General features: G+C 55.0%; 7 protein-coding genes, 1 non-coding gene and 1 pseudogene across 18 annotated transcripts in view; 4 read left to right on the forward strand and 5 right to left on the reverse strand.

Moving 5' to 3' along the window:
* The first annotated feature begins 7,143 nt into the window (after positions 1–7,143).
* On the forward strand, positions 7,144–15,102 carry LOC121152847 (cyclin dependent kinase 2 interacting protein). Its single transcript, XM_040975041.1, has 5 exons — positions 7,144–7,183; positions 9,014–9,182; positions 10,311–10,440; positions 13,588–13,717; positions 14,414–15,102. The coding sequence occupies exons 1-5, from the start codon at positions 7,177–7,179 to the stop codon at positions 14,614–14,616; spliced, it is 639 nt and encodes a 212-aa protein (XP_040830975.1). The 5' UTR covers positions 7,144–7,176; the 3' UTR covers positions 14,617–15,102.
* A 2,227-nt stretch (positions 15,103–17,329) lies between these two features.
* ZNF839 (zinc finger protein 839) lies at positions 17,330–35,509 on the reverse strand. The gene is made up of 8 exons (XM_040975680.1): positions 35,324–35,509; positions 31,147–31,878; positions 28,216–28,428; positions 26,070–26,162; positions 22,468–22,617; positions 19,591–19,731; positions 19,371–19,494; positions 17,330–18,257 (listed from the first exon to the last, which is right to left on the reverse strand). The coding sequence occupies exons 1-8, from the start codon at positions 35,507–35,509 to the stop codon at positions 17,359–17,361; spliced, it is 2,538 nt and encodes an 845-aa protein (XP_040831614.1). The 3' UTR covers positions 17,330–17,358.
* Positions 35,510–35,887: 378 nt separating this feature from the next.
* TRNAI-AAU lies at positions 35,888–35,961 on the reverse strand. The gene has a single exon. It is a non-coding gene; the product is annotated as a tRNA-Ile (tRNA).
* A 1,605-nt stretch (positions 35,962–37,566) lies between these two features.
* On the forward strand, positions 37,567–49,208 carry MOK (MOK protein kinase). Its single transcript, XM_040975042.1, has 10 exons — positions 37,567–37,573; positions 41,209–41,323; positions 43,449–43,538; positions 44,869–44,939; positions 45,779–45,857; positions 45,958–46,006; positions 46,436–46,614; positions 47,100–47,201; positions 47,773–47,946; positions 49,154–49,208. Exons 1-10 carry the CDS (start codon positions 37,567–37,569, stop codon positions 49,164–49,166), a joined length of 879 nt encoding a protein of 292 aa, XP_040830976.1. The 3' UTR covers positions 49,167–49,208.
* Positions 49,209–51,536: 2,328 nt separating this feature from the next.
* WDR20 (WD repeat domain 20) lies at positions 51,537–94,628 on the reverse strand. The gene is given in 6 exon segments (XM_040975043.1): positions 51,537–52,246; positions 57,100–58,359; positions 67,652–67,697; positions 67,699–67,742; positions 70,043–70,225; positions 94,351–94,628. Coding segments are annotated over 6 exon segments (1,836 nt in total). The 5' UTR covers positions 94,600–94,628; the 3' UTR covers positions 51,537–52,192.
* A 12,852-nt stretch (positions 94,629–107,480) lies between these two features.
* On the forward strand, positions 107,481–112,388 carry HSP90AA1 (heat shock protein 90 alpha family class A member 1). The gene is made up of 11 exons (XM_040975044.1): positions 107,481–107,551; positions 107,939–108,100; positions 108,419–108,785; positions 108,910–109,043; positions 109,231–109,548; positions 109,624–109,789; positions 110,219–110,409; positions 110,492–110,639; positions 110,731–110,999; positions 111,142–111,475; positions 111,728–112,388. The coding sequence occupies exons 2-11, from the start codon at positions 107,939–107,941 to the stop codon at positions 111,835–111,837; spliced, it is 2,199 nt and encodes a 732-aa protein (XP_040830978.1). The 5' UTR covers positions 107,481–107,551; the 3' UTR covers positions 111,838–112,388.
* Positions 112,389–120,194: 7,806 nt separating this feature from the next.
* Positions 120,195–177,111, reverse strand: DYNC1H1 (dynein cytoplasmic 1 heavy chain 1). Its single transcript, XM_040975045.1, has 78 exons — positions 176,689–177,111; positions 165,843–165,930; positions 163,955–164,128; positions 163,507–163,762; positions 162,905–163,091; positions 161,121–161,392; positions 160,801–161,028; positions 159,235–160,311; positions 158,653–158,832; positions 157,561–157,710; positions 156,297–156,443; positions 154,417–154,557; positions 153,511–153,687; positions 153,302–153,412; positions 153,099–153,218; positions 152,378–152,617; positions 151,545–151,700; positions 151,347–151,460; positions 150,422–150,532; positions 149,851–150,060; positions 149,546–149,692; positions 149,296–149,462; positions 149,039–149,212; positions 148,449–148,614; positions 148,137–148,325; positions 147,858–148,052; positions 147,170–147,452; positions 146,901–147,001; positions 145,978–146,137; positions 144,572–144,815; positions 144,274–144,457; positions 143,962–144,174; positions 143,385–143,623; positions 143,118–143,274; positions 141,561–141,788; positions 140,984–141,214; positions 140,758–140,898; positions 140,337–140,570; positions 140,056–140,262; positions 139,851–139,972; positions 139,155–139,320; positions 138,549–138,712; positions 137,314–137,443; positions 134,922–135,055; positions 134,520–134,634; positions 134,269–134,430; positions 133,968–134,182; positions 133,698–133,902; positions 132,122–132,295; positions 131,924–132,043; positions 131,697–131,817; positions 129,441–129,636; positions 129,097–129,214; positions 128,802–129,017; positions 128,266–128,478; positions 128,061–128,188; positions 127,512–127,665; positions 126,982–127,128; positions 126,743–126,893; positions 126,336–126,589; positions 126,117–126,251; positions 125,946–126,040; positions 125,666–125,840; positions 125,513–125,588; positions 124,265–124,425; positions 124,045–124,156; positions 123,877–123,937; positions 123,673–123,796; positions 123,433–123,546; positions 122,876–123,046; positions 122,562–122,779; positions 122,296–122,399; positions 121,710–121,921; positions 121,467–121,620; positions 121,122–121,264; positions 120,867–121,035; positions 120,628–120,755; positions 120,195–120,538 (listed from the first exon to the last, which is right to left on the reverse strand). The coding sequence occupies exons 1-78, from the start codon at positions 176,942–176,944 to the stop codon at positions 120,410–120,412; spliced, it is 13,941 nt and encodes a 4,646-aa protein (XP_040830979.1). The 5' UTR covers positions 176,945–177,111; the 3' UTR covers positions 120,195–120,409.
* Positions 177,112–183,301: 6,190 nt separating this feature from the next.
* On the forward strand, positions 183,302–183,465 carry LOC121153256 (annotated as a pseudogene).
* A 5,125-nt stretch (positions 183,466–188,590) lies between these two features.
* PPP2R5C (protein phosphatase 2 regulatory subunit B'gamma) overlaps positions 188,591–282,351 on the reverse strand; it is a 109,036-nt gene continuing 15,275 nt past the window's right edge. Inside the window, exons 1-14 of one of the 11 annotated variants that reach the window (XM_040975051.1) lie at positions 264,366–264,569; positions 233,894–234,093; positions 227,986–228,096; positions 226,993–227,085; positions 226,781–226,911; positions 223,840–223,899; positions 222,420–222,528; positions 220,732–220,785; positions 216,681–216,851; positions 205,033–205,160; positions 201,161–201,262; positions 200,329–200,401; positions 195,825–195,941; positions 188,591–191,054 (exon numbers count right to left, since the gene is read on the reverse strand). In XM_040975051.1, coding sequence (XP_040830985.1) covers positions 190,923–191,054; positions 195,825–195,941; positions 200,329–200,401; positions 201,161–201,262; positions 205,033–205,160; positions 216,681–216,851; positions 220,732–220,785; positions 222,420–222,528; positions 223,840–223,899; positions 226,781–226,911; positions 226,993–227,085; positions 227,986–228,096; positions 233,894–234,093; positions 264,366–264,459 — 1,575 coding nt within the window. In that variant the 5' untranslated portion in view covers positions 264,460–264,569 and the 3' untranslated portion in view covers positions 188,591–190,922. The other 10 variants (XM_040975052.1, XM_040975053.1, XM_040975046.1 and 7 more) reach the window with 10 other exon arrangements.

The raw sequence follows: 282,351 nt of genomic DNA on the forward strand, positions 1-282,351 counted from the left end.
GTAAGCAGGGAAGGCTTCACTGAAAATGTCCTCCCCCAGGAGGGTCTCCGGGCTGCACAAGCGCAGAAGGGAGACAGCAGAAGGGCGCTCCCTCCCTCCGTGTAGAAACGCGCCTGTGAATGAGCCAGCAAAGGGGCGCCCGGGAGGCCATCCAGCCCCGCTCAGGGCCCTGGGAACCACCTCACATAGCACGCCACACTTTCTCAGTCCTTCCTGCCTACGTTGTGGAGGTGGCACTGCCCTTCACTTTCAGAAGCTGCTGAGGGACAGACTTAAGGTCACAAAAACCCCCCAAGACCGCCCAGCCAAGATTTGCTGCCAAGTGTTCCCATTGAGTCCTGGGCCCTCGTCCATGCCACACAGCTCTCAAGAATAGTCAACAGGCATGGGCAGACGGCAAGGGGCCACAGCTGCAGGAACATGTGAGTTCTTCCAGCCCCTAGTGGACACGCCTCGGGGTGCTGCACTAACGCCCTCCCAGCCCCTAGGATGCGTCCTGGGGGGCCGCACAGATGGCCTCTTTGGACTGAAGGGTTTCTATTTCTTGTAAGTGACTGATTTCACATACCCAACCAGGGTTCTACTGCTCCCTCCACCTGCACTAACCTTTCTCTCCGTCCTCAAGACGTGGGTCCCTATCAACATGCTCCTCCTTCAGAGGCCTCACCTGGCCACCTGCCAGTCTCTCCTCGCCCTGCTGAGCTCACCCTCACACACCTGGCTGTCTCCACATGTCCCCTGGACTTCTGCAGGCCACCTCCACAGGCTCACCCAGACCTGCACACTGGCAGCTCACCCTCACTTCATCCCCTACCCAGGCCCTAGCACCCAGAAAAGCCTCAGCAAGTTCTTGCTGAATTCAACACACACACTAAAAGAACAACTTGAACAGAGGAATGAGCATCAGATCCCAGCTGCTCTACTCTCAATCCAACTCCCTGCTAACGTGCCTGGGACAGCTACAGTGGCATCCAAGCCTTGGGTCCCTGCCACCCAGGTGGGGGACACACGCGGCTCCATTCTCCTGCTGCGGCTTGGCCCATGCCTGGTTAGCACAGCCGTTTAGGGAGCCAACCCGGTGGAGGAAGAGCTCCTCGCTCTGTGCCTCTCCCTCTGCCACTCTGCTTTCCCAATAAATAAATACTTGTTTTTTTTAAGGTTTTGTTCATACAGAAAAGTGCAAAGAAGTAAATCAGTTTCTCAGAATCCCACCACACTCCACTCCTCTGAGGCGATCGCTGCACGAGCACGCTCAGGGAGTCTCCACTGTCTCCCACGTCATTAAACACCCCTAGAACAGGACAGAGGGGTCCGCGTGTGGCCTAGCATGGAAAGCCACCACCGGAGACACCAGCAGCTCATCATAGCGCAGGCTGGTGGGCCTGTTGCTCCACTTCTAATACAGCTCCCTGCTAACGTACCTGAGCCACCACACCAACTGGGGCACCTGGAGGAAGCTCCTGGCTCTGGTCTGGCCCAGCCTTGCTTACTCTGGCCACCTGCAGGGTAAATCACAAGACAAAGAACTTCCTCTTTCTCCCTTTCACTCTGTAACTCTGAGTCTCAAATAAATAAATATATCCTAAACAACAAAACAACAGCCAGGGGGCGGGGGTTCAGGGACCTGGTGCTATGATGTAGTGGGGGCATTCCATGTGGGTGCTGGTTCAAGTACCAGCTATCCAACTTCCAATCCAGCTCCGTGCTAATGCACCATGGAAAGCAGCAGAAGACAGCCAAAGTGTTTGGGCTGCCGCACGCATGTAGGGGCTCAGAAAGAGGTTCAAGTTGCTGGCTCCAGACTGGCCCAGCCCTAACTGTGGCAGGCATTAGGGGAGTGAACCAGCGAAAGGAAGATCTCTCTCTCCTTCTTTCTCTGTAATGCTGCTTTTCAAATAAATAAATAAATCTTTAGGGTCCAGCATCGTAGCTTAAGCTTCTGCCTGCACTGCCGGCATCCCATATGGGTTCAAATCCAGCTGCTCCACTTCTGACCCAGCTCTGGCTCCTGGACTGACCCAGCCCCTGGCTCCTGGTTGCTGGATTGACCCAGCCCCTGGCTCCTGGCTGCTGGACTGACCCAGCCCCTGGCTCTGGGCTCCTGGTTGCTGGACTGACCCAGCCCCTGGACCCTGGACTGACCCAGCTCTGGTTCTTGTGACCATTTGGGAGTGAACCTGTCTCTCCTCTTTAACTCTGCCTTTCAAATTAGAAAAAGAAAAAATATAAAAATGCCTTATGATATTGTATATGCCTCCAACATGATTTCTTAAATCAAAATGTTATTTATTATTTACTATTTTTATTTGACAAACTTACAGAAAAGCAAGGAAAGACAGGGAGAGTTCATTCATGCACTGTTTAGTCCCCAAATGACTTCAATAACTGGATCTGAGCTGACCCAAAGCCAGGAGGTTCCTTTGGGCCGCCCACATGCGTTCAGGAGCCCAAAGACCTGAGCCATCACCTGCTGTTTTCAGGGGCCACAGGCAGACAGCTGTACTGAGACTGGAACAGCCAGGGACTAGGATTGATGCCTATAAGCCTGCAGCCTGAAGCTGACACTGCAAGGAAGAGCATTAGCGTGTTGAGCCACTACGTCAGATCTCCAAACGTGATACAGAGTGAACCAGGCTGACACCACACACGGGGGATGCAGAGTGAACCATGTTCCACTGTGTCTTGTTCTCAGCTACATGGCTGCTGGCCATGCTGTCCAAGAAAGGGCCGCTGCCCCAACCTCTCCCAAGGAGCTTCACAGCTACCCCTTGGCTCCCTAATACCCACCACCAGCACAGGCCACTATCCCAACTCACCCGCCTGCCCTTCAGCTCCCTCCCACCTGTCCCTCGCCTGTGCATACTCTTCCTCAGGGTCCCGCCCAGGCACTGGCTAGGAGCCTTGGGGCTCTGGTCCGGACACCCTGCCCATGACATGCAGTACATATGCCTCTCCTGTCCCGGGCAGGCATGTGTCTGTTCTCTGTTGCTCTATCTGAAGCCTGCAGCCCGAAGGAAGAACTGTCCCTCACGGTTCCGGAGACCATGATTCAGCAGCCTTCCTGGTTGTCATGGGGACTCCCTGCAGAGTCCCAAGTGGTGAGACTATCTTTATACCAAGTCAATGATGCAATCCTGGAGTGGTCCCCAAACAACCTCCTCTAACCTTAATACCTCCCAAGGCCTCAACCCCAATAGTACCAACCGGACCTTTGGGGACTAGGTTTCCAATACGCATCTTGGGGACACAACAAACCATGGCAACCCCCTTTTTAGAAAAATCAGATTTTTCATGAAGATGTATTTATCTTTATTTGAAATTCAGATTTACAGACAGGTCCTCACCACTGGTTCACTCTCCAAATGCTGGGCCTATATGGAGCCGGGAGCATCTTTCCAGCCTCCCATAAGGGTGCAGGGACCAGAGGCCTGGAGCCATACACTGCAGCTTTCCAGGCACACTGCCAGGGAACTGGACAGAAGTAAAACAGCCAGGATTCAAACTGGTGCCCATAAGGGATGCCAGCATCGCAGGCGAACACCTGGCCTACTACTCCATGGCCCTGGCCCAGGCAGCACTCTGCTCTGCTCCGGGTGACAGCGTCTCCCAGAAAACAAGTGTCAGCTTGTGCTGCTGCTTCCTTGAAGAGGCTTCAACTTTGCTCTGTCAAACGGTCACACTCAGTTTTCAGAAACCCACTTGCTGGGCAGGCTGCTCATCACAGCAGAAGTTCTGAGACTGCAGTCGGTCACTGGAGGGGCCGGGGTTCCAGCTCCAAGCTGCTGGTGCCCTAAGGTGCACAGCTCGGACTGGGCATGAGTGTCTGCAGGGCTCAGGCTCCAAGTGCCAAGAACCACTGCCTGGGTCCAAGGAGCAGCCCTCTTTAAATGAACCCTAAAACTTTCCAATTAAAAAAAAATCCTAAAACTTTTCAATTAAAAAAAATCTTTACAAAGATTTATTTATTTTTTATTGGAAAGGCAGATTTACAGAGACAAGGAGAGACAAAGATCCTCCATCTGCTGGTTTACTCCCCAAGTGGCTGCAATGGCAGGAGCTGGACTGAGCCAAAGCCAGGAGCTTCTTCCAGGTCTCCAACGTGGGCACAGGGCCCCCAAGGCTTTGGGTCATCTTCCACTGCCCTCCCAGACCACAATCAGGGAACTGGATGGGAAGTGGAGCATCTGGGACACCAGCTGGCACCCACATGATCCCTGCCCAGGCAAGCTGAGGACTTTAGCTCCTAAGTTACTGTGCCGGGCCCAAGCAGTATGTTGTTGGCAGAAAATCCCAGGGAGGCTGGGGAGACAGCGTAGATGTTCCTCAGAACACAGTTCCCACTGGACCAGCAACTCTACTCTTCAGAATATAACCCTGTTCATACAAAACTTACAAACAGCACCACTGCACAGCAGCCAGAAGGGAGACAACCAGCTCCCAACACAACACTGTCCTGCAACGGGAAGGAATGAAATACCAATTCATGCTACGATACAACAACCTTGACTACATTATGCTAAGTGAAAGACCACCTATTTATGACTCCACTTAGGAGTGTCCAGATGCAGCAAGCTAGAGAGGAAACGGCATCAGAGGCTGCTAGGGATGGGAAAGCCGCTAGGCAGGAACTGCAAGGACACGCCTCTTCTTGGGATGAAGAAAGAGCTCTAAAAGTCATTACACTGAAGGTTGTGTAACTACAGATATTCTAGAAACCACTGAGGGAACACATTCAGTAGGCAAATTATACTTATATGGTATGGGAATTGTATCCCAATAAAGCTGTCGGTCTCTCCCTCAAGGGGAAAAAAAAAAAAAAAAAAAAAACCATAGCAGGCTTCAAGGAGAAATTAGACCATAGCACCCAACCTACTCAAAATTCTTCAGCAGTATCTAAGCGCTCCAGAACAAACTCAGATACCTGACCGAGCATGGTCTGCACGCGGCCTCCCAGAGGCTTACCCTTCCCAGCCTCCCACCACTGCCCCTCTCCCGCTCCAGCCCACCACAGCCCCTCTCCCGCTCCAGCCCACCACAGCCCCTCTCCAGCCCACCACAGCCCCTCTCCCGCTCCAGCCCACCACAGCCCCTCTCCAGCCCACCACAGCCCCTCTCCCGCTCCAGCCCACCACAGCCCCTCTCCAGCCCACCACAGCCCCTCTCCCGCTCCAGCCCACCACAGCCCCTCTCCAGCCCACCACTGCCCCTCTCCAGCCCACCACAGCCCCTCTCCCGCTCCAGCCCACCACAGCCCCTCTCCAGCCCACCACTGCCCCTCTCCCGCTCCAGCCCACCACAGCCCCTCTCCCGCTCCAGCTCATCCACCGAGGTGTCCTCCCTTGGTTTTGCCCAACCCTCCCTCCCTCCCCAGGATGACTGGCTCGGCTGCCAGTAGGGCCTGCAGCCATCTGCACAGGAGGTCTTCCACAGCCAGAGCCAGTAGCAGGAAGCATGTATCATTCCTCTCCTGTGGGTCCTCCCAATTCCACAAGCCGGCATTGACTGGCATTGACTGACAGCTCAAACGTCAGCCAGTCTCAATGCAAATTTCCACACCAACAATGCTTCCTTCATTGTATTTTCCACCAGGGTTGCTCACGCACTGAGCCACCGCTTGCCTGCAGCCCATCTCAGAGCACCAGTTAGAGCCCCAGTCTTCACTTCTGATGCAGCTTCCTGCTAACCCACGCTGGAGGCAGCAGACAATGGCCCAAGGGCAAGCCCACATGGCAGATGCAGACAGCATTCCAGCTTCAGAGTGTTGTGATCCTTGGGGAACAAACCAGCAGACAGAAGGTGATCCCTCTCTCGCTGTGACATTCGTTTTGAGGTCCTGACACCTCCGTTTCCCGGCAGGTGGCAGCCGTCAGTGCCACTTGCCGATGCAGCTGCCACCTTGCTGGGCCCAAGCCTATTACGAGGCTAAATCAACCACGTAACAGAAGAGTGACCCTGACGGATTACGGATCCTCTCCAAAATCCCAGGCCCCACAATTAGTATCCTGGCTGTGCAGGCCATTTTCCAAATGTGCCTGCCAATCCTTTAAAACGCCGGATTCTTACAGAACACACTGGAGATGAAGCGGTTGTTTTTGGTCCCGACGAACCCGAGCAGCCTCCCTCCTCCCTCGTGACCGGCTGGCAACAGCGCTCAGTACCCACATGGAACTGGAGGCTGCAGTGCCAGGGTGTGGACCCAACTCCTGGGCACTTCCTGCTCCCAGACCCGGCTCAGCCGCCCCACGACAGCAGGTCCTCCTCCGCTCTCCCAGCCGCGGCCCGTCTCCAGCTCCTGGGGTGGGCTTCTAGCCTCTGCCCACAGCCTGTGGTGCTCAAAGACTAATGGCAACCACACTACAACCCATGCTCAACACGTATTTGTGGCATTAAATCTGGCAAAGTCCTGACTCCCCCTGCACTCAACAGCAGCCGGGTGCTCCCCGCGCAGCCCTCCAAGCGCTCGGCCACTGCCCCTGCTCCCAACAAGCTCTCCGTGACGGCTGGCTTCCTTCGCCATCTTCCCAGCCAACGGCCTGCTCAGCGAGCACCCGTGGGATGCAAGCCAGCTCCCAGCATCCCACCTCCTCCCAGGTGGAAGCCACAGCGGAGCGAGCCGGCAGCTTTTCATTCCCGAAACCGGCCCGCGGGGCCCGGGATCCCACGGCCCTGGCCGGCCAGCGCGCCCCGAGCCGGAGATCCACTTCACGCAGCACTGCGGCCTCGGCCCGAGCCCGGCTCCACACGCCCTCCCTCCCTGCTGCCGAGGAAGCCCTCCCCGACCGACCGTCACCTGCTGGCTGAGCCCCTCGAGACGCCGACAGGGAGCTGAGAGACCGGGCCAGACGCGACGTCAGGCTCGTGACGAGCTCAGGCGCCGGGGCCGGGAGACCCTGAGGCGCCGAGGCGAGGGACGGAGGGCCTGGCGCCCCGGGAACCGCCCGAGCCGGCGCCGCCGCACTCGGTTGCCGCCGCTCCGCTCGCCTGCCCCGCCGGGCCGGAGCACCCGGGGATGGCGTCCTGGCCGCGGGGGCTGCCGGGAGCCCGTTCCCCGGGCAACGGGGTCGACCCCGGAGAGCAGCAGCGCGCTCCGCCGGGAGGGCTAGAGCGGCCGGGCCGCGAAGCGCAACGTGAGCGGAGCGGGCGGAAGTGACGTCATGGCGGAGGCCTGCGGGCGGCATGGCAGGTGCGTGAGCGGGCTGGCTTACCCGGCCGGGAGCCTTGGGGGCCGTTGGTCCAGCCGGCGGGAGGACGAGTGTTGGTGCTTTGTGCGGAGGGTGTGCGGGGACGTGGTGCAGTCCCTGGCCCGGGGGAACCGTCCTGCGGAGCCCGGGACTGGCGGTGACCGGCCCGGGGTGCGGGAGACGCCTGTGGGAGGCCTGAGCCCCGCGCCGTCCCTTCACCGCACTCCTCAGGGAAGGTCAGGTGCTAGCTGCCCCACCCACTGGCTGCGCTACCATCCACTTTGTTCCCGCACTAGACCTCTGCTGGCGGCTTGGTTTGAGACTTCAGACGCCTGGGGGGATGGGCACACTAACACTTGACGCCATGATCTGAACTCACCTTTAACCCCTGTCTGCCTCCCCTTTGGAAAGTAAATTCCAGAAGCAGGACTTCCTTCTTTTATTGTCCTGTTGTAGGCAGTCAGCAAGTAGGCTTTTGAGTACATGACAATATGATGTTGAAAAATGGAGTTCTAGGGCCCGGCGCTGTAGGCTATCGGCGCCGGGATCCCATGTGGGCACCGGTTCTAATCCCAGCTGCTCCACTTCCCATCCAGCTCCCTGCTTGTGGCCTGGGAAAGCACTCGAGGACGGCCCAAAGCTTTGGGACCCTGCACCCGCATGGGAGACCTGGAGGAAGCTCCTGGCTTCAGATCGGTCCAGTTCTGGCCGTTGTGGTCACTTGGGGAGTGAATCATCGGATTAAGATCTTCCTCTCTGTATATCTGACTTTGTAATAAAATATAAATAAATCTTTAAAAATAAAAGGAGAAAGAAAAACGGAGTTCTAAAGGATGTTAGGACTTGGCCAGGCCAATGGGGATGCAGTGACAGTCGGCAGCTTGTCCAGAGCCATCAGGGGGGCATGCAGAGTAGGCAGGATTGGGGCTGCAGGGGCGATGGCCAAGGCCTTTGTGCTAGCCGGTGGCAGAGGCTTGCGGCGGCCACAGCCTCACAGCGACCCTGTGTAGCAGATCGTTTTATTATTATTATTATTATTATTTATTGGAAAGGTGGATATACAGAGAGGAGAGACAGAGAGGAAGATCTTCCGTCCGATGATTCACTCCCCAAGGGAGCGCAACGGCCGATGCTATGCCGATCTGAAGCCATGAGCCTCTTCCAGGTCTCACGCGGGTGCAGGGTCCCAAAGCGTTGGGCCGTCCTCGACTGCTTTCCCGGGCCACAGGCAGGGAGCTGGATGGGAGGCGGGGCCGGCGCCCATATGGGATCCCAGGCATTCAAGGCGAGGACCTTAACCACTGCGCCACTGTGCCGGGCCCAGCAGATCGTTTTTAAATCCTCACTTCACAGGTAAGGACATTGAGGCTCTCAGCAGTTGTCCCATTTGCTTAGGTTTCGGGGTTCAGAGTCGAAAGGTTTATTTCTTCATCTTGTAAGTGAGAGTTACAGAGAAAGACAGGGAGACCTTCCTTGTTAACTCACCGGCCGCAGCAGCCAGGGCTGGGTCAGGTTGGAGCCGTCCTGAGCTCCCACATGGGCGGTGAAGGGCCCAAGTCCCTGGGGAGCCAGGTTGGGTGTGGAGCAGCCAGGATGCAGGTAGCATTGGCTGGGGCTGCAGTGTGTCATTGTCCACTCGGGGCACTTTATCAGGGAGTTATGCTGCCACAGCTACATGGTTCCCTTGCTGCCTCCATTCATCCATATCGCCTGCTTGGTGTCAGGGTTCAGTGGTCTTACTGTTGGGAGTGAGAAAGACATTTGTCCTCAGCCATGATTCCCCAACCACCTCCCCGCCTCCAATAATTGTGTTTGTTTCCACTGTCTGTCAGCAAAGACGCCTGACATCACACCCCCCAGGAAGCCTGTCTTATCGGTCAGCGCAAGGAAACTGAAAGACAACGCAGCCGACTGGCACAACTTGATCCTGAAATGGGAAAGCCTCAGTGACGCTGGCTTTGCCACCGCCAGCAGCATCGCCAACCTGAGACTCGGCTTGCTGTGAGTACGGACGGGGGCCCCGGGCTCCAAAGGGCAGGTTGCCTGGGAGTCCATCAGGGTGGCAGTTGACCGGTGTGAGTCTAAGAGCACACGTTAAGTGAAGACAATGCCTCGTGCCGGAAGCACTGTGTGTTGTACCTATTACATGCCACAACCTCCCGCATCCTGTTCGTGGCTGAGTGTGAAACAGAGGGCGCCCCCCTCCCCCATGGCCCTCGAGTCCGGGGAGAGCTCTGTCGGGTGGCAGGTCCAGGGGCCTGCAGCTGTCACGGTCATGAGAAACCTTTCGAGGCCGTGCCGCTTCTGATGGGAGGGTTTGTTTGATTCGTGTCTCTAAGTTATGACTAAGCAAACACATGCAAGGGTACTTTAGAAAGTTCACGGAAAATGGAAATAGCAGATCAGTTTATTATGGTGTCCACTCATAGCTTTTGCATGTTCCATTTTCCCTGGGTTTTCTGGGGGCCCTCATGCCAAGGTAGCCTCCAGCTTGCCACTGTCCGCAGCAGGGCCTCATGTGCTGGGCGTGCCCCCGCAGGCCACTCTGCCCTGGAGCGCCCTCAGACACAGGCACTTGCAGCCCTCTGCTGCCTCTGGCAGGTGCGACCACTTGCAGCTTCCAAGAGGCGGCTCCACCTGTCAGCAGCTGTTCCCGATGCTCTGTGCCGACACTGAGATGTCTTCTGTGTGCGAGGACTCGGATGTCACAGCCTGAAAGACGCCGTTCCAGATTGTTTTCTCTCTGAACAAATGATCCATGGCCTGTTCGCCTCGGCTACCCACGCTGTACCCTGCACACTTACTCAGTGTGCCAGTGGCTGATTGAGCAGTAGATGGACTCGTGGGCAGGCTGAAGCCATCTGTGGCAGGAAAGAGCAATGCTTCCGCAGGTCTTTGAATTATGTGTACATCGAGTCCCCTAGGATTCATTGTCACAAATGAAGTGAGCATTTGGCACAGTGGTTGAGGTCCCTGCGCACCGCGCCAGAAGGGCTGGGTTCAAGTCCTGGCTCTGCTTACAGTTCCCACTTCCTGCTAACGCTTCTTGTCCTGGTGGCAGCAGACAGTGCCTTTCAGATAGAAGCATGAAAACACACGAATATAGAGTGTCTTGTTTGTTTTGTCCAGGAATAAAGAGAAGATAGAACTGGAGAGCAGCAGCCCAGCATGGAGTGAGGATGAAGACAAGATGCATGTGGAATATAACAAGGAACTTGAGAGCCTCTGTGAGGACCTGCAGGCTGCCCTGGACGGCTTGGTAAGCTCTGCCAGCACTCCTCCCCTCCGCCCCCGTCACTGACCCTGAGCACATCTCTGGTGTGCGAGGGGCATCTGCGCGGCCTCTCCTCGCGCCTGCCCGCCTCACTGATCCACCGGCTCCGTGCTCTTCCCTCCGGCGCCCCCATCGTTGCTATCAGTCTGGACTCAGTGTCTCTCCGACTGGGCTGTCATCCAGCATGGTGTACTGTGCTCATCGAATTACTGCTGCTCGGTTAGCATGGCTCTCTGCTGGATGTGCTGTCACCCCCGGGAATCCAGGGGGATTGCTTTTGGCCAAATTCCATGATGCCCAAGACCCACAGATAAAATGGCATAGGATTGGCACATCCCTCAAGCTTGAACTTATTTCTAAATGGTTTCCAGTGGCTACTGCAATATAAACACTGAGTAACTGTTGTCACATTATCTTGTCAGGAAATATGGGTGGAAAATCTACATGTTCAGTTTTTTTTAACTCTTTTTTTTTTTTTTTTTAGATTTATTTATTTTTATTGCAAAGTCAGATATACAGAGAGAAGGACAGACAGAAGATCTTCTGTCCGATGACTCTCTCCCCAAGTGACTGCAGTGGTAGGAGCTGGACCGATCCGAAGCCAGGAACCTCCTCCAGGACCCCCACATGGGTGCAGGGTCCCAAGGCTTGGGCCGTCCTCTACTGCTTTCCCAGGCCACAAGCAGGGAGCTGGATGGGAACTGGGGTGGCTGGGGCATGGACCGGCACCTGTGTGGGATCCTGGCATGTGCAAAGCAAGGACTTTAGCCACCAGGCCCTTATTTTATTTAACACCTCCATAACTTCTGGCATTGAAAGATGCTCAGGCGTCGTCTCTGTGCTTCTTGCCTTAACCCCAGAATTGGCCGTTTCTCTAAGGAGCTCTGGTTCCTTTCATTGGTGAATATGGTCAGAAACTAAGGTCTAGAGGCTGACTCTGTGGCTCACCATGCTAATCCTCCACCCTGTGGCATCAGCATCACATAGAGGTGCTGGTTCAAATCCCGGCTGCTCCAGTTCGCTTCCAGCTTCCTGCCTGTGGCCTTGGAAAGCAGTGGAGGACGACCCAGGGTGTTGGGACCCTGCACCTGTGTGGAAGACCCCAGAGGAAGCCCCTGGCTCCTGGCTTCAGTTCAGCTCAGCTCTAACTATCACAGCCATTTGCAGAACGAACCAGTGGATGGAAGGTATTTCTCTGTGTCTCTTCTCTCTAAATATGTGTTTCAAATAAAAATAAATTAATCTTTTTTTTAAAAAAAAATTAAAAACGTGAAAAAAAAAAGAAACCAAGATCTGTGTGGTACTATCAGGGTCAGCGTTTTCTGCCCTAGTGGATTGGTTCGGTTTTCAAATGGCCTGTGAATAAGTTCTCATTCCAAACCTAAAGTTGTGTTTGGTGCCGTGGTGAGGACACTCCTGTGTCAGAGTGCTCAGTACTGGTCCCAGCTCTGCTCAGCTACTGGGGCGTCTGCCACCCACACGAGGGACCTGGACTGAGTTTGCAGTTCCCGGCTGAGCCCTGGCTGCCGCAGGCCTTGGGAGTGAGACAGCCAATAGTAGATCTCTTGTCTGTCCACCTTTCAAATAAGGAGAAGTTGCTATGTGGAGATCCTGATACTGGTTCTGTTTGCTGTAGCCTTCAGAGCAGATGACTTTGATTCCTCTGGGGACTGGTGCCCTCTCCGCTTAAGGTGGCCTGATGTCTGCATGGTGCTCTGCGTTGGCTGAGGGAGGGACCACCCGGTCAGCACGGCTGCCAGGCACTCAGTCCACCGCACCACAGGTGCAGCTGGGTCCTCACTGGCCCACAGCCGGTGACCAGGCCTCCGGGGTTTCGTTTATGTGCTGGTCTTTGCAGGCATTTCTTAGAGTGGGAGACCCCAGGGAACTGCTGCAGGAGACAGAGGCAGGGCGCCAGGTATGCAAAGATTCAGGGGCCTGCCCCCTCCCCAGCTTGCCCTTGAGCTATCTGCCCAGCTAGAGAAAGGAAGTGCTGAGTCCGACCTCTTGGGGTTGGACCAAAGAAATATCGAACCTAAAAAGGTTTTGAAAAGGAATGAAGTCCTCTAAAAATCAATGTTGGCTAGACTTAATGCCTGCCGCTTCTGATCTGGTTGGCGTATGGTTGGAAGCTCCAGGTGCCCAGAATGAAGATTCTGATGGTCTATATTTATTCCCAACTTCCTCCCTGACCGGAAATCAGCTGTATCTAGAAGTTTGGAATTCTGACTGCATAGACCTGTGCTGCTCCAATCTGAAATCCCAGTTCCATTCTTTGCTTTGCTTTAAGAAACGCTTACAACCCTCTAGCTGGAAGCTGGGTTTCACAGACACTGCTGTCTGCCCCTCCCCCCAGGAACATAGGCACCTGCTTAGACCTGCCCCGTGTGCCCAGGTGTGCAGTAGGGCCGACTTCAGGGAGCTACGCAGGCAGCATGGTCCAGGGGCCCAGGACTGAGGTCATCGTGCACGGGGGCTGGGCCAGTCACAGGCTCCCATCATTTCCTTCCAGGACTGCCTTTCATTGCTGGGCACAGTCAGGCCAGCCAAAAGATTCCTCTTCATTTCCTACATGGGTGGCAGAGGCCCAATAACTTGAGCCAGCCTCTGCTGCCTTCCCAGGCACGTTAGCAGGCAGCTGGATTGAAGTAGAGCAGCTGGGACATAAATTATGGGATGCTGGTATTGTAGGCAGCATGGCAGGTTACAACCCTGGTCCCCTGGAAATCCTAGTTATTGGCATTCTTGTCTCATTAGACTTACATTTCTTTGCTTTGAAGTCTTACAGTTACTGAATTTGAGATTGGAGATTTGATTTCAGATATTTTGTTTTGAAAGCCAGAGTTGCAAAGAGATAAGAGACAGAGAATCTTTCACCACTGGTTCACTTCCCAAATGCCCCGGGCCAAAGCTAGGAGCCCGGAGCACTTTCCAGGCCTCCCGTGTGGGTGCAGGGACCCAAGCACTTGGCCTGTCCTCTGCTCCTTTTCCGAATGCATCACCATGGAGCTGATCGGAAGTAGAGCAGCCGGGACTCGGACTTGGGTTCTTATGGGATGCTGACATTGCATACTATCTCAAAATACTGGCCCTCAAATCATATTCTTATATTTCAAATTAATATCTTTTCAGACCAAAGTACAGATGAAAATGGAAAAGTTGTCTTCAACTACCAAAGGAATTTGTGAACTAGAAAATTACCATTATGGGGAGCAGAGTCAGCGGCCTCCTCTGTTTCACACGTGGCCTACAGCCCATTTCTGTGAGTTGTTCTTTGTCGGTTTGTAGCAGGGCAGTGTTTAGCTCGGTTGAATTCAGTATGTTAAAAGGCTGACAGGGTTTTGAGGTTCAGAGTCTATTGGGAGGAAGGGAACAGGCATCTTAAAATGGTCATTTCCTCTGGGCTTTGTCACCTCTTCATCAGCCCAGATCATTAAAATAAAGACTGGATGAGCCAGTGGTCATTGGCCTTTCGACCCCACCCCGAGTGGAGAGCATCCTTCCTGCTCTGGGGAAGCAGAGTCATTTAACTTGGTTTCATTTTTGCTTCTGTTGCAGTCACAAAATAAATTGAGGTCATAGTGGTCAACTTCAGGGAAGAGGCACTAAGAAAAATGAAACTTGCTACTTACAGCTCTAAGAGACAGTTCACAAAAACAGCTTCCTTGAATGCAAAGAATGGCCTGGCTGCTTGCCCCCTCTTATTGTTAGCGAAGGCACCTCAATAAGGCTACACAGGGCTCAGTCTCCCCATGCACTGAGTGCCCTGAGTTCCTGTGAGAGGAGTGCCCGCACGGTGCTGTCCATGAGGGGAGTCGTGCTGTGGTGATATGACCACTTTCCACAGGACTCCCAGCTGCCCCTTCCCCATCCCTGTGCCGTTGCTGGCATCACACAGTTGTTGGGGAGGGGCTTCAGGTTCCTTCTGGCTGCTCAGGCCCACCCCCGTTGCTTTCAGACGAAGTCTGCCGCAGGCTGGCTGACATGTACAGGCAGGAGCTGCTCCTGAAGCGCACCGTGGCGGAGGAGCTGGCGCACACCACCGACCGTGACCTCTCCCTGAGCTACTTGTCCATGTGGCTGCACCAGCCGTATGTGGAGAGGGACAGCAAGCTGCATCTGGAAAGCATGCTGCTTGAAACGGGGCACCGAGCACTGTGACCTCCCGGCATGGTGGCGTGGTGTGAGTGAACGCCGCCTCCGGGCCTGGCTAGAGCCTGACCATGCCCGCGCCTGGTGCAGCACCTCCCTGCTTTCCTCCGTGTGCCTTCCTGGGAACCCGTCCCATGTGAGTGCTTCCAAGTTCCTAAACAGAGTGCCTGGCCTGGTTGTGTAAATTAGATGTCCTTTACGTATTACATGTGTATAGCAAATCCCTGGTTTCATATTTGTATCTTACTCCTATCTGCTGTATTCCTTATTGTCTCATGATACTATGAATTTTGCTATTACGACATAACAGAGTTGGGGGCTGGGTTGACCCACAGGTGTCTCACATGAGTGCTGGTTTGAGTCCCAGCTGCTCTGCTTCTGAAGCGTTGCCCTGCTCACATGCGTGGGAAGCAGCACAAGACGGCCCAGGTACTTGGAATGTGGGAGACCCAGGTGGAGTTCCAGGCTTGTGGCTTGAGCCTGGCCCAGGCCTGGCCTTAGCTGCCATTTGGGGAGTGAACCAGCAGTTGGAAGATCCCTCTTTCTCTGCCATTCCTCTGTCAAACAAATAAAAGTTTTACCCATAATGAATAGTTTTACATTGTCCTATTTAACTTTTTCATATTTAGCCTGTGTCACTTAGGGGGCAAGCATTTGGTGCAGTGGTCAAGTTTGCTACTTGGAACGCTCACATCCCTTATTGGGGTGCTTGGCTCAGGTAGCTGTGACCCAGCTTCCTGCTGATGTCCCTGGGCAGGCAGCAAGCAATGGGCCAAATACTTGGGCCCCTGCCACCCCTCGGGAACGACAGGCGAGAGCTGGCTCCTGGTCTTGACTTGGTCAGCCTTGGTTGTGCTGGCATTTGGGCAGTCAACCCACAGGTTAAACACAGCTCTCTCACCCCATCACATTCTTTTTCAAATCTTTAAGAGAATAATGAACATCATTTGAGAGGTGGCTGCCCTGGCCCATTGTGTATCCCATGTGGCCACCAAGTAGGAATGAGCTGCCTGAACAAGAAACATCACCATTGCCCTAAGCTGCCGAGGTGTGAGTGCTTCCTGTAGGAAGTTTCCTGTGTGTGTGTGTAAAATAAGCAGAGTTTTCCAACTGTCTGGATTTGGGAACTCGGCACATGTATGGCTCAGGGCTCCCCAAAGCAGGGCCTGAGTCCCACCCAGCGATGTCAGCTCTGTGCCTGGCACCCAGCAGCACCTGACACGCACATGTCCCCAGAATGGGCCTTCTGTTGTCAGAGCTACTGTTCTCTGAACAGTGGCCAGCTGTGGGTACATCGGCCAAGCTCACCAGCCACCCCCAGTGGCACAGACAATAGTGCGATCCTGGTGTGCAACACGGAAAGTGAATGCTTCTGCCTGAGAGCCATGTCTGGGCACAGAAGTTGGCCCCCTGCTGTCGGGCCTCTTGCATCATGCTCAAGGAAGAAGCTTCGGGTGGGTTAACTGGGCAGCCTCTGCTGGCCACTCCTGTGCTACCTGCAGGCCCACCAGCAAAACACAGGGCTCCCTCCCTAGCACTGCCAGGGAGGGCGAGAACCACCACCCCTCTGCCTGCAACACGGCAGAGGAAGACTACTGCAAGAGCAGAGACCTCGGTGAGTGACTAGATAAGAGGTCCTTACCCCATCTCCCAGGCCCGCTTTCCTCATCTGTAAACTGCATGCAGAAATGACTCGCTGTCCCGCTTCTCAGCACACTGCCTGGGACCACTGGCCATTCTTAACTGAGCCAGGAAGAAGCTTCTAACATGGCCCTTGTCAGGGGAGAAGGGTTTCTCATGCTTTGGAAGCAGAGAGCAAGGCTGAAGGACACGGACAGTACAACAGTCGCCAAGCATCTTCGAAAGTTCGAGGACATGGGCATTGTAAGAAAAACTATGAATGGATTTCAAGATTCTTTGGCAACAAATTCATCTTTTTGTTCCATTTTCCACAGATGCTTAGAAAACACCCTCATGTAAAAAGGATTTGTTAAGGTCAGTATGCTGGCTAAATGGCTAATCCTCCACCTCCTCCAAGTGTGGCATTCCATATGGATGCCAGTTTGTGTCCTGGCCACTCCACTTCCCTTCCAGCTCCCTGCTTGTGGTTTGGGGAAGTAGTGGAGGACAGCCCAAGGCCTTGCAACCCTGCGCCCACACGAGAAGCCCAGAGGAGGCTCCTGGCTCCTAGCTTTGGATCGGCTCAGCTCTGGCTGTTCTGACCACCTGGAGAGTGAGCCAATGGGTGGAAGGGCTTTCTGTCCCTCCTTCTCTCTGTAAATCTACCTTTCCAATACAAATAAATAGTAACTCTTTTTAATTTTTTTTAAAGATTTAAAGTTTTATTATTTTTTTATTGGAAAGGCAGATATACAGAGAGGAAGATCTTCCGTCCGATGATTCACTCCCCAAGTGAGCGCAACGGTCGATACTATGCCGATCCGAAGCCAGGAGACTCTTCGGGTCTCCCACGTGGGTGCAGGGTCCCAAAGCCTTGGGCCGTCCTCGACTGCTTCCCCGGGCCACAGGCGGGGAGCTGGAAGGGAAGCGGGGCTGCCGGGATAGAACCGGTGCCTGTATGGGATCCCGGGCATTCAAGGCGAGGACCTTAACCACTTGCGCCACCGCGCTGGGCCCAATAACTCTTGAAAAAAATTGTCAGCAGGGCATGTATCTGCCATTACTATGAGGGGCTCCAAAGGAAAACATGAACAGCGGGATGTGAATACATAATTCTTTATAAATATAAGGTTATTCATTGTTGGAAAAGGCCTTGTTTGCCTCAAACAGACCAGTCCAGAGTCCCGGTTCTGCTCCTTGTCGCTGGGCAGGCTCCGCCTGCACGATGAGGAGTGTGTCCACAGCTGCCAATGGGACGCCCTCAGCCACCCTCCCCTGCAGCACAGCCACCGGGGTGACAGCTGGCAGGACACTGGGCTGGGACATCTGAATGCAGAGCTGCTCCCGTTCTGGAGACAATAGCTCATTGCCCCCACCGGGGATTTTGGAAGCCATAGCTGAACCCACAGCCACCATGCCCTCCAGGCCACAAGAGGCCTGGTTCAAGTCCCTTATGTGGCCTTTAAGACCCACTTTGGTGGGCAGCTGAGGCCCTGGCTCAGGCACCGTCCTGCAGGCGTAGTCCACTGGCACACAGTCCTGGGACACGGCTTTCTCAGGGGGTGGGGCCGAGGCCCCTGTCCACAGGATGGGGCTGGCCCTGGCCTGCTGGTGGCCTGGGGGGACGTGGTGCATCTTGTGGTGTCCGTCCTCTGCACACTGAGGACTGCCAGGCAGCAGAGACTCTGCCCCTCCATGTGTTAATGGTGTGCCACAAGCAGCTGGACCCCTCATGCTGACCCCAGTGTCCTGGCCTGAAGAAGGTTCCTGAACCTTCTGTCCAGGAAACCTTGGCTCTCTCAGCTGAATCTGAACAGACGGTCCCCTGCAATCCAGGCAAGGGCGAACAGGGCCCGCACACCCGCTCCGGGCCTGCACGTCAGGGCCCGCACACCCACTCTGGATCTGCATCTCAGTAACTTGCTCCAGCTGCTGACCCGTGCACAGTGTGCTGCGGCCCTCCTGGACAGCCACCTCCTGACTGTCCTCGAAGTGGGGAGTGGCCTGGCCATTTGCTGTAGGGGCGGAACCTAAACAGTTGAGAAAGCAGACGTCAGCTTGCACATTGTATGCTACAGGAAGTTCCCTGCACTCACTGTCCCAGGCAGTCTCCTTGCTACTTGGGATTGGTGGCAATTTTTTTAGTCACTGTTACCTGTTCACAGCGAATTTTCATTAAGAACCTATTCCAAGAGTGGTTCCACAGGTGCTCTTCGATTCCCACTGAGTGAGCGGGTGGCTCCGTGACTTCCCACTGATGACGGCCACCAGAGACCTGAGGCGTCTGCACATGCTATGTGCAGTCCAGCCCCTCCCCCTGACTCAGGGAACAGGCACAGCACCCGTGTTCACTTTCCAGGGATGCCAGGACTACAGAACTGCTCCAGAGCTGTGCGGGCAGCAGGACTGGGCCCTCAGCTTCCCATGTGCATGGAGCTGTGGGTGGCAGGAGGTAGGCTAGCCAAGGGGAGCTGCGCTCCAGACATGCAGCCACGGAGGCGACCACCTCTCCAGGTGGCTCAAGGGAGTAACCCTGTTTGACGCCTCACGATCTGGTGACCTTCCAGTTGGGAGAGAAGTCAAAACATCCTGTTTCCAGAGCTGCATCTCAGCTGGCCAGGAGAGCCATGTCTGGATCGTGGGGACCCACTCTACCCAACCTCTCTGGACCTTCCTGGGCAAACACCACAGCTGCAGCAGGGCTACCACTGTGGGGCTTCCGGTTAAGCTCAGCCTGTGGTGCTAACATCCCATATCAAAGCCTTAGCTGCTTCACTCCCAGGCCAACTTCCTGCTCATGCGCCTGGGAAAGCAGCACAGGTGGCCCGTGTGCTTGGACTCGTGGGGAAGACTTGGATGCAGTTCAGGCTCCTGGCCCAGCCCTGGCCACTGCAGCTGTTTGAGGAGTGATCCAACAGACAGAAGACCTTCATCTTTCCCTCCTCTTCTGTTACTCCGTCAGGTAAATAAATCCAGGAAAATACTCCATCCCTGCATTGACTGCACTTGGTTGAGGAACCCTAGGAAACCTCAAAGACCTCAAGGGCCACGGGGAAGGAGCAGACAGAGCATGGGGACTACAGTGACGCCATCCCCAGCACCCGCCCGCCTGCCCGCCCACTGCACTTTACCCTCACGGGCACCTGGAGCGCCCAAGGGTGGGGGCTGCTTGCAGCCTGGGCCGTGGGTAGCAGGAGCTTCAGCAGTGTCCTCAGGGGGAGCTGCAGTGCGAGTCCTTTTCACTGAAGCCTGCAGGTCCTCTGTGGCCTGGGAAGAGAAGGTGCCATAAACACAGATGAGGAAGACCTGGCAAGCCCACACTTCAACTCCATGAGGAACTGGCCCTCCGGACCCCATGCACACCTCACCGCCCCTCTTCTGGCTGCTGGCTCCCTCTGGCTGCTTGCCATCTGTCTCCTGGCTGGTGCGCTGGCGTGCGGGGCGATCCATGCGCACTTCTTGTTTGCTCAGGAATTCGTCGGTGATTCCCAGGGACTCGGCCACCTGAAGGGCAGTGCACCCATTGGAGACATCACTCAAAGCAGGCACAAGTCTTCAGAAGCGTGCCCACAGCCAAGGATCCGATTTTGTGCTGTTTTAAAATGTTTTAATTGATTGAAATGTTTATATATTTGTTTTCCTCTTATCTGAGAGACAGACAAGAGGGGTCCTTCTAAATGGTTCAATCCCCAAATGCCAGCAAAGCCAGGGCCGGGCTAGGGCAGCCGGGACCCACACACCTGCTGCCTCCTGGGATGCACATCATCATGTTAGCAGGAAACTGGAACTGGAACCAGACCTGGGACTCAAACCAGGCACTCTGCTAAGGGACGCCAGTGTCCCACGTGTGACTGAAGCACCCCAGTGACCGCTTCCATTTAGGCAGTTGCTTTGTACACTGAGGAAACAGCCAGCCAGGGAAAAGGGTGAGGGATGGAGCCGGAGGGTCAGTGTTAGCACAAGGTGGGAGGGAAAATGAAACCTAGACGCGCTGGCCTGCCAGCCCAAGCCTGCTACCGTGAGCAGCTGCCCGGGCAGCCTTCTCAGCCAGCATGCCTCCTCGCAGACTTCTCACTGGTCCGATGAGCAAACTCGCCCTGCCCGCTCTATGGCCTCTGTTCCCAGTGCAGGACAGGCTATGAGCTCAGGAGCCGAGAGCCCAGATCCCAGCTTCTCGGGAAGCCTGGGAGGTTTAGCAAGTTGCTGTGACCACAAGTCCTTTGTCCAGCTCTCACCAAGCCCCAAATCCCTGAGTCTCCCTCAGGTCTCCACCCATCTCCCCAAGTACTTTGCCACTGTCCCCTGCTCTCCCTCTCCAAATGACAGAGCTCATGGCTGCTAAAGGGACTTCCCTGAGCCTTAAGTTGCATTTATTTGCAAAGCCAATGTACAATACCAGGTCTAAGGGTCAAAGTGACAGCCATTACCAGTTATGCTGGACATGACTCATAGGAAACTCCTGGGCCTTGGGGCTGGCCCAAAAGGCATGGCAGATCACAAGGGAAGCAGAGGCCAGGCAAGCTTCATGCCTGCCACAGCCCCTGATTCAGCACTGCCCTCGCATGGCCTCCATGCATGCGCAGCTGATTTGCGCCGAGATGGCCTCATGCTTGTTTCACTTACTGTTGAAACAGCATGTGGGGGCAGGCTCTGCAGGTGAGTCCCAGCATCACACATCAGGACCGCGCCTGCCAGGTGCAAGTCCGGGCTCTCTTCCAGTTCCAGTTTCCTGCTAATGCACACCCTAGAGGCAACAGGTGTGGTCCCAGTGCTTGGGTCCCTTCCACTCACGTGGCACCCAGCAGGGAGTTCCAGGCTCCTGGCTCCAACCTGGTCCACTTCCAGCTGTGGAGGGTACTTGGGGGAGTGAATTGGCACATGTGCAATCTCTGTTTCTCCATTTTTCAACCACCACAACAAAAAAATCATATAGGTGACTACTACAAGTTGGGCCCTGTACTTAGCAAATGAAGCTTAGCAAAAAAACTATCCCAAGTATATAATCAATAATTTAAGAAAATACAGATGTGAAGGCTCTTATGGAATAGGTTAACTGAAGAATTTGTGTACAACTACCAATGACAGCCAGTGAAGATCCTCCTCTAAGAAAACCAAGCAAAGTGTACAATGCAATAAATTGCAGACCATGATAACCACCAGGGGTGTCAGGGCGCCCAATGCCCAGGCAAGCCCTTGGCGCAGACCACGATGGCCACAGGGTGTCAGGGCACCCGTTGCCCAGCAAGCCCTTGGCGCAGACCACGATGGCCACAGGGTATCAGGGCACCCATTGCCCAGCAAGCCCTTGGCGCAGACCACGATGGCCACAGGGTGTCAGGGCACCCATTGCCCAGCAAGCCCTTGGTGCAGACCACGATGGCCACAGGGCGTCAGGGCACCCATTGCCCAGCAAGCCCTTGGTGCAGACCATGATGGCCACAGGGCATCAGGGCACCCACTGCCCAACAAGCCCTTGGTGCAGACCATGATGGCCACAGGGCGTCAGGGCACCCACTGCCCAACAAGCCCTTGGTGCAGACCATGATGGCCACAGGGCGTCAGGGCACCCACTGCCCAACAAGCCCTTGGTGCAGATCACGATGGCCACACCCCACGGAGCAAGCCTGCTGGCCACAAACAGTTGCTCATTTCAGGTGGCAGGAAGAGCAGGTAAAGCAGCCAGCTCTTCTGAGACTCCCCACTGCTGACTGGATAGTGGCTGGTTCCTTGAGGGCAGTGTGGGGTCAGGAGGCCCAGGGACTCCATGAGCTACAGTGAGGTAGATGCTCACAGACAAGGGGTCCCCAGAGTCCCCCAGGCCACATGCTTCTGGATGCACCCAGCGCTTGGCTTTATCCAAAGCATGCAAAACCACATCAGTCCTGACTGACCATTACAAAGAATCCAACAGGTAAAGGCGGTGTGGTGTTGACAATGACACTGCAGTGAGAAGTGGCTGAACCACCCACAGAGGCCCACGCTGCACCAAGGACCCATCCTGGAGCGCCCTGGAGGCTGGTGCTGTCGGCGCCAGCAGGACCAGTGTGGCAGCTCCAGTTTTCTTCAGGAGCTCCTCACCTGAACAGTGTTCCCTGTCCTAATGCTCAGAAAGAACACGTGACCCGAGGGGGGCAGACAAGCCGGAGTGGCTGGGTGTGAGGCCGGCGTCCCTGCAGGCACCTCTCTTCCACAGACCCTGCCTCCTGGCTACCTCCCCCGGCTCACTCTCAGTCCAGTTACCTTCCTGTCGTTGATTTCCAGGGGCTCCTGGGCACTCGGACTGCAGCTTCCAAGGTAATCCTGACAGAGCTTCTTCACCATCACATGCAACTCCTCAAACTCCTTGTACACGGCCGGGAACAGGGGCTTTGCGAGACGACCCTCTTCAACCTTCCCAAGAGATGGCCAAAACAATACTCACCTTGAGACGGGCAGACACAGCAACAGGGTGAGGACATACGTGCCATGGCCCCTAGCAGGCCAGCAGCCCCGATGCGGGAACAGCCATGGGATAGGCTGGGCCTGGGGCTGTCATGGGGGTGCAGTGGGGCCCAGGCAGGCAGGGTTGCCTTGGGAGGGTGGGCTGGGCAGGAAAGAGCCCAGGTAGGGCAGGCCCCAGCTGGCCGCCTCCCTTGCACAGGACAACCAATACAGGTGTGGGAAATGGCCAGCCTGGGAGACATCTAGCCAGAGACCACTTACCAATGTACACTAAGCTAGGACTGGGGGCCTACTTGGCAGGACTAGATCACAGTACCCACCAGTGAGCGTAGGAACAGGGGACGGGTAATGTCAGGCTGGGCCATGACACTGACAGCACACAAGAGAATTAGGTCGGGAGTGATTCTGAAGGGGATATGTGGCTCCATCCCTATGGAACTGCGATTTCTGCTGGTTTGCTCAAGAGCTAGGAGCATTGATGGGCTGAGCTAGGCATGACCATGGAACCCTCTGACACTCATGGGTAATGGAGCTGGGGACAGGCCAAGCAGTACCAAGAGGCATGGGATGTGGGGTACACTGGGCTGCAACATCCACCAGCTCATACAAAGGCTGGAATGGAGGAGACAGATTATTCTGGCGGGGGGTGGCTAACACCTGACAGCACATGTGAGATCTGGGTCCAGGGATAAGCCTGGTGGGGAAACTTGGAAAACACCTCCGGTGGGCCAGAGCTCCCACTGATGGGCATGTGATTCAGACCTGGGTGCTGGGCAGGCTGGGCAAAGTAGCTCCACCCATCAGCCAATGTGAGGGTTGGTTCTGGAGCGGGGACAGACCAGGCAAGGATGGGCCAACTTTAGCCCACAGCATGTGCAGGAGCCAAGCTGGAATGCTGGTCATGCCAGGCTAGGCTATTACACTTACCAGTTTGCATGAGTCAGAGATAAGAGCAGACTGGGCAGGGCTAGGCTGCAGCACCTGCTAGAAAGAGTTGGGACTGAGGGCAGGCCAGGACAGGCTAGGCTTCAGCATCTAATGGCAAAGGCCAAGAAGGGCTGGGCTATGCCAAGCAAGGTCAGAGCAACCACTGGCCTGTGCAAGATCTATAGCTAGGAACAGGCCTGGTTGGGGAGCTAAAGGGACACCCTGGCTAGGTGGTGGTTCTCACTGGTGAGCGTGAGTGCCAGAATGGGAGCAGTGATATGGGCTGGACATGACAGCAGTGTCCCTCGGCATGGGTGTGGACAGTCTTGGGTGTGCCAGACTGGGCTTGACTCCAACCTTTACTGGTGCTTGTGAGAGCCAGGGTGGGTATAGGATGGGCTGGGCTAAATCTCAGTGTCCACTGCGCAATGTGAGAGCTGAATCTGGGTGTGGAACAGGTGTGGTTGGGCTGCAACACCCAACAATAAGAACCAGAATGGGTGTGGGCTGGCTGGGCAGGTTCATTGTTCCTGCCAGTCTGGGCCAACGACCCACTGGGGTGTGCGAGATCTACCACCAGGAGGGAACCTGATAGAGGAGAGCTCCTTTGTCAGGAGGCAGTCCCTGCAGGTGAGCACAAGAACCAGGGGAGGGAGCAGCCCAGACCAGGCCAGGTTACAACACCTGCCAGCATACATGTGGCTCAGGTCTGGGTCAGGCCAGGCTGGGCCAGTTCATAACATTTGCTGGAAGATCTGAGAACCAGGTCGGGGTGCAGGTCAGCAAGGTCAGGCCGCAACACCAACCAGTTCACATTAGAGTCTGGACTGGGAGCTGGCTGAGAAGGACTAGTCTGCAACACCCACCAGCATGAGCTGGAACCAGAGGCAGGCCAGGCCAGGCTACAGCACCTGCCTGCAAATGCCGCAATGAGGTGGGTCATGCCAGACTGGCTGCAGCAGCCCCAGCATGTGCACGACCTGTCAAGAGAATCTCCGGGATCTGCAGGGGCTCTCCTGTTGGGCTACTGCTCCACTGGTGAATGTGAGGCTGGGAACTGGGACCAAGCAGGCTAGGTACGGCCACAACACCTGTTGGCCTGCATGTGAACAGGGTTAAGACCCAGGCTGGGCTGACCGACTGCACCCACTGGTGCATGAGCCAGAGTAAGTGTAGGCTGGTTGGGCTTTGCTGCAGCATCAGCTGGCAGGTGCTGGGACTGGGGGCAAGTCCTGTCAAGCTAGACTGCAGAACCAAATAGAAAGTGCATAAAAGTGGGTCCAGGAGGGAAATTGTGGCACTCCTCTGGTGGGCTGCAACTCCCCCTGGTAAGCATCAGAACCAGAACTGGGGTGAAGGCCTGACTAAAAGGAGGTTGCACCCACCGGCACATGTGTGGGCTGGATAGTGGGGCTGGTTGGGTTGAGCTAGGCTTCAGTGCTCATTGACATGTATGAGAGCTGAATGGGATGTGGGACAGACTGGACCCATCTGCCACACATACTGGTAAGTACAGGAACCAGGGCTGGGGGCAGGCCTGGTGAGGGTTCCTGGGGGTCGCTCTGACTAGGCTGCAGTTCCCACTGATACATGTGAGAGCTGAGTGTGTAGTAGGCAGGATTGGGCTGGGCCACAGCACCCACTGATTGAGGCAAGAGATGAGGTCGTAGTCAGAACCAACCCAGCCATTTCAACTACCAGCGTGTGCATAGGCCGGTGTGGCGACAGAATGAGCCAGACTCTGTACTGACAAGCACGCCTGAGTCATGTCTAGGGTCACTTCAAACAAAGTTTCTCTGGGGATCCCTGAAATGAACCACTGGCTTCAGAACTCCAACCCTGGGGGGAACTGCAGTTTCCAAGGTCTGACCGTGGAGCGCACATGTTAGAACTGGATCTCCTCAGCGGCTAAAAAGATCAGTCCATGGATGCCCAGATGCACATGGAAGATACGGCCGTCCATTGGGGCCTGCAGAGGACATCTGGTACCAGTGCAGAGGGAGGAACAAATTGGTCACACCAACCAAGCGTTGACAGCAAATATCTGGGCAAAATAGAGGCTCTAAGGTGGGCCATGTCAGCCAACAGACCTTGGAAGGATTTCCTTATCCTTGAAGCAGTGAGATTGACAACATTTCAGAATTACTGGAGCAGAATCCTCAGAAAACCTTCACGCCGAAGACCCTGAGATGACTGACACTAGTGGCCATTCCCCATCTCCGGGCACCGAGGCGACTGGGAGGCTGGGTGCGGCTCCCCTGTCTCCCTCCTTCTCCCACAGGAAGAAGAAAAAGAAAATTTGTAAACAATGGTCTCACCTACTTTCCCCTAATCCTCGACCCTTCCCATCCTAATCAATTATGTAAACATCATCAAAAATAACACTTATATTAAAAAATAATTTAAAAATTTAAAAATAAAGGAAGAATGGCTCCCTGAGCGGTCACCAGTCTGGGCACATTATAGGGGCTTACCTTCAACAGCAGAAACTCATACAGGGTCACGGCGCGAGCCAGCTGTGGCAGGGCCAGCTGCATCAGGTCCTCCTGGTCAGACTGCTCAAGAAGCTGTGAAAGAAAAGCACTTGGTGAGCCTCCCAGGAGTCCTCCTGTTCCTGAAACTCAGCAACTAACTAACACTACACATGTGTCTGAGAGCCAGTCTCTCCCTTGGCTCCCCAGTGCCAGGCCCAAGGGTGGGCCCTGTGCCCGGGAAGGACACAGCAGTGCCAAGACATACCCTGGCCCTCCGGGCACACCAACCAGCACAGGCAGGTGCCTCCGGCCAGGCAGCACCATACAGAGGCCCGAGGAATCAGCAGTGAACTGCACAACCAGAGGCAGGTGCAGAGCGAACACAGTGAGGCTCACAGGGAGACATCTGAAACCGGCCAGGTGGGGAGAAGAGACCCCGCCCTAGAGCCAGGGCCAAAGCAACCCAGGCCATCCAATATGGCAGGTTACCTACCAGCTGCTGACAGCGTGATCAGACCCTTCCAAATTCACCTTTTTGATCTTTTTTATTATTATTATTATTATTTTTTATTGGAAAGTCAGATATACAGAGAGAAGAGACAGAGAGGAAGATCTTTCATTCGATGATTCACTCCCTAAGTGAACGCAACGGCCGATACTATGCCGATCCGAAGCCAGGAGCCTCTTCTGGGTCTCCCACGCGGGTGCAGGGTCCCAAAGCTTTGGGCCATCCTCAACTGCTTTCCCGGGCCACAGGCAGGGAGCTGGAAGGGAAGCAGGGCTGCTGGGATTAGAACAGGCACCCATATGGGATCCCGGGCGTGCAAGGCAAGGACTTAACCACTTGCGCCACCGCGCTGGGCCCTTGATCTTTTTTAAGATTTGTTTATTTTTATTGGAAAGTCAGATATACAGAGGGCAAAAAGGAGGATCTTCCATCCAATTATTCACTTCCAAATGTCCGCAATGGCCAGAGATGTGCTGATCTGAAGCCAGAGCCTCTTCCGGATCTCCCATGCAGGTGCAGGGTCCCAAGGCTTTGGGCCATCCTCGACTGCTTTCCCAGGCCACGAGTAGGGAGCTGGATGGAAAGCAGGGCCACCTGGATTAGAACCGGCGCCCATATAAGATTCCGGTGCATGCAAGGTGAGTAACTGCTAGGCTACTGAACAGGGCCTTAAATTCGCCTTTTTAAAACCTGGTGGTTGATGGACCCGGCGGCGTGGCCTAGCGGCTAAATCCCTTGCCCCGAAACATGCTGGGATCGCATATGAGCACCGGTTCTAATCCCGGCAGTTCCACTTCCCATCCAGCTCCCTGCTTGTGGCCTGGGAAAGCAGTCGAGGACGGCCCAAAGCCTTGGGACCTGCACCCGTGTGGGAGACCTAGAGGAGATTCCTTGCTCCTGGCTCTGGATCGGTGCAGCACTGGCCATTGTGGTCACCTGGGAAGTGAATCATCCGATGGAAGATCTTCCTCTCTGTCTCTCCTCCTCTCTGTGTATCTGACTTTGCAATGAAAATAAATCTTTAAAAATAAATAAAATAAAGTTTTGTGATTTCCTTTAAAAAATTATTAATTTAACTTAGAGAGGGCAAGAGCTTCCATCCAGGGTTTCTCACCTGCACTGCCCACCACAGCCATAAGAGCCTGAGCAGGCAGCGCAACCAGGGCTTGCATGCAGGGCCATCGCTGGGCGACAGAAGGCTGCAGCAGCAGGGCGGCCAGACTTGACCCAGGCAACATAACTGCTGGGCCAAGCACCCCTCCTCAGTATTTTAATTTTTTCTTTTTAAGGTTTATTTATTTGTATTGGAAAGGCAGATCAACAGAGAGGAGGGACAAAAAGGTCTTCCATCTATTGGTTCACTCCCCAAGTGGCCGCAATTGGCCAGAGCTGGGCTGAGGCAACGTAAAGCAGGAGCTTCGTCCAGGTTTCCCATGCGGGAGCAGGTCCCCAGGCACAAGCAGGGAGCTGGCTGGGCAGTGGAGTAGCTGGGACACAAACTGGCACCCATGTGGGATACTGGCACTGGCAGCTGAAGGATCAGCTTATTGAGCCACTATGCCAGCCCAACAACTTGGTAATGCATTGTGGCGTCATGACAAAGAAACAGCTTTGAAGACAGTGGCAAGAAGGATGTACCTGCAGGAGCTGGGCTCGGCCCCTCCACGCACGTGCCCTGCTGGCCGCAGCAGTGCCCTGCCAGGGCGGGGCGGCAGTGGCCAAGGGCTCTGCAGGAGTCGCAGGGCACCTGCTTCCTTGGGCTCCCGGGAGGCTCCGCGACCCCAGGACGGAATGAGTTTGGTTTTCCGGCTCTGTTGGCACTACCTCTTCAGCGTCTACTGACTGACCAACCTAGACGTGTTGCAAGTCGGAGAATAAAAGAAATGTTTTACACGTTAGCATGAAACCTTATAGCAAAACAATGTAAAAAAAAAAAAGCCAAGCAACATGATCAATTATGTTCTCTTTAATCCAGACACATTAACTATAACTGATGCTTTTCATTTTTTAAACATTTGTTTTTTATTGGAAAGGCAGATTTACAAAATAGAAGAGAAGACAGAGAGGAAGATCTTCCATCCACAGGTTCACTCCCCAAGTGGCTGCCAAGGCTGGAGCTTAGTTAATCCAAAGCCAGGAGCCAGAAGCTTCTCCCTGGTCTCCCATGTGGGTGCAGGGTCCCAAGCTTTGGGCCGTCCTCGACTGCTTTCCCAGGACACAGCAGGGAGCTGGATGAGAAGTAGAGCAGCTGGAACACGAACTAGGCTACAACACCAGGACCCTATGACCGATGTTTCTAGGCTTTCCTTAAGACACCCCTTCAAGCTTTCTTCCCAGTTCAGGCCCTGCACCTGGCTCCTGCAAACGGTGGTGAGAAGGGTTCTCTCGCCATCAGCAAAGTGCTGCCCCAAGAGTACCCCAGGCACTCCCAGTGCACGGGGCAAGTGCCAGAGCCAAAACTGCAGGGATCGAGGCAGCACAAGGATGGACACTGAGACACAATGAGCCTGACAGCCCCAGTGACAGCAGCACATCAGTCCTTGCTGCTCCGCTTCCCATCCAGCCGCCTGCTCCTGCGCCTAGGAACCAGCCGACCCTGGCTCCAACACCCCTTCTCCCGTGAGGGACCTGCAGCTTGGCCAGCCCTGGCTGGTGCAGTCCTCCCGGAGCCAACCAAGGCAGCAGATGAGCGGCCTCTCTCCTCCTTCCCATCCTCTCTCAGCCTTGTCTCCACTCTGCCATCGCAGCCTTTGAAGTAAACCAGCAGTTGGAACATTTCTCTCTGACTCTGTAGCCCTTTCAAGTAAATAAATAAAAAGTAACACTAACTTCACTATTCTCCTTGCAGCAAAGTCAGCAACAGGCAAACCTAGCAACAGGCAGTCCTCCCTGCCCAGTGCTGCTGCTAGTAGGAAACCCTAACCCACTCACTCACACACACTCCTATTAGAATAAGGGATTTCAGGGTCCAGCACAATAGCCTAGTGGCTAAAGCCCTTGCCCTGCATGCGCCAGGATCCCATATGGGCATCAGTTTGTGTCCCAGCCAGCCTGCTTCCCATCCAGCTCCCTGCTTGTGGCCTGGGAAAGCAGTCGAGGATGGCCCAAAGCTTGGGACCCTGCACCCACATGGGAGACCTGGAGGAGGCTCCTGGCTCCTGGCTTCGGATATGTTCACTTCCAGCCACTTGCGGGAGTGATTCAGTAGACACAAGATTTTCCCCTCTGTTTCTCCTTCTATCTATATATCTGACTTTCCAATAAAAATCAGTAAATCTTAAAAAAACAAAATGGGAATTCAGCAAAATATCAGTATTTAAAATGCATAAAAATCAGTTAATATCTAGATATTATCAATGAACAGCCCTGGGCCTGGTGCCGTGGCCTAGCGGCTGAAGTCCTCACCTTGAACGCCCGGGATCCCACATGGGCACCGGTTCTAATCCCAGCAGCTCTACTTCCCATCCAGCTCCCTGTTTGTGGCCTGGGAAAGCAGTCGAGGACGGCCCAAGGCCCTGGGACCCTGCACCCGCGTGGGAGACCTGGAAGGAGCTCCTGGCTCCTGATCGGCACAGCACCAGCTGTTGAGCTCAGTTGGAGAATGAATCATCCAATGGAAGATCTTCCTCTCTGTCTCTCCTCTTCTCTGTATATATCTGACTTTGTAATAAAAATAAATACATATTTTTTTTTAAAGATGAATTTATTTTAATTGGAAAGGCAGATTTACAGAGGAGAGCCGGAAAGATCTGTCCACTAATTCACTACCCAAGTGGCCACAATGGCCAGAGTCGAGCTGAAGCCAGGAGCCTCTTCCGGGTCTCCCACGCAGGGTGCAGGGTCCCAAGGCTTTGGGCTGTCCGCGACTGCTTTCCCAGGCCACAAGCAGGAAGTTGGATGGGAAGTGGAGCAGCTGAGACACAAACTGGCACCCATGTGGGATCCCTGAGGATGCAAGGTGAGGACTCCAGCTGCCAGGCTAGCGCGCCAAGCCCTTGGGTGCTGGTTTGAATCCCAGCGGCCTCACTTCTGATCCAGCTCCCTATTAATGGCCTGGGGAAAAGCAGAGATGTGTCAACTATTTGGGCCGCTGTACCCATGTGGGAGACTCGGGCAAAACTCCTGGCTTGACCTGGCAGAGTCCCAGCCATCGTGACCATCCTGGGAGTGAACTATTGCATGAAAGTTCTGTCTGTCACAATAAAACACGCTGGGGAGTAATGCTGATACGGAGCTGCACGCACCATGTCTCACCCGCTGGGTCTAACCCGGCATTTTGGGAGGGACAAGGACAAGGACAGGCCGCTGTGGCTGCTCCTGGAAGCCCTGCTTGTAGATCGCCACTCCCAGGGGCCACCTTCCCAACAAGGCTCTCGCGCAGACCTTAAGAACTAGCAGCTGTCTCCAGGGCGGGAAGATGCTTGCTGCTGGTGTCTGGCAGCTGGGCAGACAAAGGATCCCCTGCCATGTGACTCTGGTTCCACCCAAGTGGGCCTGGACCCCGTCAGGCTGTTAGGTTGATCTGAGGATGGGGTGGGACCTGCACCTGCCACCCAGGCAGGCAGTTACCTGTAGGCTGTGCCATGCTGGCTCCGCCCCTGCGGCACAGCCGGCCAGGGGCCCTTCTTTGGCGGGCGCAGGTAGTTCTGGGGAGGTGCAGCCCATGGCCCCTGTCCCCACGCACTGCTGCGTTAGGTCTGCATTGGCCTGCTCAGGCACGATCAGCACACCATGGCCAGGGTTGAGTTTAAAGTGCCGGGCCAGGCCACCCTTCCCGATGTACGACTTTTCACAGCTTTGACACTTAAATGTTTTGGGCCTCAGGGAGCAGCTGGCTAGGTCGAAGAGCACCTGCTTTCCCTTCTGGTCCTCGTCTTCTTCCACACTGAGTTCTGAGTAGTCGTCGGAGTCAGACACGTGCCCGTCTGCCAAGTCTTCTGTCTTGATGAACTTGTAATCCCTGGCTTTGTGCTTGGGAGGGCGAGAGACGCGCCCAGAGCGAGTTCTCACTTTGAAGGGCCTCTTCAGCTTCTCAGTGTGGAAGCTGGAGCCCCGGTCGCTGGCAGCCTCAGGTGCTGGGGGCGAGCTGGCAAGAACGGGCCGCACTGACGCCCGAGGAGCATGGAGCTGTCCTCTCGGCAGCTGTGGGCTGGAGCTGTGCCGCCCCACCAGGATGCAGCTCCTCCCAGGTGGCAGGCCCGGACGCACGGTGTGGGGCAGGACGGTGGCCAGGGGGGACATCGGCCTCTCGGGGCCTCTTGTTCCTCCAGATGTCACCTTGACACAGATGGCTTCCAGCTGCTTCAACACAGAGACAGGAAAGAGAAAAAGACATGCGACGCTTATCAGACACTTGTGCAGTGTGCCTTCAGTGCAAACCCAGCACTGACCTCTCGGAACTCTAAAGGGCGCATGCCCGTCTTGCAGCTCCTAGGGATGCGGCAGACGTGCTGACCACAGACGCACCGTGCACACTCCAGTCCACACACAAGCACAGAAATACCTGCTGAGACGCGGCCTCTGCTGGCATCTGCTCCACATGGTCACAGCACAGACACAGGGACAAGGGCCCAGACATGGGCAGGGACACCTGCACCCCTGCTCCCTGCCCACAGAGAGTCTGGATTCTGGGTCCCGCAGGCCCTCACACAGCTGACATGCTGCGAGATGATGGTGCAGAGCAGGGGCTCTGCCGTCCGGGAGACCCGAGTGGACTGACAGGCTCATGGCTTTGTGTAGGCCCACCACTACTGCGGCATTTGGGGAATGCGTCCGCAGATGGGAGAGCATGCTGTCTTTTGAGGAGATGAAAATAATGATTTTTGGGCCCTGCATGATAGCATAGCAGGTAAAGCTCTCACCTTGAATGCTCCGGGATCCCACATGGGCACCAATTCTAATCCCAGCAGTCCTGCTTCCCACCCAGCTCCTGCTTGTGCACTGGGAAAGCAGTGGAGGACGGCCCAAAGCCTTGGGACCCTGCATCCGTGTGGGAGACCCAGAAGAAGCTCCTGGCTTCTGGCTTTTGATCACTCAGCTCCAGCCGTTGTGGCCCCAAAAAGAAAATTTTTTTTAAAAGAAATGAGTAGAGCCCGGCGCGGTGGCGCAAGTGGTTAAGGTCCTCGCCTTGCACGCCCGGGATCCCATATGGATGCCTGTTCTAATCCCAGCAGCCCCACTTCCCTTCCAGCTCCCTGCCTGTGGCCCAGGAAAGCAGTCGAGGACGGCCCAAAGCTTTGGGACCTGCACCCGCGTGGGAGATCCAGAAACGGCTCCTGGCTTTGGATCGGCATAGAATCGGCCGTTGCGCTCACTTGGGGAGTGAATCATCGGACGGAAGATCTTCCTCTCTGTCTCTCCTCTCTGTATATCCGCCTTTCCAATAAAAACATAATAAAAATAAATCTTTTAAAAAAAAAAAGGAATGAGTATATCCTTTGCAGCTGTACTCATGCATTTTTTTTTTTATTGGAAAAGCAGATACACAGAAAGGAGGAGAGACAGAGAAGCAGATCTTACATCCAATGCTTCACTCCCCAAGGGGCCGCAACAGCTGGAGCTGAGCCGATCTGAAACCAGGAGCCAGGAACTTCTTCTGGGTCTCCCACATGGGTGCAGGGTCCCAAGGCTTTAGGCGTTACAGATGTAAACACACACAGCGTTACAGATGTAAGCACACACACACAGCGTTACAGATGTAAACACACACAGCGTTACAGATGTAAACACACACAGCATTACAGATGTAAGCACACACAGCGTTACAGATGTAAGCACACACAGCGTTACAGATGTAAACACACACAGCGTTACAGATGTAAACACACACAGCGTTACAGATGTAAGCACACACAGCGTTACAGATGTAAGCACACACAGCGTTACAGATGTAAGCACACACAGCGTTACAGATGTAAGCACACACAGCGTTACAGATGTAAGCACACACACACAGCGTTACAGATGTAAACACACACAGCGTTACAGATGTAAGCACACACACAGCGTTACAGATGTAAGCACACACACAGCGTTACAGATGTAAGCACACACAGCGTTACAGATGTAAGCACACACACACAGCGTTACAGATGTAAACACACACAGCGTTACAGATGTAAACACACACAGCGTTACAGATGTAAGCACACACAGCGTTACAGATGTAAGCACACACACAGCGTTACAGATGTAAACACACACAGCGTTACAGATGTAAGCACACACACAGCGTTACAGATGTAAGCACACACAGCGTTACAGATGTAAGCACACACAGCGTTACAGATGTAAACACACACAGCGTTACAGATGTAAGCACACACACAGCGTTACAGATGTAAGCACACACAGCATTACAGATGTAAGCACACACACACAGCGTTACAGATGTAAGCACACACACAGCGTTACAGATGTAAACACACACAGCGTTACAGATGTAAGCACACACACAGCGTTACAGATGTAAGCACACACAGCGTTACAGATGTAAACACACACAGCGTTACAGATGTAAACACACACAGCGTTACAGATGTAAACACACACAGCGTTACAGATGTAAACACACACAGCCTTACAGATGTAAACACACACACAGCGTTACAGATGTAAACACACACACACACAGCGTTACAGATGTAAGCACACACAGCATTACAGATGTAAACACACACACAGCGTTACAGATGTAAGCACACACAGCGTTACAGATGTAAACACACACACACACCCATGAACACACAGACGCATGGCAGAGGGATGTGTAGCTGGCGACACCTGTGCAGGGTTGGAAGGTGAGCAGGAGCCTGCAGCTGTCCGCCCCATGGGAGGATGCCCACCTTTTGTGTTGTAATGACACTGTCCCCTGCAGTGGCCCACTGCGCGGGCTGTGGCACAGGATAAGCCTGCTTCCACGTGGGAGTGCTGGGGACTATGCCCCACCAAGCTCCCAGGAGGCACCCGGGTCCGTCAGCACGTGCAGCCAAGGACGGAGTCCCGGGCCCCGCCTCTGGCAGGCACGGGGGGAGGAAGAGCCCCGACCTTCCTCTCTCTGTCCTGCCACTCGGCCATTCAAGTAAGCAGTTATCTGGGTCATGTCTGACCTCCTGATAGTTTCCAGTTCCTCAGGGACCAGGACGCGGCTGGTGGCCTTGCGGGCCTCAGGGCACAGTGGGGACAGGGCGTCCCAGCAGAACGGGGGTACATCCTGCAACATGTCAGCTAGAACACGACGCCCTCGCCACTCGGCTGGCATTAGACAGAAAATGTGCCACGTCCAGTGGGGGAGGACAGGGCCCTGGACGGCAGCCACCCCGCGCGCCCTTGGCGCGTCACTGCCTCGCTCTGAGCACCAAGGACTAGCAGGCCGGGCCCAGCTGGGGCGGGGGCGACCCGTGCACCCCAGCTTCCACCAGCTCGAGCGAGCCACGCTCACACCCGCCGAACTCCCGGGCCCGGACGCAGCCCTCAGCGGCCACCTCCACTCTGCCAAGGCTGGGGGAGCAGCGAGCTCAGGGCGGTGCGCGGTGACCGGGAGGACCGGACCTGGGGCGTCCGACGCCCCCGGCCCGCCCGCGCCCCGGTGCCCGGGCACCGCAGGACGAAGCGAGGCGCGCGCCCCGACGCCCGCCCTGCCCTCGCGGGGCTCCCCGGCCACCCCGCGGCCCGCCGAAGGGACGCGGCCGCACGGCGGGGGCGCCCAGGGCCTCAGTGTCCCCGCTCGCCCGCTCCCGGGCCTCACCTGGGGCGGCAGGCGCGGGGACGCGGGGCCGGGGCCCCGCCGCGGGGCCGCCTGCCGCGCCGCGTCCCGCAGCACCACCGGGGGCGGACGCGCCCTCGTCACCAGCTCCAGCACGCGCCGCAGCTGCTCGGGGCCCAGCGGGGCCAGGCGCCGGACGCCGCCGCCCTCAGCCTCAGGGGCGGCCATGGCGGCGGGAGCGGGGACTCGAACTCCGGTCTCCGTGCGACGGACGGCGGCAAGGGATGTGCGTCACCTGGGAGCCGGGCGGCCTACGAGGGCCCCGCAGGCCAAGACACCTCAGCGGGCGCCGCGCTGCTGAGGCTCCCGGGGCGGGACCCTGCTGGCCCCGCCCCTGGCCGGCCGCCGACCTGGCCCCGCGGGTTCGGTTCCCGCCTGAGAAGTCTCCCAAAGCCGGGGCCGCAGCTCCCGGAGAGCCAGAGAGACCGCTGGCTGGCCGCAGGTGTTCGGAATGCCTAGGCCCGGGGGGAAGCCGGCACGCTTTCGACACGCGGAAGGAGATGCTTTACAGCCGCGGCTAAAAAGCCAGATCTCAAAAAGCTCACTTGGCCCGTACGGGGATCGAACCCGCGACCTTGGCGTTATTAGCACCACGCTCTAACCAACTGAGCTAACCGGCCACTGGGTGTCAGCCCTCCACCGAAATACTCATGAGGAAGTTGGGCAGCGCCGGCGCTGAGAGGACGACGCGGCTTCGTCGGCCGCCGTGAGCAGGCCGCGTCCCCTCAGAAGCCGCGGGTGGACACCGGGGCCGCTTCCGACCGCGCGTGGGCTCTGGGCCGCGCGGGACCGCAAGCCCGAACCCCGGGGCCCGCTTCCTTCCGCCGCGGGGCCTGTGCTCTGCGAGCGGCTGCTCCGTGCCCCGCCGGGACGCGTTCACGCCGCCCCGCGCCCGAGCAGGCCGGGTCCAGGGCGAAAGGAGTCAGAGTGCGGCCCTGTGAGCAACTACTTACTTACTTACCCGGGCGGCCGGGGGGCGGGCTCGGCGCGGGAGCGGGTGCGGGAGCGGGGACGGCGGGCTCGGCGCGGGAGCGGGTGCGAGCGCCGGTGATGGTGCGAGGTGCGGGCGCGGGTGTTGGTGCGGGTGCTGGTGCGAGGTGCAGGTGCGGCGGGCACGGGTATGAGATGCGGGCGCAGGTACGAGAGGCGGGTGCGGGTGCAGCGGGTGCGGGCGGCACCCCGCTCACCTGAGGATGCCAGGAAAGGCCGAGCTCCGCATGTGGCGTGGGTGCAGACACTGCTCTTTCTTCGCTTTCACGTTGGAACAAAAAGTCTGCCCATTTGTACTTCAAATACTCATTTAATATGCCTGGTGTTATGGTTTTATTTGTTCGAAAGGCGGATCTGAGCGACGGAGCCTGGGGTGGGTGTTCTACCATCCCCGGTTACACTCCTGAAGTGGCCACAGTGGCCCAACTGGGCAGGGTAGAGGCCAGGCGCCTGGGACTGCGTCCGGGTTTTCCATGTGGGTGCGGGGTCCCTAACCTTGGGCCACCTCTGCTGCTTTCCCAGGCGCATCAGCAGGGAGCTGGAACCTGGCTTCTCGGCACGCAGGCATCGCAGGCGACAGATCCTCCCGCCGGGCCACCTGGGGCCACTCGCACAACAGCCAGAGTTCTCCTTAGCTGCAATTCCCGTTATCTGCAGGCCTGCGGCGCAGCTGTTCTTGCTGCACACACGGGGTCAAGCTGTTTTCTCTAAGGCGCCTTATTATTTTCTGGGCAGCCTGGGGGGCTTCCTGGAGCGGCCTGCAGCCTCTGTCCAGCTGCGGTGGGAGTGAGCGGGTGGAAGATTGACCGCACTGTTAAACGTTCCCCAGTCACCCTTTAACTTCCTTTTGTAAGCAAAGCACTCGTAACGCACCGTGGAGGCAGGCTCCCTGCACGGCGGCGTTCCTTCACCGCCAAGCGTCCTGGAACCAGGGCGCCCCTGCCGAACCGGGCACCCACAGTGGGCGCCGGCCGGCTTCTGAATCCTCCCCAGGGCTTTTATTTACTCTCTGGTCGAACAGCAAGGAGTTGCTTAGTAACCAAGCCGCCAGCGGGTACTGCTGCGGGGCGTTTTTCTGCGCACGCGCGGGGCTCGCAGGGGTCCAGCGGTTGCTAGGGTGACGGGATGCAACACGCCGGTGGGATCCTAACGCCCTTAGAGACGGACCACCGTCCTAGCCTTGCGGCGGGAAAGTGGAAGGTGGGGCGCTTACCCTCCGGTCCATGGATCACGGGATGAAGAGTGAGTCCAGGGAGGGCTGGGGACCCCAAGACTAGTTGGGCTAGGGCTTGAGCCTTAGAGACTGTCGGAGGGGACGGGTGGCCGTGGGTGGCCGTGGAGAGGCACCTGCCGTGGCCCCCCAGCCCAGCTGGGCCAGGAGCTGGCATTCCCACAGCCTCCCTGGAAGACTGCGAGCCCCTCAAGCGAACTGACTGGGCGCACTTGGGGAGTTGAGTTTTGGGGATTTTTCAGTGCAGATTATTCTGTTTCCCCATATTGGACACTAAGAAGCCAGCACTGGCAGCCTGGTCCCCCAAGTGGCATCGGTTTAGTGTACAGTCAGGTGGAAAGCTGACCTGTGCGTTTTCTGGGGAGGGGGATGAGGCAGCAAGCAGTAGGGCTTTTAAAGAAACGCTCAAGTGGCATTCTGATGACATTTAAAGAGTATTAGAAGTGCGGGCGCGCTGGAGCCATCTCGGGAAATGTAGCGGGTAAGAGGGTGACGTTTTATATCTGCGGCCACCAGGTACTGCTGCCGGCAACCCGAATGATTTAGTTGGAATTTCTTTTGTTAAAACATCAAAGTAACGCCCGGCGCGGTATCCTAACCACTAAAGTCCTCGCCTTGCACGTGCCAGGATCCCATGTGGGCGCTGGTTCCAATCCCAGCAGTCCTGCTTCCCACCCAGCTCCTGCTTGTGCACTGGGAAAGCAGTGGAGAACAGCCAAAGCCTTGGGACCCTGCACCTGCATGGGAGACCTGGACGGGACTCCAGGCTCCTGGCTTCAGATCGGCGCAGCTCCAGCCGTCGCAGCCACATGGGTTGTGAATCATTACCAGATGGAAGCTCTTCCTCTCTGTCTCTCCTCCGCTCTGTATATCTGACTTCGCAATAAAAAAAAAATCTTAAATTATTTTGGGGGGCGGAAATTGGGGAGCAGATAAGGGAAATCCCAAGAGCCTATGGAACTGTTTCATAAAATAATAATAATTTTTTTAAAAGACTTTATTTTATTTGTTTTTAACTGATAAACAAGCAGGGGCCTGGGGCCATCTTGTGCTGGTTTTCTTTTCTTTTTTTTTAAGATTTATTTTTATTATGTTTTTATTGGAAAGGCGGATATACAGAGAGGAGAGACAGAGAGGAAGATCTTCCGTCCGATGATTCACTCCCCAAGTGAGCGCAACAGCCGATGCTATGCCGATCCAAAGCCAGGAGCCTCTTCCGGGTCTCCCACACGGGTGCAGGGTCCCAAAGCTTTGGGCAGTCCTCAACTGCTTTCCCAGGCCACAGGCAGGGAGCTGGAAGGGAAGCGGGGCTGCCAGGATAGAACCGGCGCCCATATGGGATCCCGGGTGTGCAAGGCGAGGACCTTAACCACTGCGCCACCGCGCCGGGCCCATCTTGTGTTGGTTTTCACATTCATCAGCTGGGAGCTGACTCAGAGCAGCACGGCCAGGACCCTGCTGGGGCTCTGCTGAGGGGTACCAGCACCACAGCCGAGGGCTAGCCTCCCGCAACAGCATGAGCCTCACTGAGGAGAGTCTTTCTTTTCTTCTTTTTAAATTTATTTCATTTTATTATTATTTTTAAAATGTATTATTATTGGAAAGGCAGATTTACAGAGGGGAGAGATAGCGAAATCTTCTATCTGCTGGTTCACTCCCCAAATGGCTGCAGCGGCTGGAGCTGAGGCAATCCAAAACCAGGAACCAGGAGCTTCTTCTGGGTATCCCACTTGGATGCAGGATCCCAAGTACTTGGGCATCCTCTGCTGTCCCAGCCGCACGAGCAGGGAGCAGGATGGGATGTGAGCAGGTAGGGCTTGAACCAGTGCTCACGTGGGATGTTGTTACAGACAGCTGTTCATTGTGCTGTTGCACAGTGGTAACCCCTGTGTCATTTCCTTGAAACGTTTCTAGTATTTCCTGTTGCGTGAATGAGCCCCCAGGACCCTGTGGAGGTGCTTCCGGTTAGTCACATCCCCGTTAGGTAACACTGTAGCTTCCTCCTGTTACACAGGCTTGAGCAAGTATTGCTTACACAATAAGTTTCAGAATTGGAATTGTTGGGTCAAAGAGCAAAGAGTTCAAACATCTTTTTCAAGATTCATCTTGTTTTTATTGGAAAGTCAGATTTATAAAGACAAGGAGAGAGGGAGAAAGATTGCCGTTTGCTGGTTCACTCCCCAAGTGGCCGCAACGGCCAGAGCTGGGCCAGTCCAAAACCACGAGCCTCCTCCAGGTCTCCCACGCGGGTGCAGGTCCCAAGGCTGTGGGCCGTCCTCTGCTGCTTTCCCAGGCCACAAGCAGGGAGCTGGATGGGAAGCGGAGCTGCCGGGACATGAACTGGCACCAGTATGGTATCCTAGCACATGCAAGGCGAGGACTAGCTGCTAGGCTACCACAACAATTCTCAACAACAGTGGAATATAAAACTGTTCATACATTTTAAAGATCTAATAGTTATTATCAAACTGCCATTTAACAAGATTATACCAGTTGTCTTTTTTTTTTTGCTGAAGTTGGGATGTTGGTTAGGATGACTACATGGCTCAAGTCTAGATGTTTCTCCTGATTCTAGCTTCTTACTAACGTGTCCCCTGGGAGGCTGCAGTTGATGGTGCAAGGGTTGGGGGCCTGCTACCTACATGGGAGAACCAGTTGACTTCTGCTTTAGCCCAGCTCAGCCCTGGCTCCTTGGAGGTATTTGGAGAATGAGGCAATGGATGGATGCTCTCTTTCTCTGCCTGTCAATCCAAAATAGAGAAGGACAAAATTAGAATGGAGATGGCAGTGAAAGACTGTTCTATTGCCTTGGTTTAGGAGGCTGATGGGGGAAAAACTCAGGAAGAAGACTATAGCTGCTATGTCTTCAGCAGTGGAGGGCTGGAGCGTGGCAGGCGTGGCAGGCGTGGCAGGCGTGGCCAGCTGGAGCGTGGCAAATGAGTTTTGCAGCTGTGACATAGTTTACGTAACTCCTGAATATCCTTTCATTTCACCTGGATATAATTCAATGTTTCTTGCTAATATTTGAGGACATTTGCCATATATGATATAACCATAATCACTTATTAAAACAAAACAGAAATAAAACAAAGAAACCCTAAGTTCTCTTTCATTATTTGGAAGGCAGAGAAGTATCCAGTTTGTTTTTGTTTATTTATTATTTATATGTCTCTGCCTTTCCAATAAAAATAAATAAATCTCTTAAAAACACTAAAAATTACAGGAAATGCTGCACTTGGCCTGGGACCTGATTGCTGGTGTGTGTGTGTGTGTGTGTGTGTGTGTGTGTGTGTGTGTGTGACGCCACGGGCACAGGTGCGACGCCACGGGCACAGGTGTGACGCCACGGGCACAGGTGCAACGCCACGGGCACAGGTGCAGTGCCCAATCTTTGTGACCTCATATCAATGGCCAGGACTTAGTAGCGTGGTTCCCACCCTACAGGAGAAGCTGGACGGGGAGCGGACAGTTTTGTGGGCAACACAACGCAGCCTCTCCTGCAGAGGGGGCACGAGCACTCCATTGGGTGTGGAGAGACGGTCCCCAGCTTATTTCTGTGAAACTCAGAAGAGGTCAGAGTTGGCTGTCCGGAAGTGAATATGGAATCCTTTCTTTCATGACATTCTATGATTACTTTCATTTCTAGACTATCGAACGGTTGGCAAAATAGGCGAAGGGACGTTTTCTGAGGTGGTGAAGATGCAGAGCCTACAGGACGGGAGCTACTACGCATGCAAACGGATGAAGCAGCGCTTCGAGAGGCAGGTGGCCGTGACCCGTCACTCAGCCAAGGGGATCCTGCAGTGCTGTGCGCAGCACAGGCAGGCCTACCTGTGCAGGCCGCAGCATGTCCATCCTGCTGAGGTCCTCTCGTATCAAGGTCGTTGTAAGAGCAATGCTTCATGGTCAACAACAGTCCTAAGTGGTGAAAGGGAGCATGCCCCCACCACAGCTTCCGTGTGCTGCTCAGGGCTGGCGTGCTGGGTTTGATAACTCAGGCCTTGGTCTGTATCGTTCCAAGAAGAAGCTCCTGGCTCCTGGCTTTGGGTCAGCTCAGCTCTCGTTCTTGTGGCCATTTGGGGAGTGAACCAGGGGATGAAAGATGTCTCTTTCTCCTCTGCATAAATCTAAGCTGCCTTTCCAATAAAAATAAATGTTTTTTTTTCTTTTAAAACACAGATCTTTCTGTGTCTCCCCTATCTCTGTAATTCTGCTTTTCAAGTAAATAAAGACATCTTTAATAAATAAAGAGGCCAGAGCTGTGTAACGGCATCATTTATAGTGCCGGCATCCCACACTGGCACCAGTTTGAGTCCTAGCTGTTCCATTTTCAATCCAATTCCCCACTTGTGGTCTAGGAGTGCTTGGGTTCCTGCTGGCCACGGGGGAGACCCGGCAGAAGCTGGCTTCTAGCTTGGGCTTGGGCCAGCCCTGGATAGTGTGGTCATTTGGAAGTCCGCCTCCCTCTGCTGAGTGGCTGGGGTCATTTCCCTGTGCCCTGCTGGCCTGCACCAAGGAGCTTCGTCCCGTGTGTCTTGGCATGGGGCTGCCATGATTAGAACCGGTGCCCATGTGGGATCCCGGCGCATTCCAGACAAGGACTTGAGCTGCTAGGCCACCCACGATGCTGGGCCCTGACACACAATTATTTTTTTCATTAAAGATTTATTTGTTTGAAAGGCAGAATTAGAAACATTGCTAGTTCCCTCTCCAAATGACCCCAACAGTTGGGACTAGGCCAGGCCTAAGCAGTGGCCAGGAGCTGCTTTTGGCTCCCCCATGGCTGCAGGCCCCAGGTGCTTGCACAATCTTGTGCTGTTTCTAGGCACACTAGCAGGGAAATACATCGGAAGTGGAGCAGAGCAGCCGAATTCGGAACTGCTGCCCACGTGGGATGCCGGATTGCAGATGGAGGCTTGACTTGCTGTGCCACAAGGCCACCCATGGTCGTTTCTGACAGGAGAGTAAGAAATGATATTGAATGTCACCTGACCACAACATTCAAAGCAGCTAGATTTATTTATTTTATTGGAAAGGCAGATATGCAGAGAGGAGGAAAGACAGAGAGGAAGATCTTCCGTCTGATGATTCATTCCCCAATGCTGTGCTGATCTGAAGCCAGGAACTTCTTCCAGGTCTCCCACACGGTGCAGTGTCTCAGGGCTTTGGGCCGTCCAATCAGATGGAATCCTGTGCTCGCTGGCCTTCCACGGTCATAGTGTCCTTCTGTCCACACGGGCCCACTACTCAGTCTTAGACACTGCCTTTTCACAAGGTGTCCTTATCAGCCTGAGCAAATCTTTGGAAATCTACTTAGAAATGGCAATATCCCTCTATGTGTTTCTTAGTGTACAAAATAAACGAAATAAAAAATATTTTTATTTAAAAAACAGATTTTACAGAGAGGAGAAATGAGAGAGAGAGAGAGAGGTCTTCCACCCGCTGGTTCACTTCCTAGATGGCCTCAAAGGCTGGAACTGAGCTGATCTGAAGCCAGGAGCCAGGAGCTTCTTCCAGGTCTCCCATGCGGGTGCAGGGTCCCAAGGCTTTGGGCCGTCCTCAGCTGCTTTCCCAGGCCACAGGATGGGAAGCAGAGTGGCTGGGACTAGAACCAGCGCCCATTTGAATGCTGGTGTCGCACAGCAGAGGATTAGCTTCCTGTACTACCACGTCAGCCCCACTACGGAAGACTCAGGATCCTAGATGGGCAGCATTTTTCGTTATGTCCTAGGTTCAACAACCCTGATTTTATAGGAAAATGCAGAAGCAAAGTCTACTTAATTTCAATTTCTAGCAGGAATAGAGCCTGATTAATTGGTAAGATGTGTGTGTCATGGTGATGTTAGCCCACACCGTGTCTTGCCGTCTGTTGTGCCTGCCCAACAGCATGGAGCAAGTGAACAGTCTACGGGAGATCCAAGCCCTGAGACGGCTGAATCCACACCCGAACATCCTCAGGCTGCACGAGGTGGTGTTGTGAGTATTCCAGTATTCCAGTATTCCCAGGGGAGCTGGGAAACCCGCCTACCCCTGAGGGTTAATGATGATGAAGTCTCCTTAACACAGGTAGCTGTGTGGACCTTGCAATGCTGGCTGTACTGCTTGGCCGCTGGCCGTGCTTTCTGTCTGTTGTCCTACTTTGCAGTTTCTTTAGGAAGATCTTGGCTCCTGAGGGACATGGCCTCCCTGAGATAGTGCCAGGAAGGTGCGGGAGTCACACACACGGCCATGGGGTGCATGCATCACGCAGTCAGCTCCACAGCCGCGCGTGAGCCGCAGCCTGCAGGCAGCACGGCTGTGTGGTTCTGGCAATCACCTTCTCTGTTTCCTGGCCAGTTGCCAGGGCTGCCTTCTCTCTAATCCCATGAGGGGATGTTTCCTTTTCTGTTCTAGTTCCAGGAAAGCCTCCATAAGGAGTAGGACAGGGGAGGAGAGCAAAACCAGGCTATCGCCCAGTGCCCGCCTGGTGTGCGGAGCCAGGCTCAGCTTGGAGAGCCTGGCCAGGACCTCCGGGTGTGCCAGCAGACATGCCAGTGGCTCTAACCTGGGACAGGACAGCAGTATGGCCCACTGGGCTGCAGCACCCTTGGAAGCCAGTTTCAGGCTGGATCCAGAGGTGGCTGTGGGCACAAAGCAGTGACAACATTGTGTATGCATGGATTACCTCAATGTTCTCACGACACAGCTATCTCGGATTCCCCTGCCAGTGTCTGGCAGCGTCTGGAGCGGGGTAGTGGGTGGCTGCAGCTGCTCTGTCCAGCCAGGGCCTGCCTTAGCACAGGGGGAGCTGGTGGCCAGCCCGGGTCCCAGTCCCCACCCGGAGTCCAGCAGGCCATCAGCCGAGTAGCGTAGGAGAAACCTCCTCTCGCTGTCCCTGCTGACTGCGTTTTGGGGCTTGCTGTCTCCATTTCATGGACATCACCTCAGGAAACCACAGCCTCGTGTGCGGCTGTGGAGCCCGGCCCTCCGTGGCTCAGTCAGCTCCCCTCCTGCCTGCTGACCACTGGCTCTGCATTTTAGAGCTACACCTCCTTAAAGCAGGATGTCCAGGGCCTGGTGCTTGTCGGTTGTAGGCCAGTTCAGGTGGTTGGAGCAAGGCAGCCTGCTCCCCGAATAATGGCCCCACAGGCCACAGGTCTGGCTGGTTGGAGCAGGGAGCCTGCCTGACCCCAGTGGTGCCCCGGAAGGTCTGCCTGACACCTAACTTCCTGGTACTTCCTGGTGTGATGGCAGGTGAGCTAACTGTCCTGTCATGCTTTCTGATCAGCGAGAAACGAAGCCATTTACACACTTCCTTCTTCCTCAGTGACAGGAAGTCTGGCTGCCTTGCTCTGGTTTGTGAACTCATGGACATGAATATTTATGAGCTCATCCGAGGTAGGTGGGCTCGTTTGAGTGCTGCAGCCCCTCCCCCTCAGGGCCAGCCAGAAGTGCTGCAGGGCCTCCAGTGGTCCTGTGACTTGCATGAGACTGGTGCAGGGGACCATGAGGCCCTCAGCTGGGACCACCACACTCTGGGCGGCCCTTCTGCCCGACTTCTGGGATGCCACACCCCCTGCCCCAGGTCAGCCTCCCGTGGGGGCTTTCCCCTCACTGGCTCCCATTCTAGGGTGTCCCTTTGTAGCTGTGAGCAGGAATGCACTACGGAGGAGGAGTGTGGGCCTGGGCCTGCAGGAGGGGCTCACTGGGGAGACAGGGAGGATGCTGGAGTGGGGATCTGCCTGGGAGATGGCAGGACAGATGGTGGTGGATGTCACTGTTAGGGGGAGCGAGTGGCCAGCGTCACACAGCAGCTGCTTGGGGCTGGGAGTGGGGCTGCTGCCGCAGTATAAGGGCCAGTTCAGAGGGGGAGACAGATCTTCTATCCACTGGTTTGTTCTCCATATGCTAGCAAAGCCAGGAGCTTCTTCAGGGTCTCCCACGAGGGTGAAGGGCCCATGCACCTGGGCCGTCCTCTGCTGCCTTCCCAGGTGCATTGGCAACGAACTGGATCAGAAGTGGAGCAGTCTGGACTTGAACTAGCGACCATATGTGGTGTCACGGGTGGTAGCTTAATGCCCCAAGGGTGGAGACTTTTGCAAGGTTTCTTTTGGGGCATGCTGCGCTTTTCCTAAAGCTGTCTCAGATTATCTCGCATGAGGAAGTCGGACTTTGGCATGTCCGGAAAGCAGCCCCATGCCGTCCCCACACCTGAGCCCGTCTGCTTGGTTGCACAGGGAGGAGGCAGCCATTACCAGAAGAGACGGTCATGCGCTACATGTACCAGCTGTGCCGGTCCCTGGACCACATGCACAGGTATGCGCTTGGACCTGGGCAGCCCCAGGAAAAATGCAGCGCCAAGAGTTAGACCCCTGACGTATGACTCAGCCTGTTCTTCCTTTCTCACTGGATGCAGGAACGGAATATTCCATCGAGACGTAAAACCTGAAAATATCCTCATCAAGGTGAGGCGGCTGGCGGCGGGAAGGGGCTGAGCACCAGCTTGCTCGCACCGTGGGGCTGCACCGTGTGCGGCCCCTGCGCTGCCTGCATCTCCCATCCCAGTGTGGGAGGGAGGCTTGTTGGATAGACCACTGCATAGCTGGCAGAAGGAGTAAGTGACGCCCGTTCCCAACGCCCACGGGTTACCTCATGCTACCTTGATGGCTGCTCTGTACTGGAGCAGGCAGGGCCCACTTGAGGCACCGCAGGGCTGCCCGTCACTGCCCTGTCTGCCTGGCTCTCAGCTGAACTTCTCTGGTAGGAGAGCCAGGCCATGGGACTGTGAGTGGTGTCACATCCACCCAGAAACCACCCCAGTGTGTGTTCCTGCTCCTTGGCCACACGAGCTCGGGAGAGTGTGTGTGTCACAGTGAGGCCTGCTTCCCCTGCAGCAGCAAGTCCTGAAGCTTGGGGACTTCGGCTCCTGCCGGAGCGTCTACTCCAAACAGCCGTACACGGAGTACATCTCCACGCGCTGGTACCGGGCCCCTGAGTGCCTGCTGACAGATGGCTTCTACACCTACAAGATGGACCTGTGGAGCGCTGGCTGTGTGTTCTACGAGATTGCCAGGTAGTGCCTGGAGGCGGCAGGCCTGCTCTGGGTTTCCCACCATGGTGACAGGGACGGCCCTTGGGTCAGGCTGGTCTTAGGAACTGTGGTATGTAACAGGAAGTGGCCATGCTATGTGACTGGCATGTGACCATGGCAGATAACCAGCACGTGGAGAATACTGTGGGGGCTTGCCACCGGCTGCCCCAGCTCCTTGCCGCAGCCCCTGCCTGTTCTCTGCCCTCCGCTCTGGCCCCAGCTCTGGCTCTGCTAGAGCCGGAAGGCCTGCACTGCGGCTGTGAGCAGGAGCCGAGTCTGGTGCCACAGTTCCTGACGGTCGAAGCTCTGACAAGCATCTGGGAGTTTGCTTGCAGCCACGCCTCGCCTGGCCCACCCTGAGTTTGTCACTATCACCCGGGCTGCGGGCAAGGCTGTGTCGAGGGGCTGCCATGGCGTGGTGGTACTTTTCCCACCCCACCCACGGAGCTTCCCCTGTGCCCTTGCAGCCTGCGGCCCCTCTTCCCTGGAGCCAACGAACTGGACCAGATTTCCAAAATCCATGACGTCATCGGCACTCCCGCACAGGAGACTCTCACCAAGTTCAAGCAGTAAGTGTGGGCGGGCTCTGTCAGCTGGACAGGGGCCCATCCCCTGCCCCCCCAGGCCCTACATGAGCCTTTGTCCATGACGGCCGCGCAGCCCCTGCCCACCCAGGCCCTACGTGAGCCTTTGTCCATGACAGCCGCGCAGCCCCTGCTCACTGGAGCTTCCTGAGGCCCAAAGGTCGCAGGTGTTGGTGTGGGGCTGCTCACTTGCTCCTGGGCCTGGGTCGATGCCTCTAGCTGGCACATCATGGTGATGGGTCAGTTCCTGGTTTGTGGTATGGTCAATTGCCATGCCATGCCACTCAGACACCCATAGTTGCCAGGCTCAGAGGAGCCAGGGTGGGGAGATGGGGCACTCGGGGGCCAGCACCGCTGGCAGCCCTGGGCTTGGGTCTCACTCCACCCCTGGGGCTCGGAGCAGAAGGGACAGGAGCAAGTTCCCAGGGCCCCATGTGCACCTGTTGCATGGGTGGCCCCACTCTGACACGTCCTAGCGCAGCTCCCTCGGGTCAGGGTGACGGGCCAGTGCCTCCAACGACGCCATGATCAAGTTATCATTGGGCTTTTAATACAGGTCGAGAGCTATGAATTTTGATTTTGCTTTTACAAAGGGGTCGGGGATACCTCTCCCGGCAGCCAAGCTGAGCCCGCAGTGCCTCTCCCTGCTGCGTGCCATGCTGGCCTATGACCCGGACATGCGCATCGCTGCCCACCAGGCCCTGCAGCACCCCTACTTCCGGGAGCAGAGGTAGGCTGGCTGGGGGCTCCGTGTGAGGGTTGGCACCAGTGGACCCTGAGCAGCTCTCTGCATCTGACTGTGGCTACCACCTCCTGGGGATCCCTGTGCCATTTCCTGGTGGGGACAACACCCCCATGGGGGGAGGGGAGCTTGGTGGACGTGCAGTTGTGGCGCAGGCCCGGCCAGGGTGCCTCTGGGTGTGCAGATGTGGGACGAGTTCAGGCTGGGGGGGCGGTACAGGCCCCGTCGGGGTTGGCCAAGGCTCCTGTTCCACACCCTGGCCGGCTGAGCCGGGAGGGTCGAGGCAAGAGGAACAGGTGCCAGAGCGTCCTGAAGGAGCGGTGTACAGTTCAAGCTGGCGGGGCCTCACGGTGGCTCCCCTCTCTCTCCAGGGCAGCCGAGGGGCAGGTCATGGGCTGCCATCAGGGAGTGCTCCTCCCAGAGCGCCCATCAGTGCCGGGACCCTCCAGTCACAGCTGGCAGGTGGCTAAGCAAGCCACAAAGCAGGTATTGAATGAGACTGGCCAATGGTGGGGACTGCCTGCTCCTGGCTGGCCTGGGTCTGTGTGAGGACACAGCCTGGGGTGGGCAGTGAACATTAGCAGGGTCCACGCCCTGTGCCTGTTACTGCGTCCCTGTGTTACAGTGTTCTGGACCCCAAGCCCTCTTCCCCCCAGCCCAGGAGGCCCCACAGGAGCAGACCCAGAGGAGGTTCTGGCCCGAGTGCCGTATAGGGTCTGATGACACTGCAGACACCAACTTCTGTGGGCGAGCCTCCTGGTGCCACATACAGCCGGACAAGAGGCTCAGAGGAGCTGCGGTCCCAGCCAGCCAGGGATAGTCCCCTAGCTCTGTGCAGCTGTACAGGGATTTCCTATCGGCAGAGGTGGCCCTGCACCTGCCTGCCCACTCTCGGTTCCCTTCGCTGTGTTGTTGTTAGCTCTGTTCTCCATGTCACTTGGGCCCCTTTGCACGGTCCCCCTGCCTCAGTTCAGCCATGTCCCCTGCCAGCATCTAGTTCTTGGTCATCCTTAAGTCTCTCACCCTTCCCACCACGTGGGAACAAAGTATGTGGGCTGATTCACTTCCAAGCCATCCCCTGCTGTCCCCCTGGGATGGCCACCAACAGTCAGAGGCCAGATTTGGGGTGGAGCTAGTTCTCGGCCCCAGACCTGGCTGCCCACTGCCCACTCACCAGCCCTTCCTTCCTTTGCAGAAGGCGGCCCTGAAGCACCAGGACAATGCTCCTAGGAGCCTGGGCTGTGCTGGGCAGTCACCACAGTTGGGGCTCCTATCACAGTCCAGCCCTCTGCTGCCCGCTGTGCTTGGTCCCCGGCCCTGTGGGAAAGTGCCACTGCCAAGACCCGTGAAATGCAGACCAGCCCAGCTGGTTGCGCCAGCTGGCAGAGCCCTGGCGGCCTCCCTGGAGCAGCCACATATCTTGTCTCAGGCGGACGCCCAGAGGGACGTGAGGCCTCAGCCAAGACCCTGGCGCCTGCCTACCATCGACAGGAAGGTGGGCCGCTACTGAGCTGCACAGCTGTCCTCCTGGGCTGGCGACTGTGGAGGGAGCGGCAGGCCCAGGCCTTGGCTTCACACACAGGAGGGCCACCCAGGCTGGTGGCTTGTGTCACCCTGTGCCCACCAGTGCCATCTTCCCCTCTCAAGCCACTGTGCCGTTGGGTCTAAGCTGGGGGGGAGGCATTTTGTAACCTTTTATATGAATTCAGACACGTATAAAGTAGGACTTTCACTAGCGGCCAGCAGCCTCAGTGCCAGGTGATGCCTACTGCACCCTCTATCGGTGGGCTGGCCCCACACCCCACTGCCAATGGGCTTCTCATTAAAGATGGAGCTGAGGTGTGTTACAGCGCCTCCTATGGCCTGCCGGATGCCGGGACCTCACAGCGGTTAGCTAGAGTAGCTTTGGGGAGCGTCTTAGGGAGCACGGATGTTGTGTGGGGAAGACGTGTGCGGCCTTCTTGTGCGCAGAGACCTCACGAAGGAAGAAGGCCAGGCCGGCCCCAGGAGTGGGATCGGGCAGAGGGTGTGGGCCAGGCTGTGCGTTCCTCCTCCTGACTGTGCGGGCTAGGCCTGCCCCTCTCACCAACCCCCCACGTCCCCAAGTCCCCAGCAGCCGTTCCACCCCTTTCCCCATGGGTAGGGGTGAAGCAAGGAGGCCTGAGTGTGGGCACAGCCCAGGAGGAGCAGGTGGAAGCCCAGCGAGGCTCATGAGGGGAGGGAGGGCCTGGAACAAGCTGCTTTTGTAGCCCTCGCAGGACCCCGATGTGGCAGGAGCTCAGCCAGGTCCCGAGGAGCCGAGAGCCGTGGCCAGCGGCAGGAAGGCCGGTGAGGGCAGGCCTCCCGTGGGCCAGGGGCCACCCAGGGCCATGCACCACACCCTGGGAAAGGTGTTGCAGGTTTCTTGTTTCATTTCAATATTGGTATTCAGAAGATTTGAAAGACACAAAGAAGGAAAGACCGAGAAACCAACTGTCCACACACTGTTTCATGTGGAGTAGCCACAACGGCTGGTCAAAGGCAGGAGACCGGAACGCCATCCCAGACAGGCACACACAATCCAAGCATTTGGCTCATTGCCTGCTGCTTTCCTGGGGTCGGGAGTAGAGCAGCTGGCACTTGAACGGGCACCCATACGGGATGCCTTCTCTTGCTGTTAGGATGCCAGAGCCGGCTGGCTGTGTGTGTGCACAAGATTTATTTATTTCAAAGGCAGAAAACTGTGGATTCTCTGGTTCACTTCCCAAACGGCCTTTGATGGTCAAGGCTGGTCCAGGACACAGCCAGGCCTCATGTGGCTGGCAGGGCCCAAGTGCTGCACCACCTTCTGCTCCCTCTCCAGGCACACAAGCAGGAGGCTGCCCCTTGGAGGCAGAGCAGCTGGGGCTCACATCACTGTGCTGCGATCTTGCCGCCACACTGGGGCTTCCTCCATGGGGTCACATGGGGAGGGGTGCCGTGGAGACTCAGGCGGGTCCTTCCGACACTCCCGGCTCCCTCCAGGTTGGACGAGCCCAGAGGCGAAGCGTCGCTGCTGAGACGCACACAGTCTGGCTCCAACCCTGAGGCCTGCCATGGTTATGTGTGTTCTCTGAATTGTTTCCTTGGGGGTTTGGGCTCGGCTCCTGGCTGGGTGGCAGCTGATGGCACCATCCTCAGGGGTCCCTCCTGTCCATGAGGACGGAGACCTGGACCAAGTCCCTGGGGCATGGCTCCTACCTGGGGACTGGACCAGCAGGCAGACTCCTTCTGTCTCTGGAATAAGCTACGCTTCCTGACGGAGGCCTGATATTTCCCACCACTGACAATTCTGGAAGGCTCATCGCAAGGGCACATCCCAGGGACCCAGAGTCTGCAGGGCCGTGGCCCACTGTGCCCGGCTTTCCCTCTGAGGGTTCATCTGAATGACACGCTGCCCTGCTGAGGGTGACCAGCACCGGGTGCCTCACACGTACGCCTCGAGGGCCCCACGCCAGCCTGGATAACCCTTCTGCACGAACTGTGGCCACAGTGGCCACGGGCTCTCGGCGACAGAGGACGGGACTCCGGGCTGTGAGAAGGGGGCCGGGGCTCCGGGCACGTGGGGCCAGAGGATGGGGTCAGTCTGCACTGGCCCAAACTGTGTTCAAAATGGAGCCAATTTCACAGAAGATAAACAGATGATATATTCAAGATAGTTTTAATAATTTTTTTTGGAATTAGAAATATCACTCTTAAATGATGAAAATGACCAGTGGAGAATAATTCTCCCAACCGCAGAATTACATTATTTATACATATCATACAGAGTTGAGTCTGCTACCGTGGCGACCACAGTATTGAAATCCATGCCCACCCACTGCTGTCATTGGCCGTGAGGCCCACGCGCCCACAAGGCAGCACCGTCCTGCACCAGTGTTCAGCTACATTAAGTGCAAACAGTTTTGTGTTTTTTAAATCTACGATTGGATCGCAGCCTCTGTGTTCCTGAGTCCACACACTGAGCGAGGGCGACAGCCCCTCCCCCGCCTCCGGCTGGTGCCCTCAGCCACCCAGAGGGGCCTGGTGTCCCAGCAGCACTTCATGACGCTACGTAGACAGGGCTGTGTTCTATACGTACATGGGGCTCAGTTACAGTAGACCTTTGGAGTTAAAAGTTTCTTATTTTCTAGTGGAGCCGTGCCAGCCTGCCATCAGGTGGGAGACATCTTCTCGGCTGGCATGTGGCTGAGGTGGCGTCGCTCCCGCGGGGTCGCTACACTACAGTCCCACCTGGAGCTCTGGCCTGGCTTGGGGATGGCAATAGGCCCTGTGAACAAAGCAGTTTCCATTAATCCAGCCCAGCAAGTTACAGCTCACCTGGTCCGGGGGACGCCCAAGGCCCGCCCCACCGGGGTGCCAGACCACAGGGACTGCGGGGCTGTGGGGCTGCGGCGCCTGAGCCTGGGGCAGCCAGGCCCTCAGCTCCCCCAGCGGCACAGGTGGCATCCTGTGGCTTTAGCCCCTCCAGCACCCAGGGAGTCCCCGAGGCTGTGGAGCTAACAGGACAAAGATCCTGATGACTGCGCCTGGCAGGCCCTCAGTGTGGTCACTCCTCCCTGGGATCCGAGGTCAACAGTACCCACAGGAGCTGGCGTGAGCTGGCCTGGCCTGGGCCTCAAGCAGGGATGGACTCTAGTTGGCCTCCAGCTCTGCCACTCCTCACTGGCGGCAGTGGGAGATAGCTGCGCTGCCCCTGCCCTAGCGACAATGTCCTACCTTACAATCAGACAGATGCGGGGGCCTAGGCAAACAGCTGGCGCACACAGCCACCAACGTGGCTCACCATATGCAAGAGCCTCCCTCCAGCTGCGCACAGCTGGGGTCAAGGGAGGGGGAGCCCACAGTGAGAAAGGACCCCACGGCAGGGTTAGGGCCACAGGGGGACAATGGCCTCCAGGAGCTACTTTCAATCCAGAGGAAGGGAGAGCCGAGATCAGCCTGGGGTCTGAGGGGAGGCCACCCCTCTCCCAGGGCGGTTTGGCCCACAGGGGGCGCTGGACACACAGGAACAGTTTTCAAGCAGGTAAAATTAAGAATCTATTCTTTACGGTCATACCCACATTTAAGCAACAGTTATCCATGCTTTCTCTTCTCTGCCAAGCATTGCTGTGTAGCTGACCCCTACAGCTCGCTCCCACTGGTAATGGGCCCACCTCCTCACCCGCCAGCCAGCCCTTGGGAGGCCAGAGCCCACCGACCCGTGTCAGAGGGACAGTCACCATGGGGTGAGGCAGCTGTGATGGGCTGCAGTCATCTCGTCACCCTCCATCTAGGTTTCTTCATAGTGCCCCCTCCCAACCCCAAGCCAGCAACATGCAGAACTGGCCCTGAGCAGACAAAGTATCCAGAGGTGGGATCTCAGAGCAGGGAGGGGATTTCCTTTTAGCGAGAAGCCACGGGCATCGCCCCATGTGTAAGCTGGCCAGCGGCCAGGTGAGCTGGCCAAACCTTGGCCAGGCTCTGACCAGTCCACTGGGCACACCTCGGGCAGCCCGCCCTGACAACCCCCTGCAGTTGGGAGCTGGGGGGGGCAGGTGGAAGGCCTTGGCTCCAAGGATGAGCCTGTCCAGCTGCCCCCACCTGGAAGTTGCCCTACAAGGGGCAGGCGGCAGGCCACTTACTCCCATGGGCAGTGGCGCATGGCAGAGGGGGGACACATTTTCTTGAGGGTACAACTACATCGTTTTTTAAAGATGTTGTAGTTTTTATAAGGGGCCAGCAGTTGAGGGTTGACCGTGTGCTAGGCACCGGGAAGGCATTCCTGGCCGCTGCCTGGGCAGCCAGTACCGGAGGCACTGCAGACCCCAGGGAAGCTTCTGGAACCCAGCCCTGCAGAAGCCAGAGCACCAGCAGGGAGGGACAGCAATCCTGGCTACTAGGGCCTGCTCAGCCACTGTCTACAGGGTCCCCAGCAGCCCGTGGGCCAGTGCAGCTGCCGCAGCCATCTCCAAATCCTGGCCTCTGATGACTCCACCCAGAAAAGCACCCTCTACCCTCTCCCAGTCACTGGCTGGCGCCAGAAGCGCTGTGGGTGCCCAGGGTGTGGGGGAGGAGGGCACGGTGACACCGTGCCAGCCTGGGACAACAGCAGAATGGTAGCATTGTCCCCAGGATGGGCTGCTGCCCGGCCAGCTGGAGATCAGCCGTGGGTCAGGCACCAAACAGCGGACATGGCAGCCAGGAGCAGCCATGTGGGACCCAGCTTGCTCACGAGGTGGCAGGTCTCACAGCTTTCTGTTCACACACCATGAGGCCCATAACCTCACAGAACTCCAGGGCACCTCCTCGGGGTTGACAGGCTCTTTTTAAAGCTTAGATGTGAAAATGATTATTGAGAATTATCTCCATGCACAACTCATTTGCATGTTTATTTAAGAGTGAGATAGAGGACCTCCTCCGAGAAGCAGGGCAGAACACCAGGAACGTGCCTCGGAGTGGGGCAGTGCAGCGGAGCAGTGCAGTGCAGTGGAGCAGAGCAGTGCAGTGCAATGGAGCAGTGCAGTACAGTAGAGCAGTGCAATGGGGCAGTGCAGCAGTGCAGTGCAGTGGAGCAGTGCAGCGCAATGGAGCAGTGCAGTGCAGTGGAGCAATGGAGCAGTGCAGCGGAGTGGTGCAGTGCAGCAGAGCAGTACAATAGAGCAGTGCAGTGGAGCAGCAGAGCAGTGCAGTGGAGCAGCAGAGCAGTGGAGTGGTGCAGTGCAGTGCAGTAGTGCAGTGGAGCAGTGCAGTGCAGCGGAGCACAGCCTCATGCAGACAACACTGGCCTCCTGAGGCTTCATTCACCTGTTAGCTTCACCCATACTTCGTGTCAGGAAGTTAAGACAAAAAAATTAAAAAGGAAATACATGTTTTGTGATTTTCATGGCAAGTAAACTTCATCCAAGCTGGTACAGTTTCCTGTCTGTGTGACACTGCAGCTGACACAGCCCTTCAGCTGGCACACCAACTGAGCAGGGTTGCTCCCTTGCTAAAAGGTGAAAGCCTGCATTTCCAAGTGGGCCTGTGGCCATCACGAGGGTCTGTTACCCTAAGCCCTTATGTGACACTGTCAGCCCCACCCAGGTGCAGGGAAAGGCCCTGCTGACTGCTCCCCACTTGGTGACCAGGGCAGCGGTGGCAGGTCAGCTTGCACCCAGGAACCCAAGAGACCCCAAGCAGTGTCTTGAGGGTAAATGCCAGGCCCCTACTTGTCTGCAGAGGGTCTCGCTACCGAGTGAACTTAGAAGCCGCCAGGCCCATGGGCACCCCCACAGCACCACGCGGCCCTCCACATAGCTGCAGAGGCATGGTAACCACTGCAGGATAATTCAACCAGCCAAGAGGCACCAGGGGCAGGCAGCAGCCTGACTGCTGCTGGGTCTGCGTGTGAAGGCCCTTGGCGGGGCGGGCTGAGGCAACCACACTGCCTCCCCTCCTCACCTGCCCCAGGTCTCTAAGACAGAAGCACCTGCTTCTTCCTATGACACGTCTTCCTCGCAAGTGAAGGGCTCAAAAGAGAATCCGGCCAGGAGGCCCACGTGGCACCAGCGTTCTGCCTCCAAGCCAGCCTGGACTCAGGTCAGACCAGACCCACACTCCCTTCTCTGAGCTCCGCAGGGCAAGGGCTGCAGCAGGAACTCGGGCTGGTCACCCTCCCCGAGGAGGGGCTGCACTTGTCACCACGCCAGAGCTCGTCACACATGCTCTCAGTGAAGAGTGCTGACCACTGACGAGCAGCCTCCTCTTGCAACTCCACGAGGATGACGGCTGCTGCGGCTGCATGCTCGCCGGGGGGCTGGGATCGGCCGTGACCTCCGGAGGCCGAAGCTGCAGCTCCACCTGTGAGACCCGCACAGCAGAGCCACCCACATCATCAGGTGTTTTGTACTCACTACTGGAACCACGCAGATTCTCGCCATACTTGACTACAAAAAATGTACACGAGGGAGATACAACCCTAAACGCCCCAGTACGTTAACGGTTACCATCCTGACCTAAAATACAGCCAGTACCAGCTCACCCACTGTGCACACTGGGACGTGAAAGCAAGCCTTCCACAGCTGACAGGGACCCTCCAGGAATGTCATATCCTGCCGCTCAGGAGGGTGCAGCCCAGCCCCCCAGCCACGCAGTCACAGTCCCCGGCCCCACAGGAGGTGCTGGGGGTGCAGCCACCAAGGGTGCCACCCAAGGGTCCGGCCAGCACCTGTGTCCCAGGAGGGATCCCAGAATCACAACTACCTTCCACAAAGAAGAAAGATGAAACCAAACCCCATCCCTGCGTGCCTCCGCCCAGGCAGGTGCCGTGCCAGGGGGCGCTGGTGCCGTGCCAGGGGGCGCTGGTGCCAGGAGGCTCCAGCTGGCAGGTTGCGCTCACGCGCCTTTCCAAGCACAGAGCCCGCAGCTCACGCTCCCTGTCTGGCTCTGCCCACGTGGAGACCTCAGTGCATAGGATCTCAATCAAAGTTCTACAAACTGCTTCTTTGAAAAAAGATGTTTATTAAACAGTTTTAATTGTCATAAAATGACTAAAATGGGTTTTAAAAATTAAGGCTCTTCTCTTTCTGTGGATTGCCAGAACAATGTAAAAATAATATCAATCAACCCTGAACACTTTGTCCCTAATGTTAAATTTCATAGATTCCTAGACATTTTATGATTAAGATAAAAAAGTGGACTATAAATGACAATGGCCCCTTGTACTGAACACACACTCTGATCAGGTGTACAATACTCTAATTGAGTAGTTAAGCAAAACTATTCCAGTTAAAGCATCAATTGTAATTTTAGCAGTTTAAAGTCATTGTTTCCCGAACACTGTCATGATTTGCTTAAAGTAGAATAGTCTGGCGCAGGAACACTAGTCTTGGTTGGGACTGTGCTCCCAGGAGGACGGCTGACTCGGCTGGCAATTCCTTTTGATTATAATTGTAAATGCTCTAAGGTGAATTATCAAATGATTCAGAATTACATGGCATGCAGTATCCAAAATTATGGCTCTGATGCATTTAGATTTACATTAAGAATAAGACGTGTCTGTCATTCACATTCATTGTACACCCCACCCCTCCCGAGAGAAAAAAAACAGTTACTACCTATTCAAGTTCTAGACCCGGGGCAGCATTAAGGATTAAAACTTACCACTTTCCCAGGCCTTCCCCATGTGCAAATAAATCCCTCCTGACAAGCAGTAACTATACAGTCTTCAAGGAAAATTAACACCGTCAGTCTTTCGTGCGCGATCTTTTTACAGATCAGCGGTTCTAACAAAGGAACCTCTTCCATTCGAGGACACAGAGGCGTGCCCAGCGTTTTAGCGGGGTCCGTTTTGGCTTTAGTAACTAGGTTCAGTTTGTCACTACTCTTGCTAGAAATGTGTCCCATGCTGTGGTTCCGCTTGTGGTCTTTCTCGTGGTGCCTCTCCTTCCGATCGTGGAGAGAGAGTGTGGCGAACTTGCTGACCCCAGAGGCGATGGCGCCGTCCGCGACGCTGCCCTTGCTGCCCGCGCTGGAGACGGCGGAGTGGGGCAGGCTGTTGGACCGCGGCAGGGGAGGGGGGACGGGGTTCCCGGGCGTCGTGACACTGTTCCCGCTGCTCCCAGCAGGGGCACTGGTGGCATTCATGACATTGGTGTGTGTCCTTGCCCGCGAGAGGGGCTGGTGAGGGAACAGGATGTCCTCGGTGAGGTCCCACAGGCAGAGCTGCGTGTCCTGGCCCACCGAGCCGAAGCGGTAGGTCACACTGACCGGGCGGCTGTCGGTCGAGTTCCGCTTGGAGAGCCGCGACTGCGTGCTGTTGGCCCGGTCTCTGCTGAAGTGCAGAAGGTCCTGGAAGTCCTCGTCGCTGCCGCTGAGCTCCATCGGGTCGCTCTCCTCCACACTGGTGGTGTAGGGGTCAAAGGCCACCACGCTGACCCAGGACTTGTGCCCGTGGCCTCTAGCTATGACTCGGCAGTCTACAAAAGACCAGACTGTCACCAAGTCGTCTTCTCCACCGGTCACGATGTACTTGCCGTCGGGACTCCAGCACACGCACAGCAAGCCCCCAAAGTAGCTCTTCATCGTACCGTGCAGCTCCACCGAATCAAAGTTGAACACCCGCAGGAACCCGTCCTGGCTCACACACGCTAAGAACTTGCCATCTGGGGAAAAAGCAAACTCGTTGAGGGCCCCCTCGCCCACCGTCCACTTGAGGAGAGGGTTCCTCGTGGATTTGCTCTTGCAAGTGTGCACGGCAAAGCTCTCCCCCTGCTTCAGCAGCTGGTAGTGGGGGGCAGTGGTGCCACAAGTGTGCTCCACATTGTACAAGTACATGTTCCCACTGGAATGGGCTACTAGGAAAAGGCTTTCCGAACCGGGCACCCATCTGACACAGGTGACTCGTGACTTGTCTATTAGTCTCTGTGAAGACAAAGGAGAACGAGTTATCACAATGGAGAAGTTCCAAAGGCTCCGCCTTTTCCAGCAAGAAGACACGCGTACTGCTCAGCAAGTGGGCAGAGCACATCCACGCACTCCCCGCTGACCTTGGGATGAGCCAGGCCAGCAGGGCCGCTGGCCCCTGAGTAACCTCCCGTGGGCTCTTGCTGCAGGACCTGGCCTTGCCACAAGGATGTGCTGAGAGCTTATTCCATGCCAGATGCTGCCCCAAGCACTGGGTGTGTGTGCATGCACACGAGTGTGCGAGTGGGGGCACTTACTTTCTGAGTCCATGACTCACTGCCTCTATCTGATGACCTCACCTCGAGGAAAGCACACCTCGTGGCTTCCCTGCATGCATGCCACTCCAAGGCCTGCGCTGGCCACATGTGCCCTCTGCTGGGGCTGCGTGAAGGTGGCGGTCCAGCCTGCAGCCACGGCCACAGCACACAGGATGTTGGAGTGCTCCTCCTGGGCTGGCCTCAGCCGGGGTGCACTGGGGCCTCCTTGCGGTACGGCCTGGCCTGTGTGTGTCTTTATGAGATTTCCTCAACATCCTCTCTGGACCAAGGTGGTGTCCACAGATACATCCAGACACAAGTGGATGAGTAACTCAAGAGTGTGTTGTTCTCACACTCCGCTCTGCTGGTTTCTGGACCGTTGTCCCACTGGCTTCTCTAACAGGAATGGCAGCAGTCTTGTCTTGGCAACCCAAAGAATGAAAGGCACCAAATACCCAATCTCTCTGTAAAGGCTCAGCAAGTCCTCTTCTGCCTGTGGGGATGCCCAGTGGCCTCCCAGGAAGAGCCCTCTCCAGTTGCCTGTGTTCAAAATTACTTCATCAGAAATCACCCACAAGTTTTCCCCAGCTCGCCCTCAGAACAGCGTCCCTTCCCAGCCAGGCCCCCTGCCCCCTGCCCGCTGGTTAGGACTCCCTGCTGGAGATTGAGGGGGGCGGGAAGCACACCGAGGGGCCCCTGCCCAGACATTGCTGCCTTCTGCCTAGTTGCCTGTGTCTGCTACGTTTTTTTTTTTTTTTAAGAAAATTTAGAAATAGAACCACCTGACTTTGAAAAGCAGGGCTGCAAAAGCAGGAATGACAGAAACATGCATATTCACTGCAGGAAATCTAGACCTCATGGCAAAGGAGCAACTACAGGCATGCGCAGGGGGGCCCGGTGCTGCACGGCGCGGGGCGCAGGCAGCCTGCAGCGGACACCAGTGCTCTTGGCCACAGAAGGCAGGGCTGGCGCTCCAACAATAATAGGTCCTGCCCCTGGGGACACGGCCGACGCTGTTGGCCTCTGCCTTTTCCCCACCCTGCCCAGCAGCCCAGCTACAAAAGCACCTATCCTACATTACTGCCAACTGAGCGCCCCTCTGGCAGGGCCGGAGGGTGCGGGCTGAGGCCCCCTACGCTCCCCAGCATGAGTGACCACACTGTGCGGCTGAAGGCCTAGGACAGCCGCAGCTCACCCAGAGCACGGCCTTCTCTGACAGACCTGTGCCCTCGGGATCGGTGGCTGATGCCTCAGCCTTCGCATGGCATCTCTCCAGGCCGTCCACCAGAGCCAGGTCAAATCCCAACTTTCCCTCCAGGATCACTTCACTGTACTCTCCCAGGAACACAACACGTTAAGGGCAAACCAACTGCCAGCAGAGGGTTAGGAGTCAACTTATGAGAGGACTTTAAAAAAACGTTCAGCCACAGTGAGGCATGAAAACAAGTGTCTACAGCATTAAGATGAACGCTGCTACGATGACAAACCGGGCTGTAAAACTTTAGTACCACACTGACAAGTGCTATGAGACCGCTCCGGGACAGCAGTGGGCACCAGCTGGGCCAGGAGGGCAGCCGAAGCACCTGCACACCCACGAGCTAGGACCTTGTTGGGTGAAGACACGCCCATGTCACACAGAGCACCTGGGCGTGCTGCCTGGCTCCATCCCCCGACTCCTATCCCAGGGTCCCGACAGGCAGCAGGGAGGGCTCACGTCCTCGGGTCCCCGACACACACCCAGGAACCTGCACCGAACCACGAGCTCAGCCTTGCAGACCTGCAGGGTGCAGTGCATCAGTGCAAAATACATGCAAGTTTTCAAATGAAAAAAGGGCTGCGGAACAGCGGGCAGAGCAGCTGCCAGTGACGCCAGCAGGCCGTGCAGATACTGTTTCATGTCTTGCCTTTCATTGTTTCTGTTTTCCATATGGACTTAAAAAAAAAGTTTATTTTTATTTGAAAGGCAGATTTACAGAGGGAAGGGCAGAGAGAACAAGTGTGCAATCTTCCATCTGCTGGTTCACTCCCCAGACGGCCACTAGGGAGCCAGGAGCCAAGGGGCTCTTCTAGATCCCCCCCCGCGGGTGCAGGGTCCTGAGGCTTCCGGCAGTCCTCCACTGCTCTCCCAGGCTGCAGCAGGGAGCTGGATGGGAACCAGGAGCCAGGGGCCTTTTCCAGGTCTCCCCTACGGCTTCGGGCTGTGCTCTGCTCTCCCTGGCCACAGCAGGGAACTGGATGGAAGGGGCCGCTACGGGATGCTGGTGCTGAGGTGGAGCACTACCGTGTTGAACCACTGCTCTCCTTGTAAGTCAGCTTCCTGCTAACCCCTGGGAAGGGCAGTGAGAGATAATCTTACGGTCTGGGCCCCTGTCCCCACATGGAGGCCTGGGCAAAGCTTCTGGCTCCTGACTTCAGCCCAGCCGAATGCTGACTGTTGCAGTCACGGTGGCCAGTGAACCAGGGGACGTCTCTCCCCCTAATTCTTTTAAACAAATAAATGAATATTCTAAAATTAAAGAAAAATTTGAGGATCCAGCTCTAATGAGTGCCAGTTTGTCACTTGTTTACTGTCAATTTCCAAAGCAGCTCATGTGTTTCACTGAGGGCTACCATGTGTCAGCCACCACAGCACAGGGCGTAGGGTACAGGATTGCAAGGTGCAGAGCACAGGGCACAGGATGCAGGATGCAGGGCACAGGGTGCAGGGCACATGGTGCAGGGTTCAGGGCACAGGGAATAGGGCACAGGGAATAGGGCACAGGGTGCAGGGCACAGGGTTCAGGGTCCAAGGTTCAGGGCACAGGGCACAGGAAACAGGGCACAGGGTTCAGGGTGCAGGGCACATGGTTCAGGGCACAGGGCACAGAGTTCAGGGCACAGGGCGCAGTGTGCAGGGCACAGGTTTCAGGGCGCAGGGTGCAGTGTACAGGGGCGCAGTGTGCAGCACACGGGGCGCAGGGCAGGCAGGTCTGTGAGCTGCACTAACAGCCACAAGGCTGGCCCTAAGTCCCACACTGAGCAGCTGCTTGTGAGGTCAGGCCCTGCACTGACCTGCAGCGACAGCTTGCTGCCTTTGGACCAGGTAGCATTTCTAACTCGGGGCATTCTGCACTGCCCGTGCCTGGGCTCCAACTCCCTTCCTTGGGGTTTTTACAGGCTCAAGCCCTTCTATGAAGCACGTCTACTCATCTTCCCTTTCCAGGCTGGGCACGGCTGTCACCCTGCGTCCTCGCTCGATGACACACCCTGCACACCCTCCTGCGCTGGCAGACAGCCCGTCCCATCTGCCGGGCTGAGGACTCAAGGGTCTGAGTCTGGAAGCGGTGAAGCTCCTTATGCCAAGGGCAGTTTCCACACACCTAACCTTGCAGTGCCGCTCTCCAACGGGACAGCGGGGTTGGAAGATGAGTGTTATTTGTACCTTGTGAGATATGGCCACACTGCCTTCCATGCAGAACGTAATAACTTCTATCTTCAGCAAGGCCTCCAGCACCTGCTTCCCCACAGAAAGGAAGGCACTCACTCAGGTCACCCAGCTGCCTGAAGTCCCAGCCACACACTCAGGCCAAGCACCGACACATGCCAATTGAAACAAACATCACTTCCTCCAAGGAAATCACCCAGGAACTAGCTGAGTACCTAGGAGACATTTACAAAATCTGACAACAGTAGGTGCTGTGGGGAACAGAGCCAGCGAAACAAGACTCTGTTTTCAGTCATTTCAATTAGCAGTGTGGTTGGGAAGGCCTCGTGGTGGGCCCAGCTGAGCAAAGCCTGGAAGGTGGCAGAGAGCAAGCAGGCCGACACCCACAGGAGAGAGCACCAGGCCCAGGAGGCAGGGAGCAGAGTGCCGGGGAGGGGCCGATACGGGTGGGAAAAGGATGGGGTGACACCAAACCCGCACAGGCCCCTGGGTCCTAAGGTGGGGGACTCTCCTCTGTCAGCACTCCCAAATCAGCCCGCTCAGACCCAGCTCCCACGGCCACTTCCAAGGCCTTTTGGGAACAGGCTCAGCCTCACTCGGCTCCCAAGGCCGGGGAGGAAAGTACAACTCCCTGGGATCAAAGTTACTGCGTTTCAACTGTACTGGGTCTGGAGGGACAGATCCGAAGCAGCTGCTTCTTTTTAAACTAAGAAACGGAAATACTTGTAACACTTTACTTATTAGAGTTGAAGATTGGAATAAAATGATGCTGCCCGTTTTCTGCAACAAAAGGGCAGGTTTGTTCTAGAACACACTGCGGGTGAGACAGGGAGGATAATTTGAATTCCTGCTCAAGGCTGAGGGACTGAATCTCCAGGGTCTCTGGAGTCCTGCTCTGGAGCGGCACCGAGCAGCACAGCTGTGGGGCAGGCAGCGTGGGGAAGGCAAGGGCTCCGGGAGGCGAGGCACAGGCCAAGGCTCACGGGACCTGGCACCATGTGCCCGACAGCAGCCTCCGAATCCGGCAGGCCAGCAGTGAGGAGTCACGTGCAGTGCTCAGGGCTGGCCCAGGCACGCACAGCACCTGCGAGGCAGCAGACGCTCAGACAACATGACTGCCAACTTCTACACTGCGGGGACATGCTCCAGCAGCATGACGGGTATACTGGATACAACATGATACTCTTAAAAAATTAATTTCACTTTTTGGGCCTGGCACGATGGCTCAATGGCTAAATCCTCACCTTGCACACGCTGGGATCTCATACGAGTGCCGGTTTGTGTCCTAGCTGCTCCCCTTCCCATCCAGCTCTCTGCTTGTGGCCTGGAAAAGCGGCAGAGGACAGCCCAAAGCTTTGGGACCCTGCACCTGCGTGGGGGGGAAGGGGGACACCAGAAGAGGCTCCTGGCTCCTGATCGGCTCAGCTCCAGCCACTGCAGCCATTTGGGGAGTGAATCAGCAGACAGAAGATCTTTCTGTCTCTCCTTTTCTCTGTAAATTGGCCTTTCCAATAAAAATAAACAAAACTTAAAAAAATTTTTTTTTCACTTTTTGAACTTTTCCACTGTGGCTATTAGAAAATTCTACACCTGTGCTGTTAGTGCTACTGTGGTGGCAGGGACCCGAGGCTTCCTGAGGAGGGACCGACGTGATGACGTCTGTCTGACCACGGACAGCGCGGGCAGGGCAGTGGCAGGCAGGGTGGGACTGAATGACCAGAGATGTGTCCTGAGGGGCCCTGGGTTTTGCTCAGGACACAGCGAGAAAAGTCAGTCTGCAGCTACTAAAAACGATCAGTCAAGGACAACAAGAAACTCGACTGAGAATAGCAAGACCCAGATTTGCGACATCCCAAGATCTCCCAGGATGAGGAGTGGCGAGAAGAAGGTGAAGCAACAGAAAAGGCCGGAGTGAGCAGGCCAGCGAGCTGGCGAGCAGAACCTGCACAACACCTGCAGGATGGCCACGAGAGCGGCGGGAGAGGAAGCAGCCGGCTCAGGAGGCGTCCTCTCCGGCCAGAGCGCTCCCTGCACTGGTCCTGCCGGGCGGGGCAGGGCCGCAGATGGGGTGGGTGTTCCTTGAGGGTGAAGCCAGGACCTGCAGGGCAAGCGCCTGGCAGAGGATGGGGAGGTCAGGACGACAGGCACAGGGAGGGTCAGCGGGGGCAAAGGGACAGGCTGTGACAGCAGTGTGGTGGGAGGGACAGGATCCTCTCAGCTGCTGAGAGCCAGGCTGTCCTCAGGAGGACACCTGCTTGACACAGAGGGTCTCTGCCAGAGTGTTGCCAAGTGCCCCCGTCCACCTCAACAGTAAGCTCCACAAAAACAGTTAAATAAACAAAACCTCTTAAAACAAAAAAACACGACCCACATGTTGTTTCTGAGTTTAGCCACACTGCCTGCCATGCCAGGCTCCGGGGCAGGGGCAGGCTCCAGCTGCTGCGCGCCCACAATGGCCTGCCCCACGTTAGCATGAATAGAGACGCTCCTACCAACGACCCAGAGCCACAGCTTCCCAAAGCTGCTCAAAGCACCCAGTGTCCGTTCTTCCCACATTCAACAACAAGCACGAAAAAATTACCTGGGGGGGATGAGTACAGATTCCATAACGCATGCATCAACTTACAACAAAAGTACTAAAACAATTCAAAACCCACAGCAGCGGCTGGAAAGCCACACCGTGATCACAGGCAGAGGACGGTGGCTAAGGGCCAGCAGACCTGAGTTCTGCCAGAAGCAGTGGGACAAGGGGATCCACTGCCAGCTCCAAGGAGCAAGTCAGAACGCCCCAAAGCAGGGTCCAGCTCTCCCAGCCACCTGCAGGGTCCTGGGCACCAAACAATGCCCTGGCAGGATCCCTGTGCACATGCGCACTCTGTACTCTGCAGCCTCCTGGCGCCCTTCACTCACACCTCTCTTTACGGCCGCACACGGGGCCCAACCTGGAGTGTCGCCCACATCCTCTCAGCTGGGAACACAGAGGCCAGGACACAAGGGCTCCCTGCATGTCAGAACTAACAGGAGCTATGACAAGTTCTTCTCAGACCTTATATTGTAATCAACGACTAAAATATTCCTAGAAATTCTACACAGAGAAATTATCCCTCTGCAATTCTTGTCCCCAAATATATGAGGAAACTAAAAAGTTCATATAAGGGCCAGCATGGCAGCCCAGTAACTTAATCTAATCTTTTACTCCACGGTACTGCTATCCCATATGGGTGCCAGATCGTGTCCCAGCTGCTCCACTTCCCACCCAGCTCCCTGCTTGTGGCCTCGGAAACCTGTTAGAAGCTCCGGGCTTTGGATTGGCTCAGCTCAGGTCGTGTGGCCGCTGGGGAGTGAACCAGGAGATGGAAAATCTTTCTGTTCTCTGTAATCTGCTTTCTGCCTTTCCTACAAGAATGAAGTTCATGGGAAATCCATCTAACCTTTAATTCCATTTTTTCTTGAGCTTTTCTGAAAGCCTGCACACAAGCAGCAGGTGTAAGAAGCGCCCCCTTGCCCCTCTGCAGGGCCTCCCTAGACTGAGGCCGGCTGGGGCTTCTCCCTTCTGGCAGCTATGGGGAGGCAGGTAGCGCGGTCTGGGATAACTGGACGAGCTACTTAAGGCTCTCCCTGCCTGTCGCCTGGGGAAGCAGCAGAGGACGGCCCAAAGCCTTGGGACCTGCACCCGTGTGGGAGACCCGGAAGAGGTTCCTGGTTCCTGGCTTCAGATCGGCTCAGCTCCAGCCGTTGTGGTCATTTGGGGAGTGAATCATTGGACAGAAGATCTTCCTCTCTGTCTCTCCTCCTCTCTGCATATCTGACTTTGTAATAAAAATAAAGACATCTTTTTAAAAAATGTCCATATTCTTTTCATTGATGAGGGGTAAATCCCATCTTTAATTAAATTTATTTTCACCTCTTTGATTGGTAACTGAGCAAGTGAGAGAGAATCTTCCATCCATCCACTGGTTTACTCTCCAAATGCCTGCCGTCTAACTGAAGCTAAGCCAGGCCAAAGCCAGCAGCCAGGAACCCAATGCAGGCCCAAGCACCTGGGCTGCTCCTGGCCGTCTCCTGGCACATAGTCAGAGCAGGATCACAAGTGGAGGTGGCAGGACGTGAACCAGCACTCCAAGCAGCAGCTTAACATACTATACTACAACATCGACTATTCACCTTTTAAAACATACGACTATCAGATGGAACATTTTTACTATTTCTCATGAACATTTCCATTTTATAATTCCATCCAAGCACTTATTATATTGTCATGTACTAGGCACCCACCAGAAAGAGACAAAGGTCAGAATAATTAATGCTGGGGTACACATGTGCACACACATGTGACAGGGAGATGACAGGGTGTCCTGGGGAGGAGCACAGGCTGGTGGCAGAGTGGCAAGCCGCCTTAGACGGGCTGGTCCTCTGGCCGGACTGCCCTGACGGCTCCTTCTCTCCCGGAGAAGTGACTGCTGATCCTTCAGAACCGAAGGGCCTCCCACCAAGGACATCTTCTCTTCCCTTCCTCCCACGCCCGGACCCTGCAGGCCCAACACGAAAAATGATCTGAGAGGGCTCACCCGAGTCACACAGGTTCTCAGGTGGGTTCTGATCCTACCCATTTCCCAACAGGGGGTAAGAGCGTGCCAAGCACAAGGAGGGGAGAGCCGTGTGGGCACCAGGGTCTTTGTTCTCAAGTCTGGAAAGTTCGTGGACCTTCACTGACTGCTGGGATAGGAACAATGTGCAGCACTGAGGGTACCACCACACCCCCAAGTGAGAACACGGGTTCTAATCCTGGCTCTGCTCCTGCTACTGGAACAAGCCCAAGTATTGGGTCCCTGCCCCCGCCCAGATGGAATCCCCGATTCTGGGCTTCAGCTTGCCGCAGCACCAGTTCGTGTGGGCATCTGGGGAGTTGTACCAGCAAGGCTTCCATCTCTGACCCTCAAGAAAAGAAGAATGGGAGGGAGTGGGAGGAGGGAAGGCGGCTGCTCATGCTGGACCTCCTTGGCGGCAGCAGCCAGAGAGGATGAGGAGGGCTTGATGCCAGGCACTCGCTCCCAGCCTGATTCTCACCGCAGGAGTGTGAGCACTACTTACACACTGACAGCTCTCACACCACAGCCAGGAACCAGGAGCTCCGGAAGCTCTGAGTGGTACACCCTCCCCGCCCCAACCCCATCTCACTCCTTGCAGGCAGACTACAAACCCAACCTTTACCGATAAGTCTAACCCAGTCTCCAAGAAACTACCATGCTATTTTCAAAACCATAAGCTGACTCTGCCTGGAGGCCCTGCCTCAGGAAGCCCTCAGCTCTGGCCATTGGCTAAGCCATCCTCTGTGGCCTTCTGTAGGAACGCACTGTCTCTGGTCCCTGGCCTGGCTCCCCTCCCCCTCAGGAACAACTCAGCTGGAAGCACAATCCTGCCTGAGTTGTTCCAAATGGGCTTCTGAGTTTCTGTCCCACGCAGTCGTCTGACGTCACCAGGGTGCTGGGAGAGGTGAGGGCACAGGGCAGGGGTCAAGTTGTGGCAAGGGGAAGCCAGCACCCCAGCTCTGCAGGCCCTCGGCTCTCACCTGCACAGTGACAAGAGCCTCCTCACTGGTCCTGCTCCCTTCATTCTCTCTCTTCATTCCAATCCACCTTCCACAAGCGCTGACAAGAGCTCTAAAAGACACAGTCGATCCTGTCATTGCCTTGACGCAAAGGCCCAAGTCCCGCGGCCTGCAGTGCCGGGCAGGTTCCTCAGCTTGCTGAGCCCGCCTGCTGTGCCTTGCCACGCCACAGCCGCGCACTGCGCTCCTGCCACGCCACAGCCGCGCACTGCGCTCCTGCCACGCCACAGCCGCGCACTGCGCTCCCGTCTCTTGCTTTCAAAGGGATTCCCTACCTTTCTCCAACTCCTCTGTGTCCTTCAAGACCCAGACCAACTGTCACTTTCTGAAAGCACTTCCTGACTTCCCCCACTGATATGAACAAAACCATATTTGAAAGCCGCACGCGTGCCTTTGCTGCTCTGCTCAGTCATTGTGTTCACAGTGCCCTACGTCGCCCACAGAGCCCAGGGCCGACGTGGTAACCTGCTGGCAGGACTTGCAGCCCACGCCCAGTCATGATCCATGGAACTAGACTGCTACCAACTCTGCCACTCACTTGCTGCTTGCCTTCAATAGGTCACTTACCTTCTCTATGAAAGGTGGCCAACTGCCCACTCCCTGCACAGCAGCTGTGTTCTGTGAAAAAGCACTTGGGGTCCTCGAGATCCCACACAGGGCTCGGCACGCCTGCCAAGCGCTCTAACCGCCACTCCGGGCACTCGCTGCAGCTTGCTCTCAGGCTTGAACCAACTCTGCTGACGTGTCCACACAGCCGCAGCACTGCTGTGCTGGGCGGGGTAACTGATTTCAGCTAGCCCTGAGCGACACGCAGCCTAGCATCTTCAACAGCCAAATGCACACAGACCTGATTCGCGCATCAGTCACCAAGAGCAGGAGACCCCTGGCACCTGAGCAGGGCTGGGGCTGGTGGTGTGCCACCAGAGTGAGCACATACTCTGCCCTCCTCCGACCCGGGCACAAACACTTTCTGTTCTGCAAGTGGCATCCGTGCCACCCATGGGCACAGCACTGGCCTTGTCCTGCTGACCATGGTTCTCGTCCCTTTTGTCACACTAACTTGCCCGAGCCCCGCCCCCACGGGCCTCAAGCCCACACGCTCTGCTCAGACCAGCTTCGTGCCCCACATCACTTATAAAGAAAACAAGAAAATCACCCAATTACTTAAAACACCTCATTTCTTTGGGTGATATTAAGTAAAAATCTAGGTAAACAAGAGTATTTTCTAAGGATTTCTTAAAAATGAAAAACAAAAATAATTATTTTTTTCTCTATCGCATGTTAACCAAAACGGCAAGTTTTGTTTCCAGTCAAGCTAGACGAAACCAGAAGGCATGAGAAGGTTCCAGAGATTCCACCGACTGCTCCTCGCTAGGAGCGCCTGGGTGAGAGCCGCAGACCCGCCGCCACAATGAACCTGAAACAAACTTCCAACTGAAGTTTGCCAAGTTTAATATTCTTCCCCAAATTTATTTGTTAAAAACCAGATTCTACAATGTGTTTCTGTGCTATCTCAGTGCAGTTAAAACCATGCACCAATTCAAACGACCTGCCTTGTCTGGAAGGTCCCACGGAAGCTGGCCCTGTGCATTGGGCTGGGGTCACAGGAGAGGCCGGGACTCTGGGCTTCTGTCTCACCAGGCCTGCTTTCTCCTTCCCTTCCGCTAGGCAGCTAGCCTGAGAGAGGCGGGAGCATCACACCCATGACACACAGCTGGGAGAAAAGCCACTCCAACCACTTTCCCTAGCATCAACCCATCTGGCGGTCCCGGCTGCCACCTACGCCAGCTGTGACACGCTGTGGAACTGACACGCCAGAAACCCCAGCAGGTGTACCACCACCAGCAAAAGCCAGGCAAGCGATACGGCTTCAGTTGCTAGGATACCTAGCTATGTCAAAGGAAATTTTGCAGCAAAATAGTTTCAAGAGCAGGAGAACTATTTCTTAGTCAAATGCCAAAAGCGAGGGCATACAACAACAAAAAGCTGTAACTACAACTGAAGCAGCCTAAGGAAACGCCGTCAAATTCTTTAGTCTGCGTGCAATTATTCTGGTGAGGTGAACAACATTTGAACATCTATATTTTTATTTAAGTATCAAGTCATATTCATTTCTATGTGTTACAGCAGAATCTGAGACCCCACTACAGCTAGCTGAGCACACTCCCCAAATGCATGGAGCAGCGGCCCTGGCACAACAGGCAGGGTCACCATGAACCCACCACGCTGCCACGGGGCCGGCACCGCACGGGACGGCTGGGCCCAGCACGCAGCACGACAGGGCCTCTATCCTTGGTGAGAACGGAAGGTTCTTGCAGGGGTCTTTAACAGCTGAGACAGGGTGCTACTTACTTCCTCATTAAATAGTTTGCTAGTTTCTTTTTTGATTGGGTCTATAAGCTGGACTTGGCCTGCAGAAAAGCCCACTAGGAGAGAGACACTTTCTGCTGTGGCTGTGAGGTGGTTGAAGTCATGACAAGTAGGCTGTGTTCCTTTGTATATCCTTTTATCTATTGGTTTACTCAAGTCAGCAGCCTGGAGGAGAGAGAGAAAAATACACACGGTAAACAGCACATTGACACAGGCGAACTCTATGTCACACTACTTACACTCGGTTACGAATCTTAGAAACAAACGTCATTTGTCTATCATATTACAAAAGCACTTTAACATACTGTAGCTATCAGACATTGCTATGCTATCCATATCATAACTATCACATTCACAACTTAGTCTCCCGTGACAGAGACTTCTGGTCTTCAGAGGGAAAAACTGTAGTCACTGATTCCATATTTTCAAAATGCATTCTTTTTTAAAAAAAGATTTATTTATTTTTATTGCAAAGTCAGATTATACAGAGAGAAGAGACAGAGAGGAAGATCTTCCGTCTGATGATTCACCCCCTAAGTGACCGCAATGGCTGGAGCTGAGCCAATCCGAAGCCAGGAGTCAGGAGCTGTTTTGTGTCTCCCGTGTGGGCGCAGGGTCCCGAGACTTTGAACTATCCACCGCGCTCCAAATGCATTCTAACGAGGCACTCTAACACACCAAAGCTCAGCGTATCCAGGGTGCCAATGCCCCGGGGAGTTACCTGCAGCCCAGTGGTGCCAGGTCAGCGTGCAGCAGCACCTGGGAACTCAAATGTGCAAATTCTCCTGCCCCACCCCAGACCACAGGAAGCAGAACAATAGGGTTGGACCCAACCAGCTGTGGTCGCAAAGCCTTCCAGGCGATCCTGACGCCCAGCACAGGCAGGAGGCTCCTTTTCCAGGCCACAATCCCTCTTCTGGGTTAGCCTTCAGGGAACTTGCACCAAGTGAGCCCGTATTCAGGAGCTCTGACACACATCTACCACCTTCTCAATAACCTGTCAGCACATGAGTAAGTTTAGGAAACTGACCTTGGTCAAAGTCACCATGAGCTGTCTAGAAAGCAGCATTTGCAACTAGGTCTGTTCGTCCACGCAGGGGATGGGAAGAGACATCCAGACACCCTGAAGTCCAAAGGAAATAACTGCTGACTTGGGTTAGAAAGGATCTGGGGAGATGGGCATTGGGCATGGACACCTGTGTTCCACATGGATGTGCCTGAGTCCTAACCCCAGCTTCCCTGAATGCACACTGTGCGAGGGCGCAGGGGATGGCTCAAGGACTGGGTCCCTGGCGCCCACCTGAGAGACTGAGCTCCAGGCTCCTGGCTTCAGCCGCAGTCAGCTCTGGTTCTTGCGAGCCCTGGAGGAGTGAAGCATCTGCATGTCTTTCAAGCATGAAAAGAAAAGCAAGCAGGTCTGTAACCGCTGGCCGCTCCGCCTCCACTCCAACTCATCCTGACACGCTGGGGAAGATGGCACTGGGATCCCGCCACCCGGGCGAAGCCTAAGGAAGGTCCTGGTTCTGGCCCGCCCTGACTGCTGGCGGTCTTTCTGGGGGTGAACCCACGAACTGAAGCTCTCTCTTCCCTACCCTGACTCTGGTCTACAACTCTCACTAGTTTCTCTGGTTTCAAAAAACAAGTCTTTTAAAATAAATAAAAAACACAGTGCTCTGCAACTTAAATAAAAAATAAAAATGGGGCCCGGCTCAGTAGCCTAGCAGCTGAAGTACTAGCTTTGCATGTGCCAGGATCCCATATGAACACTGTTCTAATCCCAGCAGCCCCACTTCTCATCCAGCTCCCTGTTTGTGGCCTGGGAAAGCAGGATTGGCCCAAAGCCTTGGGACCGTGCACCCGCGTGGGAGACCCGGAAGAGGCTCCTGGCTCCTGGCTTTGGATTGGCACAGCTCTGGCCATTGTGGCTACTTGCGGAGTGAATCATCAGATGGAGGATCTTCCTCTGTGTGTTTAGCTTCCCAATTAAAATAATAAATAAATAAATCTTAACAAACATATAAAAATAAAAATGATTTTCAACACATTCCTTCATGATTCATGATCTGCGTCATCCCAACACACTGGAATGCTACTGGCAAAATACGAGAAACCCACCAGTCCTACTGGTCCTGGAGACCACAGGTGGGGCAATCAGCGGCACTGACCCACCAGACGTCCACTCAGCCCCGCAGGCCACTGAGGCTCAGCCTCCAGGGCCCCACCGCACCCTCCATGAGGCCTGGGACACTGCATCAAGAATTCCAATACCTGATTTTCAAGTAACAAATACACAGACTGAGAAGCAAAAAAGGAGCTCAAGATGAAAAGCAGCTCTGATCTCTCCCGACACGCGAACCCTTGGCCCAGGCCGCAGGCCGCGCGGACACTACCCAAGACTCTCCAGCAAAACCAAGGCGAGAGTCTCTGCTTTCTCAACCTCATGCGATCATCTGGAGGACAGAATAAGAAAATCTATACATGAAAAAGCTTTGAAACAGAAGGGGAGACCTGACTCGGGAGGGGGCAGGGTGAGGGCTGGTGCAGCGAGGAGCCCCCCAACAGGCTGCTTGAGAGCGGGGAGCGGGGACACTGGGCTGGTGGACAAGGTCAGCCCAAGGTCACGTCAAAATAAAGAAGACACCAACACGTGAGAGAATTAAGGATACGAAGCAAGACTCAACTGGCAGCAAGCGCACACACACTGACAATAAAATAAGCCGGGCGGCGTGGCCTAGAGGCTTAAGTCCTCGCCTTGAACACACCAGGATCCCATATGGGCGCCGGTTCTAATCCCTGCAGCTCCACTTCCCATCCAGCTCCCTGCTTGTGGTCCTTTGGAGGAACGCCCAAAGCTTCGGGCCATGGCACTTAAAAGGGAAACCAGGAAGAAGCTCCTGGCTCCTGGCCTCGGATCAACTCAGCTTCAGCTCATTGTGGCCATTTGAGAAGCAAATCAGCAGATGGAAGTTCTTTCTATCAGTCCTCTCTAAATCTGCTTTTCTTTTTTTTTTTTAAGATTTATTTTTATTATTTTTTTATTGGAAAGGCGGATATACAGAGAGGAGAGACAGAGAGGAAGATCTTCCGTCCGATGATTCACTCCCCAAGTGAGCGCAACGGCCAATGCTATGCCGATCCAAAGCCAGGAGCCTCTTCTGGGTCTCCCACGCGGGTGCAGGGTCCCAAAGATTTGGGCCGTCCTCGACTGCTTTCCCGGGCCACAGGCAGGGAGCTGGAAGGGAAGCGGGGCTGCCAGGATTAGAACTGGTACCCATATGGGATCCCAGGCATGCAAGGCGAGGACCTTAACCACTGCGCCACTGCGCCGGGCCCTAAATCTGCTTTTCTAAAAAAAAAAAATCTTAAAAAAAAAAGAAAAAGTTGGGGGAGGGATGCCTGGCTTGTGTCCCCGCTGCTTCAGCTCCCTGCTTGTGGCTTGGGAAATTAACAGAGGACGGCCCAGAGCCTTGGGACCCTCAGAACCTGCACTCGCATGGGAAGCCCAGAGGAGGCTTCTGGCTTCAGCTCAGCTCAGCTCATTGCGGCCACTTGGGGAGCCGTGGAATGTGATTTTTGTGTCTCATTGTCTCCATAAATCTGATTTGACTTTCCACTAAAAATAAATAAATCTCAAAAATTTTTAAGAAATGAGTAAGGGTTGATCAAGGACTTAAAGAAAGTGGTTGTTGGGCCCAGTGGCGTGGCCTAGCAACTGAAGTCCTCGCCTTGAACACACCGGGATCCCATATGGGCACTGGTTCTAATCCCGGCAGCTCTACTTCCCATCCAGCTCCCTGCTTGTGGAAAGCAGTCGAGGACGGCCCAAGGTCTGGGATCCTGCACCCACGTGGGAGACCCAGACTCCCATCTTCGGATCAGGTCAGCGCTGGCCATTGCAGCCACTTGGGAAGTAAACTTCAAATGGAAGATCTTTCTTTCTGTATTTGCTTCTCTCTATAAATCTGCCTTTCCAATAAAAATAATCTTAAAAACTAAAATAAAAATAAAACAAAACCTGTACTTCTGAAAAACCCATGGATGCCACTTGTCAGGCCAGAGTCCAGGACCCCACCAACCTCCACACAAAGGCCGGACTCCTCGGTGCTGCTTCAGCCCCAACAGCACAACCACTCCCGCTTAGCCCAGCACGGCTCTCCTGCCCTAGCCAGGTGACTGTCCACCTCCCCTTCAAGTCTGCCAGGGGAGAAGGCTGTCAACACCAAGTCAGCCCCTGCACTAACTCCGAGCCACTCCCGTCTCCCCAAGCGCCTGGCAGACGGCTCACAGGGTAGACACAGTCTGCGAGGGAAGAAACAGCGCGGACTCCGGAGCCGAGGACAGAACACGCCCCTCCCCGCAGAGCAGTGGGGAGGGCTGTATAGGATGGACACCTCCATCTCAGCTCTCAAGCATCGAATCTATTCCACACGTTTAGTCATTTCTATGTTTTTTCCTTTGTTCCCCTCTTTCTTATTTTAATTTTTATGGTATAATTCTATAGACTCTGGGATTTTCCTTACGCCCTACTTCCATGAATTTATAGTTGCTTTGTATCTGTTATCAGCAATTACAGAAAAATAATTTAGCTTTGCTCTGCAGCTTTCCAGTGGATTTTGCATACTTTGAGATTTTAAAAAATGCTTTGTATTTCAGTTGCCAATTATCTGATCTTCAATAATATTTTATTATTTTCATTATTAGATTTGAAAGGCAAGGGGGGAGGGAAAGAGAGAAAAGGCTTGTGGCTACCACCTGCTGTTATGCCTTCCTCGGCCTCCCCAGCGGCTGGGCTGTGCAGGGCCAGGCAGAAGCCCAGAGCCACAGAGGCGATTCACTCCTGCCTCACAGGTACTGTGGGCACACTCCTCAGGGCTGCAGGCAGCTCACCCACTGAGCCAAACTCCTGCCCTGAAACAGGAATTCAGGGCAAAATCAAAGTAGTCTAAAAAATCTTACCAATTTCAAGGGTCAGAGGCCATGTGGCTTCCGGCACGTTCCGGGCGCCCAGGAAGCACAGCTGTCCTGACATCAACCCACGCCAGATGAACCTTGCCTGGTGTGCTTGGCAATGTCTAGGCAAGGGGTCACTCAGGGCAGGCACTTGTCAGGGGCTCACCATGCTGGTCAGGTTCCCAGTTCAGCAGAAAACTTTGCAGCCTGCTTTAAAAGGTTGTGTAGCACAGGCTGAGCTGGTACGCAAAGCTTCCATCACCATGCCAGCATTTTTAAACGCCATGCTTTATTTTCCTTCGATTTCTGACCTCAAATCCCTAAAGTTCTCAGGCTGACAGCTGCTAGAACAGGCTCCAGCACACTCCAGCCCCTCATCTTGTCAGCATGTCACAGCATCTGTGCACTCTCCCTCCTCAACCCCCGCCTCAGGGGCTCCCAAGGCCGCGGGGCTGCTGCTGCTCCCCACGTGTCAAGCCAACAGCCATGTCACGTCCCATGGGTGCTAAGCTGTCTTTGTTGGAAACCTGCTTCTTGACGCTCCTGAATGCCAGGAAGCATCTGTGGGATGAAGTATCTCAGGCCTCCTTTAATGCCAAATGATGACTTTAGGCAGCGGAGCGATGGACTCGACTTCCCTGCATCTTCAAACCCCAAGGCCCTGTTCCCCATCTGAGCATCACTTTGGCACACCAGAGAAGCGTAAGATGTCCTTTCCCTGGCAAACTTAACAGCTGCCAAAGCTTGCCTCTCAGACCCGCTGCATCCACCACCCCTCACTGAAGAACCGCCCTCCCTGGCTTCCATGTCCTGCACGGGCAGTGCTCCCTAACGGCCCACCTGCCCCAGTGACGGGTCCACTGTCCTTCCAGGTCTGGACTGACCTCCTTCTTGGTCAGAGCCCGGCTAGTTCAGCCTCACAGGTCCTGTGCAGGTTCCTTCCACCCGCTTCCACCCACAATGCTGTGGGTTCAGGTTAAAGCAGAGCAGCTACGCCCTCACATTTCCTCCCGGGGCGGGCCTGGCCACTGCTGCTCCCCATCCATGCCCCTCTGCAGCGGGCCTGGCCACTGCTGCTCCCCATCCATGCCCCTCTGCAGCGGGCCTGGCCACTGCTGCTCCCCATCCATGCCCCTCTGCAGCGGGCCTGGCCGCCCCCCGCTCCAGTCTGCAGCAGCTCTGGCCCTCTCCTTACAGTCCTTTCTTCCCCTGTCCTCAACAGTCACACAAATTGCTGACCACAGCACAAATGTCCCCCCACGTGACCTCCCACGTCTGGGAGTGGTGTGCTTTCCGGCTGCCCCTCACTAAGTGTCTCACTTGCGTGCCACGCTCAGTAGCTGGAGGAGGTTCACTTTCTTCCACACATGGTCCAAGTCCAGCAAAGTCAGGACGCTGCTGAGGCACCCACAGCCTGAGTGGATTTCTCGGGCGGCTGGCACAGGCCGAGTGGCATCCAAGGTTGCCATTACGCCCTTTCAAAAAATCAGCAGAGTACACACAAGGCTGTGCTTGCTTTTCTCACTCCTCCTAGATGCATCTCAGCCAAGCAAAGCAGGGATGACCAAGGGGTTGGTCCTAAGGGCCTCAGAGGATCTCTCACTGGAGAAGAGCAAAAGGGGCCCTATGCTTAACTGGAGCCCCAGGTTGGAAGCTGAGCAGAGCAATTAAGACGGCCCACATCCCACACCCGAACCCGAATTCAAGCTCCTGCCCAGCTCCTTCCTCCAGCTTCCGGCTAACACACACCCTGGAGACAATGGTCAGGGTCGGTGATTTGGTTCCCAGCGCTGGCCAGTGTGAGAAACCAGCTGGAGTTCCTGGGTCCCTGCTTCAGCCTGGTGCACTGCGGCCATTTGGGAAGCTGATCAGTGAACAAGAGACCTTGCTCTGTCTCTATCTTTCAAACAAAACAAAACTTGAGATAGAAACTTTTAGCCCAGCCAGCCTCCAGGCTTCAAGGTGCCATCAGGGCTGAGTTCCCAAGCACGTCCCGGGAAAGCAAGGAAACACCAATGTCTCCCAAGCAAAAGGCATGGAGGACCCAGGACACTGGCCTCTCCAGACTGAGACAGACTCACTTGTTGAACAAAGCTCTGTGTCCGGTTTAACCAAAATCTTCAATATAGAAAGAATTAACTAGGTCCAAGCCCGGCATGATGGCTCAGGGGTGAAAACCTCAATTTGCAAGTGCCAGAATCCCATGTGGGCAACAACTCATGTCCCAGCTGCTCTACCTCCCATCCAGCTCCCTGCTTATGACCTGGGCAAACAGTGAAGGACAGCCCAAGGCCTTGGAACCCTGCACCCGCAGGAGGCTCCAGGCTCCTGGCTTCAGATCAGATCAGTCCTGGCTGTTGTGGCCATTTCAGGAGTGAACCAGTGGATGGAATATCTTTCTCTCTGTCTCTCCTCTCCATAAATCTGATCTGCCTTCCCAACACAAATAAATAAATCGAGAGAGAGAGAGAGAGGAAGAACGAGGTCCAACGAGCACCAAATGTCTTTACTGCCCACACTTGACAGGCAGCGAACAGTCCAACACTCCAGACACAAGTTGCACAGCATTGCGCAGATGTCACAGCTACAACCACCTGCCCTTCGAGAAAATGATGCCAGCACCACCAACACCCACACATTCCCTTCTCCACCAAAATACCCCCAACTGGCATGAACATGGCATCACACAGCTGGCATGAACATGGTATCACACAGCTGGCATGAACATGGTATCACACAGCTGCCATGAACATGGCATCACACAGCTGGCATGAACATTGCATCACACAGCTGGCATGAACATGGTATCACACAGCTGGCATGAACATGGTATCACACAGCTGGCATGAACATGGTATCACACAGCTGGCATGAACATGGCATCACACAGCTGGCATGAACATGGCATCACACAGCTGGCATGAACATGGCATCACACAGCTGGCATGAACATGGCATCACACAGCTGGCATGAACATGGTCTATAAACAGCTTGACCCTCTTTGATAGAAGACTCTTCTTGGGCGAGGGGTCACTTATCCCAACAGTAAAAATAAGTGCACCTGTGTGAGTAGGACATCTGCCCACTCTGGAGCCCAGCTGCCAGGAATCCCCGAGAAGGCCTTACAAAGGAAACCACGCCGGGTATGTGAGGAGCAGGGGACTGCCAGGAACCAAGAGACCTGCAGCCACACACATACAATTAAATCCTTCTTTTGCTGTCCACGGCTAACTGCCTTTCTGACTCGTGAGTCAGACACCACGCCCAGCAGCCCGTGGCACGCCAATCATGGCTCACACCGCGCCCCTGCCCTTCAGCATCCTGTGCTGCGGCCACTGCCAGAGAAGGAGAACCTAAGGAAAAAGCCTGCGTCTAACTCCCAAGCCCAGGGCCCTCTCCACTGCACTGGGAGGCAAAGCGTGAGGTTACACCTGAGGTGACCAAGTCCCAGACCCTACTGCTCCCCCGGACCAGATCCCACATCTGTCTTGTCGACGAGTTCACCTCACAGGGCTGTTCCGCTAAAGCAACGCAGGAGGGACAAGGCATTAGTTCAGTAACGCAGACGCCACTTGGCTGGCGCGGCCTGTCCCTGAAGGCCTAGCTTCAAGGTCCCACTCCGGCTTCAGGCCAGCCTCCTGCCCGTGTGTACCTGGGAAGGAGCAGATGACGCTGAAGCACGGGGGCCCGGCAGCCATGTGGGAAACCCGGCTGGGGTTCTGGGTTCCTGGCACTGGTCTGGTCTGCCCTGGCAGTTGCAGGCTTCAAAGGAATGAGCCAGTGAATGGAAGATCTCTATCTTTCAAATAAAATGAAAATAAGTAAGTGGAGAAGCTGAATCAAACACCCCCAACACATCAGGCAGCCGAGCAGCTCCTGTTCTGAACAGAGACGTCCCCTGCTCTCATCGCCCAATGACACCTTCAAAACACAAGGAAGAAATTCTTTCTGTCTGTAATTTCCTGGAGAAAGACAACAATAAAGTTCAAATTTCAGCATGTGTTCCTTGGAATCCAATTTTTCAAAACAAGGCAATGGTTTCCCTTAGCCTCCACTAGTGCCTGGCCCACACCCGCCTGACATACCTGAACCAGGGCTTTACAACACCCCACGGCCTCCAGTCACACCTGCCGCCGGCCAGAGTGCCTCTGGGGGCCCAGCAGCAGTGAGGCCAGGAAAGGCAGAGCAGAGCTGCACAGCCGCTGCGGCAGGACAACGCACCAGACACCAGCCTGTCAGCCCTGTCACCCACAACACATTACGACAAAGTTTCACAGCAACAATCTCTGGGACAGTCTGCTGTCCCCAGGGCCCCACCAGCTCCTCTGGGGAGAACTGCTCGGGACCAGCGGTCGTGGCTGCAGCGAAGAGGCAGGATGCATGTCCCAGCGCCGCCCCCCCAACCCCGGCCCAGCAGCGACAGTCCGAGCGTGTGCTGGAATAACAAGCTCCTGCCGTTGCCACATGTCATTTTTTTCTAGAGACAGCCCGTCATGAAGAAGCGTTAGTGGTGTAAAATCCACTCTGCTCTGAGAGTGTCGGAAACGGAACTCAGCTGCTGCCGTGCAGCTCCTGCGCCTGCGCGCCCTTCAGGCAGCACTCCACACCGCGAGGCACCTGGCCGCCCTGAGCTGCGCTCCGGCTAACCAGACATCCCCAGGCACGAAAAGCTATGAATAAACATTAGACGGACTCAACATGCACACATCCTAACGCCAGATCACATCACATTAAAATGCTGACAGATTAAAATAACTTATTTTACTAAACTCTTCTGCTAAATGTACACAGAAACAAGTCTGCCTGTTCCAAAGGGAATACCAACATCTCAAAGGGAAGTTTCTGCTTCAAATTCTTAGAAATTATTCCTTTTTAAATTCCTCCTGAAAACAGCAGGGGTAGGGAAAATTCCACATCCTTCTGCAAGTGTTGAGAAAACACTGATGAACTAAAGACACTAGCTAACAAGGCTAGTCCCCTCTGCTGCTTAACCACCACACCGCTGCTCCGCTAACAAGGCAGTCATTACATTTGGCAGAGTACATACATGATTCTAGACTTTTCCTACTCAAGTTGCTTGGTAACACAGGCAGTCATCTGTGAGAGAGTGCCCATTCTAAGTGAAAATCCACAACCAGGCAGAAGCTTCAGTCCCCCAACAGGTCCTCCTCCTGCGGGGAACCAAGGCCAGGCAGACCTGTGCGTGCCCCGGGCTTCACCAGCCTCAGGACCAGTAACTACAGTGTGAACTACTCAGTGTGTCAACATGAATTTTCAAATGACAGCATTTTTAACCCACTATGTTGCTGTGATCTCAAATACAACGAAAGGAGAGAGAGAGGAAAAAAGGAAAGAAGGATGGAAGGAAGAAAGGGAGAAAGGAAGGGCCGGTCAGAGAATACTAAGCACATCCCCCACACGAACGCGAGCAGCTACTACAGCAAGTGACCGACATTTGGCCTCTGATTCAAACTCTCTAAAACCCAGCCTGGTCTCAGCTCACTCCAAAGGCCACAGGGGCGAGCGGAGGGGTCTGATGCCGCTGGAAGGAAGAGCACGGCTCTCTCCTCAGGCCCTAACCGTTAGTTAGTTCACCACGAGACACTTGCCCAATAGACATCTGCCATTTATGTCTAGCTCCTCAACTAGTCTAAATTCTTTTTTTTAAAAAGAAGTTTTATTCACTTTGAATCTGAAAGTCAGATTTACATAGAGAAAGAGACAGAAAGATCTTCCACCCATTGGAACACTCCCCCAAGTAGCCACAATAGCTAGAGCTGAACCAATCTGAAGCCAGCAGCCAGGAGCTTCTTCCAGGTCTCCCAATGCCTTGGCCCATCGTCCACTGCTTTCCAGGCACGTTAGCAAGGAGATGGATTGGAAGTGGAGCAGCCAGGATTCCAATCAGCATCCGTATGGGACGCAGGCACCGCAGACTAGGGCTTAACCTTCTATACTATGGCACTCGCCCCTATTTAGATTCCTTTACGTCCCAATTCCTATAACCCAACTCAGTAAACAGGCACTCCAACAAGTCTGATTTCTTTTCTTGTTTTCTTTCTTCTTCTTCTTTTTTTTTTTTCTTTACTAGAGTAAAATAGTATGTTTAGGCACTTGAAATCTTCCAGGCTCTAGCTCTAGCAACAAAATAGTGGCTGTTTCAAAGTACCGACTGGTTAGACTGACATTTACATCTTGTGACAGGGACGTCTCATCTCAGTGCCACAGGGGTAGCAAGATGGCTTTGTTTTTCTTTTTCTTTTCTTTTTTTTTTAACTTATCTCAGTAAAAAGATACATTTACAGAGAGAAGGAGACAGAAGAGATCTCCCATCCACTGGTTCACTCCCCAAATGGCTGCAATGGCCAGAGCTGAGCCAATCTGAAGCTGGTAGCTTGGAGATTCCTGTGGGCTTCCCACGTGAGTACAGGAGCCCGAGGACCTGTGTCATCCCCCGCTGCATTCCCAGGCCCTAAGCAGGGAGTGGGATCAGAACTGGAACAGTAGGACTAGAACCGACACCCATATGGAATGTCAGTGCTACAAAGGCAGAAGATTAGCTCGCTGAGCCACCATGCCAGCCCCCCAACGGCACGTCTTTAGGAAAGGCAATCTGCAGCATACAGCAATGAATTCTTTTACTACAAACTCAACAGCTAGGAGTTGATTCTTGGACAACACTTTCCAGGTTGTAAACTCTTCATACAGCCAAAAAGTAGCTGCCTTTGTGCAGCCACTGATATAAATAACGGGCCACACAAACACATTACTTAAGGAAAGCATGCATTAGGAATAAACATGGACACATCCAAAAAATAATCTTGAATGAAAGCACCTACGTGCAAAAGAAATACATGCTAAGTAATTCTAGTTCAATGAAGTTCAAAAACAAGGCAAACTAATCTCCAAGGTTCCTAGTGAAGTGTACGGCTGCCCTTGACAGCTGAGAGCACAGCCCAAGAGCAGGCCAGTGCTGCCCTCTGTTCAGGACTGCTGCTCTCGCTCTGTGGCTGGGTCACTTGGGAAAACTAGTCAAGCTTTACACTTAAGTTCCAGTGGTACGCTTTCAAAATTAGTGAGCAAGTGAAAATACAAAATAATCAACAGTTACACCCTGCGTGTTCCCAGAAAGTAACATAGACTGTGGCCATTCCAGACGAAGCTGCGGGAGAGCACGGTGTCGTCAGTCACACAGACACAGCCTCCGGCCAACAGGAAGGACCCACTAGAGGGTCAGATTCAGGACAACTGTGCAGCCGAGCTCAGGGCCACAGACTGCAAATCCGTACCTCCGGGTCACTCTTACCCACCTGCCATCGAGTAACCACGCCAGACATTTCCCCACAACCCAGGTCACTGAGGTGGCAGCAACAGGGCATCTCTGCCCCGGCCTTAATATCGCCTGACGATCAGGAGCTGCACACCAGCCCTCCCAACCCGCAAGAGGAAGGGCAGCAACACTTCTCACCCACCGTCGCACCGCCCGCATCCCGCCTCACATGGGTCTGCAATCCCCCTCTCTTTGTAATGCACATTAACAACTTAAGCAAACAGGGGCTGGCGTGATGACACGGCAAGCTAATCCTCCACCTGCAGTGCTGACATCACATATGGGCGCTAGTTCAAGTTTTGGCTGCTCCACTTCCCATCCAGCTCCCTGAAAATGGCCTGAGAAGGCAGTGGAAGACAGCCCAAGTCCTTGGACCCTGCACCCCAGGGGAGACCTGGAGGCAGATCAGCCCACTCCAGCTGTTGCGGCCATCTGGGGAGTGGACCAGCAAAGGCCAAGGTACCTCTCTGCCTCTTTTTTTAAAGATTTATTTATTTTTATTGGAAAGGTAGATTTACAAAGAGAAAGAAAAACACAGAGAGAGATCTTCCATCTACTGGTTCACTACCCCAGATGGCTGCAACAGCTGGAGCTGAGCAGATCTGAAGCCAGGAGCCAGGAACCAAGAGCCTCCGCCAGGTCTCCCACATGGGTGCAAAGTCCAAAGCTTTGAACAATACGTTACTGCTTTCCCAGGCCACAAGCAGGAAGCTGGAAGGGAAGTGGAGGACCAAGGATACGAACCAGTGCCTATATGGGATCCAGCACTTGCAAGGCGAAGATTTTGCCACTGAGCCGACATGCTGGGCCCTCTCTGTAGCTTTCAAGTTACTAAAAAAAAAAAGCAAAACAAACAAAAAAAAACTAAGGATAAAGATCTACAAAGAAATCTTAAAACTATTCACAATGTGATATTTTTAAAGATTTTGTTTTTATTGGAAAGTCAGATATACAGAGAGGAGGAGAGACAGAGAGAAAGATCTTCTGTCCACTGGTTTCACTCCCCAAGCGGCCGCAATGGCTGGAGCTGAGCCGATCTGAAGCCAGGTGCCCAGAGCCTCCTCCAGGTCTCCCACGCAGGTGCAGGGTCCCAAGGCTTTGGGCCATCCTCGACTGCTTTCCCAGGTCACAAGTAGGGAGCTGGATGGGAAGCAGGACTGCCGGGACATGAACCAGTGCCCATATGGGATTGTGATGTGCTCAAAGTGAAGACTTTAGCCACTAGACTACCATGCTGGGCCCCATAAAGTAATAACATCAATAGTAAGCATATTGTCATTTTGAGCGTATTTTTAAAAAAGGATTTATCACTTTATTTGAAAGGCTGAGTGGCAGAGCATGACTTCCCATCTAATACTTCATTTTCAACATGCTTACTTCTGAGGCTGAGCCAAGCCAAAAGCTTGAGCCCAGAACTCCAACCTGGGTCTTCCACATGGCAGCAGAGGCCCAAGTACATGAGCTGCCCCCACCTGCAGTCTCCCAGACGCATCAGCAGGACGATCCCAGGCAGCCAACTATCAGACGTGAGATCACAGGCCGCAGCTTAGCACTGTCATGCAGCATAAGGCAAAAATGTTACAATCACAAATGTCAACAAGAATCAAGATTTTCTTTATACAATGGACACAAATGTCAAACCACAATCTTAAATTCTGAAAAGGAAGGACTCACACAGATCCTGGTCCTTGTTCCCCAGCTCTGTGCAGACTGCGCCCTGACTGCCACCTGCCCCTCAAGTGATCAAGGCTCCTTCGACAGCAGGAATGCTCAGGACACACACAAGCCGGATCTGGAACATCTTTCTGTGTCTCTAAAGAGGGCAGCCATCAAGACTCCTAAAACTGGGTCAAAAGGACTTGGGACTCAGAGCAACAAGACTACCACTGGGACCACGGTGAAATCACTTAAGCACCAAAACAATGAAACAAAGGCAGGGTCCCAGTACGGCAGGCAAAGCTGCCATGTACACAGAATCCTGTATCAAAGTGCTAATTCAAAACCAGACTGTGGGCCTGGCTTGATGGCTTGGTAGCTAGATCCTCACCTTGCATGCACCAGCACTCCATGTAGGCACTGGTTCTAATCCCAGCAGCTCCACTTCCCATCCAGCTTTCTGCCTGTGGCCGGGGAAAGTAGTCGAGGATGGCCCGAGGCCTTGGGACCCTGCACCTACGTGGGAGACCCAGAGGAAGTTCCTGGCTTTGGAGAGGTTCAGCCCAGCTGCTGCATCCACTTGTGGAATCAATCCGTGGACGAAAGACCACTCTCTCTGTAAATCTGCCTTTCCAATAAAAATAAATAAATCTTAAAAAACAAACAAAAATACAAAGAAAAGACACCAGACCCCTGTCTCCAGCTCTCTGCTGATGTGCCAAGCCAGCAGCATAGGAGCCTGAGTGTCTGGCCCTGCACACGTGTGTGGGAGAGCTGGCCGGCGCTGGTTTCATCCTGGAGCAAACCCAGCTAAGCAGGCTGTCTGGTCATCGAGCCAGTGGACGGAGGAACCCCCCTGCACCCTATGTCTGCTTCTTCCCCGCGCTCTCGGCAAGTGCACTTTCACATAAACTTTTTTTCCCCAAAAAACTACTATGGAATCTTCATAGAATAAAATAATCTAAGTCTAGAAAATGTATCAATGAGCAGGGCAGAGAAAGCTCCTCAGTACAGTCGGCCACCAACCAGGGAGTACAGTGGGAGCGGAACAGGATCGGTCACAGAGTAATACTGCAACAGCTGACTCAGCTGGAATCATCGCTGAGTACTAACAGCAACAGACGATGGCTGACAACAAACAAGCTATTACCCAGTCTCAAAGCTACATAATGCAAGTCACCAACAAGTACAAGTCGGTGACCTGCACCCATGCTCACATGAGCTGACAAGGGCAACGTAGCAGCACCTGACATGTTACCAGAGACGCAGACCATGAGGTTGCTCAAATGCAATTGGAGAAAACACATTTGACAAAACTAGTCCGAACTCTCGGGAATTGTCAAGCCCAGGAAAAGAGGCTGCAAAACAGACCACACTGCGAGAGGCTCAGGAGGGCAGGGCAGAATGTGAGCTGGCAACAGACCCACAGGTGGGACAGTCTCACTGCTGGCACCACGGGCTGGGCACCGAGCCCACTGGGACCCTCCTGGACCATCCACTCCCTCACCTGACTGCTGGGCTTTGCACCCCAACTCTGGTTCTCATTCCAGCTTCCCACCAGCACGCACTGGGGGAGACAGCAAAGGAGGGCTCAGGGCTGGACCCCTGTTGCTCATGTGGACGACGTGCAGGAGTTCCAGGCTCCTGACTTGAAGAGAGAACCAGTTTGATGAAAGATCATTTTTTCTTTTTCAAATAAAATATAAATTAATTTTTAATTATCAAAAAAAGAAAACTACTAAAGCAATTTAAAAATTATTCTTATGGAGTCTTGGCGCAGTGGCCTAGTGGCTAAGGTCCTAGCCTTGAATGCACCGGGATCCCATATGGGCGCTAGTTCTAATCCTGGCAGCTCCACTTCCCACCCAGCTCCCTGCCTGTGGCCTGGGAAAGCAATTGTGGATGGCCCAAAGCCTTGGAACCCTGCACCCGTGTGGGAGACCTGGAGGAAGTTCCTGGCTCCTGGCTTCAGATTTGCGCAACACCAGCAAAGAACTCACATGACACCCGCAAGAACTGGGGCTGGGAGGAACTGAGTGGGGCCAGGCTACAGTACCCCATTGGCACATGCAAAGGCCAGGACTGAGGGCAAACCATGCCAAACAGGGCCACAGCACCCGGCACAAGTAAGACCCAGGGCTGGGGGTGGGCCAGGCCTGACAAAGCTACAGCACTCACCAGCATTTGTATGCCCAGGACTAGGGCAATGACCAGCTAACAATGCCCATCACATGAGGCAAAACGAGCGTAGGACAGAACGGGACAGGCCGCGGCCCCACAAAGGATCATGTGAGAGCCAGGACTGGGGGTGGGCCAGACTGCGTGAGGCTACAGCATCCATCAGAGAGCTGAAATGAGTCTGGGCTAGTCATGCCAGGTCACAGTGCCAGAATTAATAAGATCTGGGGCTGGCATTGGTTCCAGTGGAAGTTGGAGCTGAAAGCAGAGCCAACCCAGCAATTGCAACCACCAGCTGATTGGGGGCAATGGATGCGGCTGGGCCCTGTACTTGCTAATACATACAAGAATCTGGTTTGAGAACACCTCAGACAAAGTTTCTTTGGAGATCTCCCCAACTGAAATGCTGGACTCAGAACCCTAACCAAGAAAAGACAGAAGACAGAACAGATCAATCAACCATCTCAGCTATGTGTTGGCAGCGGAATACTGGACAAATGGAGACTCTATGATGGACTATGTCAATCAGTGGATTCTTCAATGACCTCATAGTGCTTGGAGTGGTGAGACTGGCAGTGATTCATAACTGATGAACTATCAAAACCACTTGAGCAAGAATCTCGGAGCATGCCCCACATCCGGGACCTGGGGTGGGTGGGAAACTGGGTGGGGCTTCTCCCTCAATATCCCCCTTTTGCTTGGATACATGAAGGAAACAATATGGAAATAACAGTCTTACCCACTTTCCTATAGCCCTTGAGCCTTTTTACCCAAATTAACTCTGTAAAGACTGTCAAAAATAAAATAAAACATGAAGGAAAAAAAAAAAAAAAAAGATCTGGGGCTGGGAGCTGGCCTGGCAGGGTAACTTGGGGAACTTGCAGCTCCCACTGGCAAGAGTGAAAGCTGGAACATGGGAACAGGCCAGGCCAGGCTGGGCTGCAGTACCCATTGAAATATGTGTGAGCCAAGTCTCGGGTTGGGCCAGCTAGGCCACCCAAAGCACATACCAGCACGCGTGAGAACCAAAACAGGGCAGAGACCAGGCTGGTTAGACTGCAACACCCACTAGTTCACATGAGGGCTGGGGATGGGCCAGACTGGGCTAGCTGGAACCTGGGGCAGGTCAGGCTGAGCCAGGCTGTGGCACCTGCTAGTGAATGCCAAAACTGGAGGTGGGCTATCTCAGACTGGGTTGTAGCACTCACTGGCACACACAAAACCCTGGGCTGGGAGCAGGCCTGGTAACGGAACTGTGGGCACTCCCCTGCTGGGTTGAACCTCCCATTAGTCAGCATAAGAATCAGGGTTGGGGGCAGACCCAGCTGGATATAGCAGCACCTGTTGATATATTTGTGGGCCAGGTCTGGGAGCAGGTTGGGCTCAATTAACCTGCAGCATCCATGGGTGTACATGAGAGCCAGATGGGATATGAGCTTGGCTGGCATAGGCCACAGCAGAGGCTGGCACACACACAAACCAGGGCTGGGGGCAGGCCTGGTGGGGGTTATGGTGGGTTCACCTCAACTAGGTCATAGAATCTGCTGGTATGCGTGATGATCAGGTCTGTGGCAGGCTGGCTGGGCTGAGCCACAGCACCCATCGGTTTGCATAAAATACAGAGCTAGGGCAGAACCAGGCAGCTGCTTCCACCGGCACGTGCGTTGGCTGGTGCGAGTGACACACTGCACCTGATTGCACTGGCTGGTGCACAAAGAATCAAGTCTGAGGTCACCTCAGGTAAGGTTTCCTGCTGGATTCAGTCCCTGACCACCCAGGAAAAATCACAAGATGTGTGGTCCAACCTCGGAGTGCCTGTATCCTTAGTTGCTGTTGCCTGTGTAGCAGACAGCAAGGAAAGATGCACAGCCAGGAGCCAGGAGCTTCCTCTGGGTCTCCCGTGTGGGTGCAGGGTCCCAAGGCTTTGGGCCAGTCTCCACTGCTTTCCCAAGCCACAGGCAGGGAGCTGGATGGGAAGTGGGGCCACAGGGATACGAACTGGCACCCATATGGGATTCTGGCAGGTGCATTCAAGGCGAGGACTTTAGCCGCTAAACTACTGTGCCAGGCCCAGCACACATTCTTTGAGAAGCACACAAAGGACCAGGTGTGATGGCTCAATCCTCACCTCACAAGCGTCAGGATCCCATGTGGGCAGCGGTTCCTGTCCCAACTGCTCCACTTCCCATCCAGCTCCCTGCCTGTGGCCGGGGAGAGCAGTGGAGGACGGCCCAAAGCCTTAGGACCCTGACCCTGCGTGGGAGACCCGGAAGAAGCTCCTGGCTCCTGGCTTTGGATCGGCTCAGCTACAGCTGTTGCGGCCACTTGGGGGATGAATCAGCAGAGGGAATCTTCCTTTTTGTCTCTCCTCCTCTGTATATCTGCCTTTCCAATAAAAATAAATAAATCTTTAAAAAAAAAAAAAGATACCAATCTATGTATCATTGGGCATAAAAAAACACAAAATATCACAGATCGTATGCTTTCTTAATTCTTTCAAATGATATCTTACTGTAAGAACATATAAAACGAATATCTAATGCTGGAATCAGGTCCATGTCTTTACACTAATTAAAAGACAAAACCAAAAGCATCAATCTTGCATGCTGTAAAACTAAATTATGACAACAGCTGTCCAGATCAGTAAATTGACTAAAAATCACTAAACTCCATACTTGACAGATATAGCAAGAAAGAAAATAACGTGGTTTAAGTTTCAAGAGGCAGTGCAGGAATTCAACTAGGCCGACTCAGTGCTCCCCACGGCGGCATACACAGACCCAGGAAGAGTCTCTCAGAGTACAAAGTTCCGGGCAGCAGCCCTGGGGGTGGCCACACTCCTCAGCCCCCCAAGCTCCACGAGCACGCCTGGGGACTGAGACCTGCACAGCGGGCAGGGCCTGCTTGAGGAAGTAGGTGAAAAATGAGGCAGTGAACCCATGGAGGGAACGGCTATCACAAAGGGTCTCCCCCTACACTTAAAAAAATGATTTCTTTTTTATTTATTTAAAAGGCAGTTATGGAGAGAAAGACACACACACTCTGAGAAAGAGAAATCTTTCATCTGTGGTTCACTCTGCAAATGACCAGAACACCCAGGACTGGCCAGGCTGAAGCCAGGAGTTTCTTCCCAGGTCTCCCATGCGGTGTAGTGGCCCAAGGACTTTGACCATGGTCTGCTATTTCCCAGTTGCATTAGCAGGGAGCCGAACAGGAAGTGGAGCACCCAGAAATTGAACCAGCGCCTCTATGGGACGCTGGCACCACAGGCAGTGACTTTACCCACTATGCCACAATACCGGTGTCTTGTATCGACCCCCCTTAAATGAGGGAAAATTGGGGGGTACAGAAGTAAGGGTAGGGAGAAGAGTCATTAGGCAAAGTGAGAAAGACTTCCTTGGCCAGTGGGGGAGGAACCTCAGGAAGGAACAGCCAGAGGCGAGGCACAGCTCACCAGCACTGAGGCTGCAAGCCAGAGAATCTGTACAGGTTCTCTTCGGATTGTGTTGGTGTTCCCGATGAGGCAAAGGCTGAACCTTGGCCTGCTACGTGTACACTGGCAGTCCTGCCCCTAACTGCATCAGTCTCTCTGCTTCTAAGTAAATCAGCAGGAGATGGCTCGAGTCCCGGCTGTTCCACTTCCGATCCAGCTCCCTGCTAATGTGCCTGGAAAAGCCAAGGCCTTGGGCATCTATCTGTACCTACATGGGAGACCCATTAAGAAGCTCCGGGCTCCTGGCTTCAGACGGGCCCAGCTCCAGACTTTGAGGCCACTTACACAGTAAGTCAGTGGATGGAAGATTCTCTCTCCATATCTCTGTCTTTTGGGGAGGAGGAAGTAAAATCATCAAAAAGAATACGGATTAAGGCTTGAGAACAAACATGTAAAACCGTCTCACAGGAGATGGACCCAACTAGAGACCATCATGCTCAGTGAAATAAGTCAATCACAAAAAGAGAGACACTATGTTTTATCTAACATAAGCAATCCATCATGCAAAGTGTGATGTATAGTGGTGCAGTAATGGAGACGACCACAACCAGAGGTAGACACAATGCAACATGCATCTCTGCTTCCAAAAAAAAAAAATTCCCAAGACAGTGTAGGATGTATCTAGACAATGGGACGACGGACTGTCTGACACGGTCTAAAGCAGCACTGTCGGGGCACACTTAAACAGCAGACTGATGGAACTGAGTGGAATGAAGGGACAGGGCCCCGGCTCCTACTACCCACAGGGTCAGCGGACTGAAGTGCTGACTCCTGAGCATCCAGCAGTCACTGGAAAGGCGGAAATGGGAGCTTCTGCCAGATCAGTCTAAACAGACACACACACGCACACACACGTGCACGCACACACACGTACACACACCAGAGGCTTAAGGAGGTAGAGCGCACCTGAGCAAGCACTGTGGCAGAGTGAGTGAAGCCGCTGCTTGGGATGCCACCATCCTACATCAGAGTGTTGCTCTAATTTCCGGCTATTCCACCCATTTAAGATTTTTAAAAATTTTTATTGTAAAAGTAGATTTACACAGAAAGACAGAAAACTTCCATCCAGTGGTTCACTCCCAAAATGGCCACAATGGCCAGAGCTAAACAGATCAGAAGCCAGGAACCAGGGACTCCTCCTTCATGTCCCCCACGCAGGTGCAGGTTCTCAAGGCTTTGGGCCATCCTCTACTGCTTTCCCAAGAGCAGGGAACTGGATCAGAGGTAAGGCAGCTGGGACACGAACTGGTGCAAACAAGGGATCCTAGCACTGGATCACATCAGTCCCCAGATACTTCACCTCTTTTTCTAAAGATTTATTTATTGTTATTGGCAAATCAGATGTACAGAGAGAAGACAGAGAAAATATCTTCTATCCATTAGTCCACTACCCAAGTGGCCGCAACTGCTAGAACTGAGCTGGCGCTGAGCCTGGGCTTAGCCAACCCGAAGCCAGGAGTCTCTTCCAAGTTTCCCATGCAGGTGCAGGGTCCCAAGGTCTTGGACTATCCTCAACTGTTTTGCAGGCCACAAGGAGGCTCAACCTGGGAAAGCAGCAGATAATGGCCCAAACACTTATTCCCTGGCCACCCATGTGGGAGCCTAGGATGGACTTCCGAGCTCCTGGCTTTAGCTCGGCCCAGCCCCAGCAGCTGTAGATATCTGGGGAGCGAACCAGGCGATGGAAGGTTGTTCTTCCTCTCATTTCTTGTCTTTCACACACAAATCAAATTTTTTTAAGGTGGGGGGATTTGGTTGTGGAAGAAAGCATGTTTTTTTCTCTTCAGTTTTTAACAGTGTAAAGCAAAAGACTAATGCATGACTATTTCTGACCTCATTAACTAGCACTATATGGAAAATGAATAGATTGGGGCCTGGCGCGGTGGTCTAGTGGCTAAGGTCCTTGCCTAGCACATGCTGGGAGCCCACATGGTCACCAGTTCTAATCCCAGCAGCCCTGCTTCCCACCCAGCTCCCTGCTTGTGGCCTGGGAAAGCAGTCCAGGACAGCCCAAATCTTTGGGACCCTGCACCCGCGTGGGAGACCCGGAAGAAGTTCCTGACTCCTGGCTTCAGATCGGCATAGCATCACTTGAGGAGTGAATCATCGGACGGAAGATCTTCCTCTCTGTCTCTCCTCCTCTCTGTATATCTGCCTTTCCAATAAATAAATAAATCTTAAAAAAAAAAAAAAGAAAGAAAAGCAAAAACTTCAAAATCGCCATGGCTTAGAACTGTCTATGACACCAGTAAGTCACTAACAGTGAACAGCGAGAAGTTACCAAAAACCAGGAATAATGCTCAAGCTGTGCAGGTAAGGATGACTGATATGTTTCACATTTGGCTGGGGCATGCTGTTATAAGTTACGAAAAAATAACTTGGGGCCCGGCGCGGTGGCGCAAGTGGTTAAAGTCCTCGCCTTGCACGCCCGGGATCCCATATGGGCGCTGGTTCTAATCCCGGCAGCCGCGCTTCCCTTCCAGCTCCCTGCTTGTGGCCCGGGAAAGCAGTCGAGGACGGCCCAAAGCTTTGGGACCCTGCACCCGCGTGGGAGACCCGGAAGAGGCTCCTGGCTTCAGATCGGCATAGCATCGGCCGTTGTGCTCCCTTGGGGAGTGAATCATCGGACGGAAGATCTTCCTCTCTGTCTCTCCTCTCTGTATATCTGCCTTTCCAATAAAAATAAAATCTTTAAAAAAAAAATAAAATAACTTGTTTTAAGTAATTTCTTTGGGGGCTTGGCTGTGGCAAAGTGGGTAGAGCCTGTGGCACTGGCATCCCATCCAGGCCCTGGAACAAGTCCCGCTGCTCTCTGCAGGCGCACCTGGGAAAGCAGTGGAGGATGGCCCAGGAGCTTGGAAGCCTGCACCTGCCTGGGAGCCCCGGACGGAGCTGCAGGGTTAGCCAGGTTCCTGGCTCTGGCTCAGCCCCACCCCGCCCACCGTGGCTGTTTGGGGAGTGAACCAGAGGATGGAAGATCCTTTCAGACTCTGCCTTTAAGCACGTATAATTTAATTCACAAATAATAGAATAAAGGTCTCCAAAGTACGTGTCCCAGTGAGAGAACTTACTGGAATGATGATGACACATGAGGTGTGGATCTGTTTTTCTGAGACTCGGACAAGGCGCTCCTGCCAGGGAACCGCTCTGCAAGCACACTGCAATTTATGCACGTGCACATTTTAACAACTTAGAATTCTTCATTTATTTAGAAAGAACTGATGCCATCAATGTCAAGAGGCAGCTTCCTGTCGCAGTTACCTTTAACACTGTTTTATTATAGTTCACATCTCCTGAGGGCTTCGGGCCCGGCAAGTTCACCTGAGTGATTTTATTAATTATGACAAGGCCGTGTGACAGTCACTTAAGACACACATCCAAGGTCACCCAACAAGTTCAGTCGGTGACAACGCTGACAAAGGACAACTTCAGCTCCTGGTCCACAACTGCCTCAGACTTCCAGCACCAAGGGGTGTCAAGTGGCTTCCTTTTCCTCAACCTCCAACAGCATATCCCCACAGAGCCAACCAAAGTGGCACACTCCAATACAAAAGATCCAGCCTGAATGAGAAAAACAACTAACGCTTGGGGTGTCACTTCCCCAGTCTTCGCAACCAGGAAGAAACGCGGCAAGCCCCTGCCCGGCCAACTCACCCTCCGGGGGCCTGGACCTCTGTGAGGTCAGCACTTGCAGGGGGAACAGTTACTCCTCAGCCCCAGTAAAGGGCTGACACCTTGAAAGGGCGAGTACCCGCCTCTCAGAGGGACGCCTCCTTTACAGTCGCTTTCAAGGCACAGCCTCCCAGCTCGGGACAGTCTGACTTGTTGGACTAGATTGATCCGGGCAGGCTCCCACAGAAGTCCTCGCACCAGGCGGCCCCACACCACGGACACAGGGTCCAACACCGCGGACATAGGGTCCCCCGCACCGCGGACACGGGTTCCCCACCCTGGAACAGGGTCCCCCACCGCGGACACAGGGTCCCCCACCGCGGACACAGGGTCCTCCGCACCGCGGACACGGGTTCCCCACCCTGGACACAGGGTCCCCCACCCTGGACACGGGTCCCCCGCACCGCGGAATCAGGGTTCCCCACCCTGGACACAGGGTCCCCCACCGCGGACACAGGGTCCCCCACCGCGGACACGGGTTCCCCACCCTGGACACAGGGTCCCCCGCACCAGGCCCGCCCCACACCGCGGACACAGGGTCCCCCGCACCACGGACACAGGGTCCCACACCGCGGACATAGGGTCCCCCACCCTGGACACAGGGTCCCCCGCACCAGGCCCGCCCCACACCGCGGACATAGGGTCCCCCGCACCGCGGACACGGGTTCCCCACCCTGGACACAGGGTCCCCCGCACCAGGCCCGCCCCACACCACGGACACAGGGTCCCCCGCACCGCAGCAGAGGCTCCGGGACAAGCAGGCGCAGCAGGTCCTCTCCGAGCCGGACTCGCACCCCTCCCGCGAGGCGGGCCGAGGTCAGCCCGCGCCCGGGGCCGTGTCAGCGGCGGCGGACCCTCCGGGCCTCCCGGCCCCAACCCGCACCCCGAGTCCCTGCCGAGCGCCACTCCTCGGGAGTACCCGGCGGAGTTCCCAGCCCACTCCAAAGAGCGAGCGCCGGCCAGCCTTGCCGGTGCCCTTGCCCCGGCCCCGGCGACGCCCGGGTCGGTACCTTGCGGACCCCCTTGTAGATGTAGAAGTAGAGCTCCCGGCCCACATTGAAGCAGAGGCGGTCGCCGTTGCCAGACTGGTCGTTGAGGTTGACGAAGGAGACGCGGACAGGGTTGGATCCTTGCGAGTTGAAGGGCACCCTGTTGGGCCGGCTGTACTCCGAGTGCGGCAGCAGCTTGTACAGACCTTCCCGGGTGGTGAATTGGGTCTTAATCTCGTTCATCTCCTTCCCTCCTCCCTCCGTCGCCATCTTGGAAAGCAGCGTTCATCCTGCCCTAAGTGCCCGGATCACGCCCACCGCGCAGGCGCCGTCCCCGGCGCTCGCTCTCCCCCTCCGCCCCTTCGCCCTTGGCCCCGCCCACCCGGGGGCCCGCCCTCAGAGGCGGGGTCAGGGGACGGGGCGGGCTTGTTTACGGCCCGACTGCGCAGGCGCGCTGCCCCGGGGCTCCACGCGGCGCGCTGCGCTCAGGCGCCCCACGGCGTCAGGTCGCGTCCCCGCGGCCGCGGCGTTCGGGGCTGGGAAACCGGGACGGGGCGGCCGGCCGCAGCCGGTAAGAGAGGAACGGAGCAGGCGTGCTGGTGGGGCGGCCTCCCGAGCTGCGGAGGGCTCGGTGGCTCAGGGTCAGGTCCCCCGGGGATTGAGGAGGTCCCTTAGCCAGGGGCGTGTGGGGAAGGGCTCGGGGCCGGGGATGGCGCAGGGCTTCGGAAAGGGGCTGCAGGGACAGAGCGTTCCGAGACGGGGTGGCCGACGTGTGTTGCGCCCAGGAGGACCTGTTCCTGGAAGGTCACCCGCGGGGTGTGGCGGTCCGACCGCCGGGCGCCCTGTGGCTTACACAGCGCGCAGCCGCCCCGAGATAACGTCCTGGGTGCTCTGCACACCGAGCGCCGGTCACCAGGAAGCCTCGGCGTCCTTGGGGGATGGTTAGGTCGTTTGTCTTTAAAACTGACGGTTCTGGGCCCGACACGAAAGCCTAGTAGCTAAAATTCTCGCCTTGGGCATGCCGGGATCCCATATGGGCGCCAGTTCTAACCTCGGCAGCCCACTTCCCACCCAGCTCCCTGCCTGTGGCCTGGGAAAGCAGTTGAGGAAGGCCCAAAGCTTTGAGACCCTGCACCTGCGTGGGAGACCTGGAAGAGGCTCCTGGCTCCTGGCTTCGGACTGGCTCAGCTCCAGCTGTTGCTGCTTGGGGAGTGAACCATCAGACAGAAGATCTTCCTTCCTCTCTGTCTTTCCTATCTGTATATCTGCCTTTCCAAATTAAATAAATACATCTTTTTAAAAAATGAAAAAAAGCTTTAAAACATAATATATAATAAAAATAATAATGTTTGCATCAAACATTGTAGTTGTTTAATATGCGTGCCATGAGCATCCTGGCATCCTGGCACCCCCAGTCAGAATGCTCTAGCTGCTTCCTGGTTAGCAAGGAAAAGGATTTCTATTGGGTTTGTGGAGAATTGGCAAGCAAAAGCTAAAAACTTTTTGTTTCTGGATCTATGGATGCACTCAGGTGCACTTTGCCAACCAACAGACCTTGGAAAGATTGTCATGACACTGGAGCTGTAACGCTGGCAATGTGTCGGAGCTAGCAGAACCTCGGGACAGTCCAAGACATCATCAAAGGATGTCCCCATCCCGTGTGCATGGAGTGTGGCAGCGAGGAAAGCCCCCTCGCACCGCCCCCCAGACAGAAGAGCAGCTCTGAAACACGCATGCTCCCTCCAGCCTTCCTGCCCTGATGGGAGACCCATGTGGACGTGCAGCCCTCTTGACAATGTAAACAATAAATGTTTTTTAAAAAATTAAGATTTATTTATTTTTATTGGAAAGTCAGATATGCAGAGAGGAAGATCTGTCTGTTGATTCATTCCCCAAGTGGCCGTAATGACCAGAGCTGAGCCGATCTGAAGCCAGGAGCCTGGAGCTTCTTTCAGGTCTCCATGTGGGTGCAGGGTCCCAAGGCTTAGGCTGTGCTCCACTGCTTTCCCAGGCCACAAGGAGGGAGCTGGTTGGGAAGTGGAGCAGCCGGGACACGAACTGGTGCCTATATGAGGTCCTGGTGGATGCAAGGCGAGGACATGAGGACATAGCCACTAGGGTATTGCGCCGGGCTGAAAAAAAGATTTTAACATTTAAGGTGGTTTTGCCACAGTAACCCGAAAAAAAGGACTAGGCCTGGGTGGGTAACTTTGGGAACTGCATGTGAAAGTTTAACCGATTCGCTTTGTGAAGTAACCAGCTGCTCAGACTGACCGTGTGGGACAAGCTCCTTCTGTCGTTACAGCTCTGCCTTCTTACGTGGCCATTACTGGATCTGAAAGGAAATTTAGGAAATAGATGTACTGCTCTTCATGCAGGATTCCCACTTTGTGCCTCAAGTCTGTCGTGTTAAAATCGACACGCCATTGAGATGGCCTTGCGCATTCTAAAAGGCAGAGTGATATGGAGACATACAGGTTACACCCTGAATGGTCAAAGCCAGGAATCAAACTCCGTCCACCTCTCCCACGTGGGTGGCAGGTCACCACTCGGACTGTCCATTATCTCCCAGCAGCAAGGCATCGGATGTCACGGGAACGCCTGGGACAAGAACCCATGCTCCGACGTTAGGATGTCAGCATCGCACACACTGGCCTAACTGATGAATGAATTCACGCCCAGCATTGTGGTGTAGCAGGGTAAGCCTCTGCTCAGCACGACCTCCCATATGGACTCTGGTTCTCGGCTAGCACTCCTAGGAAGGCAGCAGACGGTGGCCCGAGTGCTTGGCGCCCTGCACCCACATGAAACGCACTCCAGGTTCCTGGCTCCAGCCTGGCCCAGCCATGACCATTGCATAGAAGATTCTCTCTCTCTACCTCTACTTTTCAAATAAATTAAATATAAAGCTTTAAAAAGCCTTATGTAAGAATGCAAATCCATCATGTACAAAGCAGCCAGTTTCTGTCATCGTGAAGTGTGGCATTGAGTACCTCCCACGTGCCCTCAGACGTGCCCTCCCAGTGCCATCAGACGTGCCCTCCCACGTGCCATCAGACGTGCCCTCCCAGTGCCCTCAGACGTGCCCTCCCACGTGCCCTCAGACGTGCCCTCCCACGTGCCCTCAGACGTGCCCTCCCATGTGCCATCAGACGTGCCCTCCCAGTGCCCTCAGACGTGCCCTCCCACGTGCCCTCAGACGTGCCCTCCCAGTGCCATCAGACGTGCCCTCCCAGTGCCCTCCCACGTGCCCTCCCAGTGCCATCAGACATGCCCTCCCACGTGCCCTCAGACGTGCCCTCCCAGTGCCATCAGACGTGCCCTCCCAGTGCCATCAGACGTGCCCTCAGACGTGCCCTCCCACGTGCCCTCCCACGTGCCCTCAGACGTGCCCTCCCAGTGCCATCAGACGTGCCCTCCCAGTGCCATCAGACGTGCCCTCCCATGTGCCATCAGACATGCCCTCCCAGTGCCATCAGACGTGCCCTCCCAGTGCCATCAGACGTGCCCTCCCACGTGCCCTCAGACGTGCCCTCAGACGTGCCCTCCCACGTGTCATCACACGTGCCCTCCCAGTGCCCTCCCACGTGCCATCAGACGTGCCCTCCCAGTGCCATCAGACATGCCCTCCCAGTGCCATCAAAGTCTAAGGTCTTAAAGCCAGAGCACTCTGAGCACTTGGGGATTGGCTGAGTCCTTCTCTGGGCCTTCATTTCCAGGCACAAGCTTACAGCACAGGTGCTTCATCCTTTTCCCAGGAGAGCGAAGAGAACTCGCTACATGACTTGTCCAAGTTACTGCTCTAGAGCTAAAGGTGGGAGAAACAAGCTGAATTTGTTTCAACCGAGAAACGCTGCAATAACTTAACCCAGTATGCTCATTGCACCAATTGAGCCAGCTGAACAGCTAACCAGTTAATTTTAATGTACTCATTTAAGCTAAATTCAGAGGATTAGAATAGCAACTTATGTCTGAAATCAAGTTTTTTCAAACTAGAGAAGCCGGTGCACGGACTGACGCCATCCAGCTGGTAAGGGATCGCCTCTAGAATTCAAACACTCACAGCGGCACTTACGGTCCCTGCCCGTAAGCACGGCAAATTCAACAAGCATTCTGCACTTTTCTGTACCCAGGGGGTGCCCAGGCAGAGCCAGGGTGCAGCCTGGCCGGAGGGAGGAAGCACTCAGCAGGGACAAGAAAAGCATCCTGGGCTGGGACTGGAGATTACTCCCAAAGGGAAACAAGGGGCTGATAAGCACATGGTCAGGTGCTCTGAGTCAACACGCTTCCTACACACTGAGATGGTTGTCACCAAACACATAGGCAAAAGGGCCTGGCACGAAAGCCTAGTGGCTAGAGTCTTCGTCTTGCCATCTGCCAAGATCCCATATGGGCACCACTTCCCATCCAGCTCTCTGCTTGTGTCCTGGGAAAGCAGTCCAGGATGGTCCAAAGCCTTGGGACCCTGCAACCACGTGGGAGACCTGGAAGAGGCTCCTGACTCCTGGCTTTGGATTGGCTCAGCTCTGGCTGTTGCAACCACTTGGAGAGTGAACCAAAGGATGGAACATCTTTCTCTTTGTATTTCCTTATTTCTGTAGATTTGTCTCTTCAAAAATAAATGAATAAATGCAGAAATAAACAAGTAAATAAATAAATCTTTAAGAAACAAGAAATCCAGGTAAGGCGGGACAGCCTGCAATGCCAGTGGCCGCCAGGAGAGGGTGCTCTGCGCACGTTACTTATGCTCTTCCCTTGCAGGACGCTGGAGGCCATGTCTTCAGGTTTTGAGATACTTAAGCACTATATATGAAAAAAGAAAAAGTCATTTCTTGAGATTTCCCACCCACACAGTAAGTTCCTGGGTGTGCTGAGGGGGGACTTAATGCAGTGCTTCATACAGAACAAGTGACCAGCACCCCAGGGCAGTGTTGTAGCACCGCAAGTTAAGCCACCACTGAGACACCACGTGTTCCTCCAGGATGCCAGGTTCGGTCCTGGCACATCGCTTCAACCCAGCTTCCAGCCCGGGAAGGACAGCCTGACGGGGCCTGTCCTCTGTGTGGGGGGCCCACCTGGGCCCTTGCTCTTAACAGGGAGTGGACCAGCAGGTGGGCGGTCTGTCCCCTCGCCTCGCCCTTACGTGCCCCTCTCCTTAGCCCTGTCGTGTTACTCTACATTTCAGTGAAAATATGTAAGAAAAAAATTGTGTGCACTTGGGGCACAACGTGGAGTGGAAGGAGTAGCAAGGGAGCCAGGCCAGCCCTCCAGGTCTGCCCAGGAGTGTCCTGAGGCCGCTGACCCAGGGCTGAGCAGCTCTGCAGGGCTGGACTCCCGGCAAAGTACTCAGGGCCGGGCAGCTGTGGCAGGAGCTGGGACCTGGGGCTGGAATGTTCTGGAAGTGCTGCCCAGTAGGGTTTGCAAGGGGTGCTGGGATTTGCAGTTTTGGCCCAGCAAGTGGGTAGCTGAAAATAGGACCCCGGAGTGGAAGGTGGCCCAGGCGCGGCCCTGCCTATTTGGACTAGGGGTGTTCTCAAGGGAAATTCCAGCCCTCTCCGCAGCTGTTGGGAGGGGGTAGGAAGGGCAGGAATGAGTACCCCAGGACGACTCGGGAGGTTGACGGGGACCGTGCAGGAGCTTGGAGTTGACATCCGAGAGGACCACTTGACAGGTGCCAATCTCCAGTCTGTCCTGGGTGTGAACCCCAGAGGCATGGCCCGAGATGGTTCTGAATGTGTGCCTTCCCCTGGGGCCCCACGTGTCCACTGTGTCCCACAGGCAGGATGGCTCCCCGCGCCAGTGCTTCAGCTAGGGAGAGCACGCCGAGCTACCCTGCGCTGCCCACACCCCTGCTGAGTGCCCCAAGTACCCACTGTCCACCAGAGTCCGGCCAGTCCCTCTTCTTCCAGGTCATGCCTTTCAGCACGTCCACTTAATCCCCACATCCTATCTAGACGTGGCTGCCCCGGGTTCCCAGGATGAGCGAAATAACACAGCCCTGCCTACCCAGGAACCCCTGGGGTCCTTTCCTTCACCGGTGAGCTGAGTCTGCTGCTACGGGCTGGGGCGTAGGGCCTCCTTGAGAGAGAATGCAGGGCCCCCAGGAGCCATTGGGGGTGCTGGGTCTTTCATGAGGGTGGGCGCTCCAGGCTATTGCTCTGACACCTGCTGTAATCACCAGGTCACATTTGAGCCCCCTGGCGCTGGCTGTGTTTGGCTGCAGTGGTCCACCCCTGCCCCACCAGCTCAGCAACCCCCAGCCCAACTGTCACACTCAGCCAAGGCACTGCCTGGCCTCTCCCCTTCTCCTCCAGGCCCAAGTGACCCTGGGCGCTCAGGGGTTCCCTCTCCAGAGGCCATTGGCCACACCCCTTCCCCAGCAGCCAACACCACCCACCCCCTCAGCAGGCCTGGAAGCCGGGTCTGTCCTGAGGCTGTTCCCTTTGTCCTGGAACCCCAGGCCTGCATGGTCCCACAGCTGGAACTCAGGTTCTCCATGATTCTAGGAAAGGAACCGTGTTCAATCAGAAGACACTGTGGGGATGGACTTGGGAGCAGTGGGATCTGCAGCTGCCTGCAGTGCTGTCTCCCCTTATCTGAGTGCTGGCTCACGTCCGGTCCTGGCAGCTCCGCCTCCAATGCAGCTGGCTGTGACCACTGCCCATGTGCTTGGGGCCCTCCCACCCATGCAAAGGACTCCTGCCTTCGGCTGGCCAACCTTGGCTGCTGCAGCCATCTGGAGAACGAGCCAGCAGATGGAAGATCCCTTTCTCTTAGGTTTCTCCCACTCTGTGTCTGTCACAACCTTTGGAAGAAACAAAATAACACTAAAAAAAAAAAAAAAAGCCATCACTGGGGCCCGGCGCGGTGGCCCAGCGGCTAAAGTCCTTAAAGTCCTTGCATTGAGCACGCCGGGATCCCATATGGGCGCCGGTTATAATTCTGGCCGCCCCACTTCCCATCCAGCTCCCTGCTTGTGGCCTGGGAAAGCAGTCGAGGACGGGCCAAAGCCTTGGGACCCTGCACCTGTGTGGGAGACCTGGAAGAAGTTCCTGACTCCTGGCTTCGGATCGGCACAGCACCGGCCGTTGTGCTCACTTGGGGAGTGAATCATCGGACGGAAGACCTTTTTCTCTGTCTCTCCTCCTCATTGTATAGCTGACTTTCTAACAAAAAAAATAAAATAAAATAAATATAAAAACAAACAAAAAACATCATCGCTGCCAGCAATCAGGACGGCCAGCCTTTTCAGGGCGGGCTGTGCAGGGGCATGCAGGGCAGCCAGTGGGAGGGAGGAAGTGCCCTGTCCCAGGGGGACCAGTGCCACCCTGAGGACAGGCCCACACTGGCCAGCACCGTGTGGTACGGAACCACCCCAGCTTACAGCTTGCCTTGCTCTGTTGGAGCAGGGTCAGCAAAAACACACACGGCCGTAAGCACAGACAGAAATCCAGACCCCGGCCAGGACCCAGCATAAAGCCACACACAGAAACAGCCAGAAGCACACGAACACACAGACATAAATAGAGACACACACACAGAGAAACACAGACACACACACAGCAAAACATGCACACAGAGGCACAAGGAGAAACAGACACAGCAAAACACAGAGAGAAACACGCACCGTGGAAGCACACACACACAGGCTCCCACCCTCCCACCGTGGCCCCAGCACCCTGGGCCAGAACACTGGCTTGTCTGGGTCTGCCCTCCCCTGCAGGGCTAAGCAGTGGACACAAGGACGCAGAAAGGGGCCCGGCAGGTTTTGTGCTGCTTGGTGCCAGCCTGCCCAGTGCAGAGCAGCTCCTGTGTGTGGCCACATTCCCTGCGAGATGACAGAGACTGGGCGGCTGGCCTCAAGTCAGCGCCTGGGAGCTGAGTGCTAGACCGGCTTTATCTGTCTGGGAGAACTGGCGCAGGGGGCATGGGTGAGGCACAAAGAGGAAAGAAATGGACCACTAGGATTCCATGATCATAATGGACAATGCAGGAAAGCTGTCCGCTTTATTTATACAGAAACAGTCAAACTGGCTCAGACTTTCTACGTCATGGTCAAGTGGGTGTTTTTAAGGATAATTCTGCCATTTGTTTTACCTAAAAATAGAAGTTCCTACTACAATTTTTTTTTAAGATTTATTTTGTTTTTATTACAAAGTCAGATATACAGAGAGGAGGAGAGATAGAGAGGAAGTGGAGCTGCTTGATGCCAGTGCATTCAAGGTAAAGCCCTTAGCCACTAGGCCACACCACCAGGTCCTCCTGCTACAATTCTTATTCTACAACTCAATCTTGTATCACAAAGAAGAGGGGAACCTAAAGAATGAGGAAAGAATGAAAGCCTAAATACAGGTCCCTTGATTAGCATAAGGTCAATGGGGACAGCCAGGACAGTAGGAATAATAGAAGGCCCTTTTGCAAGACATTATTATTGACATTAACCTCCAAGCTCACACTGAGTAAAAGGCCAGCCTCACAGCAGCAAACAATGCCTGGATGGATTAGAGTTCTTCCGCAGGGTGGTCCGGTGTCCATGCAAAGGAAGGTGGAGCTGCATTCAGGTTGGAGACTTCTGCCGGGCCCTGCCTACAGTGGAGCAATACTCTTCACACCTTCGCGTCCCCCACATCCACTGCATGGACCCCAACACTTTCCCATTTTCTCCAGGGCGTTCACCACAATTTTTAAAGGTTTATTTTATAAATAAACAGCTTTGTGAGACTCAGTTGACAGGGGCTCCGTGCAATGGCAACATTGGCTAATCTTCCAGCTACCACTGCAGCATCCCATATGGGCGCCAGTTCATGTCCCGGCAGCCCAGCCTCCCATCCAGTTCCTTGCTTGTGGCCTGGGAAAGCAGTGGAGGACGACCCAAAGCTTTGTATTCCTGTACCTGCGTGGGAGACCCGGAAGAGGCTCCTGGCTCCTGGCTTCGGACTGCGTCAGCTCCCACAGTTGTAGCCACTTGGGGAGTGAAACCAGTGGATGAAAGATCTTTCTGTCCTTCCTTCTCTCTGTGGGTCTACCTTTCCAGTAAAGATAGATTAATCTGTTAAAAATAAATGAATAAATAAATCATAAGAAGAAAGTAGAGCCAGGCGTACCTGATGTGCGGTTACATCTGTGAAGTCACAGAAGTCGGCCAGCCTGGCCCGAGCCCCAGGGTGTCTGCAGGCCTGTGGACTCCACTCCTGATGTGCGGTTACATCTGTGAAGTCACGGAAGTCGGCCAGCCTGGCCCGAGCCCCAGGGTGTCTGCAGGCCTGTGGACTCCACTCCTGATGTGCGGTTACATCTGTGAAGTCACGGAAGTCGGCCAGCCTGGCCCGAGCCTCAGGGTGTCTGCAGGCCTGTGGACTCCACTCCTGATGTGCGGTTACATCTGTGAAGTCACGGAAGGCGGCCAGCCTGGCCCGAGCCTCAGGGTGTCTGCAGGCCTGTGGACTCCACTCCTCATGGGCCCGGCATTGTGGCACAGCCAGTGAAACGGATGCTTAGCATTCCAGCATCTGATATCAGAGTGCCACTTTATGTTCCACTGCTCTGCTTCTGCTCCAGCTCCCTGCTAACCACCTGGAAAAGCAGCTGAAGATGGTCCAAATGTGAGGGCCCTGCACGCACAGGGCAGATGGCTGAGCTCTGGGCTCCTGGCTTCAGCCTGGTCCAGCCATGACGGTGTGACCACTTGGGGAGTGACTCCCCCTTCCTCTCTGTGGCACTTGTGGCACTCTGCATCCCAAAGTCATTCTTTTTACCGTCCAGGGGAAAAGTGGTCAGACTGACTGGACAGCGAGAGGACAGTGGGAGGGGACACCAGCTCAGCAGCCATAACCAAGCGCTCCATGCAGATGGCCCCGGCAGGCCGCAGCAGGTGGCCCTGCCATCGGGCCCCGTTGTTGTCATGGAGGACCTGCCTGCAGCTCTGGCCAGGGCGTGCGCCGTGGTGGACACTGAGGTGTGTAGTAACAGTCGAAGGCCTGTTCCTCTCCTTCTGTTGCTCTCTCAACTAGATGCAAATGCCTTTCAAAAACATCACTATCTGGGCAGTGCAACAAGTCCTTGGAAGTGTCACCCGCAGGACTCGGTGCCGGGGAGGGTGCCAGTGCAGTGCCATGGCAGGCTAATTTTCCACCTGTGGTGCTGGCATCCAAATGGGCACCATTGGAGGCCCAACGACTCCACTTTGATCCAACTCCATGCTGACGGTCTGGGAAAGCAATAGAGGACCCCTGCATCCACATGGGAGACCCAGAAAAAGTTGGTAGCTTCCAGTTCAGAGCTAACCCAGCTCTGACTATTGCAGCCGTTAGGGAGCGTACAGGGGGTGGAAGATCTCTGTCTCCCACTGGCTCTGTGACTCTGTTTTTCAATAAAATATTTTTCAAGTAAAATTTAAAAAATCTTACAAGAAAGAGAGAAATACATCACTGAGGGAACAGGGATGGGGTTGCCCAGGTGAAACCAGGCTGGAGGGGTGGAGGCTCCAGCAGAGGAGTGGGGCGCAGCACTCGGAGGACCCCTCCACCGGAGGGACTCTGACCCACAGGCAAGCAGAAAAAGGCACTGGGCATCCTCAAGAGGGGTCATGGGGTGTGCTGCTGCTGGACACAGGCCCTGGGCAGATGGAGGATAGCTCAGCACCCACAGGGCCTCCTGGGCCTGGGTGAGGAGCTCTGTGCAGGGCACAGGGGAGCCAGGTCTCGTCCCAGCCGCAGGCCAGCAGATGGGGGTGTGGATGGGGACGGGAGAAGCTGGATTCCTGAAGGTTCCAGGAAGGGACAGCTGGGGGCAGCCAGGAGCTGTCAGGTCTGGGCTGGGCGAGACCTGGAACAGTGGCATGAAGGTCACCTTGGTGAAGGGGTCCCAGGAGGGAGGCGGGCGGGAACAATGGCCTTCAGAATAGGCCAGGGAGTGGCTTAGGGTGGCTGGGGGGGGGGGCGGGTCCAGGGTCAGAGGACAGAGGTGATACTGCTGGTTTGTTTTCAGGCACATTTGCAAGGCAGATGGCAGAGGAGCACATCTTGAGCTGGCGCCTCCATCCCCGCTTCACTCCCCAGACGGCCACAATGGCCTTCGCTGGGCCAGTCTGGGGCCAAGAACTGAGAGCTTGCTCCAGGGCGCCCACACACGTGCAGCAGCCCAAGGGCTCGGCCATCTGCTGCTGCTTTTCCAGCCAGACCCAACTGGGTTCTGGGGATGTCAGCATCCACTGACTGCACGTGGCTCCAGGGAGGGGACAGCCCCGGGGCCTCTGTGAACTGCCCCTCCTCCCCCAGTCCAGTCCTCCCTGTAGGGAGAAGCTGGGCCTGCCTGGGCATGAAACAAACAATAGCCAGGACCACCTCGGCCCACGTGGCCGACAGTGCCTTTTTTAAAAATGTAATTTTATCTGTGTAAGAGGTAGAGCTACAGAAACAGATTTTTTTTTTTTTTAAGATTTAGTTGTTTTTATTGGCATGTCAGATTTACAGAGAAAAGGAGAGACAGAAAGGAAGATCTTCCATCCACTGGATCACTCCCCAAGTGGCCTCTGGCTGCAGCTGAGCTCATCCAGACCCGGGAGCCAGGAGCTTCTCCATCTCCCACAGGGTTCAGGGTCCCAAGGCACTGGGTTTTCCCAGACCACAGGCAGGGAGCTGGATGGGAAGTGGAGCAGGCAGGATTTGAACTGGCGCCCACATGGGATTCTGGCGCATGCAGGGGGAGCAGTTTTGCCACTAACGTAGCGCACAGGCCTGAGACTGTTTCCTAAGCCGGTTCACTCCCCAAATGGCCGCAACACCAGGTCAGGTGGAAGCTGGGCGCTTCTTCAAAGGTCTCCCACATGGGTGCGGGGCCCAAGCACCGGGACCATCCTCCGCTGTTTTCCAGTGACAGGGAGCTGGGTCGAAAACGGAGCAGCAGGACTTGAACCAGCAGGTGCTTCGAGTGGCGGCTTAACATACACCACAGCGGGGGTCTGTTTTCCCTCACTACTGCGACATTATTTCCGTGGGTCACACTCCTAAAGGAGCCAGAGCACGGCTTGGAAACCGTTCTGGAAAAGCAGATTTTTGCTAGACAAGAATGGAGGAAATGTTCAGTCAAGTTTATGTAAGTCAGGAGGAGCTTCCAGATTATTCCAGAAGGTGGGGGAGGGAGGGAGCCAGTGAAGGGAAGGGCCATGGCTGGGCAGGGATGCTGCGGCTCCGTCCCTGCAAGGGGAGGCCTGCACAGCAGCCGCCGAGGCCCAGCAGTCCTAGCCGTTCATTTCGCCCTTTGAGGAGCGCCCACCTTCCCCAGCGGGGCCATTCAGGAGGCAGCCCTGCCCCCAGCCCGGCCTAAAGCCTTCCAGAACCCCTACTCCGCGGCTGGCTCCGGCAGAAGGGCAACGTAATCCCCCAGGATCAGGCGCTGCACACGGATTTACAAAAGCCAGGCGGCCGGGGCTCGGGGAGTGGGGGCGGCGCACGTGGAGGATGCGCGAGTGGGGGCGGCGGCCGGAGTCGCCCCTCGCCCCGGTGGGAAGGTGACGCCCGCCCCCAGGGGCTCCTTTCCGGCCAAGGCCGACGCCGCGCGTGGGCTCGCCCCTCACCCTCACGTGGAGGCCCGGGGCCGCCGGGAATCCGGGTCCCGAACGCGGCCCCCACGGCCGGCACGCGAAGTCCCCGCGCCGGACCCCACAGCGTGCCTTCAACCCCTGCCCCTCTCAGAGGACTCCCTAGGAAACCCACCCCGACCCGGGACCCTCCGGCCGCCGCAACGCGGACCCCGCACTGTCACGACACTCAGACCGTCCTGCGGCGCGTCACCCGACGGGGGGGTCGGCACTCGGCGCCCCCGCCCCACGCCGGGCGCGCGCCGGGGCTGCGCATGCGTCAGCGCCCGGACTCGCGCCCGCGCTTGGCGGGCTTCGGGCCGGAAGGCGCCGCGTCCGCGCAGGCGCACAGGTGCCGGCGCGAGGGCGCGCGTCGGCGTGAGCAGGGGAGCGCCCCGGGCCGGGCCCCGCGCGGCGCGTGCGCGTGCGCGGAGAGGGGCGGGCGCAGCCAGCGCGCAGGCGCAGGCGCGCGGCCGCGGCGGCGGTTGGGGAGGGTTCTTCCGGAAGGTTCGGGAGGCTTCTGGAAAAGGCGCCGCGCGCTGGGCGGGCCCGCCTCTATATAAGGGAGGCGCGGGGGCGGCGCGCCAGTTGCCTCGGCGTCCTGGTTCCGTTCCGTCGCGGAGCTTGTGCCGTACCTGATCCAAGGTAGGGGGTTGCGGGGGCGGAGGGCCTGGGGGCCGCGGGCGATCTGGGGGCGGCCTGCGGTGGGGTGCGGCCTGGGGGGCGGCCGGCGGCTCGGGTGGGCGGCAGCTGGCAGCGGTCGGCCTAGTGGCGGTCGGGGGGCGGCCTGGCGATGGCGGGGGGCCTGGGGGCGGCAGGGCGGCCTTGGGGGCGCCGAGGCCCGAGGGGGCGGCCTGGAGGGCTGCGTGGGGGCGGCGGGGGGCGGCGGGAGGCGGCGGGAGCGCCCCCCGAGGCCCCGGCCAGGCGCGGCGAGCCCCTCCGGGCGGCGGCCATGGCGGGGGGCCCAGCGCGCACGCTCCGCCGCAGCCCCAATGAGGTCATCCTTTGTCGGGCGACCCCCGCTGCCCGCAGATGCCCGAGGAGACGCACGCCCAGGACCAGCCCATGGAGGAGGAGGAGGTGGAGACGTTCGCCTTCCAGGCCGAGATCGCCCAGCTCATGTCCCTCATCATCAACACCTTCTACTCCAACAAAGAGATCTTCCTGCGCGAGCTCATCTCCAACTCGTCCGACGTAAGGGGGCGTCTGCGTGGCCGGGTCGGGTGCTGTCCCGCGTGGCCGGCCGGGTCGGGTGCTGTCCCGCGTGGCCGGCCGGGTGCTGTCCCGCGTGGCCGGCCGGGTGCTGTCCCGCGTGGCCGGGTGGGGTGCTGTCCCGCGTGGCCGGCCGGGTCGGGTGCTGTCCCGCGTGGCCGGGTGGGGTGCTGTCCCGCGTGGCCGGCCGGGTGCTGTCCCGCGTGGCCGGGTGGGGTGCTGTCCCGCGTGGCCGGCCGGGCCGGGTGCTGTCCCGCGTGGCCGGCCGCTCACCCCGCCGCGCCCTGCGGTTTCCCCCAGGCTCTGGACAAGATCCGCTACGAGAGCCTGACTGACCCCAGCAAGCTGGACTCGGGCAAGGAGCTGCACATCAACCTGATCCCGAGCAAGCAGGAGCGCACGCTGACCATCGTGGACACGGGCATCGGCATGACCAAGGCGGACCTCATCAACAACCTGGGCACCATCGCCAAGTCCGGCACCAAGGCCTTCATGGAGGCCCTGCAGGCCGGCGCCGACATCTCCATGATCGGCCAGTTCGGCGTGGGCTTCTACTCGGCCTACCTGGTGGCCGAGAAGGTGACGGTCATCACCAAGCACAACGACGACGAGCAGTACGCCTGGGAGTCGTCGGCCGGCGGCTCCTTCACCGTGCGGACCGACACAGGTGCGGCGGGAGCGGCGGGTGCGGCGGGTGCGGCGGGAGCGGCGGGAGCGGCGGGAGCGGCGGGAGCGGGCGGAGCGGGCTCCCCGCCTCGTGGGTGCTGGAGCCGTGCGGCCTGCTTCTGCAGGGGAGCCGATGGGCCGGGGGACCAAGGTGATCCTGCACCTGAAGGAGGACCAGACGGAGTACCTGGAGGAGCGCAGGATCAAGGAGATCGTCAAGAAGCACTCGCAGTTCATCGGCTACCCCATCACGCTCTTCGTGAGTGCCGGGCTGGCTTCCTGCTGCGGGCTGCCCCTCCCCGTTCCTGCGTGGCCCGTTCCTGCGTGCGGGGCTGCCCCTCCCCGTTCCTGCGTGCGGGCTGCCCCTCCCCGTTCCTGCGTGGCCCGTTCCTGCGTGCGGGCTGCCCCTCCCCGTTCGTGCGTGCAGCGCTGCCTCTGTGGTGCAGGTGGAGAAGGAGCGGGACAAGGAGGTGAGCGATGACGAGGCGGAGGAGAAGGACGAGAAGGAGGAGAAGGAGGCGGAGGAGAAGGAGGCGGAGGACAAGCCCGAGATCGAGGACGTGGGCTCGGACGAGGAGGAGGAGGACAAGAAGGACGGGGACAAGAAGAAGAAGAAGAAGATCAAGGAGAAGTACATCGACCAGGAGGAGCTCAACAAGACCAAGCCCATCTGGACGCGCAACCCCGACGACATCACCAACGACGAGTACGGCGAGTTCTACAAGAGCCTCACCAACGACTGGGAGGACCACCTGGCGGTGAAGGTGGGTGCCCAGGCCGGGAGGGGCGGCCCCCGGCGCAGCCCGGGCCCTGCGGCCTGACTCGGTGCGGTCCTGCAGCACTTCTCCGTGGAGGGGCAGCTGGAGTTCCGGGCTCTGCTCTTCGTCCCGAGACGTGCGCCCTTTGACCTCTTTGAGAACCGGAAGAAGAAGAACAACATCAAGCTGTACGTGCGGAGGGTCTTCATCATGGACAACTGCGAGGAGCTCATCCCGGAGTACCTGAGTGAGTACCTGAGTGAGTGCCTGAGTGAGCGCCTGAGTGAGCACCTGAGTGCCTGCCTGAGTGAGTGCCTGAGTGAGTGCCTGAGTGAGCGCCTGAGTGAGCGCCTGAGTGAGTGCCTGAGTGAGCGCCTGAGTGAGCGCCTGAGTGCCTGCCTGAGTGAGTGCCTGAGTGAGTGCCTGAGTGAGCGCCTGAGTGAGCGCCTGAGTGAGCACCTGAGTGCCTGCCTGAGTGAGTACCTGAGTGAGTGCCTGAGTGAGTGCCTGAGTGAGTGCCTGAGTGAGCGCCTGAGTGAGTGCCTGAGTGAGCGCCTGAGTGAGTGCCTGAGTGAGCGCCTGAGTGAGCGCCGAGGGCAGGCCGGGCCCCGCAGGTGCGTGACGGCCCGCGGGTGTGTGACGGCCCGCGGGTGTGTGACGGCGGCCTGCCTTGCAGATTTCATCCGAGGCGTGGTGGACTCCGAGGACCTTCCTCTGAACATTTCCCGTGAGATGCTGCAACAGAGCAAAATTCTGAAAGTCATCCGGAAGAACCTGGTGAAGAAGTGCCTGGAACTTTTCACGGAGCTGGCGGAGGACAAAGAGAACTACAAGAAGTTTTACGAGCAGTTCTCCAAGAACATCAAGGTTGGTGTGGCCCTGGCCCCTGCGGGCGCCCCGGGCTGCTGCTCGGGGGTCGCCCTGTGCTGAAGGGAGTGCTCTGTTGCAGCTGGGAATACATGAAGACTCGCAGAACCGGAAGAAGCTTTCCGAGCTGCTGCGTTACTACACGTCGGCCTCTGGGGACGAGATGGTCTCTCTCAAGGACTACTGCACCAGGATGAAGGAGAACCAGAAACACGTCTACTACATCACGGGTGAGCGCCCGGGCACGGCCGCCGGGAGGGGCCCTGGAGCTGCCGCCCGGCTCGATGGAGAAGGCTGAGCTCTCCCTGGCTGCTTGTGCAGGCGAGACCAAGGACCAGGTGGCCAACTCGGCCTTCGTGGAGCGCCTGCGCAAGCACGGCCTGGAGGTGGTGTACATGATCGAGCCCATCGACGAGTACTGCGTGCAGCAGCTGAAGGAGTTTGAGGGCAAGACCTTGGTGTCCGTCACCAAGGAGGGCCTGGAGCTCCCCGAGGACGAGGAGGAGAAGAAGAAGCAGGAGGAGAAGAAGACGAAGTTCGAGAACCTCTGTAAGATCATGAAAGACATCCTGGAGAAGAAAGTGGAGAAGGTAAGGCCCACCGCCCGCTCGTGCTCGCTGCTGCTGTGCGCGCTCCGGGACCGCCGGGAGACCCGGCCCTTGCGCCCCGAGTGAGCGAGCAGCAGAAGCCCGGCCGGCCCCGCGCCCGTCATCTCCACGCTTCCGCTTGCAGGTGGTCGTGTCCAACAGGCTGGTGACCTCCCCCTGCTGCATCGTCACCAGCACGTACGGCTGGACGGCCAACATGGAGAGGATCATGAAAGCCCAGGCGCTCCGGGACAACTCCACCATGGGCTACATGGCGGCCAAGAAGCACCTGGAGATCAACCCCGACCACTCCATCATCGAGACCCTGAGGCAGAAGGCCGAGGCGGACAAAAACGACAAGTCGGTGAAGGACCTGGTGATCCTGCTGTACGAGACGGCGCTGCTGTCCTCCGGCTTCAGCCTGGAAGACCCTCAGACGCACGCCAACAGGATCTACAGGATGATCAAGCTGGGCCTGGGTAAGCGCCGCCTGCAGATGGCTGCCCGGGCCGGCGGCGGGGGTCCGAGGGGGCTGGCTGCCCGGGCCGGCCGCGGGGGTCCGAGGGGGCTGGCTGCCCGGGCCGGCCGCGGGGGTCCGAGGGGGCTGGCTGCCCGGGCCGGCCGCGGGGGTCCGAGGGGGCTGGCTGCCCGGGCCGGCCGCGGGGGTCCGAGGGGGCTGGCTGGCCCGCTTGCACGCCCGCCAAACCTTGCACACACGTTGCTTGTGACAGGTATCGACGAGGACGACCCTGCTGCCGACGATGCTGGCGCTGCGGCCGCGGAGGAGATGCCGCCGCTGGAGGGCGACGAGGACACCTCGCGCATGGAGGAAGTCGACTGAGCCGCCCGATCACGTGCACACTTGACCTTCATTCCCTCGGATAATATATTTTCAAGAACTTTTTCTTTATTTTTGTTAACATTTAAAAAAGTGTATGGCATGACAATACTTCAGGGGAAGATAAGGTTTCTTTCTGCTTGTGATACTGTGATGTTTGGTACAAGCAGAGCTGGTAGCGCTGTTCTAGTTTCACAGACCAGGCCGTGTCTGCTGTGTAACCTGTCGTTGCTTGTGGTCTGCCTGTTGAGCGCTGAAGCCAGAGCTTCATGTCGCTGGCGTCCCGTTTCAAAATGGCCTGAGTTTCATCTCCTCGGATCTTCAGTTTTCCCTGTAGTTCTTGATCCTGCATGTGCTGCTTGTCTAATAGAACTAGGTTAACCTGAAGCACCTTGCCGGGAGCCACTCTCCCCAAGGCTCGTTTTCCAAAGAGAAGTGCTGTGAGCTGCCGTCAGCCAGCCTGTCGTAAAGCTGGGGTCACCGAGGGTGTGGATGGGAATGTAGTGCCCAAGTCGTTGCTTTCAAAGGTTGTAACAAATACAGAGTTGGGAAGACTGCTGTGGCAAGTGTCGTCATTGAAGAGGGGCGTTTCCATGTACTCCTGGCATGTCCTAGTAGACCTGGACCCAGTGGAAAGGGGCTAAGGGGCCCGAGAAGGGCAGAGAGCCGCTCTGACGGCGAGGACGGAGGATGGAAAGTGGCAGTCCAGCACTGGGTGACAACTGGAGGCAGAGGATCCCCTGCAAGGGGCTGGCTCGATGTGCCATGCTGTGGGCAGATGCTGGGCTGTGCAGGCCCAGTGCTGGAGGGGGTCGGCTGAGCCAGTGCAGTGCTGGCCGGGAATGGCTTCTAGTTCTCTAGTATCCAAGCGCCAAGTACAGAAAGTTCAGCTGGGAGTTCCAGCTTTAAATGCCCATGCCAGTGCAAGGCTCTAGCCCTTGGGCCATCCTCCACTAGTGGCCACTAGGGAGCTGAATGGAGCAACCAGAACAAGACGGTGCTTGTGTGGCATGCGGAATGAGCACAAGGTCCCACCCAGCTCCACCGTGGGACTCTGGGATGCTGCAGGTGACCCCAGGCGCAGGTTGTGCCCTGTGGGACAGCAGGACTGAGCCAAGCACCCTAGTGTTAGCCTGGCCCACCCCATGGACATTGCCAGAGGGCCCTTCATTTCACGTGCTGTTCCGGCAACACTAAAACCTGAGTCAAGTCATGCAGCAGACAAGGAACTGTTGTGGGAGGTGCAGGAATTGCAGCAGTGAGCAGTGGAGCCACAGGCCACCTGGCCAGCTATCCTGGAGAGCAAGGTGGTCCAGGGCCTCGCGGGGAGTCTGCTGGGCCAGCCCGCCAGGGCTGCTCTCCCTGGGCTCCTTGAGGATTTGTTCCGGTAACAGCCACTGCATCTTAAGCAGAGGCTTAACCTGCTCTGGGGTTGATCCTGTGCCAGGCCCTTCAGTCCTTGCTGACGCAGCATGTCCTCTGGCACGCAGCCCTTCAGCCACTGAGGCCTTTGCTGTGCTGTCTGCTGCCTGCTCAGCCAGGATGCATGAGTGGGGCACTGGCTGTTTGCCTCTTCCTGTGGGCAAGCAGTTTGCTCAAAGCGTTTTGTAGCACTTTGGGGGTTCCCTTCTCATAGGAAGGAGAACATTCTGAAAGCCGGGTTCTCAGTCATTAATAGCAGCGTGGAGAACAGCAGAATCCATTATGCTATCTCAAAGGCAGCCAGCTGGGCTAGTCCTGCTTGCTGGTCTGGTCTGCTTGGAACACACTTCACCTGCTTTTGGTAAGGTTGGAAAGGCAGAGCGGCAGAGCCCTTTCATCTGCTTCACTTGCAAAGTGGTTGCAAACAAGAAATACGGACCAGGCAGGAGCGCCGTCCTGGTCGCCCCTCGTGGGTGGCATCAGCCCAAGGACTTGGGCCATCTTCCCTGGCGTATTAGCAGCGAGCTGGGTCAAGACTGCAGCCGCTGGGAATCAAATGAGGTGCCATGATGTCTGGCACAAGCAGCTGTGAGAGGCCCACGGCCTCCTAGGTGAACAGAGGCCGCCCAGGTGGCTGGGGCCTGGAGCTCGAGCAGCTCCCTGGCCAGGGAAGACCGTCTGCTTAGCTGGTTGTCAGCTTCAGCTGAGGGCATCCAGCAGCCAGAGGGCTGAGGTCATGACAGGCGTGACTCCAGAGGGTCCCTGCAAGTGACTGGAGAGGCTGGTGACGCAACGGGCGTGGACTGCAGAACCCCTTCTTGGTCCTTGGCGCTGGGGACGGACAGCCCTCCCACAGAAGCTGTGGGGCCTGACCTGGGCACACTGAACAAACCAGCCCCGCCAGGCTGTCCGGGTGGCCCCTCAGGCCCAGGGCTCAGCTCACCTGCCGACCGCGGCCCACTTCAAGGAGCAGCACAGCCAGGTCTCAGCCAGCTGAGCGCGGCTGCGAGGCACAGGTGCACCTCACGATGTGGATGGGGCCGAGGAGAGGAACAGCTCGCACATGCTGGCAGGAGAGGCGGACACCTGTGGCTCCTCCTGGAGTTGCTCCCAGTGGGGTCCTGTGTGGGCCAGGGGCTGGAAGAGTGGCCCCCGCCCAGTGAGGATGTGGGGCCCCTTTGAATGGGTAGGGGGTCCCTGTTCCCACATTAAAAAGTATGGGAGGTTTGGGGGTGGGCCTTCCCGGGGCTGCAGGGACACCGATTTCCTGGCTCTAGCTTAAACCCCAAAGGCTCCAGGAATCGCCCTGGGGGTGACCTGCGGCTACCTCCACCTGAAGCAGTTTCTGTAGATTAAACATAACCAGCAGAACCTGGCACCAGCCCTCGTGCTGGAAGCCCCAGCCGGCCGCTTCCGCTTCTTTCTGAGCAAGTGGACTCCCCGTTCCAGGCTTTCTCCTGCCCTGTAAGGTAAGAGCCTGTTTAATGTTGACCTGAGCTTGGGGTCTGAGTGCTAACTGTCTTGGGGACATCACAGGTGGAAAAAGAATCTCTTATTCTGTTGTCATGTGAGAGGAAATGCAGGTTATGGAAAAATCCTGCACAGGGGCCCGGCGTAGTGGCCTAAAGTCCTTCCCTTGCACCCACCAGGCTCCCATATGGGCACCTGGCATGTTCATGTTCTGGCAGCCCCGCTTCCCATCCAGCTCCTTGCTGTGGCCTGGGAAAGCAGTCCAGGGCGGCACAAAGCCTTGAGACCCTGCGCCCCTGTGGGAGACCTGGAGGAAGCTCCTGGCTTCAGATCGGCTCAGCTCTGGCGTTGCGGTCATTTGAGGAATCAACAGATGGAAGATCTTTCTGTCCTCCTCTCTGTATATCTGGCTTTCAGTTAAAAAAAAAAAAAAAAAAAAAAAAAAACACCCTGCACAGATTTCCAAGTTTTAGCACCAAATTCAACATGTTTTTAAAAAGATTTTATTCATGTTTATTTGAAGGACACATTTACAGAGAGAAAGATCTTCCATCTGCTGGTTCCCTCCCCAAGTGACCGCAATGACCAAAACTGAGCTGACCTGAAGCCAGGAGCCAGGAGCCTCTTTCAGGTCGCCTTGTGTGGTCCCAAGGTGCAGCGTCCCAAGGCTTTGGGCTATGCTCTACTTCCTCAGGCCTGCTCTTTAAAACCTGCCTTTCAAATGAAAATATATATTTTTTAAAGATTTATTTATTTATTTATTTAAAGATTTATTTTTATTGTTTTTCATTGGAAAGGCGGATATACAGAGAGGAGAGACAGAGAGGAAGATCTTCCGTCCGATGATTCACTCCCCAAGTGAGCGCAACGGCCGATGCCGATCCGAAGCCAGGAGCCTCTTCCGGGTCTCCCACGCAGGTGCAGGGTCCCAAAGCTTTGAGCTGTCCTGACTGCTTTCCCAGGCCACAGGCAGGGAGCTGGATGGGAAGTGGAGCTGCCGGGATTAGAATTGGTGCCTATCTGGGATCCCAGCGCATTAAGGTGAGGACTTTAGCTACTAAGCTATGCCGCCGGGCCCAAATATTTTTAAAATTCCATTTTATAAAAAGGTATTTGACACAGCTCTTATTTTTGCTGAGATCTTTCATCTATCAGCTTATGCTGATTGCTACACTCCCAGGACTGGCCCCGCTGGTGCCAGGAGCCTCAGCTGGGCCTCCCGTGTGGGTGGCTGAGCCTAGGCACGGCTGTCCACTGCCCTCTCCTGCTGCATGATCAGAGCGCTGGCCCAGCAGGAGTCCAGCAGGCGCTTGGATTTGGGATTCTGGTGTTGAAGCAGAGGTTTAACACGCTGTGCTACGGGCCAACCCCACACGTTTTATATATATATATATTTTAAATTTTTTTATTGGAAGGGCAGATATACAGAGAATATGTTCCATCTGATGATTCACACCCCAAGGGGTCACATTGGCCGGAGCTGTGCCGATCGAAGCCAGGAGCCAGGAACTTCCTCCTGGTGCTTTCCTGCCGCCTCCCGTGGGAAGGCCCAGCAGCCATTCCCTTCGCTGTTGGATGGAGGGGTGGGCTCTGGGTCTCCTGGGGCTTCCCCAAGGCCGCTCTGCTCCAGGCGTTTCTGGGACTCGCAGCCACACCCTCACTGTACCACGCTCCAGGGCTCCAGGCTGGGCGGCTCTCCAGTGGCTGCTGGCCTGCATGCCCTGGTCCTGAGCGAGAGTGCAGGGCAGAGCCACTGAACCTGGGCAGGCAAATGGTGGGGGAGCGCCCCGGGTATGTGGCCTGTGCAGGTCCCCTGCCCCCCACGCCATCTCCATATACGTACCCCATCCTTTTGCTGCTTGGGTTGATAGGCATTTTATATCTTTATTATTTTAAAGTTCAGCCATCAAGGGCCTGGCTCAGTAGCCTAGTGGTTAAAGTCCTCGCCTTGCACGCACCGGGATACCACATGGGCATCAGTTCTAATCCCAGTAGCCCCATTGCCCACCCAGCTCTCTGCCTGTGGCCTGGGAAAGCAGTGGAGGAAGCTCCTGGCTCCTAGTTTTGGATTGGCGCAGCTCTGGCCCTTGTGGCCACTTGGGGAATGAACCAGTAAATAGAAGATCTTTCTCTCTGTCTCTCCTCTCTGTAAATTTGCCTTTCAATAAAAATTAAAAAATCTTTTAAACAAAAAAAGTTTAGGCCATGAGCTAGAGATGAGAAACAGATTTTTTCACTTCCCAAATGGCTGCAACAGCCAGGGTCAGGCCAATTGGAGCCTGGAACTTCTTCCGGGTCTCCCACACGGACCTTCTCTGCTTCCTGGGGCTGTTAGCAGGGAGCTGGGCTGGAGGTGGAGCAGCTGGGATTGAACTGGGGCCCAAATGGGATGCCAGTGTTATGGGCAGAAGTTTTACACACAGGAAGGACCACAGAAGTAGCTCCAGTTGTGTTTTTAAACTTTACTCAATTAAAAAAAAAAAAAGATTTATTTATTTTTATTGCAAAGTCAGATATACAGAGAGGAGGAGAGACAGAGAGGAAGATCTTCCGTCCGATGATTCACTCCCTAAGTGACTACACTGGCCGGTGCTGCGCAGATCCGAAGCCAGGGGCCAGGTACCTCCTCCAGGTCTCCCACGAGAGTGTAGGGTCCCAAAGCAGGGAGCTGGGTGGGAAGTGGGTCTGCAGGTTTAGAACTGACCCCCAAATGGGAATGTGGTGTGCAAGGCGAGGACTTCAGCCACTAGGCTATCCCACCAGACCCTGTCCCTGCTGTTCTAACCACAGCAGTACCAGGGGTGAGGGTCCATCCTGGACCCAGGAAGCCCGGTGCGGAAGAATGGTCTGGGGGTGTTACTTGAGTGCTGCATCAGTAGGCATAGACTGGGCTAGGTACGACTTGCGGCCTTTGGCTGTCTGGCCCCTCTTGGGGCGCACTGCCTTCCTCCTGCTTGTGCTGAGGGCGTTGGCTCCATCAGACCGCTTGTGGCGCCTGTTCTCGCTGTCCAGGTCCGTGGCGGCCTCAGGCGTTGGCTGCCGACACGGCTGACGGCGAGTGCCGTGCTCTGCAGCTATGCCTGCCAGCTCCTGTTGGGTTGCGGGAGCCACTGGCTTGTCTTTCGTGTGCCTGAGTTCGTTTTTCAAGTTTGTGCAGGATTCAGTGACTGAGGTGGCCTGGTCCCAGGCCATAGAATCCCCTGCAGTTGGGGATCCCGCAGGTCTCAGGGTGTTGGGGTCTCAGCGACCTGCACCTTAGGCAGAATGGTGGAGACTGCTGCCGTTCTGGGGGTGGCCGCTGGGTCTCCCACGTGGGAGCAGGATGGGAAGTGGAGCAGGACCCATTTGGGCTGCTGTGACAGGCTGAGGCGAAAGTCAACTGCACCGCAACACCAACTCCCCAAAACTTACCTTCCCCTTCAATTTCCAAGACATCTTATTCTATTTTGTAAGTTTCAAGACTTGTATGAAGCCATGAACAACTTGTAACACTGAAAGACAATGCATCCACCAGATGGGAGCAGTGTGAAGGCCCGCTGCCACCCGTTCTGTGCTCTCCCACTTCCCATCCAGTTCCCCACCAGCAGCCAAGGTCGGCCCAAGTCCCGGACCCTGCACCTGCGTGGGGTCCCGGATGGAGCTCCAGGCTCCTGGTTTTGGCTGGTGCAGCAGTGGGCAGTGAAATAGCAAATAGATCTCTCACTGGCTAAAATCGGTGTCCTAACCACCCAGTTTGTCCCTCCCCCATGTCCCCTTTAGCGGTGTTTGTGTCCCACAGGAGTTCCGGTCAGCTGGCTGCAGTTGGCAGGGCCTGGCAGGGGCTGAGGCCAGGCTCATGTGGAGGACATGGCTTTGCTGAGGCCGTGTGCTCCCTTCCCTTGGTGACCAGGTGCCTGAGGCTTGCGTGGCTGCGGCTGACAGGCCGGTAGCTGGGCATGTCAGCAGGAGTTGCTGGACCAGGCCTGGGTACCAAAAGGCTGGTAACTGGGGGTCTAGAGGGGCCTCCCCTCTGCTGGTGCTGGCCGGCACTTGTTGGGGCACCTGAGCATTGCTCCTGTTGATATGTTCATGCTATGTATGCATGTGTGTGCCAGGGGCATACATGCGCATGCGTGCTCACACATGCCTGTATGGAGGCTAGTGCAATGGCTCAGTTGGCTGATCCTCAACCTCTAAGTGCCAGGATCCCACATGGGTGCTGGTTCATGTCCCGGCTGCTCCACTTCCCATCCAGCTCCCTGCTTGTGGCCTGGGAAAGCAGTATAGAATGGCCCAAATCTTTGGGACCCTGCACCTGCATGGGAGGCCTGGAGCTCCTGGCTTGATTGGCTCAGCCCTGGTCGTTGTGCCTGTGGGAGAGGCTGGCATTGTGAACGGAGGCTTAGCTGGCTACGTGATGCTGGTTCCTTAAAGACTGAAGGCATTTATTTACTGAGGCCGCTGTAGTGGCCTAGCAAGCCAATCCTCTGCCTGCAGCACAGGCATCACACAGGGGCAGTGGTTTGCGTCCCAGCTGCTCTGCCGCTGGCTCACTCTGCCTGTGGCCCCTGCACTCACACAGGCCTGGGAGAAGCTCCTGGCTTTGCACCATTTGTGGCCATTTGGGGAGTGAACCAGCACATGCAAGACATCTGTCTCCTCTCTATTTTTATTTGAAAGGCAGATTTACAAAGATATTTAGTTATTGGAAAGGCAGTCAGACAGCCTTCACCCACTGGTCACCGCCTCCAAACGGCCGTGATGGCTGGAGCTGGGCCGGTCCAAAGCCCAGAGCTTCTGGGTCTTCCACACTGGTGCAGGGGCACCCGTACCCTCTGCAGGGAGTTGGGCCGGGTGCTGGTGGGGAAGCAGGGTGGCTGCTCGTGCCCAGGTCTGAATGCTGCTCTGGGCAGTTTGGCTTAGCTTAATGAAACGGTGTGACCTCAGAGCGGTTAAGACCTAAAAACAAGGGGCCAGGCATGGCTCTCTGCCCCTCCCCCGATCTGTGGGCTCCCTGACGGGCAAGCTGATGCCAACACCATGTGGTTCTGGTCCTGCTCCAAACCGCAGCTCAAGCCCAGGATCTGCCAGGCCAGTGCTAGTACAAGGCATTCCGAGGAGCTGCCGGCTGGGAAGGCCCAGCCCGGACGGGCAAGGACTGGGCACTGCTGGTAGCTGTCTAGCCCAAGGCAGCCCTGGAATGGTGCTGCTCGTGGGGGCAGCAGAGGCCCTTTGGGCTCCCCAAACTCGCTCTGTGTTGTGCCCTTCCAGCTCAGGCACTTTCCCAAATCCAAGATCAGTGAGAAAAAGTCACTTCTAGGTGCCCTGGGCTGGGCAAGCCAGCTGCCAGCCCTCCGCTCCTCCTGGGGCCAGGCAGGCACTGTCACCCTGCTGTGACAGCCTGGCCTGGGTGCTCTACTGGACAGGCCCCTGGGGCTGTGCCTGGCCGCAGGTCAGCTGCAGAGGGACGAGATGGAGGCGGAGTCGAGTCATGCTTAGTGTTTTATTGCAGACAACGAGCCACGCATGAGCCCTCTGCACACCCCGCCTGTGTCCTTGAGCCTGTCAGCGCCTGCCCTCCGTCCCCTCCTTCCTTCACCTCCAGCTGACCACCTGCTTCTCACACTCCGCCACCCAACGCCTGCACTCAGACGAGTGCAGTTACTGTGTCTGCCCCTCAGGATGCGAACAAGTGAAGCCACGCCTACTCCGTGCACAGGACGGCCACTCCGCGCTCGTAGAAGCTGCGAGGGTCTTCCTTTGTGGCGATCTCAAAGTCCACGGTGAAGATGAGGTCGGCGCGGGTGAAGTTCAAGTAGACAGGTAGGGTCACCTGCAGGCGAGTGGACAGTTGGGGCTCACACAGGCCCCTCACAGGCCAGGCGGTTTCCTCCCCAGGCCCCCGTGGAGGTGCCCACTCACCACGTTGGCTTTTCTCTCTGCGCTTGTCTGCTTTGCCCAGCGCAGCTGTGTCAGGGGGAGGGCGGTGGAGATGGCCTGGGACAGTGACAGCTTATTGTTGTTGCACGTAGCCCCCTGCAGCTTCAGGCCTGTGGGAAGAGGGCATGGCCCCTGCTGAGGACAACACGATGGCCACAAGGCCACCCTGCGGGGGACAAGGAGGGGCCCCTCCTGTGTGCGGGCCAGCGGCCTGCACTCACCTGTGACCCCAAAGCTGCAGGCATCGAGGGTGGCGTTGTGTGAGGTCGTGACGGTGACCTCCAGGCACAGCTCCTCCAGCGACCAGCTGTTGGCCTGGGCCACGTACTGCCTGGTGGCCGTGATGTAGGCCTCGGGCACGAACAGGCCGCCCAGGCACACATGGATGTTCTGGGGGCAGAGTGAGTGGTGGTCACCAGGTCCCTGAGCCGGGCCCACGCCCGCCCGGCCCTCTGGGCCCTGTCCCACCTGCCCACCTTAAGCTCCTTGGCGCCGCCAGCTGCAGCCGCCTGCGAGATGCCTTGCAGCTGCTTGATCCTCTCGCTGAAGTCGGACACCCACTGGATGACGGTCAGGCCCGCGGGCACCGTGTAGTGCGACCAGCTCCGTGGCAGGATCCCTGCAGGCAGCGGGCTTGTCTGCTCCTGGGCTGGGCCGTGCTCGCCCGCACCAGCTGCCCTGCCCTGCCTTCCCCTCCGCACAGCTCCAGCCCGTGACACACAGGGGATGGGTGCATCTGGCCCTCAAGGTACAGGGCTGCCGACTGCGTCCCCAGCACCTCCAAAGGCCACATTTGGGGAGCCCAGGCCTCCCCGGCGTACCTTTGACCAGCTCGTTGATAAGCGTGCGCAGGTAGTTGGTCTGCTTCTTCTTGCCCTCGCACACCTGGACGACGTCGGCGAGGTCCTGTCGCACGTCCTGCAGCAGCTTGGCGCCCATCTTCACTTCTCTCTCAAAGAACCGGAACAGAGGGTCCTGCGGGGCAGTCACGGCCTGGTGAGAGCAGGGAAGGGTGGGGGACGCCGTGTGAGGGACCCGGCGTGCAGTGGCCGTGGCTCGCCCACCTTGATGTTGTCCACGGTGCGCTTGAGGTGGCTCAGGGTCTGGGGGATGAGCTGCAGCCAGTTGGAGGCCGTGGTGTGCAGCGTGCGCATCCAGGCGGGCCGCCCGTCGGACGTGGAGTCGGTCCTGGTCTTCTTCTCGGCCTCGGCGTAGGCCAGGTCGTCCTCGTCCTCCAGCATCTGCATCTTGAGCATCTTGCTGATCATGTCCACGCCTGGCCACAGCCAGGGCAGGTGGGGTCAAAGGGGAAAAGACCAGGACGTGAGGGCTGTGGGCCAAGGTGGCGCCAGCCCACAGGCAGGAGACAGAGAAGTGCTCCTCCAGGCCCAGGGCGTGAATGCTGAAGCCAGTCCAAGGGGCCTGGCCAAGGGGACTGCGCCTGTCCCCTGGGCTCGGCCTGCTGTGAACTGCCAGTCAGCCTCCACTGGCCCACCCGCCTTTTCCTCGGATGCTGCTCTGGGCTTGGACGGAAGATTCCTGGGCAAACCTGCCTTTTTTAGGCCATTCTCCCATAAACATTCCATTGGATCACACTTGGCTGCAGTCACCTGGAGGCCCTGTCCCCTGGGGACTGAGGGGGTCACCCACCTTGCGTGGTGAGGAGGACTCTCTCGGCGTTGTTGGGCAGGCCAAGCCAGGAGGGCGTCTGTGTGTCGGGCAGCAGCTCCACCCATTGCACAAACTCCTCGCGCCTGCAAGGATGGCAGAGGGAGGGAGTGAGGCTGACTGCGGCCTGGGCGAGGACGGCAGAGGGAGGGAGTGAGGCTGACTGCGGCCTGGGCGAGGACGGCAGAGGGAGGGAGTGAGGCTGACTGCGGCCTGGGCGAGGGCTGGCTCCTGGGCTGCCCACGCACCTGATGCCGTCTGGCATCTGGATGTCCTTGTGCCCATCCACCCTGCATGCCAGTTTGAACTCGCTGTCGAAGCTCTTGGTGGTGAAGAGGCGTTCCAGGAAGGTGTTGAGCAGCCTCTGGTCAAACTCATTGTCCACACGGCCGCCGTAGATGGACTGCGCCATCAGGGTCTTCAGGGCTGACCACGGGATCTTGTCTGGTGAGATGTTCTGCCGGCCCTGGGGTGAGGATGTCCAGGTTACGGGGGTGCCCCTTGCCCCATGTGGGGAACCCCTGCCCCCTCTGGACTTGCCCTGGGCACAGCCCTCACTCGCCTTGGCTGTGTCGTCTAGCCACGTGTCCACTGTGTCGCAGGCTGACCGCAAGTCTGACTCCCCAAATTCGTATTTCTTGGACCATCCCAGCGGGGCGTAGCGCAGGCGCTCCTGGATGACCGCATGGAACCAGGCCAGCAGGAAGTATAGGCGGGCACGCTCGTTCGGAGACTGGACAAGGAGATGGACAAGGTCACGAGAAAGCGGTGGCCTTTCTCGCAGTCGTTGTGCGGGGGGCTGCAGTCTCAGGAGTGCTGGCCAACACACTGCTCAGCGACAACCGACGAGTGGGCACCCAGCGCACAGCTGTGCTGGGCAGAGCTGACTGGGGACACAGCATGGGAGTCCAGCCCTTCCCTCCCCGAGCACTCTTGAGCTGCTGGGATGTGACATGGCCCCGCTGATGTGTCCAGGTACTCAGGATGTGGTTGGCACACCTTGGCCGACTGCCCCTAGGTGGACTTGGGCCCAGCGTGTACACGTGGCCGGGAAGCAGAGGCTGGCTCTGTCTGTCGGCGGGTCTACACAGAGGGCGGGCAGCCAGGATGCAGTCTCACCTTGCAGATGCGTGAGACAGGGATACTGCTGAAGGTGCGCAGCATGTTGGCCTTGACCCCCGGGGGCGGCTCGAACACAAAGATGCGGCCTGCACGCAGGAGGTTCACTGGCACCTGTGGACGAGGCATGACACCGAGGGTGCTGAGTCACACCCAGGGAGACCTCACACAGACATCAGCGCGAGCTCACACACTCCTTAAGCAGACATTCTGCGTTCCACACCCGCCCCGTGTCCGCACCTTGGGGTTGATCTCCATGGTGAGGAAGAGCCGGAAGCAGGCGTGCGGCTGCAGCGAATGCAGCTTCTTCTCCAGCTGCATCAGCCAGCCGGGGGCCAGGTGCACATTCTTCAGCATGACCCACCTGTGTGCGGGAAGCCACTCTGTCGGCCTGGGCGTGGGGGCCTCCGCCTCCCACCCTCGAAAGGAGCACGGCACGCTTACCTGCCCGATTTCACCGCCGTGTTGATGGCCTTATCCGCCTGGTTGAAGCCTTCTGCTGAGCCTGCACAGAAAGCTCAGGGTTGGCGCTGGTGGCCGTGACCATGGCTCCTCGCTCCCATCCCTGGGATCCCTTGAGGTGCATCCACCGGAGCCCCCCAGCACCCTTACCAATGGCAATGGAAGTGATCTGTGTGTTCTGCTCGGCGGCCAGGTCCTCCACGTGCCCGCTGGCATCGTACCCGGGCACAGAGCACATGAGCACTGGTGTGTTTGGCTTCACCTGTCGGGAAAGGAGAGCCTTGAGGCTACGGCCCCTGGTGGGCGTGCGATGCCCAGTGGGCCGTAGCCTCAGGAGGCCACTGTGCTCGGGCCTGCTGCGGACTCTCACCTCGGTGCCCACGATGTGGGTCAGGTCAAGTGGCTGCTCCATGATGGACATGAAGGACTCGCCGAGGTTGGTGGATACGAACATGTGGGCCATGGCCAGCAGGCGGTCGGGCCGGAAGGCCTGGATCAGCAGCAGGCGGTGGATGGCTTGCCCGATGGGAGCTGCGAGAGGACAGAGGTTGGTGGGGCAGGAGCGGACACCGCTCACCTGTGGCAGGTGAAGACTTCAGCAGCTGGGTCGCCCCCAGGGGAGACTGGGCAGGAGCCTGGTCCCACCCTGGTTACTGAGGGCAGCTGGGAGGGGTCGGTGGTGAGGACAGCTTTGTCTGCCTTTCCAGTAATGGTAATTAGGAAAGAGCCAGCACTGGGCATTGCACATCAGAATGCTGCTTGGAGTCCAATCCAGCTCCCTGCTATGGCACCTGGAAAGACCCAAGTGCTGGGGCTCCTGCACCCACGCGGGGGAGGAAGCCTGCGTGCCTGACCCTGCCCAGGCTGGCTCACGGAGGGAATCAGCAGATGGAATGCGCCCTGCCTCTTCAATAAATCAACCTATTTATGACTTTTGAGACTTAGTGAAAGAGTTGCAGAGAAGAGATCTTCCATTCACTGGTTTGCTCCCTAAATCCCCACAATGGCTGCCAGGAGCTTCCTCTGGGTCTCCCACATGGGCACAGAGTACCAAGGACTTGAGCCCTCCTCGGCTGCTTTCCCTGACACCTTAGTAAGGAGCTGGGTTGCAAGTGGGGAGGCTGGGACAGGAACCAGTGTCCATTTGGAATGCCGCTGCTGCAGGTACAGGATTTTCCTGCTATGCCATGGTGCCACCCCTCAAATAAGCACATCTTTAACAAAGTTCAAATCCCATCTTGGAAGCCACAATGCTTGTTTGGCTCTTTGGCTCCCGTCTCGTGGGTCTCCCATGAGCCCTTGATCATGCTGTGACAGCTGTGACCCACACAGTGGTTACCGATGCCAGGAGCTCCTGACCCTGCGGAGTGTCCAGATGCAGAGCACTCCGTGGGTCCCTGTGCAGGAGGGACGCCCCTGCTCTGGGCTCCTAGGCCCTCCCCTTCCTCCTGCTGGCTGGTGAGCCCATGCCAGCCCCTCATCCTGTCGGCATGCACACCCTCACTGGAGGAGGCAGTGCCTCCTTGATTCACCCCCTTAACTTTCCAGCCCAACCCCTCCCTGCAGGTCACTCCAGCTTCCTGCCGGGAGCCGGGGATGCCATCCCCAGGGCACTCACTCGAGGGCGTGTCCTCGCTCCAGAGGTAGGGCACCGTCTGCTCCGGGGAGCTGCTGTCCAGCCAGATGCCAAATTGCTGTGGGGACAAAAGAGGTGTCCACGTGGGCACTGCGGGGAGGGCTCTGCTCTGCTCTGGGAAGTCCGGCCGCTTACCTCATCGGCCTGAACCTTGGCAATGAGATCCTTGAATGCCGGCAGGCAGCTCAGGCGCACCACCGCTTCCGCCTGCTCCATGGTCAGGCCCTGGATCTTGGGGGTGGAGCCCGTATTCAGCACCATCTCCTTGCCCCGCAGGAAGTGCTGGAACTCAGCGTCATAGGTGGGCTCTCTGTAGGAATGCAGGGGGCTCATCAGGGTCCCCCCTGAGGGCACAGCCACAGCATGCGGCCGTGCTGGGGAGCAGGGTGGGGAGTGTGGGGAGGGGCCGCCCTACCCCAGCGCGCCCTTCAGCTTGATTCTCGCCAGCAGCATGGCGAAGGTGATGTGGTCCTGGTGCAGCATGCCTCTGGCCACGCGGTTAAATGCCACCTGGGGGAGGGGACGTACGTGAGCGCTATCCCCAGGAGCCCTTGGTCACCCCGGCCCGGCGTGGCCCCGCCGTCACCTGGAAGAGGTCCTTGGTGATGACGGCCAGCCGCTGCGTGTGATCGGTGACGCCCCTGAGGTTCGCGTTCTCGTACAAGACGTTGTGGTAGATGTCCAGGAAGAACTGCAGCGAGTACTGGTACAGGAAGTGGATCTGCAGGGCACAGCGGGCGGTCAGGGCGCACTCGGGGGCCGGGGACCTGGCTGCGGGCAGCTGCCACAGCCAAGGGGCCGTCACCTGCTTCAGGGCCTCCATGGTGAAGTAGATGCTGCTGCAGGCAGTGGACAGGGGCAGGTACTGCTGGGACACGCTCTCCACCTCCTGCATGACGATGTCCGTCTCCTCCACCTTCCGGGTCACCTCGGCGGCCTCCCTCTTGAGGTTCTCCAGCGTCGTGATGATGGTGTCGTCGTCCAGGATGCGCCCTTTGACCTCGTTCAGTGCTTGCAGTAGAGATTTCTCCAGCTGCCGCAGGCGCAGCTGGAACTCCCCTGAGGACGGCAGGATGCCCGTTGGCCACGCCCCTCACCCCGTGCTCCCGCCTGGAGGCCTCCACGCACACACACAGACGCGCGTGCACACACACACACGCACGCACGCACGCACGCACGCACACACACACACACACGCACGCACGCACGCACCTTGAAGTTTCAGAAGGTCCGAGCGCTTCTCGTCCACATCAGGCCGCTCGGCCTTGAGTACCTCATTCAGACACTGGCTTTGCAGACTGCTCCGGGTGACTGTGAAGTTCACGAACGTGACACGGGAGCAGAGGTCCGGCGGGAACTCCACCTGCCAGAGCAGACAGCATGGCAGCCCAGCCCGTTACCTCAGCCGCAAAGAGGAGCCCCGTCCCCACACACAGGGTCTCACTGCTTACAGTCGGGTCTCGCGTGGACAGGAAGATGACAAATGATGGCGACAGGTCTATGTCCTGGTCACCCAGCGTGATCAGGACGCGCCCGCCTGTGCGCCGGACTTCGCGGTTCAGGACCGGATTCAAAACAGGATCGTAGCTCTCCACGTCCTAGAGCCAACACCGTGGGGAAGCCGGCGGTGAGCACTGCGCCGGCGGTGAGCGCTGTGCCGGCGGTGAGCACTGTGCTGGCCACCTCCTCTTCCTCCCTGGCTCACTGACCACGGGACCCACAGCTACCAGCCATTTCAACTTACCAGCTAGGTTCTCGAGGGGCCCCCTGCCCCTGGCCCGACCACAGAAGTGCCGGCCCTGTGGGCTGTGGTGCCCTGCACAGCACGCCCCCACGTGTTCCCGTCAGCACGGAGAGCTGTGTGGGCTCCTATGGACCTGACTTGTCTGGGACTTCTCCCAGGACCACCTCAGAGCCCTGGGCACATGGACGCAGGGCTGGGTGGCCGTGGCCTTTGGGAGAGGGGCTCACGCAGACACACCTGCACTAGCAGCGGGTTCCCGAAGCGCAGCGCGCTCTCCAGGTTCTTCCGGAAGGCGTCGTCCAGGAAGCTGGTGCGTGTGATCTTGCGGTCCTTGTACTCGTTCATGATGAAGTCCGTGGCCTGGCCAGAGGGGTCGATGATGAGCGGATACCTAGGGCAAGGCGCAGCAGAGCCGTGAGAGCCAGCAGGGCACCACCTGCCACCCCGTAGCCCACAGCAGGACAGCTTCATGCTAACGGGCACCCTGGTAAGTGGCAGACTGCAACTCCAGGACGCGGGTCCCTGCTGCTCGTGGTGGGAGAGCTACGTGAAGTGCCATGTTCCTGCCCTTGGTCTGGCCTCATTCTAGCTGCTGTAGGCATCTGGAGAGTGAACCAGAGGTGGAAGACCCTTCCGTCCTTTTGCTTTTCAAAAAACATGCAAGCAGATAAATTTGTAGGAAAAGAACATGAGAAGAACTGGGTACAGCCATGGGGGGCAAACACTAGCCTGTCGGCATCACACCCCATTCAGCTTTTCCTTCTCCGAGTCTGCTGTGACACGCACCTGTTGAAGCGCTTCAGCATGATGGCGTTTTCGGTGCAGAGGTCATCAGCGGGCAGGGAGCTGGCCTGCCAGCGCAGGCGCTCGTCGGCGTTGGACAAGTACTCCGTCCTCGCAATGTCTGTGCGGAACTGAGGGGTGCCGCTCATGAGCCATGCTGGCCTGCAGCCCGCTGCTGCCCACCTGCATGCTAACCCCCGGCCAGTACCTGGATGTTGGCTTGCTGCAGGTGATGGGACCAGGTGGTGAACAGGTTCTGGCGCATCTGCTGGTCGAAGTAGCCTGCGTAGGCGATGAAGGCTGCGGACAGCAGGCAGTCCCCGGCGATGGTGGACATCTGATTCTTGAACGTCTCGCTCGTTTTTTCCCACCGCTCGCGTTCAGCTGACAAGCTTTTCAGGAGAGCAGTGCTGCGGTTAACCTGCGAGGGAAGACGTCCACTGAGTGCAGGCTGCGTCCAGCCGCTGGCAGGGAGGGGCGTGGGGCCGTGCCCAATTCCCAGCCAGCACTCAGCCTTGAGGCCTCTGTGGGAGCAGCAGGAAGGTCCGGATTGAACCCCAGGACCCAGTGCACATGTCAGAGGGCCTTGCACGGGCTTGCGGGAGGGGCAGACTCACTGGCCCCACACTGGGTCAGCTGGTGTCCGTTTATCCTACGTAACCTAGTCGACAGCAGGCAGTTGGGCTCTTCCAGGAGAACAGTGTGCTGTCTGGACACTGCCAGGGCAGCGTCGGCCTGGCTCACCTTGGCCTCCACAGCCGCCAGGTCGGCCTTGATGGCCTGCGCCTCCGAGATGAGGACGGCGTACTCCTCCTTGTAGCGGGCAATGCTGGCCTCCAGGTCCCGAATCATCTGCTCCACCTCGTTGGCCTTCTGCTGGTTGTCCTTGGCATCGTCCTCCAGCTTCTGCAGCTCATTGCGCAGGGGTTCCACTCTCTTCAACATGTCTGCGTAGTTGAGCTGTGGGGCAGAGGACAGTTGCCACTCGTGCCAGCCCAGCACGCGCATGCCCCGGGCACCTTGCGGGTGAGCTTGGTACCTGTGCGATTGCCCACTTCACCATGGGGCCGCAGGCCAGGGACGCGCGGTTCACGATCTCGTAATTGTAGCTCGGGTTTGACATGTAGTTTTTCTTCATCTTCTCCCGGATGGCATCACTGCAAAAGGAGTCTTCGTGAAATCATGCCCGGGATGAGGGCCAGCACCCACCTCACTGCCCCCGACCCCTGGGGCTGAGCAGACAGGACAGAGCAGGGGACAGAGGCCCCACCCCCCAGCAGACACCCAGGGCAGTTCCGCTGCAGCAGGCAGGGGAAGGCACTGGAATGGCCCCAAGAAGCACAGCGCCCTTCGGCAAGGGCCCCTGCAGGGCCCAGCACTCGCCTGATCTCCTCAGCCGAGAAGTTGACGATGGTGGGGATGAAGTTCTCTCGCATGATGATGGAGCGGATCTGCTTCCAGTCGGTGGTGCTCTCCCCGAGCAGCAGGCAGATGGACTCGAGTGCCAGCTTCACAGCCGCGGGCGGGTTGGCCATGGAGCGCACCTCCACCAGGTGCTGCTTCTTGATGGACTTCACGGCTGGGGGGAGGGGTGGTGGGCTGCAGCGAGGTGGGGCCAGCGCGGCCGGGCCGCGGAGCTGGGGTTCTTGTTGGAAACGCTGTGTGCTGCACCAGCGGCTGGCCCAGCAATGCCAAAGTTCTTACGGCACTAGGCCTGAGCCGCCAATGGCTGAAGAGAGTGCACTGCTACTTGTCAGGCCGTAACGATAGAGGCTGGGCCACTGTGAAGCCAGGAGCATCACCCAAGTCTCCCACACAGGTGCAAAGGCCCAAGCACCGGGGCCAACCTCTGCGGCTTTTCCAGGCCACTAGCAGTGAGCTGGATCAGGGCAGCTGGGACTTGAAGTGGCACCTACAGGGGATGCCAGTGCTGGCCCCAACGGGCTGTAATCTAGAAGATTTTGTGATAGGTTGTGTGTGATTCAGAGCCAACAATTCTTACAGCAGTCCAGGGCTGGCATTGTGGCAGAGTGAACCCCCCACCTATGTGCTGGCAGCCAATATGGGTGCTCTGTTTCCTGACACAGCTGGGAAGTCGGGGGAGATGGCCCAAGGACCGGGACCCTGGCAGCCAAGAGGACAATGTGTGGAGCTGCAGGCGCCTGCCTCAGCCTGGCCCAGCCCTGACTGCTGTAGTCATGTGGGTAGTGAGCCAGTGGATAAATCTCTCTAACACTGAGTTTCAAACCAATTAAAAACAAAGAAACCCAAGATTTCTGCAAATGAAAGTGTAACTTTCTAGCTGTCTTAAATTTCAGAGCAAGTGAGAACTAAATTATATTCTCACTCAAGTTCTTAACTATGAATGGAAATTTATCTTGTGTGAAGTGAAAACTGCTGGGCTGTGTGACCTGGGGTGAGCAGCAAGGGCCTGAGGAAGGCACAGGGCAAGATCACCAGTCCCTGGCACCCCATTCCAGGGGCTGCCTCAGGCATCTGGGGAGCGAAGCAGCGGATGCAAGCTCTCTCTCTGCTTCTCAGAGCACAGAAAAAAAAAAAAAAAAAAAAAAAAAAAAAGAAAAACAAACCAAGACCAGAATGACAGGTGCCACCCCATGGGTGCAGAATTTCACAGGCCTGGAGCCAGGGAAAGCAAAGGAGGCGTGTCCTCACATGTCCCCTTGATTAGCAGTCACCAGTCAGGGCCATAGCACTCCCAGAAATCAAGGCTGATGTGTGGGATCAGCAGCTTATTCTGTTTCCCGAGACACCCGAGAACCAACAGCAGTGCCTGCTGGAGTGCTGGGTAGTTTATGCATTCAAAAAAATATATTTATGCGGCTGGGTGCTGTGGCCTACTGATTGAAGTCCTCGCCTTGCATGCGCCAGGGTCCCTTGTGCTGTTGGTTTGTGTCCTGGCTGTTCCACTGCCCTTCCAGCTCCCTGCTTGTGGCTGGGAAGAGCGATTGAGGATGGCCCTTGGGACCCTGTATCAGTGTGGGAGACCCAAGAGGCCCCTGGTTTGTGGCTTTGGATCAGCTCAGGTTCAGCTGTGGTGGCCAGCAGATGGAAGATCTTTCTATCTTTTCCTCTGTAAATTTGCCTTTCCAACAAAATTAAATAAATCTTATAAAAACTTTTCAAATATATTTACTTATTTGAAAGGTATAGTTAGAGAGGGTACCTAAACAGCATCCACTGGTTCACTCCCTAAATGTCTGCAAAGGTCAGAGCTGGCCTTGAAGCCAGAAGCTTTTTCCAGGTCTCCCTGTACGTGGGTGCAGGGTCCCAAGCCATCCTCTACTACTTTCCCAGGCCACAAGCAGGGAATTGGAAGGGAAGTGGAAGAGACAGAACATGAACGGCACTCATATGGGAAGCTGGCACTACAGGCCAGTTTTACCCAGTGCATGCAGCACTGGCCCTTAGCTCATTCTTCCGATCCCTCCTGGCAGGCAGACTGACGGCCCAGGTACTTGGCTCCTGTCAGCCTTGGGGAGCCCCAGATGGAGCTGAGGGCTCCTGGCTTCGGGAAGTTGAGCAGAGGATGGAAGATGTGGCTATAGAGAAGCCCTGAGAGCAATATGTGCTTGGGGGCTGCTGTGGGAGCTGACCCGATGGCCCACGCGTGGTGCTTACCATTCTGCGCCTCAATGACGGCGGGCTCCACCTTGTCCAGATCCTCCTTGACGCTCATCTGTTTGTCTGCGATCACTTCCTGCTGCTTGTGCAGCTGTTCCTGAATCTCCTGGCTCATGACCTGGAAGGACCGGGCGCCTTCAGGAGCCTCCTGGACAGCAGCCCTCATGCTGCTTGCACACACCCCGCTCTGGCTGCAGGCCGCAGCCCTGAGTGACAGGCAGTACCTTTTTCTTTTCTGCCTCTTGCTGGTCCTTCACCATCTTCTTCAGCTTGTCATTGGCTGCTGCGTTCTTCACCTCGAGCTCCTGGCTCTTGATCCTCAGGTCGCGCCGCAGCTCCTCCACCTAAGGAGCAAGTCCAGAGTGGCCCACTACCGCCCGCTTCCTCCCGGGCCTGGGCCTCGAGCCGGGGTCTGTGCGCACCTGGTCGACCGTCTCCTTGATTTTGCGCAGCCCGACGTTGAGATGCATCTGCTGCTCCTCCAGCTCACTGCGCTTCTCGTGGAACAGGTCGGCATAGTGGTTGATGAAGTCCAGGTAGTGCCGTGGCGTGATGGCCATCGTGCGGCCTCCTCGCTTGGCCAGTCGCGCGTTGGCCTTTTAGGGAACATTGAAGCTCAGAGTTCTAGGCTACCCACAGCGGAACCACTGGGTGCTGCGGGCAGGACCCTTGGGCTGGCTCCTACAGTTGTGCTCTCAGGAAACCCCAAGGGGCCGGCACTGGGGCACAGCAGGTGAGGCTGCTGCCTGCTTTACCATCTGGGCATCTTCAACACCTGGACACCCCACCTTCAACCCAGCCCCCTGCTAATGTGCCTGGGAAGGTGGTGGACGACAACTAAACGTACCCATGTAGAAGGCTTAGGGAAGTGCCTGACTTCAACCTGCCCCAGTCCTGGCTACTGCGGCCACTTCGGGCGTGAACCCACAGATGCAAGGTCTGAGTCTGTCTTCAGCTCCTCCTTCCAAATATTAATGTTTATATAAAAAAGTAGTCCCTAAGATCTCTAAGTTTTTACTTTATTTAAACTTCTCTAAAGTGAGGGTACCAAGCATGCCCCTCAGAGGTGTACCCTACAGGGGTTATGCACACAGCACCTTCCACTGCTTACTGCCCCTGGCTACCCAGATCAGCAATGACCCCAGAGCAGGCTGCCTGCGCTGGGCCTGGGTGCAGTGGATTCAGCAGCTGTTTCCAACTCCCATATCATAGTACTGGTTCAAGGCCTGGCAATCCGGTTTCAGATACGACGCCCAGGCACTGCACTAAAGGCAGGTGGATGATGGCCCATTGCCGGGGCTGGTGCACCCACGTGCGAGATCCAGGAGTTTTTAGCTCCAGCCTAACCCACATCTAGCTGCTGCAACCATCTGGAGTGTGAATCAGCAGATGGAAGATCTCCTTGCCTTTCAAGCAATAATCAATCAATCAATCAATCAATATCACATAATGACCAGACTCTGGTCCCCTCTGGCTGTAAGGAAGGGGAGGAGCCTGTGGGAGGAGGGGTGAAGGCAGACCAGCAGGGGCCAGCAGACGCCCTAGAGTGGCACAGAAGACAGGATGCCCACAGCCCATGGCTTATGCTGGATTCCTGTGACGGAGAGGCCCAGCCAGCAGGCATGCTTGTGCCAGCTCAGGCCTACTTACACAACACATCTAGGCTAGCATTTCCTCCCAGCCAGACACTGTGGGAAGAGTTTCTCTCCGCCGGCTCCCTCCCCAAATGCCTGCAATAGCGTGGTCTGTGGCAGGCCAAAGCCAGGAGCCAGGAGCTCCACCCCATCTCCCTCACAGGAGGCAGAGGCCCAAGCACCTGGGCCGTCCTCTGCTGCCGTCCAGTCTCCTTTAGTAGGGAGCTGGGTCAGAAGTGCAGCAGTGGGGCCTCAGACAGGTGCTCTGAATGGGACGCCCGCATCCCAGCGGCTACATGCTGGCCTGGCTTTTCTGCCCTGACGTCCTGTGTCCTTCGGGCGTTGGTCCCGAGACCCGGCCCACCTGGTGCAGAGTCTGGTGAACAAACACGCAGCTGTTGACGATGGCCTCCCGGTGTGACGGCGGCTGCGGCAGCTTGTCATACACTGCGGGCATGTAGTCGGGCACGACGTAGTTGGGCTTCTCCAGGTCCATCTTACTGGTGAATTCCTTGCCGACCTGATACAGCGCCTCCGTGGACCAGTCACCAAACCAGTTTAACACACACCTGAAAGACACACCACGTCAGCGTGCCGCCAGCCCCGGGAGCGAGAGCTAAGTGCAGCCCAGTACCTGTTGAAGAGCGCAGGGGAGGTGGCCGCCCGGTCCTTGAGCCCTTCCGAGGACGGGTTCATGGTGAAGACGACGTGCAGGTTGCGGATGACCTGGCTGGTGAACCATTTGTAGAGCTCCTCGTGGGAGTCCAGCATGAGGCCCTCCTTCTGCGCCCCCTCCTTACACTGCGTCATCAAGGTGGCATACTCATCCCCTTCGAAGAGACCAGGGACCTGGGCGGAGGACACAGCAGCTGAGGCCAGGCCCTGTGCAGAAGAACACGGCACGGGCAGGCCAGAGTGAGGCCTCACTTGCTTACCTCCCCATTGGCCAGAAGTGTATTCATTCGCTCCAGGAACCCAGAATCTAACACGTTGGATTCATCCATTATAAATGCAATCTTCTCATTTTTACAGCCGGAACGCCGCAGTACTGTCCGAAGATCTTCGTCAAAATCTTCCCCCGTGTACTTCCGATGGACCTGCAGAAGCAGTGGCCAAGTCAGGCCGATTCCTGAGTCCCACCAGTGCCAGCTGGGCAGGAGTGAAGCCCCGCTCCAACCTGACCCACCTTGATCTGGTACACACTCAAGCCGTTCATCCAGGCCACAAACCGAGACAGCGTCGTCTTTCCGGCTCCACTCACACCTATCAGAAGCAAGTGGCCTTGTGGCTGGCGGAAAATTCTGAAACATCAGAAGAGGTGAGAGATTTTCAGGCTTGCACAGCTCAGGCCTCTGGGAGACTCTGGCCCCCTCCCGGTGTGAGCTGTTTCAGGACTGTGTGTGGAACCTGAACCTCACACACTTGAACAGACTGCTGGCCTCGCCCTCCAGCAGGAGAGCCCTGGTCTAGCCGCTGTCTCCCAGTCCCTAAGACACTGCTATGAGTGCTCGATGGGAACGTGTCTCGAGCTGTGTCAACACCGCCGCTTGAGCTCACACTGGGTGTGCTACTGCCATGTGCAGCCCACCTGTCAATCCTGAGCACGTGGTCTAGCACTTCATTGAACAGGACCAGAGGGACATCAAGTTCTTCTTCATAAAAGACCTTCAGCCTGGCCTTGACATAATCCCTCAGCTCTTCTTGGTCCACTGGGATGTAATCCTGCGGGAAAGACTTCATGTTCCTCACGGGAAGGCCAAGCGCACCTTCACACACAGTAAGGGGCAGGGCAATGCAACGAGCGGAGACAGCACCTGCCAGTAACCACTGGGGAAGCCGGCCCGACGCAGGGACAGCTGTGGGAATGCCTTACAGAAGAAACCGAGGCAACCGGGGCCTCAACAGACCCGAGAGATGCCGCGGTCAGGGCCAAACACCGTCGGGAAGATGTCAGTGTGGCAGAGCATGCTTCTGTGCCACAGGGCAGCCAGGCAGAGAACCCAGGGGGCGAGGCTGCTGGGCGTGGCGAGTCAGACCCTGTGGCTTCACACCAGCCACGACAGGGAAAGGGAGGAGCCCTGCTGTGCCAGGGACTGCCGAGTGACCGGCCCCGAGCAAGCGCTGTGGGTGCCTGCTCAGCCAGAGATGCTGAGAACAGACCGCAGCTAGCCTGGGTTGGAGCAAGGTTCCCACAGGCCACCTTCAAGGACACCCCTGGAGGGTACAGGGACCAACCACAGCCAAAGAAGTTTCCTGTCCATGTGAAGGGGTGGGTCACAGGCAACCCCAGCACCACTGGACAAACCCACTTCTTGCCCTTCCTAACAGCTCAATTTCTTGGAAAGGTGCGCGCGCGCACACACACACACACACGTGCGCACACACACACACACACACGTGCGCACGCACACACACACACACACACACACATACGCGCGCGCACATACACTGAGCAGGGGAGAGGAAGAGAGAGAGAGCAAACCTTTCCTTCATTGGTTTCCTCCCAAAGGCCCAGAGCAGCAGGCTGGGCCAGGCTCAAGCCAGGAATTCCAGCTTGGGTAGCAGGGACCCAGGCACTTGAGCAATCAGCAGCTGCCCCCCAGACATTCATTAGCAGGAAGCCGCACCAGGAGAGGAACAGACCCCAGGCATGCTGAGATGGGGTGAGCCAAGCAGTGTGTCAGCCGCAATCAGTCCTCACATGGCCTTTCCCAGTGGGGCCAGTGCTGGGGCACAGCAGCTGAGCAACCACCCTCAGAGCCACAACCCCAAATGAACTAATTCCAGTCCTGGCTGGTCCACTTTTGATCAAGCTCACATCTAATGTGCCAGGGAAGGTGGCAGAGAACTGAGGTGCAGGGGCCTCTGTATGTCCAGGCCGCGGCTTCAGCCTGGCCCTCACTCTTGTAACCATCTGGGAAGTGACCCTGTAGATGGGGATCTGTCTCTCCCTCTCTCTGACCTCAGCTTTCAAACTTCTTAAACTATATACATGAAATACACTTCTTTTATAAGAAATACATTTATACATTTATAAATATTCATATGTATTCATAAATACATTTATACATTTCTTTTATATAAAAATCAAACAAAAAACAACTCAGAACCAGCATTGTGGCACAGTGGGTAAGCTGCCACCCGTAACCCTGGCATCCCATGTAGGCACCAGTTTGCATCCCAACTGGTCCACTTCTGATCCAGCTCCCTGTTAATGGTCTGGGAAAAGAGCAGATGGGTTCCTGCCCCCATGTGGACAGACCAAAATGAAGTCCTGGGCTCCTGGCTTTGGGTGGGCTCAGCCCTGGCCCTCATGGCCACCTGCACAATGACCCAGTGGAAAGACTCCTCTCCAGGTCTTCCTCCAGCCATCTGCGTCCAGCCCCGTCTGTGCCCCATGAGCAGGTAAGCCCCCTAGAATGCTGACCACCCTGTGCGGCCAGTGCCCCCTGAGGGAAGGACCTAGTGAAACACCCTCATCGTGGTTAGAGGAGGACATCTCACGGCTGCACAGGGATGGCCACACCAAGCGGAGAACATGCAAGCTTGCTCTCGGCTGCCTCATGCAGCACGGGGAAAACAAATGTAAGTCTGTCTTCACCAGGGCCCCAAGGCAGCGAGCACCGCCACGCAGAGCAGCCAGCCCCACTGTCCTGACGGTGACACTGCCACCACGACAGGTGACCTGAGCATCAGCACAGCCCTGAGACAGAAAGGCAGCTCCTACCCCGGCCAGCCAGGAGGGGAGCACGGGCGTGGGGCAGCTCCTACCCCGGCCAGCCAGGAGGGGAGCACGGGCGTGGGGCAGCTCCTACCCCGGCCAGCCAGGAGGGGAGCACGGGCGTGGGGCAGCTCCTACCCCGGCCAGCCAGGAGGGGAGCACGGGCGTGGGGCAGCTCCTACCCCGGCCAGCCAGGAGGGGAGCACGGGCGTGGGGCAGCTCCTACCCCGGCCAGGAGGGGAGCACGGGCAGCTCCTACCTTGGACAGCCAGTTGCTGTAGAGGATGGGCCGGCTCATGGCCTTCTCCTTGTCTATGTTAGGGAAGTGCTTCAACGCCACCATGTCAATGTTCTCGTCTGTCCAGCGCCGCTCCTCGTCTTCCACCAGCCTGCGAGGACAGCAGTCCAGCACGCTGACCCCCAGCACCTCGGAGGGGTCGCAGCCTTATTCTTAAATAAGCAGGGAACCTATGGGGTTTCTTTCTCTCCCTTCATTCCTCCCCTCCCCCTCCCCCTTCTTTCTTTCTAATTGAAAGATGCACAGACTTTGGTGCTCACACGGGAGGCTCAATCTGCAGACTGAAATTTGCATATGAAATACAAATATTTCAGAAACATGACAGATTTAAAAACCACCCCAAACCTCTAAAAGCACTGAATTACACTGATTTAAGAAACGGAAGCATAGCGGCGGCAACATTAGCTAGGTGGTTAACACGCCTGCACAGCACACGGGGCATTAGGTTTGCTTCCTGCAGACACCCACCCTGGGAGGTAATGGCAATGGCTCGTTACTTGGGTCCTGCCACCCATGTGGGAGACCGAGACGGAGCGTCCACCTCCTGGTTCTGGAGGTGGGAGCCAGAGACTGAATCGGTGAACGGGACCAATCTCTCAGAACACCCTCCCTCGCCTCTCCTGTCCCAAGTCACTTGCGGCAGGAAACTGTGCTACTGTGTTCAACAGTGACTCAGCTGGGATTCCCTGGTCACGCGGAGTGTGGCAATAACGCATGGAGATGAATTCCTCACCACTAATTCAAAATAAAAGGAAATAACAGCCGGGCAGGAGCTAGGCACACCAAGCGTCTGAAACAGGGATTATGCTCAACTACGTGTCCCGACAGCTCCTCTCAGCCCTGCGGCAACGTGGATGGCTCCTCAGAGTCCCTGGGAGGTGGAGACCAGGCCACCAACGCCCTCATGACAGATGCTCGCCACCTGGCCACTAGCCACTGCGTCCCTCCCGCACTGGTCACTCAGCAAGAAAAACTTAAAACTTCAGGCCCACAAGGGAGGGCGCACCACGGGACGCAAGCACAGGGACCCAGGATCCAGGATAAGGAAGAGCTGTGAGGCCAGGGAGACCACGCCCAGACCTGGCTGGCCACTAGAGGTCGAGCACAAAAGGCTGCCCCCACCTCTGGGTGGCTCACACCTGGGCCGGCCTGCCTCCAAGACCGCAAAGGACATGCGGCGTCCTGGGCTCCCATACCTGTCCTGGAAGAGTCGCAGCGCTTCGTGGGCCCAGATGCGGATCAGGCCTTCCACGGGCAGCGTCTCCAGTGGTCTCAGCGCCTCAAAGATCCCTCTCACCCACCTGGTCATTTCACGGGGTGAGTAGATATAGTGGGGCTGGGTATCCTGGGTGAATCTCTCCTGCAGACAGAAGGGGTAATCATACTTAACTCCCCAAACTACCCGCTGCCAGAGACCCACACACAGAGCTGCCGTCTGAGGCTCTCCCCAGCTGCCTGCAACAGCTGCGGTTGCTTTAGGTCCGAGTGGGCAGCCAGGAACTCATCCGGGCCTCTTGTGCACGTGGGCCATCGCCTGCCGCCCCCAGGGTGGATGACAGCAGGGAGCTGGGACTGAGGACAGAGCTGGAAGAGAATCCAGGCATTCCGCTATGGAAGGGAAGCGGACCACCTGGTGGCTTAACCACTAGGCTACACGGCCACTTCCATCAATAGCTGAAGAGGCAGGACAGCGATGCTGGCACGTCTTCTCATGAAGAACCCCGCATCACCGAGGAGTGGGGGAGCACCCCGACGCCTCGGCTCAGCTCGTGGCGAGATCCGACTAAGCCCGCCACACGTACCTGAGACATGGTGTAGAACTCCACCATGGCAGTGGTGAGTGGCTCGGCGTAGGTGCGCAGGGACGGGACGAGCCGCAGCATGGCACGGTTAAAGGTGCCGTAGATCTGCGTGAGGGAGGCGGGGCCTGGGTAGTCCACGTAAACAACGGGCACATGACGCAAGAACCTGCGGGGACACGAGGGCGTGTGACAGGAGAACCTGTGCAGACAGCGGCTCCAGGTGCGGGGCAGGCTGCAGGGGGATGCCCGTGGCACCCTGGGCTGGACTGTGCGTCACTCCCGACTCCTACACGCAGACTAACGGAGACCACACACACACCGGCCAGGCTGGGCTCCGCCCCACAAGGGAGCAAGCGCCACAGAGGAAGGGAGAAGTGCTCAGGCTTGCTTCAGCAGCCCCACCTTACACACGACAACCTAACTGATGCAGAGAGATAGAGGGAGAGCGAGTCCTCCTGGTTCCTGGCTCCCAGCCTCGGTGCTCAGAGCAGCCAGGGCTGGGCCAGGCCGAAAGAGGGTCAGGAACTCCATGCCTGCCTCCCACCTCAGTGACAGGGACACATTGGGGGATGGGGTGCCGTGCTGACACCCACTGTGGACAGGGCATGCCTCCTTCCCTAGGACTGCAGCTCAGTGCAGGCCCCCAGAACCCTCATACCTCTGCAACCCCCAGTAAGCCCAGAACCACCACCCTACCTGTGTGACAGGGGCTTCCTGCCGGGGTCGGTGGGTGGGTTACAAGCTCCGACAAACTGGATCCTCTCCAGCTTCACCCACGTCTGATCCGAGGTGCGGTAAAAGCCCCCATGCTCCACCATCTGAAGGAGACGGGAGTGGGGCACATCAGCTGGGCCCTGGAGCCCAGCAAGGCAGCACTGGAGGGGCCGGGGCAGCAGCGCACCTGCCGGATGAAGGAGATGACCCTCTGCGTGCCGTACTTGTCCATGTCCGGTAGGTTGATCTCATCACAGAACAGCACGAGCCACTTGCCGAGCTGCACGGGCGCCAGGACGACGCCGTTGGGGGTGCGCCTGTACTCGCAGTAGTGGTCAAAGGTCTTCAGCAGCAGCTCCGGTGTGGTGGCGCTGGAGAAGTTCAGACCCACGACCTTCGGGGAGGACATGGCACCGAGTTTAGGGCTCGATCCACACCCACGGGGGGCTGCCCGCCGCCTGCACGTACCTCCATGTCAGGCAAGGCCCGGAGGGCGCTGAACAGGGTCATGGTCTTGCCAGAGCCGGGAGGGCCGCACAGGACCAGCGGCTTGTGTTCTGCCAGCCAGGTGTACAGCAGGGCCTCGTGACGCACAGTGTCCAGAGTCGGCACCACGACGTCGGGCGCTGCCACCTTGTGAGTCTCCACTTCAATCTGGGGCACCTTGGCCTGCCACGGGGACCACTCTCCGCTGATGGACACCTGCACGCAGAGAGCCACTCAGGCTGAGGCACACCCCAGCCCTGCCCACCGTCACACCAGCAGGACTGGGGCGTCAATCTAGGGGTCAATTAAGTCCTTTGGGGAAACAACCCCCTGGTTAGGCTCTTCCAGGGTCATGGAGCAGCACAGTGAGGCCGAGGACAGGCTGCGGGAGGCGCCCACGCACCTCGTAGTCGATGATGGGGATGTTGGGCGCCGTGGGCAGGGGCACGGTCGTGATCCTCCTGATGTATTCACCCAGCTCTGCTCTCATCTTCAGCCGGCTGTCTCCACTCAGGGACCAGAGGATGGCGTACACCAGGTAGCGCTGTGGGAGAGGGTGGGGCATCTCAAGGATGGGAACCACAGAGGGCGAGCCGGGCTCTGCCCGCCCTCAGGGCCTCAGGCCTCACCTGGATGTAGCGCTCCAGCTGTTCCAGCTGCATGGGGAAGTCGGGGTGGTTGGCGTTGTACTGTGCCACGTTACGGCAGGCCTGGTGCAGCATGGAGAAGAGCGAGCCCAGGCAGCGCAGGCGTGTCAGGTCCATGATGTGCTCCAGCTGGAAGGCGTGCTCCAGCGCCTTGGTGACCAGCCCGCTGCTCGTGAAGTAGGGCTGCATGATCGTGGCCGCTTCCCGTTGGATCTAGTAGGGAAATGGGGATGTGTGCCTGTCACCCACAGGCCAGGAGTGCTGTGTCCACTCTAACCCGAGCCCAGTAAATGACACTTCTCCAGCCACGCCTCCTCGGCCCTTCACCCTGGCAGTGCCCAAAGCCCTGCCTCCTGCCAAAGCCCGCCCTCAGTGCTGCTCAGGTCACAGCTTTGGATGAGGGTGCCTTCACGCCCCTCACACCTGGCTTCCAGGCTGCACTTGGAACGACCACATGTGAACAGGGCTTGGACGGAGCAGTGTGACCTCATTGTGCCCCGCCATGCCAACACTCGAGCATGTCTGGGTGGCCCTCAGGCCAGGGGAGTGGCCCTTGCACCTGCAGCATGGGGGACGCGGCCTCCTCCCCTTCATCCTCCTTGCCCTTGCGCCGGCGCTGCGCCTCGTCCTCGCCCTCGTCCAGGGGGATGCTGCGCAGTCTGGCCAGGAAGTTGTTGAAGATCATGTCCGTGCTTAGCACGTCCTCGCTGAACCACACCATGCCGCAGCGCGACACTGTGGCGAGGGTCGCGTACTTCAGGTCCTGCACTTCGAACATTATCCGCACCTTTAAGGAACCACCAGGCAGGCACTTAGGTGGCTGTGGCCAAACACTGGGTCAAGCTGCTGCCAAGGAGGGCTGGACCAAGCCCTGGCTGCTCTGCTTCCAGCCCAGCTCCCTGCTAACGCACCCAGGCCCGAGGGTTCCTGTCAGCCATGCGGTGGAGGGACACGGAGGTCCCGGCTGCTGGCCTGGCCCAGCCCTGGCTGTCTAGGGATGTGAGGAGTGAAGCAGCAGTTGTCACTTCGGCTCTCAAATAGAGACTCTACACATGGTCACACAGAGTACATCTGTCCATAGCTCTGGAGCTACGCTGCCCACAAACCCCGACTCCCTGCAGAAGCAGCATGGAGGAAGGCCTGAATGCTGGGGTCCCACAGCAGAGTGCCGACGGGGCAGGAGGCACAAGGCACGGCCCCCGGAGCCCACCTCTTCCTACTGGGCCACCTGCCAGCAGGCAGTGGGGCTGGGACTCTCCCGGGGGCTTGGTCCCACAGCCCTGCTGGTGCTGCAGCCGCCACACAGCACCAGTCAGCTCTCACAGGACCAGTCAGAGAATGGGAATCCTGTCCCGACTTCCTAGAAATGCTTCTCCACTTACTGCTGTTTCTGCTCTGTGGGCAGTGCCCTTCCATCACAGCTAACATCGGCTCACCTGCCTCAGCCTGCAGTACCCAGAGGCCTGCAGAAGCCTCCACGTCTCTGCTCCCAGCCTGCAAACACACCCCTCCCGGGACGTCTCCACGTATGGCCTAAGCCCCTCAGCGCCCTCCCAGGCCGGCTCTGGCATCTGGCCCTCTAGGACTAACCCTCAGCCACCTCCCTTGAGGATGCTTGGACTGGCCTGAACTCTCGCATCCCTCACCAGTGGCTCCCCCAGCTTGCCTTTCCTGCACAGCACCTGTCACACGTCTGCCCAGCCTCACACCGGGTAGAACGCAAGCCACAGGAGAGCAAGCGGCCTTGTCTCCACTTTTGGCATGCACCATGAGCGTTTTCAGCATCTAGAAGATGTGGGCCTGGCCTTTTGCAAACGCACCCAGGCCAGCCACAGCTGCTCACCTGCCAGGGGGTGCGGTCAGGCACCAAAGGCTCACTTCCCAGGGACAAGCTCGAAGGCTCCCTCTGGAAATTCTACATTCTGCTATCTCCCAGGTGTGATGGCTGAGGAAATCCACCCTGCAGCCCCCTTTGGAGCTACTGGAGGGTTCACAGAGAACTCCAGGGGGCCCTTAGGACTTAATAAACGTGAGGAAGTCACTGTCGGCCCCCAGGAGGCATGCCAGCTGGGGGGCAGCCCCACGGCTGAGGTGGCAGAGCAAGCCATATCCTTACGTTGGGCGGCAGGCTGAGGCGCTCCCCGTTGGGCAGTGTGAGGAGCTTATTGTCGTCCAGCACCGAGTTCAGGTTCTCCACCCACTCAGGGTCCACATCGCCATCAAAGATGATCCACTGGCGCTTCTGCAGCTCGCCTCGCACGTTGTCTATGATCCTGCGGTTGGGACAGAACAACTGGTCAGTCAACCTAGGGCTCGACCACGGAGGTGCGCCCCCTCCTGGCTGCCACAGGAAACACAATGTCCCTCAGTGGAGCATGCGTACTTTCTTAGCACATGCGTGAAGAGACCATCAGTCCACTCCCTGGTGTTGGGGTCCAGGGTCCCGTAGAGGTGGTCTTTGCTGATGGCCTTGGGGTCGATGATATGGGCCACGCCCTCCACGCCCTCGAGTCTCTCGAGGGCCTTGAGCAGCACACGCCAGGCCGTGCTCTTCCCGCTCCCTGAGGGCCCCACCATCATCAGGCCATGGTTGATCTGGGTGATCTGGTACAGCTGTAGAACCTGCGGGGATCACAGACTGCCACTAAGAAAACTGTAGCAGGTGGGTGGGTGGGTGTATACTGCAGGGGAGGGAGAGTATGTGGTGTGTGTGTGTGTACACACATGCAGAAAACATCTGCCATGGATTTTCAAACACTGCACAGGCTGGACATCAGACCATCCAAACGGTTTGGGAAGCTGGGTACCACTGAGGAAGGCTGCGAGGGGAGCAGGTGCCAGCCGAGCTGCCTCAGCATGGACACAGCAGATGCCGGGAGCAGCTTCGCTATCTTCAAGCAGGCCATACAAAGCCACAGTGCAGCCCGACCTTGGCCCGGAGGGAGTGGCAGAACTCTTACCTTCTCAACCCACATCCCGCCGACCTCCTCCCCGTCGCCGTAGGTCAGGTACATCTCCTGACACACTTTCTTGAGCTCTTCTCGCAGGGCAGTCATCTCGCCACGGTGGTACTGGACCCCAGGGAACACGTCCGACAGAAGACTGAAGAGCAGTGGGATGTCTTCTGCCACCAGCTTGGGCACCATGGTCTCACACACGCTCTGGATCAGAATCTGCAGTGGGAAGAAGCAGGCGTGAGAGGCAGGGTGGGCCCCATGACCGGCTCACATCCATCCCTTGACCGGCGGTCCAGCTCCGAGCGCCACACCGACCTCCTGCTCGGGGAGGTTCTCCGCAATGTCCCCCTCGTCGACCGCCTCGCCTCGCTCCTCCTTCTCCCGTTTGATCTTCTGGATCCTCTCGCGCTTGACGTTGCCCGCGCTCACCAGCACGCTCTTCAGAGCCCGCAGGCCGAAATCGTAATGGCTCTGGGAGGACAGCTGCTCGTCGCAGAGCCTGGGGAGGGAAAGGCTCTTGACGGCAGCAGCCCTACATCTGCCACGCAAGTCACGGATGGCATGGTGAAGGCTAAAGGGCCAGGGCGTGCCCGCCAACGGCTCTGCCACTCACTTGAAGAATGGGACGATTTTGTTGGCGAGCACTTCGGCGGTGCGGAAGCCCTGCGAGTACAGCATGACCTGGGCGATCAGCTGGCGGTCAGGCTTGGTCATGGCCAGGCTCCGGAACAGCTTCTTCAGATTGTCGGGGAGGTTGGACCTGCCGGCGTAGCCTGGGTTCATGGTGATGAAGATGGCCATGTCCGGGCTCACCTTGACTTGTTTGTTCAGCAGTTCACAAGTAATGGGGGCAGAAGCTGAAAGGAAGAGGACGCCGCGGGCAGCTGTGACGTCGGCAGGCGGAGCACCAGTCTCCGGCAGCAGCCCACCCAAGCCAGCCGGGGCCCCTGCCCACACGAGTACCTACACCCAGACCAGAATCAGCCCAACCACAGAGGCAAACAGGCCCACCGACGCCGTGACACAGCGGCCGACTGCACGTTCGCTGCCCCTGCTGCTGTTTTCCCGACTTAGTAAAAGTAACTACTCTCCCCAACAAAAAAACTGCATTTTCCCAGAATCAAAATACAGAACAGGACCAGAAACAAAGCCCGACTCTTCTGAACTACTCGGGGATGGTGTAGAAGGTGATCTTTTGTTTTTTAAATAATAATAAAAAAAGGTACTTGAAAAACAAAGTGGCACAAAGAGCTCTTCCTTCCACCCTGACACTGGCAATCTGTACTGCGTTCGAGTCCGGCTGTTCTGCTTCCAACCGGGTCCCTGCTGATGTGCTACCAAAGCAGCAGAGACCGGCCTGAGCACCTGGACCTCTGCCTCCTGTGTGGGACATCTGGCACCTCTGGCTTCAGCCTGGCCCAGCCTTGGCTGCGGCGGCCATCTGGGAAACAAACTCCAGACAGGAGCTCTCCGTCCTGCTCTCTAGGACTCCATCTTTCAAACAAACAAAAAGAAAACACATCTTCAAACAAACCCACACAGGAGTAACTCTACATCTGCATGAATTGGGCGTTCCTCCAGCACCCGCCCGTCTGCCTCACATGCCCGATGTTCAGCCATCGCAGAGCCCCAGGAACACAGACTCCTGGGGTGACAGAGGGCTCACTTCCACGACCAGGCAATAGGAGACTCTGGCCGGCAAGGTGCTGCAAGAAGGCAAGCAGGGTCTTGAGGGCTAACCTGGCCAGAGCCACACTGAGTGGTCGGCGCTGCGGCAGCACACACGTGCAAGGTGGCACGCAGCTCTGGCCAGCACAGGAACGGCTGCTGCCAAGCTTGGCCATCTCAGCATGAGGGATACAAGCTGCTCAGATGGGCTTCAACCAGGACTCACTACTCTGCCTGCAAAACGGAATTCTGATGAGCTAAATGCTTGCTTGTTACTAACCGAGATACTGGATTTGCTTCACAATTTGGAATTTCTCTCACACTGTGGAAATAATTGGCAAGAAGTCTTACTCTTGTCATAGTTGGGGTTCGAGTGTTCGCGCAGGGCTTCCTGGATGCACTGCACCTGCTGGGACACTGCCGACAGCATCCGCTCCTCCAGGCGGTTGAACTCGTCAAAGCAGCCCCAAGCGCCCACCTGGCAAAGCCCCACGAAGATGCGGCCCATTGCCTGGATGGAGACAACAAGGGAAGTTGAGGCTACCTGCTGGGGCTGAACTGTGTACCCTCCCCAGCTCAGACACTGGAAACCAGTCCTGGGGGACTGTATCTGAGAGGTCTCTGAAGAGGCCATCACTGAAGACCACGGGAGGTTGCAGGGTGGGTCCCCACCAGCTCCACCCAGCACAAGGAGCACAGCCTCTCCCTGAGCACTCCGGGTGGACAGGCCACCTGCGAGTCAGGAGGAGAACCTGTCACAGAGCCCAAGCCCTCCTGGCACCTCGATTGCCAGGTCTGGAGTCGGCTCCATCTGCAGCCTTCTGAGTGCCCACCACCACAGAGCTCCATCCTGGCTCTGCTCAGGAAACCTAGCTTCCTCTGAGACGGTACAACACCATCTGCTTCCTAGGGAAGGGATGTGGTAGAGCGGGCCCTCAATCCAGTCCCCTGTGCCCTCCTGTGGCAATGCTCCCCAGTGACAAAGCTGCCTGCTTGACTCTAGCCCATGCTGTGGATTGTAAGCTCCTTCCTCAACATTTAAGCATTCCTTCAAAAAATTGCCATTTTAGAAAAACAATTCATTATGCTTTAAAAAATCACTTGGGGAGCATGGAGCGAAAGCCGATCTCCAAGCCTCAGGCCACCTGGCCCCTGGGGACTCAGGCGGGTCTTGGGCAGTCCTTCAGGCTGTCTGACCGCGGGGCCTCGAGGGCTCAGGCGGGTCTTGGACAGTCCTTCAGGCCGTCTGACCATGGGCCCGCGCGCCCTCTCACCTGGAAGTCGAAGGTCTCATCGCAGTTGAAAACCAGGACAAAGCGCCCGAGCTGGTGGCCCAGGGCCTTGACTGACTCCGTCTTCCCCGTCCCGGCAGGCCCTGCGACGGGAGGACAGGCTCAGCACCACCCGCACACACATTGCAAGGGACAAAGCAAGAGAACTGCGACAGGGAGTGCACAGGCAGCTGCAGCAGCCGCAATGGAGGAACGTAGCAAACACACACTTCCACACAAAGCCCGCCTCCCAGGCTTGCCGAGTGTCTCACCGAACGGGGAGCCCCCGAGCCTGGCCTCCAGGGCTTGTGTCATGGTCAGATAGCACCGGTCGGTGAGGGGGGTCTGGACCAGCTTGTCCTGGACACCCAGGTACTCAAAGCCATAGTTAAACTTGGCATTGGCCATCTGGATTGAGAGCTGCTGCAGCACATCTGTCTGCTTAGGGTCAAAGTAAAACCGCATCTGGCTGAGCCACTCAAAGGACTTGGCGTTGTCAACCTTGCTTTTGATCAAGGACCTGGTAACGTCTCTCTGGTGAACCAACTCTGTAATCTGAGGAAATGCAACGTAAGCAGACATTAATACAGTGCTTTCCAGACATGGATGAGACACTTGTTAAAATCAGCCACAGCCACTTTCAGGAAACATCGCACTCTGAGACATAAGGAGAACACTATTCAGGCACCAGCATTACACAGCATCAAAAGCCACGGCAAACAACAGAGGAATACGAATGCCCCGCCAGCACTAAAAGCCGCAACTAGCTTGAAACACGGTGAGGGGCCAGGCTACGGCTTGCTGGATTAGCCCTCTGCCTGTGGGACCAGAATCCTATGGGGCTGCCTGTTGGATTCCAGGTTACTCCACTTCCAACCCAGCTCCCTGATCGCTAGACACCAGGTAAGACCCTTCCCAGCCATGCAAACTAGCGAGGGAGGGGCGCAGCGGGAGACCCACCAGGTGTTCCAGCTTCCGTCTGCGCAGCGGCGGCTGCTCCATGAGGACAGAGTCGGCCAGCACGTTGAGCGTGACCTCCACATTGCTCAGCACCGACTGCAGGGGCGCTGCGTCTCCCCCGCTGCCCACGCTGTTCAGTGCCGACTCCACGTTCTCAGACCAGGCGATCTGAGCTGACAGAACCACCAGCTGGGCCTGGAAGACACAGGCCTCGGAAGGTCACCTTCACCATCAGTCGGCAGACTCAGCCATGGTCAAGGCACTTGAAGCATACATTACCTGGTACTTATCAATCCAAGTGATGTAGGTATTTGGGTCAATTGAAGTTGCTTTACCAAAAATCTCCACTTCTGTCACAGATTCAGCCAGAAGTTTTGCCAGAGTGACTCGCATCTCCTTTTCCACCAGGGTCAGCCACTCGTTGATTTTGGGGTGCTCAGTAATTGACACAGGGGTTTTGAACATGACCTGAAACAAAAATGTAAGAATTCAGACACGCTGCGGCGTGAGCGCAGCCTTCCCAGGCGGCAGGGCAGCAGGGGGGCAAGGCTGCAGGGGGCAGAGTGGCAGCATGGCAGGGTAGCAGGCTACCTCCTCTCCTTCCCGCGATGAGATGCCCAGCACGGCAGAGTTGTCCTCATTCAGAATGATGCTGGAGACGCCAGCAAACATTTTCTTGAAGTGCTTCTGTAACTTGGCGACGTTCTTGCTGTTCCCAATGATTTCAAGCAGATCTTCATCACCCACAAAATAGAACCTAAAATTAAAAAAACAAAAATCCAAGTTGCTGACGTTTGATGTAGACGGGGGGCAAACCCAGGCAAAGGTGCTAACCACAGGGCAAAGCATGTGGCTGCAGCTCTGAGCCAGACCTCACACACACCCCGTCCCGCTCTCAGCCAGGGACATTTTCCAACAGCAGCCTGACGTCTCGGGGAGTCCCCCAATCTCACGTCATCGACCTTACTCCACTAACTCATTTCTAAAAACCCGTGCAGTCCACCTCACATGAACTATCAGGAAGGAAGAGATGCCACTCAGAAAACTGTCAGGGTCACAAGCGGAAGAGATCAAGCAACTTGAAGGGTGGACCATGGTTTAAACGAGGCGCAACGATCCAGCAGGAGCAAATTACGGACTACACGAAGGAGCTGGGCGGCCACGTGGAAACGGCTGCTCACCTGGGGAATGAGGAGCGCTCCCTCTCCAGGTACTCGCCCAGGGCCTTCTGGATCTTGCCCAGCAGGTCGGCCAGCCTTTCTAGAGAGCGCTGCACTCCCTGGATGTTCAGCACGTCCATGACAAGGGGAGACTTTGACACTTTCTTCATCAGAGCTAGGAACTCCGTGCTGATGCTGCGGACGGAACGCGAGGGCCGTCAGCCTCCGTGCGCGGAGCGGTCACGGCCCGCCCAAGGCTCCCCAGCGGGAGCTCCTACCTCTGGAACCGCTGGGTCTCCACAGGCAGCAGGTGCTTGATGTCTGCGCTGCCCGTGAAGATGCCTTCCAGGTAGACCCAGCGCCTCTGCACATCAATCCACACGTCGAAGAGAGCCATGATGCGGTTCAGCTTGTCCTCCCAGCTCAGCGCGTCCTCCTCAAACACCTGGGGCACACACAGGACAGGGCTCGGTGTCTGCAGACACACCAGCCGAGCTGTCAGCAGGAGGGGGCTTCTCGCAAGGTCACCTTGTAGTACGGGGAGAGCTTCATGGCAGAGACACTGTTGATGTGCTCCTTGACCTTGTTGAAGAGGTCGTCCCAGCCGCGGATCAAGCGACATTTGTTCTGGTAGTTAACCAAGTCCAGCTCGTAAGTGTTCCACACTTCTCTTATCTGGACGACACCACAGAGGCACATTACCAAGACGTGGGCATTTACCAGTCATGCAGGAGCCAAGCATTATGGGTAACAAGGCTCCACCTACACAACAGCATGAGCCAGCCTGAACCAGCCTGAACCAGCCTCCAGTGGCCGACCCACCTGCTACTCACCTGTTTCAAAAACTCTTCCAAAGCCATCTCGCCCTGTGCCACAAGCAGCACATCCTTGACAACAGCTTCGTTTTTCTGCAGGTCAACGTCCCAGATTTGGCCCAGGGTGAGCTCAGAAACCACCCAGTTCACGTGCAGCCTCTTCATCAGCTGCTTCCAGTGACGGTCTTTCAGCGCTTCCGACTTGAGCTCAATTACCAGCATGTTCACCTGTGCAGGGAGGCACAGCGTCACCTGTGCCAGAGCGCCCAGCGGAGCCCACAGCCGCGGAGCCCGCCATGCCGTGGAGCCCACCACCACCACAGAGCCCGCCATGCCGTGGAGCCACTGCCACAGAGCCTGCCACACTGCAGAGCCCACCGCGTTGTGGAGCCCACCGCCGCGGAGCCCGCCACACTGCAGAGCCCACTGCCACGGAGCCTGCCACACCGTGGAGCCCACCACACTGTAGAACCCACTGTCATGGAGCCCACCACCTCAGAACCTACCACGCCATGGAGCCCCTGCCACCTGGAGCCCGCCACTTTGGAGCCCCTTGCCCCAGAGCCCACCACACCACACTGGCTTCTACCTTCAGGTAGCCTTTCAGCAGCCGCTGGACGAACTCGTAGGACGCATACTGCCGCAGGCGGGCAGGGAAGTTTTTCAGCTGATTCAGCAGACCGTCCAAGTTTTGTCGAAGCTATCAGAAAAAAGAGGAAACGATGTTCAGTTTAACATTTCTTTTCATAAAGAAAAATTCTGATTTATTTGCTTGAAAGACAGAGTGACAGACACAGAGAAATTAAGATAGATCATCGTAATGCCAGGGCTGCAGTACTTGGCCGTCGCCTGCTGTCTCCCAGTGCATCGGCGGGAGCTGGACAGGAAGCACACCGGCCAAGTTTCAAACCTGCATTCCTACACAGGAAATTAGTGACACAAGTAGTGTGCTAACTGACGGTGCCACAGCATGGTCACTGATCTAAGTATTTTAAAATGATTTTGAGGGCTCGGCGCCGTGGCCTAGTGGCTAAAATCCTCGCCTTGAACGCACCAGGATCCCATATGGGCACCAGTTCTAATCCCGGTAGCTCCACTTCCCATCCAGCTCCCTGCTTGTGGCCTGGGAAAGCACTTGAGGACGGCCCAAAGCCTTGGGACCCTGCACCTGCGTGGGAGGCCTGGAGGAAGAAGCTCCTAGCTCCTGGTTCCTGGCTTTGGATTGGCACAGCACCAGCCATTGTGGCTTACTTGGGGAGTGAATCATAGGACAGATAATCTTCCTCTCTATCTCTCCTCCTCTCTGTATAACTGACTTTGTAATGAAAATAAAATAGATCTTCAAAAAAAAATGATTTTGAAATAAAATTGATGTTAGTCCAGATAAACACTGTCAGTGACAGACTGGGCATTAGGTGGACCCTGAGGACTCACAGTGCAGTGCCCTATTTGAGCCGCTAGAGGCGCCCTGTTTAACGCAGGGTTTAACGGAGCGTTGTCCTAGCCAGAGGTACCTTGCGAGGCTGTACTGAAACCCACGGCTGCTCCTTCATCTGGTCAATCTGCTCCCAGACCTTGGAAAGCTCTGACCAGACGCCTTTAAGGTCCTGTAATTCTTCCAAGGCCACCTGTGATGAGAGGAATCAATCAGGTCTTCAAGGGGACGCCCCGGAACCCGGCTGAGGTTCTGGCCCAGCCTGGACGGCAGGTACCTGCACACGCTCTTCGCTGCCACTGAGCAGTCCTGTGTCCGTGAGCTCCAGCGCCTCCTTGGCCTTGGCGCACTTCTCCCTGTCGTCCTTCAGCCGGCCAAACTTGCCCTCATAGATGGTCAGGGCCTGCAGCGCCTCCTCTGGGCGAAGATTGCCCTGCAAGCAGTCAGCACAGTGCATTGCTATGTGTCCTTAGCAGAGGGTCTACAAGGCTTCTGGAAACTTCTGCTTCCTTGAACACATCTACAGGGGATGCTCAATGTACTGTCACCACAGGATGAGCAGAGCGGTGACAGTGAGTGTGACTCAGCCTTTCACACACAAGAAAAGGTGAGCATGACGGAGCACCTCAGCACTCGGCTACCACCTCACCCCGGAGGAAAGGGGAGTCGCCACAGACTCGCATCCCTGGGGAGGGGTGACTGCCAACCTTTCATCCAGGGTTCCTTCCCCACCTGCTGCAGCAGAACCCAGAGCCAAGCCAGGGCCCAGGGACACCAGAATGAGCAGAAGGAGGTGGGTGTGCCAGGCTGCGGGCACAGAAAGGCTCAGTACCGGAGACAGCAGCCTGCCTTTCCGCAGTCAGTGGTGACACTGCCAGCGGCTCCTGGGGCGGGGCCTCTGTAGACCCGGAAACAAACCTTAGTTTCTGACCACGCCTGAGCAAGGAGCACGTAACAAAAAACTTGAATCCTAGATTCACAACACCTTGTGACTTAGGATAACCGTGTTGTGGTGGGAGCTGAGCTGCGGCAGGCCTTGGAGATCTGCAGCAAGCATGGTGGACTGCACTGCAGGCTCAGGAGCACCAGGGCCCTGCCAGGCAGACTCACCGTGACGGGCTTGGTCTTCTCCCAGTCAGTGAGCAGGTCGGTGGTGCGGCTCTCCACAGCCCGATCCTCCTGGACGATCTTCATCTGCAGGTTTGCCACCTGCTGCTGGATGGCAGAGTCCTTCCGCCGCATGATGTCATTGAAGGCACCCCACTCGCCCTCAATGTTGTCGATATAAAGCCAGGAAGGTGGGAACTGGAACCGCTGCTTCTCCAGTAGGCGCTGGCCATTACGGTAGAGCTTTGGGAGTTAAGAAGCAAATTCATTCAGTGGTTCACTTTCCTGTTGCTACGATCACAGACACCACGGCCTGAGTCACACGGAGACAGCCTGCCAAGGCCACAGAGCCCACGGACCAGGGTGCTTGTTCTGGTCCCCAAGTCCCCTCTGAGGTTACCGTGGGAATCCAGCACAGCTGGCCCAGAAGAGGACATGAGGCTCAGGAGCCATGCTGACCCCTCCATTCCAAATTACATGCAGCATGGTACTCGAAAACAGCTAACGTAAAGATCCTGAGACATAACCCAGGGCCTCGAGCCCTGCTCTGCTCAAGTAACCTCAGCACTTCGTAAAACGCAGACTCCTCCAGGTCAGTCTGCTCCCGGCAACAGCACAGCTATTGGCCATCTGGGGAGAAGCCAGGCCTTGGGGCGCCAGGCACAACGCAGTGTCCCAGCAGACCAGAGGCCTGGTTAGAGAACTTGCACAGCCACAAACTCACCTCCACCTGCTTCTCAAACTGTTTGATCTTCCTCTTCAGAGACTGCACGTACGTGATGAAGGTCACGGCGTCAGAGGTGCTGGCCGTGTCCACCGAGTGCTGCTCCAGCTCCTGGCGGGACTGTCCGGAGAGGGGAGTGTGTTACTTGGGGTCAAGGTTTCCTGGAAGCCTAATCTCCCCCAGAGATCCAGGCTGGCTCTCACCTTGGAGATCTGGGAGTGGAACTCAGTCATGTTGGATCCCAGCATCTGACCAAACTTGCTGAGCACCTCCTTATGCCAGGAGTCGTACTTGAGGTTCACTTTGGACTGCACCTACACGTGAACAGCACACAGCCACAGCGCATCAACCCGGCCAAGTTCACCGCATGGGAATGCCGCTGCCACAGCCACGATCAGACCACACATCCCACCTTGCCATAATCTATAACCACTGGTCCAAACTCCTTCTTCGTCTCCGCATTGTCAAAAGTGCCTCTGGCCTTCCTTATCTGGACCAGGAGAGCTTGCCATTTGTTGAGATCTTCGCCAAGTCTGTTGTAGATGTTCTCAGCTTGCATGTCCCACAGACACTGATACTGCAGCCAGACCTGCAGGGGAGGAACACGGCTCAGTGGTGCAGCCTGGCCTGCTTCTCATCACCCTTAGGACATCTCAGGCCCATACTGTATGCAGGGAGCTAAGCCGTGACTCATGCCTGGTTTGTTTCAGCTGCTTTGTAAGGCAGCAGAAATGGCCAAGCACTGTGCCCCTGCCTCCCAGGTGTGAAACCCCGTGAGTTTCAGGATCCTGGCTTCAGCCTGGTCTGGCCCTGGCTGTCACAGCCATGCGGGAATAAACCAGATGGCGGACCCATCTCTCTCTCCTTTCAAAGTGTCAGTTAAAACTCAAAACAGCTGCCCTAATGAGGACGGTGCCACGGTTAGAAGATCAAGCCTTAGTCTGCACACCAGCATCTGATACGGGTGCCAGTTAAAGAGTCTTGGCTATTCCACTTCTGAATCAGTTCCCTGCTGATGTACCTGGGAAAAAGTGCTGGGGTCCTGCATCCGTGTGGGAGATCCTGGCTCCTGGTTTTAAATTGGCCCAGTTCCAGCCATGTGACCAACAGGGAAGTGAACCCACAGATGAAAGATCTTTCTCTGTAACTCTTTCAAATACACTAATTAATTTTCAAAAATTGCCCTATTGCCTCCTCTTTTCTCTAAAACACTAAACTATAAACCACATCATACAGTAACCACCTGGGCAAACCTTTCCATCCCTTCTCCCGCACTCCCAGTGTTCAAGGAACTGTCCAAACGCAGCAGGGGCCCCACCTTGACATACTGCTCCACTTCGCTGACAATGCCCATGACGGCAGAGTATGACTCTTCCAGGGCCACAGGTCCGTCGGGCATGCGCGTCAGAGCGTTCCGGTAGAACTTCTCCTCCTCGCTCAGCTCGTGATGCACGCCCACCTAGTCAGCAGGGTGGGGGGTGAACGCAGGCAATCCCAGTTATTCTTAGTAAGAGAAGTGGGAAGACCTGATCAAACACCTGTGCACCCCAAGCATGAGGAACCAGGACACCATTGAGATCTAACTCAGCCAGCCAAACGAGCAGCACATCGACCCCAGCTGGAGGCAGATGGCACTGCCAAAGGCGCCAGTGCTGGGGAGGGCACTGAGCCTCCCATTTGCTCACGACGCCCAGGCACTGTATCTGAACTACAAGCGACACACACCTCCCTGTTCACTTGCCTATACTCCTCAGGAGATAATCAGAACAAAAAAGCACGTGGATTGTGGGAAATGCTATGAAGAATACAGAGCCAAGGAGTGGGGGCAGGGAAGGCCAGCGGGTGCAATTTCAACAGAGAGGTCAGGGAAGGCCTTGCTGAGCAGCTCACGTTTGGGCAGAGTCTACAAGAGGTGGGGAAGCAAGCACTGAATATTCACATGCAGGGAGATCCTGAGCAGAGAGCAGCCCGCCCAGTGTCTGTCTCCAAGGCAGCCTAACAGGCCGAGTGAGATGAGCTCCTTGGACAGGGCAGCTGCAGCGTATGTGCTTAGCAATGGAAAAGGGGATGCGGACTGTGTGGCACCGTGCCTCATCTGCGGCCTCAGTGGCTGAAGCCCAGGGAAGTAGAGTGGCAGATGAGACACATGTCCACAGGGCATGCCCACTGCACAGCCAAGAGACAGGCCAGGTGTGCTGCTGGGCAGCCAGGCCTGGAGCTCAGGGACGAGGGTCAGCAGAGGAGGAATCCAAGAGAGAGAGGAAGAGCCAGGGAGGGAGGAGCGGAGCCAGGAGAGCAGGCTGTTCTGGAAGAGCCCAGGCCTGCAGTGGAGGAGGCGGATGAGAATTGGGAAGTCCACCTGTGGCGGGGAAGCCCTGGTGATGGCATGGGGAACAGGTGGCGGGGGGTTGGGTCGAGGGGAGAGAGGAGCTCCAGTGGACAGCTCTTCATGGGGCTTCTCCAGGAGAAGCACAGAGGCAGACAGCTGCAGGGGTCACAGGTCAAGTTCATAACCTTACAGGAACTGCTCAGGAACAGAGGGCAGGAGCCAGGGGCTGGAGACAGCTCGCAGGCCCCCAGGGGCAGGGGCAGCAGCGGCAAGCTCAGCTCTGATGAGCTGGGTGCTGTCAAGACAGGGCTGAATGTCCCCAAGATCTCAAACCATGATGCACTATCCAAAGAACCCTAAAAGAATAAGCACATGTTCAGAGCAAGAACAAGCTTCCTGCTCCCACCGAGAGCCCCCGGCAGTCCCGGAGCGTGGCTGGAGCCAGGCAGCCTTCCAGCTGTGCCCAGGAGGTGGGCCAGCATGAGCTGAGACCGACTGTGATCCAGTGGGTGAGGCGAGGGGGAAGGGGACAGTGACCACCACGGTCACAGGACAGACAAGGCTTGAGGTAGTTGTGACCCCCACGTCTGTGTGCTCTGATTCAAGTCAAAGGTAGGGAAGTAAAAAGCAGAAATTAAGATTCCCAAAGAAGCCTGTCGGGGAAATTTGTAAGACTTCTAGAGCGAAGCAAGATGCTACGCCACTATTTGCACGAAGCCTCGCCTTGCCTTCCTGCGGGATGCCGAGCCTGGGTCTGCTAATGGAAAGCTTCGTTGAGAGTGGGCCTGCTCCCAGCCACACGGGCAGGATGCTCAGAGCCAAGTGGGGTAGGGGGCAGGACAGAGGGTCTGGGTGCCCCAAAAACTCACCTGGTACCTCTGACTCTGGATCCTGGGAAGAGACAGCACAACCATCTTCCAGGCGAACATTTCTTGGTAAAGCTTGTATCTGCACTCTTCGATCGGTGGATTCAAATAGATCACCTGGTTGGTTATTCTCAGTTCATGAACAACATTCTAGAAAAGAAAAGTTCATCCTTTATGCAGCAATCTATTTCAATAAATTAGTCTTGCTGCATCAAGCCTTTTCTAAATTGTTAAAACTACGCTGGCATGAACTCAAGACTCTGTCACTTTGTTAGACACAGATTTGGGCAATCTCACATTTATAACTTGTCAGGCTCCCCTGCCCCCAGATGATCACAGAAGCTGGGGGGCAGATGCTGCTTCACCTCATCCTGGCTCCCTAAGCTGCGGGGGTTGGACCCCAGCAGGTGCGTAATGAGGTAACGTGCGACCAGACAAATGCAACCGCCTCTCGACACGGCGACCCTGGGGCTTGAGACCCAGAGTTGCTGACTCAGCGACAGGAGCCCACGCGCACCCGCTGGATTTAGCAGGTGAAGTAGCTGGGAGCTTCCAGAACTCTAGTGAGGCTCACTGAGTGACGACTTGGGAGACAGAAGCCACTGGTCACCGGGGTCTGGCCACTGCACAGCTCTGCTCTTCCACGGGCCTCGGATCAGACTTTGGTCAGTATCCTGGTTGGGACTTTTCTTCTGGACAGATTATATTCAGATCTTGAAATCATTCACAGCAGGAACATTCAGAGAGCAGAAGGGCCGTCCTTCCCTGGTGCAGTTCTGTTCTCTTTCGCTCTGACTGCTCAGGCAGCACTTCCTTTGGCAGCGTTGCCCAGCAAGTACCCCGGGCTTCCCTTCCCTTGCCAAGCTCTACCGCTCACGCCTCTTCTGGTACAGCTGTGGCCACAGTCACCTGCCACTAAGGCCTCAGGCAGGTCTGCCAGGAGCTAGCCAAGGCAGCCATCACTGCAGTGGGCACAAGGCCCCGAGCCTTTGCACCATGACAGTCTGTCTCAGCTTGTCAGCATCTTTCAGGACCGTGACACCCAGAGGCCAGGCAGTCTGCCGGACAGACCTGCAACTTACACCCGGGTGATGTTCTTCTCATGGATAGAAGGACACCAATGGAAGAGGGAGGAAGACCCCGGGGGAGTCACGGGCCTCACCTGGGGAAGGGGGTGTCTTTCTTGAGAATTGCACTGACTGTCGGGGAGTTCTGGTGGGGGTGACTGTCTCACCTACCAGCAGATACGATGGCTGGGCAAACTCACTTTGATCTTGGGCTCTCCTCCGGGCTTGTGGCTGACCTGGGGGGCATCCGTATCCATGTCAACCTCAGCTTTGTCTTCAGCTTGTCCAAGAAGGACCTGGGTCCATGCTCTCAAGCCAGCTTGCAGACGGACGCCCAATATTCTTTCAATCTACAGAGAAAGGAGTGTGAGAAAACAGCACTTCTTCCAAAAGTCAGCTCACAAGGCAGGGAGATCTGCAAACAGGTATTTCAAGGTGAGGCCTAACCCGCCTTGGGCTGGTCGTGGCCTGCAGCTCTGGGTCCAGGAATGCCCACTCCTGCCAGCTCTGTGACAGTCACTAACACAGCAGGTGCAGCGACATCACAAACTCACACACCACATCCTGAAGACTGCAAAGATCTCTATTTTTGAAAGTGAATCATTTTATTTTTGCTAACAAGCAAAGAGAGTCCTCTCTGACCTAGAGGGACACCTGAGCAGCTGGGTGTGCTGGGCCTTGTAGCCGTCCTGGGGGTGATGCAGGGGGCGGCTGCCACAGACCCCTGGCTTTTCCATGCTCTGAGGGTTAACAGTAGTGGCGAGTTCCCCCTGTCAGCGGCCCGGAGTGGGGACACAACTATTCACCCATTTTGAAAGAGAAGGGAGAACCACCAACAGCTTGGGGAGCAGCCAGTGCAGCCTGCTATGAAGCCCACCCTCTGACACTGCCGACAGCTCGCTGAAGCCCACCCTCACTAAGCAGAGGCCTGGCAAGCATGCCACCCTTCCTCCGTACTCCCCAACGTGGAGGGAGAATTTCTAGGTTGGTTAGACAGAGGCGGGGTGCACAGCGAAGACCTGAGGAAAGGGAGGAAGGCCCACACTATCGAAGGGCAGACAGGAAGGTGTCAGAAACCTACAAAAAGGGAACTCTTCCTCCTGCCCCCTGCCCTGCCAGGAGTAGGGAGCCAGTCCTATGGTTCAGTCCCCTTAGTGACACGGGGTTCTGCAAGGCACCTGGACCGCCTCCATCTAAAGAGGGCTTCCTAGTGACTACCAAACAAGGTTACTGAACCGAGTCACTTCCATGTCCCTGGCAAGAAAGAAGCCTGCTGGCCAGCCTGTGCTCACCTCCAGATCCAGCTTGTTGACCCAGATGGGCAAATTGGAATAGGAGTGCAGGTTCAGGTCGTCCACAGCCTTCTGGACCCGGTTCAAGATCTCTGAGAAAGTTTTATGATCGTACATGCACGTCTCCAGGGAGCGCACCTCCAGGTCTATCTTTTCTTCAATAATCAGCAGGTCATCCACCTGCAGGCACACGGACATGGCAAAGCCTACTCATTCCAGCCCGTCTGATTTCCACACGCACCTCCCCACAGACCAGCAAACACTTGGGCAGCGCGGCTCTTCCATCAGCAGCTCGCTCGGCTGCTGGGTGAGGGCAGGCCTCTCAGGAGCTGACCTATGCAGATGCTCCTTTCTGCCTGCTGTGCGGGCGCTGGGGCTGCTGGGAAGGAACCTGAGGCGGGGGAGACCATTCCAGCACAGTCCCCGGGGTGTTTCCTGACAGCCACGGCCCCGCGACAGCACGGCAAGCCACAGGGCTCGTGCTCACAGCTCTCACGCACCAGCAACCCCGAGCGCCTCCTCTGGGAGAAGACCTTTCTCGGTTTGCCTCGCCGCCAGGGTGCTGAAGAACTAAGAGCCCACCTTCTCCTGGAAGTTGAAGACGGTCTCCGCCAAGCGCTGCACGTAAGGGTCCAGCTTGTAGGACTCCCACACCAGGGCGATGCCTTCTGCAATCAGGGCCTGCACTTCCTTTTTCAAGCCCGCTACCAAGAGCGAGATGGTGTTACGCTCCTCGACTTTCTCGCAGGTGCGTTCGTAAGTACGGACGCTCTCAATCAGTGAGATGGCAAACGGGTACAGCTGGTTGGCTTGGTGGGCTTTGTTGACGATGGCCAGGGGAACACGGAAGCCGAGCCACTTGAGGTTGCGGACCTCCTTGGAGAGCGTGATGATCTCTGGGAGGAAGTTGACCTTCAGCCTCAGCACGTTGCCCGTGCGTCCCCGCACGCGCGCGCTCTCGATGGTGAAGATGCGGCCCGAGACGCCCAGGTTGCGCTGCTGCACTTTGCGGGCCCAGTCGTCGAAGATCTCCTGGGTGTTGAGCTTCATGCGGAAGCTGTCCCCGTCCTGCTTCAGCTTCTGCCCCTCCACGTGGTTCTCCCAGCCCTTGCCCAAGACGTCCTCCACGCGCTTCATGTAGGCCGTCAGCTGCCTGTCGATCTGCTTGGCCCAGATGATAGAGCCCGACACCGGGGGCAGGTCGCGCACGTGGCTCATCTTGCAGGCCTGGCTCTGCGGGTACTGCACCTTGAACTTGTCGTGCAGCGACTCGATGTCGTCTTTGACCCGCTGGATCAGCTGGGTCTGGTACTCACGGATGGCCCCGCGGATGTGAGGCCTGACAAACAGCGCGTTGAACCTTGAGAAGATCCTGAACATCTCGTTGGCGTTCTTGGCTGTGCCCAGCTGGTCCCGCAGGCGAGCAGTGATGCGGGTCTCCACGCGGTCGATCCGCTCGTCATACCTCTTCATGGCGGCCTCCCACGCCTCGGTGCCTTCCTTGGACACATCGAGCCCGTCTACCTCCTTGACGTTCTCATAGGCCAGGTTTACCTCCTCGATGGCGTTGGCATCGGCTGCGTCAAAGAGAACCTCGGCCACTTTCATGTCCTGGGGCTCTGGGACCTCGCCCTGGTTCTGCTGAGTGACGGCGGTGACCTGGGGCGGGGGAAGAGCAGCTCAGGACCCGTGCACCTGACTGTGCTGTGCCCACAACACAAGCAGCAGCCAGCACGGCCCCCCTCACAACTCAACAAGGTGAGGAAAACACGGACAGTGCACCTCAGCTCTGCAGTGGTTTCTCAGCAATGTGCTTTTTTTGGACTAGATACGTGAAAGAAAGAAAAGAATTGGTTAAAAGAAGGGAAAAAAAAAGAAGTCATTCAGTCGTAAAGGAAGCTCAGGCATGCGTGGTCACTGTCCTCACAGCCGAGAAGGGCATAAAGGCTGAGGCCAAGGCCCAAGGGCACGGCCGGCTCAGCGTCCACACAAGATGGCAGAGATGAACGGAGGGAGAACATTAAAGACTCAGCTGCAAACAACACAGCAAGGTCACAGATTGTAAGGGTCACAGTGGACCTAGAAATTGGCAGTGCAAAATGCACAGAGCCAGCCAACTCGTGACGATCCGGCTCGTGGCAAGCCCACCTGTGGCCGCAGGACCCGGACGATCACGGCTCTCAGCTGCTCGTGCTGGCGCCTGAACTTCCTCATCTGGTCGAGGCGCGCCTGCAGCTTCCTGTGCGCGGGGTTGATGCGCCACACCATCTTGAGGTTCTCCTCCCGCTTCCTCTTCACGATGTCCCTCAGCAGTACCTGCAGCTTCTCGTACTCGTCATCCCATGTCTGAAACACCTCGAAGCACGCCACCATCACCTGGGCGGGGGACGCGGGAGCTCTCAGGGACACGTTCCCGGGGGACGTGTTCCCGGGCGCCTCGAGGCGGGCCCCTGCCCCGCTCAACTTACCTTCTCAAACTCTTCATAAGCCACGTGCATCAGCTTCCGGGTGCCCAGCACTTTGAGTAACTGAGAGCTCAGGTCTCTGGAAATGGCCTCCACCAGGCGCAGAGCCCTCTGGATGGGGTATTTTGTGTTTCGGATCTTTCTCAAATGGGTGAAAATTGCAACAAGTGCCTGCCTTATTTTGTCGAGCTCGGTGGCAGACAGCAGGTCATTCAGAGGGAAGTCTTTCATTAGAGGATTGTAGTCGTTGACAGTTTCCAAAGCCTGTTTCAGACCTAGATTAACACAGACAGTTCACGGCCATCAGAAGGTCATAAGCTAGGGAGTTAGCACACATCCCTACAACCCAAGACTGTGACAGCACAGACTACGTCATGACACACACTGCTAAAAATAAAGGTAATAGTCATTAGAAAGATGGTCACGGTGCAGACCTCTTCTTGCTTACAGATACAGATCAACTCACACACATTCTGAGGGCTGAGGCTAGACTTTGTGATCAAAATGTTCTAATACTAATGTTCTAATTATATATCAAGGAATAAAAATTACCCTTGAGAACACTACAATTTAAATGTGGTGCCTTGGCTCAAGTTAGGTGGTCACGTTATCATGGCCATGGCATCAAACACCTGGACTTGAAATAATCCATTGCTGTCCACAGCCAGTGGGGGCTCGGACGGAGTTCTGTGGGTGACGGGGGACTTGGGCAGTTTTTGCTTCTTAGTTTTGCCTGCAGAGTGTGGCAGAGAGAGCCAGTGGAAGGAAGACTCCCTACTCTCATCACTTGGCCTTTCAAATAAATCTTTCTAAAATAATCTATTTCTAGAGGCTAAACCTCCACCTGCAGCTCCAGCATCCCTTAACGACACAGGTTTGAGTCCCGGCTGTTCCACTTCCCATCCAACTCGCTGCTTATGGCCTGGGAAAACACTGGAGGTGGGCCCATGGTCTTGGGACCCTGCACCTGCATGGGAGATCCGGAAGAAGCTCCTGATTTCCAGCTTTAAGAGGCCCAATTCTGCCTTCTCAATCAAAACAAATAAATAAGTATAAGTAATCTGTTTCTGACTTCCTCTGATGTAAGATTTTTATGAGTATTAGGAAAGCGGTGAGGATTTCAGAGCTGTAAGAGAAAACTACCAAGATATGCCTTCAGAGTCAGACAACAACTGCAAGCTGCTCGAGAGCCTAAGGTTCTCCTGGAACTTTCCTTGGAGCTTTACAGTGCGGGGGGGAAGAGCAGGACAGCTGCTGTAGTCGGAACCGCTCGTTCCAATACTTCTCTCATGCACATGGAGCTACACGGGAACACTCAACAGTGCCTAAGCATGAGTGCCCAGGGTGGGCTGGCATGCTGGCCCTCACGCCTGGGGACGCTCCCACCTGCGAGACTGGCCAGGCAGGAAGGCAGGGAAGCAAAGGCTGACAGAGGGCGAGAAGGCAGCACAACCCAGTGGGCGAGACCCTCTGCCTCACCGAAACCAACTTCCCGTACGGAGTGCGCATGTCACCTTCTCTGTTACACAGGAGCCAAGCAGCCCGTGGGCCACAGGGAGACCCTGGCAAGCATGAAGCTCACGCAGAAACTGTCCTCTGTTCACAAGCTCCCTGCAGGCAAAGGCAGGTGTGTGGGAGACCACGTTCACACCTTGGAGCTGAAGGAAAGATGTGACAAGAGGCGGACAGCCACCAACACCAGTCCATCTTCCCGGACACCGCTGTCGGACAGGACACTGGAGCAGCCGGCCCTGGGCCTCAGCACCAGACGGCCAGCCACACCTCACCTGTGTCAGTGTCAAAGCTGACGGTTGCGTGGAAGCGTTTGCCATGCTTCAAGATGTCCAGGGTCAAGAGGACCTCGGGGCTCTCACGTTTCTCCTGGATGCGGTACAGCGCACGCTCCAAGTTCAGCCAGAAGCTGATCTCCTGCAGGGCCGTTCCCGAGGCAGGGTCCCGATCCAGCTTGGTCACCTTTGGAGAAACAACAGTGTGCAAGGATTCTCGGTGTTTAAACCAGGGAGAGAAGTGTCAGTAAGCACATGTAACTAAGCACATGGCAACAGTCCCATTTCAGTAGATTCCAAGTGTCTGACGGAGAATCTGGGCAGGAGCCAGGCTGGCTGGGATGAGTGCCCGTCAGCCTCCCCACGAGGGGCCTCACCAAGCTCACGACAGAACTACATTTCCTGGGATTCCACCTCCCACGAGCTTCCGGAAGCCCCCAACCCCACTGCACCCTGGGCAAGGCCAGTCCTGTGCTGGGTGCTCCTGGGGCCACCAACGGGGTATCAGAGAAATGTCCCCGCAGACCGACAACCAGAGCACCTGCCTGCAGCACTGGAAGGAGCCAGAGTCATCACTCTACTTTTCACTACTGTGCTCTTACTTTCTGAATTTCTCGGATCCAGCGGTTAACTCCAGACTGTAGCTGATTGAGGAACGTTGGGTCCTCAACCTTCTCTCCAAAGTCCGTCACCTTGGGCTTCTCCCCGCGCTCATAGCACTGCTTGGCGACGTTGGTGAGGATCGGGTGGATGGGCAGGCTGATCTCGGGGATCTCGATGTTCTGCTGCAGGTGCAGGAGCCCCATCTCCAGCTCAGCGATCTTCTTCTCAACTGAAGGAGCCATCTTATCGCCATCCCTACAAAGAAGCAGCACAGCAAGCTCAGGGCACCCTGGGCTCGGGATGGTCCTGCCGGGCACCGCGGGAGCTCTCGCTTCCTCAGGGAGCCTCTCCCTCCCAGCTCCAGAGCTCGGCATCACCTTCCATGTTGCCACGTGAACAGGAAGTGAACCACGGCACTCAAACCACAGAAACAAAGACGGTGTGTACCTGTCTGCCTTGCCAGACTCCCGGATGTAGGACTTAAAGAACGGAGCCACCGCATTACTAATGAAGGAATGCAGAGTTTCATAGGGTGAGTCTTCGCTGAGTGTGAGCACACGGAGTTGAGAAGACACCGGCTTGTCTGCGTCAATCACAGGAGTTCGTTTAATGAACGCCAAGCTTCAAAGAAAGCAAAAGGAGAAATGAGAACGGTCTCATTTGTAACCAGCCTCAGGAAGCGCACCTGCTTCGTGCTGCAAAGCAAGTTAAAACGTCACTGGTTGGCACTGGTCTGAGTTCTGGCTGCTCTATCTCTGATCCAGCTCCCTGCTGTGGTGTGGCAAAGCAGGGAGGATGGTCCAAAGCCCTGGGACTTGCACCCATGTGGGAGACCTCAAAGGGGTGCCTCCTGATGGGCCCAGCTCCAGCCGTTAAGGCCATTTGGGAAGTAAACCAGCAGATGGAAGATTTCTGTTTCTGTCAATCTGTCTTTTCAATAAAAATTAAACAGATCATAAAAACAAAAACAAAAAACAAAACTTCATTTGTAAGTAAAATCACAGTTAAGAACAGTACACAGGCCTGGCATGGTAGCCAAGTGGCTAAAGTCCTCGCTTTGCATGCTCAGGGATCCCATGAAAGAGCCAGCTTGTGTCCCGGCAGCCCTGCTTCCCATCCAGCTCCCTGCTTGTGTCCTGGGAAAGCAGTCAAGGACGGCCCAAGGCCTTGGGATCCTGTACCCAGAAGAGGCTCTGGGCTTTTGGCTTCGGATTAGCGCAGCTCTGGCCGCTGTGGTCACTTGGGGAATGAATCAACAGAAGAAATATTTTCCTTTCTGTTTTCCCCCCTCTGTATATCTGACTTTCCAATAAAAAATTCAAAAAATCAAAACAAAACAAACAAAAAACCCCAGTCAAATGACAGCCCTGGAACACTCTTCCCCACATGGGGTCTCTAGGGAGTCAAAGGCCTGTCACCAGACCCACGAACTGACACCGGCTTGACACCAAGCAACGGCCTTCTCCCCCTCCTCCACTGTGGATAACAGGGGGGAAAAAAGACTGAAACCACCCAGGGCCCTCCATACTTGACCCTCCCGACCCTAGGCAGAGGCCCACATGGGCACACATCTCTCTCAGTGATGTAAACAATGTTAAAAATAAAATTAAGAAAAAAAAAAAGAGAGCGAGAGAGTAATATTGGGGTAGCACCACGGCACAGCGGCCATGCTGCCACCTGCAATGCCAACACTCTCCATGAATGGGGACGAGAGTCCTGGCTGCTCCACTCCAACCCAGCTCCCTGTGGTCCAAGTCATCACCCACGCCACCTCCTGGAGCCCTGGAGGCCCTGGCTGCTGCTCGTCTGACCCACCCTGGCTGCGGCAGCCAGCCGGGCAGTTAGCAGGACAGATCTCCCTCCTCCCCCTGGAACTCTGCCTTCCAAACAAACAAATCTTAACAAAACAAGCAAGCAAATAACTAAAAAGTTCTTAAAAGCCACAGAACAGTAACATCCACATGTTAAATGCGGGCGGGGCTATCCTACTGTAACTTAATGTATTTTCCCAGGCAGGTGGTAAGTTTGGTAATATGCATTAAAAACTTTTTAACAATGTTTCACATTTGAACCAGTCATGTTACCCTCAGAGCTTTATCTTAGATGGCAAATGTTTACTAGAATCTGTAAAGGGAAACCGAGATTTCACCCGGAGTACTGCTAGGCAGGGTGAGCGAGTTACGGCCTCGGCCCTTACCCTGCCTATACCCTGTCTATACATCCTGACGGAAAGACCTGGAACCAGGAACTGAACTTAAAGAGCAGAGATCTGACAGACTCACCTGAGCCGACTGCCACAGTGACCCCTCAGATAACGGCATATGCCAGCACTCACCTATTGGACTTGATCCCATAGTGAATGTCGATGTTGATGTTATAGGAAATAAATTCTTTTTCTTCTTCTCCTTCATCACCAACATCCTCTGTAAATCAAAATCCATATCAAATCCATATCAGCACTTTCATATCCCTATTTACAGTCACTCAGACATTAACTTTGTACCCCACCCCAGCCTGACATTTAAACCCCTGTATGGCAGCTGCTGGCTGAGACCCACACACACCAGGGGGCCTGGGTTCTAGTCCCAGCGCTACCTCCTGAGCCCAGTTTCCTGCTAACATCTATCTTGGGGGATGGGGGATACCCCGGTAGTTCAGCCCCTGCCACCAAACTGGCCCAAGCAGCTGCAGTGAAGAGCAGCTCTCTGACACGGCTCTGCAGACTTCTCCGGAGTCCTGAGCAAGGGAAGAGCTTCCCAGCACCGTCCAGGCGGGACTGGCAGGCCCAGCTGGTTGGAGGCTCCATTAAGCACAGACACAGGCCTAAGCAGTGCCCCCTGGGGGTGTCGGCTGCTGCCAAGCCTACCAACTCCATCCCGGTCGTCCCACCCCTGTGTGCAACACAGGAGTCCTTCCGTCCTTCTCCCCCAAGGAAAGCCTGCCTCCCTGTGTACTCAATCCCGGACAGGTGACAGGCAGTCACAGGCAGTGCACACTCCTACTGCTCAGCCTGCCTGCCGACATCCTTACTGCCCAAGAATGTAAGTAGGCATGGCTGTCGTGGCAGGCGGTCAAGCACAGCGGTCAAGCCACGGCCTGGCTGCTCTGCCTTAAATCTATCTCCCTGTTAATGATAACAGAAGGCAGTGGAGGACGGCTCAAGGGCTGGGACCCACTCATACAGGGTACGTAGGAGTTCTCTGCCCCGGCTTCTGCCTAGCATGGCCTCAGCATTTGTAGCCATTCGGGGAATGAATCAGTGGATGGAAGATATTATCATCTTTCTCATTCTCAACTCCTCGAACTCTGCTTTTCAAATAAAGTATTGTCCCAGTGTCTGGGCCCTTGCCACCTGCACAGGAGACCTGCATGGAACTGGGCTCCTAGCTGTTCCAGGGACGTGAAAGAGCGAATTGCATCATGACAGCTCATTCTCTGCCTTCAAAGTAAATAAATAAATCCAAAAAATAGATGCTTAGGGGCCTGGTGAAATAGCGTAGTGGCTAAAGTCTTCACCTTCATGCACCAGGATTCCATATGGGTGCCAGCTCATGTCTCGGTGGCCCTGCTTCTCTTCCAGCTCCCTGCTTGTGGCCTGGGAAAGCAGTTGGGGCGGCCCAAGACCTTGGGACCCTGCACCCATGTGGGAAACCCAGAAGTGGCTCCTGGCTTCAGATCAGCTCAGTTCACTTGGGGGGCGAACTAGCAGATGGAAAATCTTTCTCTGTCTCTCCTCCTCTCTGTAAATCCTTCTAGTATGGTGGTTCAATAGGCTAATCTTTCACCTACAAGCACCAGCTTCCCACATGGATGCCATTTTGTGTCCCGAATGCTCCACTTCCCATCCAGCTCCCTGCCTATGGCCCGGGAAAGCAGTCAAGGACGGCCCAAAGCCTTGCAGCCCTGCACCCACGTGGGAGACCTGGAAGAAGCTACTGGCTCCTGGCTTCAGATCGGCTCAGCTCTGGGCACTGCAGCTATGTGGGGCATGAACCAGCGGACAGAAGCTCTCTCCGTATCTCCCCTTTGTGTGACTCCGTAAGTGTTCCAATCAAGCAGACAAACAGCAGCAGCTCATTTGTTATCACAGCTCCTGTGTCCTGTACTGAGCTGCAGGCCCTGCTTCCGGCCCGGCCTGGGTTCGCTGGGGGAACTGGGGGAGTGAACCAGGGCACGGCAGCTCCATGTCCTCTTTCTGCCTCTCAAATGAACAAATAAAATTAAAAACAAATACAAAAAATACCACCATTCCCCTCTCCCCACCAGGGCACCCACCTCCCCCCTCTGCTCCTGGTCAGTGGGCTGGATTCCTCGGGACACACCACTACACCCAGCCACTGAACCCTCCAAGCCAAGGGAAGGCGGCGGTGTGCGATGTGTGTGCTAGAAAAACGACCTGACGGATGGCTAGGGTCAGTCCCAGCCTGCTGCTTGCATGCCAGTGATGGGGCTGCGGGCTCTTCCTCCTTCCTTTGGGCTTCCAGTTTGGAGATGCAAAACGGGGAGTTAAGAAGTGATGAGACACATAACTAGGTGGCTTGCAAGGTTTCATTTCCATTTGGGGCCCGGCGCCACGGCCTAGTGGCTAAAGTCCTCATCTTGAACACATCGGAATCCCACATGGGTGCCGGTTCTCATCCTGGCAGCCCCGCTTCCCATCCAGCTCCCTGCTTGTGGCCTGGGAAAGCAGTCGAGGACGGCCCAAAGCCTTGGGACCCTGCACCCATGTGGGAGACCTGCAGGAAGTTCCTGGCTCCTGGCTTTGGATCAGCATGGCTCTGGCCATTGTGGTCACTTGGGGAGTGAATCACCGGAAGGAAGATCTTCCTCTCTGTCTCTCCTCCTCTCTGTATATCTAACTTTGCAATACAAATAAATAAATAAAAATAAAACTTCATTTAATTAGTCTCACTAACTTGCAAGGCAAAGAAACAGAGAAGGTGTTATGGAGACAGAAAGCAAGACCCTCCATCTGCCAGTCCACTCGATGGCCTTCAAACAAAATAAAATGAAATTTAAAAAATAACCTCACCCTAAAACAGCTGGTAGGGTGGTGGAGGGATTATAAAATACCTCCTCCCTCAATTGTCTGAATTTCTCAAAACATCATTCAATGACTTACAAGAAAACATGTGAACAAACAGAAAAGCAAACATCATTCTACAAAGATTAGCAACTCAAGTAAGAACCTAGCATGTAAATCAGGATCCATCAGCCCCCGGGCTTCTGTCTAAATCAACGCGATCACACAGGAAAGACGCGGCAGGACCACTGAGGGTGCTGCCTGCTCTCCTGCCCACTCTCCGAGCAGTGAGTCACGGCCCACGGGCGTTCAGCCCCGGCCGATACCGCAATGCGGAAGCGCCCTGCCTCGGTTCAGGCAGACACAGCCGTGACGTCACCCTCACACATGCCAATGCAGCAGACGGCCCCCACTGCCCATGAATCCCGCCCGACTGGCTGACAATCTGCACAAGCCCTTCCTAACTGGACAGAGTACATTCTGGATCCATCGCTCCACGCCCTTCCTCTGTACATGCAGAGTCAGGAAGCCCAGGACGCTTGCTGCCTTACGCCCTGGGACATGGCCAGGACACTGCTAGTCTCAGCACTGCTCCAGATGAAACAAGCATCCGACAGTTCGTCTGCAAAGACAACGTTGCTCAATGAGAGGCCACCAGCCTGTCGTTTGCGTACTTATAAGTCTACATATGCCAATCCACAGCACACACTGGCGCAAACCAGAGCCAGGCCGGGGTTCAGGCCAGGCCGGAATGGACTGCAACCCCCGTCAGTTCACATGCGGGCTGGGGGTGGCCCAGGCTGAGCTAGGCTGCTGCACCAGCTGGCAGATGCCAGGACCAGGGGCAGGCCAGCTCAGTCTGAGCTGTAGCGCCTATGGGCACACAGGACACAAGACTGGGAGCGGACCGGGTAGGGGCACTTCAGGCACTCCCTTGACGGGCCGCTGCTTCCATGCTGAGCGTGAGAGCTGAGACTGGGGGTGGGCTGGCACACGTGGGAGGCAGAATGGGTTTGTCCAGCCCCTCTGGCAAGTACCACGACAGGGTGCAAATCATGTCAAGCTGGACTACAGTACCCCCTGGCAGGCCAAGATCTAGGGCTGGTAGGGAAACTGTGGGCACTTTCCTACTGGGAGCAGGCCAGGCTGGCGCTCTTGTGGGTCGGATCTGGGGATGGGTCAGGCTGAGCTAAGCTGCAGCACCTATGCGTACACACGAGAGCCAGACTGGATGCGGGACAGACTGGGCCAGGTGGCAGCACATGCAAAACTAGGGGCAGGAAGAGGCTCTTGTACGGACTGTTGAGAATCACCCCAACCGGGCATGGCTGCAGCACCCACTTCACCTGAGAGATGGGGCTGAGGGTGGAACTGACGAGGCAGCTGCATCCACTGCTATGTGCACTGGCTGGCTGGTGCAGGTGGCGGACCAAACCTGACCCTGCACTGGCTGGCACACACTAAGTCTGAGGTCACCCCAGACGAGGTTTCCTGGGGAACTCCCCAACAAGACCACTGGACCCTGGCCACAGGGGAAATCACAATACATGGGCCAGCGCTGGAGTGCAGGTGTCAGGACTGGGCCTCCTCAGGTACCGACGCCTGTGCAGTGGCAGCATGTTCAGATGCACAGGAGGGACATGACGGTCAGCTCATCTGGCCCAGTAGAGAATGACGAGTGTCTCATTAGAGGAAGGAAAGCAGAACAGGTTGGACCACTCTTCTCGAGCTTAGCACCACGAACCGGGGCCTGGGGACGCACTGAGGAGTACCAGGTCAGCCATCAGACCTCGGAAAGATTTTCTCAACCGCAGTGCGGCAAAGCTGATGAGATCCAAGTAACGTGAGGGCCTCTAAGGAATCACCAGACGACAGTCCCCAGGTCGGGTGATGGTGCAGCTTGATAGCAAGGATGGGGGTGGGGAGGAAACACCTGTCCAGCCTCCTTCCTCTATGCCTCACCCCTCCCCACCCCAGCAGACCACCTGGGCGTGTACCCCTATGTGTGCAGCTCACTGTGCAAACAATATTAGAAATTTAAGAGTAATTATTAGGGGCCAGCACAGTGGCCACAGCAGGCTAATCCTCTAATGCGCGCCAACACCTCTACAGACACTGGTTCTAGTCTCAGCTGCTCCACTTCCGATGCAGCTCCCTGCTGAGGGCCTGGGAAAGCGGTGGAAGATGACCCACGTGGTTGGGCCCTTGCACCCATGAGGGAGACCAAAAAGCAGCTCCCGGCTTCAGACAGCCCTGGCTCTGGCCATCGTGGCCATCCTGGGAGTGAACCAGCAGAACCAACATCTCGGCAAATGTGTCTCCTTCTCTCTTTCAGGTAAAATAAATAAATCTTTGGGGAAAAAAAGTTTACATGCAGCACAATCTTTTCATGTTGGCTCACCCAACATCTCACTCCGTGCCACGACAAGCAGGGAGCCAGGGCAGCCAGCAGCCCTCGGCCGCAGCCACCCGGACAGCCGTGAAGGCATTGTGGGCACATTTCTGATCACCTTCTGGGAGTTTATCAAATTTCTAGAGCTGGCCTTCAGCACCAATCTTTGTGTATCTACTGAAAGACTAGTTGAGCATGTCTCAAACTGCTGCCGACTCCCCACCACACGGTGAACGAGGCCAGCTGCCTCTCGCCTAACCGAGATTCGCCTTCAGTTAGCGAGGCGCACCTCCGCTCTGCTGAGCACACAGACGCTCGCTCGCCGCGGTGGCCTGGCCATCCTCCACTCCCTGCCCCCCGCACCCCCGGGCGCAGGGCCAATCTCCACCCACTGTGCCAGGGAAGCTCATCATTTCCCTACACCCACGTACACCAGCAAATTACCTGGTGCAGGCCCGGGGCTCTTATCTGTCCGGCTCTTCCCCTTCTAGCAGGCCCTGCGCACCGGGCCCTGGTCATGGCCAGAGGACCAGGCCCGCGGAGCCTTCTGGGCTGCGGCTGCTCTTCTTAGGCCTCGCGTCCTGTGAGGTGCATCCCCTCACGTGCGTGTCCACTCTTCCACCGAGAAGGTCCACACCGCCTTCTGTCTTCCCACCACTCCCAGGCCAGGGAGCTGGAGATCCAGGGCACCGGACACAACGTGAAACCAGAGTCCTGGAAGAAGTTTCCAGCTCCTGGATGCGGACCATCCCAGCACTGGCCAATGCGGGCCTTGCAGGACAAGCAGCAAACGGAAGAGCTTGCTTTTGTTCACTCGCTGTGTCTGTCTTTAAAAGAAAGTAATTTGGGGCCTGCAACCTACTGCCTGCAAGAAAGGCAGCCCACACGAGCCCAGTCTGAGTCCTGGCTGATCCAATTCTGATTCAGCTCTCTGCCAATGTGCATCAGAAAGCAATTAAAGGGCCTGGTGCGGTGGCCTAGCAGCTCAAGTCCTTGCCTTGAATGTGGCCATCCAGGCACTCCCGTTTACACGGACACTAGAGAATCCTCTATGGCAGCCATTCTTCTCCCGACTGGGTCTTCAAGCCCGTGGCTCTGGCTTCCTCGCCCACGAGTGGGGACTAAGCCCCAGCCATCTCTATGCTGCAGTCCCCAAGGACACATGCCGCCGTGTCACTGTGGACTGGCTTGTCGCACCGAGGGGGCAGGGATACGCTCCCACAGCCGGCACAGGCCAGCTCAGACCGTCAGCGCCCCGAGGAAGAACGCCTCTCTGAACTTCCTCTCCACCTCACTAACCCTCCAGGGCGAGATCAGGGCCAGGCTGGGTATTGCCTCATCAGTCATCTCCTCAACTGCAGGAAAAGCAACTCAGAAAAAAATTCAGGCCCAATGCAGTAGCCTAGCAGCTAAAGCCCTCGCCTTGCATGCATTAGGATCCCGTGTGGGCACTGGTTTGTATTTGGCGGCCCAAATTCCCATTCAGCTCCCTACTTGTAGCCTGGGAAAGCAGTGGAGGAAGAGCCAAAGCAGAGACCTGGAAGAAGCTCCTGGATCCTGGCTTCGGATCTGTTCAGCTCCGGCCATTGGGGTCACTTGAGGAGTGAATCAGCAGACAGAGGATCTTCCTCTCTGTATATCTGACTTTCCCATAAAAATAAATAAATCTCAAAAAAAAAGGGAGGGGGCCAGAGCGATAGCCTAGTGGCTAAACTCCTCCCCTTGCACACACCAGGATCCCATATGGGCACCGGTTCTTTTTGTTTCTGTATCTGGGGCAAAGGGGAAGATAAAGGGAGAAGCCCCACCCATCCCAGGTCCCCAATGTAGGGCATGCTCCAAGGGTCTTGCTCAAGTGGTTTTGATAGTTCAACAGTTACGAATTGCTGCCAATCTCACCATTCCAAACATGCTGAAGTCGTTGCAGAAGCCGCTGATTGACTAAGCTCACCATAGAGTCTCCATTTGCCCAGTTTTTCTTGGCAGCCCCGCTTCCCTTTCAGCTCCCTGCTTGTGGCCTGGGAAAGCAGTCGAGGACCGCCCAAAGCCTTGGGACCCTGCACCCGCGTGGGAGAACTGGAAGAAGCTCCTGGCTCCTGGCTTTGGATCAGCTCAGCTCTGGCCATTGTGGCTATTTGGAGAGTGAATCAGTTGACGGAAGATTTCTCTCTCTCCTCTCTGCATATCTGATTTTCCAATAAAAATAACAAAATAACTCCTACAAAAACGTCAAGCCCATCAGAGCGCTGCCATGCTCCACATTCTAGCTGGTGAGGCCGAGGACCATGAGCGCCGGCTTCTCTTTCTTGTGCCAGTCCAGCCATGTCCTCGGCAACCGAGAGCACACCACACCTACCCGGTCTCTCTCAAGAGAACTAAAAACTACACTGTAGAGACAGTCAGAAGACACGGTTCCCGGCCCAGGCCAGCCCCTTACCCTGGCAGCTGACCTTGGCTGGCCTCTGCCCGGCCCGAGAACGCACTGGTCCCCACTGTGGTCATCCCTGCCACGAAACCCTGCCTGTGCCGCACCGGCCATGACAAAAGCCACACTCCAAGTACAAAGTGGACAATCGTCACCAACACTCCCACATGTCCAGGGCCACAACTTCACACACACATTATGACCAAAAGTAACTTCCCACAAGCTGGTACTCCAGCCAGGTCTTTAAACGAGGGGCTGGAACTGAGCGCCGCCTGGCGCACACACCGGCCCACTCTCTCATCAACAGAGGCTGTGGCCCACCCTCCACTGCTTCACAGGGTGGCGGCTTCTTGCAAAACAATGCTCTGTATTCAACTGCAAATGTTTGCAAGCTTCTTTTCATCGACAAAAGGATCAACCTAGACACAAGTGATTTCTGCTGCAACTCTGGGCTGTTTTCTGCCGGAGTACAAGCCCACTTCTCCACTGTCAGCACCTGCTGGGCGGACAGCACCTGAGCCGCGTTGGGGACAGCCCGCTAACTCATGGACCGGACCACCAGCAGCCAGCCCTCCCAGCCTCGGGCTCTCACTCTGCTGCCTCAGCGCAGCCAGCATGTCAGTGTGACCGGCAAGGCCAGGGCCAACATGGGATTCATCCAAAACCTTCTCGTGGCTGAATGGAGAGTGAAGTGTGCCCGTGGTGGGGCTGATGCTGCAGCGCAGACACCTAGGCCATCACACGTGGCCCATGCGGCCCATGCCCGAGTGCCAGCCAGCAGCTCTGCCTCTGACGACACGGGCACTGGATGGTGCTCCATGTGCCTTGGCTGCTGCGCACTGCAGACAGGCTCACGTCCTCGGCTCCTGGCTTCAGCCTGGCCCAGCTCTGGCTGCTGCACACCACTGGAAGATCTTTGTCCCTCTCTTTCTGTTACTCTGCTTATAAACAGAAGCTCTTAGGTGCCCGGCACAGGGGCTTAGTGGCTAAACTCCCTGTCTTCATGTTCCAGGATCCCATACGGGCACTGGTTCTGATCCCAGCAGCCCCGCTTCCCATCCAGCTCCCTGCCTGTGGCCTGGGAAAGCAGTCGAGGATGGCCCAAAGCCTTGGGACCCTGCACCCATGTGGGAGACCTGGAGGAAGCTCCTGGCTCCTGCCTTTAGATTGGCACAGCTCCAGTTGATGGGGCCGCCTGGGGAGTGAATCACTGGACGGAAGATCTTCCTCTCTGCCTCTCCTCCTGTCTGTATATCTGACTTTCAAATTAAAAAAAAAAATCTAAAAAAAAAAAAAATAAATAAAAGCGAAAGACAAATACTAACTCCTAAAGCATCATGGCAGTTGACAGAGGGAGAGGAGGGGAAGAAGTTGGTTCAAGACACTCAGCTGCAGCAGGGCGAGTGCGGCCGTGGGACAGGCACGCTGGCACAGCGGGCTTGTGGCCTGGACAGCACTCCGATCCGGCTCCTTGCCGACATGTCTTGGAGCGCCTGCCCCATGCCACAGGCCCAGATGGGGTTCTAGGCCACTGCCTTTAATCTACTCTAACCCCAGCTCCTGCAGGCAACTGAGGGGCAACCCAGCAGGGGAAGATCTGACAATCTGTCTTCTAAACACACACCAGCACATCATTTAACAAAAGAGGCCTGGTGTTCTATTGTCTATATAGTGACTATGATAACAGACAATACATTTCCCTTGAAAAAAAAAAAAAAAAACACCATGGGGTGGGGTTCTGGCACTATGGTTCAATGACTGAATTGGCCAAGGGGCACCAGTTCCTGTCCCAGCCACTTCCTATCCAGCTCCCTGCCTAGAGCCTGGGAAAGCAGAAGATGCTCCGAGTCCTTGGGGCCCTGCACCTACATGAGAAACCCAGAAGCTCCTGGATCCCAGCTTTGGATGGGATCAGCTCCAGCCACTGTGACCATTTGCAGAGTGAACCACCGGATACAAGGTCTTCCTTTTTGTCTCTCCTTCTCTCTGTAAATCTGCCTTTCCAATAAAAATAAATCTTAACATTGGAAGACAAAAGGATTCTGCACACTTCATCATAAATGAATATGAAATGTGTGAGCAGACAGCTGGACATCACACAAATATCAAGGCATCGTAAAGTAGTACTTGTTATCGGGTTGTGGGCCCGGCACAGTAGCCTAGTAGCTAGAGTCCTTGCCTTGTACGCACCAGTTCTAATTCTGGTGACCCAGGTTCCAATAAAAATAAATCTTTTTTAAAAATGCTTTTCCAGTGTTAGTGAGAAAACACACCACAGGCAGGCAGGCAGGCAGAACTGTCAGCCTTTCCTTAACGCGTGCCACAGCTTTCAGTTCTAAGCAGCCCGATTCCCTGCTTCCAAAAGTGCAAGTCATTACCGGGCTGAGATGCGGACGCAGGGAGCGCGGGGACTGGGAGCTGCCCGGTCGCTGGAAGCGCTCCACCCACACCAGCACCAGCAGGGCGGCACTCCAGGACGCCTGAGAAAAATGAATAACCTTTTTTCCCCCTCACCCAGATGTTTTGTTGCCAAGGGTAAAAAGCAGCCACTGATTTCAGTATAAACACCGTGCAATAAAAATCAATTACTCAATGCAGATTTAAATTTTTTGATCTTACTACACAATGATCTGAAAGAGGCCAGAATCCTGCCAGCGCTATCAATCCCGGTGACCCCGACTCCTGCGTGCACCTGACACCTTCCACAAGTATCTACAGCCTCCGGATCTCCAACACACGATTTTGATTCCCACGCAGGAAGACACAGCCCACCCCACGGATAACGGTTAACGCCCTTAAAATCACGTCCACTCCGAGCCTGTTCAGAAGGGCGGGCGCGCGCTTTGACACTTTCCGTGGACGGATCCAAGCGATGGCGAGGGGCAGCCACGCAGGAGCGCCCCCATTTCCCGGGAAGTCCACCCCACAGCTACCCGGGGGCCCTGGCGGAGCACGCCACGCCCAGCGGGGTCAGCGTGGGAGGACGCTGGCTCCCGTGCACCTGCTGCCCGACCCCAGCCCCTCTCAGTCAGTGAGGTGAGCAGGAGCTGTCCTCGACACCCGTCAGGGGCCACCAACAGCCGCCCCGCGACCACGAGGGGGACCAGGCGAGGACGCAGGGCGGGGAGGGCGCGGCCAGGCAGGCCCGACCCACAGCAGCACCGCGAGTCCCCGGCGAGTCCCTAGGACACCGAGGCGGGAGGGATGCGGCCTCCGCCCGCGCCCGTCTCCACCCAGCTCGGCCATCTTGGGAGCGGCCAGACAAAGCGGCCCCATTGTGTCGGGGCGCCCTCCCCGCGCTCCCCGGGCGGGCGCCGCGGCCCCGGCCGGGGGTCCCGCACCTTTGAGCGTGGAGCGCTCCACCAGCACCGTGTGCACCTGCGGGTCCGACAGGAACTTGCGCATGTGCTCCAGGGCGCTCTTCTCCTCCAGCGCCGCCTCGAGCGCGGCGGGCGCCTCGCCGCCGTCCTCCAGCAGCAGCGGCACCAGCTTGCGCAGGTGCTTCTGCAGCACCGACACGTCGGCCACATTCTGCACGGCCGACACCTCCAGGCCGGCCGAGCCGTCCTCGCCGCCGCCGCCGCCGGGCTCCGACATGGCGGCGCGTTCGGGGCTGAGGGGAGCGCTGGGGAGGCGGGCGACGCGGCGCGCTCGGACCGGCAGCGAGAGGCGCGAGAGGCGCGAGGCGCGACAGGAGCGAGCCCGGAAGCCGCACCCGTCTGTCCGCTGCCCGCGACTGAGGCCGCCCGCCCGGGCTCCGCCCTGAAGGCCACCGGCGTCCGCTCGCGCCCCACGTCACGCGCCCACGTCACCACGGCGCCCGCGAGGGGCCGCCGCCGCGCGGCCCGCCGGGACTTGTAGTCCACCCGGCTGGGCCGTGCCCGCGGACCCTGCACCCGGAACCCCGAGGAGGCGGCGGGGCTGGGTCCGTGGTCGGTGCGCGATGATCGCTGCTGTGGACGCAGCTACCGACACGCAGCCCGAAGACACCCTCAAGCAGCGGAATGACGTCATGGTGTGAAGCCTCAGCCTGTCTGCAGAGGGGGAGGGGATGAAAGGCCCGCCCGGGCTGGGGGAGGGTTTGAGGAGGGATGGAGGGGTTGGTTAGGGGCATTTCTGCAGAAGGGCTCAGGCTGCCTGAAGCTCCCGCTGCGGAGGCAGTGCAAAGTGGAGCCAGACGTGCCCCCTGAGCAGCAAGGTCTGCCAAGGTGTGATGGGTGCGTGCTCCTCAAGGGCCAAGTCCCTGGCTTCGGCCTGCCCTGAGGGCCAGCAAGGAGGCCCGGACCGGCGCCGTTTCTCCGCTGGCGACGCTCCTCTAGCGCCGGAGCGGCACAGGCAGGCTTGTGCGTGGGCGTTTGCAGTAGTGGCTTCTGGTACGGGTGGGTGAGGGGTGGGCATCAGCATTGCCTTTGAAAGTCCAAACACATCAACCGACCTTGTGGCAGGCGGAGCCGCAAACACAAAGGCTTGCTTTTTTTTTTTTTTTTTTTGTCTGAAAGTGCACTGTCACCGGACCCAGCCCTGATTGGTGCGGTGACGATGGTCCGATCTTCTGCCAAAAGCATCTTTGCCAAAGGCCGTCACCACGCTCTCAGCGCAGCTCCGATGCCGGGCAGACCCGCAGCAGGCGAGCCTCATCTTCAAGGGGCTGATGCAGGGGAGACAGATGAGCGCCGTGTCCTCCCCACATCCGGGCAGTCACACCAGGTGCAGGGTGTGTCCCCCCATTCCCGGGGCAGGTGCCAAGCTCTGTCCCCTCCCTCCCTGAGCTCCAGCATAGCCAGAGCACGCAGGGGCCTTCCGCACACAGTGGCTGGCTGCACCCTGACTCAGCACCCCCCATGGAGACGCCTTGGCTCGGGCGTGCGTCCAGGCGGCCAGACCTCTGCAGCCTGGTCCCTAGCCAAGCCCGGTGGGAAGGACTGCAGTGTGCTGTGGAATGCGGGGGGTGGGGTGGGGCAGGAGGGGTGCTGGGCGTCCCAAGGTCGTCTGGACAGTGCCACGGCTGAGGGGGAGGGGAGCTTCCCTCTGTTCCTGGCCCAGGAGTCGGCTGCCCCACCGCAGGCTGGCCCTGGCGCTGCAGGATGACCACTGCGGCATCTATAGCTGCCGAAAAGGGGCGACGTCTTGGCCAAGTGCTTGGCATGGAGCCGGCTCCTCCCAGAGAAGCCCCAGCCCCCCTCCTGCTCCTGCCCTCGCTCTGGACCTCTGCTTTCACTTTCCACCTAATGTTTATTCATTCATTCATTCATTCGTTCATTCATTCCATGCGAAGTCGTCCCCCTCCCGGGAACAGGGGCGTCTCCAGAGAGGGTGGAGCCCGGCACAGGCGCCAGCGCCCCGCCTGCAGGACTTGGGGCGCAGCGTGGGGTGCACAGGGGCGCTCAAGGCCCTTCATTCCTCCACCCTTGGGCAGCAGGAGGTAGGGGCTCCGGGCCGCTCCTTAAAGAGGCTCATCCAGCCTCGCGTCAGTGGCGAGCAGTGGCGCGTGAGCTCCGGGCCCACGCTGGAACCAGAGCTGAGACCACCAGGTGGTGGCCTGACAGTGCGGTGGGATGCACGCACGCTGCGGCTCTCCATCCCGCGGGCCCCCCAAGGTCAGCAGGGTCGCGTGTTCAGAGGAAGACGCTGGCCGAGCCTGGGTTTTGGTGTGAGCCGCAGGACCTCCGCGCCGCCCCACCCCGCGTGTGCTGGACCCCTGGCTATGAGACCCCTTTGCTCTGGGGTCATCACCTCTGATTTCTCCTACAGTGGTCCCCCCCCCCCCGGGGTCTCACCACTCACACACTTGCCAAACATCCTGCCTGCTGCCCTTCCCAGCAGCACCTGAAGATGTGAGCCCACGGCCCGCTCTCACACGGGGACGGGTGCTGCAGCTGCTGCTGAACCCACACCCAGCGGTCAGCTTTCTGCCCTCCTCCAGCTTGCGGTCTTGCACCTGCTAACCTCTGGGGGTGAGGGAGGGAAGCGGGTGGTACAAGGCTTGGTTTTCGTCCATCCCGTGTGGCCTCAACACCACCTCCAAGCCGGCCCCAGCCTACGATGTTCCATACCCACCCTGCTGACTGCCAGCCTGGTGTTGGCTGCAATGTTTCAGAAAATGAAGATGATTGGCTCAGCTGGCCGTGTCCTGCTCGTTGCACTGTTCCCTCTGTCACGGAGACAGCAGCAGGCACGCTGTGGCTCTGGCCATGGCTCGGCTTCCTCGGGAGTGGGTTCAGCCCTCACCCCCAGGGCCTAGGACCCAAGTCTCTGCTCATACACGTGTTGGAGACAGCAGGTTCTTGCCGCCCACACGGGAGACCTGATAGACACGGCTGCTGGCTTGAGCCCAGCCCAGCTCCGGGTACTGTGGAGTGAGCCAGTAGAGGCACCATGTCTATGTCATTCTGCCTGTCAAACAAATAAAAATACACACACTGCCCCCACACGGCCCCATTGTGTCCCTTTCCAGAAATGACCCTTTATCACTTTGAAATGTCCCTCTTTTTAAAAAGATTTTATGTGGGGGCCCAGCGCGGTGGCCTAGTGGTTAAAGTCCTTGCCTTGAACACGCTGGTTCTAATCCCAGTAGCCCCATTTCCCATCCAGCTCCCTGCTTGTGGCCGGGGAAGGCAGTCGAGGACAGCCCAAATCCTTGGGACCCTGCACCCGCATGGGAGACCCAGAAGAGGTTCGTGGCTGCTGACTTCGGATCGGCACAGCACCGGCTGTTGCACTCACTTGGGGAGTGAATCATCGGATGGAAGATCTTCCTCTCTGTCTCTCCTCCTCTCTGTATATCTGACTTTGCAATAAAAATAAATCTTTTTAAAAAGATTTTTTTTTTTTCTTTTTGGAAAGGCATATTTTACAAGAGAGAGTGCTTCCATCTGCTGGGTCACTCCCCAATGGCTGGACCTAAGCCGACCCGAAGGTGGGAGCCAGGAGCTTCTTCCGGGTCTGCCACGGATGCAAGGACCTAAGGCTTTGGGCCGTCCTCCACTGCCCGCCAGCCCCCGGACCACCAGCAGGGAGCTGGAAGGGAAGCAGAGCAGCCGGGACAGGCACTGGAGCTCCTGGGGGATGCCGGGTCACGGGGCTGAGGGTTAGCTTGCTGTGTCACCGTACCAGCCTCAGAAGTATTCCTTTTTATTCCTGATCATTTTATTTAAGAAAAAAAAAAAACACTTTTGTTGTGAATATAGGCAATAAACCTCTTTCTAAAGTTTTAAATATTTGAGAGGTATAGCGGTGGAGTGGAGGGGTGACACAGGAAGCTGCTGCCTGCTGACGCCCTCCCCAGATGCCCCAGCAATCCCAGCTGAAGCCTGGAGTCAGTGATTCAATCCAGTCTCCCTTACATGGGCACTGGAGGGTTTACTTTCTGAAGCTTTCACCACCCTGTCCAGGGTTTGCATGAGCAGGGACCTGGACTGCGATGTGGCACGCAGGTGAAGACCTGTGGCCCCCGTTGTGCTCGGGCAGGTACCAGTTGGTGCCGTGCCTCTAGAGCGCTCTGTAGGAGCATATCAGTGGGGTCAGTGTTGTGGTGCAGTGGGTTAGGCCACAGCATGTGGCACTGGCTCACATTTCAGCGGCTCTGCTTCTGAACCAAATTCCTGTTAATGTGGCTTATGATGGCCTGAGTGGGATCCACTCCCTGCCACCCCCATGCTGGACCAGATGGGAGTTCTGGCTGCTTGTGGCCATTTGGGGAGTAAGTGGAAGATCTGTCTCTAACACAGAGGCTCCCCCTTCCGACCTCTCTAGCTTGTGGGGTGTGGCAGGATACTACAGTGCGTGCCTCCCCACACACCTGTCCCTCCCCCAGACCCATCTCCATCCACGGGGATGACCTGGCCACATCCTTGGAGCTACCTTGCTGTCTCCCATCCGTGGATCCAAAGTCAGTGCCCGGAGCTCTTCCGGAGTCTCCCCGAGCCCCAGCTCTCCCCGCTGCATGGCTGCCGACCCAGCTCAGCACTCTTTACCCTTTCTGGGTTGTTCAAGGGCTGTCATAGGCTGTCCTCACAGGCAGAGCTCGCAGGCTGTCCACACAGCCACAGGTTGGCCACCTGTGTCCGGATGCCCATGTGCCTTCTCAGCCTGCCCACGAGGGAGACATGTCCACTAAGGCTGGTGACAGGCCCTCAGCTTTCCCTCCCTCCCACCCAGCTGTCCCCAAGCCACATCAACTGTGCCCAGCCAGAGGGACCCTCCTTCTTTCTAGAATGCCTCCCCCAGGATTTGCAATGGCTCCCTACTCCTCTGCTCGAGTGCTGCCCCTTGGAATGGAGGATTGCCCACCTGCCCACCTACTATGACAGCACCTGCCACTCCCCTGCCCCCTGCCTGCCTGGCCCGCCTTCCTCTGCAGCATGGTTCCATGCATACCTGTCTGTGCCTCTGGTTTTATTTATTATTATTATTATTATTACTAAAAGATGTATTTATTTCTATTGGAAAGGCAGATATACAGAGAGGAGGAGAGACAGAGAAGATCTTCCATCCGATGGTTCACTCTCCAAGTGAGCGCAACGGCTGGAGCTGAGCCGATCTGAAGCCAGCAGACAGGAGCTCTTCCGGGTCTCCCATGCAGGTGCAGGGTCCCAAGGATTTGGGCCGTCCTCGACTGCTTTCCCAGACCACAAGCAGGGAGCTGGATGGGAAGTGGGGCTACTAGATTTAGAACTGATGCCTATATGGGATCCTGGGCGTGCAAGGCGAGGACTTTAACCACTATGCTATCGTATTGGGCCCTCGGCTCTGTTTTTAAGTCAGTAATGGTCTGAGGAGCTCTGTAGTCACTGGCACATCCTGACAGCTCCACTGCAGATAAGCCCATGCCCAAGAGGAGATAAGCAGGCTCCTCGGCCGTGTAAGTCATCTCTTTGTAAGGACTGAAAATAAACTGTGCAGCTGGTCAGGCCTGCAAGGTCAGAGACGTGAACAAAGGAGCCGGAACCAGCAGACTTGCTCTCTCACTTGATGCTGAGCGAAAACTGTCAACATTCACGTCAAAGCTCGACGTCGGCTACAGAGCTGAGACGAGAGCAAGGTTCACATGAACCTAATGGCACATCCGGGAGGGCAGCGAGGCCGCTGCGGCCCCTGGGCAGTGCGTCGGCAGAGGGAAGATCTTCCTGTCTCTACTCCTCTATAGCTGTCTTTCCAATAAATAAATCCTTAGTAAAGAAATATATTAACTAAAAAAAGATCGATGAGCGTAAAACATGAAAAACTCGGTTGATCAGTTACCTGAGCACAAACATGTCAGTCACTTAGAATTATTTGTAGAAGCAGCCTCGGGGCGCGGGGTCTGGCAGGGCGTGGGTCGCCTGGCCCGGGTGCTCGGCGGTGCTGGTTCGTGAGCCCTGGGGTGAGGGATCCAGCGAGGCTTGGGACGCCTGGCCCAGGTCCTTGGGCTCACTACAAGAACATTGCCTACTTAGCGAAAAGCTGAAGCAGCGGGCGCAGGGGTCCTGTGGTCAGAGCAGAAGATGGCAGCTCCTTTGGTGCCGCAGCGGGACAGAAGTAACTGGACAACTGCTTCAGTCAATCGATGACCGGAAAATCTGAGTGAGTGAAGACTTGAGGCGTGCTCTCTCAGCCAACCGACACTGGGTGACGTCATCCTCGGATCGGTGAAATCGGCAGCATTTCAGAACTGTCCGAAGCACGTGGACGGAACCCTCGGAATGTGCACACACGGAGACTCCGGGCGGATACGAGGTGGCGGCTCCTCATCCCTGGGTACTGGGCCGTGTGCAAAGTCGTGGCTTCCCTCTTCGTCTTCCTCCAGAAACAAGAAGACACTGCACATCTGGAAGCAAGGAGTTTGCCCAATTTTCCCTACGTCTTGATCCTTCCCACCCTGATCAACCATGAAATCATTATAAATAACAAAATTAAATTAAAAAATAAATTTCTCCAATCTGTCAAAAAAAAAAAAAAAAGGCTAAAACCAGCCTGGCCACTCCTCGGCCTTTTGGCTGAGACCAAGTGGGGGATCTGTTCTCACGTTGAGTATGTGCTGTCCTCACACTTCTGGGCCCAGGAGCTGCAGCAGGAGCTTCCTCCGTCCACTCCATGCACGGGCCTGGTATTGTAGCACCTCCAGGAACGGTGCTCCCTCCAGGGGAGGAAACAGACAGCCTGAGAGTCAAGTCACGTGACCAAAGATTTAATCTTAGCTTAAGACAGAATGATGAATCAGTTTTAGCAATGGATGCAGGGTTCCAAGGCTTTGGGTCGTCCTCTATTGTCCTCCTAGGCCACACACAGCAGTTGGAGTGTAAGTGGAGCAGCCTGCATAGAAAATGGCACCCATATGGGATGCTCGCACTTGCAGGTGGATGATTAGCCTGCTGAGCCACTACATTGGCCCTGAAAGCGTACACTTCTATGCATTGAAAAAATTATTTTTATTGGAAAGCTAAATTTACAGAAATGAGACAGAAAGCTTTCTCATCCACAGGTTCACGCCCCAAGTGACTGCAACAGTCGGAGTTGAGCCAAGTAACCAGGAGCCTCTTCCAGGTCTCCTACGTGGGTGCAGGGTCCTAAGGCTTTGGGCTGTCCTCCACTGCTTTCCCAGGCCACAAGCAGGGAGCTGGACGGGAAGTGGAGCAGCTGGGACATGAACCAGCACCCATGTGGGATCCCAGCGTGTGCAAGGCGAGCACTTTAGCCACTGAGTCACTGTTCCAGATCCCCCTGCTCCCACTACTTCCAACCTCACTTCTAGGGACACCACTTCCCCTGGGTTTCCTGGACGTCAGCCTCCTCCATGTCTGACAACCGCCCTGTGAGGGCGGCCGAGTGTGACAGGTGCATGGCCATCAGTCATCACAGACGCTGCAGGGAATGGTGACCCAGCTGGGTGCCCACCTTTAGCGTTCACAGTGCAGCCTGGACCCCGCGGCCCCGGAACATACAACCATAAGACCGCCCTCTCCCTCCGGGACTCCGACCCGCTCCTGCCTGGACGCTGACAGGTCAGCCCTGCGGCCGCCCGCGTCCCTCCCCGCCGGGCACCTGCGGCCTTTGCCTCCTCGCTCCGTGGCCAGCGAGCACGAGCGCCAGCGCCTCGGGTGGGCAGCCGGCCCGAGGGGGGGTCCAGCTTTGCCGCCCCAACGCCCAGCAGCCTGGCAGTTCGAACCACGGACTCGGGCCGCCACCGGGATGGTCACGCGGGCCGCGGCTCATCAGGTGACCAGGCACCGGGTCACGTGCCCTTCGGCCAATGCCAGGGTCCAGGAAGGAGAGGCTTTGTGATTGGTCCGTTCCTACGAGGGGGCGGGATTTCTAACTGGGAAGAAACAAAAACCGGGAGTCCTCTGTGGGAGTGGGGCGAGACTCTGGACCCCGAGGTAATTCGTCGGCGCGAATTTCCTACGTCATCTTGCCGAGCCGCCGTGGGGAAAGGACTTCCGGCGTCGGGAGCCGGGCTGGGCTCCAGGTCTCGTCGCCGCGTCCTGCCCCGGGCCCGTCTCCCCGTCTCCGTCCTGCCCTGGGTCCGTCTCCCCGTTTCCGTCCTGCCCCGGGCGGCGGGCTGCAGCTTTCTCCGCATGCAGGGCTGCGCTGACGGCTCTGGTTACTGCCATGGAGGCTCGAGGGGCGGTGAGGACTAAGGGTCAGGCCTGGAGGCCTCCTGGGCAAGCACGGTGACGGTGTTTTTTTTTCTTCGTTTTCTTTAAAAGAATTATTTGTAGGGCTCGGCGGCGTGGCCTAGTGGCTAAAGTCCTCGCCTTGCATGCACCAGGATCCCATATGGGCGCCGGTTCTAATCCTGGCAGCCCGCTTCCCATCCAGCTCCCTGCCTGTGGCCTGGGAAAGCAGTCGAGGACGGCCCAAAGCCTTGGGACCCTGCACCCGCGTGGGAGACCTGGAAGAAATTCCTGGATCCTGGCTTCGGATCGGCACCGCACTGGCCGTTGCACTCACTTGGGGAGTGAATCATCGGACGGAAGACCTTCCTCTGTCTCTCCTCCTCTCTGTATATCTGACTTTCCAACAAAATAAATAAATCTTAAAAAAAAAAAAAAACAGACTTATTTGTATTGGAAAGTCAGGTGTACAGAGAAGAGGGGAGACGGGAAGATACTGCGTGCACTGATTCACTCCCCAAGCGGGCTGCAACGACCAGAGCTGTGCCGATCTGAAGCCAGGAGCTGCTTCTGGGTCTCCACCTTAGGGTGCAGGGTCCCAAGGCTGTGGGCCATCCTCTGCTGCTTTCCCAGCTGCATTAGGGAGCTGGATGGGAAGTGGAGTAGCTGGGACTCGAACTGGTGCCCATATTTGATGCCATCACTGCAGGCGGCAGCTTAGTCCACCACACCAGTGTCAGCCCCGGCCTCCTGTTTTTCCAGTGGTCACTACTGAGTATTTCCTGGTGCTCAGCAGGGTGAGGTTAGCAGGGGTGTGTTCTCGGTGCCTGAGGGTGGGCTGTCAGGCTTCCGTGGCGGCCTCGCTGGCCTGGGCAGGTAATGAACCCCTCAACTCTGAGGCCTCTAGGAAGCAAGGGCACAATGCCCGCCGCATCCTGCGCTGGTTGGACTGGCTGTGCAGGTGCTTGGTGGTGCCAGCCAGTGGGTGTTGAGCAGGGCCTCCATCCTTGCCAGCTCCAGGGTCCCTTGGGGCTGGGGAAAGGCGACACATTGCTTTTTCTTTCCTGCAACTCAGGGTTGGGTCGAAGTGGTTTAGAATGGGTAACGCTGGAAGAACACAGCTAGACACAGGGTACGGTTCAGCTCACAGTAGGGTCACAGAAAACTAGTGCAGGGTGTGAAGGCAGGTGGGGGGCAGTGGTCCAGATGGCGGGCCTGCTGCCCTGTGGTGGTGGAGAGTGGCTGTGGCGGTAATAGTCTCCAGTGTTCCTGAAAGAGGCTAAGGGAGCCCCACTGGGGGGACATGGCCATCTGTGAGCCCCAAACACTAGATGCAGCTGGCCCGACACCGCTGCATATCCCCTTGGGCATGTCTGCCTCCCTGCTGAGCCTGCGCCCTCACGACACCAGGCCTGTCAGTGCCATCACTTGGGCATTACTGTTCTGCCTCTCTTGTCCCCTGTCACCAAGAGGCAGCCTGCAGCCGCACAGTGTGCTGCCCTCCAACCTTCTGGGCTGGCAAGTCCACTCATGGCTATGGCTTAGCCCCTTCTCATCACTGGGGATTCCTTGTTGTGCATACCCCCGCAGCAAGTGAGCCCTGCACAGTAGGCACACAGGAAGTAGTGTCCTGTGAATGGCTCTGCCACAGGCTGGCCTGCTGCTGTGTGTGCTCTCTGCCCCACCCACTGCCACTCGCTCTGTTAGGGGAGGGGTCCTCTCTGCCTAGCCAGCACGCACCTCATGTCTGACCTGGCTCTCCAGTTCCCTTGTAGTCTGCCCCCCTCTGCCCTGCTTGAACAGGTGGATGAAGTGCTCACGTGGAGGGATGCTCACCGGCTCGCAGCTCGCCCCTCACTGCCATCAGTGGGACAGATCCCTGCACTTCCCTCTAACTCCTGCTTGCCCACCAGGCGACAGCGGTCTGGAGTCCACAACCTTGCTTTAGATGCCAGCTCTGCCCCCTGGGAGCAGTAGGAGCATCACCCAGGGCAGGTGACAGCCTCTCAGGGCCAGGGCCTGGCTGCCACTCACTTGGACATTCTCCCAGCCCCCTAGCCAGGGGCATGCTCAGGGTCTCCCTGGCTGTGGTTACAGGCTGCTGCCATGCACACCCACGCCTCGCCCTTCTCTGGCTGCCGCTGCTCTATCCCCACACAGACTTTAGGAAAGCAGAATGATTGAACCTCTGTCTGCTGGTTCATTTCCCAGACGCCTGCAGCAGCCAGGGCTGGGTCAGGCTGAGGCCAGGCGCTCCATCCAGGACTTGGATTCAAAGTGTCCCTAAAGGGTTCTTCAGACATTAGGAGAACGGAAGAGACAGGTCTCCTGTCTGCTTACTCATTCCTCAAATATCCAGAACAGGTCCAAAAAGAAAAGGACAAAAAAAAAAAAAAAAAAAAAGCCACAGAACAGGTTTGGTCAGGTGTAGGCGGGAGCCAGGAGCCCCACAGACGTGGCCTCACCAGCAGCCCCCCAGAGCAGCAGTGGGGGCTGCATCAGAAACCAGCACCTGAGTTTCTCCTCAGGTAGGAAGCACCTGGATTTTGCTGCAATGGCTGAATCTGAGCCGATCTGAAGCCAGGATCCAGGAGCTTCTTTTGGGTCTCCCATGTGGGTGCAGGGTCTCAAGGCCTTGGGCCATCCTTGACTGCTTTCCCAGGCCACAGCAGGGAGCTGGATGGGAAGCAGGGCTGCAGGAATTAGGACTGGTGCCCATATGAGATCCTGGCGTGTGCAAAGTGAAGACTTTAGCCTAGGCTACCATGTTGGGCCCAAGCACCTGTATTTTTACCTGAGAAAGTAACATGACCCATGACATGTTGGGGGTGAATTCTTCAGTGCGTGTCAGGAAGTGCTGTGGGAAGTCTGGGGGTGCTGGGTGCTCTGCCTGACTCTAGCAAGGCTGCCAGATCCTCCCTGCTGGGCAGAGTGTGTGTGCGTGCGGAGGGGTGAGGAGGGCAGCAGGTTAGTCATGCCTCAGCTGGACTCAAGTTTCCGAGGTCCCTGGATGCATGCTGAGGGGACACGAGACAGCGCCTGCTGAGAGATGCCTCCCTTCTGGGTGTGCCCTCCGTGCCAATGCTGGGAATGTGGGCCACCCACACCCACCCTGTGGTCAGCCCCCTGGGCTGAGGACCCCTGAAGTGGCATGGTCTTACCCTGTGGGGCAGGCAAGCTGCTTGCCCTAATGCCCAGTGCAAAGTGGCCACTGACAGGTACTGGCAGCAGTAGCAAGGTGGCCCTACATGAGGCCCCAAATTTCTGCCCTTAACCATTCAGTGCCACCTTAAAAACTGCTTTCTATTCAAGAATCTTAAAAAGTAACTGGGGGTTGGGCCCAGCAGTGTGGCCTAGTGGCTAAAGTCCTTGCCTTGAATGCTCTGTGATCTCATATGGGCACCAGTTCTAATCCCGGCAGCTCCACTTCCTATCCAGCTCCCTGCCTGTGGCCTGGGAAAGCAGTCAAGGATGGCCCAAATCCTTGGGACCGTGCACCCCTGTGGGGGACCTGGAGGAAGTTCCTGGATCCTGGCTTTGGATTTGCCATTTGCATCCAGAAGTGACCCAGGAGGCCAGAGGTTGGCCCTGGTCACAAAGCCACAGCCTGCCTAGCACCCTGCTGGGCTAAACGCAGCGTCATGATGAGCAGTAAAAGTCACAGGTTCTTTATTTAATCCGTCTCATACACGAATTTTTGAGGTTTTTTTAAATTAGATAAAAGAGAATATTAAATGGCGAGTGTATGAAGTTTCTCTTCATAAACAATGTCAAAACAAAAGTTCAGAATTACAAAATGTTAAAAAATATGTAGGTACTTAAAACATTTCACTAAAGCATAAAGTTACAGATATTTTCTAAAGAAAAATAATTGTGCTACTTACCTATTTATGCTGTTTCTATGAATTTTGTTTTTATTCTGTACATAGGACATTTTGTACAAAATATGAAGTCTACATTTTTATTACTCATTACCATAAACAAAGATACAATGTATGTACAATATTAAAAGGAAGCCATACTAAAGCCACACTAAAAAGACACTCTGAATAGTGACATTTCTGATGTACAGAGACACGTTCTGGGAAGAATGGAGATGCCGAATGCAGAATTTAGAAAGAAAACAGCTACCAGCTCGTTTCTGACGCAGTGCTGGCGCAGTCTGCCTGGAAGGGGCAGCATGGCGCCTCTAGGAAAGCTGACCGAGGAGGCCAGGGAGGCCGAGCACCAGCCAGGGACACGACAGGCGCAGACACTAAGGAAGACTCATCAAAGGCAATCCGCTCCTCTCAAAGCTCCCCCACCTTCTTCCATACGGAGCAGAAACAAAAGCTGGACAGAGATGTTCTCACAGGGCGAGCTTCACCCGGCCACTAGCCACAGATACTTCGCTTTCCCCTAGGGCAAGAAGGAATCCTTCCAGAAATCTCTTTCACACACACCCAGCATCCAGAATCAAGGGTATCTGAGACTACTGGATTAAGACTGGAGTTCAAACAACGGGATATCAAAGTACATGAGACGCTGCTTTATACAGTAAAAGCACCCTTTTTCCCTCAAAAAGGGGAAGGCATTTCAACTAATTTTTTGTAAAGGATCAGTTTCATCAGGGAAAAGTGGACAGATACTTATCAAGTTTTTCAGGAAGCGTGCTTGAAGTACAGTGGCCTGCTCTTGGCATGGGCCACCTTCTGCCTAAGTCCTCGCACACAAGAGCCCTCCTACCAGACGGTTCCCCACCAAGACACTGGGGAATACTGTCACCAGGCATTCAGCACTTTGGGTGGCTTGTACAGCTGTCCCTTCGAAGACATCTGAGACCTCAGTAAAAGACCAGGTCCTCAGAGAAGCCATGCGTCGTCACATTGAGCATGACATTATGCCACCCAATGCCAGGGATACAAAAACCAGCGCCACTTGCCAGCAAGAGCCACACCATCTCGAGCAGTGTTTATGCAAAAGGAAGTCAGAACACAGGTCACCCTGAGAGAAACGAGGAACGGACATGGCTACTCCATCCAGAACAGACGCTCACGGTGCGTGAGGGAATCCGGGCCAGCGCTGTGTGCAGACGGCAGCAGCTCCCCGACAGGATTCCCTTTTCGAGGCTGCGACGCGCGCTCTTCCTCGCAAGAGAGCTGCACATCCCAGCCTCCTCCTTGGGACCACCCACTAGCAAGGGGCCCTGGTAAGCCGGGCGCCATGTGTCACTCCCATCACTTTATTAGGCCCAGAGGCTCAGCTCACGCAAAGTGCAGATCGGATGGACTGCTGTTTTACTTATTCAAGAGCCCTGTCGGAGGGCAACAGTGTGTGAGCTGATGAAAAATAATCTTGTCAATAAAAATGGGAACACATAATTTAAATATTCCAATTCTATTCCAGGTAGATGGAGCAAGCTCTTTCTAAATTTCTTATTCAAAGCTCACTCCTGAACCCTTGGTGCTGTACCATGGACTGCATGGCTTCAGGTGCACGCCAGAGAGCACGCCGGGCTGCCTGTGCTGAGTACGAGCTAACTCCTGGGGGGACCTGTGGCTGAGGACTGGCACGTCCTGCGCCAGCAGGCCACATTAGCACCCACAGCAAAAGCCATCTCGCTAAGCTCGAAACCACAGCACATGCTAACTGCCGGCCTGCCACCAGTGGGGGCCAGTCAGAAGTCTGTGCCCTTGGGTTTGGACAACAGTGCTGTTCCCCCAGAACCACGTGTGTGTGAGCCTCACACTTCCATCTGGGCCGAGTGTGATGAGGTGTTTCCAGGCTGTGCTGGGCTGAGGGCTCTGTCCCCAGCCCATGCTCTGCCCACCGGGTCTGCCGAGTCACCACTGAGCTGAGGCGGACATACAGGACTGCTTACATTACAGGTTGGAGAAAGCCTGGGTTGTGAATGGAACTGACTGTTATGGCACATCAAAGTAAGTTCTTTTCTACAGCTGCCGGAGCCTCGCAAGGTGCATGCGCAGCCCTGCGGTGCCGGGGAGCTAGCGTCCCTCCTGGGAGACCAGCTCATCGGCTCGGCAGTGAGCCTCCAAGGCTTTCTTGGTGTGGGGATCCTGAGGCAGATCTGACTTGCGACGCGCAAGAGGACGGTCCTTCTTCAGGTCTTTCTGGGCCTGGAATGACAAAGGCAGTGCAGTTGGCGACAGACCATGCTGGCTGAAGGGCAAACTTGTATCTGAGCTCGGGGTGGATGCACAGCACTGGCCGGCCACATGGGTCCTCACAGCGGTGGTGGCAGGTGCACCTCTTCGTTAAGACACCACCTGGGACCAGCTGGAGGCCGTGTGTGCAACACAGGCTCCTCCCCAACACAGGGTCACCAGTGGCAGTGAACCCCATAAATGACACCCGCCTGTTTCAAAAAACATTACCAAAGGCACTTTTATGGCCTTGTCCATCACAGAAACCTTTGAGAAGGTAGACATTTTCTTTGCAGTAAATAAGAATGAAGGGAAAACACTTGAGCTGAATTTACAAGTGGAAGAGACCTAAATCTTGTACCAGATTGGCAGAGAAGACCGAGGGTACCACGTGGGGGAACAGGGCCTTTAGTGCTTAACTATAGTTATTATTTAAAGTAAGCAGTCCTACTGCTGAGGGTACTAAGCCAAACTCCTCCTTCCCTTGCATTTTCATCCGTAAATTTTGGACATTTTGCTTTTACTTTAAACAAAAAAATAAACTAAGTGAACGCTCTTTTGGCATGCTAGAGTTTAACAGGGTCTCAACTCTGGCTGAGTTCTCACCCCAGCATTTTGAAACAAGACAGCAGCTACATCCTCTAGATGGAGCAAGCACCTGGTCAAGTGGGCGAGGAACAGCGGGGCCGAAGGCTTCCTTCCTCCAGTGTCTCGGGAAACCATGCACTGCCAGACAGCAAGTGCTCCTGGGTGCTTTCTAAGTTATCACTGGACAACAAGGAGATGTGCAAGGGGGCATCATTGGACAACAAGGAGACGTGGGCAAGGGGGCATCTGGCTTTGGGACAGCATGTAAAATACGCATCTCTTGGCTGGCATAAAGAAGTCCAAGGACATGCAGAGATCTACATGAAAAGTTCACATTTTTGTGAAATCAATTTATTTAAGCATAAGCATTGAAAAGAGTTTTGTGTGACCTCAGTGTAGGATTATTTCTAGAAATCTGAATTTGGCATTCACTCATGGGGAGGGCAGGCTATGTTTTTCCCTATGGCGTGGTCCCCGACATGTGCTGGCTTCTTGGAGGCGAAATCCTAGCCTGTGTCTTACACTCTTCCAGGTTGATATGTAAAACAAAGCCACACGAAGCAAAACCAAAGCAAGATCTTTACTTGGGAGATGTGCTGCAGCAGGTCATCCCAGAAGAAAGCCACGGAGCAGGCAGCGCCTGGCGCTTTGGGGCAGTGGCCGCCAGCACAGAGGAGAGACCCTGGGGCTTCTGGCAGTGTGGGAAGGTGGGCATGGGAGCTTTTTTGCCCAGGAGCGCAGCCTGGTGTGTCAGGCACAGACTATTTCACAAATCACAAAAGGAAGACAAGAAAACGAGGAGACGGCAAAGGAAGGATGGTGGCGAGGCTGCACTAGGTGGGCCGGGGCCCCAGTGAACCTGGGGAGGAGCCGGCCTGCGCTCAGGGCACCTGCACACCCAGCAGGTGGGCCATCAGCACCAGAGGCTGGGCAGAGGGGCAGTACACGTTTTCTTTCTCTTACAAAGGTCTAAGTTCAAACCTCACTGCTTACACTTGTTCAGGACTAAGCCAGATTTCTTCAAGGACTATCACAAGTGGGAATGAGATAGAAGTAACTGCTCACGGACACACGCAGGGCCTGTTGGTTTTCTCCCCAGACAGAAAGCCTTACATAAGCTCTACAGAGTTAGGAACCAGTACCTGCGCTGCCCACCTTCCGAATGTCTACACCTTCCTTACTTGCGTGGTTGACACTGCCTTTCTCCCGACCAACTGTTGAGAAGAATTGTAAACATTTTAAATGCCTCTGTCAGCAACGCTGCTCACATGAAACATATGTTTTCTGAATAGGGCTGCACAAGGTCCCTGTGGCCGGTCTGCAGTGTGGTGCTGACAACCCAGTAGAGCCAAGTCCCCCCACCAGCTGTGGGGTCGTCTGCCTGGCTTCCTCAAACATGACCATCCAACCCAAATTTCAGATCACTTTAAAGGAATATGGAATTGTTTTTGGAATAGCCCAGCTGGTTGACAGTAAAAGGGTGCTGGAAATAGTCACATAACAATATGAAACCAAAAGTTTGACCCAAAGCTTCTCGTCAGGCCCGTGGCGGAGCTGCACACTTAGTAGTGGTATTTTTCAGAACTTCAGGAAAATGACTCAAGTATTCTCAAATAAGCAGTCTATCAATTCCAAGATTTAAGTCTAAGAGACTGCATTGCGTAAACATGTATGGCTGGGTTGGGATTCATTGACAGTCATGGGACGTGCAGAAGTGTGTGCAGTGAGGCTGCAGCCTGGGGTGGGTATATGCTTGCTCTTCCAACGCGGTTCATCTTCTCGGTTGTTTCAGCTGCCCTAAGTCCTCCTGAATTTCCATATGAATTTTACACCCAGCATGTCAATTTCTTAAGCCTGCCAGACTTCTGAGATTGAGGTAATCCGTAGAGAACTGACTTCAGTGGCATGAAGCCTTCCAGAGGAACTGAAGGAGAGGCTGGCATGATTTTTGTAAAGGCACCAATTCCAGAGAAAACCCGGTCACAAGCCCGACTTCCGGAATTACGAGACGCTGCCTAGGACTCTGCTGTCGGCATGGGCGATGCTTCGGGTAGGGGGTGAGCCCCCGGTCTGGACACTCTGATGCTTCTAGGATGGGGTGAGCCCCTGGGTGAAGGCTTCTGTGATGTTCCTGGCATGAGTGAGCTCCTTGGTCTGGATGCATCTATGGCTCTGGGTGGCACACACCCCTCTGAGGGCACAGGGTGGGAACCCTAAAGATGTCTGTGACATTTAAGTTCATGTAGTTGGAGCATTTATTCTTTTCCTCACTGTAATTCTGACCCGACTCACAGGTTTTACCAGAAAAAATTTCCCAATCTTAACAATTACTGCCTGAAAACTGGCTTGCATGCCGTCACTTCCTCTCCAACTGTGCAGCCATGCATGTTAGGGTCCGCTAGGCCAGCTTCCTCGTGGCCACAGACGTTCCAGTGGGGTTCCTGGTCTGTGGCTGACAAGGCCCTTACAAGTCTTCAACCCACTAGAAGCCTTCAGAACTCACCAAACAGATAACTTGGCATCCTTGCCCACTGAGACAGCGAGGAGGAAAAGGAACGCTGCCACACAGAGGTCACAGAGCACTGTGCTAGATGACACTTAGTCCTAGGAGCAGCAGTGAGGCCGGTGCCAGAGCCAAGTGCATGCCAGCCTCTCACAGACCTCTCTCTCCCCCACCTGAGGAGCTGCAGGAAGCGCTCATGCACCTGCTCTGATGCCGACCTAAACCGTCCGAGATGACAGGGTAGCTGCGAGGGAGCAGAGATCAATGTGCAAATCTGGGCTCCTGCACCCACAGCTTTCCCCCTGCCAGTGGCCCTGTGAGCACAGCATCTCATCCAGCTTCTCCCCCAACACAGCACTAGCCATGCAAGTGGCCCCAGAGCTTCCAGGAGGGTCACGTGAAAAGCAGTTCTGGGGTGTCAGCTTGGGGCTACAACTTATCGAACCCTGTGTATCCAAACCAGGATCACTTCTGGGTGTGAAGAGTCGATGTCCTGAATGAGACGTGCTCACTCTCATGCACACTCATGCAGATGCAGACCTGTTCTAGTGCCAGGGCAGGGCTGCCCACGCTCTGTGCCTTGCTCACACCTCATCCTGCCTCAGCAGGTGGCACATATAGTTCGTTTGAATCAGATGTAAACATGACGGTACTGAGAAATCGTACGGAAAGATGAAATTAAGATAAACTTATTTTGGTATAAAAATATTTTTTAAATTCATATATAATTTTGTCAGGAATATGCATTTTCTAAGAGACTTTTGAAGGGCTCTTGTGTACATGGGTTTCAAGACTTTTTGCACTGAAATAAACATCTTTTAATTCCACAGAGATTATGAAAAGCTCTCTCACTGACCAGGATCCCAATGGCAGCGGCATTTGCAGACCATCGCAGGCAGGACATGGGACCTGATGGCAGGGACAACTGTAGCCAGAGTTTTAGTGCTAGGAATTTGTAGGAAATCTTGTACTGGGTAAAGGGGTTTGCAGCATCAAGGTGATCCCCCCATCCGTCGAAGCTGTGATCTATTTACAGGGGTGTTTGAAACATGGCCCCTGGGTGACTCATGCCACTGCAGGCACGGAGTCCCCGTGGCTAACGCTCAGCTGCGCGGGCCCCTGATTCTCTTCTTCCCGCTGAGCTGGTTCAGAGGGTATCTGGGGGTGGAAGCCATATGCTATGTCGTGGGGGCTGACAGGATCCAAACAGGCCTGAGGAGGGAGTGTTTCCGGGCAGGGAGAGGCAGAGGAGGAGCGAGCAGAGGCAGCACTGCCAAGTGTTTGCTCAGATGGACACTGACAGAGAATTAAGGGTTCAGGTGAGCGAGGAAGGATGTCTCAGGCACACACTTAATCCTTCTAAAAACTGCTGCTGGTCATTTGATCCCTCATGGCTACGGTCAGAACAGCTACAAGATTACCACAGTTTAATTTTTAACTTTAGCTGGAATACAAGGCATTGCTATATAAGGGGTCTTCAAAAGAGTTGATGGAAAATACGGATCCTGAAAAAGCAGTCAGGCCTGCCAGTGCTTGGGCTGAGATGAATGGCTTGCAATCCCGTTTCTGCGAACTTCAAGAAGGCCCCGTGTGCGCCCGCTGCCAGCCGGTCTGCCCCCAGCACGCCCCAGCTGCGCCCTGGGGGTCTTTACCTGCCGAGCCTCGTCGCTCACTGTCTTTCTCAGCATCTGCACATCTTCCGGCAGAGGCCCGTCTGTCTCCATTGCCACCGGCATGCTCACGGTGCTCGCGTGACTATACACTGTATACTGCAATGCAAAGCGGGGAGGTACTCTCCGTTAGCAACTCCTGGCCTCTTGTCTGGGCATGGCCCTCTATGGCAGGAGCCCCCTCAAAGATGACAGACTCCCCACGCCCTGGCTTTGACCACCTGTCACCACTGCCTGCCTTAGGAGGCACAGCTGGGCCCCTAGGTCACTTCCACATTCCTCCCTCCCTGGGTGCTCTGGTCCCTGACTGCCCACCCCCACCCTGGAGCCCCTGCCATCTGACTCCAGATGGCAATGAAATGCCAGGGCACACTGGGTTTGGGTACAGTGGCTGCTCTGCTGCTGATGGCCGTCTTGAAATTCCCGCTCTGCCATCACCCACTGCAGCAAGGTTCTGGCTTTCTTCTCATGCCTCACTGAGCTGACCCACCTGACTCCTCTATCCTGTGTCGGCATATTCCTAATGTGCCTAGCCCTTTCCAGGACAGAACCAGTGAGACATCTGCTAGCAAACCAACACCAGGCAGTTAGCTCCACAACTGTCTCCCTGTCCCATCAGCATCCCTCTAACTCCCTGCTGGCTGTCCCCTGGGATGCAGCACTGACTGAGATGGTTTCAGGGGGTGTTCTGCAGTTAGAAGGGCTCACAGGCCTGGCACGATAGCGTAGTGGCTAAAGTCCTCGCCTTGCATGCGCCAGGATCCCATATGGGCGCCGGTTCTAATCCCGGCGGCCCGCTTCCCATCCAGGTCCCTGCAGTGGCCTGGGGAAGCAGCCGAGGACGGCCCAAAGCCTTGGGGCCCTGCACCCGCATGGGAGACCCGGAAGAGCTCCTGGCTCCTGACTTCAGATTGGCTCAACTCCAGCTGTTGCAGCGTCTGGGGAGTGAACGATAGGACGCAAGATCTTCCTCTCTGTCTCTCCTCTCTGAATATCCACCTTTCCAATAAAAAGAAATAAATCTTTTAAAAGAAGGGGGCTCACAAGATGGCATGCTGATTGGCATTTACTGCCCACCTTCCAGGCCAGGGGAGACGGAAGAGCGGGCACCTGTGTTGATGCAGACTTGTGCACAGGTGCTGTAGCACACTGATAGGCCTGCCACCAGGGGTCTCACTGCGAGTCCCTACAGCTCAACACAGGCCAGGCTGCGCGCTCCCTGCCCAAGGGAGCGGCTGACCCCAGCAACACTGGTAACCCTCTGGCTCACCAGCTGTCCCCCAGCCACTCCTGAACCTGCCCCACAGCCTCTAGGGCTCCAGCCTTGGCTGCTTTATCTGTTCCTCCCTGCCTGAGTCTCCGGCCCCTCTACATGTCTCCTCTGACTCCTGAAACGCAGCCCTCAAGTCCTCTTTTTTGGTGCCAAGCCCCTTTGCCTTCTGGTCCACCTCTCTCCTCATCTCAGGCCCGTGTGGCCAGCTGCACTCCTGCAGCCATCTGAGGCCAGGCTGCAGGCTGGGGCAGCCACAGCTGTCATTTCCCATCTCCAACACCAACGAGTACCTGGGCCCGTGGTGCTGTGCTGCCCTTTCCATGCTTGGGGCCAGCACCTGGCCATGCTGCCTTCCCAGCTTTGCTCCTTGTGGCCCTTGAACGAGAGCTTCCTCCCCACCCTCCCCCCAGCACAGACTGCTGGCAATGCCTGACACCCCCAGGAAAGCATCTCACAGCTTCCTCACTGCTCTGTGCCCAACACCCTCTTCATAGTGTTGAGATCCTAAGACACAAACAGTAACCTCACAGGCCAAGCTCCCTGTTGTCCGAGGTACACAGCATCTAGGCCAGGCTGAGTTCCTAGGTGCACTGGGCATGTGCGAGCCCAGGTTTCTTGGTGAGTCTCTATTTAAAGTTGTGCATGCCTTCACTGTCGGTGCTTGCTGCCACTGGCCCATTTTCTGCTCCCCTTCTGGGTTATGAGTGCCCGAAGGCCAGGGATGGGGGCGGGGACCATGTCTTGTCCTCATCTTTGCATTCCTGGGAATTCCCATGACTCACAGTGCCTGTCTCTGGGGGCTCATAGAAGCACGTACAACGGCAGCAGCATCAAGAGGCTGTGGGTCACACAGGGGGCGCAGGGACTTGACAATTTCTGCCCTCGCTGGAGCAGATCCCTCGTTGCCCATCAGGTGATTGTGTGGCAGGCCTGGGGAGGAAGGCCAGATCCTAGCCCCTGTGAGGCTGGGCCTGGAAGCGGTAGCAGGCTCCAAGGCCTCCCTGGCTGCATCAGAAGGAAGGGTCTACCTTAGCATTCTTCAGTGCTTCCTGACTGCCTCAGATTATGCCAAGTGTGACATCAGAAAGCCCAAGCAGTGCTGCCACAGCAGTGGGGACAAACAGCACAGAGTCCTAACGGCTCCCCAGCGCTGCTGGCAGCCCCCTCCCAGAGGACCAGTCGGTTAGGCAGTCTCCTGTAGTGCAGTGCGAGGTGCGCCTCAGCAGCCCCGTGGCCTCAGCTCACCAGAACCAGACAGTGCCACCCACAGACAGGTCAGCCGGCGTGGCAGCAGTGGCTAGTAGAGAGCAGGACAAACAGTTTCCTAGTAAGAAGAAGTGCGAGGCTCTGGGGCATCAGCCACAAAGCATCTCCCACTGGAAACAGACATGGGCTGGAGCACGTGTGCAGAGCCCGAGTCACAGATAAGTCAATCCAGAGACAATGACTGGTGTCATGTGACGGGAGTTTGGCTAGCTGACACCCCCATCACACACAGCTTGAGACACAGTATCCCAAACTGGCACAGGCAGAAGAGGGCAGAGCCATCATCTGGGATGGTACAGAGCTGAGCAACAGCTAGCTGGCCTTCGCTCCTATGGGGAACTTCACACAACTCTTTCTGGAGGGTTCCTTTGTGTGCAAGGGAAGGCAAGTTAAAACCAACCCAGCAGGGCCTGGCAGGCGAAGTTGCTGCCTGTGACACCTGCATTCCACTCGAACACAAGTTCAAGTCCTGGCTGCTCCATTTCCGGTCCAGCTCCCTGCTAACACATTGGGGAAAGAAGGGAAGACGGCCCAGTTCCTTGGTTCCCTGTTGTTCACGTGGAGACCACAACAGAGTTCTACGCTCCTAGCATCCAGTCTCCCCAGTGGCCATCTGGGGAGTGAAACAGCAGATGGAAGATCTCCTTCTAAACGTGCATTCCCAATAAATCAATCCTTAAAAACAAACAAAAAACCAAGACTCTGACTTGCACGTGTTTTGCATGTCTTTGAGGCTGCTGACCTCAAGCACGTGTGTGGGCTCTCACAGCCCTGAATATGTCCACGTGCAGCCGCTGGCCTTGGGTCCTTCAGGACACAGCAAGACGCCCAGGCTGAACCCCTCCACCTGTCCCAGCCCTAAGATTCATGATGTTTTAAAACAAATTCTATCCACGGAAGGAATAGTCCGTAACCACCTAGGCACAATTTGACCCAGCTGTCTGAACCAGCATGTTCACAAAGGACAGGGATAGAGAAGGTGAGAGGATGCCACCAGGTTCAAGGACACACAGGTCAGAGTGTCATCCAATGCTGCTTTCGGCCAAGAGAACCAGACAAAACATCATCATGTAGGCGAGGCACGTCCAACTTACCGTCATACTGCATTTCATCCCCCTTGGCTAATGAGCATGTACATACTCCTTGGGCTGAAAGAGGTAAACGGACTAGCAGTTACCTTCTTTCCAGGAGGCGGGAGGAAGCCGAGAATTCCCAGCACGGTCAGAGTCAGACCAGCAGTCTTCCTTGCAAGGTGATATTCTGGTCACACAGGTACCAGAGTGAGAGGGGGCCCTCGCAGATAGGGTGCCGACCCTCGAGACCAGCACCCATCAGACCACAGACTGCTGCCGGGTGGCACCTGAGACTTGGTAGCCTCGGGTGCCAGCCAGGAGCTGCCCTACATGGGCACGGCTTTCACTGCCAGTCCCTCATCCATCCTGCTCAGGGACACTGGCGGCTCCAGGCAATGGAGGGGAGAATGTTGCTAATTTTGAACAACAAAAGGTTCTGTTTAGGGGAACAGCACTTAGGAAAAAGACATCCACTTCATCCACCTCACATTTCCTTTCTTTCAGCTACTGGGTATTTAAAAAAATAAAGTGGAGCTATTGTGAGAATGACAGCATCAACGGCATCTGAGAGGGCACACGCAGTATAATGCTGGCCTGCAACGGAGAGGGCACCCCACGTTCCTTGTTACCACAGTCTTTTCACAGGATCCACATATCCTTTAACAGGAAATTCTGTGGCAAAAGCAGTGTGGGACAAGGTAAGCACTTGTACGAGGAGGGCTACAAGCTGAACGGCACTTTTTATTGTGATATTTTCATGTACAACGTCAGTGGGACTGGTCTCCCTCCTGCCCATGATTAGCCATATTCCTATCTTATAAAAATATCCAAGTGGCACACCCTCAGCATTCTCATGTCACTCTCTCTTTAGTACCTGGGGGTTTGCTTTGGCTAGGTTTTCTATTTTAACCCATGCTTCTTCACGTTCTTTCATTTTTAGCTTCTCTCTGAAAAACAGGAAAATGGCATCTGTGTTAGAATGAGTCACAAGCAAGAGGAAGCTCCAGGAGACAGCCTGGACCCTCCTGCAACACTCCCCACGCGCCCTCTGCTCCTCCTGGACCCTCCCGCAACACACCCCACGCGCCCTCTGCTCCTTCTCGGGCCCCAGGCCACAGTGTGATCGCACGGCCAGGGACACAGAATGAAACTAAGAGGGTCCAGTGTGGTGTGGTAGTGGCTAAATCCTTGCCATATGGGTGCTGGTTCCTGTCCTGGCTGTTCCACTTCCCATCCAGCTCCCTGCTTGTGGCTTAGGAAAGCAGTAGAGGATGACCCAAGGCCTTGAGACTCTGTGGCCATGTGAGAGGCCCAGAAAAAAGCTCCTGGCTCCTGGCTTTGGATTGTGAAGAGCAGAAAAGTCCAGGTCGGTGGGGATCACTAAGTGGTTGCCATAAAGCTTCCCTTAAGAGAAGGGTTTTGCCCTCTGAGGACATATCACAACTCTTTCTGTAAGCAAAGCCATGGCAAGCTACAGCCTGCCCTGTTCCTAGGGGCACTGAGCTGCCACGTGCAAGGCCAATGACTCTGCTGGCAGAACACAGGGAACAGCTACCTTGAGCATGCATTCTTCCATCACCAGTTGGCAGAGCAGAGCCTGGCCCTCCCCATGTGCAAGGGGACCGGCACTGCTTTCTGTCGAGTGCTAACTCCTGACAGCAGAGGTGTGTTCAGAGTGAAGGGAACCTGGGCAAGCGGCCACTTACTTGAGTTTCTCTGCTTTAAACTGCTGGGTGCAGTCATCGAACAGTTTTTGGTTCATCTCCATGAAGAGTTTCAGGGCGTTGTATATCAAACCATGAATTGTCCTGTGGGGAAAACCTTGTGAGCCTCGCACCTCCACTGCTTCCTTTTCCCTCCTTCTCCCAGCTCCCCTACTGGTTCCCTGCTGGGTTCCCAGCCTGTTTCTGCTTTCTTGGCATTGGCCACACTGTCCCCAAGCTTCTGCCTTCACAGCTTTCTCTGTGAGTCAAGCTGCCTGTTCACTGTCCCAGCCAATGGCCATCAAAAGCCCCCTGGCTTAGAGACAGAATCAAGAATGCTGGCACTTGAACAATCAGGGTGAAATTATATACAGAATGGTGACACACACATTGTTTCCTATAAATATTGCCTTCCTTTTGAACTTACTGAGAACAGAAAAAGAAATTTTAATAATGCCAAAGTGGAGCTTTGGCAGGCAAAAAATAAAATGATCATAAATGGCTCCATCAAGCTTGGCTCTAGGGCCAACACGGTGGGGCAGTGTGGAAAGCTACCGCCTGCGACACCAGCAGCCCACATTCTGGGTGCTGACTTTCCATCCCAGCTGCTCTGCTTCTGACCCAGCTCCCTGCAAAGGGCTTGGGCCCCTGCCTCAATGTGGGACACATGGATGACACTCCTGGCTTCAGCCTGGCTCAGTCCTGGCCACTGTGGCCATACAGCACATGGACCAGAGCATAGAAGACACCTTCTGTGTGCCTTGCCCTCTTTCTAGCTTTTTCAAACAAATAATGGACCTTACTGTTTTTCTTTAAGATTTTAGTTATTTTTGTTGGAAAGGCAGGTTTACAGAGAGAAGGACATCAAACAGAAAGGTGTTCCACCTGCTGATTCACTCCCCAAGTGGCCGCAATGGCTGGAGCTGAGCCAATCTGAAGCCAGGAATCAAGGGCTTCTTCTGGGTCTCCCATGCAGGTGCAGTGTTTCAAGGTTTTGAGCCATCTTTTACTGCTTTCCCAGGCCACAGGCAGGGAGCTGGATGGGAAGTGGAGCAGCCAGGACACAAACTGATGCCTTTATGGCATACTGGTGCTTGCAGGTGGAGGGTTAGTCATTGAGCCATTGCAGAGGCCCAAAACAAATACACCTTAACAAAAACAAACTTAGTTCTCAGGCTCTGACATATGTGGATCAGGAGGAAGGCCCGATTGCCCTGTCCCAGCTGAGCCCTAGATGGAGACTCCAGAGAGAATGGCAGGAAATCCACCCAGCAAAATCTACAGAGATGAAACAGTAATATAACCGCAGCTACAGAGCAAAGACAATGATAAAGCCTAACTCAGATTGTAACCACTGCTTAAAACACTCTCACGCCATCATAAAACTCTTACAATCTTTATAAAACAATTCTTCCTTATATTCATGTATTTGAACGAGTTATACAGACAGGGACACACACATATCTTTTGGTTAGTCCCCAGTAGCTGCAGTAGTAGTACCTGGGCCAGGCCAAAGCCGGGATGCAGGAGCCTCACCTGCCTCTGCTCACTGAGGAAGTAGCTCAAGGACCAGGGCCATCTTTCGCTGCTTTCCCAGGCCATCACCAGGGAGCCAGGACACATGCTAGTGTACCAAGCAGGACTCAGGTCTAACCATGCTGATTCTCACAGCAGGCTAAATCACACTGGGTCCTTTGTTACTATCTGTTGCATGTTACAAAGAACAGGTTGTACAGTGAATTAGACCCCTGCCTGCACAATGTCGCCAACCCCTTGGGTACCAAATTATGGCTCAGCTGCTTCACTTCCATTCAGCTCTCTCCCTGCTGCAGATGGGCCAAGTGCTTGGGCTCCTGCACCCATGTGGGAGACCTGGGTGAAGTTTCATGCTTTTGTTGTTGTGGCCATTAAAGGAGTGAACCAGTGGATGAAGATCTTTGTGTCTCCCCCTCTGTAACTCTTGCTTTTCAAATCAATCAATCAATCTTTAAGACAGAAAAGGCTGTTGGAAGTTGGTGCCCTCTTCACAACTCCTGCTCTTGTGCTGTTCGGGTGAGAGTGGCTGTTGCACTATCAGCGCCCAAGGTCTGCCCGACAGCCACAGGACAATGCCTTGCCTTGCATGTGCCGGAGCTTCTCAGCTTTCATCATTCCTCAGCCACATGAAGGTCACTGCAAGCACAGCCCCTTTCTACATAACATTATCGTAACCAGAACAACCCAAGGAAATGGTGGGTGCCAACACTACCTCTACTCTTCCAAAGAGATGGAGAAATGCCTGCAGCAATCTCCCACCTAGTCCTGAGAATCAGTCCCAGCAGAGCAGGAGCGGCACCAGAGCAGGAGTGGCTGACCCACTCTCACACCCGAAGCCTGGCCCAGAGTTCCAGGGCTCTAGGTGGGAAATGGCTGTCTGGCTGCTGCCCAGGGGCTAAATTCTGGAAGAGGATGTGCCAGCTGTAGTCTCCACGGGCACGGGAGGGCTGCAAGTGGCAGACCCTGCAGGCGAGGAACTGTGCTGCGGCCTAAACTGCCAGTCAGCACCATGGTTGCACAGTAGGCTGCCCAGTGCCTCTTGGGTCTGCATTTCTTGTCTGCGAGGCAAGGGAGAGAGCTGGACCCCAGAGCTCGGCTCCTCCGACCTCAAGTTCTTAATTGAATGTAACACACAGGAGCTAAATGAAGGATGGAGAAAGTCTCTGGCACTTGTACTCATCTAGATGACATAAACAGTGCACCTGGCACCGCGGCACAGGGCATAAGGCTGCCTCCTGAGATGCTAGCAACCCATACAGCTACAGCTTGAATACTGGCTGCTCCACTTCCCACCCAGCTCCCTTCTAGTATGTAGGGAAAGCAGCAGCACATGACCGAGACCCATGGGCCTCTGCACCCACAGCACAAACCTGGAAGAACCTCCTGGTTCCTGGTTTTGGTTTGTCCTTGCCCTGGCTATTGTGGCCATTTGGAGTCAGCCAGCAGATCAAAGACCTCTGAGTCTCTCTGTTACTCTTTCAAATAAAACAAAATAAATCTTCAAAAAACATTAAAATAAGGGCCCAGCATGGTAGCCTAACAGCTAAAGTCCTCGCCTTGCATGTGCCGGGATCCCACATGGGCGCCAGTTCGTGTCCTGGCGGCTCCACTTCCCACCCAGTTCCCTGCCTGTGGCCTGGGAAAGCAGTGGAGGACAGCCCGAAGCCTTGGGACCCTGCACCCGTGTGGGGAGACCCAGAAGTTCCTAGCTTCAGATTGGCTCAGCTCTGGCCACTGCGGCCACTTTGGGGAGTAAATCAGTGGACGGGAGATCTTTCTGTTTCTCCTTTTCTCTGTATACCTGCCTTCCCAATAAAGATAAATAAATCTTTCAAAAACACTAAAACAAGTAAAATAAGTTATTAATAAGACAAATCACATGGCCCATTATTAATTTCCCCTTTTAGGTCTCAGAGAACTGCTCAGTGGATGCATTTACGATACATTTATTCACAGCATTAAGTGAGAGACGAAGGCAAATATAGAGGCCCATATCTGATTCCTTAGGCTGTATTCAGATCACTTATTCTTCCCTCTTTCTAGGGGTGACATCACACTGCATGGGCTCCATACTTGGCTGCAGGGATGAGCCGTGTGAGCTTTTTCACTCATGGAGGGGGCTCAGGCTAAGGCCGTGGAGAAGCCGCAGGCACCTGGACCTGAGTCAGCCTGACGAAGTCAGGAGAGAAAACACCACAGGTGTGATGCTCACTGCCGCCTCACTTCTAAGTCAACTTCCACTTAAGAGGGACATCTTTGTTTCGTAGCTGCTATTTAAGATTTTGATTCTAATAAAAACATGTCAGCAAAACATGGAGCACTTGCTGGTTTTTGCTTACTTGTTCCAGTGGGTCTTGGAGTTGCGGTACAAGGATGGGAACATGATGGGCAGAATCTTGGCTGCGTTGTCACTGATCAGACTCATGATGTACTCATTATTCCAGTAGTACAGCGCTCGCTCCGCCACCTGCAAGACAGCAAATGCACAATGAGGTTGGGGGTGGCCACACTCAAATACACCGGACAAATATCTTGGAACCCGCAGCCAGGGTCAGCAAGTCCATTCATGTCACATGGGAGACACTAGGACCACTCCTACAAATTCTGGACTGTAACTCTGAAGAGCCTTTGACTACGAGGGCAATGGTTTCCTGTACACCAAGAAACCAAGACCACTGTTCTGCTTCCCATTTACCCCTGAACATCATCCTGGAGCCCATCATCCACCTGGCAGGCCCTCCCCTGCATCGTGTGGCCATCTCACGTGTGGCAGCAGCATCTGACAGGTCCTTGTCTTCTGAGGCTTACACTCTGATGTGGAAACACACCGTAAATGACAGCAGGAGAGGTGGGCGGTGCAGTGTTGGGAGGTGACATTGGGGCCAGCTGCAGTGGGAGCTCAGTCCAGCAAGTGTGCGCTGTATAACAGCCCTGCCAGAGGCAGCTCTCCCTCCTCCCAAGTGCAAGCCCAAAACACCTTGAGCAGGGGAGGGGACATTTACTTCTATGTTTTTCTTTGAAAGGCAGACTCAATTGCCACTGCCCTTGATTGTCAGGACTACACCGAGTCAGCTAGGCTCTGGACTGTAATCCCTGTCTCCAGTGTGGGAGGCAAGAAGCCTGCCTTGGAGGGTGTATGCTGGCGGGAAGCTGCAGGAGAGCTGGGACGTGGGCATTATGCTACGGGATGCATGTCCTAACTGATGTCTTCACCAACAGCCAATGCCAACTTAATAAAACATCTCTGGGTCCACTGCATCAGCTTAACGGCTAAATCCTCATTTTGCAAATGCCAGGATCCCATATAGGCACTGGCTAGTGTCCCAGTGCCATTTCCCATCCAGCTCCTTGCTTGTGGCCTGGGAAAGCAGTGGAAGATGATCCACAAATATGGCCACAAATATATATGGGGGTAATATATTCAATATATTTAAAAATAAATTAGAAAATACCTATTTAAACCAAGACTACAAACAACTCAGCAAGACATGACCCAATTAGAAAATAGGCAAGTGATACAAATAGATGCTTTACAGAAGAACAAACTTCAATGGAGAACAAATTTATGAAAAAAATGCTCAAGGTTAAGGTCCTGGTGTGTTGGTTCAACTGGCTAAGCTGTCTCCTGCAAGCACCAGCATCCGATATGAACGCTCATTCATGTTCTGGCTGCCCACTTCTCATCCAGCTCGCTGCCTGTGGCCTGGGAAAGTAGCACAGGACGGCCCAAAGCCTTGGGGCTCAGCACCCATGTGGGAGACCTGGAGAAGCTCTTGGCTCCTGGCTTCGGATCAGCTCAGCTTTGGCTGTTGTGGTCACTTGGGGAGTGAGCCAGTGGATGAAAGATCTTTGTCTCTGTCTTCCATTCTCTGCCTCTCCAATAAAAATAAATTCTTCAAAAAAAAAAAAAAAAAACCAGAAAAGAAAGAAAAAACACTCAACGTCACTGGCTAACCAGGAACACAAATCAAGCAATAAGGTATCTTAGCCCTTTATAAAGAAAATAATACAACAAACAGATGCTGGCCAAATATGGGCGGGATGTTCACCCGCCACGTGTGAGGACAGGGTGTGCACGCTGTCTGTGATAGGGAGCAGTGCTGCAAGAGACAGAGCTAGGCTCTGACCAGCCAGCCGACTGCCAGGCACCCACGGCAAGGAAATCAAGCCAGTACACCAAGACAGAGCACTGCGCCGCTCACAACAATCACCACCAGAGGGTGGTGACACAGTGTGGGGAAACACGTGACAGGACACTCCTCAGTGTCCCTTCAGTGAGGAGGGAAGGCACCCTGTCCTTCCCAGGCACAAGGGAGGGGCAGGTGGACGTTGTGTTCAATGATATCAGCTAGGTATAGGACAAATGCTGCATGGACTCATGGGTGGGAGCCAGGAAAGACCATCTCAACACAGAGCAGTGTGAGCAGAGGTGGAGGGGGAGGGGCTGCTGCAGATCCTAACGATCCCAAACACAGTGATGAGCCCCTCAAGAGCAAGGCCGCACGGCGCCAGCACACGCACTGCTCCTCACATCCCGACTTGATCACTCTATACCGTGTACCTGTTTTGGGTTATCACACCACAAACCAAATGCCCATTACTGAAATTGGATGCTTAATGTTTTAGATTTTTTTCTTCAGTTCTAAATATCAGCCTTAAAAAAATTTTTTTTTTTAATTTACTTTTTATGTGAAAGGCGAATATACAGAGAGAGAAGCAACAGAAGATCGTCTGTCCTACGGTTCACTCCCTAAGTGGTCGCCACGGCTGGAGCTGAGCCAATCTGAAGCCAAGGGCCAGGAGCTTCTTCTAGGTCTCCCACACGGGTGCAGTGTCCCAAGGCTTTGGCCTATCCTTGACTACTTTCCCAGGCCACAGGCAGGGAGCTGAATGGGAAGCAGTGTTGCTGGGATTAGAACCGGCACCCATATGAGATCCCAGCCTTTCAAGGTGAAGACTTTAGCTGCTATATTATCATGCTGAACCCTAAACATTAGCCTTTTCTTTTTTCTTCTCTTTTCTTTTTTTTGGTGGGAGGATGCCAGACCAGCCTCAGGTGCATGTGTTTGCAAATTATTCTGGAATGTTCTTTGTGACCTGTCTCTGAAAGGGCAGGGGGCAGGTACCATGTGGAGGAGGCAAGGCGGCAGTGAGGGGTGGGATGAAGCTGGGCTGTCCTTGGAGCATCCAACATGGCAGTCAGGAGAATGCCTCAGGGTCCCAGCTTACCCCGGTCTTGGGAGCCCCTGGAGGTAAGGCCTCGAGTCACCCAGAGCAGTGTGGTAGCACAGGCCTGTGCCGGCCCCTGGTCTACCTGACTTCTTTCCCGATTCTCCTGCCATGTGCTTTTACTCACAGCGAGGTCTGACCATGTCCCTGGTCATGGCCTTCTGCGTGTGTGCCCAAGGGAGAGGCTGGGTGCCCTGGCTGAGCCCTAGGGCACTGGTTCCCACGGTTTCTAGCACACTCTTCTCTGCTCCTGTTGACCAATACAAGCTCCCTCCCAGTTCCTAATGTGGGAGCTCTGATACTCGACCCCAAGACCTTGCTTCGCCACAGCAGAGGAGGTGACAGAGCTGTTTCCTCCCACCCACCCTTCAGACAAATCTGGCCCTTGGGGCCCCTATCCCACATTGGCGGCACCTGTCAGTTCCTTGTTGTGATTTCCTGTCTGGGTTCTGTGCGTGACGACAACCTCCTTCTGTCACTGTGCTGACAGGCTGAGGGGCCGCAGCCATCTCTGCAGTGAGGTGTAGTGTAACCAACTCCCGGCAGGCGGGGCTTTGCTCACGTCCTGTCTGTGCTGTCTCGGTCACGGTTAGAGTCCAGCACGCCGGCTCAGGATGTGAGAGGATGGCTGGCTGGAGGTGGAGGGAGGCCAGCAGGCTGGTCATGCTCAGGAAAGGCCAGGATTTCAACTGAAGTAGGAATTTGGCAGTGACAAAAACCTGAGCCACTCTAGACGGGTGAAGCAGCAGATGCATTTATCTGATGTCGGCAATGACCAGCTTATGAGGAGAGAGTCTTTACATCCGGAGGCTTCCATCCTGTCACCTGCTGCCTACTAAGGTTTGGATTTGGGAGTGTACCAGGGCCAAGTCAAAGGAACTATCGTTAGTGACTCCTGCAGAGAAACATGTTTTCTGGGATGGGGACAGAGTTCAAGTGTATCCTGCAGGTTACAAATTTTAGCATCTCAACCTTGAGGTACCAGTGTGGTAAAAATATGGATTTTTTTTACCTCCCACTTACGCACGAGGCAAAACACAAGCAGCTGACAGCGTTCACTCCTGCTGTATACACTCCTGCTGTATACACTCCTGCTGCACACACTCCTGCTGTACACACTCCTGCTGTATACACTCCTGCTGTATACACTCCTGCTGCACACACTCCTGCTGTATACACTCCTGCTGTATACACTCCTGCTGCACACACTCCTGCTGCACACACTCCTGCTGCACACACTCCTGCTGTATACACTCCTGCTGTATACACTCCTGCTGTATACACTCCTGCTGCACACACTCCTGCTGCACACACTCCTGCTGCACACACTCCTGCTGTATACACTCCTGCTGTACACACTCCTGCTGTATACACTCCTGCTGTATACACTCCTGCTGCACACACTCCTGCTGTACACACTCCTGCTGTATACACTCCTGCTGCACACACTCCTGCTGTATACACTCCTGCTGTATACACTCCTGCTGCACACACTCCTGCTGCACACACTCCTGCTGCATACACTCCTGCTGTATACACTCCTGCTGTATACACTCCTGCTGCACACACTCCTGCTGTATACACTCCTGCTGCACACACTCCTGCTGCACACACTCCTGCTGCATACACTCCTGCTGCACACACTCCTGCTGTACACACTCCTGCTGCACACACTCCTGCTGTATACACTCCTGCTGCACACACTCCTGCTGCACACACTCCTGCTGCACACACTCCTGCTGCACACACTCCTGCTGCACACACTCCTGCTGCACACACTCCTGCTGTACACACTCCTGCTGCACACACTCCTGCTGTATACACTCCTGCTGTATACACTCCTGCTGCATACACTCCTGCTGCACACACTCCTGCTGCACACACTCCTGCTGCACACACTCCTGCTGTATACACTCCTGCTGCATACACTCCTGCTGCACACACTCCTGCTGAACACACTCATGCTGTATACACTCCTGCTGCACACACTCCTGCTGCATACACTTCTGCTGTATACACTCCTGCTGTATACACTCCTGCTGTATACACTCCTGCTGTATACACTCCTGCTGTATACACTCCTGCTGCACACACTCCTGCTGCACACACTCCTGCTGTACACACTCCTGCTGCACACACTCCTGCTGCACACACTCCTGCTGTACACACTCCTGCTGCACACACTCCTGCTGCACACACTCCTGCTGCACACACTCCTGCTGTATACACTCCTGCTGTATACACTCCTGCTGCACACACTCCTGCTGTATACACTCCTGCTGCACACACTCCTGCTGCATACACTCCTGCTGCACACACTCCTGCTGTATACACTCCTGCTGTATACACTCCTGCTGTATACACTCCTGCTGTATACACTCCTGCTGCACACACTCCTGCTGCACACACTCCTGCTGCACACACTCCTGCTGTATACACTCCTGCTGCACACACTCCTGCTGTATACACTCCTGCTGCACACACTCCTGCTGCACACACTCCTGCTGCACACACTCCTGCTGTATACACTCCTGCTGTATACACTCCTGCTGCACACACTCCTGCTGCACACACTCCTGCTGTATACACTCCTGCTGTATACACTCCTGCTGCACACACTCCTGCTGCACACACTCCTGCTGCACACACTCCTGCTGTATACACTCCTGCTGCACACACTCCTGCTGCACACACTCCTGCTGTATACACTCCTGCTGTATACACTCCTGCTGCACACACTCCTGCTGCACACACTCCTGCTGCATACACTCCTGCTGCACACACTCCTGCTGTATACACTCCTGCTGTATACACTCCTGCTGTATACACTCCTGCTGCACACACTCCTGCTGCACACACTCCTGCTGCACACACTCCTGCTGCACACACTCCTGCTGCACACACTCCTGCTGCACACACTCCTGCTGTATACACTCCTGCTGCACACACTCCTGCTGCATACACTCCTGCTGCACACACTCCTGCTGTACACACTCCTGCTGTACACACTCCTGCTGTATACACTCCTGCTGTACACACTCCTGCTGTATACACTCCTGCTGCACACACTCCTGCTGTACACACTCCTGCTGCACACACTCCTGCTGCACACACTCCTGCTGCACACACTCCTGCTGTACACACTCCTGCTGTATACACTCCTGCTGCACACACTCCTGCTGTATACACTCCTGCTGCACACACTCCTGCTGTATACACTCCTGCTGCACACACTCCTGCTGTATACACTCCTGCTGTACACACTCCTGCTGTATACACTCCTGCTGTATACACTCCTGCTGCACACACTCCTGCTGCATACACTCCTGCTGTATACACTCCTGCTGCACACACTCCTGCTGTATACACTCCTGCTGCACACACTCCTGCTGCACACACTCCTGCTGCATACACTCCTGCTGTATACACTCCTGCTGCACACACTCCTGCTGCATACACTCCTGCTGCACACACTCCTGCTGTATACACTCCTGCTGTACACACTCCTGCTGCACACACTCCTGCTGTACACACTCCTGCTGCACACACTCCTGCTGTATACACTCCTGCTGCACACACTCCTGCTGTATACACTCCTGCTGTATACACTCCTGCTGCACACACTCCTGCTGCACACACTCCTGCTGTATACACTCCTGCTGTATACACTCCTGCTGTATACACTCCTGCTGCACACACTCCTGCTGCACACACTCCTGCTGTATACACTCCTGCTGCACACACTCCTGCTGCACACACTCCTGCTGCACACACTCCTGCTGCACACACTCCTGCTGCACACACTCCTGCTGTATACACTCCTGCTGCACACACTCCTGCTGCATACACTCCTGCTGCACACACTCCTGCTGTATACACTCCTGCTGCACACACTCCTGCTGTATACACTCCTGCTGTATACACTCCTGCTGCACACACTCCTGCTGCACACACTCCTGCTGTATACACTCCTGCTGAACACACTCCTGCTGCACACACTCCTGCTGCACACACTCCTGCTGTACACACTCCTGCTGTATACACTCCTGCTGTATACACTCCTGCTGCACACACTCCTGCTGTATACACTCCTGCTGTACACACTCCTGCTGTATACACTCCTGCTGTATACACTCCTGCTGTATACACTCCTGCTGCACACACTCCTGCTGCACACACTCCTGCTGTACACACTCCTGCTGTATACACTCCTGCTGCATACACTCCTGCTGCACACACTCCTGCTGTACACACTCCTGCTGTATACACTCCTGCTGTATACACTCCTGCTGCACACACTCCTGCTGTATACACTCCTGCTGTATACACTCCTGCTGCACACACTCCTGCTGCACACACTCCTGCTGTATACACTCCTGCTGTATACACTCCTGCTGTATACACTCCTGCTGCACACACTCCTGCTGCACACACTCCTGCTGCACACACTCCTGCTGCACACACTCCTGCTGTACACACTCCTGCTGTATACACTCCTGCTGTATACACTCCTGCTGCACACACTCCTGCTGTACACACTCCTGCTGTATACACTCCTGCTGCACACACTCCTGCTGTATACACTCCTGCTGTATACACTCCTGCTGCACACACTCCTGCTGCACACACTCCTGCTGCATACACTCCTGCTGTATACACTCCTGCTGTATACACTCCTGCTGCACACACTCCTGCTGTATACACTCCTGCTGCACACACTCCTGCTGCACACACTCCTGCTGCATACACTCCTGCTGCACACACTCCTGCTGTACACACTCCTGCTGCACACACTCCTGCTGTATACACTCCTGCTGCACACACTCCTGCTGCACACACTCCTGCTGCACACACTCCTGCTGCACACACTCCTGCTGCACACACTCCTGCTGTACACACTCCTGCTGCACACACTCCTGCTGTATACACTCCTGCTGTATACACTCCTGCTGCATACACTCCTGCTGCACACACTCCTGCTGCACACACTCCTGCTGCACACACTCCTGCTGTATACACTCCTGCTGCATACACTCCTGCTGCACACACTCCTGCTGAACACACTCATGCTGTATACACTCCTGCTGCACACACTCCTGCTGCATACACTTCTGCTGTATACACTCCTGCTGTATACACTCCTGCTGTATACACTCCTGCTGTATACACTCCTGCTGCACACACTCCTGCTGCACACACTCCTGCTGTACACACTCCTGCTGCACACACTCCTGCTGCACACACTCCTGCTGTACACACTCCTGCTGCACACACTCCTGCTGCACACACTCCTGCTGCACACACTCCTGCTGTATACACTCCTGCTGTATACACTCCTGCTGCACACACTCCTGCTGTATACACTCCTGCTGCACACACTCCTGCTGCATACACTCCTGCTGCACACACTCCTGCTGTATACACTCCTGCTGTATACACTCCTGCTGTATACACTCCTGCTGTATACACTCCTGCTGCACACACTCCTGCTGCACACACTCCTGCTGCACACACTCCTGCTGTATACACTCCTGCTGCACACACTCCTGCTGTATACACTCCTGCTGCACACACTCCTGCTGCACACACTCCTGCTGCACACACTCCTGCTGCACACACTCCTGCTGTATACACTCCTGCTGCATACACTCCTGCTGCACACACTCCTGCTGCACACACTCCTGCTGTATACACTCCTGCTGTATACACTCCTGCTGCACACACTCCTGCTGCACACACTCCTGCTGCACACACTCCTGCTGTATACACTCCTGCTGCACACACTCCTGCTGCACACACTCCTGCTGTATACACTCCTGCTGTATACACTCCTGCTGCACACACTCCTGCTGCACACACTCCTGCTGCATACACTCCTGCTGCACACACTCCTGCTGTATACACTCCTGCTGTATACACTCCTGCTGTATACACTCCTGCTGCACACACTCCTGCTGCACACACTCCTGCTGCACACACTCCTGCTGCACACACTCCTGCTGCACACACTCCTGCTGTATACACTCCTGCTGCACACACTCCTGCTGCATACACTCCTGCTGCACACACTCCTGCTGTATACACTCCTGCTGTACACACTCCTGCTGTATACACTCCTGCTGTACACACTCCTGCTGTATACACTCCTGCTGCACACACTCCTGCTGTACACACTCCTGCTGCACACACTCCTGCTGCACACACTCCTGCTGCACACACTCCTGCTGTACACACTCCTGCTGTATACACTCCTGCTGCACACACTCCTGCTGTATACACTCCTGCTGCACACACTCCTGCTGTATACACTCCTGCTGCACACACTCCTGCTGTATACACTCCTGCTGTACACACTCCTGCTGTATACACTCCTGCTGTATACACTCCTGCTGCACACACTCCTGCTGCATACACTCCTGCTGTATACACTCCTGCTGCACACACTCCTGCTGTATACACTCCTGCTGCACACACTCCTGCTGCATACACTCCTGCTGTATACACTCCTGCTGCACACACTCCTGCTGCATACACTCCTGCTGCACACACTCCTGCTGTATACACTCCTGCTGCACACACTCCTGCTGCACACACTCCTGCTGTACACACTCCTGCTGCACACACTCCTGCTGTATACACTCCTGCTGCACACACTCCTGCTGTATACACTCCTGCTGTATACACTCCTGCTGCACACACTCCTGCTGCACACACTCCTGCTGTATACACTCCTGCTGTATACACTCCTGCTGTATACACTCCTGCTGCACACACTCCTGCTGCACACACTCCTGCTGCACACACTCCTGCTGTATACACTCCTGCTGCACACACTCCTGCTGCACACACTCCTGCTGCACACACTCCTGCTGCACACACTCCTGCTGTATACACTCCTGCTGCACACACTCCTGCTGCATACACTCCTGCTGCACACACTCCTGCTGTATACACTCCTGCTGCACACACTCCTGCTGTATACACTCCTGCTGTATACACTCCTGCTGCACACACTCCTGCTGCACACACTCCTGCTGTATACACTCCTGCTGTATACACTCCTGCTGAACACACTCCTGCTGCACACACTCCTGCTGCACACACTCCTGCTGCACACACTCCTGCTGTATACACTCCTGCTGTATACACTCCTGCTGCACACACTCCTGCTGTACACACTCCTGCTGTACACACTCCTGCTGTATACACTCCTGCTGTATACACTCCTGCTGTATACACTCCTGCTGCACACACTCCTGCTGCACACACTCCTGCTGTACACACTCCTGCTGTATACACTCCTGCTGCATACACTCCTGCTGCACACACTCCTGCTGTACACACTCCTGCTGCACACACTCCTGCTGCACACACTCCTGCTGTATACACTCCTGCTGCACACACTCCTGCTGCACACACTCCTGCTGCACACACTCCTGCTGTATACACTCCTGCTGCACACACTCCTGCTGTATACACTCCTGCTGCACACACTCCTGCTGCACACACTCCTGCTGTATACACTCCTGCTGCACACACTCCTGCTGTATACACTCCTGCTGCACACACTCCTGCTGCATACACTCCTGCTGTATACACTCCTGCTGCACACACTCCTGCTGCACACACTCCTGCTGCACACACTCCTGCTGCATACACTCCTGCTGTACACACTCCTGCTGTATACACTCCTGCTGCACACACTCCTGCTGTATACACTCCTGCTGCACACACTCCTGCTGTATACACTCCTGCTGCACACACTCCTGCTGTATACACTCCTGCTGTATACACTCCTGCTGCACACACTCCTGCTGCACACACTCCTGCTGTATACACTCCTGCTGTATACACTCCTGCTGCATACACTCCTGCACACACTCCTGCTGTATACACTCCTGCTGTACACACTCCTGCTGTACACACTCCTGCTGTATACACTCCTGCTGCACACACTCCTGCTGTATACACTCCTGCTGCACACACTCCTGCTGTATACACTCCTGCTGCATACACTCCTGCTGCACACACTCCTGCTGTATACACTCCTGCTGTACACACTCCTGCTGTATACACTCCTGCTGTACACACTCCTGCTGTATACACTCCTGCTGTACACACTCCTGCTGCACACACTCCTGCTGCACACACTCCTGCTGTACACACTCCTGCTGCACACACTCCTGCTGCACACACTCCTGCTGTACACTCCTGCTGTATACACTCCTGCTGTATACACTCCTGCTGCACACACTCCTGCTGCACACACTCCTGCTGTATACACTCCTGCTGCACACACTCCTGCTGCACACACTCCTGCTGCACACACTCCTGCTGTATACACTCCTGCTGTATACACTCCTGCTGCACACACTCCTGCTGTATACACTCCTGCTGCACACACTCCTGCTGTATACACTCCTGCTGTATACACTCCTGCTGCATACACTCCTGCTGCACACACTCCTGCTGCACACACTCCTGCTGCACACACTCCTGCTGTATACACTCCTGCTGTATACACTCCTGCTGCACACACTCCTGCTGTATACACTCCTGCTGCACACACTCCTGCTGTATACACTCCTGCTGTACACACTCCTGCTGTATACACTCCTGCTGTACACTCTCCTGCTGTATACACTCCTGCTGCACACACTCCTGCTGTATACACTCCTGCTGTATACACTCCTGCTGTATACACTCCTGCTATACACACTCCAGGACCACCTGCCCTCCCTGCCCGAGTCCCGCCTACCTGGAAGTGTGGGCTGGAGACGCACTTGGCTAACTGTCGGAAAAGAGGCTCCATGATTTTCACAAACTCGGATGGCTCAATTACGTCTAAAATTTCTTCTAATTCATTTAAGAACATGACTTCTTTTGGACTGTGAGTCTTTGGCCAATATTTGAGGAGTGCCATTACCACCTATGAAAGAGAGTACACAAGAGGTGACGCCCTGGCCATGTCCCCAGCACAGAGCATCTGAATAAGACCAACAGGGAGCAGCAATTAGTATAGCTGCAAAAGTAGAAGTGTAGGCAAAGTTGTATGTGCTCCAGAGTCACATGTCCCACTCTCTCTGAAGAGCCAATGATGTCACTGTCAGCTCCTTAAAAACAAGTGTGTGCATACACACGCACAATCAGGAGAGGAACAGTGAGGAACACACGATGTCTTCTGGGAAGCAGGTCACATCTTCACTGAGCGCCACTCAGTTCAGGAGCGGACTGCGCTCAGTGGGGTAGTGAAAGCTCCGAGACCCACAATGTCCAAGCTGCTGCCTTCACTGACCAGCTGGGGAGGACAGAATCTTAACATGCTTCATATCTGTGTGAACTACTGGAAAGATGCTGCCTGGACACACTTGTACACATCATGTATGCTGTTAATCATGAGAAAATACATTTAAGAATGACACAACTGGAGCACCCACAGGCGCTGCACTGGCTCACACATGCACACCTTCTGGGTGAGTCAGTAGTGTGCGGCACAGTGGGGACCTCCCACCTCTCTTATTTGAGCTGCCAACTCCCTTACAGCCTATATCAGACCACGGGGGGTTCTGGGTGCGGTGTTCTCTGCCCAAGACAAACAGCTAGCAAGGGAGTCCAGGATGGCCTTCTCTGCGGCAGCTTCAGGATGTCTGACTGAGAGAGGAGTTAGACTGGGTAGTAGGCAGTTAAGTTAAATTTTAATCATTATTATTTTTGGTATTTCTAATCTATATTATATTCAAAAGCTCAATGTTTCACTAAGTAAAGAGTTTGACAAATAAGAAAATAAAAACACCCTTCTAGATTAGCAGGAATTCTGGAAGGGCTAAGGAAAAACATGCCTACTTTCCTCACACAATCTTGTATGTCTAAGCAGAGTCTAAGGGGGGATGGCATTCCCCACATGGTGCTCTGGAGCTGCGGTTCTCGGCCTCTGGTGCACAGAAGACCTCCAAGCAGACAGAGGACGTAGGGTGTGGTCACCATGGGAGAAAATGAGACCAAATGGCACACAAACCACACAACAGGGCCTGGGACTGCACCCTTATTGGAGTCGCTGGCTCTAGAACCTCTGGAAGGACAGTCAGGGGCACGTGGTAGGACAATGCTCTCTTTCAGGGGCTGGCAGGGCTGACACAATCCCTGCATGCTTGGGCTCAGATGGGAGTGTGTGTTTGCTGGGGGAGACGCACATAGGGCATTCGGCACAGCACGTAGGGACATGAGCTCCATGTGGGACAGAATGGTACGAGACCTGGTGCCTCCAGCCACCTGTTACACTCTGGCAGGTATCAAGTGGCGGCTCAAGGACGTGGGCAATGCAGATTGAGCTCCAGGCTCTTGGCTCCAGTCTGGGTCAGCCCTGGCTGTCACGGGAATCTGGAGACAAAATTAGCAGATGGAAGATTTCAATCTGTTTGTCAACATTCCTGTCTTGCTCTGGCTTTCAATTAAAAGTTTAAAAAAGAAGAAAAAATCTTACTAAGAGGGAGAAGAAGAGTGAGGTGGGCCAGTAGACGCTCTGCTTGGCCCTGGGAGGGTGCTGCACAAAGACCACTGGGCGCTGAACAGACAGAGGCAACCCTCTCGCCTTCCTGGCTTCAGGCCTCAGTTGAGGGAGACTAGATTCTTCATATGGGCTCAGTGGGCTTCCCTGAAACAGTGGAAAACTGATACTTTTTCTATTCTTAGAGCAACTTGTCAAAGTTCATTCAAATGTCTCAACTAGCATCTGACGCTCTTTACTTTGTTGCTAATAAAAACAACCCAACTAACACAATGGATAAGAGATTTTTCAAAGGGAACCAGAAAGACCTGGTGCGATGGCTCAGTGGTTAAATCCTTGCCTTGCAAGCGCCTGGATCCTATACAGGTGCCCATTCATGTCCCGGCTGCTCCACTTCCCATCCAGCTCCTTGCATGTGGCCTGGGAAAGCAGTCGAGGATGGCCCAAAGCTTGGGACCCTGCACCTGTGTGGGAGATCTAAAAGAAGCTCCTGGCTTCTGGCTTTGAATCAGCTCAGATTCAGCCATTGTGGCCACTTGGGGAGTGAACCAGTGGATGGAAGATCTTTCTGTCTGTCTCTGTAAATCTGAACTGCTTTTCCAATAAATATCAATAAATCTTTAAAAAAGGAAAAAAAGACGATGACCTGTCTGCTCTACACATTGCTGCTGCCATGGGAAACAGGATGTGCAAAAAAGGCCTGAGTTGAGCCCTCCCACTCTGGGTAGGTGGAAGGAGCAGAAGCCAGGAGCCTCAACAGGTGCGAGCATGAGGGCACCCATGTTCACCATAGCACTAACTCTGATAAATCAGGTATAAAAGGAGAACTATTTCTAATTCCATTGGCAGGAGGCATCTCAAGCAGTCACATTAGTAGGACTAGCATGTTGGCTCAACTGGCTAATCTTCCTCCTCCATCCACGTTTTGGGTTCCCATATGGGCTCTAGTTTATGTTCCAGCTGCTCCATTTCTCATCCAGCTTCCTGCCTGTGGCCTGGGAAAGCAGTCGAGGACAGCCCAAAGCCTTGGGACCCTGCACCCACGTGGGAGACCTGGAGGAAGCTCCTGGTTTTAGATTAGGTTGGCTCAGCCCTGGCCATTGCAGCCATTTGGGGAGTGAACCAGCAGATGGAAGAGCTTTCTGTCTCTTCTTCTCTATCTTTCCAATGCAAATAAACAAAATCTTAAGAAAATAAAAGTTCCAGAACAGTGAAATAATAATAATAGTAAAAAGAAACACTCCAGAGCTCGTGCTGACCATATGAGGACATCCTGATCTTGCAGCTATCTACAAAACAAAGGCGGTCACTCCTTCTAGAAGGTGGATCACAGGTGAGAGAGGAAGCCGTTCACAGCGCTGCCGGGGAGGACTGGAGACGTGTGGGAGCAGAGGGGGACTGCATGGTGCCATGCACTGTGCGTTTGTATTTTATCACCATTAAAAAATAATGTAATCACCAACAACCTCTGAATTGTACAATTTAAATGGATGGATTATAATATGATATGTGAATTGTGACTCAAGTTCAGAAAGTGTGTTTATGTTGAATTTATCTGGATAATAAGATGCTGGACTCTATACTTGCAATGAAAGAATCTTGACTGAATTTGAACTGTAATACTGCAACAAGGTGGAGGAATCCACCATGCGGGGACAGTATGGAGAGGGGTTGGGGGAATCCCAGAGCCTATGAGACAGTGTCACATATTGCAATGTAATTAATAAACATACTTAAACTCTTCTAAAAAAAAAAAAACCCAGTGTGTTTAAACACCTGATTTGGTTAACTTATGCTACAAAAAAGCTTTTCAATGGTTTTTTAAAAAAGATAAAGTGCTAAGAAAATTAGAAATGGATCCCTTGAGTGGTAGGCACCTAACGTTTATGACTCAGTGATGGTGCAACTGTTAGAGCCCAAGGGGTGAGAACAGAGGCAGCAGAGCCTCCCTCGGGCTGCACGTGACCTGGGAGCTTCCTCTAGCTGAAGGCGCACACACCACAGGGTGGACCTGCATCCTACTCCCGCAGGAGGCATTCACCTGTTGTGTTCAAGGAGCAAAATGTGGGAGAGGGGAAGGTGCAATGTCAGCGCACAGAGGAAGCACTGCACTCAGGGAGAGCAGAGCGAGAGGGCTGCCTGCGCACCCCAGCACAGACTGGCGCCTGGCTGCAGAGGAACGGCCTGTCTGAATGCTATTTGGCAAGGCAGATGGCACACGGTGTTCACAAGGGGGCAACACACACACACATTACAAAAGCACCCACCAGTCGGGGCCCCAGGCAGGGAGAGAACGGGTGCTTACCGGCTCAGTGAGGGTGCTGTCCTTTTCTAGAAACTGCACAACACAGTAGGCCAGCTGGAAGAAGGCAGAGCAAGAGCATTAGTGCTTTCTGTCTATACAGAAACATGGCTGTTTCTTCTGGAACCGCTGCAGCACGCTTCCCACGGCAAGATGCTGCCCCAGAGTAAGCCCTCTGTGGCCTGGCGGCGCCCCAGGAGACTGCTGGGTCCAGCCTCAGGATGGGATCCCAGGGCTGATGCTCAAAGGTGGTTCCCTGCTAACTGGTGATAGACAGCTAAGAACCAAACAGAATGGGACACACTGATTAGATCAGTGCCAGTGTCAAGCCAAACCAATGTGATGGAGTTTTCTGCTGGAGACTACAGTGAACTTTTCATCCAACAGCTGGAAGAGAACAATTATAATCTGGCTGGATGCAGAAATAGTACCTGTTGGTGCCCCCAGAGACGGTGTGTCTAATGTTTCCCAGGAGGCCAGAGTCATCGGGATCTACTGCAGGAAACACTTTCTGGAATTTATCATTTATCCCTTGTTGCAGTCTCACACGGGAGTGCTAGGCACTCTGGAATGTACACTGTGGCCATCCTGCTGGCACTGGTCTGGGAACAGCTGCAGGTGGGCAGAGGCTGGCGTCCCCTCACCTTTCATCAGCCACGCTCCACCTGCACCCAGGAAAGGAGGGCCAAGCCTCCCAGATAAACGAAGCCTACCCCCCAGTGCGCAGCCATGCTGGCCAGCAGCCCCACCCCCAGCCCAGCCCAGCTTCTCCCGTCAGGATGCAGTGCTTGCTCTCTGCCTCTGGCTCCTGACTCCACTTTCTGCAAATGACACACAACGGAAGGCGGAAGTGGTGGCTACAATAATCATATTTCTGTCACTCACTTGGGAGGCCTGGGTTGAGACCCAGCTCCCATCTTCAGTCCTGGCCACTGCAGGCATTTGGGGAGTGAACAAGCAGATAGAGGCTTTCTTCCATTCTCTCTCAAAAAAAGAAAAATCCATTGTTTTTTAAACATTTCCATTTATCTGAGAGTTCGACAAGTGCACACACACAGAGGGGGAGCGAGAGAGTGGTCAATCTGCCACCCATTGGGTCACACCTCAAGTGTTTCCAGCAGCCAGAAGCGGGTGAGGCCGAGTCAGGCATGTGGAACTCCTGAGTCTTCCGTGGCAGCAACAGAAACAGCTGTGTCAGACCAGCTGCAGCCCCTGAGGGTGCATGTTAGCAGGAAGCTGAATTTTTAAGATTTTTTTTTTTATTGGAAAGTCAGATATACAGACAGGAGGAAAGACAGAAATCAAACAAAATTATTTATTTGAAGAAGGGGAGGGAGGGAGGAAGGGAGGGAGAGGGAGAGAGAAAGAGAAATACTACCTGCTAGTTTATTTCCTAAATGCCTGCAACAGCCAAGGCTGGGCCAGGCCAACACCAGGAGCTGAGGACTCCATTTATGCCCTGTGTGGGGCAGGGGCCCAAACCCTGGAGCCATCGCGTGGAGCTTCCCAGGGCGCCAGCAGGGCTGGGACTGGAACCCAGGCACCTGACGGCTGGTCTACACTCCTTCCCCTCTGAATTCCTGCCAGAGCCCTGGTCCTCGGGCAGTCGCAGGACAGGGGAAGCAGGCTCACAAGGCTGGCTCTGCTGCTGCGAGGTCAGCTCTGCCCCAGCGGCAGCATGGTTTCCTCACCTGTGGGTGGTAGACACTCAGAGACTTCACTTTGTGCAAAGGTAACAACACCTTCAGTAAGAAAATCTTGTGCTCTTCTTTTAGTGGTAAGGCAAATCCATTAATTATACTGTGAAGAAAAAATACGAGAATTGATTGGAAGTTGAACATTTACAAATTGCAGATTGTAAATCAATCTGTGGTTTTTCTCTTAATTTTCCACAAGAACCCAGCAGTGAACTACACTTCGGGGAAAGGAATACATGGCAGACATTACACATCAAGTGTCATTTCCATCTCATAACTACAAGATCATTTTAAAATTCTGCCTTCATGGGGTGTCTCACAGAACAGCAGGGACATCCTGGGGGCAAGTGGCCATGAGCTGCAGGTGCCCACTCATGCCAGCGGTCAAGTACCACAGCTGCTCCCTTCTGCAAGGACAGGGTATCCTGCTGGTTGGCTCCACGCTGGAGTCAGTGCTCCTGCCTCCGAGCTGGGCTCACCCTCTGGTTTCATCCTTGGGCAGAGGCTCATTAACCTCTGCAGGGGCAACTCCCAGTACCGTGACTTTCAGGCATGGTGGCACTGTGGGCAGGTGAGTCAGGAGACAGGCTCAGAGACACTGGGAAACCCCAAGGGCACATACTGCAAACCCTGGGGTGGGAGCAGCATGGTGGTCCCTGGGCATGACCCATGGTGGCTGTGCTTAGTGCTCACCCAGCTGGGGGGGAACCTGGGAGGGAAGCACAGGCCTCTTCCTATCTCCTTGGGGAGATTGCCCAGGGTCAGGCAGCGAGCTGGGGCAGCCCCTTGGCCACTCCTGGCACTCTCAGAGAGGATGGCTATTTTGCCAGATCATATTTCAGCACCACCATGCAGGACCACTCTGTCAGATGGTCGTGGTGTCCCATAAGAAAAGGTCCCCACGTGCCCAGCCACCTTGGAGAGCCAATGGACTTTGCTGCCACAGGCTCTCCAGGTGCCCAATACCCAGGGAAGTTTGGGCTTCTTAGCCATGGGACCCTGAGGAGCTGTTTGGGAATGAAAGTCTGACATAAAATCTGTGAGTTGATTTGAAAAAAACAATAACAAGGACTTTACTCAGGTGATCAAACTTTTGAAATGCTATTTTGTAAGTAAATATACAGGTGAAAAAAATTGGGAACATCAAAGTGTTTTGAAATACTTGCATTTATTCAATGGCTCAAATGCACAATCTCTTCTACTTACAGGCTTCTAGTATCAACCTTCTTCGGTAACTATTTTTACCATTGCTTGTGGGAACATCTGACATGGTGTTTCCATGGCAATGCCAGGCTGCTGGGACAGCTCTGCCCCCCAGCAGTGGTAACCCACAGGGTGGATGTCACTGAGATTTCATCAGAGAACAGTTAAAGTTGCCTCACCCTGGAACGGGGTCCTTCCAGCACCGACTTACCTTCCCAGTATTTCCAGTAATTCTGCTATCCCATTGTGATGCTCTGTTTCATAAATAAACCTGGAAAAAAAGCAGCTGTGCATCAGAATCGGACCCTGAGAGGACAGCCAGGAGGATGAGAAGCCTCTCAACAGGGACACCGTGCCTACAGGAGGAGGGCAGGGCGCACGCCTGGGGACTGCAGGCCAGAGCTCACCACAACGCAGGGGGACATATCAGCACCCCAACTCTGCTGCTTTATCAGACACACATCTAGTCCTGGCCCACTGCCTCCTAAAGGGCACAGGTTTCTCCTGAACTCCTCTTGAGCTGTCCCACCTACTTCCCCCACTCACAGGCCTGCTGGGCCTGCCGTGCTTCAGAGAGCCCTGGGCTCTGCACCCACCCCTGTGGAAGGCTCTCTCTCCAGATGCAGCAGGACTTCCCGGGGCCAGGACCGCACACAGCATCTGTGTGACACTTGGAACACATCTGCTCACAAGCTGAGGACTGAGGGAGGGGCATGTCAGGGGGAGATGGGCGTCTTGCAGAGGACTTCCACAGTGCAAGTCTAACCCAGGCAGGCAGTCACCTGCACCAAGCGAGGTGTGGGACCCAGTTCCTGCTGGGCACACGGAAGCCGCATGCACAGATGGCTCTCTGTACTCTCCTCACACCCCCACAGGTGGGAACTGCTTCTGGAGAACAGGATCAAGGATGATTCTCCAACCAACTTGAAGAGAGGAGCAGGGAGACTGAGTACAAGTTGTGAGGGGAACTTTTGAAGGTCCGTGAATGGCAAGCTGGGTTTGGAAGGTTGGCAAGGTGGCAACAGAGGCTGAAGGATGGAGAGGTCCTACACCCTGCCCCACAGGCACCATGAGGTGAGAACACAGCAATGTGCACGTGAGGATGGAACTTGGCACCTGAGTCCCTTGGTGCCTGGCCTGGAGGTCGGCGCTCAGGGGCTCCCTACGTTCAGAAATGTGTTAGCTGACAGAATCCGACCTGTGGGTTCCTAATGGTGCAAGTGCACACGCATTCAGCTCGTCACCCGGCACTCCGGCAGGCTGGGTGCTGCTGCTTAGAAGTGAGGCTGGTAGTCAGCCACGAGCTGGGAACTGGGCACTGTGCCTCCCTTTCCTCGCGGCTCATGTGCTGTGCACCCTACATGGAGGCAGAGCCTCCTTCCTCCCCTTGGAGTTTGGACTGCTCCACGACCTGCTCTGATCAGACCACGGCTGGAGGTGACACTTCACCCCAGTTCCAGCTTTCCTTCTCGGAGGCAGCTGGGCCAGGAAGTTGCTGCTGAGAGCCCCTGCTTGAGGACACAGGTGCTGCAGACACCCCAGGGAGTAGCAGTCCTGTGAGCTGGGCCCAGGAGAGGCAACAGCAGGCACAGCTGGTGGCTAACTCCAGCAGCCTCCTCTCCCACAGCTTCTGCTGCTGGCCAGAGCAGGCAACCGGAGCCACCTGGAGCCCTATTTATCTGGCTGCTCAGCAGCTGACCAGAAGGAAAGCCTGGTTATAAACAGGAATTTTACATTAACCTTTGTGCTGAGATGAACCACGTTTCTGAATTACTCTCTACCCGACTTGGTGAAGCTGTGCTGCTTTGCTTAACAGGCACAGCGGAGTGCACAGTGCGAGGTGTCCGACGTCTATGATGTGAAAAGGGGGAGGCGTGGCCCTGAGGAGCAGCACTCAGACCAGTTCTGGGATCCAAGCAACATGTTGGCTCTGATGGCTGACAGAGGACAGAAATTCACATACTGCAAGACTGCCAACCTAGAAAAAGACCACCTTGTGGTATCAAGCCTTGAGGGCCAGCTGGAGTAAACCATGGGAGTCTCTTCTGAGTAAAATCACCTACTCGGGTCGCTTAGCAATCGCTGACCACATTTCCTGCAGCTTGAGGTGGGCTTCACTGCTGTGTGACTCCTCAGAGTCGACAGCACAAAAGCACTTTAGGCAACATTGCAACTTAGGCCTGAAGACAGGGATTTCAATGAGACTGCAGCTGTCCAGGGTGGTGTAATGACACATCATGTTCTGCTGGTAAGAGCCTCAGGCATGACGCCGAGCAATGCAGAACAAGGTGACAGGTGGGAGACTGACGTCATTCGGATACAGCTCTGAACACCACGAAACAGACGGTGGGGACTTGGCAGGTGTTCAAGGAGAGGCACACGTCAGATGTGAGGCTCTCTTTAATGCTCAAATGTGACAGGGGCACTCCTGGGAGACTGGCTGGGTCCTCCGCACAGCCACCTGCTGGTCTAGAACAGCATCAGGGACGCAGGCCGGTTCTGGCAGCACAGTTGGGGATCAGCTGCTGCCTTCGGCCCGTCTCGGCTCTCTTCTTCCTCATCCCCAGGCGACACATGGGCCTCCCTCCTCCAGCAGCTTCACCTTCTCATCTCACAGAAGGATGGTGCCAGACTCCCCTGTCCCTGCTAGGATCTGCTGTAGCCCCAAGTCATCCTGGGGCCAGATACTCAAAGAAGCAAGCTGACTCAAGAAGCCAGAATGCAGAAAACCCACCACTTATTCTGGAAACATTCCAGAGGGCCTTGCAAATTGAAAACCGCTTCCTCTTCCCAAGGCCCAGGACTTAGGGTGTCTGTCCACTGCCTGGGATCCCGCAGGGCTAAGGACAGGCATGTGCCTGGCTTCCTCACCGCAGCCTCCTGGGAGTGTCCTTTTCCAGGAGCATGGCAGGTGTCTTCAGTTCTCTGCATTCACAGCCCACCTGAGGTCTTCTGCAGACCCCTGCCCTTGCTCTCTGACAAAGCCACACACCAGCAGAGACATGCTGCCTGGACACAGGGCAACTGGACATCCCCACGAAAATGGAAACACTGGCAAGACAGGGGTGAGGTGCTGGGGAGCACAGCAGCCCAGGAGGGAGCCACAGGGGCCATGGGGATGACCGCGGAGGACCAGCCATACATGCACTCACCTATAAAATATATTATTAATCTGTTTTCTGATGTATGCTCTCAAGCCTAAGAATTTCCCGTAGATTCTGTGAAGCGTGGTTTTCAGAAAATCTCTCTCCCGAGGATCTTCACTGTCAAAGAGCTCTAGAAGCTTCAAAAAGAAAGAGACATTGAGGGCCTAGGCATCGCCGTGCTGCCTGGGCGCTGGGGCGTCTGTGGAGTCGTACCTTACCTGCAACACAAACTTCTGATCAATGTATTTCTTCGCTATATTAGGTTGGAAATCTGGAGACTCTAAAAATCTTAAGAAAAATTCATAAACAAGCTAGGAGAAAGAAAAAAAAAAGTCAGATACACAGCATTTTATTCACTAGAGATTAAAACATTCCAGAAGATGAATCTTTAGTGGCCTTCATGTAATTCTACAACAGCCACATATCTACAGAATTAATGTAAATGTGTGGCTTAATTTAATTATAATTGATGGAAATTACTGTATCTAGTTAGAGCTACAGACTAAAACCTTCAATGACATTTAGATGGCATGATTTTCATGGCTGATGTCACTGAGGCTCGGCTGCCGCCAGTGGTTGTGGCCTTGCTGGGGAGGAGTTGGCAGCCTGCCCGCCCCGCCCCCCCCCCCACGCCCGCAGCGTCTTGTAGCACAGCAGCCAGGGACAGGAAGCAGGAGGAGTCAAGATGCAGATGCTGAGCCATCAGCTGCACGGTGCACGCATGGCAGGCTCCCTCCCATGATGCCCCTCACCCTGCGTGTCACTATCCCGTTCCTTCCACGCTTCCTCACCTCAATCTCCTCCCTCCTGGGTGAACCCCCCTTCCCCAGCAGGCCTGGCCATGGCACCTCCTGACAAGTGTGCCTTCCACCTTCTATATCCTTCCAGGAAAGGCACTGGTCAGCTCAGGTCTTAAGCCCAAGCAGTGACAACTAGGAAAAGGTCTGCGACAAGCCTCCAGGCCTACATCCAAAGACTGAGTGACAATCCCCACCTGCGGAGTGTGTGTAAGATGTACGTACACACACACACTCTCTCTCTCTCTCTCATCCTCCCCTCCCCATTCTGCCGGAATACTTTCATGCATTCACAGATCTGCCAGGTTTTCCCACTGATGACCGACTGAAGGCAGCTGACACGAAGTCCTAGTCACGTGTTTGCCCTGTGGCTCTCAGGGACATGCGCGCATGGCTCACACCCGTGCCCAGTACCTGCAGATGAGGCCAGGCTGCTTCTAACGTTGGTTCATCTTCCTCGGGGTCAAACTCTGCTCCCGTGGGATTGGAGGAAGGCGGTAATGTTCGAAACATGTTAACTGCAAACTAAAATCCACATATTTTAAAATCACAACCAGAATATAAACCATCTACAGAGAACATTCTCTAAAAGTTGTAAGTATTTTTTTTAATTACCTATTAGGAAAAGGAGACACAGATAGAAAAAGATGTTTCATCCACTGATCTCCCAGTCCCGCACAGGCCAAGGCAGGGCCAGGCTGAAGCCAGGCGCTTAGAACTCCATGCAGGGGCTTGTGTGAGTGGCAGAGGCCTGCTGCCCCACAGTGTACCTCAGCAGGATGCTGGGTCAGAAGGGCAGCAGGACTTGAACCTAGCACATAGGATGTGGCCCTCTTAGTGGGGTCCCAGGGGACAGTGGGAACCCAGCTCAGCCTCACTTTCAGAACTCAGAAGCAAGTACAGGCCCCCAGAGACCTCGGCTCAGGACTGTCAGGGGAGGAGTGCTTGTCCCCACAGCTTCTTTTTTTGTTACTTTTTTTTCTTAGTGTGTGTGTATGTGTTTAGGTTCTGACTCTTAACTGTTACACTCTGAAGACATCTGGTACCAACCAATGCTGAGGTACAGCAGAATCAGTCCTATTGAAGGAGTGCAAAAGGCAAGGAGGGCATCCACTGTGCTGGCAAGGGTGGGGTAGCCCAGTGGCTAAAGTCCTTGCCTTGCATGCACCAGGATCCCATATGGGTGCCGGTTTGTGTCCTGGCTGCTCTACTTACCATCCAGCTCCTTGCTTGTGACCTGGGAAAGCAGCAGAGGACAGTCCAAAGCCTTGGGACCCTGCTCCTGTGTGGGAGAGCTGAAAGAGGTTCCTGGCTCCTAGCTTCGGATTGGCTCAGCTCTGGCCATTGTGGCTACTTGGGGAGTGAACCAGGTGATGGGAGATCTTTCTCTATCTCTCCTTCTCTCTATATATCTGCCTTTACAATAAAAGAAAAAAAAAACTTTTTTTTTTTTTTATTATTTTAAAGAACGCACACGGTGGACCTGTAGCCTGCTGCCTGCCTTTCTTGCTGTAGCACACTGAGTGAAGGTAGGGCTCATCTCTGAAAGCTGAGGAGGGAAGGAAAAGACAAGATGCAAACATAAAGTTGCTGTGGATTTCCAACCCAGCAATAGTTTTCAGCACCAAAGCTCCAGTGCCCAAGTTGAAGGTTGCGAAAATGGTGGCCTCTGTGCTGCCTGGACACCCAAGCCCAGTGTGAGCTCATCAGGCCCGAGTCTAAGCCCGAATCATTCCAACCTCTCTCAACAGGGAAACATAGGAGCAAAACCACTGTGGTGGCTGTGTGGGTGATGTGCAGCTACCTGCCTGATCCTGACATGGCCATGCCAGCTGTGTGCCGGCCGGTGTCAGCACGGTGTCTTTCCTATCACTTTGCTTGGACCGATTTCTGTCCTTATACTTACAGTGGGCTCACTTTGAGTCACATGGGACTGGGTCTGGCCTCTCTAGCCCAGCAACAGCATGTGCCTTTTGGTTGATTTATTCAGGCATTTGTTTTTCGCTGTGTTTATTGGTATATTTGGATTTAAACCTTACCATCCTGCTATCTAAGATTTATTTAGTTTTTATTGGAAAGTCAGAGATACATATATAGAGGAGAGACAGAGAGGAAGATCTTCCATCTGATGATGCATTCCCCAAGTGGCTGCAATGGCTGGTGCTGTGCTGATCTGAAGCCAGGAGTCAGGAGCCTCAAGCCTCCTCCAGGTCTCCCATGTGGGTGCAGGGTCCTAAGGCCTTGGGCCGTCCTTGATTGCTTTCCCAGGACACAGGCAGGGAGCTGCGTGGGAAGTGGAGCTGCTGGGACTAGAACTGGCACCTATATGCTATCCCGGCACATTCAAGGCAAGGGCTTTAGTGGCTAGGCCACAACGCCGGGCCCACTTGAGCGGTTTTGATAGTTTTAAGAAGTTGTTGGTCTCAATGCTCCAGGGTTGAGGCAATCATTCCAAGGTCAAAGTCCACCTTAGTGTATCCACAGCCCAGAACACGCTGCCAAAGCTTGGTTACGATAATTATTCAGTGTGTTCTACTCTACACACTCTTTTTTAAAAAATGTTTATTTTTATAGGAAAGGCAGATATACGGAGAGAAGGAGGGACAGAAAGATATCCCGTCTACTGGTTCACTCCCCAAATGGCCAAAACAGATGGATCTGAACCAATGTGAAGCCAGGAGCCAGAAGGAGACTCTTCCGGGTCTCCCACATGGGTGCAGGGTCCCAAGGCTTTGGGCCGTCCTCCACTGCTTTCCCAGGCCACAAGCAGAGAACAGCTTGATAAATGAAAGATGGAACAGCTTGGATGTGAACTGATGATGCCCATATTGGAACCCAGCACATGGAAGTGGAGGATTAGCCAAATCCGTCATCATACCAGGCCCCTGCTCTCCATCCTCTGACAAGGGAGCTGGCCATCATGTCTCACACCATGTACCAGACATGCTGAAGTTCACGGGCCCCTGCTACCACATGGGAGCCCCAGATTGAACTCGGGCTCCTGGTTTTGGCCTAGTTCAGTTCTAGCTGTTTTGGACATCTAGGGGGTGCACCAGCAGACAGAAAATCTTTGCCTCTCTGTTTCTTTCTGCCTCTGTCTTTAAAATAAGTACAAATTTTGGGCCCGGAGCAGTGGTGCAGTGGTTAAGGTCCTCGCCTTGCATGCCTGGGATCCCATATGGGCGCCGGTTCTAATCCCGGCAGCCCGCTTCCGTTCCAGCTCCCTGCCTGTGGCCTGGGAAAGCAGTCGAGGACAACCTAAAGCTTTGGGACCCTGCACCCGCGTGGGAGACCCGGAAGAGGCTCCTGGCTTCGGATCGGCATAGCATCGACCGTTGTGCTCACTTGGGGAGTGAATCATCGGACGGAAGATCTTCCTCTGTCTCTCCTCTCTGTATATCCGCCTTTCCAATAAAAAAAAAATAAAAAAAAATAAGTTAGTTCCTAAAGGGCAAATACCATATGTTCATGCAAATTATAAGATCAATAATCCTTCAATAGGTTTTGGTATTTTAATTTTCATTTCTTCAAAATAATTTCTTTTCTCTTATTAAATTCTTCATGGACCCACAGATCACACAGTAACATCACTTTCTCCAAGAAGGTTCTTTTTTTCCCCCCCATTTCTTTATTGACATTGGTTATTCAGCAGCATGTGACTTAATTCCATGGTGCTCTAAATTTTAAAAATTTTCTTTCTATTATTGATGTTGTTTTATGGCTTCTCATTTAAGGGGATGTATAGTAACTGTGTAACAGACACTATCATAGCCAGAGGTGAGGATACAATGCAGTGTGCATCTTTACTTCGAGATCAAAGATGGACTCCCCATGAGACTGTTGGCTCTGTCTTGACAATGGGCTGCTGGACTGTCTGCCACTGTCTGTACTGGCAGTGTCAGGACGCACACAGTTGAGTGATGGACTCATGACTGCTTAGGAAGGACTATACTACTGCAACAATAGGAGGGAAATAAGCGGCGGGAGGGAACTTGGAGAGGGGATAAGATAAATCCCAGAACCCATGGAAAATAGAAGGAAAAAATAGATATACCTTAAAATTAATATTAAATTTAATATATGCTAAGGATCTTCAAATTAATGTGGGGAATGGTATATTTCAGTATGATTTACAGAAAAAAAGAGTTTTCAATAATTCCAGGGAGAAAACCAATTTAGAAGTATTGAATTCACATTCTTAATCTATACCAGAGGAAAAAAGTTCCAAGGACATTATAAAATGAAGAATAAAATCATGGACGTATTGGGAGAAACAGAGATTTTTTCTTCTTTAAAAATTTAAAAAAACATATTCTAAAGATTAGCTTATTTTCATTGGAAAGGCAGATACACAGAGAGCAGGAGAGACAGGCTTGTTTGGGAAGTGGAGTGGCAGAGCAGACAGAGCTCTCCCATCCATGCTTCACTCTCCACATGGCAGCAACATTGACCGTTGGTCAGAAGGAAGCCAGGAGCCAGGAACTCCATCTAGGCTTCCCACATGGGTGGCAGGAGCCCAGGGCACGTGGGCCCTCATTGTCCACTGCCTTCTCAAGGCCACTCAGGCAGGGAGCCGGGTCAGAAGCACAAAACAGCCAGGAAGGACTCTAATATAAGCATTCCAAGACATGGCTGAAACAGTTGAGCCACATGGGCTATCCCAAGATAGTTCCTTATGATTCTGGGGTTGGGCAGCCTTCTAGAGCAACTGGGAGTTGAAATTAAGCAAAATTCAAAACATATTCACCAAGTTGCCTTAGTCTACCAGGTAAGATAGGAATTTACCTGTACTTGCTAACTGCCCATCACTCTAGGTACTGCAAAGAACCCAGATGGTCCTCACAGAACTTCAGGCCAGCTACACAGAGGCTACTCTGGTAAACTGTGAACTTAAAGAGTTAACAACAGGGCTGGGCACAGTGAAGTCTTTGCACTGGGAGCAGGGGAACAACTACGGAGGAGGGAGATTGGCAAGTAAGCCACTGCCTGCACGCAGGCATCCCACCTGAGCGCTGCTTCATGTCCTGGCTGCTCCACTTCTGGCCCGGGAACCTGCTCAGGCTCTGAGAAGCAGCACAAGGTGGCCCAAGGGTTTGGGTCGCGTCACCCAAGTGGGAGACCCAGAAGAAGTTCCTGATTCCTGGCTTTGGCATGGTCCAACTCTGGCTGTGGCAGCCTTTTGGAGAGTAAGCCAGGGGATAGAAGATTTCTGTCTCGTTCTTTAATTCTGCTGTTCAAATAGTAGTAGTAAAACAAACAAACAAACAGACAAAAAACTCCACTCTATATGTGGTGCCCACATGCCACGTTGGAGTCGTTGATCTCAAATGCCCGCGGCCCGCCAACCAGCACCCTGCGAGGCAGCAGATGGGGCCCTACCACTCAGGAGGGAGGCCCAAATGGAGTGCCTGGGCCCTGGTTTGGGCTATGCCTAGCACCAGATGTTGCAGGCATCTGGGGAGGAAGTTAATGGATGGAAGATCTGCCCTTTAAATGAGTAAGTAAATAAATGGAAAACAATACACTGGATCCCCACTGTTGACACAGCGGTCCGAGCTACAACCATTCCGGGCAGCACAGGGTTAAGCCGCACCCCACGAGAGCACCTGTGCCCAGCTCCCTGCTAATGTGTCCAGCAAAGCAGTTCGGGTCGGTCCAAGTGCTTGGGCCCTGCACCATGGGAGAGATCTGCCTGGAGTTCCAGGTTCCAGCCTGGCCCGGCCCGACGTGGCCAACCGGGGAGGGAACGAGCAGACCTCCCTGTGTCCCTCCCTTCTCCCTAGAACTTTTCCCTTTCAAAGTTTGGCTCAACAGTCAATTCTCAATTACATCACTCTGGAAAGCTATCAGTAACTTAAGAGAGTGCCATAAAAATCAAGGTTTAAAATTTTATCTCTTTTTCAAAGAGATTTTTAAAATATTTTATTTCTGAGAAGCAGTTACAGAGTGGAGAAGAGAGGAGAGTGGTCTACCTGCTGATCCACTCCCCACGTGGCCACAACGCCGAGAAACGGCTCCTCCCAAGCCGGCAGCCAAGACCCTCCTGCGGGTCTCCCACGCGGGCACAGGGTCCCGAGGCCGTGGCCGTCCCAGAGGCAGGGAGCTGGGTGGCAAGGGGGCAGCGGGACGCAAATGCTGGCGCCACAGGCCGAAGCTGTGCTTACCACGCCACAGCGCTGGTCCCCTAGACTTTATCCTAAGTAACAATGACTCCCCAATAGCTGGGGATCCCAGCTCCAAGGAGGGTAAGATTCAAGCAGCTCCTCCAGAACGCCCGGATTCCCCGCAAGGTCAGGGTGGGCGGCACGCGGGGGTCACTCACCATGTGGACCACCTCGGGGTAGATGGGCTCGGTGATGACGTTGCGGTTGTGGGTGATGTACTCCACCATCTCGCTGAGCGCGGCCCGCTTCACCTCCTTCCACTTGAGGTCACTCAGCGGGTCGGAGACGAAGTCGAAGAGGACGCAGCACTGCCGCAGCTTCTGGATGAAGAGCTTCTCCTGATCGGCAGGCGGAACATCTGCAAGCAGAAAGCCGCGTCAGCGACGCCCCACGAGGCCCACAGGGGCCACGACGCCCACGAGGGCCACGAGGCCAGCTCCCGAGCAGCCAGCCGGGAAGGAAGCTTCCAGGCTCCCCACCCTCCTCCGAGCGCTCCTCCACACGCTTCCTCTGAGCCCAGCGCCGCCCGCCAGCGCCCGGCTGCCTCTGCCTGTCGGGGCTCCGCCGGGCCCAGCTCTGAGGACTAACTGCACCTGGCGGCCCGCGAACGGCCCAACCCGCCGCTCCTTCCGGACGTTCACCGCACGCCACCGCCTCAGAGCTCCGCCTTCCACCCTGTTCCTCGGCGAGGCTCCCCTCAGACTGCCGCGGCCTGGGCCACGCCCACGGGCCACACCCACTGGCGGCCACGCCCTCCACGCGACAGACACACCCACGCGATGCCAACCACGCCCTCCACGTGACAGACAAGCCCACACGACGCCAACCACGCCCTCCACGTGACAGACAAGCCCACACGACGCCAACCACGCCCTCCACGTGACACAGGCCACACCCGCACGACGCCAACCACGCCCTCCCCGTGACACCGACCACACCCGCGTGGCGCCGACCACACCCCTCACGTGACACTGGCCTTCCGACTTCCCTAGCGGCGTGTTGGGCTTTTCCACCTGATTCTTAGGAGCACAGAGGTGAAGCAGCAGGTGGCTCGCGGCTCTGTGAAAGGCTGCCGGCGGTGGCGTGTGATTCGAACACGGCTCCCAGGCGCGGCGCTCACGCCCCGGCCCAGGGCTGCCCACGGAAGGCGGCAGGTGGTAACCTTGAGAAGCACATTCACCAGCGCACATGCTGACGCGTGTGTAGGGCTGCAAAGCCCAAGGACCTAGTCCTCTCAGCAGCTGGCCTTCCAGCCAAGCGTGAGACCCTGACGCAGCTGCCTCCCGACGCCACTGCCACGTACACGATGAACAAGGTCACTCTTCACTAAATTTAGTTTGGAAAATTTTAGAGAAATTTTGATGCTTAAAACAAATTTTATTTTTCTTTGAAAAGCAAGTAAGAGAAGAAAGATCTGCCATGTGCTGTTCATCCCCCAATGGTCGTCATGGCTGAAGCTGGGCTCGCCAGGAGCCAGGAACCTCTTTCAGGTCTCCCAGGAAGGTGCAGGGTCCCAAGGCTTTCCCAGGCCACAAGCAGGCAGCTGGATGGGCAGGGGAGCAGTTGGGACAAGAGCCAGCGCCCACATGGGGTGGAGGACTGGCCTGCGTTCCTCACACAGCCCCTCGGGCATGTCTTGAGACAGTGTGGGCTTCCACCTGTGGTTCTGAGTGCTGCGGCCGGGCCGGGCCGGTCCCAAGCCTGGAGACTGGATCGCTGTGCGTGGCAGGGTCCCAGAGGTCCCGAGCAGGCACCGCTGCCCCACATAGAAGTGGCAGGAGGCTGGAGTCCGGAGCTGGAGCTGGGCGTGGAACCCAGGCACTGCAGCGTGAATGGGCATCGGCTGGTAGCCTCAGCTGCCTCACTCGGGGTCAAAGGTGCAGTGTTTTTGTTTTCAAAGAAACCACTTTTGCTTTCATTACATTTCCTGTTTACCTCTTATTTTCAACCTTGATTTTCATTTTATTTTTTCCTAATTTTGTTTTTGAGATAAGTTTGTTTTTTAATTTAATGCTATTGGAAAGTCAGAATCATGGAGAGGGAGAGTGTTATATTCCATCTGCTGTTCACCCCACAAATGGTTATAACGCCTAAAACGGAGTCAATCTGAAGGTAGGAGCCAGATGCTTCTGCCGAGTCTCCCCCATGGATGCAGGGGCCCAAGAACTTGGACCATTCTCCACTGCTTTCCCAGACTACAAGCCAAGGAGCTGGATAGCAGATGGAGCAGCCAGAACTTGAACCAGCGCCCATGTGGGATGCTGGTGCCATGCAACGCGTACCTGCTGTGCCACCGTGCCAGCCCATTTGTTTATTTAGAGGTGGAGAAACAGTGAGGTAGAGACAGGACCTGCATTTACTGGGTCATTCCAAATGCTCACAGCAGCTGGAGCTGGGATGGAGCTAAGCTGACGCTGGGAGCTGGGCCTCACATGTTAAGGGGCAAAGCTGTCACCTGCTGCCTCCAGGATGCGGGACTGCATGTAGAGCTGGGACTTGAATGTGGGTGCTCCAACATGGCACGTGGGCACCTCAGTTTCTTAACCACCTGCCCTATGCTTATTTTAAAAGATGTTTAAGGGCCAGTGTGGTAGCCTAGTGCCTAGTGGCTAAGTCCTTGCCTTGTACATGCTGGGATCTCATATGGGCTCCAGTTTTAATCCCAGCAGCCTGCTTCCCATCCAGCTCTCTGCCTGTGGCCTGGGAAAGCAGTGGAGGACGGCCCAAAGCCTTGGGACCCTGCACCTACGTGGGAGACCCAGAGGAGGCTCCTGGCTTCAAACTGGCACAGCTCTGGCTGTGGCGGCTGCTTGGGGAATAAACCATTGGACAGAAGATCTTCCTCTCTGTGTATCTAACTTTCCCATAAAAATAAATAAATCTTAAAAAAAAAAAAAGATGTGTAAGATCCTTCTTGGTTGAGTTTCCACTATATCCAATACCAGCGGCCCCGTGTGGACAGACGGCTCTCTGGCACATCTCTCCTTACAGCCAGGCCCAGCCGCTCAGGCTCTCTACTGCCCTGGCGGCCTCCTGCCTTCTTTCCCACCAGGCTGCTTCCTTCCTAGCTAGACTAGAGGTGCTGCCAGTCAGCCTGTGGCACCCCTTCCCCACAGCCACATGTTCTGAGGGCAGGTGTCACGGACTAGGCCGCCCGTGCCCAGCAGGGAGCACTGGAAGAGCAAGTCCATTACAAGTAGGTTAGTGACTAGAACCTCCAAGACCTCTCTCTTCCACTTTCTCTGTCACTCTGCTCTTCAAATACAGAGAAGTAATACACAAATAAATGTGTCATTAAAAGCACACCCACACCTCATGCTGGAGTACCTGGATTCGGCCTCCTCCGCCCACAGGGCAGCTGCCTGTCCTAACCCCAGCTCCAGTCTCAGGCACTGCACCCATCTGGAAACACTCCCAATGGAACAAAGAAATTCAGCAGCTGGAACTTCCAGCTTGCAGAACCACAGGCCAAAGGGAGGGAGCCGTTGCCCAGGAACTTGCTTCACAGCCCCACACAGCCGAGCACAGCGTGGTCCTAGCCGCAAGTCCCCCCACAAAGAGCTACACACAAAACAAGCAAGAAGCCGACTCCCCAGAGGCAAGAGTCCGGGCCTTAACTACGAAGCCTTCTTGCCTTTCTATGAGGTTTATGTTCTCAGTACAAAGCGAGCAGGAACAAAGTTGAATTACCAGCGATTACTAAATTCAGTGAGTTATTGCTGACGATCCCTGAATTCCTGATTAAGTCATAGTAACTTCTACCCAGCTCTATCCGCACACAGGACCCTTAGCGGAGAGATGGCCCATGTCCCTGTGGACAGACAGAAAGCAGCAATAGCACGTTGCCTTCCAAAGATAACACCCAGATGTCATTTTACAAATGGCCTGGACGCCTACTGCCTTCTGGCCAGACCCCTGCCTCCCTGCACTTTCCTCCCCCAGGTGCCAGCTCCAAGGGTCTCCCGAGCAGCCCCCAGCAGCTCCCCTCTTCCCCGGGGATTTGGGCATGGTGCAAGTCTTGTATCAACCCATGGACATGGAGCCTTTCTCCACTCACGGCGGTTTTCCTTAAGCATCTCTCAACCAGATCTGGTCATTGTGTCCTAACAACGTGGTGAGCACTCTTCTAAGAGCTTACTCATTCATATTATTTATGTTTGGATGCTACTGGTAAATGGTGCTTCAACAACTAGCCTTTTCTTACTGGTGTTGCAGTGACAAAGACTGGGGTATGACTTCTGTATGAGGCTACCTGGCTGAATGCCCATCTACCCCTATAGTTTTCATGTGTCTGCAGGTCTCGGTACCACTCTGCCTGTGCCAGCACCTCTTCCCCGCCTCAGGGGGGGCCTTCCTTGGCTCACCGCTGAGTGTGATGCCTGCTTCCAGGGTCTGTGGCGGACATCCACCTGGGAAACTGACCCACACTGTCCCAATCTGCTTCCGACCGAGGTGTTGCTGGAGTTGGGTCAGCAGATCCTAAAAGGGGCACATCCACAAAGGCCCAGCACTGAGTGGGTGCCCTGGGCAGCCACGAGGTGGGAGGCCGTGTGGCCCCAGAGCAGGCTTCTTGCACACAAGTCTGAGAGTCCCGATACAGCCATGGGGCGCAGAACAGAGCTGGGCACACAGTGATACAAGCAGGTGGTGCCAGCCACATACACAGGGACAGGAACAAGAGAGGCCAGAACTGGGTCACATTACATACAACAAGTAAAGGATTAACCCCGGGGCGATTATTAATAACCTCACTGAGAAAAGCAAAACTGCAGTGTTTTTGCACAGTTGTGAGAGAGGCATTTGGCCTGGTGGTGAGCTGTCACCGGGATCGCACTGGGTCGGAGACTCCGGATTCTGACTCGTTTCCTCCTAATGCGTGCTGTCAGAGCAGTATTAACAGCTTAGGGACTGGAGTCCCTGCCATCCACATGGGACACCTGGATTGAGGTCCTGGCTCCTGGAAGTTCCGCAAGCCAGGAATCCACTCCCACATGGGCAATAGGGACCCCAGTGCCCGAGCCACCACCTGCTGCCTCTCTGGGTGCACAGTGGCAGGAAGCCCACCACAAGTGCAGTGGGCACTTGAACTTTGATGTCCCAACAGGTGGCTCAACACCTGCCCCTTGATTTGTTACATTTCAATCAAAAAAGAATAAAAACACAGCATATGCCAGTCCTTCTCCATGGCGAGCTTCTGCACCTGCTCAGCTCCTGGGGCCCAGGGCTGTGTGGGTCCTAAGCTGTCCCAGGGTTCCTCACAAGCCCAGGAAGTCGGCACTGATGGATTCTGAGCTAACCCACACCTACACATGGCTGCAAAGCACACACCTCCATGCCAACTCTCACACTACAGTGAGCATTCCTCTGCAGTGGACTCCCTGGACAACAATGTATGCCACGAGGAACATTTATTTTTCCCCAATGCAGAAAAAAAGAAAATATCCCAGTCAAGGTGAAGATCTAAGTGAATGCTAACATTTCTCTCTGTATATATTCTTTAAGAAAAGATTAGTCATTATGTCCCTACACTCTCTCTTTTATTGAAAAAGATTTATTTATTCTTATTAGAAAGACACATTTACAAAGAAGAGAGACAAGAAAAAGATCTTCCATCTGCTGGTTCACATTAGAGCTGAGCTAATTTGAAGCAAGGAACCAGGAGCTTCTTCTGGGTCCCCCACATGGGTGCATGGTTCAAAGGCTTTGGTCCATCCTCTACTGTCTTCCCAGCAGTACAAAGATTTTACAGTGACAAAGATCCAGCAGGAAGCTGATGGGAAACGGGGCAGCCAGAACTAGCCCCAGTGTCAATATGGGATCCTGTTGCTGGCAGGTGGAAGATTAGCCTGTTGAGCCTTTGTGCTGTTTTCTGAATCTAAATCTTTGAAATGAAAATTCTGTAACACAGGGCCTGGCAAGTTGGCTCAGTGGCTAAATCCTCACCTTGCAAGCACCGGGATCCCATATGGGTGTTGGTTTGTGTCCTGGCTGCTCCACTTCCCATCCAGCTCCCTGCTGTAGTCTGGGAAAGCAATTGAGGATGGCCCGAGCTTTGGGACTCTGCACCTCCATGGGAGACCTGGAAGAAGCTCCTGGCTTGGGATTGGCTCAGCTCCAGCCACTGTAGCCACTTAGGGAGTGAATCAGCAGATGGAAGATCTTTCTGTCTTCTTTCTCTGTATTTCTGATAACAACGAATAAATCTTCAAAAAACAGTCTGTGATGCGCTGACCAGACCTGAAGCATATGTAAGAAGCAACTAGCACCTGGGAACTAAGGCCTCAGGGTGGGCCCTGACCTTGAGGACAGCCTGCACTGCGAGCCAGCACGCTCGCGAGTGTGCCTTCCTAGCCACCAGTGTAGCGGGCTGCACACCTGACCTCCCCTGTGTCACAGCCTGAGAGCCAGCTGTGCTCTCTCCCCTCTCCCTTCCAGAACCAGTGCCTGGCCCTTATCCCCCCACCCCACTTCACTCATTTCTGCTTGTTTCTTTAGTCAGTAATTCTTAATTTAGTTCTTGCTGCATCTTTTTGGCTGGGAGCCTAGTCCTTTTCCTTCCAAGTTCACAAGGAAGTTCACACAGGTCTCTGTGGGCTGCCACTCTGTCTCATTCACTCATTTCCAGGTGATCCTGGTCCTGTGCTGTGAGCACAGGCTCAGCTCGGAGCCTGACTCCAAGTCTCAGTCCTCCCTTGGGCCCTGTGTGCCCCATCTGGCATGTTTCCAAGGGGGACTACAGGGAGCATGGCAACCAGTGCAAAACACTAGGTCAGGCCTGTGGCATTCTACTGTGGAGTGCTGGCGATCCAGACACGAAGAAAACCTTCAACAAAACAGGCCCAAGTCCCTGAGTTCAGGGAGACGTGGTCTGAGTAAGGATGAGACCCCACCTCCCAAAAAGAATATACAAAATAGTGCCAGGATTAAAAAAAAAAAAAAAAAGCAGAGCAAAGTGCTGGAAGGAGGAAGTGGGGGCTTCGTGTGCAGCAATGTAACGGGCAGGCGAGGCAGCTGCCTGCAAGGCTGCCCATGTGTCCACTCCTAACTTTACCACATCAGGACCAAAGCATCTGCTTCCCACCTCCTTCAATGCTTTGCAAACTGCAGCAGTTCCATTTAAATGCAAGACCTGCAAGCACCTGCTTCCCAGCCCCTGACTCTCAGCATTAACTTCTCTCCAGCACACAGCCCAGTCAGAGCCCAGAGGCTCAGCACCACCTCCCACCACCCCGGAAGGACCCACTACGCCTCAACTTCCTTTAGTGCCTGCTCTACATACCATGTTCCACCATTCAGGCTACAAACGTCAGGAGAACTGCATCGTTCCATACAGTTACTGTATGCCTCGGCACAATGAAGCAATCCTATTTTACATAGTATTTAAAACGCACTAAACTTTTATGGGAGGGAGGGCGGGAGTGGGGAGAGGGAAGGAAAAAAAAGAAGGGAGGAAAGGGGAGAGGGAGAGACAGAGACATTGAAGCAGTGATCCCAGCTGCGGGGTTGCTTGTCAGCTGCAGGCAAAGGCGCGATGGTGGTCATGGCTGTGCCTAGACAGGGGTGTGGCCCAGCTCTGGATCCCTCTCCCTGCTTCCCGCTTGGTGGTATGGCTGATGATGAGGACGTGGGGGTCTCAGTTCTGCCCCACGTGCAGCTGAAACTACCCAGCACCATGGCCTCCAATGTACAAGCATTCCAGCTTCAGGGAAACCAAGTTTCTTATTTTTCCTGCTTGCATGCTGAGGAGTTTCCTTTTGTTCCAGGTGGAAGAGCTAAAATGTTTCTTCAAAATGCTATTGATGCGCACTGGACACTTGGTGTGAAGCCAGGAGCCAGGAGCTTCTTCGGGCCGGGTGCAGGTCCCAAGGCTTTGGGCCGTCCTCCACTGCTTTCCCAGGCCACAAGCAGGGAGCTGGAAGGGAAGCAGGGCTGCCGGGATTAGAACCGCTGTCCATATGAGGTCCCGGCGCATGCAAGACAAGGATGTTGGCCACTAGAGTACTGCGCCGGGCCCCGCACTGGACACCTGTGCACTGTCCGGAGAGCAGCACGTGTTCCACAGATACTGCGGGCAGCACACACTGGTCGCACTAGACAGACAGCATCCAACCGACTCGCCCCCGCTGTCGGATGCAGCCAGGAATCAGAGCCAGCTCACTGGCACCCGTCTCTGCTCTCTGCCCAATTGCTTTTAGAACGTAATTTCCTTTTGAATTTTACCTCACTGATTCTTCCTATTTTCACTTTGAATTCTTCTAAGGAATACTTCCTATGTGCTAGGCATTGCTATAACCTTCCCCTGCCCAGGGCACCTCACCACATCTGAGAGGCCCTGTGACTGCTGTCTGCGGTTCCTCCGAGTGGACTCTCTGGGGGCACTGCTAAGCTCCTAAGGTATCCCACACCTGTCACCTGCTCCTTGCAGGGACAAGGACAGTCACCATGTCCTGGTTAAGATAGAGACCCAGGAACCCACAGAAGCCTTAACAAAAATACTTCTTCCAAGATCAGCAACTTCTCAGTGAAATATGATCTGCATCAGGACCAGTCAGTGGTTCCTAGTTAACTCCAATGAGCCTCTACCCCATGGCAGAAGGTTGGAAGTACCAAGAATGACATAGAAAAACTGTCACATGGCCAGGACATTGCCTAGCTTCAAATGTGATTTAGTAACTTTATCACCAACCAAATGCCGCAATCTTCAACTCTTGCTGAGACAACCCTCTCGAATACCACCCCCAGCGCAAGTCCCCGAGATATAAACTGTGCAGTAGCTCACTGTAACGGCCCTGGCTGGCTCTCTGCCCACGCTCACACCACCGCTTCCTCACCAGCCTCACAGATCAGGGGGTGTTTAGCGACAGGATGGGCTGGAAGGGGACACCCTGGACCCTTGCAAGCACAGTTGCAAATTTTGTCTTGCCAGTGTGTTTTAGATGCTGTCCCAAGAGCCAAGGAGTGCACCTCCAGGGCGCAGAGCTGACACATTGGACTTGCTGGGACTGAGCGAGGTGTGGCCTCCGGACCTGAGGACTCCTCACAGCTCCCTGGTAGAGGACAGGGTGAGGCTGTCAATGACGAGGCTGATGAGCGGGTTTTCCCAGCAGGTGATAAAGACTGCTCCTCTGATCACATCCAGGGTCCCGATAAGACCAGGTGAGTGTCCGCACACATCCTAGCATGACTGTCCTCCACAGGGCACAGCCGTAGGCTTCCAGCACACAACAACAGACTTCACAAGAGAGCTTGAAGAGAGCTCTGGCAGTGGGCCTGAACTTGTACCTGTGAGACACAGGGTCTGTGAAGAGACCCTCCAGTGCCTGTTCTGCAGGAAGAGGGACAGGTGCCACAGTTGGCCTGTCAATGTGGGACCAGTCAGGGGACATTGAAGGTGTCTTTTAGGACTCTTGGTTTAGCTAGGCAAAAGCCTGCTGCTGCCGGTCCTCAGTGCGTTGTCGCTGCCTTTAGCCCCACACACTACTTCCTGCAGCCAGGAGGTCAGGATGGGAAAGCCTGCCTCGCTCACACATAGGCATTGTGGGTAGGCACATGCAGTGGCCTGCTGTCAGGATCAGTATTACCACAGCCAGCCCATTGCAAGACCATGTAAGAAACACTGCTGCTTGCAATGCCTGGCATCCCTTACTAAAGTGCTACTCAAGTCCCACTTCTGATCCAGCTCCCTGTCCAAGCCCCTGGGTCCCTTGCCATGCACATGGGAGACCTGGCTTAGGTCTGGCTCAGCCCAGGCTGTCGGACTGGGGGAAGCAGTGCAGGATGGTCCAAGCCCCTGGGTCCCTTGCCATGCACATGGGAGACCTGGCTTAGGTCTGGCGCGGCCCAGGCTGTCGGAAAATGATCCAGCGGAGAGCTCTCTCCCTCCTCCCCCAACGCTTTCAAATGACCAAAAGAAATCTTTAAGGAAAAATCAATTTTAAAATACAGGTAGAAGGTAAAAAGCTCTACCCATTTTATGTTGGAAGTTTAGAACAAAAACGTTTTTAATACAACCTTGATAGTTTAGATAGCACATTTACAAGCACTGTGAGGTCTGACTCTGACTTGCTCAGACAGTCTGGAAATGTTCTTTAGACTTGGCAATGACCTGGAGAGATGAAACTCAGTCCTCTATACCACCAAGTGGGGCCTGTGATGCAGCCCCTGTGTTAAGGTACACTGGTGAGGCTGCTATGCCATGTGACGGCGCAGGTTCAAGCCCTGCTACTCCTGTCCCGATCGGGCTCCCTGCTGCTGCACCTGGAAGGCCGTGGCAGGTGGCGTGCGCAGGGGCCTGGCTCGATCCCTGTGCCCTTCCTTCGGCCTCACCTATCCCTTGCTGTTGCAGACATTTGACGAGTAAAGCTGTTGATGGAAGATCTCTGTGTCTGAATTTTTTAAAATCTAATTTCTAATTGAATTTTATCTTAACTAATTTTTCCTATTACTTGCATTTTTAACTAGTTTAAGGACTACTAACTGCAATCAAATGAAATGCACCCATTATAAAGCTTTAAGATGAGGCTTGGGGCTGGATGACTGGAGCTGCAAGTGGATGCAAAATGAGACTTGAGCTCACTCAGGCTGGTAGTGGCTAAAGAGTCAGTCAACCTTGTAATTTACTTGGTTATTTCAGGCAGCGCTGCGGGCCCTTGACAACTTTCACCAAAGCTTCCACGTTCAGGAGCCTTCGGAAACTCCTCTTCCAGGCCAGCAGACTTGCCAGTTGAGAAGCTCTGTTCCTCACCCAGTGGAGTGAAAACCCCAGAACGGCTGGGTGAGACCAGAAGTGCCCAGTGCCATGACAGACTAGGGACCGGCCAGGACCGCACTCCACGCCCACAGGGACAAGACTACACAACTTGACCCAAGGCCCATTTCTCCCAGGAGGGGAAGCTGCTACAATCCACCGTCCCCAGCTGCAATGCGAGTTTGGGAAGCTGGGAAGGAGGAGGCAGGTCTGATCACATCAGTGCCTTTGCTGGTGACTGCAGTTAGACCCTGTGCCAGCGCCCACACCTCCACTCCCACTGACCACCCACAGGTGACAGTCAGTCGACAGGCTCAGTGACGCAAAGAAGGGACACATGAGGTGAGCTCAAGCCAGAGGGACAGATGAGAATGCAGGGTGCCCGGCGCCGTGGGGCAGTCCTCGGATCTGCAGGCTCAGCCGGCTCCTCGGCCAGTGTTCACGCGCTCCCCATAACCCGAGAGCCTGAGCAAGTCTCTGCTTATCCCCTCTTCAGAAGGATCGTCTCAGAATGACCCAGCGCCGCCCTGGGGGCGTTCATCGAGGCCCTGTTCATGAAGCTCCTGTCTGACCGGTGCACCATGCTGCAATGGCTTACCTGGTCTTTGCTTTACTTGGACAGTCATTTTACTAACTTCTGTCATATGCAGGAGTCCATAAGCTCATGGATTTAATGTACTAATTATATATTTGTATACTCATCAGTATATAATTATTAAGAGCGCTCGGTTTTGGATCATTTAAAATCATTTCTTAGGCACCAGCAACGGTCTGTTTATCCTACAGCAAATCTGGGTTATTCCATAGTAAAAAGGAAATAGAAAAGAACTCTGATTTACTTAATGCATAATTCCTATGTTGACTATCACTTCTCCACAAAGGGCAGGCCCCGAAGTGTCCAGCTCGTCCCTGGAGAGACAAGAAGCCCGATCTGCCCCTGCCCCCAGCACGCCATCTTTTCCCAGACAGCGCCGTTCAGCCGGCTACCCTGGCCCCATCTCCAAGCGAAATACCAGGAAGGAAGGTGTGCTACCTTTAAAGCCCTGCCTTCAAATCTACATCGTAATTTGCTGCTACAACTTCAATGGCCACAGGGAGCTCAGCTTTAACCAGGGTCACGACAGGATTCATGTCTATACTTGCGTGAGGAATGTGTTGTGATGGGGTGCTTGCCTGGTAAACTGGACAGGATGTTGGCAGCTTCCGTATCACAGACTAGAGGGATGCTCAGAAACATGCTTTGCTCACCAGCCCCTCAGAGCACACACAGTTCTCTCAAACTATGGATGAACTGCATCCAGAGGCTGAATCTGCTCTCCAACTCCCCAACAGCCCACGCCCCGTGGAATCCTGCTGCAGGCAGCTGTCCTAGCCATCAAGGCCAACGCATAACAACCGTAATGGCCCAGCTAAGTCCCAGCACCACCCTGGCCAAAGGTCCAACTGCCCTGTTTCCTCCTTGTCCATGTGGTTTTCACTGCTGAGTCCCTTCCCACGTCCCCAGCCACACCTCTGGCTGTCTGGCAAATGCCATTCTGTTGGGGACACTCAGTGAACTCTGTCCCTGGGTGCCTCCGGCACAGCACTGTGCACCTCCAGTGACGTAGTATTCATTCCATCCTGGGCAACTTACTTCTCCCCAGGGCGCGGCTCCCCTGTTTTTCTGGGCCTCCCGCAGGACCTCTCCACAGAGCACTTGTCACGTCCTGCTGTGACAAGTGCCTCTGCTGGTCTGCTTCTTGTTGCCTCCCCTGAAATACCAAGAGGAGCTGCTATGGGAAGAAAAGCTCCATTTCACCTCTCCGTTTGAGGTCTGGGGGCAGGCTGCCATGGCCCAGCATGCAATGAAGCCTGGAGGGGTGTGGGTGGCAGCATGGAGCTCACCATCATGAGCCAGGAAGGGGGAGACTCGGCTGAGCTAAATGTAAATGCTCAGCCTCTTACCATAAGAGCCACCCTCCAAAGGCACCTGAACGCCTCCCAGTGCCTCCCTCAATCCATCAACCGCTAAGCCTGAAGGCACCACTGCGTAAACAGTTGCTTAAGTTTTGTTCAATTCATGTGTTGAACATGTTGGCCACTGTGGCCGACACTAGGGCATGCGGCGCGGGGAAAGCCGCCTCGGCTTTGAATGCAGGTGCACACTGGCCTGTCCCACCAAGCCCCATCAAGCACTGCACCCAAATCTTCAGGGCTCTAACTGACACTGATTTGAATCAACTCTGGGCTGTGATCAGCTCAAAGGACAGCAGACACAGATCAGAAACGTCAATAGCCAGGTCCAAGCCGTTGCCAGGCAGAACCACAGCATGCGCTGCTGGCTCACATGGTCCCTAAAACTCATCTAGACGCAAGAGAGCAGGACATGGATCTTGCAAATCCTACTGTGAGAGCCCAAAGGTTTCACTGAGACCCAACCTTACATGGGCTATAAAACAGAGCTGGTTGGGCCTGGCACTATGGCCTAGTGGCTAAAGTCCTCACCTTGAATGCGCCAGAATCCCATATTGGCACCAGATCTAATCCCGGCAGCCCCACTTCCCATCCAGCTCCCTGCCTGTGGCCTGGGAAAGCAGTTAAGGATGGCCCACAGCCTTGGGACCCTGCACCCCAGGGGAGACCTGGAGGAAGTTTCTGGCTCCTGGCTTCAGATCAACACAGCACTGGCTGTTGTGGTCACTTGGGGAGTGAATCATCGAACGGAAGATCTTCCTCTGTCTCTCCTCTTCTCTGTTTATTTGCTTTTCCAATAAAAATAAATAAATCTTTAAAACAAAACAAAACAGAGCTGGTCACAAATGTCAATCAACCAGCTGAGCAATTTTATTTCCTGTGGCCCACAGCACACCAAGTCTCCAAGAATGATGGGGAGAATGGTTTTGCATATTTAGGAATTATATTTGTTTTTCCTTGAGTCACAAAGCTATTTAAGACCTCTTGTCCTGAATATAGGCCTGAATAAATCAGATGCTTTATAAAAGCGGTATTTGATACAATCTAAGGATCTGAAACACCACCTGTGTCCTGATTTCATTTCTAGTTCTTACTATACAAGAAAGCCCATTAATTTCTGAAAACTCGCCTTCTCTCCTTCCCCTGCCACACTCTGGACAGTACACCAGCGTTCCGCTTCTAGGAAAGACATTGCAATGCTGCAAAAGAAAAAATGGCTACAATACAGCATCAGCCACTCAGGTGGACAAACTGCTGATTCTTGAAGAAATCCGAGGAAGAAGGAGGGAAAGAAGACGCACACACAGCAGCAGCACCAGGCAGAGGCGGCTGTGCAGCTAGACAGATGCCACACCGTGGGAAAGGCCGGCTGCTTCTGGGGGACAGCAAGCTGAATGTTAAAGCTTCCTGCTGTCCCAAAGCAAGAAACCAGGGTCAGCCCCAATGGCACACGTATCTCCAAAGGGCTGCTGAAAGTCAGCTGGTTCTGGAGCAGAGACTTAAAGCCATGTGTTTTCCATGAAGCTTCTGAAGACGCCCTGCACCTTGTGTGAGAGCATTCCTGATGCGCTCACCTGCTAGAGCAGCTGAGTCCGATGCTGCCCTGGCCCTCTGACCTGCTTATGCATAATTACCCAGGGAACACAACGGATGGAGCGCAATGAAGAAGTGAAGGTCAAACCTCTTCCAAGTGTAGGGTCTGGCAGCATCGGGCAGTCAGAGGCGGCCCACCATTCCTTCTCTCAGCCAGAACACCCCAGACTTGGCAAGCTGGCACTCTGCGACCTGTATGTGGATCTGCCTGCCTGGTGACTTTGTATGTAAGGAGGCCGCAATGGGCACGCGGTTTCCACAAAGCATCTGAAATAAAGCGACACCTGAGACGCCCGTAGCGAGTCTGGGCTCTTGAGTCCAAGATGGGGTCCTTGGACCAGGGCTTCACAAACCAGGGACATTTATGCAAGGAACCCAAGGGCCAATCCGCCTGGGCACAGTAAGTGACAGGTTAGGATGCTCAGAAAAAGATGCTATAACAGCAGGAAGGACGAGTGCCAGGTAAGGCACAGTCCCGTACGCTGAGAACCCAGCTCCGTGGGCGCCCCCTGCCTCACTTCTACCTTTGCCTAGCTTGCACACCTGAACCTGGATAAATGTGGAATGTCCGCTCAGGGGCCAAGAACGCAATTCCTGCAAAACAAGATAAGCTGGTGAACAGAGCGGAGTTAAATCTTTGTGATGGACAAGACCCATCCACAGGTCTACCTCAATGAACTACACAGCTCTGTGGGAGAACCCATACTTGTGACCCTGCAGCCACTCCTCCCAGGGGGTTCTGCCTGTGGCCTATGGCCTGGGGAGCTGGCCACAAGAGACACAGAACCACGTTCTGAAATACTCACTTAAAAAGCCCCACAAAAACACCCATTTTCACTCAGTTAAACTAACATTTTAAACTGAGGAGGGTCCAGGCCGCCTGCCCCACATGACAGACTCCAACCACAGGATGCTATGGCCTCAGGAGACAAGAGGAGTGCCAACAACCTGGGCCTAAAACTCCCAAAGAAGTGCCAGGGACTCCCAACACGAGGAGTTGGGAGTTGGGACTTCAGATCCCACCATGCAGCAGCAGCGATGGACACAATGTGGCACTGCTTAAGGTTAGACTCAGAGCACAGTCTCAATACCACGGAGGAGTCCAGGGGAGCGTGTGGCCCCCAGGCCTGCAGTGATCATTGGAAGCCCACTCTGCAGAGAGCAGAGAGCTTGCCACAAACAGCAGCACAAGACTTTGAGATTCACATCTCAGAGAATGAATCAGACCCTTACCTCACACCATACAAAGGGAAGAAATGAACTCAAAACGGATCAAAGACCTAAAACTCACAGTATACTCCTGGACATGGCAGTATTTCTCAGATGTGATACCAGAAGCACAGATAATAAGAAACAAATGAGCTCAATTGGTCTTTATTCAAATTGAACATGTGTGAGCCACAAATCCTAAACAAAACAAGCCACAAAGAACCTGCAGAAAGGGAGCACAGACCAGGTCCAGGCAGTGCGAGGGTTAGTGCCCAGAGCAGCGGGGTAACGCCTTGCACCCTTCGGGTCATTCCATATTCTGACCAATCGTTGTTGGCTCCCTCTTACGCGTCCCGTTCCTGTTCCCCCTCAGCTGGTCACTGAGGTTTCTTTAAGAGTGTGGAAGTCCACCTTTCCCAGCCTCACTCCCATGTTTCCCTGCTGCCCCAGGAATTCTGACAATCCTCTGCCTAGAAGCTGGCATGCCATGGGCTTGTTTTTCCGCAAAGCTGGACAGCCTATTCCCATTCACTCACAGAAAATGCTTGGGGCTGACCCAGTGACGTTGCCTGAAACCGGGCATGGCTGGTTCATTCCACCAAGTGAACACAAAGCCAGAGGCCCATGGGACGGAATGGGCTGGGCTGGAAGTGCCTGCGCGCACCCTCACACTGCGCCTACCACACTACCTGGGCCCATGCGCAATGAACTACACTGGAAACCCAAATGTATAATCTTGGCCTTATGCTAACACGTTCTAGCCAGGTAGCTGCTAAAACCAGCGATCTCTTCACAGACAGCAGCATCATCCTGAGTCAAAAACCAGCTTGGACGTACGCCTCCCGCCCCACTGCTCATGCAAGGCCTTCTCTGTATCTGTGAAAGGCTGATGCATTCCCTGGCTCGGTCACACACACAGAATGTGGAATCCCTCTGGTCCCCAGCCCCATCACTTGCACTCTCCACGCCTGTGTCCTGGGCCTTAGCACCGCTGTCACTCATTTCCTCGGCTCCAGCACTGCTCTGCATTCTGCCTCGCATTCACCAGCTCTCCTTTCATCCACAAGGGATGTTGTATCTTTGAAATAAGCCCCTTTGCAGGACTTCTCTCACAATGTGGTCCCACCTCCAGAATACACTCAGGGGGCTGGATTCCCCCACCCCCACGCACCCTGCACCATCTCAGCTGTGTTCTGGGACCACCCAAGAATGTTTGAGCTTTCTACAGACTGCTGCCCTTCCTCCCAAGGCTGACAGACATGTGCCCCCTGCATTGGGATGTGGCCCAGGTCGGCAGCACGCACAGGCCAGCCAACTGGCTGTCAGTGAGGCCATCCCAGAGATGTGACCCAGGCCGACAGTGCGCACAGGCCAGCTACCTCTCCCTCAGGTGGAAATGAACTTGGTTAATGGGAGAGTTCAGTCTGTGTAAGCCTACTTAGGACACACACGCCACTGGCTGCTGTACCTCAATGTTGAGAATCCATGCCAACACACACGCACACACAGGGTTCTGAAAAGCCAAGGACTGAGGAAGGATGTATTTGTGGAATATCATTAAAATCAGGAACATGCATCTACATAATTTTCTGCTGCAGCCTAAACAGTATCTCAACTGACAGAGCAAGAAATGGCCTTGCTTCTCCCTGTTTCCCCTCAGCAGCCAGCAGCAGCAGCAGGTTACCAGGCAGTTACCACCAGCAGCCAGCAGCAGCAGCAGGTTACCAGGCAGTTACCACCAGCAGCCAGCAGCAGCAGCAGGTTACCAGGCAGTTACCACCAGCAGAATGTGGGGGTAGCGCTGACTGCTGCGACCTACTCCTTGAGATGTCGCGGCCTTGGGCCCTTTCCCTTTAGCACAGGATTCCTCACACGCAGCAGTGTCAAGCATGTGGGTAATTGCCTCGATTCAACTGAGGACCAGCCTGGAGCTGTGCACAGGGCAGGCAGGTGCTGACATGGCCAGGCAGCCCAGTCTTGGTGAGCAGCCGTCACTCACAACCATGAGCCTCCAAGGAGCAGCCTTACCTCCGTGACCCAGAATCTGCATCTCCTGCTTTTCCAGATGACACCATAAGCTCAGCTCAGCTGGCTCCAGCCGCGCAGCCCTTCGCGGCACTGTGAGAATGGCCGGGTCCAGACCTTCGGACGCAGACTGCAGCCACGGCCTCCGAGGCTGGCTCGGAGCAGCTGAGCCAGAACCGTGAATCAGAATCGTGTACTCACTCTCCTGGGGACCTGCGGCAGGTTTGGAACTCTGCTCTGATTTCCGCAACCGTAAAAATGGAACTAATGATACCTGTTTCTCCCCATCGGAAGGAGGCCATGGTTAATGAACACTTGCGAGGCTCTTTGAAGATGAAAAAGGCTCCCGGGTGCTAATGACAGACAATAACACTCTCCCCGTCCTCACTCAGGAGCAGCCACGCCACAGACAGACACAGAACTGCTCCAGGTGCAGCGTCTGAGATCACTTCTCCCAACGCCACACTGTGGAGAAGCTGTGCAAGCATCCACAGTGACGCAAAGGTTCAGGACAGCAGAGAAGGAACCAAGTGCTGGGCGCCGAGGCCGCAGGAGCTGCCCAGTCTGCATGCCTTCGTTACCATGGACGCCGTGGCCAAGGCCCTGACCCAGCACAGCAGTCCGCCTTTCCCGCCAAAGAACCCTCCCTTGAACAGCTGCACACACTTCCCTCTGCCTTCCTGAACACTTCAATGTGAAGGGCAGCATCAAAAATCACTCTGGGGGCTCCATTAGCTCCATCAGCTTACATTCCTCTTGAAGACTGCCTGCTTTTAAAAAAATACAGAATGAAAGGCTCAACAAAGGCAGGCCTCCGTGTGACGCGCAATGAGGCTGTAAACACTCAACTAGTTTGTTTAAGGTGATACTGGCTTTGGGTAAACACTCGCACACCCACCAAGACACAGCTCCACCTGAGGCAGGCTCAGAGGTCACGTCCATCACTGGCTAAAGACAGTTTCAACTCACTGAGAAATGGAATAAAACATTTAAGATCAGGATTCTGAGAGTTAACATTCAAATGATGGAAAAAAATTTAAAAAGTAAAAAATGTAGGATTCATATCCACTCATATCGCATCATTTGGATAAGAAAAGTCAGTCCCCAAGTGAGCCCATCTTAGACCACGCTTGTTTCCATACCCAAACCTCCTCTGCCAAAAGATATAAAATAAAAAAGGATTCCTAAGGGAGCAGAGGAAAGTGAGTACAGAATGCCATGATCTCATAAATTCACTGACTGAGGTGCAAATTCAGCTTGCTTAACAGCAGCAAAAATGCTCAACATGACACCAGCTGGGACTGTAAGGAAAGCAGCCCCCACGGCTCAGATTCTCGAAGACCAGTCCACCTGCTGGTCAGTCAGGTGCCTCGGGAAGCGCGGACTGCCAGCTAAGAAGGAAGTCCAGGGACTCGCTTTCACTATGTACTTCTGACCACACAGATCAGGCAAGCTGGAATGCCAGAGGACCTCCTTGCTTTCAGTTCTCTGGAAATGAGCTTAATCTGTTGTACGTGTAAATATGGCACACTTGGAAATACAGGAACATGCGGTGTTGTGACACAGTCATGGACACCTGTGACACATTTGAGCCAGGGACTGCCACATGAAGTGATCACCCAGGAAGGTGTGTGTGTGTGTGTGTGTGCGTGTGTGTGTGTGTGTGTGTGTGTGTACCTCAGAGCTGGGGACTGCCACATGAAGTGATCACCCAGGAAGGTGTGTGTGTGTGTGTGTGTGTGTGTGTGCGTGCGTGTGTGCGTGTGTATGTACCTCAGAGCTGGGGACTGCCACATGAAGTGATCACCCAGGAAGGTGTGTGTGTGTGTGTGTGCGTGTGTGTGTGTGTGTGTGCGTGTGTATGTACCTCAGAGCTGGGGACTGCCACATGAAGTGATCACCCAGGAAGGTGCGTGCATACGTGCGTGAGTGTCTGAGAGACAGAGAGAAACACGTAAAAGGGGGGAATCTTCCAGCTGCCGGCTCACTGCAGCCAGGAGACAGGACACCTCATGACTGACAGGGACTGAGGCGCTGCAGCCATCGGGGTGTGCGTTAGCCAAAGCTGGATAAAAAATGGAGCAGCTGCAATTCACTCACTCACTCGCTCTGATGTGGGACCTGAGTGATCCGAGAGGCCATAGAAGCTGTTGCATCAGAAGCCTGCCTCTAGCTTTAATTCACAAACACAGGTCACTGTCTTGTCTATCAAGGAGAGCACAGGAGAGAGAAGTCAGCACACAATGGATGGACTCCCGCCCACTGGCTCAACTCCCCAGGCGCCTGGCAGGGCTGGAGCCGGAACTCACCCTAGGCTGGCTGGGTGCGTGGCAAGGACCCAAGCACTTGAGTGCAGTGGCCCAGGTCTCCGCAAGCAGGGAGCTGGAATCGGCAGCCAGAGCCAGGACTCAAACTCACTCAGTCGGAAATGGGACAGCATCGCCCTTGCCCCCAGAGACACTTTCCAAAGGGTCTGTGGTGCTTCCTGAGGCAAAACAGCCCCAGGAGCAGGTTTCAGGGACGGAGAGATCAAACTCCATACCTTAGCATCGGGGCAAAGAAAGGTGGGCTCTACAGGCCAGGCAGGATGGGGCTTTGCTCTGGCTGTGTCACCTAACACTAACAGATGGGTGCACTAGCACACTAGGGCTGGGAAGGCCAGGTGCACCTGCCGTCACCAGCCTGGCAGCTTGGGAGAAGGTAGGAAACCTATTTGGGGAATAAGTCCTGGTACAGTATTAGTTTCATTTGTAATATAAAAAAATAGAAGTGGCTTTATTGATACATAAAATAGATTGAATTTTTCTTTTAAAAAAAAGGAAACTAAGGCAAAAAGGCGAGACATACCCCACCATATAACTTAGGGATTTTTTTTTTGAGGAGGGGCTAAGTCAGCACAGGGGGAAGGTCACATGTAAGCCTCCATACCAGCGTCTACTGTACCCTGGGAAGGCACATGGGCACTGAGCTTCTTCCTGCCAGTGATGACCTAGGAGAGGACTCAGGCACGTGCCTGGTATTACTCTACACGCTAAGTAAGCCTGGCACAAAAGTAACTGTTCTGAAAATAGTCACTGAGGAAAACAGGCCCGCCGTTCACACCCCTGTACTCCCTGACTGATGCGTAAGGGGTTGCAGACCTGCTCTGCAGTTAACGTGCCGGGAGACGGGCTGCAGAAATGGGGGCTCTCCTGGTCTGCCCCTCGGGCCCCATACTGGGGTACAAGCAGTCATGCACCCTCAGGTTGTGCTGGAATGTCAACACCGTTTACACTGAGGAAGCGGTGCATCCGATGGCTCATGGTGGCTCCACGTATCACTTACCGGGGCTCTGGGAGACCTCGTGTGATAGTGTCCTAGCCAACCTGACAGAAGTGTCCCTATCCGGGGCCTCAAGCTCACATGGCAAGGCCAAGTTTTACAAAATTCAAATTTTGTTGATAAGCTCTGATTTCCTTATGGACACAAACCATTAAACACTGCCAACAGCTGTCTCCCTGGACCTGATAAGCTTTCTTCTTGGAGTTTCAGGAGAGCACCTGCCAACTTCTAAGCCTTCACGGCCGGCTGAAAGAAGAGCAGCAAGAAGAAGAAACGCTCTGATCAGCAGGCCACTCAGTCCCTGCACACAGGGCTTGTCACAGGACAGCAGCCTGGCCCAACCACAGGAGGGTTTCATGGGAGCTCAGCAGACAGAAGGACTAACGGCCTCCTGTGTTGTAAGAAACATGTTTAGGCACCACTGCCCACTCTGATGGCCCGCCCCTGCTGCTGTACCACCAGGCAATGCCCACCTGGAGGGAGGAGGCTTATTCCAGGGACCCCTGGGATGGTGTGCTGCAACTTCTGGGACCCAAAGTCTGTGCCTGTGGGAGTTTCAACATTCTGAGGATGTGACTGAGCTCAGCTTCCCATGCGAGGCTGCGTGAGCACAAAGACTGCCAACCCTCACTACACATACCCTGCCTTCCATCTTGAAGCCTGTTGAGAATAAGGGACCAGAAAGTTGGCATTACCAAGCAAGTCCGCTGGAGTGGACCATTACTATTCCTGTAATCGTATAAATACCACAGCCAGCACACACTGCTCCTGACTAATGCAACCAGGTGATTACAAGGTTCACCTGCAACCTTGATGAGAGGAGACTGGAAACCCTCATCCAACAGGGCTAACTCGAATAATACCATTAAATGCAGTTACAGCTAAGATCTCAGTTCAAATATTATCTAAGCTTAAAAATCAGCACCAGGGGGCTGTTGTAGTGCCTCAACCAGCTAATCCTCTACCTGCAACCATCAGCATCCCAGACGGACACCAGTTCGTGTCCCGGCTGCTCCACTTCCAACCCAGCTCCCTGCTAATGGCTTGGGAAAGCAGCAGAAGATGATCCAAGTCCTTGGGACCCTGTACCCATGTGGGAGATGCAGAAGCAACTTCTGGCTTCATATCAGCTCAGCTCCAGCCCTGTGGGCATTTGGAGAGTGAACCAGCAGATGGAAGATTTTTTTTTTTGTCTCGCCTTCTCTCTTTATTATAAACCTTGCTTTCCAATAATAATAATAATAATAACGAATCTTTAAAAAAAATTAGCACCAAAAGGAAACTCCTAGGAGTTTAATGCACTTGAACTTGATGCTAAACTTGAATTCAAACCGCTAAAGCAGCAGACAGCCACATCGACATTTGCTTAGTTCATGACTTATGGATTGACTTGGAAGTCAGGGCTGTTGATTCAGAGGGGAGGGAGGGTGGTCTTCCTGCACTTCCCTCCAAGTGGCTGCAAGAGCTGAGCTGCATCCGTGGGTGACCGGAGGCCCAGCACTCTGCCGTCCCCTGCCGCCTTCCCAGGCACATCAGCAGGGAGCTGGACTGGAGGAGGAGAAGTTAGAACTTGACCTGGCGCCCATGAGACGCTGGAGTCCCAGGTGGTGGCTGTTTGAGCCCTTGGTGCCACAGTGCCAGTTCCAGCAACCTCTACATTTTTTTTTTCTTAAAAGATTCACTCACTTTAATTGGAAAGTCAGATACACAGAGAGAAGGAGAGACAGAGGAAGATCTTCCGTCCACTGATTCACTCCCTGTGGCCACAACGGCCAGAGCTGAGCCAATCTAAAGTGAGGAGCCTCCTTTGGGTCTCTCATGTGGGTACAGGGTCCTATGGTCTTGGGCTGTCCTAGACTGCTTTCCCAGGTCACAAGCAGGGAGCTGGATGGGAAGCAGGGTGACTGGGACATGAACCTGTGCCCACACTGGATCCTGGAACATACAAGGCAAGGACCTAGCCACTAGGCTACCACACCAGGCCCAGCAACCTCTACATTTAAAAACTAAGAGAAATGGCATGTGAAGTCACCCTATTTGGGATTAATCATAGACAATATCTGTAATTTAAAACTAAAATGTTTTATAAATGTCTGGCTAAAACTGCTTTTTTCAAGTTAAAAATGGCTGGTGGGGGCACAGTAGGTTAAGCTTCTAACTGTGATACCGACACCCCATGATCATGCACCTGAGAACAGCCCACCCATGTGAGGGACCTGCACGGAGTCCAGGCTTCTGGCTTCAGCCTGACTCAGCCCTGGCCATGCGGCCATCTGGAAAGTGAACCTCAAGAGGGAAGATCTCTGTCTCTGCTGCTCTGCTTTTCACACCAGTAAGTCAATCCTGGCCGGTAAATGCCCGTTTCTCATTGTAGCCTTCCATCAAAGGAAGCCCGCTGCATGGGAGCAGCAATCACGCGACTGACAAGGGGGCACGGTCGGTGACAGCCCACAGCGGAGCACGGGACCCACTCTGCAGCTGAGGGACTGCCTTCCTGTGGGACGGGATGCCAAAAACATGGACACGTCTCAAAGGCTGGGGCAATGAGAGAGGCACGGCAGACGGGCCCCGCAGTGAAGGCAGCGCAGCTGGAGAGCGAGCGTACGCCCGGCTGAGCTCCCTTGACCACAGCCACCAATCCCGGGAGCCTCACGATGCTCAGGGCACCACCAGCAGTAGCAGCTTCGTTCCTCCCATTCTCACCCAACCCAAAGAGGCGCGCCGTGCTTCTCTTCCATTTCACATCCACTTCTCAGAACAGAGTGAGTCATCTGCCAGGATGGCTCAGTTGGCCTGGGGTGGGGCGACTCCACCTCCACCCTTAACCACCAAGTTCAGAGGCAACTTTGGTTTTATCTCCCAGCATGCCTTTAAGGCGGTCACACTTCATAAAAGACTGACAAAAACACTAGCAGGACAGTCCTCAGCCCCCAAACACTGGAGCCACGGCGCTGCTATCTGTGCAGCGGGCAGCAGCCTGCCCACTCGAGACCAGGAAGTAAGTTTTCAGTTCTTACGTCTCCCCTGTACTTTCCTTTCCCTTCCAGAGCACATCCTGTCAAAGGCACACCCTCAAATCATGACAAAGTTGGGCCCAGCATGGTAGCCTACTAGCTAAAGTCCTCACCTTGCACACTAGGATCCCATATGGTCACTGGCTCGTGTCCCAGCTTCCCCATTTCCCATCCAGCTCTCTGCCTGTGGCCTGGGAAAGCAGTGGAGGATGGCCCAAAGCCTTGGAACCCTACACCCCTGTGGGAGACCTGGAGGAAGCTCCTGGTTCCTGGGTCTGGATTGGCTCAGCTCCAGCTGCTGCAGCTACTTGGGGAGTGAACCAGTGGATAGAAGATCTTTCTCTGTTTCTCCTTCTCTCTGTAAATCTGACTTTCCAGTAAAAATAGTTCTTTAAAAGAAAAATCCTAGGGCCCGGCGTGGTGGTGCATGTGGTTAAGGTCCTCGCCTTGCACACCCAGGATCCCATATGGGCGCCGGTTCTATCCTGGCAGCCCCGCTTCCCTTCCAGCTCCCTGCCTGTGGCCTGGGAAAGCAGTTGAGGACGGCCCAAAGCCTTGGGACCCTGCACCCGCGTGGGAGACCTGGAAGAGGCTCCTGGCTTCGGATTGGCATAGTATCGGCCGTTGCGGCCGCCTGGGGAGTGAATCATCAGACGGAAAATCTTCCTCTCTGTCTCTCCTCTCTGTATATCCACCTTTCCAATAAAAAAATAATAAAATACATCTTAAAAAAAAAAAAAAAAGAAAAATCCTAACAAAGCTGAGGCCTGGGCAGGTTCCTGAGCTTGCCCATCCACGTTACTGCCACACCCCACATGACCCCACACTTTCCCCTACAAAGTCCTAAAGCACACTGTCCCTGGGATAGTGTCATAGCACCGTCAGCTTCCTCCACTGCCTGCCACAGGTTTCATTCTGCCTTTTCCAGAACAAGGGTCTGATCTAGATTAACCACTGCGTCTAACATGACCCCTCCTTAGTCATTCACAGTTATCTGAGAGGTGGGGATGTGGGTGGAGGCCAAGGGAGGGGACAAAGGGCAAGATGGACTGCTCAATCCCCAAGTGCCTGTGTTGACTGGGGCTGAGTCAGGCTGGAGCCAGGAGCCAGGAGCCTTCTCTGTGTGCGGTGGGGGCCCAGCCACCTGAGCCAGCGCCTGCTGCGTCCCCAGGTGCACAAAAGTAAAGGGCAGCAGGTCAGAGTCAGAATTGGGACTTAAACCCAGCATGCTAACCGCTAGGTCAAACGCCTGCTCCTCTTGGGTCGGTTCTTTAAAAGTGACAAGCTTCTGACTAATTCAAGGAACTAAAATAAAACCAGACCTTTATCTGCTATGGTGTGCGGCTCGGCCAGTGTCTTCCCACACTTAAGACTAGATGAGAATGCAGTTGCAGCACCTGTTCACCCCGCCATTAGATGCGCTGTTCTCCAAGGGACTGCCCGCACTCTCACACAGACAGGGGATTTCATCTGAGCAGGCCTGGAGCACGCGGCTTACTGGGTCCACTTTTCTGACGAATCACCTTGGACAGCCCAATTGGAAGCCAGGGAAGCTTCCCCCATAATGTGGCGGCTGGCTAGGAGGTATTCCAGAGGCCCACTTGGGACATGGTTCTTATTTTCAACCCAGCAATGCCACTGGACACTTGAACGCCAGGACTGTTGGAGAGCCAGCAGGTGGAAGAGCTCAGCTCCACAGGATTGCCAGGATGCTCATGACTCCACGGAAAGAAGAGGAGCCCTGGAGACACAGCCAAGAACCGGGGCAGCAGAAGGGGCCATCGGCCACCTTCCGTCAGGAACACATGGACCTGCGCCTTGAACATACTTTGCTCGGGCCTACAGTGAGTTCTGAGCTCCAGACACTCACTGTACAGAGAGCAAGTGAGCGGTGTGTGCAGCAGGGGCGTCCGCCCACCCACCTCACCCCAAGGCTGGGTGTGGATCCCGGCTGAGCCCCACTGTCTGACTGTCCCACTCCCTAAGAAAATGGGAATGATAACAGCTCACAGCACCAGGCCCTGCATACTCTGGAGCATAACAAATGCACTTCTGCGACAGCTGCTGGCAGTCGCTTTGGGAACAGCAGGCCAGAGTTGGGAGGCGATGGTGTCGGATTGGGCCCTTGGGGGACTCGCCTTAATCTCCCAGGCAGGACTGGGAGGAACAAACCAATTCACACCACAGATGTAAACAGAATGGCCATTGCCATATCTGACACAGGGATACGCAAGCAGGACTCCCAAGCCCATGGAGGCCTCCCAGCCCCGCCTGCCCTTCCTCCAGGTTTAAACACACCACACCCACCCTGTCCTTGGCCCGTCACCTCACCCTTTGTTCTCTTGTTCCCCTACACACATATTTCATGAACAAACTCTAAATCACAGCTTCTGCTGCAAGGCACAAACCTCCCAAGCAGACCTCATTTTCAAGTTCAATGTAGGAATAATGAAAGCACAGGCTGTGCATGACTGGCTCAGGTGGCACTCACTTGTGGCATCCCTAGCTGGGGTTGGCAGGCCCCATCTTGGACGTCAATCTACTGACACCTGGGAAGTGGCCAGGGTGAGCTGGGACAACTCAGGGACCAAGCACTGCAGGGGCTTCACTTGGGGTCGAAAGTCTTTCTTCCTTTCTAAGTTTAGGCAGTGAGGATGCCAGTGCCGACCACCCCGACATCGCTTGGGTCAAGTCCAGGTTCCATGATCCACATGCACAGTCTGGACAGGCCAGTTGGTGCGCTGGCCAGAGCCACTGACTTGTACGTGTCTTGGACACTTCCCCCTAAATTTTTACTGAGAAGGTGAAGATATTCAACAAATTGGTGATTTGGAAAGTCCTGGTAAAACAAACTTTCCCACAATTGTACCTGTTTCCAAGAAAAGGTGGGTCTGCTTAAAAAGAATAATTCATTCTTTGAGTTGGAGGGGCTTTCAAAGACAGACTCATTGACAGGCTGTTTATAAACAACTACCCGGGAAAGATGAGAACAGTGGGAGGTCAGAACCAAGGCCATCAGGAAGCTGGGCCAGACTGCCACTTCTGCTTTGGTCCTTAGCATCATCCAGTTAGAACCCAGCTCTAAAGGTGGCAGGAGCTTGGCTGGGATGAAGTACTGGCTAGCAGAGGCACTGGCCAGCAGGCCCTCTGTGTTGCACTCCGCTAGCCCAGCCTTCCATGCAGCAGTCTGTGGTCTTTGAGGCCATTCCGGAGCCCAGGGCAGGGCCGAGAGTAGGCCAGGTGAGCAGCAGCCATTGCCAACGTAGAGCCTGTGCCTGCTGTGCCTTCACCCACAAGCCCTCTGTAGATAACGGCTTGTCAGCCTCAGTCTACCACTGTGATCAGCAGACACAAGTGTCTGAGTAAATTCAAAGTCACTGACATGAAAATAAACATTTAGGGTCTGTGTGTTGGCTCAACTGGCTAATCCTCCACCTCCAAACTCAGGTATCCCATATGGGCGCCGGTTCTAATCCTGGCAGCCCCACTTCCCATCCAGCTCCCTGCCTGTGGCCTGGGAAAGCAGTCAAGGATGGCCCACAGCCTTGGGACCCTGCACCCATATGGGAGACCCGGAAGAAGCTCCTGGCTCCTGGCTTTGGATTGGCTCAGCTCTAGCAGTTATTTGGGGAGTGAACCAGTGGACAGAAGACCTTTTTCTCTGGCTCTCTTTCTCTCTAGAAATCTGCTGCTGCGATGCAGGATCTGAGTCATTGCATTTCTGGTGGCGCTCTCCTGTAGACAAAATGGCATATTCAATCTGAAAAGTATGTCCCTTTCTTAGGCCAGGCATATCTGCATAGTGTACACCTCACAGCCAGCAAGCCTGTCCTGCCAGGGAGCCTGCTGAGAACACTGCTGGGCTGGAAGCAGCAGAGCACCCTGCTAGGCAACAGGTTTCAGCAGCTCTGCCTGCATCAAGTTGGCTTGGCCTGCAGGGGCCAAGGGGAGGCTGTGACAGGCAGCACCCATGCTGTCATGGGGCTATCTCTGGCCATCCCTTCTGGGATGTGGCCTGGAGTGGCTGAGCAGGAAGGAGGGCAGGAACAGTGAAGCCACAGGCTCAGCTTCACAGGGAACCCTCAAGGTGCAGTCAGACACACTCAGCTGCATCCTGTTATGGGCTGCTTGGCCCACAGGCCTTAGATGCAGAGGGCAGCTCAGCCTGTGCCTGCTTCCTGGTTGGAAGCCAGTGCTGGGGACTGCCCCACCGAGAGAACACTGAGGCACTTAAGTGTAGTGACACGATTACAAATGACACCCTGCCCCTCTTCACACGTGAGCTTTTCAAGACACACTAACTTCACATCTGCACCACATCTGAAAGGCAAGGCACAGAAGGAGCTGGAGCTCGCCCTCCAGCAGCTCAGCAGCTGGGCTGGGCCAGGAGCACACCAGCTCTCTCACCTGGGTGGCAGAGCCGCCACCTCCCGCCTCCCAGGGTGTGCACGGGTGGGAAGCAGGAGAGCCACAGGTGTGGGATGTAAACGTCCTGGGGGGGTCAAACACCTGCCCCTAACTCCACTCACCAACTCCAAGGCTGGGGGACACCAGGGAGGCGGCAGTCATTCTCCAATGCACAGCTCTGACGTAGGCCACTGCTCTGCTCTGCTCACCCCCACTAGGACCCTGTCCGACAGGTGGCTTGGACTGGAGAAATGAGCCTTATGTGTCATACTGGCCAACAGAAAGTGGTCACAGAACCGATGACTGTGGACCCTGGAGATTCCACTTACTGTTATTTGGCAGCAAAATGTGTAATCAACAGCCATGATGCCTATTTTATACTGCACTTTAAAAAGTTACAGACAAAATAACCAGGGCAGCGCCCCTCGTGGGAAGCAGCCAGTATAGCGCGGAGACTATGGCTTCACCCTCCCAGCCGCGGACCTCAGTCCTGCTCCCCAGAGCCAGCTCCTCCCTGCCACTCCCAGGCCGCCTGGGCCAGGGCTGTCTGCTGGTCATCTCTAACAGCCCTCAGCAAAGAGCAGAGCAGGGCTGCTAGCTGGATGTTAAAGTGACTAGGCCTCTCCAAGGCCAGTAATTGAAATGAACTTCTCTACACCTCACATGAAAACTCTCACTTCAAAAAGTTCTTCTGAGTCCATCACCCTAAGATAGCAAGTGCTGTCAAGCCGTCTGAGTTAGGAGTCAGCCACAGGCCCTGAAGGTTGCCACTCAAGTCTCCTTCAGGCCAGCACTGCTCCCTGTACAATTACATGGCAAGCAACCGACGGCAAAGACCCACATGCCCATAACAAGCTCTCGACATTCAAAATAAACATATTCATGGGGTTTAAGATGTAAAGTCAAATGACTCTATTTCAGAATAAATTTACAATTCAAAATAATGACTCATACATTGTCTAATAAAAACAGAAGACTCACAGATGTAAAAAAAGAAAGGTTATTCATAAGTAAGTACCTTAAGAGTATAAAAACTCATATTTTGTGTGCAATCAGATTATCTCATTGCTAATTAGTGTCTCTGAACTAACAGGACCCTAACACTGGTTTCTGTCCCCCTGGTGCCTGCAGCTACAACACCTATTATTGGGAGTCAACCTTTGCTATTCACTGGGTGCGGACAGAACAGTAACAGCCTGGCCGTGGTGGATACCGAGCCCACCAACTCCTGGACCCCGTCCCGGGTTCTGGAGCCCTCCCAGCCCAGCCACTGGGGCTCTTGGGCTCTGCGTGCCTGTGTCTGCACCTTCTGGGCTAGACCTCAACTATGTTGCCTGGCATTCTGGTCACAGGGGCCATGGGTCACGTAGGAAGCCTGCCCTCACCGCTCCTCAGCCTGGCTTCTTAATCAGACCCTAACAGTTCAAACTGTTTCGGCAGGACACAGAGGAGGCACTAGCAATGTGACAGCGTGATCTGATGAGGCTCACCCCCAACTTCTGTCTCCTCCAATGATGAGCAAAAAAAAAAAAAGCGTAAGAACGATCTTAAAACACTAAGTGTTGCCTAAGTATTACTACACTACCTTACAGTGCAGCAGGCTACTTATCACTATGGCAACTGTGTTTGCAGGCTCAATTTTGAACCTCAAATAGGCACAAACTATAAAAGACGCCAAGCTGTAATTATTAAGATGGTAATAATCCACACACATTGAAAATGTGTGGCCATTTAAAATTTACAGTTACAAGACACTATGGAGCCGCTTACTTGCACAGTATCCCCTCAATTCTATGGCAGCACTAACATTTCACAAACTAGGATTCATCCTAGGTTTCGGTATTTCAAAGCACAGGCGCATCTCCTCGGGGCTCCGGGCAGGAACAAAATGAGTCCCTTGTAAAGCAAGCTCGCTTCTCACGGACTCCGCACATTTCTGCCTGCAGTTCATCTTTGATCCGGAGATGTGATCCCCACAAACCCCTTGCAGTATCAAGCGACACAGACGTAACACAAACTCTGCGAACAGGCCACTTGGCCCGGCTGGGCGGCGGGCCCGCCTCTCCCTCCCACCCGGTGCCTTCCCCAGCAGTGACTTCACATCCTTTGACATCAGCACGGCTCCGAAAGGGGGATGGGAGGGCGAGCAGAAAGCAGAAAAACCAGCTTTGAACCAGGCAAGGCCGCGCTCAAGCCTCAAATTCTGTAAGTAGTTCGTAAAACGCCAAGCCGCCTTGACACACCCAGGCTCCTTGCAGCAAAGCAGGGGATCTGGGCTGTCGGCAAGGACTTCCTGCAGCTCCGATCCGAAGCACAATAGCCATTTATTAACTCCCCACGGGAGGAGCCCCGACCACTCACCTCGAATATGGAGAAGGGCCACGGGCTGGAAGGGCCCGTTGGAGTTGGCCGCGTCCACCACCATCCTGCTGCCCGCTTTATTACATGTCAACATCTAGACTTCAGCGGGAAAGGCAGTGTACTCCTTAAGGCAAGAAACCAGCCTCCATTTTAGTTTAAAAAAAAAAGACAAACTGAAGCTCTCTGCAGCTGGAGGGAACTGGCTGCTCCGTGACGTCAGCAGGCATGGAGCCCGCTGATTGGCTGGAAGCTGCAACTTAAAATGACACTGAAAAAAAACTGCGAGCGGAAAGAGCGACAGTCGGCTGTCAGTGGTCACGGAAAGCCGGCACGTTTTCCGGCTTCCTTCATCCTTCGTCGCCCAGGCACTTCCAACAGAGATCCCGTCTCTCAAAGAACGAGGCCGGAGGCCCCGACCCCAAGCCAAGGGTAACCCCTGACCAGAGAAAGCTGCCAAGAGAGCGGGGGCAGGGTGGTGGTGGCGGTGCGTGACTTTAAATGTTAACACCTCCTTGCCTGGTCCCTCCGTCAGGCTGCTCCGCACACCTGTCTGCTCTCCACTTCCTGGGTTTAATCGCTCCCACAGGGCTCCCCCACACAGCACCCAGCATGCCAGCTTTTGGACAATGGCTATTCCAATAACACAATTATAATTCCTTAGTTTGGGCACTTGTTCAACTTCCTCTACTACCAACAGAGAACGCTATGAATTTAGAATCCCCAGATACTAATTTTTTTCATGATCCAAATTTTTTCCCCTAGAAAAATAATAGAGAGAATGACAACTTCTTGATGTTCAATAGCTCCCAAGTACTACACATTAAAACATTTTTCAAAGATTTATTTATTTTTATTGGAAAAGCAGATCCGATTCATGGAGGGAGGGAGGGAAAGATCTTGCATCCACTGGTTCACTCCCCAAACGGCCATCCCATGTGGGTGCTAGTTGTAACCCCATACTGCTCAGCTACCAGAGGCCCGCAGCACCACGCATGGGAGCCCCTCAGCTCCTCCTCAGTTTCTGTAGCCTTAGAAATAAACAGGACCTGGTGCGGTAGCCTAGTGATTAAAGTCCTCACCTTGCACATGCTGGGATCCCATATGGGCACTGGTTCCTGTCCTGGCTGCATCACTTCCCATCCAGCTCCCTGCCTGCGGCCTGAGGAAGCGGCAGAAGCCAGCCCAAAGCCTTGGGACCCTGCACCTGTGTGGGAGACCCAATAGAAGCTCCTGGCTTCAGAATGGCTCAGCTCTGGTCATTGTGGCCACCTGGGGAGTGAATCAGTGGGCAGAATATCTTCCACACTGTTTCTCCTTCTCTCTATAAATCTGACTTTCCAAAAAAAAAAAAAAAAAGAAAGAAAGAAAAAAGAAAGAAATGAACAGATGAAAGCAAACAAAGTCCTAGGCTGTCCCCTGGACAACTGCGACCAGCCACTGAGGGACAAGGAAGGGCATGTATCTGCAGTCAGGCAGGACACGGGCTGTGTGCTGACCTCCAGCTCTGCCACTGACCCCTGGGAGCCCGAGGAGGGCTGTGGAGGGACGCTGGACCAGCCGGTCGTGACGGGCTGACAGCCGGGTTGCTCACGGAGGCTGCACGGAAGCTGTGTACGAGGGAAGGCGGTTGGGATGTATTCTTCCTAATGATAGCAGGTCAAAGGCTCTCCACTCTTTTTTTTTTTTAAGATTTATTTTATTTTTATTGGAATAGCGGATATACAGAAAGGAGGAGAGACAGAGAGGAAGATCTTCAGTCCGATGGTTTACTCCCCAAGTGACCATAATGGCTGGAGCTGAGGCAATCCGAAGCCAGGAGCCAGGAGCCAGGAGCTCTTCCGGATCTCCCACGCAGGTGCAGGGTCCCAAGGGTTTGGGCTGTCCCTGACTGTTTTCCCAGGCCACAAGCAGGGAGCTGGATGGGAAGCAGGTTCGGCAGGATTAGAACCAGCAACCATGTGGGATCTTGGCACATGCAAGACAATGACTTTAACCACTACGCTATCTTGCCAGGCCTGGCTCTCCACTTTTTACCAGTCCTCCTCACACTCTTCTGAACCTGGTGCATATAAAGTAGTTCTTTGGAGAATTCCACGACTGTGAGCCCCAAATCACTTGGAAAAAGTCATCTAAAATACAGACAAGAAAAAAAAAAAACCCACCAAAAAATCAGAAAACCCTGACCAGATGGAGAAATGGTGCATTTCTGAGCGGGGAGTGGAAGTGCTGAGTGTGACGCTGCTAGCTTCTACAGCAGCCAGAGCAGCGGCCAGGGTCCCAACTCTGCCAACTGAAACACAGGCAGTTTCGATTTTTCCAGGTGCTAAAGCCATCCTAAAGCTGGGCTGGGAAACGAATGAGGGTGAGCACATGTCAGAGCAGGCAGAGCTGCCGAGAGGAGACACAGCAGGGGAGGGGGCAGCGGGCCAGAGGCCACTGTCCTGGACACAGCCACGACGCGGCACTGGGACAGCGTATCAACCGCATGTGGGAAGAAGGCCAAATAAATCCTTTATCCAGACTAGGTTAGCATCCTGGACTGGTTAAACAGATAGTAATAAAACAAATCAAGTCCTCCCAATTCTTACAGGAGAAGGGTGCTGATTAATTTCCAAGCTAGAAAAAGGCATTAACAACACTCAACAAAGCCTTTAGGTGATATTTCACACTTTGAGAAGTGACAATTTTCCATAAGTTCCCTCAAAAAAAAAAAGAGTGAAGTCTACACATTGGGTTAGCATGGTAGCCCAGTGCTTTACGCTGCAGCTTGCAATGCTGGCATCCCACATCTCAGTCACCCTCCCTTAAAATAAGGAAATATTTTTTAAAGATTTATTTATTTTTATTGGAAAGTCAGATACACAGAGAGGAGGAGAGACAGAGGAAGATCTTCCATCCGCTGATTCATTCCCCAAGTGGCTGCAACAGCCAAAGCTGAGCCAATCTGAAGCCAGGAGCCTCCTCTGGGTCTCCCACGCGGGTGCAGGGTCCCAAGGCTTTGGGCCGTCCTCCATTGCTTTCCCAGGCCACAGGCAGGGAGCTGGACGGAAAGTGGGGCTGCCAGGACACGAACTGGTGCCCATATGGGATCCTGGTGCATGCAAGGCGAGGACTTCAGCCACTAGGCTACTATGCTGGGCCTAGGTAATATTTTTTAAAATAAAGAAATCGCAGAGTGACAAACACACTGAGCCGTTAGTGCTTAAATGATCCAGGTCACCAAAGAATAACAAATGACTATAGGAAAAGCATTATTTTTAGCTACCAAATCAGCAATAACTTGTGTCACTGATAGATAGTACTATAAAGATATGATAACTTTGCTAACCAACTTATAAATTGTTCTGATTCTTTCAGAAAATTATTTCACAATATGCATCAGGACTCTGTTAGGGTAATTTTACTCTTGGGAATCCTTTGTAGAAATGTAATATATGAGTATCACATATCTGAAACACACTCATTTTATTTTTTAAACTATCATAAAAGAATGCATGACAGAACTCACTGGCACAAGCTCATGGCTGTGCAACCAGCTCCCCCACCTGTCCTGTCTCAAACCTCAGGCACGCACAGAACTGGAATTCTGTCTCCAATTTGACATCAACTGCTGGACTTTCCCCCTAGCCCTACTGTGTGCCTGAATCTGACTACCCCAGATACCACCCGCAGGTGAAATCCTCCAGGACCCCCTAGCCTTTCATGACTGGCTTACTGCACATCCTCAAGGCTCACCTGTGTCGCAGCAGGTGCCAGAGGTCCTTCCTCTTTAAGCACTACCGCACAGGTCCCTCACGTGCTGGCAGACACTGGGCTGCTCCAGCTGTGGGTGATGGCCCTCATCTGTGGTCCTGGGTCAGAGGGCCCCCGCCCTCACCTTGCTGGAGAAGTGCCTGGTGCTCCCCACTGCAGCTCCTGCATGGCACATTCCTACCAACCATGCGGAGGCTGATGGTCCTTCCAAGGCCTGGACAACCCTCTCTATTTTCTGTGGCCTATTATTCTTCTTAGATTTATTTTATTTTATTTTGGAAGACAGAGTTACAGAGAGAAGGAGAGACAGAAAGAGGGAGGGAGAGAGAGCTGGATGGGAAGTGGAACAGCTGGGACATGAACATGAACCAATGCCCATATAAGATGCCAGCACCACAGCTGGAGGACTAGCCTGCTGTGCAACTGTCCTGGTCCCTTGTTCCCTGCTTTAAGATTTTTGTTTTTTATTTGTTTTTAAGATTTATTTCTTTTTGTTGGAAAGGCAGATCAGATTTGCAAAAAGAGAGGGAGCTCTTCCATCCACGGGTTCACTCCCCAAGTGGCTGCAGTGGCTGGAGCTGAGCCGATCCGAAGCCAGGAGCCAGGAGCTTCTTCTGTACCTCCCATGTGAGTGCAGGGTCCCAAGGCGCTGAGTTACCCTCTTCTGTTCTCTTGGCGACAAGCAGGGAGACGAACAGGAAGTGGAGCAGCCGGGACATGAACCACTGCTCACATGGGCTCCTGGCACCTGTAAGCTGAGCATTCAGTCACTGAGCCATCACACCGAGCTCCCCTTGCTTTAAGTTTTTTTTAAAGATTTATTTTTATTATTTTTTTATTGGAAAGGCGGATATACAGAGAGGAGAGACAGAGAGGAAGATTTTCCGTCTGATGATTCACTCCCCAAGTGAGCGCAACGGCCGATGCTATGCCGATCCGAAGCCAGGAGTCTCTTCCGGGTCTCCCACGCGGGTACAGGGTCCCAAAGCTTTGGGCCGTCCTCAACTGCTTTCCCGGGCCACAGGCAGGGAACTGGAAGGGAAGTGGGGCTGCCAGGATTAGAACCAGCGCCCATATGGGATCCTGGGCGTGCAAGGTGAGGACCTTAACCACTGCGCCACCACGCCAGGCCCACTTTAAGTTTTAAAATAAGAAAATCTGAAACCTTCAACTTGAGTCTTTTTCTTTTTAAATTATTTATTTTTATGGGAAAGGCTGATCAGATTTATGGAGAGGAGAGAGGGAGAGAAACATATTCCATCTGTGGCTCACTCCCCAAATGGCCACAATGGCCAGAGCTGAGTCATTTTGAAGCCAGGAGCCAGAAACAACTTCTGAGTCTCCCAGGTAGGTGCACGGTCCCACGGCTCTGGGCCATCCTCTACTGCCCTCTCAGGCCACAAGGAAGGAGCTGAATGGGAAGTGGAACAGCTGGACACAAACCGGCGCACATATGGGATCCTGGCGGTTGGAGGCAGAGGATTAGCCAACTGAGCCGTTGCACTGGTCTCTGGCAGATTTCCTCTAGAAGAGCAGCTGCCTCTCAGGTGCATACCAACAACATGGAAAGGGCTGTGGTGGCAGCCAAAGATGGTTACCACAAGACGGTCACTATGATGGACAGAAGGACCATGTATGGGAGATGCAGAAATGTCGGCTGGGATCAGGAACAGCGGCACCTTAGTGGGAGCTGCCCATATTGCCCTGAAGCCCCACTCAGGGCTGTGCCTAGAGCTGCCAGGGCAGTCAGTGGGAGCTCAACTGGCACTCCCTCACAGGTGGACAAGCTCTGAGAAGTGGGCCTCTGGCAGCTGCACTGGGATGCACAGGGCAGGGCAGGCAGGAAGGTTGCACAGGGTGGCCAGTGTGGCATGGGGAGAGGCCACTACCCAGCCCAGAAGGAATCGTTGCCTGCCTGGAAATGGGAGTAGGTCTGTTCTACGTGCCCATCGCAACAAAGGAGCAAAAGGACGCAGAGTGGGGCTCAGCAGGGGCAGCTCAGACTCCCCCACACCTAAACCTGCCGTGTAGGCACAGGCGGGAAGTAGCTGGCACGAGAAAACAGCTTTGGAACAGCCCCCTGCTGCAGGGCGGGGCAGCAGCAGAGCCACAGAAGCCACCTCCCGGGAAGTTCTCTAACCTGAGCCACAGGCCTGGCACCCAAGCAGTGCTCCTTCAGACATTCTCAAGCAATGAACAAACTGACTGACACTCCTGTAAACCTCACACATTTGTGCTGGGGCACAGGGAGCCGGACTGCACGGTGCTTCCTCTGCCCTGGCCCTGGCTGCAGGACACAGCCCTACTCTCGCCACCTGCCCACCCACATGGATTCTTCTGTGCAGTGCTTCCAGGTCCCCAGGGTGAAGCCGCAGCAGGCAGCGTTCAGCTAATGCAAAGGCAAGGAGGGGCACTTGCCAGAGGGGTGGTGTGCCCTTCTGCAAAGGGCAGGGAGCAGGCGGGCCTGCAGGGGGCGCTGCACCCTCCCACCACACACCACAAAGAACCTCATCTTTCCAAAAAGACTTATATGCTAGATACAGAGAGGGGAAAATCTTCCATCTGCTGGTTCACTCCTTGAACAGTCACAGTGGCTGTCACCTGAATTGCCAGCTGCTGCCTTCTCAGGTGAAGCAGCAGCAAGCTGAATCAGAAGCAGAGCACCTGGGACTCAAACTGGCACTGACAGGAGATGCCACCATTACAGGTCACAGCCTAACGAGCTGCAGTGCAACACTGGCTCCTTTGTGGTATGTAAAAGTTAAGATTTGAAAACTGTTCTTCTATCAAAACCACCTGAGCAAGAATCTCAGAGCATGCCCCACATCCAGGACCTGGGGAAGGTGGGAAACTGGGTGGGGCTTCTCCCTCAATATCCCCCTTTACCTAAGATACATAAAGAAAACAATATGGAAATAATAGTCTTACCCACTTTCCTACAGCCCTTGAACCTTTTTACCCTAATTATGTAAATATTGTCAAAAATTATACATATGAAGAAAACTGTTCTTTATTCTCTGGTTTCTGCATCAGTTTTATTCTTTATTTAAAAAGAAAGGGCAGCCCCAGCTGTAGGCAAGTGCTGCACTGCTGGAGAAAAGCAGCCAACAGCTGGCAGGTGTTCTGTGCCTAGTTAACCATTCTGTGTTAACTACACCAGTAAGTCCGCACATATGCCGATTCTCTCTCTCTCATCGAGTGGGGAAGGTGAGGAGCAGCATCCTGCCTGGCAAGGGGTCTGGGAACATACTGAAGTGCAAGTAGCTGAGGGCATGTTTGACAGGGGAGGAATGACTCCTGGGGTCTTACATGGACCAGGACATTGCTCTCCCAGGTCAGTGAGGGAGCCTGCCACTTGCATGTAGGTAAGTGGTTTAGAGGGAGGAAACAGCAGGGCATGTCTGGGTCAGGCCAAGGCACCTGCCTATGTGGGAGGTCTGGGCTGGGCTTGCTGCCCAGCACTGGCACACACAAAAGCTGGGGGCATTCCTGGCAGGACTGGGGGGGCATGCCTGGCTAGGCTAGGCCACAGTATCTGCCTGCAAATGCTGGAGCAGGGGGCAGGCCATGGCGGGTTGGACCACAGCACCCGTCACAAAGAGAACCAGATCTGGGAGCAGATTCTGCAGGGGACTTGTGGGGTCACCTTTGTGGGGACTGCAGCCTGCGGTTTGTGTAAGAGCTGGGGGTTGTGATGGGTTAATTAAGCTAGGCTGGACCACAGAACTCACATTTGCAGGAATTGGGGCTAAGAGGAGGCTGGGCTGGGCCAGAACCTGCCAGCACATTAAAAGGCTGGGTCTGAGAGCAGACTATGCCAAGCAGAATCATGGCACCAGCCAGCACATGCAAGATCCAGGGCTAGGAATAGGCTTGGTAGGGAAACTTGGGGAACGTCCCTGCTATGCCACAGCTCCCACTGGTGAAAACAAAAGCCAGGATGGGAGTAGGCCAGACAGGATGGGCCTGGTGATGGGCATACATGTGGGCCAGTCAAGCTGGCCAAGGCAGCAGCACCTGTTGGCATGCATGTGGGCTGCTTCTGGGGGTGGACTGAGCTGAGGCTAAGCTGTAGCACCCATGAGAGAGTATGAGGCCCAGATGGAAGAGCCGTATGGGGCTAGGTTGCGTCACAGCACATGCTGGCACACACAAAAACCAGGGCTGGTGCCCCAACTAGGCCACCGCCCCCGTGAAACCTGGGCCTGTGGTGGGCTGGGCATGGCTGCAGCACCCATCAGTTCATATGAGATGGGGCTGAGGGTGGAACTGACCAGGCAGCTGCATCCACTGGTATGTGTACACTAAAATTTAACTCCGGTTTCTTGGGGTATACCCCAACTAGATCACTGGACTGAAACCCACAGGGAAACTCACAATATATGCGGTCTATTGTGGTGTGCATGTGCTGGGACAGGGCCTCTTCAGTTGCTGATGCCTGTGCAGTAGACAGCATGTCCAGATGCAATGGGGGACATGACAGCCATCTCATCTGGACCATGCCAAATGCCTCATCAGAGGATGGAAAACAAAATAGGTTGTACAGTTCTCCCAGCAAAACTTTGCAGCATGTTCCCGGGTCTGTGGATGCACTAAGATAGACTTTGTCACCTAAAAAACCTTGGAAAGATTTTTTTCAATCTTGGTGCTATGAAGCTGACAATGTCTCAGAGCTATCAAAATCACTCTTGGGCCCGGTGGTGTGGCCTAGTGGCTAAAGTCCTCGCCTTGAATGTGCCGGCATCCCATATGGGCGCTGGTTCTAATCCTGGCAGCCCCGCTTCCAACCAGCTCCCTGCTTGTGACCTGGGAAAGCAGTTGAGGACAGCCCAGAGCCTTGGGACCCTGCACCCGTGTGTGAGACCCGGAAGAAGTTCCTGGATCCTGGCTTCGGATCGGCATAGCATTGGCCGTTGCGCTCACTTGGGGAGTAAATCATCGGATGGAAGATCTTCCTCTCTGTCTCTCCTCCTCTCTGTATATCTGACTTTCCAAAAAATAAATAAAACTTAAAAAAAAAAAAAACCACTCTTCCCCACACTGAAGTCTCTAAGGTGTTATCAAAGGCCTATCTCCCATCCCTCGGTGCTCAGGTACTTTAAAAGCATGGTGCGCCCCACTTCCCTGCAGACATAAGAGGAGAAAAACTTGAAACATGTGTCCCCCGCCTTCCTCCATACCTTGACCCTCCCTGCCGGGTCAGAAGCCCAGATGGGTATGCATCCCTCTCAGCTATGGAAACAATATTAAAAACAAAGTTAAAAATTAAAAAACAAAAAGCAAGGGCAGGTTCTGTCCTAGAAGCAATGAACCAGTTATGATTTGTCATATTTTGGTTCAACCAGGCTCCTGACTCCAGCTTCCTACCGATGAGGACCCTGGGGAGGCGGTAATGATAGGTGTGGATGGCTGGGTCCCTGCCGTCCACACGGGTAGGAGACCTGGGTCAGGATCCTGGCTTTGGTCCCCTTGCTTTGGCAGGTATCTGGAGAGTGAAGTAGAAACGGATTTCATCTCTCTCCCTCCCCAAATAGCTAAAAGTTTGAAACAAACAAAAAACCTCAATTGCCTGCAAATACATCCCACTGATATTATTTCTAGCTCATATTTCTTAATAAAACTGTCCGATTTGCATGTCTAAATCCAGTCAAGCATTTGGTTCTTTTCTTCCCTCCAGCAGCACGTGGGGGAGTGGGAGGTGCTGCCCTGCAGTGACAGTCGGGAGCGGTTGGCAGCAGCACTGGGGCCACCAGGACATTATGTGGACCTAGAAAATACAGGAGCCTGGTGACGTGAGTTTTGTTGGGTAAGATCCAACCTAAAAAATCTGGCTGCACTTAACAGTTTAAAATAGACTTTTCCCTTAGATCAAAGATACCTAACACTCAGCTATGCCCAAAGGCTGCCAGGGTACTCGTGCTTGCCAGCAGCAAGGACAAATGGACAGGCCCTCACTGCCTGGCTGCCTGAGGGGGCCCTGCGAGTGATCCAACAGGAAGCTCAGCCTGAGCGAGTGGAGCCCAAGTTTGGGGTCGCAAGCTGGTGCTGGGTGTACCACCACGAAAAGTCAAGCCACAGCAGGTGCTGCGGCCCTTGATCTGTGACCACAAAACACCGCACAGAGTACAGCCAGCACTCTCCTGCCAACACCCTCAACAACCCTGCTGCAGGCTGAATGCACAATAAACCATGTTTTCCAAGCAGAAACTCCAGGTGAGCTGGGCTGAGGGCAGCAGGGAGCCTGGGCCTGGTCTGGTGACATCACAGTTTCCTGTGAGAAGGGAGCATGAGCAGCGGCAGAGGGGTGGGGCCTTTTACCACTGCAGCCACACGCTGGCGTGTCTCCTGGATCCTTGGCAGATGCAGGAACGCAAGCAGCCCTCGCCCACGGTGGCAGGCAGACGGCAGCGAACGTGTGGAGAGGCGGTGACGATGCCGAGTCTCTGCAGACCATGTGCATGTGGACAGAGGGACAGTGAAGTGCCATCCACCCCAGAAAGCAGTGTGGTTCAGGCCCACGAGCAGAGAAAGGAGCGGACCCCAAGAACCACCACAGGACTCTGCCCGCACGGGGACCCGGAGCAGCTGGATTCAGAGCCACAGGCAGATCACGGAACATCGGGACAGGAGACGTGGGCTCAGCAGTCCTGCCTCCTGCGAGCTGGGGAAGATCGCACCTTGGGCAGACAGTGCCGACTGGCTCACAGCATTCGGAATGAACTGGATGCCATGGCAGACACGTGAAAATGTAATAACAGATTCGTTGTGTATCTCCTACCACAAGTAAAAACAGGGAAAAGGCAGGCTGGCACCAGGGCCATGGGGGAGTCTGCAGGCAGGCTGGCACCAGGGCCGTGGGGGAGTCTGCAGGCAGGCTGGCACCAGGGCCGTGGGGGAGTCTGCAGGCAGTGTAAGCCACAGGCCCAGGGCTGTCCCAGGAAGCGAGAGCGGGGCTCCTGCTGGAACCACTGATGGGAAGAACATTCATGGACTCTGTGTGTATCTTGGTCCCTGTCTCTCTCTCTCTCTCTCTCTCTCTCTCACACACACACACACACACACACACACACAGAGGATGCCAAGTGCTGAGAAAAGCAGGGGTGAGCTGGTGAAGGCCTGGGTAGAATGGTGAATGGGAAGATACAGCTGGCGCTGGAAACCCAGCCGTCAGGTGTGGCCCCAAGTGACTCAGCGAGGGTATCTGCATGCTCAAGGCAACAGAGACAAGGACCCCCTGCTCTGGCCCAGGCACAGGTGTCAGCACAGTTGGCTCTCAATCCCCTACAAGGTGGTCCACGCTGAGTGTGGGCAGCCATGCAAGCCGTGGGCTTGGCAGGGAGGAGCTTCCCAGGACAGCTACATGAGCCTCCTGCCACGCCCTGAGCAGCTCAGGTGGTCAGTGAGAACTGGCTGTGAACTGACAGCACTTGTCCAAACACCTGGGCTGTGGCCTCTCATGTGTAGGGGACAGGAGAGAGAAAGACAGGCTGGAGGCAGGAGCTTCTGGCCCCATGTGAGCTGTCTGCGAGGAGGCTCTCCCAGAGGCCATTTTATTATCCTTCAACTAACAGACAAGAGCCAACACTCCTGTAAATAAATGCACACATCATCTTAAAGCAGTAACAACACCCACTTTTGTGGCAAAACCTTCAGTGTATCAGAAAACAAACTGCTCTGGAAGGCAGGGGAGTGCTATATTCAGAAACAAGGAGGCCAAGAGATAGACAATATTTAACTGCCTCCAAAAAGCTAATTGAACAATCACAGAACCACAGCTTTCAGAAAAGACTGACTGCTGGGCAGTTCTCAGGGCCAAGGAGTGGATGCTGGGGCCCACCTGGCATCAGGGATGGAGCCGGGGGTGAACACCAGGACGCCGCTGGGCGTCAGGGCCAGGGCTGGGGAGTGGACACTGGGGCATTGCTGGGTGTCAGGGCCAGGGCTGGGGAGTGGACACTGGGGCCCTGCTGGGTGTCAGGGCTGGGGAGTGAACACCAGGGCGCCGCTGGGCATCAGGGCCAGGGCTGGGGAGTGGACACTGGGGCCCTGCTGGTGTCAGGCCTGGGGAGTCACGGCCGGCTCTGGGGAGTGGATTCCCGGGCCATGCTGTTCTGCTTTGCAGCCTTCACTTTCCCAGACTCTTTGAAATAGGGAACAGTCTCAAGAAACAATCACATGATTAATTCACTCTTCCCATGAATAACTTTATAGAGAACTGGCCTCTTCTTTACACTTCCAGACTAAAAAATGCCAAATGAAGGGATTAATTCAGAAAAATCTTTCAGTTAGTAGCTCTAAAGACTACATTAACCTCACTGTTAAAATACTTATTTATTTTCCACAAAGAAATGACTAAAGCTTTAGTTTCCCTACATGGAAAGATGGGTTGGGGTCTGCCAGCCTGGGTGGGCCACGATAACATGGCCACCACAGGAGTGTTTTCACAGGACATCCCAGCGGCTCTGCAAATTCATCTTCTGAGTCTCTACTGCTTTTCTTTGAATCCAGCTTGAGATGGGAACAACAAGAGGTTTACAAAATGGCTATGCTCACAGCTGGAGAACTGGAGCAGGCATGTGGCATGGCACTAACACGCCACTTTGATCCTACACCAGAAAGTCTCCTGCTGATGAGCACTGTGGGGGCAGCAGGTAGTCCCTGGGTCCCTGGCATCTGCCTGTGAGACCTGCACTGAGCTTCCGGCTCCTGGCTTCGGCCTTCCCTAACCTGCACGTTGCAGGGATTTGGGGAGTGAAACAGCAGATGAGAACCAACCCTCTTACTTTCTCTTTCTGCCTTTCAAATAAAGAAGACAAAAATAAATTTTTAAAAGAGTTGAAAAGCTGGAGTGCTCACAAAATGGGAAAAGCACCAGTTGTTACCAATTGTGCCTCTCATTTCCATCAGCGTCAGGAGCACCCACCCTCAACACTGCAATACAGCATCTTACGGCGTTACTGGCCAACTCCCAAGAAAGACAAGAGGCATCAGAACCAGAAACAGGGAAGTGGGGCCGACGCCAGGGTGGGGCTCCCAAAGCCTTTGCCTGCAGTGCCAGCATCCCTTACGGGCGCTGGTTTACATCCCGGTTGCTCCACTTCTCATCCAACTCCCTGCTTGTGGCCTGGGAAAGCAGCTGAGGATGACCCAAGGCCATGGGCTCCTGCACCTGCATGGGGGACCCAGAAGATGCTCCTGGCTCCTTGCTTTGGACTGGTACAGCCAGTTGCAGTCATTTGGGGGAGTGAACCTACAGACAGAAAATCTCCCTCTTCTTGTCTCTGTAACTCTGCCTTTCAAATAAATAAATAAATCTAAATAAAACAAAACAAAAAGCACAGAGGTAAATTATCCTTGCGTGAAGATGATCTAACTAGATACCTGGCATACCCACAAGAATCACGAATAACTCAGTGAGGAAGTGTGGTACCCAAATTAATGTCTACACTGACAATGGACAACCGTGCAGGAGCAGCACCAACAGACGACCTGCTGGCCAGGAAGCAGCAGGCAGAGCCTACCGAGGGACACCCTGGAATGTTCCCTAAAGGCTATGTAAGTGGCACAGCACTTTCCGATGAGAGAAGGCAAATACAAGAAGCCAACCATCCCTTGCATATTTTAACAATTTAATGAAATCTCAATATAATGTAAAGGTTTTCAATGAGGAAGAGACTGGGATTAAGTGTACAGAAACTTTGGTAGCAATTTACAAGTGTAATTTTATGTCTAGTGAGGACAACACTAAAAAAAAACTATAGGTGCATTTTGTGTTTCATCTGCACAGCAATTTATTTTTGTCATACTTTATGATCAAATAAAGAACTCATGTTCAGGACACACAGGTATCATAATTAAATCAGAAAAGTCACCTTAAGAATAGACAAGATTTGTACACATATCCCATCAGAGAAGATACCCAAAAGGCTCACAGGTACAGGACAAGATGCTGAGCATCTCCAACACGAGGGACACGTGCTAGAAGATCCCCAAAACGCCACCAGGCGCCCACAGGAGGAGCGGGGCCCAGAGCGCCAGGCAGCAGGCGTGACCCCACGAGGGCACTGGGCGCCCACAGGAGGAGTGGGGCACAGAGCGCCAGGCAGCAGGTGTGTCGCCTGTGAGGGCGCCCACAGGAGGAAGATGGGTGAAGAATTAGGGCCTCTGGCAGGGAAAGCAGGCTGGAGATCCTAGCTCGTGGCTTTGGCCTGCTCCAAACTCACCCATTACAGCTATTTGTGGGATGAACTTGTGGACAGAAGTCTCTCCATGTCACTCTTTATGTCTTTGATATACATGAATGATATATTAATACATCATTATATTATATACTATATAACAGCATGTATTATTATATATTATCATATGTATATAATTAAGTCTATTAAATATATGTATGTATATATATATTTACACACACTGGTGAACAGGTAAAAAATAAAGACCAAATCATATGCTGCCTATAAGAAACCCCCTAGAATACTAAGGACACAGCTAGACTGAAAGTGAAATAATGAAAAAAAATTCTACACAAGCAGAAACCAGGAGCAAGCAAGAAGAGCTGCACTTACATGAAACAAAACTTGAAAAGCTGTAGGACAAGGAGGTGACCAGAGCCCAGCACCGCAGCACCCAGGCACCACACGCTGTGCCGTCACTCACCATGGGGAACACACCTAGAAACCACCACCAAGAACTCGTTCAACATCCCTTCAAAGCTTCCACAAAACAAAACCTTAACCAATCAGGTAAAGAGGAAAGTATTTCAGTATAAAACAAAAAGGCAAACATGAAAACCCCACAGCCAACAGCACACTAACTGGGGAGCAAGCTGAGTACTTCCTGTGGACTATGGACAACCCACGATGTCCCCATCAGGGCTCTCCTACGACAGCTCAGCCCTGGAAGGCCGCGCGGCAGGAGGAGATGCAGAGAAGGAGGAAGCTAGGCCAGAGCTGAGAGCAGCTGGCATGACGCGGTACATAGGACACCCTGAAGACTTCACACCAAGACACCGGAACTGCAGGACACAGACTCACTAAGCACAAACCAGCCGCCCTTCTGTGTACCAGCAACGAGCCTGCTGGGAAAGAAATGAAGAAAGCACTCTCATTATATTATAATAGCAATAGCAACATGCAACCCTCGAGGAAGAAATGAACCATGGACAGAAAACACCTCTATGATGAAAACTACAAAACAGTGATTAGAGAAATTAAAAATGACACATAAGAAATGGAAAGACGGGTCCAGTGGTGCGGCCTAGTGGCTAAGTCCTCACCTTCAATGACTGGGATCCATGTGGGTGCCAGTTCTAATGCTGGCAGCTCCACTTCCCATCCAGCTCCCTGCTTGTGGCCTGGGAAAGCAGTCAAGGACGGCACAAAGCCTTGGGACTCTACACCTGTGTGGGAGACCTGGAGGAAGTTCCTGGCTCCTGGCTTTGGACCAGGCTTCGTGCTCACTTGGGGAATGAATCATCAGATGGAAGATCTTTCTCTCTGTCTCTCCTCCTCTCTGTATATCTGACTTTCCAACAAAAATAAATATTTAAAAAAAAAAAGAGAGATGGAAAGACATCTCATGTTTACGGACTGGGACAATACTGCTGAAATGTTCACGTTACGCCGGACAACCTACAGACGCAGCACAGCCCTAGCCACACACTGATGCGCTCATGGAGGTTACATGAAAGGTCTTAAAGAGGCAAAGCAATCCTGAGCAAAACGACAAAAGTCATCTTGATAGCTGATTTTATGGGCCTGGCGCAACAGCCTAGCTGCTAAAGTCCTCACCTTGAATGCGCTGGAATCCTATATGGGCGCCGGTTCTAATCCCAGTAGCCCCGCTTCCCATCCAGCTCCCTGCCTGTGGCCTGGGAAAGCAGTCGAGGACGGCCCAAATCCTTGGGACCCTGCACCCACGTGTGAGACCCGGAAGAAGTTCCTGGATCCTGGCTTCGGATCGGCATAGCATTGGCCGTTGCGCTCACTTGGGGAGTGAATCATTGGACAGAAGATCTTTCTCACTGTCTCTCCTCTCTGTATATCTGACTTTCCAATGAAAATAAATAAATCTTTAAAAAAAATTTTTTTTCAACAAAGTCACAAAAGTAGAGCCAAAAAAGAAACAACAGATAAATGGTATTTTACAAACTAAGAGGTTTCTGCACAGCAAAGGGAACCACCGATAGAGCAAACAGAAAACCTAGAATACAGGAGAAAACGACTACCAGCTGTTCACCACGCAAGGATCAGCACCAAGAATAGACAAGATCCAAACAACATCAACAAAACCAAAACCAAAGAAATCCAATTGAAAAATGCACAAATCAGGCTTGTGTGGTAGCTTAGTGGCTAAAGTCCTCATCTCACACGTGCCAGGATCCCATCCAGTTCTAATCCTGGTGGCCCCGCTTCCCATCCAGCTCCTGCTTGTGGCCTGAGAAAGTAGATGAGGACACCCCAAAGCCTTGGGACCCTGCAACCATGTAGGAGACCAGGTGGAAGCTCCTGGCTCCGGATTGGCTCAGCTCTGGACATTGCAGGCACTTAGGGAGTGAACCAGCTAATGGAAGATCTTTCTCTCCTCTCTGTATATCTTAACAAACAAACAAGCATACCTAGAGGACCTGGTGCTTTGCCTGCAGCCGCAGCCGCCCACATGGCGCCGCTCTCCATCAGATCTAGCTCCCTAGTAACGCGTGTGGGAAAGGAACCAAAAAATGGCCCAAAAGCTTGGGCCTCGGTATTCATGGGGGAGACCTGGCGTGCTTGGAGCAGCTCCCGGCTCGTGGCTCGGGCCCGTCCCAGCCCTGGAAGTTTCGGACATTTTGGGGGTGAACCAGTAGATGGAAGATGCTGTCCTTCTCTTTCCCTCTCTCTGTAACTCTGCTTTTAGAATAAATAAGGAAATAGGTGCAGGAAAAATTACCTAGAGAAGGAGAAAATGGGGCTGGAGTGATTCACAGAGGAGAACATGGAGTTAAGTTCTATCTAAGGATTATTAGAAAGGGGGCTGGAGTCATTCATAGCCATACATGGAGTTAAGTTCTAAGTATTTAGCAAACTAAAAACAACTTATTACATGAGGAAAAGGATAAAATAAACAGGGTAATTAAAGATTCTTAATTCAACCAATGTATTTAAAAGAATCACGGAACTCCTCAGAAGACGGGAAAGGCTCCCACACACTGAGGGGCACTCGGGGTGCCTGCCAGGACCCACCCACCTGCTGTGAGACTGATGCTTTCCTCAGCCGGGGAAAGGCTCCAGGCCACTCCCAGCCAGGAAGGACCTCGTGTATTACTCCACATCACCACACTTCTGAAACCAGCACATCCTAGAACCCGTCACGCGTGATGGTAGTGTAAGAGCTGCACAGAGACCCGCAGTGCCTGATGGGATGCAGAAGTAGGGGGCAGCGCCATGGTGTAACAGGCAGACCTGCCACCCGTGGCACAGGCTTCCCCTGTGGGCGCTCGTTCCGGTCCCAGCTGCTCTGCCTCCCATCCAGCTCCTGCTATTGCACCTGGGAAAGCAGTGGAAGATGGCCCAAGTGTTTGGGTCCTGTACCCGCACAGGAGACCCAAAAGTTCCTTGTCTCTGGCCTCAGCCTGGCACAGCTCTGGCCACTGCCATCGTCTAGGGAGCAAACCAGCCAATGGAAATTCTAACTCTTTCTGTGTCTGTCTTTCAAATAAAAATCAGCAAATCTCAAACCAAAAGGTACAGCAACATGAAGCAGAAAACACCTCACCAGCTTTCTATCATCAATACTGAAGCAAAAATTCTGAAGAAAACTGCCAACCTGAAACGCGTGCCACGGACAGACAGCAGGCCTGCCATGACAGTGTGCCGGAGCAGCATATAGGCAGAACCACACGCTGATGCTGCAGCGACCGGGGGACGCACACACGAACACCAGCCACGCTGACGGGCTCCCCACCCCGTGGCCAGAACACTGCCCACAAATGAGAGCCACCTCCACAGCACATGAGGGCACACTGACGCCATCCACTGCAAGTGGAGGAAACGGCTAGTGCGGCTGGTGCCCCGTCACCTGCAGCGCCAGCTAATGCTACAGCTCCACGGCCAGCTTGACGTCACAATGTGATCGCAGGGGACAGCAGCAGAGAGAACCTGCTAGCGATAGTAATGGAACTTGGTAAGGCCATGACAGAAGAAAATACTCAGAATTCAAGAAACAGCCTTTCGCAAAATCAGAGCCAATC

Source organism: Ochotona curzoniae, unplaced genomic scaffold (assembly GCF_017591425.1).
Source record: "Ochotona curzoniae isolate NIBS_2020 unplaced genomic scaffold, NIBS_Ocur_1.0 contig_2688, whole genome shotgun sequence".
Taxonomy (NCBI): Eukaryota; Metazoa; Chordata; class Mammalia; order Lagomorpha; family Ochotonidae; genus Ochotona; species Ochotona curzoniae.

Bases quoted from the DNA above. Each gene is read 5' to 3' on its own strand.
- MOK (XM_040975042.1), top strand. The intron at 46,007-46,435 runs GTGAGGCGGCTG...CTTCCCCTGCAG, and splicing joins CTGAAAATATCCTCATCAAG to CAGCAAGTCCTGAAGCTTGG. The intron at 46,615-47,099 runs GTAGTGCCTGGA...GTGCCCTTGCAG, and splicing joins GTGTTCTACGAGATTGCCAG to CCTGCGGCCCCTCTTCCCTG.
- ZNF839 (XM_040975680.1), bottom strand. From the start codon at position 35,509: ATGGCCGCCCCTGAGGCTGAGGGCGGCGGCGTCCGGCGCCTGGCCCCG. The intron at 19,495-19,590 runs GTGTGCATGGGG...TTCTCTTCCCAG, and splicing joins GCCAGAAGAGGGGCGGTGAG to GCCACAGAGGACCTGCAGGC. The intron at 18,258-19,370 runs GTGCCCGTGAGG...TCAACTGTTTAG, and splicing joins CCCACCCTTGGGCGCTCCAG to GTTCCGCCCCTACAGCAAAT.
- HSP90AA1 (XM_040975044.1), top strand. From the start codon at position 107,939: ATGCCCGAGGAGACGCACGCCCAGGACCAGCCCATGGAGGAGGAGGAG. The intron at 108,101-108,418 runs GTAAGGGGGCGT...GGTTTCCCCCAG, and splicing joins TCATCTCCAACTCGTCCGAC to GCTCTGGACAAGATCCGCTA. The intron at 111,476-111,727 runs GTAAGCGCCGCC...TGCTTGTGACAG, and splicing joins GATGATCAAGCTGGGCCTGG to GTATCGACGAGGACGACCCT.
- LOC121152847 (XM_040975041.1), top strand. The intron at 9,183-10,310 runs GTGAGTACGGAC...TGTTTTGTCCAG, and splicing joins AACCTGAGACTCGGCTTGCT to GAATAAAGAGAAGATAGAAC. The intron at 13,718-14,413 runs GTGAGTTGTTCT...CGTTGCTTTCAG, and splicing joins GTGGCCTACAGCCCATTTCT to ACGAAGTCTGCCGCAGGCTG.
- DYNC1H1 (XM_040975045.1), bottom strand. From the start codon at position 176,944: ATGTCGGAGCCCGGCGGCGGCGGCGGCGAGGACGGCTCGGCCGGCCTG. The intron at 157,711-158,652 runs GTGAGCACAGGC...CTTTCTCTGTAG, and splicing joins TCAACAAGCTGGATCTGGAG to ATTGAAAGAATATTGGGCGT. The intron at 122,400-122,561 runs GTGCGTGGGCAG...CCATCCTTGCAG, and splicing joins CAGATGCCAGACGGCATCAG to GCGCGAGGAGTTTGTGCAAT.